Source organism: Vombatus ursinus, unplaced genomic scaffold (genome assembly GCF_900497805.2).
Source record: "Vombatus ursinus unplaced genomic scaffold, bare-nosed wombat genome assembly UNPS02014812.1, whole genome shotgun sequence".
NCBI lineage: Eukaryota > Metazoa > Chordata > Mammalia > Diprotodontia > Vombatidae > Vombatus > Vombatus ursinus.
This window is the reverse complement of record NW_020954590.1, coordinates 52,888,764-53,103,110: the sequence shown is the minus strand read 5'-3', so window position 1 is coordinate 53,103,110 and position 214,347 is coordinate 52,888,764. Positions and strand designations below refer to the sequence as shown.

General features: G+C 37.9%; 3 protein-coding genes across 7 annotated transcripts in view; all 3 read right to left on the bottom strand.

Annotated features, from left to right (window-relative positions):
- The window catches only part of LOC114054117 (proline-rich receptor-like protein kinase PERK10), a 17,740-nt gene extending 5,544 nt beyond the window's left edge, over nucleotides 1-12,196 (bottom strand). Inside the window, 3 exon segments of the mRNA XM_027877248.1 lie at nucleotides 11,656-11,709; nucleotides 11,816-12,014; nucleotides 12,134-12,196. Coding sequence (XP_027733049.1) covers nucleotides 11,656-11,709; nucleotides 11,816-12,014; nucleotides 12,134-12,160 — 280 coding nt within the window. The 5' untranslated portion in view covers nucleotides 12,161-12,196.
- A 10,992-nt stretch (nucleotides 12,197-23,188) lies between these two features.
- LOC114053724 (tetratricopeptide repeat protein 39C) lies at nucleotides 23,189-135,601 on the bottom strand. Of its 4 annotated transcripts, none has more exons than XM_027876855.1 (14): nucleotides 135,102-135,601; nucleotides 102,100-102,148; nucleotides 99,469-99,597; nucleotides 90,579-90,693; nucleotides 83,566-83,914; nucleotides 80,163-80,331; nucleotides 44,782-44,875; nucleotides 42,515-42,622; nucleotides 40,760-40,869; nucleotides 38,023-38,146; nucleotides 31,983-32,080; nucleotides 26,328-26,432; nucleotides 24,838-24,876; nucleotides 23,189-23,940 (listed from the first exon to the last, which is right to left on the bottom strand). In XM_027876855.1, exons 1-14 carry the CDS (start codon nucleotides 135,266-135,268, stop codon nucleotides 23,851-23,853), a joined length of 1,746 nt encoding a protein of 581 aa, XP_027732656.1. In that variant the 5' UTR covers nucleotides 135,269-135,601; the 3' UTR covers nucleotides 23,189-23,850. The 4 variants fall into 4 exon arrangements, with proteins under 4 accessions (XP_027732656.1, XP_027732657.1, XP_027732658.1 ...); XM_027876856.1 differs by lacking the exon at nucleotides 135,102-135,601 and adding an exon at nucleotides 132,048-132,082; XM_027876857.1 differs by lacking the exon at nucleotides 135,102-135,601 and adding an exon at nucleotides 102,484-102,512.
- A 62,884-nt stretch (nucleotides 135,602-198,485) lies between these two features.
- Nucleotides 198,486-214,347, bottom strand: part of LOC114053893 (laminin subunit alpha-3-like) — a 325,673-nt gene continuing 309,811 nt past the window's right edge. For both annotated transcript variants that reach the window (XM_027877010.1, XM_027877011.1), the window contains 9 exons: nucleotides 213,856-214,015; nucleotides 212,751-212,920; nucleotides 208,456-208,648; nucleotides 206,501-206,644; nucleotides 204,531-204,690; nucleotides 204,296-204,426; nucleotides 201,816-201,909; nucleotides 200,157-200,276; nucleotides 198,486-199,123 (listed from right to left, as the gene is read on the bottom strand). In XM_027877010.1, coding sequence (XP_027732811.1) covers nucleotides 198,978-199,123; nucleotides 200,157-200,276; nucleotides 201,816-201,909; nucleotides 204,296-204,426; nucleotides 204,531-204,690; nucleotides 206,501-206,644; nucleotides 208,456-208,648; nucleotides 212,751-212,920; nucleotides 213,856-214,015 — 1,318 coding nt within the window. In that variant the 3' untranslated portion in view covers nucleotides 198,486-198,977. The remainder of the gene's footprint in view (nucleotides 199,124-200,156; nucleotides 200,277-201,815; nucleotides 201,910-204,295; nucleotides 204,427-204,530; nucleotides 204,691-206,500; nucleotides 206,645-208,455; nucleotides 208,649-212,750; nucleotides 212,921-213,855; nucleotides 214,016-214,347) is intronic.

The window sequence follows — 214,347 nt, the reverse complement described above, 5'->3', positions numbered from 1 at the left end:
GATTACAAAAAGCGCATTGGGATACAGTATCTCATGTAACCCTTGCACCACCACCCTTGTGAGACAAGTATCTGCTATAAAAACATGGGGGTCATCAGGAAAACAACCCCAAGCTTTTGTCCAAATATATACAAGTTGGAAGGGGGCAGCTAGGTGGAGCAGTGGATAGAGGGTCCAGGCCTGGAGTCAGGAAGACTTGTCTTCCTGAGTTCAAATCTGAACTCAGACACTTACTAGCTGTGGGACCTTGGGCAGGTCACTTCAGTTTTCCTCATCTGTAAAATGAACTGGAGAAGGAAATGGCAAAAAACTCCAGTACCTTTGCCAAGAAAACCACAAATGGGGGTATGAAGAGTTGGACATGACTGAAAGGACCCAACAACAAACTATAAACCCTGTCGTCCTCAGGAAAACAAACACAAGCTTGTGTGCAAGTTGTAAACTTATAAGGAAAAACTACTGACCACATTTACATACACAGTAACTAGGGCAGTAGGGGTGGGACTTTTGCCTGAGACCTTAAAAAAACCTCTCTTGGTTTATTCTTCCATTGATTCTCATCAATAACAAATAACATTTATAATCAATCACATTTATGAAATGTCAGGCATTGTGTTAGATGCTGGGCATAAAAACACAAAAGCAAGACAATATTTGCTTGTAAAGGGTTTTTGTAAGTAAGGGGGATTTTGTTATTCTTTTTTTAGATAATAGTTCCCAGGACCATAGATACCAGTTTTCCCAGGATCCATTGCCAAAACAGTCTACTAGTTCCCAGAAGCATAGATATTAATTCCCAGGATAATGGTTGTAAACAATTTCTACTGCAACTGCACAGTGAGGTATAGGGATGAGATAATGTAAAATCATGCAGCTATTGTTGGCAAGTTGCCCTCTTTGTGTGCTTCTCCAAAAATCAAGAGAGCACTGGTCAGGGAGTGGGGATTGGTGAATGGGCTTATCCCAACCAGCCCCAATGAGGTGGAGGGAGAATGTGCAAGCTAGAATGCTGTGTGTGCTAGCATCTAGTGGAGTGTACCAGGGGCCTGTCTCCACTGGCCCCCATCAAGACATAGGGGTTGTTGCCTCCCCTTCTCACCCACCCCTACAAGAAGGGTGATTAGGGGATCCCAGTAGCAGTTGGTGCTCCTATTATCAGGAACCCATTGAGAAGAATAAATTATCACATAACCCCTCATGACTTCTCCATCGACGTCCTCCTGGCTGCCCTGATCAAGAATGAACCTGCTAGAGGATGGAGGCCAAAACCTATTACCTAACAATTAGTGTAGTCAGTGTTTCCTGTGCTACAGGCTTATTCTGTAGTGTAATAATAATGCTACTGTTAACAAAAGTACCTCAACCCTTCATTTTAAGGAAATTTGTTTGTATAAAATTTTGAATTTAGAAAACTGACAGAGTAAGATACTAATTTGTTTTACAAAACATTAAGACTAAAACATTAGGGAATTTTCAGGCCAACAGATGGTGACACCTCCTGGTAGAATATAATATTGTTGCCTACCTAAGTGGATTAGAGGTTACTAAACCAAGATAAAAGAAGCAAGAAACTAGCTATATTCTGGAAACTGTAAGTGTGGAATCAAAAGTATCTCCAGACTGGAATAAAACTCCTACGGTGTGAGAAGGGGCAGAATAAGCAACAGATAGAAAAGTACTCGAAAGCAGCTTCTTTTTGTTTGTATCTTCTATTTATTTTTTATTAATTTATTTTAATTTAGCAACAATCACTTCCATAAGCTTTTGAGTTTTAAATTTTTTCTCCCCTTCCCTCCCCAAGATGGCATGTAATCTGATATAGGCTACAGGCTATACATATACATTCCTATTAAAAATATTTTCACATTAGTGATGTTGTAAGGAAGAATTAGAACCAATAGGAGAAACCACAAGAAAGAGAAAACAAAACAAAATGGCAGAAAAAAATAGCAAATAGGATGCATTCTATCTACATTCAAACTCCATAGTTCTTTCTTTGGATGTGTATAGCATTTTCTATCATGACACGTTTCGAGATGTCTTAGATCCTTGTATTACTGAGAAGGGCTAGTTCTATCAACATTAGTCATCGCACAACATGGCTGTTACTGTGTACAATGTTCTCCTGGTTCTGCTCACTTCACTAAGCATCAGTCCATATAAGTCTTTCCAGGTTTTTCTGAAATCAGCCTGTTCATCATTTCTTATAGCACAATAGTATTCCATTACATTCATATACCAAACTTGTTCAGCCATTCCCCAATTGACGAGCATTCCTTCAATTTCCAGTTCTTTGCCACCAAAAAAGAGATGCTACTTCTTCCCTCCCCCTACTATCCACCCCCTTCACCTTTTTCTTTCCCCTTTCCCCTCCTACTTCCTGATAGGGTAAGTTAGATTTCTATACCTGATTATGTTATTCCTTCTTTGAGCCGAATCTGATGAGAGTTAGGTTGAAACAATGCTCATCTCTCCCTCCCTTCTTTCTCTCTACTGTAATATGGTTTTGTGCCTTTTTCATGTGATGTAATTTACCCTTGTCTGCCGCCTCCTTTCCTCTTTTCCCAGAATAATCCCTTTTTACCACTTAGATTTTTTTTATCATCACATCAAAGTCCTCTGTCTATGAATACCCCTTTTAAATGTCTTAATAACATTTCACGAGTTACAAGTGTCATTTTCCCTTATAGGGATGTAAACAGTTTTCCCTTATCAATAACATGTTATTGTTTTTCTTTCCTGTTTACCTTTTTATGCCTCTCTTGAATCTTGTATTTGAAGATCAAATTTTCTGTTGAGCTCTGGTCTTTTCATCAGGAAGGTTTGGAAGTCCCCTATTTCATTGAATATCCATCTCCTCTCCTGAAAGATTATGCTCAATTTCGCTAGGTAGTTGATCCTTGCTTGTAATTCAAGCTCCTTTGCCTTATGGATGCTCTCCAATCTTTTAATGTAGAAGCTGCAAGGTCACATAATCCTGACTGTGGTTCCATGATATTTAAATGGTTTATTTTTGGCTGCTTGCAGTTTTGCTCTTTGACCTGGTAATTTTGGAATTTGGCTAATATATTCCTTGGCATCTCTTTTAGGAGGTGATTAGTGGATTCTCTCAATGACCATTTTACCCTCTGGTTCTAGGACCTCAGGGCAGTTTTCCTTGATGATTTCCTGAAAGATGCTGTCCAGGCTCTTTTTTTCAATCCTGGTTTTCAGGTAGACCAATAATTTTTACACTGTCTCTCCTGGATCTATTTTCCAGGTCAGTTGTTTTACCAATGAAGTATTTTATGTTTTCTTCTATTTTTTCATTGTTTTGTTTCTGTTTGACTGATTCTTGATATCTCATAGAGTCATTAGCTTCCAATTGCCCAATTCTAATTTTTAATGAATTGTTTCCTTCTCTTAGATTTTGTACCTCCTTTTCCATTGACCAACTTTACTTTTTAAGGAATTGATTTCTTCAGTGTACTTTTTTTTTTTTTTAACTATTTGGCCAATTGTATTTTTTAAGGGACCTGCTTTCTACAAGTCAATTTTTGTCCTTCCTTTTCCAAGCTATTGACTCTTTCTTGCATACCTCTCATTTCCTTTTCCAATTTTTCTTCTCTCTTATTTAACTTTTAAAATCCTTCCTGAGCTCTTCCAAGAAAGCTTTTTGAGCTTGAGACCAGTTCATATGCCCCTTTGAGGTTTTGGATGAGGGTATATTGACAATGTTGTCCTCTTCCAAATTTATGACTTGATCTTCCCTGTCCCCATAATAAGAATCTATGATCATTGTCTGCTTCTGCTTTCTGCTCATGGTGTTTGCCTATTTCCTGGCTTTGAATGTTGGGGCCTCAGGTGCTGGAAGCTGTGGGCTGTTGGGATCTAGCAGCTTACCTGGTGCTGACCTGGAATCAGCAGCACTGGAACACTCAGGGTGGGGGTGGGGAATTTGGCTGCTGGAGGACACCTGCTCACCTGGGCTTCTTTGAAGCACTCTAATGTTTGTCTGCTAGCCTGGAGTTGTGCTGAAGCACTGGGAGATTTGGTTGCTGGAGAACACACATGTGGCAGTTTTCCAAGCTGGCGTTAACTGGTTAACAGGCACTCCAGGGTCCTGGTGTTGGCACGTGCCTGTTCCACCACCCTGGGGTTCAGAATCTCCCTCTGGCTTGCTGAGGTGGGGCTTTCCTCTGGCTTGCTGGGATGCCTCCTGTGTTGTACTGCTCCCCCTGCCCCAGAGCGAGAGGAGCCTTTCCTTGTTAATTCCTCAAGCTTCCTGGGCTACAAAATACTGCTGCACCTTATCTTTCTGCAGGCTCAGCTGTTCCAGGGTTTTTCCTGGGGTGATATTTTCTGGGCTTTCAGAGGTCAATAAGGGAGGATGAGAGAGATTTACTTCTTACTCCACTATCTGGGCTCCTGAAAGTCTACCATGTCTTTCCCTAGTCACAATTCTAAGGCCAAGAGGAGTTCTAAGTCTTGGGGCTAATGGGGAACAGAGGTCCTTCTGCTGTCTGCTGCCTGTCCTTCAGAGCACAGACCAGGGAAGCAGTAACTATACTTCTTCCTAGATCACACAACCTTGGAAGCTTCAAAAACTTGTAGACCCCCTAGAACTAGCACTGAAAACAGCAGCATGAAAAAAACCTGACTTGGATCAGTGCTCTCCCACAGGGGAGCAGAGACCATTTAACATACAGTTGAAAATCAAGAAACAGGATGGAAAAATGGGGAACAAAAAAAAAAAAGAACTACATAATAAGAAGTTACTACAGTGGTAGGGAAGACGAAGACACAAACTAAAAAGATGACAATAATGTGAAAAAAGCTATACAACCAAAGTCTCAAGGAATAATGTTAATTGGCCACACACTCAATAATAATTCTCTACAAAGAAAAATGCTAACTGGCCACACATTCAATAATAATTCCTGGAAGAGTTAAAAAAAGTGATAAAAATGGCAGAGAAAAAACTGACACAAGAAAATTATGAAAAAAAGGGATTAATCGCTTAAAGAGTCACCAAAAATATTAAAGAAAATAATACATTAAAAAATAGAATGGTAAAAGAGGTGCAAAAATTCACTGAAGAACTCCTTAAAAAGCATAAAAGACCAAATTTCAAATGGAAATGGAAGTACTTTAAAAGCTCACTGAAGAAAATAATTCCTTAAATTAGAATTGGGCAAGTGGAAGCTAATGACTCTATGAGATATGAAGAAACAATAAAACAAAGTCAAAAGAATGAAGAAAATGTGAACTATCTTATCAAAAAAACAACTGACCTCTAAAATAGATCAAGGAAAGATAATTTAGGAATTACTGACCTACAAGAAAGTTACAATCACAAAAAGAGTGTAGATATCATATTTCAAGAAATTATCAAGGAAAACTGCCCCAACATCTTAATACAGAAAGTAAAAAAGAAATGGAAAGAATATGCTGATCACCACCTGAAAGAGATCCCAAAATGAAAACTCCCAAGAATATTATAGCCAAGTTCTAGAACTCCCAGGTCAAGGAGGAAATATTGTAAGCAGTCAGAAAGAAACAATTCAAATATCATGGAGCCACAGTCAGAATAACACGCAAAATTTAGCAGCTTCCTCATTAGAGTGGAGGGCTTGGAATATGATATTGTGAAAGCAAAGGAGCTAAAATTACAACCAACTATAAAACCCACACCCAGCAAGACTGAGTATAATCCTTCAAGGGGGAAAAGTTGTCATTTAATGAAATAGAGGACTTTCAAGCATTCCTGATGAAAAGACCAGAGTTGAATAGAAAATCTGACATTCAAACACAAGACTCAAGAGAAGGATAAAACAGTGAATATGAAAAAGAAATCATATGGGACTCAATAAGGTTAAACTGTTTACCTTCCTATATGGGAAGATGATTCATGTAACTTCTGGGAACTTTATCATCATTAGGGCAGTTAAAGGAGTTTACAAAGACAAAGAACATGGATGTGAGTCAATTATGTTGGAATGATCTCTCCAAAAATGAAGGGTTGAGAAAGAAGGAGAAGTAAATGGGGAAAAGTTTTTTCACATAAAAGAGGCACACAGTTTTTACAGTAGAGGGGAAAATGGAAAGGGCAATGCTTGAACCTCACTCTCATCAGATTTGGTTCAAAGAAGAAGTATATACACACTCAGTTGGGTATAGAAATCTCTTACCCAATAGGAAAATGGAAGGGGAGAAGGATAATAGAAAGAAGTGGATGAGAAAAGGGAGATACATTTAGGGAAGGCAGTGATCAGAAGCAAAACAGGCTTTTGAGGTGGGACAGGATAAAAAGGGAGAACAGAAGAAACTGGGATACAGTGGAATAAATAGTAATCATAACTGTGAATGTGAATGGGATGAGCTGACCCATAAAATAAGCAGACAGCAGAATGGATTAGAAACCAGAATCCAACTATTTGTTTGTGTACAAAGAGACTTACTTGAAACAGAAAGATACACACAGAGTTTTAAAATAAAGGGCTGGAGCAGAATACGCTTCAGCTGAAGCAAAAAAAAAAAAAAAAAAAAGGCATGGGTTGAAATCAAGATCTTCAACAACCAAAAGCAAAAATAGACCTAATTAAGAGAGATAATGAGGGAAACTACATTTTGCTAAAAAGTACCATAGACAATGAAGTAATATCAATTTTTTTTACATCTCTGATAAAGGCCTAATTTCTCAAATATATAGAGAATTGAGTAATTCCGGAGGAATTAAGGAATTGAATTATTCCTCCTTAAGAGGGAAAATAGGTACACTAATGAACTGTTGGTGGGTAATGAAGTGGTCCAACCTTTCTGGAGAACAATTTGAAATTATGTTCCCTGGGGCTATAAAAATGTCCATACCCTTTCACCCACCAATACCACTACATAGTTGTATCTCAAAAGAATCAAAAGAAAAGGACCCACATGTACAAAAATATTTATAGCAGCTCTTCTGTGGTGTCAAAGGGGATGCTTATCAATTGGAGAACAAGTTGTGGTATATCATTGTGATGGAATATTATTGTAGAAATGATAAGGGAAGTGATTTCAGAAAAAAACGTGAGTTTTGGGACCACCTCTCATTTGACCACAGAGGTAGGTTTGGCTACTATAGTGGTTAAAGTTTCCATGTTAAAATTTTAAAATGTGGTGACTTGATTATTTTACATGTTTAAAGGTAAGGCAATAAAATCATAGAATCATAGATCTCAGAGTTAGAACAGACATCAGAAGCCATCTAATCTAATTCCTCTCATTTTAAAGATGAGGATGATATTAAGGTCCAGAGAAAGAAACAAAGTCTGGGGAAATCAAGAAAAGGCTTCCTGCAGAAGGTAGGATTTAAGCTGAGTCTTGAAGGAAATTCAGAGAAACTAAAAGGCAGAGAGGTATAGGTCAAGAGAAACTGGCTGTTTTCTATGTCAGGAATGTTCTAAGAATATTAGGACGTGAAGATGGGAGATGTGCTGTGTGCAAGGAACAGCAAGTAGGTAAAGTAAAGTATTTCTGGGAAAAGACCAAGTTGGAAAGAGCTTTGAATACCAGAGAATCTGATATCCTTGAAGTAATAGGTGCCTTGGACATGGTAGCTCTGCCTGGGGAAAGTGGGGGCGGGGATAGTATGTGAGAGAGGTTGTGAAATAAGAAAAAAAAGATGATAAAAACAGAAGACAGAGACAGCAAAAAGAGCATTCAAAACATCCAAAATACTTTAATCCAAAGCAGGATTCTTTAATTATTTTAACCCATTTACATATCATATCTTGCATCTGTTCCATTTTCTCTTTGCTCACAAAGTTGTTTCTTTGGAGTTTGGTTCCCCAAAACTTTCACCTGGGCAACAGTAAGAGCCTCCAAAATGTTCTCCCTGTCCCCTAGTCCCTTCTCCCCCTTTGCTTATCCATCCTTCACATAGAGTGACAAAATAATATTCCTTAATTCATAAATCTTCCCCCAAACCTGTTCAAAAACCTTCACTGGTTTCCTATTCCCTCTGGGATAAAATAGAAACTTATTAGCTGGCAAGTTAAGGTCAAGATAGACTAATTATGCAGTTGAACTAGTCTAGTGCACCGTGATCACGTTCAGCAACCAAGTTGCCTTCCTTAGGGCTTTCACCACTACCCTCAGTTTCTGCTTTTTCTCTTTCCAGTTCTAGATATAAATTTCCCTCTCAGGCTCCTTTCCTTTATACATACCTCAAATTTCATTCATTTATCTAATGTGCACGATTATCACTTGCCTCCATGCCTTCACCCAGGCAACTCATGTCTTCATTCAAATCTCATCTCAGGTATAACTTGAAGATTTCCCTAACTAATTCCTCTCCTTCCTTCTCACACATCTTCCCACATCCCTTCCCCTTCTGTCTTCTCATTTTCTCACATCCCCATAAAACACATTGTTGAGATTGTCCTTTCAGTTATCTGTGTACATGTTTGTGTCTACACAGAAATAAATACAAAGTTACTTGAGGGACAGGGACAAAAGGAACTTTTGTCATTTTCCTTTTTTAATCCCCAGCACCTATCACAGAAGCTTGTGAATCAAGTGAAGACCCTTAAATAGATGTACATTTGTTTTTAATGCCCATGTCACCATCTCCTAACAAATAAGCCCCCATAATTCTCTATTACTTTCAGGATGAAATTTATATAAAGTCAACAAGCATTTATTGAACACTATTAAGCATTGGGAATAAAAAGGCAAAGACAGACCCTGCTTCTCAAGGAGCCTCTCACAGTCTAATGGGCAAGAAAACATGAAAATTAGGTATCAGGATTTTATACACATAATTTTCTAATTTTATGTTTATATTTATTTATATTTACATTTCATGTTTATTTTACACATATATATGTGTGTATTGTGTACACATATATACAATTTATGTATAATTAAGCCAAAGGAATTTATATTTTTTTCTGGAATGTGAGCTTCTTGAGGTCAAGGATTATTTTTACTTTCTTTGTATCCCCCATATGCACAGTGTCCTGACACAAAATATGAACTCAACGTATGTTTATTTTCTGCTGACTGAAGGACCTGCAAAGTACCTTTCAACTTCAAGGCATGGGACAAATACAACCATGTAAAAAATGCAAAATGAATTGAAGCCAACCAACTCAGATGCATGACTTACCTCAAGATTTCAAAAAAGCCTTAGTGATTTATAAATTCATGTAAAGAAACATATGAAGAATACAGACAAATTGTTACCAGTTTATCTATTCCCCCCCTCTTCAATTTCACTCACAAACTGGATTTACCAGTTATCTATCAGCATTTTGTGAATCAGTTCTCCACAAGTAGTACTCTCATATTCCTATGGGGGAAAAAAACCCATATATTTTATGTGGGCTTCAGAGCTGCAAAAGAGGATAGTGCCTAAAGAGAGGACCTTTTTATTAATATATTATATTTTCTCTGTGATTATCTTCAATATACCATATATATTATTATATATGTACCATATATATAATATATCCTTTTTTTCTCCCTGATTATTCCCAATATACCCCTCCTGTAGAGATTATATTTTCTCTGTAATTATCTCAAATATAATTTGTTTTGATTCTTGTTTGTACCATGTTGTCTCCCTTATTAAAACTGTGAGCTCTTTGTGGCCAGTTTTTTCCTTTCTTTTATATAAGTTTAGCCCTGTGCCTGGCTGACATGAGCACAGAGACTGAGACTGTTTTTTATTTTTGGACTCAATGCCTCCCTCCTCCTTCAGTGAAAACCTTACTTGACTTGCCAAATAATCAATTTGTTGATTTTGTTTGATAATTTAGCAGCCCAATATGTCATCATCGATATTATGTCAATATTTATATGTGTGGCTAAATTCAAGCTTTAAAAGGTTTTGCAAAAGCAATAATTTTGCTATTTAGCTTCAAAACAATATTTTTTTTCTGACCTAGGTTAGACTACTAAACAAGTTACTACTAATCTTCAAACTGAAACCCAAGTGTGATTGATTACACATTAGTCACATAGGCTCAGCTATCTGACTCCCAAGGTTAGCACTCTTCATTCAAATCATCATGCCTCTCGTGGACATGATTACCACAAGAAAATACCTTCTTCTTAAGGCCTAAAAATTTATTTACAAGTTTGGGAATGGATTTTGATCTTTTGCAGTTAAACCTCACACTTACCATAAATATAATTTCTGTAGTTCCTATCAATTAGTGAACAAATTTTGCCTAGAATCTGTGCCTAAACACCCATGTATAAATAAATATACCTTACATGTTATGTTAATAATTACCTCATCCTCTTCTAGCAGAATTAAGGGATGCCCCTCACCCCAATGCTTTCTTCCCTGGAGAAATTCCATTCTGTTTGTAATCTAAATTAAAAGGCACCCCTTTTAACACTACTTGTTCTTCACTCAGTTAAGAGAGACAGCACTAAATGTGGAGTCAGGAACCTGGATTTAATGCCTATGTCTCATTAAGTGTTATGCAGAGATATGCCTGTCTATATGGGCCCTGGAGAGCCTATGGACATACATGAAGCAGTATTTATGAAAAAGGGCTTATCAAATTGCACTTGGAGAAAATTAAGTCTACAAAATTTCCTGAGCTACAAGTTTCCAAATGATAATATATGTAAAGTGCTTTTTGTAAATATTAAAGCACAAATTTTATATAGGACGTTATTTAATAGACAATAAAGTCTATTGAGCCTGAAAGCCTACAAGCCTATACATCAACTCTTCCTTAAACTTTCCCAAACCTGGAATCAGAAACCATTATGTAGTATCCACCTGCAGCTACTTGATGCAATAAAACACAATACCAAAAAAAAAACAAAAAACCCCAAACAAACAAACAAACAAACAAAAAAAACAAAAACAACATACCTTGCTGCTTAAGATACTTTAAAGGAAGGTCAAATTAAACAAGAAAGAAAGAAAGCTGCAAGTCACCCATGCCTTGAGTACCTCTCTTTTTGATTGGCCATGATTTAATAGTGCAAGTAAAGTGAGAACACCATATCTTGTGCTAATTTATGTCATAGTTAAAGAAATTTTATTTTTCTGGCAACAGACTATCGAGGCTTAAAACATCAAAGAAGTGGCAAAATGAGGGCACTGTATTGAACCACCTTCATTTGTTTGCAAATGCTAGAAAATATTCCCTTCATTCTTCCTGTGTAAGGAAACATTTTCATTTCTGCGAATGTTCTTTCTGACCTTTTGTTCCCTAGATATATCAATCTGCAGATAAATGAAGTTCGTGATAATCCTGCAATGCCCATATTTGTCTGATAATATTAAACTGATCTCTCTTACAATATTCCTCGAGCAAAAAAAAGGTCACCATAGAGTAAAATTACTGAACAAGATTAAATTCCCTAAAAAGCCTTCTTATAGACTGATTTTATTTAACTGATCATAGGAAAAATATGTAAGGGTAAGACCCTTTTCTTAACAAATCTCCTAAAAAAGGCATGTCTTTAAGCTTCACTTTGTCATGTCTTTAATAGTGAAAAAAAACTCTTAAATTTTCTATCTCGCTGACAAAAGATTTTTTTAAAAATTGTAAATGAAAATATTTGTGAATTTTTTAAGGACTGGAAAATCTCTCTAAAGTGTGTTACACAATGGGTAATGAAAATATTAAAATCTAGTAGTTGTGATAAGCCAAATTCTCTTACCTTTGGTCTGATGAAATTGTTTAACCAAATCTTTTATATCCAATGAAGAATTTGCTAAAAGACAAAAAAAAAAAAAGGAAATAAAAGAAGATTTAAATGCTTTGGTTTACCAAATACTGAATCTAAAAGAATCTTACATTTAAAAAACCAAGAAACAAACCTTCTCTGAACAAAATAAGCTCTTTAAAATAAAGAGCTGCAAACTGGGTGATGTTCCCTGGATTGGTTTCGAGAATGGCTCTGCTAACTCCTCCTAGCAGAGTCTTCAGGCCATAAGGAACCATCAGTCTGGGTTTTGAAGAAATCATTTTGGTAGGTGGTGCTGATGCTGATGTTGTTATTTCTTTGCAGTCTCTCAACTACAACAAAGAGAAATAGAGTCATAAATGTGTTTTCTATGGAACAAATAATATTCCCTATGACCAAATACTATGAACGAAATTATTATGAATATTCAACCTCCTATTATAATTACTACCTTCATTTCAAATTTGTAGACATTCATCTTTGGTTTTATGTGCTGATCTTGCTGATGGTTCAAATAAGGAAAAGGCAGGGTAGGGCTTGAAACAAGTAGTTTTCTACATGAAAAAAGCAACAGTAAATAAATATTTTTTTTTTTCTAAAAAATATCCTGGAATATCATCTCTCTCACCTTTGCCAGTATGAATGAAGTGATTCTCCACCATGGAAAGTAACCAGCACAATAAAGGGCTCCAAAAGAATGAAGAGTCACTTTCTCCTTATTTTACAGTAAATGTGTGTATAAGTTAGACTAACCCCATTTGTGATTTACTGGCAGAGCGAGCATATAATTAGCATGTCACTCAAACCATATTTCTTCTTTCCTTTCTTCCCCCTTCCAAAGGTCCTCCCTCCTACACTTTTCCCCTTTCCTCATTGAGGGCTATCAGCGAGACCCACAAGCCTTCCTCCGTGTATCTTCCTTGGTGGCAAAAGCAGCTGTTGCTGACCCATTAATACTGGAGTAACTTGAAATAATAAAAATACTAACTATTTAAAAACACATTTCACATTACTGTTAGAAATAAGGTTTTCATACTGCCTTGGAGGATAACGTTAAAAATTTTAAGCGTCTTAAAACTACGAAAAGTTAAACAAAAAAAGTTAAAAAAAAGGTTCTTAAAAAAATTCTTGACATACAAAAAATAATGCTTCACCACCCTTTTTTTTTTTTTTTTTTAAATCAGTGGGATGGACAAGAACCCATGAAGGGTAGGCCCCACTTCGTGTAGTCAGCTTGGGAAAAAGCAGACCAATAAAAATTAAAAAAAAGTGGGAGTGGAGGTGTGGAGAGCAGCAGCCCGCAATTTGTTTTCATAGTTACAACTCCTTAAATTAGCACTTTGTTTTGAACTATAGGGTATTTAAATGTATATCTGTGTATAATTTACACACAAAACGGGAAAAATCAAGTGAGGCTTTAGTTCGCACAAGGAAAAAAAGGCCAAATCTTGCCCTTCCCGTATAACTCACCAAAAAAAGAGTAAAACCAAACAAAACTGAAAACATCCCAAAATAGCAACGAACTGATCTTTAACCCAGTTCTAGGTTTGGGTTTTTTCTCTTTTTTTTTTTATTTTGGCGGGGGGGGGGCGGGGGGGGTTGTATTTTATATAACCGGGCTTTCCCAGGAAAAGAAACCAAAACAAGTGCCTTGCTCTCTCCGAACCCCGGCCCCGGTGGTGTTGGCCTCACCCTTTTCGGCCTCTGGTCAGTCTGATCAGGGTTTGGGGTTTTTTTTTTTTCTTTTGACACGTGTTTCTTTTTGGTCGAAGTCGCTGATTTTACATTAATGCCTTTTCTACTCAAAAGCAGTTGACCCCATCCAACCCCTGCCCCACAGGCCGCAATCTGCCAGCGTCTAGTCCTCGCCCCCCCGCCCCGCTGCTCCCCCTCAGCCCCAGCCTCGACCCCTCCCCCGCCACCCCGTCCTCTCCAGACGCGCCCGCGCAGCACGAGCTCTGCACCCCTCCTCCCGGGACGCGCGCATGCGTGAGGGCGGGGACTGGACCCGGCCCTCGGCTAAGCCTCTTTTTCTCTCTACGGGCTCCCCCACACCTTTTCCTTCTCAGCTACGTTCCAAGCGCTTCCTCGTTGCCCCCTTGTCGGCGGCTCCTGTAAAGTAGCGCTACGCAAGCCGGGCCTTTTATACCGGCAGGGGCGGGCCCCTCCGGGGGGGGGGGCCCAGTGACGGCGCAGTGCCGTCACAATGGTCTCGCGGTCCGCTGGCTCCGGCTCCCTGGTCACTCACGAAAAGGAGGCGGGGCCTCGGGAGTCCCCGGCCAATGAGAAAGCCCCAAGCACAAAGGAGGGAACATGCATCGGTTGCCGGGAGCTTTCTCAAAATTCTTGGAGCGACCTGACCTACTCGAAGTGTCCATTAGGTGGGTAGGTACCTGTGCGCAGGCCAGGCAGGGAACTTCCTAGTGGAAGGGAAAAGGCAATTCCTAAGGAGAGTAGAATGCAAGGGGGATGGCGAGACAGCTGTGCACTCGTCCTTTATTTGCCGGGCAATAACAACGAGATGGGTAGAGGAGCAAGCTTTATACGTGCTTCATTCTACTCGACACTGGAGAACATTTCCACCTTCCCCTTGGTAACTCTTAAAAGAATCATCTGTGCCAGTGTCCGTTGTGATACACAAGAGTGTGAGCAGAACAGAAAAAAAGCCCCCAAAACTAAAAAAAACAAAACCCACCCACGACAGGTCATTACAGTTAACACGCCACCTTCCACCACAAATCGCTCCCTTGATAGGAAGTTAGAAGGAAGTATGAAATGATGACAATCTAGGACATCTTCTCTGAAAGGTTCCTAAACTCTGGATTTGGAGCTGGGACACAAAAGATCATCAAGTCCACTTTGCTCATTTTAAAGAAGAAACTGATGCCCAGATGGGGAAAGTAGCAGGCCCAAGGTCACATAATGCAAGACTGGAATCTACATGCTAGTAGGTCTTTTGACTCAAAAACAACTCTATGTTTTCTGAATGTTAAACAGTTACATTTTGGAGGATCAGTTTTTACCAACCCCACTGTTTTTCTCTGCTTAATAAGGCAATATATTGCTTCATTCTAATCACCCAACATCCACCTTCTTCAGATCTTGCGAAGGAATTTGTAATTATACACCCACCGTTACCCTAACATGCAGCCAAACTGGCCTTATTATTCTTCATATGCAACACCTCTTCTTCCACCTCCATGACGTTGTACTGGTTGACTCTCATACATGGAATATACTCTACTTAATCCCTAGCTTCCATCGAGACTCTTCAAGTGCCACTTGAATGAAGCCTTTCCTGAATCCCTTGGCTGTTCAATGCCTCTCCCTCATATGGGTGTGTATGTATGTACATGCATATATATATGGATGTTACACACACATATATCTATCTATGTATATGCATATGTAAAGACATAAATAGATCTACATACAGTATGTGTGCATAGTATATTCCCCTAATTAACAAGCATTTATTTTCTGTCCTTCCCATGTCATTGGAGTGAAAAAGGAAAAACAAAACACTTGTAACAAATATGTGCAATCAAGCAGAACACATTCTCATATTGTTGTTCAGTCCTTCAACTGTGTCCAACTCTTCATGACCCCTCCAACTATAGCATAACAGTCCCTGTCTGTAGGATTTTCTAGGCAAAGATACTGGAGTGGTTTGCTATTTCCTTCTCCAGTGGATCACTTTTTATCAGAATTCTCCAATATGGCCTGTCTGTCTTGGGTAACCCTGTAACCCTGCATAGCGTAGCTCATAGTTGCACTGAGCTATGAAAGCCCCTCTGCCACAACAAGGCAGTGATTCAGGAGGGTTTGTCCCAAAATTTGTTTCATTCTGCATATTTAGTCTATTACCTCTCTGTCAGGAGGCAGGTAACAGTCTTTGCATTAATTTTGTAAATATGTTTATATAGCACAAATTGTTTCTCCTAAGAGAATACTTATGTATATTTATACCATATATAACATATACATAAACACACTCAAAAGTTACTTTTATGTGTATTCTATGTATCTTGTAAATATTTGTACAATATAATACTTGTACCGATATGTGGGTTATTTATTCACCAACAGAACATAACCTCCTTAAGGGTAAGGACTTTTGATTTTTGTCTTTGTCTCCCTAAAGATCTTAGTGCCTGGCACACCATAAGCCCTAAAGCTTACTTACTGATTCTTAATTGATGTTGCCTTTGGCCACCATCTTTCTTCCTTTGTCAAGCAAGTCAAATGTTTGTTAAGAAATTTTTTTTGGCTTTTGACCTCATTATAGCAATTGATTCATACGAGCAACTTCTCCGTAAACATTATGATCAATGATGTCATTTCTGGGGGCCATTATCCATTTTTTAATAGTTACTTTAAAAATAGTTTATGATTTAGTTCTTTCAATTGCATACCAGATCTTTACTATTCTTTCTTCTAACTTTGTTCTAATTCTAATCTTTGCTGTAAGTATGTGACGTGATGGTACACACAGCCAATTCAGGGAGGAATCCTACAAAATATCTAGTCTTTTAAAAAAGTTATTTATTTTTAGTTTTCAACACAAGATTTTGAGTTCCAAATTTTCTCCCTATCCCTCCCTTTTCCCCACTCCATGACAGCATGTGTTCTGATTACTCCTGCCCCCAATCTGCTCTCTGTTCTATCACCCTCCCCCCAAATAGTCTTTTCCCGTATTTTTTTTCTGCAATTTATTCAGTGCTTGCCATGTCCAAAACCTAGAGATTATTTTCTCAAAGAACATATTAATGATGTAAAGGCAGGAGGCTTCTATGAAGTCTACAAATCCTTGACTTCTTCATTTCCCTATTACACATGCTGGCTGGGTAACCCTGGTCATGTCACTTATTTTTTCAGGCTCTATGCTCATCTGTGAAGGTGTTAGTTAACCTGCATGGGTAGAAGGAGTTTCCTCATGGGGAGGTCTTATACTAATGAGCTGATTTGTCTAATCTTTATTACTATTTGAAATTTTAAAGGTGCTAAAATCAAATAATTTACAAGATCACATAACATGCTGTTTTTTCAGTACAAACAGACTTCAAATTCAAAAAAAGATTACAGATGAAATATTTAATAATTTTTTGGCAGGACTGCTTCAAGGCTTCTTCATAAAGGAGGAAAGAAGGTAAAATTTTAAATCCTTCCAGGCATTCAGATACTATAAATTAAACTCAATTCTGCTTCACATCACAGGATCATAGGTTTAAAAGTAGAAGGGACTTGGAGATCATCTATGTTAACCTCCTCAATTTATAGATGAGGAACTGAGGCACAGATTGGTTAAGGGACTTATCCAAATGTCAGGTGGGATTTGAACCCCTGGTTCTCTCCTTCCAAATCCAGTGTTTCCTCTACTGACCATCCTGCCTCCCATGTGGAACACAAAACATCTTTTTCTTCCAGGTAGCATACTTCTCCACAACTCACAACATATGGGAGTGTACACGTGTACATATATACTGCACCCTACTCTATCCCCACAAAAGACTAAAATATTCTACAAGAGCTATGTTGAAGAAAAGGTCTTCTACTAACTTAACAGAAGGATGCCATTGTTTTCATTAATATGTATCACATCATTTCTGATTATGTGAAGATCAGGGAATTGCAGATGACCCTAATGAAGTTGCCTTTTTAATGTATCAGATTATCTTTGTTGCAAGTTATTTTGATAATCTGCCTGACTGTTAATAAAATACAAAATCTAAGAGCTGAAAGGGAATTCATAGACCACCTAGTTCAAGTCACAACACACAAAGCATGTCCCTGGCTTGTAGTCATCCAGCCTCTCCTTGAAGACTTCCCAGTAATGGCATACCTATTACCTAAAAAGTGAGCAAATTCAAGTATTGGATAGCTTCAATTTCAGGAAGTCTTTCCTTACATTGATATAAAATCTACCTCTCTACAGCTTCTATTCATTGCTCCTGATTGTTCTCTGTGAGAAGGCAGAATAAATGGAATCCTTCTTCCATGATCCTCCTTGAAATTCTTGAAGATGGCAATTGTGTACTTCACAGATCTTCTCTTTCTGAGGCTAAACATACATACTTCAGTTAATCCTCATATGACATGGTCTCCATTCTCTTCAACCTCCTGGTTGCTTTCTTCTGGATGCTTTCCAGTCAGTCTGTATTTCCTCAAATGTGACCCTCAGAATTCCAAAGTTTCCCAGAACCGAACAAAATGGTACTCACCCCCTTTCTCATGTGGCGTAAGGTTATATTAGTTTGTTTGAAATGTCATACTGTTGATTCATTTTGAGCTTACAGTCCACAATCATGCACACACATATATGCACTTATGTACCTCCCAGGGATGTTGTGAGGGTAAAAATGGAAAATGTGTATGTGTACATATGCATATAATCCACACACGTGTATGTATACCTATATGCATCATGCATACACATAAAGGGAATGTGTACATATGATCTCTTTATATGTGTGTATATGTACATTTTACAATAGCATATATACATATACATTATATGTAACACATAGTATGTCTATTATTAGTATAAATATGTGTATGTTTGTGTAAGAATACATATAAAGGGATTATATACACATCCTCTCATCATTTCTCATAGCACAATAGTATTCCATTACAGTCATATATCACATATTGTGCTATAAGAAATCAAGAGCAGGATGTTTTCAGAAAAACCTGAGAAGACTTCTATGAACTCATGCAAAGTAAAGTGAACAGAACCAGGAAAACATTGTACATAGTAACAGCAACATTATAATTACAATAATCAACTGTGAAAGACTTTGCTACTCTGATCAAGACAGTGATCCAAGACAATTCCAAAGGACCCATGATGAAAAATGCTATCCTCTTCCAGAGAGAGAGATAACTGAGAGAGAGAGAACTGAGAGAGAGAGAGAGAGAGAGAACTGATGGAGTCTAAATGCAGATCAAAGCATACTTTTTAAACTTTTTTCTTTTTTGTCTGTTTTCTTTTGCAACATGGCTAATATGGAAATGTTTTGCATGAGTGAACATGAAATAAATAAAATGCCCTGGAGACAAAAAAAACAAAAAACAAAACCTAACCCAATAAAACCCCACCACCAGTCATACACCACAACTTGTTTAGATGTCTCAATTGATGGGCATCCCCTTGACGTCCAAGTCTTTGCCACCACAAAAAAGAGCTGATATGTTTTTGTACAAATGTGTCCTTTCTCCTTTTCTTTGATCTCTTTGGGATACAGACCTAGTAGTGATATTGCTGAGTCAAAGAGTAGGCACAATTTTGTAGTCCTCTCTGGGCATAGTTCACAACTCCACCAACAGTGCATTAGTGTCCCAATTCTTCCACATCCCCTCCAACATTTGTCATTTTCCTTTTCTGTCATGTTAGTCTAGGTGTGAAGTGGTATCTCAGAGTTGTTTTAATTTGCATTTCTCTAATCAGTAATAATTGAGAGCATGAAAATGTGACTATTGATAACTTTGACTTCTTCTTTTGAAAACTGCCTGTTCATATCCTTGGACCACATATCAACTGAAGAACAGCTCGTATTTTTGTAAATTTGGCTCAGTTCCTATATATTTGAGAAATGAGGCCTTTATCAGAGAAACTTGTAAAATTTTCCTCCATTTTCGTGGTTTCCTTCTAACTTTGGTCACATTAGTGTTGTTTGTGCAAACAGTTTTTAATTTCATGAAATCAAAATTACCCATTTTGCTTCCCATGATCCTTTCTATCTCTTGTTTGGTCATAAACTCTTCCTTTATCCATTGACAGATACTTTTTTTCCCATACTCCCCTAATTTACTTACGACTTCACCCTTTATGTCTAAATCACTTTTCCATTCTGACCTTATCTTGGTATACGGTGTGAGATGTTAGTCTATGATGTCTCCTTCAAACCTTTAGCAATGTTTTAAAACTTCCTCTGAAAGTACCATTTCTGCCCACCTGACTTGCCCCAGGGTGACAGCAGCCCTCTCTGTTAAGCAGATAAATATCCACCTTAGCATCTCTCATCAAGAAGTTGCCAACTAAAATCACTCATCTGACAAGATGATGAGTTCATAGGCCATACAATTAAATATGTAAAGCTGAGAAAGACCTTAAGGGTCAGAGTCCAAATCCCTTATTTTACAGATGAAGAAACTAAAGGCCACAAGGTGGAACTGCCCTCTTCTTCACACCATGACCAGATGAACTTTCATCACTTTACCATTCTTCAGTACATAACCTCATTCACAAAATCATAGAATTTGAGGGTTGGAAGGGGCCTCAGAAGCTGCCTCATCCAATTAATATGGTCAAGGGATCTCCATCATAACATACCTATCAGGTAATCATCCAGTCTCTGCTTCCTGGGAAGTCGCCACCTCTCAAGGCAAGCCATTGTATTAAGTGATATGAAGGGCAGCGAGGTAGTGCCATAGTGCAGAGTGCCAGGCCAGGAATCGGGGAGACTCATCTTCCTGAGTTCAAATCTGGCCTCACACACTTACTGGCTGTGTGACCCTAGGCAAGACACCTAATCCCATTTGCCTCAGTTTCCTCATCTGTAAAATGAGCTGGAGAAGGAAATGGCAAATCACTCCAGCATCTTTGCCAACAAAATCTCAAATGGGTTCACTAAGAGTTGGACACAACTGAAATGACTGAACAACTTATAGGGAAGTTATCTTGACAGCAAGTCTAAATTGGCCTGTTGGCACCTTCTGAGACTGCTCCTGTTTTTGTTCCCTGTGGCCAAACAGAACAAGTCTAAAGGGCAGATTTATCAAATCCCTGAAGACAGCAATCATCCCCTTGTGCTTTCTATCCTCCAGGCCGACCCAGTTCCTTCAACTGACACACACAAACTCACTCACATAGTGATGACTGAACACAATACAGGTAATTCCAAAGGAATGGATTCTTAGCTACGAGGAAAGCCATTTTTAATTATTTACTTCAGGATTGCCTTAGGGAGCAAATTTTTTTTTTTTGGTTTTTACAGCAAAGTTTGAAAAAAAAAGCCACTAGTTTGTGTTTTCTTTTCTTTTTTACTTGGCAGAAATATAAAAGTGCAAGTTCTATAAATTATTTACTTTTACAATACACCACAATAAATATTCTAATTTTCAGTTACATCTAAAAATTCTTTTTCTTAAAACTCAGTAGGAGACATAGCCATAGTGAGCTAAAAATAAAGATGCCTGATCTTTTATTAAAGATAAAATCTTGAGAATATTGGTTAGCAAGATGCAGATTCTATTATTGCTACTAGCTCATGCCTCCGAGTCTTCCAAATTATAAAAACATATGCAGATTACATTATATATATTTGATATTGTTCTCATCACAGGCATAATCTAATATAAAAGGATATTTGACGTTTATAAACTGGAGATGCTCCAAAGAATCTCCCAAAGTAGGGAGAGGTGGCAGAAACAAAAAAACAATAAAAACCCAAAATAATACACATATATAGTCTGTCCCATTTAAGTGATTATTTCCTGAATTAGCAGGGGCAAGGGGAAGCAAATTTACACAAAAATGAATTACAATGCAGATCACAATCATAGTAAACACAGTGGGTAAATCACAGCACACAGGCTAGAAAGTCCTGTTCTAAATCATATCAATTCAAAGCACTTACTCAACTTCTTGAAGAAAATACAGCCTTCAGTTGTTCTAAATGAACAACATATTTATACTGTGCTCTAGTGATGAGTGTCTTTCATATCTCTCCCCTAATGTTAACATAAAAGAGTAAATTGGGATGACTGGCAAGAATGGCCCATTTTTAAACCTAGACCTGAAATATTAAAGTTACTATAGGTGAGGAAGAGTGTGAACAGTCTCTCAGAGTGAACTGTGCTTGATTTTAAAAGGAACAAAAAGCAAATAAAAAGGTAAAAATAAATCCAGCTACCTTTAAAACTACTCCTAAATCACAGGGCTTATGAATAATCTTTACATAATGAATAATAGGGTTATCAATATTTTTGCCTGACGTGACAATTTAAGTACAGCTCAACACCAAAGCAAGAATTGCACTCAAAATGATCCTTAAACACATAGAGAGATGTTTAATATGTTAAATTGAATAGCTACACATACTAGTGGTTAGAAGAGAACAAAAACTGCATTATGATACATTCTAAAGATTCACAATTTTTCCCTCCATGAAGCCCAGAAAAACCAGGGAATTCAAGTGCAACCCATTAAATTTTTCAGAAGAGGTCACTCAGCCATCTTGATGGAAGTCCCCCAACATTTCTATTCAGAAAACATTTATTTAGCTTCTGAATCTAATCACTTATCAAATGGGACAGCCCAATCTTTTTTTCCCTGGTGTCTAGACCAATGCAGGATGGATTTCCTGAATCAAGTAGGTCTGGAAAAACACTTTGGTAAATTAGTCCACTAAAAAGTGGCCAGTAACAGATGAGGAAACATCTGATGATTGCTTAGCCAGAGTAAGGAATAACAACTATTTTCAAAGAAGTTACCATTACTTTCATTTCCTCATAAATTAATCTCAAGAGTTTATTAAAAGTTCACCAATATTCTGGTCAATTTCTCCCCTTTTGTGAACTTTGAAAAGCAACATAAAAATGTTACTATTGCACAAGACTACTGGTTCTCAGCGCAAAGACTACATGAGGAAATGAATCCTCTAAAGGGATGTCTAGCGTTAAGTCATGAGAAATCATACTTAGGAAGTACTTCAGATTTGTTCAAATCAAAGGTAGTCATGGTAGAAGTGAGCAAAACAAAAAAAAAATGAGTAAAGCTGACTGAGGAATTTAGATATGTTAATACCATAGGTGTAATGTACTGTGCATGGTGGTTAAGTTGGGTAACATTAAAAAATCAGGAATAAGGGAACTTAAACCTGACTTTGAACTACCTTATTACAATATTTAATAATTTAAAGATAGGGCCACAGGGGAAAAATAGGTCAATCTTAACATCTAACCCAGAAAATCATTATTTAATTGAATATTGCAAGTTAGCCTCCTTCCTCTCCCCAAACTCATGTTAAAACACAAAACAAAAAAAACAAAACAAAACAAAAAACTGTAATAAGAAACCTAATTGAAGGACTCCAAAACTAAGGATTTAAGTAATTTCATAATTTGTCACAGAAAAGTTGAAAAATCCTATAACTTAAATACTAAATATCCAGTTTTTAGAATAAATTAAGTTAGCTAAATAGCTACAGTCCTGGCTAAATAATTAATTTCTGTTTCCCTCATTTTTTTGGTTGTCTTGAGAAAAAAAAATTCTGGTCCTTGCTATTCTAAAAAATACTGAAATAATCTGGAGAGATAATTATTTTAAATTACATCATCTGAGCTAAAAGAGTATGTGGCTTTTTTTCCAAAGAAAAAACACAGATGGGGCAGCTAGATGGCGCAGTGGATAGAGCCTTGGCCCTGAAGTTAGGAGGACCCGAGTTCAAATCTGGCCTCGGACAAAATAGCTGACACTAGCTGTGTGACCCTGGGCAAGTCACTTAACCCCAATTGCCTTAAAAAAAAAGCCACAGAGGTCTAAGTTATATATACTTTTTTTCCCCAATAAAAGAGTATTGGGTTGGTATGATAATTGTACCAGGAGACCCTGCTCCATCATTAACTCACTGTACAACCTGGATCAAGTCAAAAATCTCCCCGGGCTTGTGACTTGTCATCTGTAATACTGGGATAATATTGTTTTCATATGTCACAGGAACATTGTAAGGATAAAGTAAAAAGATTGGAAAGTGTTTTTATTGTTTGAAAGCACAATACAAATGGTGGTGATATGATTATTCATTTTACTTTTTATAATACAATTGTTAATATGATCAAGTCAAATGTGTGCTTATAATAATTTTTTCCTGAATAATTACAGGTCAACTATATTTAGCTTGACAAACAAAAATTAAAATGAAAAAACCTAAATCGTTTGAACAAGGTCACTTAACCCTCTCACCAGCTGACTTTTTTTTTTAATTATTTGTTTAAGAAGAGAAGATTTTTAATGTGTCAGCCCAACTCCAAAAAATGTATCTCTGGCACAGGTGGTTTTCAGAAGAAAAGCTGAAGCTGATCTTCCCAACAGCTCTATCCTCTGCATGGGTTTTAAAGTGCAGAAAACTGTGTGGCGTGGGATAAATCAAGACTTCTGGTCTGTCACTGAGGTACCACTTCCCTCAAAGAGGCTAAGGCTGCGTGGATGCGGACATGTAATCTGTTTTCAAAATCGTAGCCAGTGAATTCCTCCTGTAAGAACAAACATAATTACTGAATGTTAGTTAAAATATTACAAAATGCTACAGTCTGTCACAATGATTTTTGTATCCTCAGAAGTAAAATGCACAATTCTTTAACTAATTAAAATGTTAAGAACATTCCATTACTTATCACCCAGAAGACTCAAATTAAGTACACACTTTACAAATTTCATATGTAAATACTAAGAATGTTCACTTATGATGAAAATCCCCCATACTGGCCCCAGAATTAGTCTTAAGTGATGCTCCATGTAAAAGAATATTATAAAGTGTTAGTTACAAAAATAATGTAGCTATAAAGCCAAATGATACTCTTTTACCTTAAAGAATAGATACATTTAAAGATTTAAGCATTAAGACTACACCACACTGACAAAAAATACAAAGTTGTCTATTTAAAAAATATATTGGTAGTAGGGCAGCTAGGTGGTGCAGTGGATACAGTACTGGTCCTGGAGTCAGGAGGACCTGAGTTCAAATGTTGACTATAGGCACTAACTAGCTGTGTGACCCTGGGCAAGTCACTTAACCCCAACTGCCTCCAAAATAAAACAAAACAAAACAAAAAGATACACATACTACCAAATATATATATGTGTGTATATATATATGTGTGTGTGTGTGTGTGTGTGTGTGTATACACTCACACACACATATGTACATATATAAGTACATAAAATTAGTATATAAAAATACATTAATAGTACCAGGAAGCTCTTGAATGATAAGTGCTCACTGTATTAGTCTCTATCATTCCCCCCCCCCACCTTTAAATAACAACTTTCTGAAAACTTTTAACACTCAATTTTGAACTGAAAAATACATTTTTATCTTTCAGGAAGGAAAAAGAAAGAGTGGGAATAACTAGTTGGGTTAGTGTTTTTACCTTTGCTTGTAAAAGCAGAGTTCTACCTCTCGCCATGGTCTATAAAAGTGAAAAAAGCTATTAATAATCCTTCAAGTTGAAAAAGAGAAAACATAAATTTTAATTAGAGCAAAAAAACATGTTAACTGAAAATGTACTTAAAGTGGAGCAGTTAACATGCTTGGATCCAAATGGCACAGAATAAGATGCTTAAAAGTGTTTCAACTATTAAAAATAATACATTGCATTAAGAATGAAATGCAATTGTCAAGTAAGCATACAAGTTTTTTTAAGTCTTCTATACATACTCTGACAGCAATTATTTAACCCTCAGGTGGTTTTATTGTTTATTTTTAATTTAGAACCTTTATATAAAGATCACTATTAGTCTAAATTCATAGTAAAAAGAGGTTGGATCGATTGCTCATACAAATTAAATGAAACTTTTCTAATATGATAATATAAGAAATCAGTTGATAAATAATTTTCATACTCCCCAAGATTATTGCTTAAAAGGACATAGTTGAATTAAAAAAAAAACCCAAAACTTGACTACAAATGGCTTAGAGCCCTAGTGACTACTGAGGCATTCTAAACATTATTAATAATACTCAACAGTTCTATTTTAAATTCAGGAATTGCTTTCTTTTAATGAGACAGATCAGAGGATATGAAAAATCATTATTATTAAATAGGCTAGGACTGGTCTTATGAAAACAGCATTAGGAGTCAAGATCATTGTGATAAAGACTATAAACAATAAGAAAAGAAGTAAGATTTCATTCTACCTCCCCAAATTTATAGAATTTTTATCTAAACTTTACATTTAAAATATTTCCTTAAATGAAACACCCTCCAGTAAGATAATTGTTAGGATTATAATTCAAGTTAGGAAAAAGAGGACCAGTGCTTTTGTGCTACCGTAGTTTAATTTATAGAATCTACTTATTAAAGAAGCAACTGAATTTACTGAAGATAAGTATTCATTAAATCACTTAATATGTAATTAACTTTCTAAAAGAATATACCCCAGTTATGTACCAACTAAAGATAGAGATAATTAGGGTAATACAAGTTGGGTTTGCAGGGTCTAAAACTGTCCCCCCCCCAAATTCTATACAGAGTTAGAATTCACAGGTGATACTACCTCAAAGTGGACTACCATTGTCCAAAGAGTGTTATTTATCATTGTAATTCCAAAGAAGATGTATACCTAGTTTGAAATGAGCAAATAAGAAATTATTTCTTATTTCTAAACAGTAGATTCTTGGGAGTTTGGAGAAAGGAAAATCACTAGCCATTACTGAGAACTAAAATTTAATGGAGCAATTAAGAGATCCCCTGATGTAAATTTTAAAGTAAAATATAAGTACCTAAATTCAAGAAAACAAATGGAATAGGTATCCCCTTATAACTTAAGAAAATTAATTTATTTCAAATAAAGGCTGCTTTAGCTCTGTCCCTTTGCACATTTTCACTTACGTTAATTTATACAAAGTATATTATCTTACCTCTGGGTTACCCAATAGGAGACAGCCAAGTTCATAACATGCATATGGTTGAACATATAAATTATTCTGACGGCACAACTCATCTTTGACAGCTCTCTGAAAGAACTGTAAGTAAAATAAATGTTATTTAGGTTAATTAATTTTTACATTTATAGCTAAACAAAAATTTCCCTTGGATCTGGTTTTCTCTCTTCATTCTATGAGTTTCTGGATTTCTTCTTATTTCTTTTACTTCTAGCTTGACTCACCTTGAGCTCTCCACTGCCTTCTTTCTCAATGCTTGTTTCAAAGCCTTGACATTTTCATCTCCTTTTCTACCAAGTTCCTTCATGCAAAATATACGTACTGTAGTGCCTATTCCTTGGCTGCTCACAGGTTTTGCAATATTTAGGGATGGAAGTGTGTAAGGGCTTGGAGAGACTGTGACTTGTCCAAGGTAATACAGGTGTAGAAAAGAGAGCCAGGACCAGAAACCAAGTTCTCTGACTCCAAATTGAGTGTTATTTCCACTAAATCAATCTTCCTCCTATCTTTGTAGGTTACACACTTACTTCCAACTCAGGACAGAGCAACTCAGTAATCATCTGTCTTGGTATATCAAATACTTTGTCAGAATTAAAATACTTCGAAATTTCAACGTATCCATGACATAATCACCATTGAAGCAAATTGGTAGCACAGTAATTAGAGCACTGGACCTATAGTCAGGAAGACCAAAGTTCAAATCCAGCTTCATGTACTTACTAGTGAGCTGTGTGACACTAGGCAACTCACTTAACCTCTGTTTGCCTCAGTTTCCTCAACTACAAAAATGGGAATAATAACATCATCTACCTTGGAGAGTTGTTGTGAAGATCAAATGAAATGATATTTGTAAAGTACTTAGCATAGTGCCTGGCATACAGCAGATGCAATTCAGACTTTATTCACTTAGTTACAAGTTCTTGACCACCTTTCTTTATGATAATAATGACAATACATGACTTGTGAAATCATTTAATATATTCCCTTCTTTCAGATATCAAACCTTTAATGTTCCTGAATTAGATCCCCTCAAGAATGTATTTCTACTATATGTACTTTGAACTGACCTCTCTTTCCTTTCTGCAATTTGCTCTTATAACACAACGGGACCCGAGGTGAGTGCAAATGTGATGAATCCACTGTCATCAATGATAAAGTTATTCTGTTACAAAACTGCTAAAAAATCTGTTCCATTATTTATGTGTGTTGCCTTCCCTCCAACTTTGTGTAAAAATGCTCTTGAAATGGGCTGACATTATTGGGTCTCACCAAGATTTCTGCAGACTCATTTCTTTTGCCCATTGCCTTTTGATTTTTTGTGAGGTGATACTGTTCATAATCTTCTACCAACATTTTGCAAACAAGTTTATATTATGAATCTAGGGTTACCTTTGGCTAATATGTCTTTTCATTTGGCATAGAGAACAAATGTTTGTTGTCGAAGAAAATTTCTAGGTTACATTTCATAATGGTTAACAACTGCTTTATAAGTATTAAACTTTTTTACAACATGGTGATAGTCTATATCAATGTTTTCCCCCCAGCTTTGAATGATTATTGTTTGTACAAAGAGATGGAGCTGTTATAATTGCATGTAACGTCTCATCATTTTTGTCTTTCTAATGTGATACTGACTTCTACCTTTGCTAATCATTGGTCTAACAGCAAACAAACAACTGATTCAGAAAGGACTTCTACATCACTAACTATCGCCTTCTTGTCTGTTATGATAAAAATCAATTTCATTTTTTGTGATGTTCATCCAGAAACTTCCATATACCTTCTTAAAGAAAGAATTCAAAATATATAGGAATGAAGTTTCTGATAAAAAGCCTCTGGCCTCATTACGCTTCCTCCAGCAGTATGCCAACTTGGTCACTGTACAAGAAATCACACTTAAGAGTACTAAAAATTAAGTTAGTTCATTGTTGTTACTGTTGAGTTGTTTTAGTCGTGTCTGACTTTGTGACCCCATTGGATGTTTTCTTGCCAAGATACTGGAGTGGTTTGCCATTTCCTTCTCCAGTTTATTTGGTAGATGAGGAAACTGATGCAAACAGGGCTAAGTGATTTGCCCAGGGTCACGCAGCTAGTAAGTGTCTGAAGCCAGATTTGAACTCAGGAACATAAATCTTCCTGACTAGGCCTGTTTTTACAGACAATCTAAACGTTGCAAGTTTAGCGCCCTCTATTGCCTTTTTGTCTTCTCTGTTAACAGCAGTGTAGAAACAAAAGGGTACCATAAAATACTGACAGCCATTTTGTAGTTTTCTGTTTTCCGGACTGCCACAGAAAACGAAGTCTTAACAGCTACAAACTTTAGTACTCTACTATCTGGTCTAAAATATAACCATTTGAATCCATGTATTAATTTCAGCTCAAACTCACATTAAGATTAATTTAAAGAGTGTATTACATAGGTTTAATAGATAAGAATTTAAAGTCCAAGCTGATGGCATTGAACATTAACTCTACCTGGGAATGATCTCATTTAATGTTAGGAGTCATAGCTTAGAAAAACTAAAATAAAGTCTGAAAAATATTTTCATAGCTCTATTTAAAAAAACACGTGTTGTGTTTATCTATAGCAGCGATACATTCTCTTTTATCAACAACTATCCCATCTCAAACAATGACTCTACAATCTCTACATGTACAGTCAAGCAAAACAAATTTCCACACTGGCCATGTCCAAAAACAAATGTCTCATCCTCAAACAGGCCTTGCAGTCCTTCAACTCTCTATCAGGAGATGGATGGCATGTTTCATCATGAGTCCTCTGGAATCATGATTGGTCATTACATTGATCAAAACTCCTAATTCTTTCAAAACTGTTTGTCTTTACCATATTATTGTCTTTGTATAAATTATTCTCCTGGTTCTGTTCACTTCACTCTGCATAAGATCAGATAAGGTTTCTTGCAATGTTTCTCTGAACCCAGACCCCCTATCATTTCTTTCTTTTAATTTTTTGGTGAGGCAATTGGGGTTAAGTGACTTGCCCAGAGTCACACAGTTAGTGAGTGTTATGTGTCTGAGGCCGAATTTGATCTCAGGTCCTCCTAACTCCAGGGCCGGTGCTCTACCCACTGCACCACCTAGCCGCCCTCCTTATCATTTCTTACAATACAGCAGCATTCTATCACACATAGTCTATAACTTGTTCAGTCATTCCCTGGTTTATGGCATCCTCATTTTTTGCTACCTCAAAAAGTGCTATAAATATTTTTGTACATTCTTAGAGTTTGTTTTGCCTAGGAATAATCCCTCCCTCTAATTCCTCCTCACCTCTTCTCCCCCTTTCCTCCTATTTCCTTGCTGAGTGAAATGAATTGCTGTAATCCACTGCGTGTGTATTCTCTTATACTTTAGCCCATTCAGATTTAGAGTGAAGCTGAAGTGTCGGCTCCCCCTTGTTTGTATAGATGTCTACTTGTACACCCTGATTATTCGAGATAATTTCTCTTAACCTTCCTTTTCTCCCCTCTACCCCCCCTCCCCGCCCCGAGTGTATTCCTCTTCCTCTCTCTTTCCTTTCTTCTCTTAAGATCATCAAGACATAACAGAACCACTCCTAGGCCTTGTCTACTAGACTCCGTCTTTGCCCCAGGGATGTTCAGAGAGTACACATGGATCGTCCTTCCATATTAGCATGTAAGCAGTTTATCCTTGTTTAATGCTGTTATCATTGTTCATTCATGTTTATCTTTTTATGTTTCTCTTGACTCTTCTCTTGAACAAACTTCAGAGTTTCTACACGGCTCTGCTCTTTTCATTAGGAATGCTGAAAGTCTTCTATTTCATGAAAGGGTAACTTTTGCCCTATAGTTTTATACTCGATATTTCTGGCTAAATTATTCTTGGCTTACAAGAATATCTTTTGCCTTCTGGGCTACTATATTCTAACTTCCCTGGCCCTTGAAAGTGATGGCTGCTAAATCAAGTATGATCCTGACTGTGCCTCCTCAGTATTTGAATTTTTTCTTTCTGGCTGCTCGCACTATTTTTTTTTCTTTGACTGGAAGCTCTAGATTTTGGCTATAACATTCCTTGGAGTTTTCTTTTTGGGGTTTCTTTCAGGAGGTGACAGGTGGATTCTTTTTATTTCCATTTTGTCGTCTGATTCTAAGAGATCTGGTAAACTTTCTTTAAGATTTCTTGAAATGGGGGGCAGCTAGGTGGCGCAGTGGATACAGCACTGGCCCTGAAGTCATGAGATCCTGAGTTCAAATCCAACGTCGGACCAAACACTCGACACTTACTAGCTGTGTGACCCTGGGCGAGTCACTTAACCTCAATTGCCTAAAAACAAACAAACAAACAAACAAAAAACAAAACAAAACAAAAAAAGATTTCTTGAAATGGGATGTCAAGGCTCTTGCTTTAGTAGTGGTATTCAGGCAGTCTAATGATTCTTAAATTTTTCTTCTCCTTGATCTGTTTTCCAGGTCTTTTGTTTTTGCTACGAGATACTTACATTTTCTTCTATTATTCTAGTCTCTTACTATGTTTTAATATTTCTTATTATCTCACAGAATCACTGGCTTCTACTTTGGCGCATTCTAATTTTCAGGGAGTTTGTTGCTTGGGCAACGTTTATTATACCTTTTGTGCCAAGCTGTTAATTCCCTTTCTAATTCTTTCTTCTATAGCTGTTGTTTTTCAACTTTTTCATTTGGTGTTCTCATTTTATTAACTAAAAACATTAACTTCTTTTTTTTTTTAACTTTTGCTTGATTTCTTCTAGGTCTAGTAATTCTAGCTGAATCTGTGACCAAGCTGTATTTTTCTTTGAGGTTTTGTTTATAGATGTTTTTAAGCCATTCTCTTCTGAGTTTGCATCTTGAGTTTCCCTGTCACCATAGTAGTTTTTAATAGTGGGATTTTTTTTTTGCTTGCTAATTCTTCCAGCCTACCTCCTGACTCTGAACTTAATGTTAAGACTAGGAGCTGTGCACTTCAGGACGGAAGGTGTGGGCTTGTCCTATTGCTGGTTTCTTGGGGTATTGAGTGTTGTGCTGTTCTTGTATCTTAGGGATAGCTCAGGCTGGGGACCTGCAAGCTTTCTGTGCTTGCAAAGTGGCCCGATTCAGGGTAAAGTCTGATTTCTGTCCCCTGGTCTGAGGCCTGCATGTTCCTGACCTGAGCAAGAATTTAGTTCTGAGCAAGAGTAGATGCTGCTGGATTCTGCTCCTCTCAGCCTGCTGAGAAGCTCTGCTGGTTTGGGGTAATGGAGCTGCAGCATCTCCTGCTTACTCTGGAGGAAAGCCACAGGTACTCTCTACGTAAGATCTGTAATCCAGAACTAGAAAGCGGGCAACAAAGTTGCCAGAACTTCCAGTACAGGTGTTACTCATAAGGTATTGTTTTTAATAAAGCTTAAATTACAGCATTTGAAGGACATTTTTTACCATCAGTTATAAATGTCAGGAAGACTAGAGGCTCTATACACACACACACACAAACACATACACACACACACACACGCACGCATATGCACATGCACGCACAGCCTGTGTAGTGGTGGTATAGTTTTTTAAAATACTTCATTTTCTACTATTCCTAAGCACACATTAAAATGTTTTTCAAGACTTATTTTCTTTAGCTATGTCAGAAACATTCGCAAATTACCTGAATAGCATCTTCGGAATTTCCCAAGCATTTATGTATGGCACCAAGAAGCAAATTTTTTAATCCAACAGCAGACGAATCATCGACTTCATGGCAAGCTTGGAGAGATGAGAAGGAGATTACAGGAGGAAGGATAACGAAGAACTTAATTATCATCAATACTTCTAAGCAAATACTTCATCTTTTCAGCTTGCCTGTCAAGCTTATGTTTCTGAACCTCAAACTTTGTCCCTTGACATATAGATATTTTAAGAGTTAAACAAAAATGCTATTGCTGAACTTAACCTGATGAACATAAAGCTTTAATTCATTCATTCAATAATTATTTGTTAAGTATTTAACTATGTGCAAGAGGCATCTATGGTGATAGAAAGAGAAAGATATGGTTCCTACCTTCAAAGAATTATAGTCCAGCAAAGGGGTTAACACAAGTGCACAATTAACAATGTAAAATGTAGTAAATTCCATAAGAAATGCATGAAGTTTTACAGGAGTTCAGAGGATAGAGACAACATTTCTGGCTTGAACAGAGAGGAAGAGCAAGGGAAGTTTCATGGCAGCTGTGACATTTAAGCTGAACCATGAAGGATCATAAGATTACAAACTCAAGGGATCTTAGAGGCTGCTGAATTCTACCCTTTCATTTTATAGTTGAGGAAAGCGAAGGTGCAAGAAGTGACTTTCCCAGGGTGAGGGCTGTGAAGTGTCTGAGGTGGCATCTGAACTCAAGTCCTCCTGTCTTGATGAAGGCCAGATGGACAGGACTACAGTAGACAAAGATGACCAAAAGAAATTTCTAGACAGAGGGACAGGGTGAACAATGGCAGAAGGGCGCAAGGCACACCTGAGAAATAATGTGCACTCTAGCTACAAAGTAGGAATTCATGAATTCCTGCTTTATGGGAGGTAAGGCTGTAAAGGTAGGCTTGCATGCCTCGCAAGCTAAAGAGTTTGAATTTTTCTATAAATGGAGGTAATCTATCAACATTTTTCAACAGGGAAGTCAAAGCCAGAGGATCATGGATTTAAAGCTGGAAAGGATTTAGCCCAATCTTCCCCATTTTACAGGTAGAGAAACTAACACCCAGTGAGGTTAAGGAACTTGCGCAAGATAATATAAGCAGTAAGCAGCAGAAACTATATTAAAATTCAGGTCTTGTGACTAGTTCATCATTTTCTCTAGGGTACTGGAGTGGTATAATTAGGAAGATGGATCTAGTTATCAGGTATAAAATGGACTAGAAGGAAATAAGACTGGTAGGGTAGCAGGATGAGCAGTTTAGAAGGCTAGTAGAATAGTTGGTCTAGCAAGAGGAAAGAAGAACCTGAACTAAAAAGAGGATGGTGGTGATATGAAGTGAGGACAGCTTCAAGAGATGGCTGATGAATGGAAAGAATAAGGGTGAAGAACCCAAAATACCTCAGATTCCAAGCCTTAGGGACTAGGAAAATGGTACTATCATCAATATATAGAGAGAAGTCAGGGGAAGTAAAAAGTTTTTGGGAAGGACACCTTTCATTTTGGACATGTTAATTTTGAAGTTCTGATAAAGTATCCACAGATGGAAATATCCAGCAAAAAACTGGAAGGAAACATGGTACTGAACATGGAACCCATGTCAGGGCTGGAGATAAAAATTTTGAAGTCAACCATGTAGAAATGATAGTTGAAGTCAGGAAGTGGATGCAATACAGGAAGGGATAGATTTGAAGGGAACAGCTACATTTAGGGATAGGAGGAGAATGAAATGTTAAAGAAGGATAAAGAAGAAGAGTAGGGAGAAAGATAGGAAGAGAACTCATATAATAATAACATCATGGAAGCCAAGGAATAAAATGCCAACACCTCTATTTGGCTTTTAAAGTGCTTTCCAATCTTGTTCCATCCTACCTTTCTAGGCTTATTGTACATTATTACTATCTTTTGCATACTTCACACTCTAGCCAAACTGGCCTACTATTTCCAGACTCTTGTACAGTTTTTCTTCCATGCCTGGAACACACTTTCCTCTTCATTTCCAATTTGGAGAAATCCAAGTTTTTCTTAAAAGCTCAGCTCTTGCAGCTTCCAACAGGAAGCCCAATCCTTCCAGATGCTAATACTCTGTCCCTGGGAAATTACTTTGTATTTACTTTTTGATTGGCTATATATATGTTGTTTACCTTTGTCCTCCAAACAAAATGCAAGTTTCTTGAGGTCAGGAATTCCTTAGTTTTTAGCTGTATCTCTAACTCCTGGTATAGTACTTGGCATATAATGGGTGTTTAATGAATTCCTGGATAAATTAATAAGTGAAGACTTTATCAAAGAGACAGGTGAAAATCACTTGTGATCTCTGAGAAGCAGTTTTAGTTGAGTGGTGATAGCAGAAGTCTGAGAAATAAAGGAGCACATGGGTGATGAGGAAGGGAAGGTAGCTAAGTGCAGACTACTCTGAAAAACCTAGTAGTGAAAGGAAGAAGATGGTCAAGTAAATCAAGATGATAGGGAAGGATTTTTTTAATAGAAGAAACATGAGAATGTTTATATAGAGAGGGGAGTCAGAAAGAAATCAGTTCAAAAGAAGAAACTGAAGGGACAAAGAATAAAGGGATGACTGATGGGGTAACTCTAGGCACTGTAAAGAGATTTTACCCTAAGGATCGCTATCATCTAAAAAAGACAAAGGACCATTAAAAGGTCATGGTCTTTACCCCTTAGGATCTCATCATCTAATACAGACAAAGTATCATTAAAAAGCAAAAATGTGCTGTATATAACACAGTCTAGATAAATTTTCAAAGCAAATAGAAAAGTAGGTGTTTCTAATACACATAGTAATTAAACATGATGCTTTGGAATGATTATAAGGGAGGGTACCAGGAACTGGGCAGAGAATGCAGCTATCATTTAAAATTTATCAAGAATTACCTTCTGGAACAGGTACATTTCAGACTATGCTGAAGAAAATTGGGGTGTTGACATTCTCAGGTACCATCTCATCCATAAAGACTTTCCTAGACCTTTTCCCTATCCCAAATGATTTCTCTTTGAATACTAGGAAATTGTGCTAGAACACTATAGTTCTTTCCTTTACCCTTTACCTCCAACACACTAACACCCTATGTTGTATTATATTTTGTGTAACCAATATCTCCTGTTAAACTGTAGGCTACACAATGGCAGAGATTGTGCCATTTTTCACCTTTGTATCCTCAAGGTTTGGTAGTAGGTACTTGAAGGTGTTTACTGAAATGAAATTAAAGGTAATGGGGAGGTTTCTTCATGGTCTTGGGTAGAGACTAAAAATTTGTCAGAGAAGCAAAGGAAAGAGGAGTATGGCAGAGGGAACCGGACAGGAAAGAGGCAGAGATGATAGATGTTGGGAGATTGAGGGTTACAAAAAGGAAGGGATCAAAAGAGAGGATCACATCCTTAATTCTGATGAAGTTCTGATGTGACAAGTGCTGGAGGATCACTGGAAGCTTCTGAAGAGCATGTGAGTGATGAAGGATATGCTACAAAAAAGATTCGGGATACAAGGCTCTCTTTATCTTCTGAGCTTAGGGCAAGGCAAAATATCTAATTAGAAATGCCCTATAGACAGAATTAAATGAAGGAGAAGAGAAGTGCAGGTAGTCACAGTTTAACACTGTAGAGAAAATAGGAGTCCCAGAATTATTATATTTGATGAGACTCAAGAAACACACAGTCCATTTGAAAATAGGCAATAACCAATTTTTTAAAAAGTTTATTTTTAAAAGAAAAGAATTATTTAGTAAACTAAGTAATTCAATTATGGCATCTATCTGAAGAAATTTCAAAAAGTTCTGTGTCCTTTAAGATAGTTGGTCAATTATGTTATTCTAGTGAACTTTAGTAAATTAAATTCCCAAACCTGTCTAGGTAGCTCAGAAATTTGTTTTGCAATCTCCTTTTGCTCTAATTTGACTAAAGATATAAAATATAGATCCATCAGTGATCTCAGAAAATCATTACCCTTTAGCTTTCTTTTCTCCAGACTAAACAATGCTAACACTTCACTATTTTCTTATAATAATCTTTCAATTATTTTGTTACTCTTCTCTGGTGTTTATCCAGTTTCCCCCAAATCTCCTTAAAATATTGAACTCAAAACCAGAAGTTATATTGTATGTGGTTTGCCCAGTTCTCAGTATCAGTTCTAGATATTACATTATTACATTATGAGAAGGTCTCTGGACCACACTGACTTTTTAAGCCAGAATTACTTTACTGAATCACATGTACTCATGTTCAGATTAAGACTTCACTAACAATAGTAGGTATGACACATTGAAGAGAATACTAGACTTCAAAGAAGATGCTTACCACAAACATGAACTTAATTTAAGTCTTCGTTTCACTTAAGTAGCGAGGTGGGTGGCACCATGGAGACAATGCTGGGCCTGGAGTCAGGAAGACCTGAATTCAAAATCCAGTCTCTAATACTTCCTGTGCGTCCCTGGACAACCAACTTAATTTCTGTCTGCCTCAGTTCCTCCAACAGTAAAGTGGGGATAAAATCCACCTTGCCGGATTGTTGTAAGGATCAAATGAGATATTTGTAAAGCACCTGACACATAGTAGGTGCTTAATAAATGCTTCTTTTCTTCCTTTCAAATGGGGATAATATAGTATCTCTTGTATTAACCTCACAGAGTTGTGTATAAATGTGCTTTATAAACCTTAAAGTGTTCTTTAAATATCAATTATTATTTCAACTGTAAGTTAAGTATGTCCATCTCGTACATTTATTGTTCATTTTCCCTTTAGTGAACTTATCCAGCAATTTTTCCCTAATAAAATTAAATTTAAACACGACCACCAAATGTCCTTATAATCACTGATAGCTTCTACTGGGTGGATATTTTTAAGGACTCCATGTTTTCTTTATTTTATAAGGTGTGACTATAATAAAGCAGTATGACACATTCTTAAACAAACATACAGAACTTGTACCTGAGTAGCTATGAACTTATTTCAATGATACTGTCAATACTCGAAACAATTTTTGGAATCCCATTTTTGGAAATATCTTCAGAGCCAGTTCATGAGCCACATAAGGGAAAGGACTAAGCATTTATATAGCAGCAGCTATGTGCCAAGCTTTTTACAAACATTATCTCATTTAGTCTTTACAACAACCTTGCTTCTTAAGAAGGTAGGGTTACACATTCAGGAAGTCTCTGAGGCCCAGCACCACATCATAAGAAAATCAATCTCAATACTTTTGGTCACCACTTTTTTTTTTTAATGAAAAACAATTTTCATCCAGGTTGAGTACCGACTTTATTCATCAGATTTAGTCCCAGGTGACTTTGAGCTGCTTCTGAAAATCAAATGCACCCTCAAAGGCAGAGATGCGTCATCGCTGAAGCTACTCCAAAGAGTAAGCCGCAGGCTCACAAGGAGATTCCAGAATGGACAGTGGCAGCATAACTGGACCGAGGCTAGAACCTTTTAGGGTTCTTTGAAGATCACCTGTCATCTGGATGTCTAAGTTCTAGTATATTTCTTTTTTTTCAAATCCATCTCATTTTGCAGTAAAACTTCTGGAGCTCTAATTTAAGTGAGCTACCACCCACAAGAAAGATAATTCAAAGTCATTTTTTAATTTACAAACAAAAACAAAACATCAAAAAAACAATGCTACATTTTAAAGTCTGATCTGTTCCTTTTTAATTCATGTGAAGTATTTTACATACTAAGATATCCAGTAATTGAATGTAATAACATATCTGTGTCCTGTTTACTTAATAGATGGACAGAAAAATATGGATGAATAACAAATCCCCATATAATTGATTACGAATACATCTGTAGTAAATAAAATTATTTTGCCACCATGTATTTCTGATAATACATGTATGTCTTATCTTTATATCCTAATTTCTTCTGCTGCTTGTTATTAAATGTTCTTAGCAACCATATCTTTTATCTAAGAAAAACATCTTTGTCCTGTCTGAATCACATTGGGTTAATAACAAAAAAAAACACCATCACTGGAAAAACAAAGCAAGAAATAAATCAGTCTTTTACCTTGGCTCATTCTCTGTAGGTTGGGAAAGGAACAGTTTGGAAGGGCTTTCCACAAATACAGCACTTCAATGGATGCTAGCACACAGAGCTCTTTGGTAGGTATTTGCTTACGAAATCTCTCTGCCTGTAAATTGTAAATAATGAATCATAATAGCTAGCATTTATACAGCACTTCAAGGTTTGCAAGTGCTTTCCAAATGTGATCTGATTTTATAAGCACAACAACCTTAGAGGTAGGTGCTGTTATTAACATCCATTTTACAGATAGAGACACTGAGGCAGACTTAGGCTAAGTAATCAGATCTTAAACTAGAGGTTAGAGAATCCCTAGGGAGAAAGACTCTCTTTTCCCATGCCTGGCAGCTCTGTCATTCAGTCTCTGAAACATATCCTATCCGCTAAGTCACCTACTCCTAGCCTTTTATACATTCACCAATAGTTTGGTTTTTCCATAGTGTTCAATTGTGCTCCATTAAACACTGGGGGCATCTCTGATGACTTGGGGTGAAATTCTCCATATTTTAGGTATATTAGCTTGCCCAAGTAGCTTCATCCTCAACAACAAAAGAAATATGTCCACTACTAGGAAGAGTCTGACGCATTCCTGAGGAATGGGACAATGGAAAAATGCTGAACCTCATTATAATGTGTGGACAGAAAAAGATAAGTAATTAAAGCTTCAGGCTCCAGGAACCAAATTCCCCCCCCCCACTTTTTTTTTTTCCTGGAAGAGGAAATGGGTAACCAGTGGGAATTGTCAACCTGCATCTGAGCCTGAGAAGTGAATAAAAGATCACCAACAGAGGACTGCTGAAATGGGCTGTTTTGGGAAAATGGTTATAATACTTTAAAGTAGGTTTCCCACTTAGGGAGAGATTTGGTTTTAATGTACAGTCAATTCTCAGCTTTCACAAAGGTCACATTCCTAGTATATGGTAAAAAAGTAAACAACACAAATGTTGATACATTAAACCTATAGGAAATAGGGGGTTAAGTTCCTGCAACCACCAAAAACTGTGATCTTTCATTAGAGATTGCTGAAAATACACTTTTTTGCATACAATTCTTTATATCAAAACATTAATTCTGATAATGTGTACTTTTCCTAACACATGAAATAACCCATAAAATACAGTATACAAAATAAAACTGGTAACATGAAAAACTTTTTTCTCACTAGTAATTCCCTAGAATTCTGTGACCATTTGTACTAACTTCTAAAAAATAAAAACCAAACCTTAATTTGAGACAATATTAAGTTTTCATAACATGTGAAATCTAGAGTACCATAAATACTTTCCTCTTTTTTGCAGATATAATGAATCATCCATTCATTAACACCAAACTCATGGCTGACAGCAGCTGTGCACATTCTGGCATGAAGTTTACCTAACCTCTTTATTTTCTCACTAAGCTTCATCACTGACTTTGCACACCTGGGCTTAGAGCCCAAAGGACTTGCACTACTCTTTAGAGGCATAATTGCAACATAAAACTTGAGTTTTAAAGGTAAACAATGAAAATATGCAATGAATGCAGAGGACGCTCTTTACAACAGTGGGGTAAACGAGGACCAGTGAAACACCTAGTATGATAACAGCTGTTCCACCAACCTGAGCCTCTCATTTTTCTCCATTGCACATAGTCAGGAATGTGCATAGTAGCCAACATGAAAGTGAAAATAAGGTTACTAAGAAAATCACGTGAATGCTTGAAGCTGTGAAAATTAAACATGCGATGTTGAGGACTGACTGTAGTAAGGACATTATTATAAATCAATGTTCATTAAGGTAACTTTGTACAGGATATCTTGTACTTAATTCATGCTCAGCACGAGTAATAGTCACGCTAATAATTTTAAATCTAATGAATTTGCATCTTTACAATATTTTAAAGGATTTTGCTTTGACATCCTAAATGCATGCAAATCTGCCTCATTTATACCTGACACCCTATCAAGATATGGAAATTTTAGGAATGTAAATGAAAAAGGAAGTAACATTAACTCATAAAATATTCAGAACCCTACTAGATAATGAGATTTTTTAATGGGATCTTTGAAGTTGGATTTTTTTTTGATCTTATGATTTTATTGAATTTTAAAATTTTATTCAATTCCATTATTTGCAGCTATATCCTCATATAAATTCTAATCCATGCTAAACTATTTCATTAAATTACCTTTCTTTCAAATCTAATAAATTTAAAACAAGAAAAAAGTACAAAATAAATTTTAAGTATCACATAACCCAAGATAATTCAACTAAATTAATATCTAATTTGGGAGGTAGCTCCTTAGAATGCAGCCTTCTTTGGTCAGCCATTCTGGCCTACTCTTATTTCTCTAAAGTCAAAATCTGAATGTTCTTTGGGCTCTCCAATTTTGAAAACCATGTACCTGTTACCTCTTTCCCAGCATTTGCCAACCCTTCCTCCAATCTTTAGATAGATTATCTGTAGACAACTTGACGGTACGCTGTTCCTTGGGGCTCCCGATATTGATGTGGGATTTAGTGTACATATCTGATAAGCTTAGCCCATGAAAGCTCAAAATTCTCCAGTCCAAGGGATACACTATCCTCAGCCTCTCCTGTAGGCAGGATTACAGGCATGGGCCTCCACGCCCAGCTAATGTTACTAGCTTTCAATATAATTATGTACTGCCTCCCCAAAAGTAATATTGGTTATACATGATGATAACCATCAAATGCCAGATATAATATCAGTTTTAAGGTACCTTTTTGACTGAGAATTGCTCAATTTGGTTGTTTTTCCTTTTGAAAAGCCTCTGTACTTCTTTGAATACGACCTGTGCCCCATCCATATCACCAGTGGCTCCCTGGCAAACTGTAAATCACAACAACATTTTTTAGAATATCAGAAGAGGTAACTGAGGGAAGCCAACATTTATCACATCCTGCATACATCATAGAAGAAAAAACAAAAGCAAATATTTTTAGAGAGAAGACAAATGTTTAAGAAAAGGGCTGCAACATTCTGAGCTCAAATGCTGCTAAATTATCTTCCCTGATTGTATCCTATCATATTTTGGCTTTTTCATTATTATTTGTGTATTTGCCTTACTTGCCCCATGAGATTATAAAATTTTGAGGGCAGAGACCACCTTGTACACCTTTTTCATCTTACATAGGAATAGGACATGGACCTGTGATCACACTGGCACAGGGAACTCCCTGAAGAGACAGCTCCTACAGCCAATCCAGGCTGGCATTTTCTCCATAACTTTTAGTCTCAGAGAGCTGCCTAGCACACTGAGAGGTTAATGTGACTTGCCTATGGTCACATAGCTAGTATGTCAAAGGCAAGATTTGATGCCAGGTCTTCCTGGCTCTGGGACTGGTTCTCCACACTTTCCTTTTCATAGAACCTAACACAGCGCCTTGTCATAAGCCTGTGGGCCTGGGCCTCTGTATGTCTCCGATGCCACTGGTATTAACACAGACTCAGGAAGGCAGGATAATAGACCTGGATAGGAGGCACAAAATAAATGCTTGCTGAAGCAATATCCTATTGTCAAACACAAACTGTTTACACTACATTTGAGTTTATTTCCTGGGTCTATGCTCAGTGAAGATGGTAAATACATTGTATTGGTCTATGGATAATTTTAAAATTACCAAATTACCCTACAGCATTTCCTTCTCTTGGATAAACAAACCCAGTTCATTTAACTTCTACTAATAAGACTCACTTTCCAACCTTTAAATATGCCGACACATGGAAGGCACTAAATTACTTGCTGATTAATTTTCTTCTCTGAGCCCCTGCAAATTCTGCATATTGCCTAAAGCATGTACCATATTATAACTATACAAGTTAATAGTTTGTAAACATGAGTCAATAGTACATAAAAGTGACTGTTCTTTTGGGATAACAATAAACAAACAAACACATAAATGCACTTGAACTGCAGAAAGGAATAATGCCCTCCCAACAACAAGGCTGATGAGAGATTGTCTATATATTAAGATATCCATAATACACAAAACTACATCTCACAATTAACTGCATTTCACTTTTAAGGGTGGAAAGGAGAAGTGGCATCCTGTGAAAGTCAAATATACCATAGAAGGAAATATTTGAAAGCAATGTTAAAAGTAACCTTATATTATGTGGGATAATAATGAACCTCCATAATTTTAATCTCAAGTGATAAGCTTGCAGAATAGACTATTACTTGTAGGTTTACAGCATGTACAGTAGTTTAATTTTTAAACATATTCTTTTTATTAAACCACATTCATGACATCTGCCTGGAATGATCTGCATGAAAGCTTGCAGAAAACTAGATAATCTCTTAGGCTCGCTTCTAATTTAAAATTACAGAATTATAACATTATGTATCAGATGGTAGATTAGTTGCCAGCTGTAGCTTTTCCCCCACTAGGAGGCAACATTTCTCTACTTGTGCTTATCTGTAAAGCCACACAATACTGAACTCACTCATGCCAGACAAAAGACCCTTACTCACCTGCAGTTAAATACGCATAATAGCACTGAGACCACCTTGACTCATTTTTGAGTCTTTCAAAGGAATTGAAAGCATCTTTAAAGTTCAGTTCTATCATACTGCACCAACCTACAAAAGAAATACTTTTAATTATCACTGAAAAGTAACGAGTTTTACAGAACCATCTTTTTTTAACTACAGAACTCTGAACAACTGATCTGCTGTTTCCATCTTCTGCCATCAGAAGTGTGCAATCTTAAAACTTGAAGTAATAACTTCCTTATCCCCCAAAAAAACATTTAATGTGAAAGTTATAAATAAGGCAAAGCACTTCTTGATTTCAGGATCACATCAAGCATAGTAGGGAATGATTTAAAGATTTCTAGGAAAACATAGTAGTTTCCCTTGTCTCACTCTCAGACTTGGATCAGTCAAACAGTGAAAGCACAAATATATAGGTATATATTCATAGAAATGTAGGATACGAACAATTCACTGAATACAAAGTGTTCCCTATTAATATAAATAGAAGACTATAAAAACAAATGTGCATATCAATATATATGTTCTGGTGCTTACATTAACAACATTTTATGCAATGAATTAAAGCAGGCTTTCAAATATTGCCACCACCTTGAAGAGTATTATCCAAAGTGTCAATTCCAAAGATGCTTAAAGCATTTTTCTGATTCATGGTATGAATTTTCAATTATCATATGAAATAGAACAACCAGGCAGAACCTTCTTAATAGATGAAGAAAATACGTGCAAAAGGCTAAAGTGACTTGCTTAACATTTTTTTAATAAGATAGCTGTGGAGCTACTAAAGGAACTCAATTCCATTAGAGTGTCCTGATAAGGATTAATATCTGTTATGCTAATAATAAGACCTACAAAAGGAATTTTATTCCTAATGGTTAGCTATAGGAATGGTTAGAGGTATCTTCAAATAAAAAGACTTGTGCATTCAGCTCTTGTAGAATTCAACATCAGGTTCTCGCATTGGCTTAGATACGAAGCCTATGTATTTTGTAAGCAAGTCTTGAATCAACTAATTACCCCCAAATTCTGAGAGCACAGTGAGGTTTTAATTCATGCTACTACAAAGGCATGATCTAGATCCAAAAAAATCTTGAGTAGGGGTAAAAAAGAAACGTGTCATTTCAATCAATTTCATTAGTTCACATTTCAGTGCTGCTTTATACCCTTTAAATTTCAGCAAAATGCAGATTATATCACATTAAATTTCAGAAAACTGCAGATGACTTTAACATTTTTTATTGTTATATTTAATCATTTTCGGTTTTTATTACAAGGACATTTCAAAATTTAATATCAATTACTGAATAATTTTGAGTATCTGGGTTACTCTCAATTTGGTTTTTAATCACAGGCAAGAAATCATTTGTACTTGCACTTTGGAATGAGAAAGCAGCTACATAATGAATGTTATGCCAAAAGCACACCAATAAAGGATTCTAGGAAAAGTGACCAAAAGGCCATATCAAAGCTTCCCCCCCCTCAATTAGGAGTATCTTATTGAGAAATATTGACCTTTAGTTGAAAAGATTCTTGGTTAAAGTGCTGAAAAGATTTGTTTGCTTTGTTTATTTATTATTTTTCTGTTGATAAGTAATTGTGCTTGGGTAAGGAATTATATAATGGAGTGGATAAGTGTTTTAATTTTCTGTCTAGTATTATAATCAATTTGAATTTTTTTTGGTCTTATTTATTTTTAGTATTCATTTTTTAAGTTTTTTTAAAGTTTAAAGTTTTAAAGTTTTTTAGTTTCCAAATTTTCTCTCTCACTTAAGCCTATCCCCCACCCACTGAGAAGGCAAGCTATACGATACCCATTATACATGGGAAGTCATGCAAAACAAATATTTTCTTTAAAAAAAAAAGCCACACCAACTACAAAGTGCTGGAGGATTGAAAAAGGGCAAGGAAGGAGGATGCAACGCAAATGAACAACTTATTTCAAATGTTTGTTTTATAAACTCATTTAAAGCAAATAAGTAGATGTTGTAAGTGAACCTTGAACAATTAGATTTTTTACTTTAATACTCATTTTCTCATGACCTTTACAATTAAAACAACAGTATCTTAGAGTAGTGATATGAAGCCAGGCTAGAAAAGCCCCTTATTATTACATCTTCTGCTAGCTCTGTGATACCCCTTGTTATTAGATAAGATAGGAAACATACACAGCTTGAAATACATTAAGGAGGATGCAGACACCAACAGAGATATCCTAGGACAGCAAGAAGCATGAACTTTATATTTACCAATTTCATAGAGACAGACATGTTGAATTTCTCGCTGATCTACCGCAAGTTCCAGAGCCATATGGAAAGAAGTCAAGGCACTGTTGATCTGACACTAAGGAAAAAACAAACAAACAGAAACAAAACCCACAAAATTGAATTAACTTCTACTATCTCAAATCGTATCTGAAATAGATATCATCATAACGCAAAGCTGTCAAAGCTGCTGCCATCAACTACTGACAAAGTAAAATTTCTTGAAATGTCTTCTCTACCATCTAAATTCTGCATACATTTCAGAACATAATTCCAGTCTGACTTCTCCATGAAGCATATTCTTACTGCTAGAGTACCCAAAGATTTTCCCATTTCCTGAGCGTTTTAGGGTACTCATGATGACCAATTACAGAGGAGTTTGCCATTGTCACGGACGCTGCCCGGCACAAAGGCCAAATCGAAGATGGCTTCCCCAAAGGCCATGAGGCTCTCCAGAAGCTCTGATTGTGGATGATATTTTGCTAATTACATCAAGCTCTGGATTACTATAAGGTCTCATCAGTGAATGCTACAACCACTAAAAATGGACTGAGGTACCAATATACACCTGAAAAAGGAAGCAGATGAGCCTGTTACTGCTCAGATTATGACACATTGTTAGCCGGATTGGCAGATGGGAAGCCCCACTGATCTAGTCTGTGAGCAAACATCGTGACTTTCCCCATCGTGGTCTCGACATATCACAGGGTTGGCATAAGAAATTAAATGGGAATTTTGGGGGAGTTCTGAGGAACCTGCAGAGGACACAGAAAAAGTTTAGAAACTGAGAAATCTATAAAATATATGTGAAGCATTATATAGTATCAACGTATTTTATCTTTTAATACCATAATTCAGACTTCTTCTCTGATACAAAGGGGGGGCCAAAAAATTTAATGTGAATTTTCCAGATTGTTGGGGCACCATGTCCCAAACCCCCTTGATGTAGAAGGGATAATTGCATATCCTGGGCAGAAATTACAAAGAGAAATCAAGCTGGGCTGCACTGCATCTGGGAAACTGGGTAGCTCTTTCAATGGTCCCAAAAATTGTTCCCTGCTACAAAAGCCTATCTTTTTAAAGTTAATATTCTTCAGGATATGTTATATGATTATAAACCATGAAATATCTCAATGTCAGAGGAATTAAAATTTTAAGTGACCCAAAGGACAATGGAAAAAAAGACACATAGTTATGTGTGAGTGGATCGAAGCACAGTTTAGATGAGGATTTGCTCATAAAATGTTGTGGAAAGGAGGTGGATTAGTAACGTAGGCAGCTAAGTGATACAACCAAGAGTCAGGAAGACCTGAGTCCAAATATGGCCTCAGACACTCACTGTGTGACCCTGAGCAAGGGTCATTTAATCTCTATCTGCTTCAGTTTCCTCATTTGTAAAAGAAGGATAAAATAGAACCTACTGCCTGGGTTGCAGTGAAGGGAAAAAATGAATTAACATGTACAGAACTTTGCAAACCCCAAAGTACTATGTAAATGCTAGTTATTACTAGTGTGAGCGAAGGAAAAATCCACGGCCCAAATCCAACAGTGGCATTCATGAAATGTGAAAAAGAAACAAAGATGCCTTCCAAAGCACTAAATAACCTTGGAGGGCCTATGGAAAGACAAGGACAAACATTAAGCAAGAAAGTAAAGCTGAGCTGTGACTACTTGTGAAGGAAGGGCATGCACTGATGAACACACAGACAGAGAGCTGAAAAGGCACCTCAGAACCATCTAGCGTGGAGGTCTTTAAAATCTGGGATCCACTGACTTGTTTTTAAAAATATTTTCATAGTTGTATTTCAATGTAATTGGTTTCCTTCACAATCACCACTCTGAGAAAGGGTCCATAGGCTTCACCGGATTGCCAAAGGGGTTTCATGATAAAAAAAAGGTTGACAGCTGCTTGTTCTAATCCAGTTCTCTCATTTTATATATGAGGAAGCTGAGGCCCAAAGAGATAAAGCAAGTTGTCAACACACGGGAAGTAAATGGCAAAGCCAAGGTTCGGCCTTAGGATCTTTGACTCCAAATCTAACCTTTCCACCGTGTTGCCTCCACCTGCCTTCAAGGCTGCAGATCCATCAAAGTACTGATTATGGAAAGAAAAAATGGACATTTGTTTTCCTTCCATATTAAAAAATTCCTTTTCATACCATACTTCTTTAATGTGAACTCTGAGGTCCAGTGACCTTGCTGGTTCTCACCCAAGGCATTTCACATTCCCTGGCTGGATTTTTTCTCAGGCTGTTCCCCTAGGCTTGGATTGTTCTCCTCCTCATCTCCACTTGCTGGCTTCCTTTAAGACCCCACTAAAATCCCACCTTTTACAGGAAATCTTACCTGAACCCCCTTAATGCTAATGCTCTCCCTCGGCAAATTATCTCCAATTTATCTTGGATGCATCATGTTTCTAAATAGTTTTTGCATGTTGTCTCTCCCCTGTTAGACTCTGAATGCCTGGAGAGCAGGGACCATCTTTTACCTTTCTTTGGATCCTCAGGGCTCAGCAGAATGCCTGGCACATAGTAGGTGCCAAATAAATATTTACTTACTGGTTGGCTGACCGAGAGAACAATATTTAAAACAAGCCATAAGTTATTAAAAAACAGAAGTGATGAGCCAGTAGGGTTAAAACAATAATTTAAAAATTCTAATTATCTATGATTTTGTCAATATTAATGGTACATTTTCCACCAAAAGGAACTGAAATTCCTATGCACTTTAGTGGAGGCAGCTAGGTGGCTCAGTGGATAGAGTGCTGTACCTAGAGTCAGGAAGATCTAAGTTCAAATGCAGCCTCACACACTTATCAGTTAAGTCATTAACCTTGTTTGCTTCAGTTTCTTTATTCATAAAATGAGTTGGAGAAGGAAATGGCAAATCACTCCATTATCTTTGCCAAGAAAAACCCCACTGGATGGTCCACAGGGTCACAAAGGATAGGACGTGACTCAACAACTGAACAACAATACACTTTAGTACCTATTCCTCATAAATTTCTATAACCAGAGGAATTCATCATTTTGTGATCACCTTTTTGGTGACGCCTCTCCTAATCTTGGCTAACCTGGACCTTGGACAATAGGCACACAGCCCAGATTCATGATCAAAGCCTTTCTTCAAATGTGCTTTGGGGACATAGCCTTAAAAAACCCTGGGTCCCCTGCAAGCCACAAAGATGTACTGGAATAAGACCTTACTGGACTTAAAACAGATTAATTCCGAGCGAAATCATAATAACATGACAGAATGTCAAGGCTGGGCACAAACAGCAGACAGAAACTCTATCCCTGTTTTCCCCATCTTGACTCCTTGGTGAACCAATTCAATTGTACACTGTCCTCCTCTCCTGAATCCCTACCCAGGCCCCTATCATATCACCAATCACACCCTGACAAGTGTCAGCCTTGGATCACTCCCACCATTTGCCACCTTTGCTCCTACCCATGTTTTGCTCAACAAACATGGAGAAAATCACGCCACCATTTTGATTAGGTCTGCTACAAATTTATGTTAAACAACCTCAACTAGGCCCTTACTGCTGTGAGGCAATCCTACTGTACTTCCCTTATCAATTTACTAGTCCCCTCTCCAAAGCAGCTCTTCCAGACCTTTTTATCCCTCCTCAAACCTCCCACGGTCCCCTGCTCCCAGTCTCTTAGCCGAGAACTTTACCTCATATTTTATAGAAAAAAAAATAGAGGCCATTCAATGACAGCTCCCTCTTCTCCCCTCCTCCTCCTCTCCTATCATTCAGGTGCCTTCTGCCACTACTCTGTCTTTGCTCCTGTCTTACATAATGAAGTGGCCTTACTCCCTACCAAGGATAACCCCTCCACCTGTTTAAGCGATCCCATTCTATCCTGCTTCCTCCAACAGAATGCCCCCTCTTTCATCTTCATTGTTACTTTCTTTAAAAAATTTTTTACATTTTATTTTCAGTTTCAAATTATCACCCTATCTCCACCTTCTTCTCTATCCATTGAGGGGGTAAGAAATGCAATACTCCTTATATATATGAAATCATGAAAAAATTATTCCACATTAGCCATGTTGGTAGAAAAAAAGAAAAATAACGTGAAAAAAATGTGCTTCAATCTGTACCCAAAGTCCATCAGTTCTCTCTCTGGAGGTGGATTGTATTTTTCAACATAAGTTCTTTGGAACTGTCATGGATCACTGTAGTGCTCAGAGCAGTTAAGTCATTCACAGTTGAATATTGTACAATATTGCTATCATTAAGTACAAAGTTCTCCTGCATCTGTTCACTTCACTTTGCATCAGTTCATACAAGCCTTTCCAGGTTTTTCTGAAACCATCCTCTCTATCATTCTTACAGCACAATAATATTCCACTATAATCATGTTTAACCACTCCCCAAATAATGGATATCCCCTTCGTTTCCAATTTTATGCCATTACAAAAAGAGCTGCTACAAATATTTTTGTAGGGCAGACTAAGGACAACTCTTCTTGAGTTCAAATCTGGTCTTAGACACTTACTAGCTGAGTGACCCTGGGCAAGTCACTTCACTCTATTTGCCTCAATTTCCTCCTCTGTAAAATGAGCTGGAGAAGGAAATGGCAAACCACTCCAATATCTTTTCCAAGAAAACCCCAAATGGGATCACAAGTCGGACACGACTGAAAAACAACTGAACAACAAATAAATATTTTTGTACATATGAGTCTTTTTCCTTTTTCTTTTATCTCTTTGGGACACAGAGCTAGTCAGTATTACTGCTGAGCCAAAGCATATGCACAATTTTATAGCCCTTTGGCCACAGTTCCAAACTGTTCTCCTCTGTCACTTATTTTCAATCTCTCCTTACCGATCAATTTCCTACTGCCTACAAACCTGCCCATGTCCCTCCCCTATCCTGAAAAAACCCTCACTTGATCTTTCCATCCTGCTAACTATTGTCCTATATCTCTTTGGCCATCCTCAATAGGTGCCTCCACTTTCTCTTCACCCACTCTCTTCTTAACCCCTTACAATCCAGCTTCTGACCTAATCATTCCACTGAAACTGCTCTTGCCAAAGTTATCAGTGATCTCTTAGTTGCCAAATCCAATGGCCTCTTCTCCGGCCACATTCTCCTTGACCTCTCTGCAGCCTTTGACATGGCTGATCACGCTCTCTTCTTTGATACTCTCTCCTCTTTAGGTTTTGGAGACACCTCTACTTCTCTGCTGGTTCTTCTCCCATCTATCTGATCAAATCTGCTGTCTCCTTTGCTGGATCCTCTCCCAGATCATTCCTTCTAACTATATGTGTTCCTCAGGATTCTGTCCTGGGTCCTCTTCTCATCATATTCTATACTACTTCATTTGGTCATCTCATCAGCTACCCTGGCTTAATTAGCATCTCTATGCTGATGATTTTCAAGGCTACCTGTTCTTCTCCAATCTCTGCTGAGCTCCAATCTTGCATCTCCAACTGCCTCTAAGATATTTCAAACTAGAAGTCTAGGATTAAATTCAACGTATCCTAAATAGAAATCATTATCTTTTCCCCTAAACCCTATACCCCTCCTACCTTCCCTATTACTATAGAGGGTAACCTTATCCTCCCAATCCCTCAAACTCACAACCTAGGAGTCATCCTGTGCTCCTTCCTATCTTTCCCCCCACCCCCATAACTAAGTTGTTGCCAAGGCCTTCTGATTTCACCTTTGCAACATTTCTTGAATATGCCCCCTTTCTCTCCTCTTATCCTCTTCTCTCTTTCAAAACATACTTACAGCACATGCAGGCTGCTTAATATATACTTATTGAATCAAAGGGGGAGGAAGAGAAGAGGCAGATTGGAAACCAGGAAAAGCATTTGCCCACATACCAGAGCATAACATAACAATAACATCATCACCTGTGATAAGCATCTGCCTTATTGACGTATGTGTCTGAGATAAAGAAAAACTGTTAACTCTAGACTCGTTTTGTACAATTCCAGAGGGGAAATCTAGGAGCAGGAAACAGAAGTTACAAAAAGGCAGATTTGACCTCAAAGTCAACGAAAGTGTTCATGCAAACCCAAATGACCACTCTGTCAGGGATGCCATGGAGAACATTAATACCTTGGACAAAGGGTTGGACAAGATGACTTCTAAGATTCTATTTAATTATTAGTTTCTGAACCAGCTAAGGACCCATTTTTCCATTCACCAAATAACCACAAAATTGGTAGCTGTGAATTTTAGGCTCTAATATTTTATATAGTGACAGATAATACAACCTAGCTTAGTTAGCTTTGTGTTGTTTTGGATATATTTACTTCTCTTTTTTAAGGACGGTAAGGAGGGGCAAGAGACCTGTAATTTCATATAGAAATTTTTCCTTGAGCAAAGACTGAGTATCATAATTTGAGTCAAGTGTACTTTCAGTCCCTACTTCACAACTAACATAATATTTGACCCTAGAGAAGTCATTCTTTTCTGTAAAATTCACAGTATGAGTAAATAATTGCAGTATAAAGCATCTGCCAATAAAAATGAATAAACCTACTTTTTATTTAAAGTAAATACTGACAATAAATGACAAGTTTCTAACAACTTGTTTTTGGCCTGTTGGGAAAGTTTCTTGATCACAGTTGGAATAATGGTTAAGCCTTCAAAGTCATATGAACTTACCATGAATGACTGTGTGTACAATTTCACCAGCAGCAGAAAGGAGAAAATGAACACACTTCCTATATTAGCTCAATTTCCTGCCTTTGTAATTAAAGAATGTTGAACATAAGTGACCTGTACAGAATCACTGAATGCCAGAGTTGGAAGAGTCCTCTGGAACTCTTTCGTCTAGCCCAGTGATGGGGAACCTGCAGCCTCGAGGCAACATGTGGCCCTCTAGGTCCTCAAGTGCTGACCTTTGACTGAATCCAAACTTAATCCTCTTAAGAAAAGGATTTGTTCTGTAAAACTTGGACTCAGTCAAAAGGCCACACCAGAGGACCTAGAAGGCCACATGTGGCCTCAAGGCGACAGGTTCCCCACCCCTGGTCTAGCCCATACCTGACCAAGGATACTATCTACAACATTCCCAAGTGGTTATCTAATCTTTACTTGACCAGTCCTAGCAAGATAATCCACTACTCTAAAGCAGTCCACTTCTGTCTTTGGAATTCACTCCAAACCCCTAGATCTCTTTCAAACTAGCCATTACTCAATATGCCTTTTCTATCTTACATTTGTGAAGTTCTTTGATCCCTATGAATTTTATTTAATTATATTTCAGCCCAAAGTTCTGGCTCATCAAGAATGTCTAAGTAACTGTCATCTAATATGTTAGCTATTCCTTCTAGGTATTCCTCCCACTTTGAAAATCTTTTTTTTAAAAATAATATTTTATTTTTCCCAATTGCACATAAAACAAATTTTAACATTTTTTTTTGAAATTTTGAGTTCTAACTTCTCTCCCTTCCTCCTCTAGCCCCTCCCTGAGATGGTAAGCAATCAGATATAGGTTATACATGTGAAATCATACAAAACATTTCCATATTAGTCATGCTTTAGGAAAAAAACAAAACCAAAAAACACACAGACCAAAAGAAGAAACCATGAAAAAAAAAAAAAAGGAAGCGAAAAATAGAAAGCTTTGATCTGCATTCAGACACCATCAGTTCTTTCTCTAGAGGCGGACAGCACTTTTCATCCTAAGTCCTTTGGAATCGTCTTGGTTCACTGCATTCCTGAGAAGGGCTAAGTCATTCACATTTGATCATCATACAATGTTGCTGATACCGTTACTCCTGGTTCTGCTCACTTCACTTTGCATCAGTTCACCAGTCTGCCTGCTCATGATTTCTTATAGCACAACAGTACTCCACTACATTCATATACCACAATTTGTTCAGCCATTTCTCAATTGATGGGCATCCCCTCAATTTCCAATTCTTTGCCACCACAAAAAGTGCTGCTATAAATATTTTTGTACAAATAAGTCCCTTTTTTTTAACTTTTTTGGGATACAGACCTGCTAGTGGGATTGCTGGGTCAAAGGGTATGCACAGTTTTTATAGCCCTTTGGGTATAGTTCCAAATTGCTCTCCAGAATAGTTAGATCAGTTCACAACTCCACCAATAGTGTATCAGTGTTCTAATTTTCCCACATCCTCTCCAACATTTATCATTTTCTTTTTCTGTCACATTAGCCAATCTGACAAGCAATTTATCTTAGTAAAACCTTAACATCTCAATGTTTCCTTTTACCTACCCCTTAATTTCATCAGATAGGTTGAGGGGATACCACTGATAACGTGTCATAGACTTAAGGATAGAAGGAACCTCAAAGGCCATGTCGTCCAAACACCTTATTTTACAAGATGAGGAAACTGAGGTTGAAGGAAATGGAAGGACATGTCCAAGATCACACAAGCAGTAAACATCAGGTAGAATTTGAACTCAGGTTCTCTGATTCTGGAGGCAGTGTTATTTCTACTATACCACAAGGCCCTGCTACATATATAACCCTAGATCTCTTTGACTATGATATTTCATCATGGTGCCCATGCTTCTTAATTAGAACCATAGACCAGGATGCATACATCCTAAGGCACGTCCTTAATCAGGATTCTGAAAGACAGGGCTGTTGGTACATAATCTGCTTTGCTTTGCTTCAAGTATTTCTTTGGTCTCTGTGTTCAGCTTGTCAGACCAGTTCCAGAGGCTTAATTCGTAATACCTTCTCGCCATCACACCTTTTATAATGATTTTGCTATTTGCAGCTGGAATTCCAGTTGAAAGGATTGCCAGATGCCAGTTTGTGGCAGCTATCTCCATTCTCTGAGGAATTCATATTGAGATATTTAGATATCTGAGATGCCACTATGTAAAATTATTTCAATGCTAGAGAAAATTCTCTAAGCACTTAATGCTCCACTGTTCAACATACAATAATATTTCAATTAACTTAATTTCTTTGGCATTCTACTTTAAGTAGGAAAAAGGAAATAATTTTAAAAGATATTTTGATACTTTTTTTTTTATCATAGAAAGAAACAGGTTCAGAAGTATAAACTCTGGTATCAGTATAAATTCAGCCCACTCTTTCTTCTGTATTTGCAGTGCAAGTTTACAACAGTGATACAGGAAGAATGTTAAGGTTAATCAACCAGTATTTATTAAGCAGTTAACTACATGCAAGGTACAGCAGCTAGGTGGTGCAATGGATAGGGCACCAGGGCCTGGAGTAAGGAAGACCTGAGTTCAAATCTGGCCTTGGACACTTACTAGCTACATGACCTTAGGCAAGTCACTTAACCCTGTTTGGTATCTCTAGGGGCAGCTAGGTGGCGCAGTGGATAGAGCACCGGCCCCAGATTCGGGAGGACCCAAGTTCAAATCTGGCCTCAGACACATAACACTTACTAGCTGTGTGACCCTGGGCAAGTCACTTAACCCCATTGCCTAGCCAAAAAAAAAAAAAAACACCCTGTTTGCCTCAGTTTCCTCATCTGTAAGTTGAGCTGGAGAAAGAAATGGCAAACTACTCCAATATCTTTGCTAAGAAAACCCCAAATAGAGTCACAAAGAGTTAGACTAAACAACAACAAAATATGCAAAGTACCTTGATAGTTATTAGGGAGTTATGAAGAAATGTAGGATATAGTCCCTGATGGTCCATCCAGGATCTTAGAATTTAGGAAGAGGTAAGATATGCATACTCAAATTTAACTAACCCTAACCCAATTAACAATACAAGATGTATATGACAGATGCCAAACTCAAATGAGCACAGGATATTTTCCTCTACATTTTTTTGCAGGCTGCCTGAAATCCTTTGGCAGGCCACAGGTCATAGGTATGCAGGCCTCGGCTAGACAGAGAGTTTTAGGTACCTGATATATCAGATTTTGTGGAAGTGTATCCTAAATAAGGAAACCAATTAATTAATAAGTATGGCAATTCCAAAGGATAACAGGTTCATAACAATTTCGTGGTAGCTAAAAGACCAAAAGACAGGTATAAATGAAAAGACATTACAGAAGAACATAATTCTTTTTTTTTTTTTTGTGAGGCAATCGGGGTTAAGTGACTTGCCCAAGGTCACACAGTTAGTACGTGTCAAGTGTTTGGTCTGAGGCCGCATTTGAACTCAGGTCCTCCTGACTTCAGGGCCAGTGCTCTATCCACTGCACCATCTAGCTGCCCCTAGAAGAACATAATTCTTCTAGAATGAAGGGATAACTTACTGAAAAATGATACTACATTTGTAAAGAACTGTGTGTTGTTGTTGTTGTTGTTTTAAAAATAAGTTCTTTAAAGGCACCGACAATAGCAATGGAAACTTTAAGGAACAGATCTGACTCAACAAAATTAAGAACCTGTTTCACAGAAGCCAGTTGCTTAGCAGTCCAAAAATCACAGGTGAATTACACAGAGGATGACTTGAGAAAAACTGTCATACCTAAAAAAACTGATGAAAGAAATGCAATATGCAACGGTAAGCCCTGAGGAAAGAGAAAAGGCCGTAAATGCAGTAGTTCTAATCCAAGACATAATAAAGTGTTCTAGGTATTCTTAGCAAGGGAAGCAGTAACCTGGTATGGAACTCCATTCATGAACATCACAAAGATTGACCAACGTCATCTTCCTCCTTTCCCACTCCTCCCCACAAACCTCACCTACTTACAGAGTTTCAAACTCTAAAAGAAAAAAAAAAAACAGGATTTTATAGGTTTTTACAAACCAAAAAAAACTTACAAACCAAAAGGACATTATCAGAAGGAAAATTATAGACCAGTTATAAATATAAAAATCTTAAATAAAATCTTAGCAAAGAAAAGAGCAAAACTTTTGACAACTTATTCATGTTGAAAGAATTTCCCCAGTTTTCTCCAACACTTAGCTTGAGTACCACCAGCAGGAGGGCTTCCCAAGCCCCCCCATTTATTAGTGCCTTTGTCGTCTTCTATTTATTTTGTATGTACCTTGTTTTTTTTTATATAAATGTATGTATTGTCTTTCTATTAGAATGTAAGCTTCTTGAAGGCAGGGCTTGTTTGTCTATCTTTTTTGCATACCCAGTCATTAGTAGAGAATCTGGCATATAGAAAGCATGTTATAAGCGCTTATTCATCAATACTGACAAAAATCAGTACAGTAAGACAATTTTTAAAATTATATGATTATCTCAATAGAGGCCAAGAAATTGTTTGATAAAATGGAGCACTTATTCTGCATATAGTCTATTTTTATGTGGAATGGAAGATGTGTTTGCATGGTAAAGAATATATATTTTTAGAATGAATCAATACTATATTTAATGGAGAAAATATTAGTTAATTCCTTTTAAAAACAAGGACAGAGCAAGCATGTTGTTTGTTACAATTCCTATTTAATAAGATATTACAAAGACTAGTACTTACTATTAAAGAGACCTTTATAAAAAGATGTATTTGTGTACATGTATTTATGTAAGAGTGGGGTTACTGGGACTTTTCCTTTTCTTGGGGTATTAAATTAGGTGTGAACAACGCTTATGCAAATCCCTTGAAGTAATCACTCCACCCTAATTAAGGTAACTAACAAAATACTCCATGCTCATCAGGTAACAGTAGCTTTACTGAATAAATGGCATTAAACCAATATAATCCTTTGTTACTTTCCATGGGTCTTCCATAAAACAGCAAACCAGTCTAAAACCCAAGATTCAAATCCCAGCAATTCAAAGGAGAGAACAGTCTCAGGCGAGCCCCAGAAATGGAACCGCTTTTGGGGGGGAAGAGTCGAGTTCTGGTCTCCCCATGCCCAACCTCCACCAGAGGGCAACCTTGTGGACTCTGGAGGGTAGGAGGATGCTGACATTTCAATGGCATCCTATCCTTGTCCCAGAACAGCAAGACACTGGCAAGACACACCAAGTAAAGCTAACCTCAACACTACCTGGAGCCCAGCAGAAGGCCATATGATGCCTAAAGTGAATACCATGAGTACTCCATAAAAGGAAGAAAAAGACTTCCAACAACCATGGGCCAATACTTTGATATTAGCTTAACTAAGGTTAACAAGAGCTCTAGTCAGAGGAAATTTTAAACTCTGAATGGGATAAATAAAGGAGAAGAAATTTTTAAATCTTAATGGGATAAAGGATTATAGTTAAAAATATATCATCAAGTTGGCTTCAGTATGACAAATTTTTTGGTCAGAGCAACTCGCCAAGACCATATCTAAATTACAGAGGGGTTACCATCTGCATTACTGATTGTACCAATTACTTAATTCTTCAAGGATTACACTGGTACAATTTCATTAAATAGAGTTAAATGCTTCTTCGATGAGCTGGGACAAGTATAATGATGACTGTGTATGTGTGTGTATACAAGCTTTAATACTTGAAAGATCTGTGATTTCACTGGCAGACCTTGCTAAAATGGAAAGATTTCTGAGGGTAAGCCCAGAGAAAGATTGTACATCTGTTGTCCTCTAAGGACTAGCCTAGTTAAATTCAGAGGAGTTTATTAAAAGAAGGTTTGTGATCAAGTGTTTGGTTTTTTATTTTTTGGTCACTGTAACTCCTGAAATCATCTGTCAAGGCATGGAAAACTTACACCCCCAGTGGTGAACGAATTCACACTAATGAAATCATGGATTTACAAAGTGTGTGTACACACACACAACTTAAACATTGGACTTATACTAGATTTTAACTTTATGGGACTGAGCTATAAGAGAAAGTCACATAAAAGAGGAGAAAGATATTCCAGAAATATCCTCAAACTGAGGAGAATGATAAATAATAAACCAGGAGTAATACATGTGAGACAAGAATTACTATTTAGTTAATGACTGTTATTGGAACAGACCTCATGCCATCTACTTCAATAAACTCCAGATGAGTCAGAGTTAAACAAAAAAGAACATTAGAATAGCATCTCTCCCAGTAAAGGAAGGATGAAAATTTTGTGACTATTGAAAACAGTTGCTGTTGTTCATTTGTTCAGTTGTGTCCAACTCTGTGACCCCTTGGACCATAGTACAACAGGCCCTTCTATCCTTCACTATCTCCAAAGTCTGCCCAAGCTCATGTTTGTTGCTTCCATGACACTATATGCCCATCTCACTCTCTGCCATCCCCTTTTCCTTTTGCCTTTGATCTTTCCCAATATCAGGTAAAAAAGTAGAAGACAGTTATCAGACAAGATGGTCAAGATCAAGTCTACAAAATTAAAATTTTCAAAATGAAATGCTACTACAATGAAATAATGACATAAAAGGAAAAGAATTAGGGAAACTTTATGGTAAACAGTACTTACTACTCACAAAAATGTACAAAGACACACTGACATTCCATTTATTAAGTGGTCAAAAGAAGCAAATTTATGCTCAAAGATAATAGGATCATATTTCTGGAGCTACAAGGGACCTCAGAGGGCATCTATCTAATCTAATTGCCTCATTTTAGAGATAAGGAAACTGAGGCGTGGAGGAGGGGCCTGGAGAATAAGTGACTTGCCCGTAGGTACACAAATAGCAAACCCCAGAGGTGAGATTTGAACACAAGTCCTCTGACTCTGAAAGAGATAGAGCCCTTTCCATTTTAATATACTGCCTTCCAGAGGAAAAAGAGGCAGACAGCAAATCATCCCATGGGAAAATGTCTAGTCTCATCAGGCATTAAAGAAATTAAAATTAGAACAGCTTCAAGTTATCATTACATACCTGTTAAAACTAGGGGAAAAAAAGCTTAATATAAAAAGCTCAATATTAAGGAGTATATAAGGAGACAAGGATACATACTGCTGATGACATAACAAACTGATTCAAACGTTTTGATAGTATCATCTCACAAAATGTACCAAAGCTATTTTATTTTTTATTTCTACTTCTGGGAATATACTCATAGAAAAAATCCAAAGGTTAAAAAAAAAGAATAAAGACAATTTGTAAATATATATTTATAAATTGTCTTTATTGTTTATATATATATATACACACAGTCTTTATTCTTATATGTGTATGTATATGTGTGTGTGTGTATATATATGTATATGTATACACACACACACACATATTCAAATTCACTGGGAGTCAGAAGAACTAGTTGGTTCAAACACTATTCTTTCCACTTACTAGTATGTACTCTTGGTAAATCATTTTGCATCTACCAGACCTTATTTTCTTCATCTAGAAAATGAAAGTGATGCCTAAGATCCCTAGCATCTCTGATATTCTATGAAGAGAAACATATTGAATAGGATCTCTATGAAGAGGAACAACTCAGGCAATACTTAATAAAATTCCATATTAGCTATTTTAAAATGGTATGAAACTACTATCAATACCCAGAAATGTTTAGATGAACTGATTCTAAGGAAAACACAAATAATACAATTATAGTGCCCTCATTACAATCATGAAGCATGAATGCATGTACCTTAATATATATTTAAAGGGAATATGGAGTGTTATTAAAAAGTTTATTTTTATTAGGCTCTTGTCATTTATAGTTGCTTAAAATTTCTAAAGAAAAATATGGCAAACTGGCCAAAAAAAGAAAATGAAAATGTCTAATTTCTACCTAGAAATCAGAATAATGGTACTTCGCTCACATGTAACCCTGTACTAATTTCTGCTACGTAGCAGAATTAATATGCTAACAAGGTGCTTTTCAAGGAGGCTCTAACAATAGATGATGAATCTTACCTCCATCCCTAGGATTTGGGCTCTTGAGAATAAATGAAAGCTGATCCTCTTATTCATATAATTAGTACACTTAGAAGTATGAATGATGGATGAAGATGACCTATAAATCTGCTCCACCCAGATAGCTTGCGTAGAAAGGGTTAAGATACAGAAAAGACAAAGATGTCTTATCTTATAAGCATTTCTGTCATCTTCCTGTTTGCTAGGATGAAAAGGAGTCATTAAGCCAGGGAGCACAGCTTCCCTTTTCAGCAAATAAAAACTAAAAGTATGTTCTTAGTCACCTTTGCCTAAGGATTAATTCCATTTTTTTCTGTTTGAATACTTTTAATAAACAGCATCTTTTGATTGAAATAAAGAAGGGAATCATGTAGTAAGAGGAGAGAAAAGATTACAATTAACTGGATTTCTGGGAATTATTTCCCTCATTGTATCTCTTTTTTATTCTATAAATAAAACTATTACATCATGCTGATACAGCAAGCTGTTCAATTACAGGAGGAAGGCTTGCCTTTCAACAGATGCAATGAAACACTGCCACCAAATGCCGCGGATACAGGGACAGCAGAGAGGTTAATCATCTGAGATTTCAGCTTCCACACTTGCCAATGCCCACAAATGAACTGCCCGTATGCTAGCAGAATCTCTTTTGATTTCATTTTTAGTCACTTCACCTTTTTAACTGATTTGCTGAATACTAGAGCAACACAGAGGTATCTTGTTCTACTGAGCTTCTGAGCCGATTCTCCTAAGAATCAAGAAATAATAGAAGAGTAAAAAGCCTCATTTTACCATAATAAAGTAAGAGCTAATGGAGAACAGTGCAGGAACAAAAACTGTTTGGAATCTTGCAGCGAACACTACAATGAAACCTTTATGTTGCAAGACTATGTGGAATTGGCTCATAAGAGGTTGCAAACTACATAAAGAAAAACGAGACATGGGTTGGGTATGCTGTAGGAAGGCAGTGAGAGGGGGAAGGGGGAAAGGAAGGGGAAGTATCCAAGCAATGACGGAGTGGTGATAGTACAGGATTTTAGGAAGTAGCTAGGTGGCTCTGTGGATACAGCACTAGGTCGAGAGTCAGGAAGATCTGAATTCAAATCCGGACACTAGCTGTGTGACCTTGGGCAAGTCACAACTTGTTTGCCTTAAATCACTGGAAAAGCAAATGGCAAACCACTCCAGTATCTTTGCCAAGAAATCCCCATGGACAGCACTGCTGTGCTATGGTCCATGCGGTCACGAAGCGTAAGACATGACTGAACAACAATAACAAAGTACTGGATTTGGAGTCAGCATTACCACTTGTTCATTTTTAACATTTGTTTTGCTTTTTTTTTTTTTTATAATTTTGAGCTCTAAGTCTCTCCCTCCTCTATCCTTGAGAAGGCAGGCAATTTGATATAGATATGTGCAGTCATGCAAAACATATTTCCATATTGGGTATGTTGCTAAAGGAAACACAGGCCAAAAAAAAAAAAAAATCAAGCACACACCCAAAAACAAAACAAAACAAAAAAAACACACAAGAAAAATAAAGTAAAACGGAAAAAAAATAGACTTTTTCTCTCTTTCTTTGATCTCTTTAGTGTTACCTTGGTTGTTTTTTATTTTTAAACCTCTCTAGGGTTCAAGAGATCATCAATATGTACGGTGAAGTCCTGTGGTCTAAGAGCAGGAGTCAGGGCAGAGAAAGACCAGGAAGCCAGTTTGTAAAATGACTGGTTTAAATTAGGTGGTTACAATGTCCCTGCCAGCTCTGAATAGATGATCCTGTGTTCTACTCATCAGACAAAGAAGGGAGTAGAAGAAACAGAAGTCATTTAATAGTCAAGAGTGAAAATACTGTTTCCTTAAAAGCTAAGCAGCAAATATGCTAGCTCCAAACACCATTAAAGCATGTGGTGAAAGGCTGTAGTGGAAAGAGCCCAGGAAGTCAGAAGCAGCACTGCTGGGGCCCTGGCTCTGCCATTCACTAATCCTGTGACTTTGGACAAGCTGCTCTAACTTGTAAAATGGGGACGGTATCTGGCGCATAGTAAGCACTATATCTGTTGTTCAGTTATGTCCGACTCTCCAGGACCCTATGGGTTTTCTTGGCAAAGACAATGCAGCGGTTTGCTGTTTTCTTCTCCAGTGGATTAAGGGAAACAGAGATTAAGTGACTTGCCAGGGTCACACAGCTAATAAGTGTCTAAGGCTGGATTTGAACTCAGGTCTTCCTGACTCCAGGCCTAGTGCTCTTACTGAGTCACCTGGCTGCCTCTATGGAAAGCTATTAGTATTATAGTATTTGTAAAAGGGGACTAAAAGAAGTCACATAACTCATTCTCAGGCTTGTTGTCAGGATCATATTGAGTATCAATCAATCAAGCATCAAGCAGATATTTAATACCTATGATATGCCAGGCCCCCTGCTAGGCAATGGGGATAGATATGAGGACAAAAATTAAATATGCCCTGTTGTCAAGCTTAGGTTCTATCAGGGAAGAAAACATTATAAGTAAAAGGGAACTAGGTGGCAAATGAATAGAGTTTTGGACCTGGAGTCCAGAAGATACGAATTCAAATCCAGACTCAGACTGGTACTATCTGTGGGACTCTGGGCAAATGACTTAATCTGTTCACTTCAGTTATCTCATGTGTAAAAGAGGGATAATAACACCACCTACTCTCAGGGCTGCTGTGAGGAGAAAATGGTATTTGTAGAGCACCTTGAAACACTATATAAATTTTAACTATTATTGTTGTTGTTGTTGTTGTTAATGTTCTTACGGAATACATGCACCAAGTTCTTAAACAAGTACAGAATTCTAAGAGGTTAGGGTGAGGACAGAGAACATCCCCGGCTCAAAGTGAAGGGAACAGCAAGGACACCAGTTTGACTACATAGAATGTGGGAAGGGGAGTAATGTGTAATGAGAGGGGAAAGACAGACTGTAGAGAGTAAATAAAATATTTTGTTAACATAAAATATTACATAAATTTGAGTTGTTGCTCTAAGCACAAAAACATGATCACAGATTTAGAACTGGAAGGATCAGAGAGGTCAACCAGTTAATCCTCGATGTCTGCAGGCAGAGGGAATGGAGGTCAACAAAGGTTAGGTGACTTGCCCAATGTTACAAAGGTAATAGGCTGCAAACCAGAATTCAAACTCAGGTCGGACGACTTTAAATTCAGCTCTCTTTTCACTGTACCATACTGGTATTTTTAAAAAAAATTGTTTTTTTCCCTAATTAACAAGCACTTACTCATTCTCTCTCTCTCTCTCTCTCCCTTCCCACCACTGGAAGGAAAAAGAAAAAGAAAACCCTTGTAATAAACAGGCATGTCCAAGCAAAATATACTCTCATATTGGCTCTGTTCAAGCACGTACATCTCATTCTGCATTTTTAGTCCACTGCCTCTTGACTGTTTTTTATTCTTTCAAAGTTATCCATTTGCACAGTGTTGCTGTTTTACTATAAATTGTTCTCCTGCTCACTTAACTCTGCACCTGACCACACAATTTGGTTGGGAGGGAGGGAGAGAAAGACGAAAAGAAGGAGTAAGGAAAAAAGGAAAGAAGGAAGGAAGGAAGAAAGGAAGGAAAGAAGGAAAATAGGAAGTAAGGAAGCAAAGAAGGAAGAGAAGGAAGGAGGGGGAAAGAAGAGAAGGAAAGAGAACTGTGTGAAGCACTTCACAAATATTATCTCATTTGATTATGGCACAATTGTATTCCAATACATTTATATACCATAACAAATAATCTGTACAGCCATCCCCAATTGATGAACATCCCTCATTTCCAGTCCTTTACCACCACAAAAAGACTGCTATAGATATTTTCATATTTATAGGACATTTTTCCCCCTCCTTTGATCTCTTTAGAGTATATAGGTCTAGTAGCAGTATCCTTGGGTAAAAGGGTACACAGAGACTAGTTAATTTGAGAGCATAGTTCCAAAGTGCTTTTCAGAATGGTGGGACCAACTCACAACTCCATTAAGTGGATTAATATACTTGTTTTCTTATGGCCCTCCAACATTTGTCATTTTTCTTTTTTGTCAACATTACCAATATGATGGGTATAAGGCAGAACATTAGAGTTCCTTTAATTTGCCTTTCCCTGATTCTTAGAGATATGGAGAATTTTTATGTGGCTACAGACAGCTTGGATTTCTTCCCTTAAGAACTGCCTATTCAAACCTTTGACCACCCAACCTGATATTTAACAGGTATTAAAAAATTATATGACTTGATCTTTCCTAGACGGCATCAAGAATGGGTATTTTACTTACAGACAGGGATTTCCAAGGAGAAAGAATACTAGAACATTTTGATGACAATCCAACAAAAGAAACTGAGAAGGACTGGCCAATAAAGAGGAGAACCAAGAGAGAGCAGTGTCACCAAAACCTAGAGAGGAGAGTATCCAGAAGGTGACTGACAGTATCAAAGACTGCACAGAGAGGTTACAAAGGATGAGGACTGAAAAGAAGCTGGTATATTTGGCAGTTAAGACATCACCAGCAATTTTGCAGAGAGCAGTTTCAATTGAATGATAAGGTCTCAAGTCAGGCTGCAGAGGAATTTTTAGAAGAGAGTAAGAGAAGAGGAAGTGGATGCACCTAGGACAGACGCTTCTCAAGTTTAGTCACAAAAGCAAGGAGAACTATAGGATGATAGTTGGTGGGGATGGCGGGGATCAAGTGAGGGTTTATAGGGATGTGTTATTAACCAAAAGAACTTGTTGTTCGGTCTTTCCTGTCATGTCCAATTCTTGGTGACCCCATTTGGAGTTTCCTTAGCAAAGATAATGGAGTGGTTTGCCATTTCCTTCTCCAGCTCATTTTACAGGTGAGGTAACCGAGGCAAAGAGGGTTAAGTGACTTGCCCAGCGTCACTCAGCCAGTAAGTGTCTGAGGCCAGACTTCAACTCATGAAGATGAGTTTTCCTGACTCCAGGCCAGGCATTCTATCCACTGGTTCCACCTAGCTGCCCTATAAAAACGAAAACAACAACAACAACAAAACCCTACTTTCCCTCATTTCCCATCTTTTGCCACCCCACAGCTCAATTCTACATTATCCTTTAGTCTAAAATCCTTTGTTTCCTTTGGCCATCCTTATTGCTCCTAATCACATGCTGCTGGTGCTTAATCACATGGTGCTTGGTGACTAGAGAAAGTCATCAAACCATACCAACTGAGTCCAAATTTCTATTACAGAATCTCTCCTAGACCCTCACTATAGCAAGACAGTCTTTTTATACCTCCCTAAGTCTGCTGCCCCATTCACCACAGCAGACCTTTTCCAGACCTTTTCATCCTTTCCTAAGCTTATCTCCTTCTCCTAATTCACTGAAAAAATTAAGCCTTCTCTTACTGTGGGGATTAGTTTTGGCTGACTATGAGGTGACTCCAGTCCACCTCTCTAGAGATCTTCCAAAGGAGGTCTACTTGATGCTCTGAGGGGGTAAAGAAATAATACTTGAGCCCTCAGGAAGGATAATTACAGTCCCAAAAAGCTATAACATTGTTGAAAAATAGAGTTAACAGTTCCAACAAGTATTAGACATTAACAGAAGAAAAAGCCCACAATGAAGCGAGAGGAAAACATCATCTATACTTCAAATCTCCAAGGGGACCTAGGAATACAGTATCTTTACTAGATCATGTACCTGAACCTTGACAACACAGGGTTTCAAGGTAAAGCATATCTCTATAGTGTCAAACAAAACTATAACATCAAAATCTGGGAGCAGGCAAAGACTTAGGCAGCTTACTAGTTCAATCCACTTCTGAACTAGAACCTCATATATCACCCTGGTGGTCACCCTGGCTTTGCCTGCACACCTCCAGTGGGGGAACTCATCACCTCTCAAGGCAGTCAGTTCACCTTTTAGACAACTTTCATCATTAGGAAATTCTTCCTTAAATCAAGGGGCTATCATTTTCCTCATAATTCTTGATTTTCTTCCCACAAGACTCTCCATCTCCATACCTATATTCTGGGCATTTTCACTGGCTGTCCCCTATCCCTAGAACATTCTACTCATCACCACCTCCTGGTTTCCTTCAAGTCCAAGCTAAAATCCAATTTTCTATGAGGATCCTTTCCCAATCACCCTTCATTGCTAGTACCTTTCCTCTGTTGATCACTTCCACTTTTTCTGTACATTGTTTTTTGTACATAATTGTTTTCATGTTGTCTCCTCAACAAGACCGTGAACTCTTTGAAAGCAGGAACCATCTTTTGCCTTTCCGGGTATCACCAGCACTTAGTATATTGCCTGAAATATAGTGGGCATTTAATGAATGCTTACTGAACTACTGAAAAACATCCCTAGTTCCTTCAGCCAATCCCTACAGAGCCTGAATGCAATACCTTTCACTATCATGGCTGCCTTTGTGTTAGGCTTTCCCAAAGTCTTCATCCATTTTTTCTTTCTGTCTAGGGTGTTTGAATATACTCCAATGACAATATCTTTCCGGTTTCTGTCTCTCGGTTATCTTTCCCCCAAATGTTCCCCATTCTGGTTCCTGCATTTTAATATCAGTATATTTTCTTTAATCACAATGCAATTCACATTTCCCTCTCTCCTACCTTTTACCTATGGAAAACACAAACCAGAATTGTACACAATGTAGAACAGTTGCAAATATTGGAAATACAGGCTCAAAAAAAATCATTCAATTATCTAACCTACCTGGAAAATACTCAGATCCAAAGGAAAAGGGAACAAGCTTAAGAGAAAAGATATACATCAATATGTGACTTGAAAAGGTCAACAGTAAAATACTAATAGGTCAAGTACAATATTAACCCATCTATTATCAGGGCTCTGCTATTAAAATTCTTTGGAGACACTGTATGAACTACAACTGTGAAGCAGCAACATATGAAATAAATCCAATGCACCATATGTTCATTAAATTTCTATTTTGTCCGTGGTAGATATCAGGCACTTATTGGAGACATCAACACATGCAAATATAATATGCAATACTATATAAGGTGAAAAATAATGTATTACATATGAGGTCCAAGAGAGAAGGCAACAAAGCGGAAAATGAGGAAGCCTTCATGCACATGGCAGCATATGAGTTGGGTTTTTTTTTAATGAGTTGGTTTTAAAAAGACAGGTAAGAACTGAGCACCTGAGGTGGTGGTCAGGGAAGAAGGTGTTAAAGCCTAGGAAACAGCATGAGCAAAAATAAAGAGTTAGGAGAACAAAGAGCTATTATTTGGGGTGGGATGGCCATCTAGGTGGCACAGTGGATAGAGCACTAGATCACCTAGTTCAAATCCAGTTTCGGACACTTAATAGCTATGTGACTCTGGGCAAGTCCCTTAACCTCTGTCTGTTTCCTTACCTATAAAATGAGGATAATAATAGAACCTAACTCCCAAGGTTGCTGTCAGATTAAAATGAGATAATATCTGTAAAGTGCTTTGCAAATCTTTAAGTGATACATAAATGCCAGCTATATTAATAATTATCATTACTGTTATATGTAATATACCCATTCAAATAAGAGAAACTATATCAAATTCTATGTGAATTTTTGTTGGCTAGAAAAAGAGGAAAGACTAGAATGTATCCTTAGTTTTGGTCCAATATTCAATGAAAAGGCAAAATATTTTTATGAGCCTATACAGTTAACTGAATCATGCATATTTTCACACTGGAGGCTTTGGTAGTTCAAGATGAAATAGTGACAGCAGAAGGCTAGCAAAAACCACTGAAAAGGAGCAGCTAGATGGCACAATGGATAGAGTACTGGCCTTGGAGTCAAGAGGACCTGAGTTCAAATCCGGCCTCAGACACATAACACTTACTAGCTGTGTGACCCTGGGCAAGTCCCCTAACCCCAATTGCCTCACCCAAAAAACAAAACAAAACAACAAAAAAACCCCTCTGAAAAACCAATTCACGAATAACTTAAAGAAATAAACCACGATGGTACAGAATTGTGTGATGCCTTCCTAAAAATTCATTTCTGAAGTCTATCCCTTGAACACATTTTAAAATTCTGATAAAAATCAGTCACCTTTATGGGTGCTAGCCAATGTGTTAATACCAGTCCATCCAACTTCCCTAGATTTAAGCAGAAGAAGTATGGATAACAGTTTTTATGTATGCTCATTCTGCAGGTTCACACAACACCAAATTTCTGTCACTGTCCCAGGGCTTACAATGGTGTTAAACATTTTCCTGTTGCTTCAAAGATAAAAACTAATGAATGAATAGTCAAAATAATTCCTTCTGATTAGTTCTATAACCTTTCTGTACCTTCGGTGAAAGATCATTTCAATGTGACATCACCCTCTTTAAGAAAGAAGGACAAATAACAACATTTCAAATCCACAGGCTTACACGTGCAAGCTATTCTACTGCTGACCAAGTACAAAGCTCCCTCTGAGGTAACAATTAATGACGGGGAATATTTTTACCATCTACCTGGATGATTCAACCTCTAGATCAGAGTGTTATTCAGAATGACAGGTTATTACAGGAAAAAACTCCTAAGAAAGTTGTCCCATCATGCAAGCTTCACTCTCATAATAATATTTAAGCTGTCATTTCTAATCCTGGTTGGGTGTGGAATTGTGTTCAAATTAAAATATTATAGAGAAGGTGAACCGTGTTAGTCTGGTGTTAAGTCAGAAGTATCATCATCTTTTTTTGGAGACTGTGTCTTCACATTTCACCCAGGTTGGAAGTGCAGTGGCCACTCATGGGCCCAATTCTGCAGCTGATTAGCACAGAAGCTTTGACCTTCTCTATTTTTTGACCTGGGACGGTCTGCCCTTCCTCGGGTAGCTTGGCGGCTCCTCGTTCCTGGGGGCTCCTCATATTAGACTAGATTCAGTGTGAACAACTTTAGCCCTACTGATCTCAGAATTCCCAAGTTCAAGAGATCCACCAGGCTCAGCCTACCTAGTAGCAGGGACCACGAATGTACCACCACAACCAGTGTCATTATCTCCTGATAATGAAGAATCTGTAGGATTCAGAGTAAGCCCATACCCAAACAACCTTGAAATAGTGAGCAATACTCCTTTATGTTCATTCAACTAGCATTTATGTAAGTATCTACCGCATCCAAGGCACTCCGTTAGGGGATTAGAAGACAAAGACAAAAACAAGACAATTCTTGCCGTTGAGGTGCCTTCAATTTTTCCTACTTAGGAGAAACAACATTTACACAGATAAGTAAATATAAGATATAGACATAACATATACAAAAATATATATATTTGGGAGGGAAGAAAACAGCTGGGGGAGGCTCAGGAAATGATTCATATAGGAGGTATCTGTCAACTGAGCTGAGATTTGAAGGAAGCTAGGGATTATTCCAAGAGACAAGGTGAGAAAGGGGTTTGTTCCAGGGAGGAGTGAGAACCTGAGCAAAGCTGCAGAGGTGGAAAATGGAATGTCACATATCAGGAACAGCAAATAATCTAGTCTGCTTGTAACAGAGAATGCATGAGAGTGAAGAGAATAATGTGAAATCAATTGGAAAGAAAGCTTGGTTGGAGAAAGATTGTGAAGGACTTAAAATGACAAATTGGGGGGTATGTATTTTACCCTACAGATAATAGGGAACCATCTCAACGTTCTTGAACAAAAGTGACATGGTCAGACCTGTGCTTTAAGAATATCGATTTGACAGCTACATAGAAGATGGCCCGATGAGGGGAGAAACTGGAGTCAGGGAGATGGATTAGAAGGCTCTTGTCATACTGTAGTTGAGAGGTAGTAAGGGCTGTGGGGTGGAAGTGGTGTGAGTGAAAAGAAGCAGTGTCTTATGACTGGAATGTATTCATTTCTTGTCTTTTCCTTTTAGAATCTCCATCTCCCTTCAAAGCCCAGCTCCAGGGCCACTTCCTACCTGAGACCTTTCCTGATCTGCTTAGCTAACAGAACCTTCCCAGGAAATACTTTGTATTTAGTTTGTATATCCTGTGTATTTACTTATATCTTGTATATGGCTATTTCCCCTGACAGAATAGAATGAAACACCTATGTTTCTGTGTCATCTTTGCACTACCACGTCCAGCACAGTTACCTATCATGCAGTAGGCACGTAATAAATGCTTTTTGGGGATATATGCAGCAGATCTTAGGAAGGTTGAATGACATAATTTGATGGTGGATTTCATACGCAAGTTACAGATGACTCTCACACTGGGGACTTGGGTACCCAGAAGGATGGTGGCACCCCCAACAAAGATGGGGGAGTTTGGAGGCAGAATGGATTTAAGGGGAAAGATGATGAGTTCCACTTCCGATATGCTAAGTTTGAGGTACTTTTAAGACATACGTTTGGAGACATCAGAGAGGTAGCTGGTGACGTGGAATTGGAGTTCGAGAAAAAGAAAAGGGCTGGATCCTGGAAATCACAGAGTAGAGATGATGAGACTCAAACTATAGGAGTAGTAAGTAAGGGAGTACAGAGAGAAAAAAAGATCACTCGGGACAGAACCTTAGAAGTCCCCTGCAATTTGAGGGCCAGCCAAGGAGACTTAGAAGCAGCCAGGCAGTGTTGAATGTCTTGACTGCCACTTTCCAGAATGGTCAAGAAGTATGAGGAGTGAGAAAAAGTGATAGGAGTTAGTTAGGCAGAGTTGCCAATCATCATACTGATGGGCAATTAGGTGGTACCATAGTGTATGGAGTGCCAGGCTTGAAGTCAGGAAGACAGATTCATCTTACTGAGTTGAAATGTGGCCTCAGACACTTAATAGCTGTGTGACCCTGGGCAAGACACCTAACCCTGTTTGCCTCAATTTCCTCATCTGTAAAATGAGGTGGAGAAGGAAATGGCAAATCACTCCAGTATCTTTGCCAAGAAAACCCCAGGTGGGGTCACAAAGAGTCAGACACAACTGAAAAATGACTGAACAAAATTATGAAATTCCAGACAGTACTACTCTTCAAGATTCTGGTTTATTCTAGTGCTAGTAAAAATCTAAGTTCAAATATTTTTTATAGTTATACAAAAACTGTATCTCTAGCTTCACAACATTTGTGTCTCACTTTAATAGATAATTAAGGCATAAAGCACAAAATTCTTATTGCTTTTATTTCCTTGCCATACTATCTCCTTAGTACCTTGGTTTTTTTTTCCCACTCTCTATTGGCAGTTCCTCGGCATCTGCACCTACCATGTCAATAAAACAGTACTGTTCAAGGTCATCCATAATGACTACTATTGTAACAATTACTTGTATTTTTACAGTACTTCACAATTTTCACATCTCATTCATTATTGTTTGAACTACATAACAACCTTGGGAGAGAAGACTGATACAAAATATTGGAGTGATTAGATTGAAAAGTGTCAGCTCCCCACACACCCCACCAAAAAAACAACCAAAAATATCAAAACAAAACAGATTAAAAATCAAACAAGAAAATAAAAAACAAAATCAAAGAATAGTCAAGCAAAAATGAGTGCTAATACAATTTTAAAACACTGTAGAGAAACTGAATCAGTAGAAAATCCTATGAAGTAACAGAAATAGAAAAAGAAACTATTTCTTGAAAGAAGTCCTTGAATGAATAGCTACCACCTTTAAAGAAATAAAACATTTCTGAAATGATAATGCTAAGGACTTCATGAAACCAAGTAAGAGCTGGAAGGAAGCTTAAAAATCACAAGAGAAAATTAAGCAAAAATTAAAAGACAGAAAAAAATGAATGTGAAGAAACAGTGACGATAAAACCAACATGGAAAACATAACAGAAAACCTCAAAAAAATCCAAAAGCAATGAATAGCTAAAAAGAGAATTGCACACAATGCAGGGCAGTTGGAAATATTAGAACTATAAACTCACAAACATCCAACACTGAATTATCTAATCTATTTGAAAACATCCAGACACCAACAGACCATGAGCTCAGCGAGAGGAAGGACTCATCTTTTTTGTATCTCTAGCACTTTGTGCAGTGAGTGTCTGGCACACAGTAGGCACTCGATACATGTTTATTGACTGAAGGACTGAAGGATCACAGTACAACAATAGAATTAATGATATCCCACAGACCTTAGAAAAACAAAAGGATCTGGATACCTTTCCCCCAGGAAACTGACAAAGAAAAATTTCCAGTATTGGTAAAAACTGGTAGAATAAAAAGAGAAAGAATCCAGAAGACCAGTAACAAGGAAGAAACTAAGATTTAATATACCTACACAAACCATCATTAAAATGTAAATTTATCATATATTTAAAGCTTAAATAGAATTCTAAGGTTATCTAATCCAGTTCTTAATTTTACGGATGAGGAGACTGAAGGCTGGAGTTGTTAAGGGATTTAGGATTTGAACCTAGGTCCTCTGACTTCAAATCCTGTGTTCTTTCCATTATATCATGTTGCCTCCCATGAGTTCCCAGAAGTAGTGCAGAAAGCACTTATCAAAGAATAGTAATTATTATCACAATGGATTTTCAAGGACAAAAAGGAGATTATAGAAAACCAGTGGCTAGAATAACACCTGGCACACATAGGCTCTTAATAAATGATACTGACTGACTGAAATCACTCTGGCTCTCATTGAATGGCCAATAACAAGCCCAGTCCAAGCCTCTGTGACTCACTGTTTAGGTTCTGGTGGCTTAGAATGAATGTAAATAGCAATTGTTTTCTGTTCGGTCAGAAACTCTGAGGATCTTCCCCTCCCAGACAGGCATCTTTGGATGGTAAACTGGGCCATCTTCTGTCTCAATTCTTACCTAGCCCTTAGTCATTGAATACACATGGCCTCAGATAAACTGAAACCTGGGAAAGACCTTAATTTAGAAAGGCCAGGGTCACTCACTGCATCCTGGGCCATTGCCAGTCATCTTGATCTTGACGTTTTGTCTTGCCACTGGACTCTGATGACTGGAAGAGAGAATGAGGCTGACAACTTTTCACAGCTCTGCCTTACCCAAATCCAGTTCATGTGCAAGTCAAGACATCCCCCTCGTGATGTCATCAGTCCTCTTCAAGAACAAAGGACGAACAACGAGAAGCATGGTCTGTGAAACATGGTCAATAATTATCTACCTAACAAAACTCGGTCATGCTCCATGAAAATAAAAAAAAATTCAAATCAGAGAAGCAAATGGACAGCTCCCCACACACCCCACCAAAAAAACAACAAAGAAATATCAAAAAACAAAATGGATTAAAAATCAAACAAGAAAATAAAAAACAAACAAAATCAAAGAACAGTCAAGCAAAAATGAGTGCTAATACAATTTTAAAACACTGTAGAGAAACTGAATCAGTAGAAAATCCTATGAAGTAACAGAAATAGAAAAAGAAACTATTTCTTTAAAGAAGTCATTTCAAGGTGGTCTTGAAACAACAAACAAACCTTCCAGCCAAAATGATAAGTTTAAAACAAACAAAATTGTTAGCTAGCTTCTAACAAAATGTGTCAGAGCACCACACTGGCTAAATCATTGACTGTTTCAGAAGAATGTTTCAAAGAACAGGGGGAAAATGAGAGAGGAAGATAGGAAAATCTCAAAGTAATGCTCCAATTTTGATAAAGAACAAGTTCAAATAACCCAGATACTGATGTTAAATAAAAAAATTTTGTTTAGAGTTATTCTATTAAGTTTTGATATATAAGAATAAAATTATAAGAATAAGAAAGTGTATATTTCCTTCTGAAGAAAAGACAATTCACAAATCTAACTCTAAATGTAGATGGGCCAAACTCCCCACTAAAATGCAAGTCACCAAATAGATTTAAAAATGCAAAAGTAAACAATATTATGTTTATAAGGAACACATTTAATCCAGAAAGTTCTTTAAAAAAAATTAAAGGCTGATCTAAATTTGTCATGCTCACTGCCAAATTAAATTAAATTAAATTAAATTCAACAAATGTGTATTAGACATGTACTATGTGCCAACTGATGGTGTTAGAGATACCAAGGCAAAATGAAACTCAATAATCATTGCCTTAAGATGCCTATATTCTGTATGTTGAATTGGGCTGAGGAGGAGGATAGACCATGAAACAAAATTATATGGAGGGTATTGGGAGGGATAAGGGGTACCAACAATTAGGAGAATCAGAAAATAGGCCTCTTGTAGGAAGTGGCACTTGAATTAGGGATTCCAAGAGGCAAAGGTGAGGAGGGAGACATAAGACACACTGTGAAAATGCAGAAAGGTAGACATGGAATGTCATGGATGGATAACAATATGTAAACCAGTATGGCTGAAGCAAATGTATGAAGGGAAGTACTAAGTAATTGTGAATGGCTTTAGATGGCAAAGTTTATATCTTTATCCTAAAAGTAAAAGAGAACTATTCTAAAGTTTCTTGAGAAGAAGAGTGACATGGTCATGGTTATGCTTTAAGAAGGGAAAGACTGGAAGCAAGGAGACCAAACAAATAGCTATTTCAAGATACGATCCTGAACTTGGGTGGCTGTGATGAGCAGATGCAAGAGATGCTGTAAAGGTAGGAATCAAGAGTATCTGGCCACTGAAAGATATTGTGGATGAGGGAATGACAGATTAGTCTTCCTATAATACCATTTATGTCATATCATTCCCTAGCTTAAAAGCTTTCCAGTGGTCTCACAATTGTCTATAGAATATAATCCAAATTCCTTAGCTTAGTATTCAAGGTCTTTTATAATCTAGCTCCAATATATCTTTCCAACTCCCCTACACAAATTTAATGCAACCAAGGCATTCTATTTACCATCCCCTGAACATTTCTTCTCTTATTCTCATAACTACGTTCTTGCTCATACCCTTCCCCTTATGCTCTATCTATCTAAATACTAGACCTAGCTCAAATCCCACTTGAAACCTTTGTTGACCCCCTAGTCAGAAACTGTCGTTCCCTTCTCTGAGCTCCTATAAGCCTACGATGTCCACATCACTTATGTCATATATCATCATATCAAATTTCTTAGGACTAGCCTAGCTAAGTACAGAGAGGCCCATCACTAGAAGGTATGTCACTTGGTGATCAATTCTTTGGCCACAGATACCCATAAAACAAAGAAAAATGCAAAATGGTCTTTAGTTCTGTATTTTCTGCTTCTACAATGATAGTGGTAGAACAAGAAAAAAATGGCAAAGGGTGTTAGGAATCATACAGTTTTTAGACCTTGCATGAATTTTAATTTAGCAATTGGTATTATAAATGTGAGATTCTTGTCCAATAAGCAAAAAGAGGCCAGAGTAGAAGAGGAACTAGAATGCTGACATATGAACATTCATGCTAGAAATGAGATCAAAAGAAGAAGGAAGCTCATAAGCTCATAAATTTAGAGCTAGAAGGGAGAAGTTAAATGTAAATAGTGTTCATAGGTTCTCCTTGGAGAGGCAAAAAAAATTGGTAGAGTTGGTTTTACTATGCATTCAAAGGCAAAACATAATTTAATGGTGTATTTGGGTCTTCCCATGTTGCAGAGGTCATGGTATCTGCAAAAAAAAAACATGATAAAATTGTAATTTATGTGTCAGAATCTGTTACAAAGAATGATCATATAAAGAATTTCTGTAAAGAACTCAATTAAGAGCCTTGAAATTAAGGTTACATATACTTAGATTCTCAGTCATTTTAATTCGAAGGTAGGCATAAATGATGACAGCAAATGATACGTTGGAAAATACAGTTCAGGAGTAAAGAATGAGAGATATCAAACACTTGTAGGCTATGCAGAAACCTCACACCTCTACAGAATGAATACTTTTTAAAAGAAAATAATTAGAAGGTATTCAACATAGAAGGCCCTAAATAATATACCAAAATATAAAAATGATTTTATTTTAACAGACAAGAAATGACCTATTGTGGTTGCTGAATCATTTCTGAATCAGTCATTAGTCTTCAAGCAGATCACAGACTTACAAAGGCCAAGATTAAACATGTGATGAATGATCAAGAGTTGACTGTGGCGATACTTCATTTTACACAGGAATTGTGCTCTTGAAAATCTGTTCAAATAAACCATACTTTTTTCCAACTCACTTAGATTTTGGCAATACTTTATCTTCATTTTGGAATAATTTTCAACAGGAATAGCTTCTAACAGTTTATCTGAAAGTTCCTCTGTGCCCTAGTCTGTCAAGTATTCAGTGATCTGTAAATGAATACTTGGGTAAAATAGGGAAGTTCTTACATAAAAAACAGAAAAACTGAAAAAGAATCTCTTAAATTTATGTTCTGTAGTATCATCTGTCTCTAAATTGTCTTTTCTAAAAGCTGAAAGTATCTTTATAGTATTTGAGTTTATGTAGGAGAGATGTTCTTAAATATGTTTTTCTTGAGTTAAGCCAACTCTTAACACAGATAACATTTTTAGGTGTGTGCAAGTGTGTGTGTGTGTGTATATATATATGTATATATGTATATATGTGTGTATAGATGTGTGTGTACATACATCTATACACACATATACATACATATACCCACATACCCAGAGGTTTCAACTACACAGAACAAGATGACTCTCCAGAATAAGCTCATCACTTTTAAACTCAACACCATGCTGTTAACTCAAGCTTTGACTGACATTACCTCTCTCAGTCACCTCTCCCCTGTGACTGAAGGGCTGAAGGGCAGAATACCAAACTCATCCCAATTACTTCTTTTAGAGAAGGCAGAAAATGGATGCTCAGCTCACTCCACATTGCATCTGCTATTGTGACTGGCTTCAACTTTAAGGAACAAGATGTTCCTGCATCAGTTAGCCCCTGATGTCCCCTTGCCAATTTCCTGCATCCTGTTGTATACTGTCTCCCGCTTAAGAGTGTAAACTCTTTGAGGACAGAGACTGTTTTTCTTTTGATTAATTGTATCTTCAGTACTTAGCACAGTTCCTGGAAAGTAGTAGGCATACAATAATGTTTACTTGATTACTGGATTAGATATCGATAAATACACATATGTAAAGGAGTCATAATGTTGTTATTGGACATTCATTCTATGGAACCCTCCATAACTAGATCATTTTGGAACTTTGAATAACTAACCTTGAATGCCAAATTCTGATTTCCACTATTTGGTAAATAACATCATAGCAAGAGAAGAGAGTACTAATTTAATTATATGGAGCACAAATTCAGCAAGTATGAGAATGTCAGATTACAACTATTAGAAAACTCTAATGAGCCTTGATTTTATAATTAAGCCATAGGTATTACTTTCTGTGATGTTTTGGTTTATTTCTAGAGTTATATTAATAACAGAGTCCACTTGCTTGTCAGCCTTCTTCCCAGAAACTAATAGAGGTAGAAAAATTCATTTTGTTTTAAAGTGAGAAAATGGTCTACAATTGGAACCACAATTCACAACCAGATCAAGCAGTTAAAAAAGGAAATGTTAGCTCAAAATTGTTTGGTTATAACCATAAAGTAGAAACAGAAGGAAAATAAATGCTTATTCTACATAGTTGTTCAGTTGCTTTCAAGGAAATCTTGAAAGAGATATAATATGGATATACATAGTTCTTTCCTAATCAATACATTGTTAATATAATGTAGTCAACTAGTTAAACAAAAAGAATCCTTTATTTCTTTACTCTATAGAATATTATTTTAACCTTCACAGCTAACAATAATTAATATTTATTAAACTCCTACTTGAAAGGCACAACAGTATTACCAGTTTTTTGGTGTTTTTTTTTTAAGTGTCTCTTTTAAACAGCCCTCTCGGAACTTATATTTTTAAAAAGGGGTTACTGTCTACTAGACCAGCTTTAGTGTCTGAAATAATTCTCAAGATGCAAAGGCTGAAATCAATTAAAAATTTCCATATTTATATATGACATTCCCTGAGAGTAAGTGCATTTTATAAAATACCTTGAAAGCCATTAGATTTAGGATATAATACCTCAAACTAGATAACCCTAAACTCTAGAAGAAAGAATTCTGAAAAATTTTCTGGATAAACCCCAGGCTAGTTACTTAATACTACTGATGAAAACAAGAGGAAAAAGGGAGAAGGTAACCAAAAACCAATCGATCCTAAATTCTGATTGCCACTGCCAAGAAAAAAAAAATTCAAGAATTGTTTTGCAATGAAGGTGTTCAACACCATCAGAGAGAAGATCCAGTGTAGAGTCTGAGTCAAGGAAGGCTTTTCTATGGATAATGACGTCCTCCAGATGCTCGTGTTTACAGATATTTGCATTAACACCTGGAACATTAAAGAACATCCTAAAAAAGATCCATAATCCAATGAATTTGGCCTAACTATCCACATAGGTAAAACCAAGTAAATGTGGAAAGTCTATTGTCCAGATGATGGGATGAAGTTGAATGAACCTATGGAGGTTGTGTATAAATAAAAGTAAGTAAAACATGGAATGCCTTTTGAAAATAGCAAAATCCTTTTAATATGCCAAGCTTCTCACCCAAAACCAACAAAAAGACCATCACTTATCATCAACGTACTCCCAAGAGTGTCTGAATGGCAGTAAGTCATCAAATACTATAGTCTCTGAAGAACTGAAATTGCAAATCACCAAAAATGCATGGTGGGTGTAAGCAGGTGACAACATATCACAAACAAGAGACCATAAAGAATAAGTGGTGTAAAGGAAATCAAAGAAATGTGCACACTTAAAAAAAAAAAAAAAGGTGGGCTGGTCTCATAGAGAACAAGAAATACTGACGGACAGCACACAGGCTTCCTTGGTAGTCTTGCAATGTCAAAAGAATGCAAAGAAAGCCCTCAGTAAGCTGGAGAGACATCCTGGGGTGAAGTGATAGGAGGACACGGACCAGAGTCTCCTAGGATGAGCAGTTAAATGATGGGTTGCGGCATGAGGGAAAACTCACATTAATGAGATCATAGATCTATCTGAATATAACTGAACCTTGATATAATGATTGTTGGCCAGTGGCCCAAGTCACAACTCAAATGGGCCGGTGATAATATAAGCTAGTATTTGAGACTCAGAAAGATTAATTCTCTTTTGTACATATTTGTGTGAGCATCTCGTCTTATCCATTAGACTTTGAACGCCTCAAGATTAGGGACTATGCTTTGCCTTTCTTTGTATCCTCGTACTTGACCCAGGACCTGGCACGCAGTAGGAACTTAATCAATGTTTACTAATTGACTGATTTTAGTCAGTCTGCTTACTGTCACATTTAGTTTTTAAGAAATATTTTATATAATAATAAACATAAATACAACAGATTAAACCTGGCACCAATTTACATTTAAATAAATAAAATTCAAATTATAAAATGTCATAAGTTTTCAGTTTAGTCCTGAACAATATTTTTTGTACATTTGTTCATAGTTACCTTTTCTCTGGTATGTTCATAAATCAATATGAACCCCGTTCTTTGGATTCTATTTTTTTCTGCTTGTCTTGTTTTATAAAAGCTTCCCATATTTCCTAATATTCCTCATACTTCTCTGTCTTAACGGAATTATAATATTCCACTGCATGAATGTACCACAATTTATTTAATCATTTCCCCACTGTTGAACATTCAGACTGCTTTCAGATTTTTTTGCAATTATAAATAATGCTGCTATGAAAATAGATAGCTCTTTGGTTATTTAGTATCATATAGAACTAAGTGCCACTTTAAATTATCTTTTGCTAATGTGGTATTTATAGAGGAACAATAATTGTATTAAGGAGGGAATGCATGTAGTTAACAGAATGATTTTCCCCCTAAAAGAAAAGCAACATTAAGGAAGTCTCATATATTAATCAACTAATAAGAAGGTAAAATAAAGCTTTTAACACAGGGAGTGAATCATCATGGCTCTCATGAAAGACTATAGCTGGCTAAAAACCTTTACTGGACTACAGCAGCAGATTAATCAGATGGATGGCAGATAGCTGCTACTAACCTTCTCAACTACTCAACTGTACCGTGGGTCAGTCCACATTTGCTCTATCAATAGCCACCTGCATTTAGATTACATAGCTTTTTGTTTATGTACCCAACTCTATAATTAGCATTTCTGTCATTTTCCAAACTATCAAGAAGTAAAATGCTTCCTCGAACCAGCAGCATTTACCATCAGAGTGGTTTAAAAAAAAAAAGGTAGGCGAATGAGAATTCTACTGAATTTCTAAAGAGAGATCTAAAATAGATGCTGTCTCTAGATCAAAAGCAAGGCTTTTGATGTAATGCTCTGGAAGTAGGAGTCTGGCTGTGCAGATCTGCTACAGTGTTGGATTTGGAGCTGGGGGACCTGGAAGGAACGTAAGCACTCCTCGAAAGCATGGATTGTTCCACTTTCTATATCTCCAGCCTGGCACAATGCCTGACTGTTTAAACAGTTGTTTAATAAATTATTAACAAATTATTACATAATTCTTTAATAAATATCTGTTGACTGAGTGAGTGAGGAAACTGAGGGTTTGAGAAGGCACTCCCAAATCACAAATTTTCTCTTTCTCTTAAGCTTAAAGTGCATTTATCTTGTATTAGCCCTCCTTCATCTAAAAAGGAAATAACTGAATTTCCTGCCATTTTCTTTACTGACAATAACGCCACAAGAGGACAAAGAACAAGATAACCCTCCACGATACTTCGGTCACTTTGCAGAATATAGAATATTATCTGAAAACTTACCGATAGACAATGATGAAAAAAATATTCTGTAGGAATTTCAATAAAAATGCATGTAATTCAAGTTGACATTATTTTTTAATGTCCTTATTAAAATCAGTATAAGACATGATGAATATTTTTCTTTTAAAAAATCAGATATATTGTACCTCTAATCTCTGTATTCGTCCCTTGAAGAACATAAACAGGGAAGAATTTGGATAAGCTGCTTCTTTCTTCAGAAGAATCTCCTTAGCTTCATCCAAGCCTGCCTTGTTATCGCTGCCATCCAAGGCAAAGAAAGGACGAACTACAGTGTGATACCATAGTAGAGCTAATCTAAAGAAAATTAGGACAGTGAAGTTAAGTAAACAATTTCACTGGTCTTTTTAGTCTTCATTTTTAAGGACACATATCCCGCATCCCCCAAACACCTTTCAATTAGTACATTTTAAACATAATTCTTACCCAGATCTGGATTTGTATAGCCTCTAGAAATAAAAAGACTATCTTCTGATATATTTGAGCTATGTCAATACTCTTTGAAAATCTCAAAGCGTTACGTGCAAGATAAAAAGCAGTCTACTCTTTGCAATTAGATGACTAATTTTTAAAAAAGGTAATAGAAACATTTCTATTTCCTGAGTCATTTAAAAATGGCAGGTAGAGAGTCAAGTCAAACAAACAGCTAGTCAAAATTCAAACAATTATTTACTTGTAAATTGAATGCAAACAGAAGTACAATGCAAATGAAATCAATGCACAAATTAAAAATCTTAACCCTTCAACCAGAGGCCTTAGTTTCCATATCTGTACACTGTGGTCCTTTCCAACTCTAAATTTGAGATCCTATGTACTTTTGGCCCCTTGAAATAAGAGAATTACCATGTCCTTTCCACTTTTTCCAGTGGGCATATAATTTGCCTTTTTCACAACAAAGACAGTTAATTATACTTATGGTATAATAAATAAATACATTTTTATACAAATAGTAATAGATGTTAATAGATATAACTAACAAAGCTTAGTGGTATAGACCTCGGAACTTGACATTGATAATTGAAAATTACAAGCTACAGTCTCAAATTACAATGACTGGATTAAAGTACATAAAATGATCTGGGGAAAAAAAAAGATAGAACCTCACTATTATAAAACTTAATCGCAAATTACACCTAGCTATTGGTTGGAATGGATGATTATAATACAATAAGCTTTTAAAAATTCAGTAAAATCATTACCTGACACTGATAAAGCCAATATGACTTATATAATGTTAAAAGAACAGTTATTCTATTGCTTATAAGGAATTATCATCATTTAATATAATCTAACAAAATACCTGTTTGAAAGAATAAATAAAAGTGATGAATAACTGGCATGGCGATCACAGGTAAATGAGCATGTCCAGTAACTGGTCACATTTTTATAACACTTTACATATGTAAAACACTTTCCTCACAACAATAGTGGGAAGTAAGTAGTGCAAGTATTAGTATCCCCACTGAACCCATAGAGAAACAAAGGCACAGCGAGAGTAATATTTGTTACTTGAATGGCAAGGTTGGGACTTGATTCAAGTATTCTCACTCCAAGTCCACTGAGCCTTCCACCTTCCACAAAATTCTAGAAGTTTTGGTCTGTTCTCTTAAGAAGAACAAGTATTTCTCTGACAATTGTTTTTACACTATTAGTTTGTTTATTCAACCATTGCAAAGGACTATTCAGACATGGGATAGGATGAGTTCATTAAATCTTCAAAATCAGTGGGGTCCACATGAATAACGAGACAAGCAAAAACAGCAAGTGCCATTTTGAGATGCCTAGCTTCCAGGAATAAGAAGGTACTGCTGGGTTCTACCCATATTAGGTCATATTTGGAATACTGTGCTCAATTCTAGGCACCTCAGTTTAGGAGGACACCGTCACGTTGGAGAAGAGAGCAACTGGATGGTGAAGGGCCTTCAGTTCAGTCACATAAGGACCAGGTGAAAGAATTGGGGATGTTAACCTAGAGAACAAAAAGTTTGAGGGATGTGATAGCTCTATTCAAGCATCTGTCAAGTGGAAAAGAGATCACACTTTCTCTAGTTAAGCCTGGAGGTAAGAACCAGAAGCAATGGTTGGAAGCTACAAAGAAGATCCAGTCTCAATGTCAGCAAAAATGGAACCATTAAAGTTATTCAAAAGTCGACTGGGCTCTCTCAGAGGTGGGGGGTTCCTCCTCACTGGAGGTTCTGTTGCAGAGACAGGATAACCACTTGTAGGACAAATGATAGCAGGAAATCTTCTCAGGTATTGCCTGGGCTAAGAGACTGCTAAGGTTCCTTCCAACTCAAATTTAGGGAATGAAAGTCTATGGTTTCTACTATTTTCACAGGACTGTATTGGTAGATACTTTTCCAAATTATAAAATAAAGATGATTTCACTAGCACGTGCAGAAGCTCCTTTTACCAACACAGGTCTGGCCCTTTCTCTCAACTTCTAGTCTCAGAGAGTTGCATAGATGGAATAGTGTAACACTGTGTTGCATAGCACATAGGACAAATGATTTGCCTGGAGTCACACATATAGTTATATATCAGAGGCAAGTCTTGAACTCAGATCTACTTGGCTCCAAGGCCAGTTCTAATCACTGCAACACGTAAATAAATATGAATCTTGAATTAGAGAGCAAATTCTCTTGCATGTCAGTCAGTGAACAAGCATTATTAAGCACTTACTAAGTGCCAGGCACTGTACTTACACCAAAAATTCCGAAAGGTCTCCTTTGATAGCATCGCCTTATCTGAAGGATTTTACAGGTAGGGGTAAAGTGTAACTCTAGAAAGAAGTTCTCTTGTATCATTATTTTATGTCAATTGACAGTCAATTTCCCAAAGATAACCTTCAATGATGTCACTGGTGACTACCATGGAATTAAGAGACTTGCCTAATAACCCTTTGCTCTAGCTGGAGAGAAGCATCTCCTCTGCCCACCTGTTCAAGTACTCATGTTTCCATTTATTGCACCGACAGAACAAAATAATATGGCTGAGTTTGACTGATGTGTAAAATGTAGTTCATACTTATGACACCAGCTCAGTGATTAATGTGACACAGAACTAGATTTCGAACATTTAAAGTCTCTGTAAGTACAGAATTCTTAGGAAAGTATAAAAATGTATAATGAACTTTCACAATTTCAAACCCAAATCAGTATTTGTACAACTTCAAAAAGCATTTGAAATTGTAAAATGAAAGGTTGTTCTAGATGGCCTCTGGGGTGGTGGTGCCTTTCCAGCTCTACGTCTCTGATTTTATGATTCCTTCACTTAACAAGATTAAAGTGCAATTAAAATTCTCATTAGAATGTTAAGACAATAGATGGTCTACCTAAAATTCTACATTACAGTATCATCCTCCAACAGAATAAAAGCCACCAATGATGCAACAAGTTTTATAAGGCATCACATTGTGTCAAGCAACGGATTGTTTTACCTGCTGTTTCCTTTAAAGTCTCATCTTTGATTGTAGTTTACTTACTTTCAACACTATAATATCTACCAAAGCATTGCAATATAGCTACTCACGTAGCTAAAGGAGCCTTCATGTCCTTACTTTCACTTGCATACATCAATGAAGAAAGGCCCTGCATTCGGTCTCCAGGAAAACCCAGCAGGTTGATGATTTTGAGAAGGTTTGGTGGCACCATGGATATACAAAGATGAAATAGTCCATATCCAAAGCTAACAGCCCCTTTCAGTCTATTTAGAGATTCCTCTGACACTCCCTCCACAGCAACGTGATTATCATTTGCAGCATCTGAGGGTTCTTCAGTTAGTTTTTTCTGATACAGTTCCTGTAGGGCATTGATGTCTATGTAGCACTTGTTGTAGATTTTCCAGGCTTTTCTAAGGATCCATCCACCTTTTATGTATGCTAGGGAAAAAAAAGAGAAAAAAGGAAAAAAAATGGGTTTTTGGAGTATAAATTACCATATTCTGAATATAAGAGCAGTTATGAGATTTTTCAGTATTGCATATTTACAGCCAACATGAAAACCAGGCCAATTTTTAAGAGGGAACGGCATGGATTCCAAATTTCATATGAAGACTATCCAGAGATTTTCATTTTAAATATTAAAATACAGTGGATTCCAAATTTCATATGAAGATTATCCTAAGTTTTTCACTTTAAATATTAAAATACAGTCAAAATTCCATATGTGATCATTTAATTGTTGGTGAACAATCTACGTTGTTGGTTTGATGCTTTTTTTCAGTCTATAATATTACTGCCTTTTCACACACCCCTATTCACTATATGTATGTCACACACAGAGCTCCCATCCAAAAAAAGATGTCCAGTGACAAGAGGGTCCTAGGAAAAAGCTCTTCTCCTACCATTATTTTCAAGGTTCCCCCATTATTTTTTTTTGCTACATCCTTTACTTTACCAGAATGTAGCTCAAAACATGGGCCACCAAGAAGGCAACAAAAAAAAAAACAACAGGTGCAAAACACATCACATCACCCAGAGGTGTGCTTTTGGCCTGGGCCCTTCCCCAACAACATTTTTACAAGTAGATTAAAGAAGACAATTTGGCTTTTAAAGTTTGACTATTATGATCACTTCTATAACACAAATTCAAGGAAGAGGATATCTTTGTAAGGAATGTCAGTGGTAGTTGTGGAGCAAATGTATATACTTTCCTCATCTGCAAAGTTGTAACTAGCAAAAATGTACACATTACAGATTTGTGATTACTTGAAAACACAGGAAGAAGGATGAAAGCAATGTTCTATGCAAGGAGAGACAAAAAAATACTTTCAAGTTTCAGGAAGTTTTTTTTTTTTTTTTTTTAAGAATTCAGGTGACCAAGAGTGGATGAGAGAACTGGGGTTATATTTAATATATCAATGTTCACTAACCAATGATTATCATGTCTCCTGTGGGGGTCAATATTAACAATATATCTAGTCTAAAAGTTATAGGTTATTGATGGATGATGGTCTTTGTAGAACAAAATTTACCAAAAAATACTTCAAATTGATACAACATTTTAAGGTTCACTGTGCACTTTCCTCACAACACTGTGAAGCACATAATGCAAGTATTATTACTCCCACTTTGCAGGAGAGGAAAATAAGTCCAATGACTTGCCCATGGTCACACAGTGAATAAGTGGTGGGACTGGGATACAAATCTAGGTCTCTTGATTCTAACCCTAATGCTCTTTTTTACCACTACTGTGCGTCGGAAAGAGGCAGGAAAAGAGATAAATGGGCTCACAAAGCATTAGTTTATTTTTTTCCTTCTTAATGAAAGCATCAAATAAAAATAAACATAAAAAGCATGGACAAAATGTAACACTTCTGCAACCCTAAGCAAAATGCTAGCAGTTATCACAAGTACATACAGATAAAAAAGATGATTAAAAGGTGGCAAAAGATTAGCAAACAAGAAACAAATCTGAAATTAAAAAAACACACTTGAAAATGTGAAAGGATGAGCTTCAAATAAAATGGCTGAACCTGAGAATTTGTAAAAACCTACAATTGTTAGACAAACAATTATTTGCTGAGTGAGAACTATGCAAAGTGCATTTAGCACTGAGGTTGTAAAGAAGTTTTGTGCCCTCAAAGAGTTAACAATTAAGAAGACACAAATGCATGGGAAACTAAAATTGAACAATGCAAAACAGTAACTAATTAACTGCTAATTACACTGGATTGCAAAAATTGCCAACAAACACTGGCATACTTGTGACACTGTCCCAACCAGTGTCATTTTGCAATAACGTAATGACATAACTGCCCCTTTCCATAAACCATCCTGACATCTTCAGGCTCCTTGGCCTTCCCTGGTTCTTGCTCCCTATTAAGAGCTCCAGTTCCTGTTCTCCACTCCCAAGCCTACCAGTAAATCAACAGTCAACAAGCATTTATTAAGTGCTTACTATGTGCTAAACACTGCTAAGAGCTGAGAATGCAAATATAAGTAGAAAGAACAAGGCTCTGCCTTCAAGGAGCTTACATTCTAATGGGGGAAGATAACATCTAAAACCTCAAAGGGAGCTGAAAAGCAGAGGAGGTGACAGAGACTGGGATACACAGGAGCCCGGTGAGAGGGTGCGGTATGAAAAGTCTGAAGTGCAGCCTGTAGAGGAAGGAGTCATGGTTGGCCTGGATGCCTTAAATGGAAAAGGAAGTGAACAGGAATAAGCATTTATTAAGTACCTACTATGTGACAGGCACTGTGGGAAGTGCTTTACAAATATTATCTCATTAGAAGTTCTGGGAGGAAACATCAGAGGGAGAGGCCTCTGGGGAGAGGATACTTCCAAAGTGAGAATTCCATGGCTGAAGTTGAGACTTCAGGGTGAAAAGCTTGGTCCAGAGGGCAGCCTGCAGAGGACCACAGCTCATTACCATTCTCATAGGACCACCTGACCCACTGTAATATTACTAACTTTAACGTTATGTTTTCGTGGAGCTAATAAACGATGTTACCAGGCTAACATGGAGTGCTCCCAGGTGTTTAGAGGGTACATGTTGGAAAGTAGTACAAAATTAGGTTAGAGAAAGGGTGGGTCCAGAGTATAGAGAATTTTGAAAGCCAGGCAGAAGAGTATGTTCTTGATATAGTAGGAAAAAGCCAACATTGGCCTCTAAACAGAAAAGGGACATAATAAAAAGAATGTTTAAAGACAATTATTTTCACAGCAGTATGCAAGACAGAATGGAAGGGGACAAAAGACATCAGATAGGAGGTTCGCTAAAATAATTCTATCTGGAAGTAATAAGAGCCCAGACAAGGGTAGAAGCAGTAGGAATACTATTCTGCCCCACCCCAAAAAAGGAAACCTCATCTTTGTGCATATTTCACAGAGCTCTCCTTAAAAAAAAAGTAAAGTTCACTTTAAAATAAAAATGAAATGAATACAGCTTATTATAGAATCTGACATCATAATTTTTTGTTACTTTAAAACACATAAAAATAATAAAATTCCACAAATTTTGCTGCTCTCAACTGCATGCTACTAAACAGAATCCTAAATTTAGATCTAAGCAATTTAAAACAAAGAACTGGTTGCAATGAAATTCAAAATAATTTTTTTTTCATTTAAAGGAACATTTTATTCTTACTATTTATGGTAGTACCTAAGTACAATTTGGGGCTAAGATAACCCTCTCACTGCACTATTTCCATAATTATGGTTCTATAAAATTCTAAACACAGCAAAGCTCAGCCAGATGGAGACTGAGGGAACTTCAGACCAGTCTCAGTTTGTACTACATATTCAATAGTACTGCAGCTTACAGAGTAAAACTTATTAGGCCAGTCGTCTGCAGCAATGCAGTCAATGATGTCACACTCACAACGCAGCAGCGAGGGAACGGCAATAATCTGTCTCCTACACACACACACACACACACACACACACACACATTCTGTTCTCATCTCTTAATGATGAGATGTCCCTCTGAAATGTCACATTCAATCAATCAGTCACTCAGCTCCTGAAAGTCTGTACCAGTGGAATGACTCATTGGTACAAACAGAAAACCACAGACAATCTGTCAAGTTGGAATAAAGTCATGGCCCAAACTAGCTAGGCAGCAGAACTGGGGTCTCTGTCCCCACAAACGGATCTTTGACCCTTTAACTCTTTCGTGATAATGGGTAGAGGGTTTAGTTGTGAAAAGAACCTATCAAGATACACTAACATTTCCCAAAACTAAATTTTTATGGTGACTGAGTGAGATGGAAGGTGGGGAGTAGGAAAGAAGGGGGCAGCACGATGCATTTCCATTGGTGAATAGGTATACTACTGCTTCCACTACTATGAATAATAACCTCAGTCCTTGGCACATAGTAGGCATTTAATAAATATTTATCGATTGATTAATAATTTACATAATGTTTCAAGGGTTTGCAAAGCACTTTACATATGCTGTCTCATTTGAGATAAACAACAACCATGTGGGGAAGATGCTATTATTAACCTCATTTTACAGATGAGGAAACTGAGGCTAAGAGAGATTAAGTCACTTGCCCAGGGTCACACAGCTACTAAGTGTCTGAGGCAGGATTCAAACTCAGGTCTTTCTGTCTCCAGAAAGACATTTAGCTGCCTACACTACAAATACTATGTGTATTTGTGTCCTAGTATACTTACCACAGCGGAAGTAGCATAGTTGTTGAGCTCTGTCCTCTTTATTCTTCCACTTAAGTCCCAGTCCATCACACCCTCCTCTGGTCATATTGTCCCCACACCTACCCCCCTTCCCAGGTAGGGCTTGGGTTTCCTAACAATTTGACTCCAGGTTGTGAAACCATCCTCACACCCCATGTCCCATAACTGTCCTCACAACCCAGAGACTGACTCCTCTCACAAGGGCCAAGGAACCATAAAGAATGGAATGCAACCCTGGATGTAAAGCTACTCACTCAGAGGTCACCCACAGGTTTTATATTTCTGTTTTGTATTCATTTTGTATTTGTTATTTCCACCTCTCCTGGATGAAAAATAACAACAATAAACAAAAACAACTAAGCTGTGTGATCTTGAGCAATAAGGATAACAATATATTACTTCTCATGATTGTCAAAAAATATTTTAAAAAAAATATAAGGTACAAAAATTTGAGTGGATATTATTACTACTACTCTGGCCATATGGTCCTCTTATCCCACTACCTACTGCTCATCTCCTTGCCTGGTGGCCACGCCGCCTTATCCAGGAAGGCTGGGAACATGTTTCTACACCTCCCTAGCTTGCATACCCCTCCAGAGAGGAGAGGAACACCTATAACAAACACCTGAATACTTTCATGCCCAGGAGGACTACTTCTCATAGGAAAAATGTCCATTCAAAAAACACCTAAGAAAAAGATCCCCAAATGCAAAATCAACATAGAAGACAATAAATGGTAAGCCAGTGGGCCACTGACAGGCAAGTTAAGCACATTTTTATTTTGCATACTGTTGCTTTGAAATATATGTGAAGCTATTCAGCAGAAAGCTATTTTTGTTGGAATCTGAGAGCGTCTTGTCTGTCACAATTTCATTTCAACATCCATACAAGGTTGTTTAGCTGCAGAAAGAACCAGGTAGGTACATTGTCAAAACAGCAAAGACTAAATATAACTCAAATGAACTGATCCTGCAAAAAACCAGGATTGATGAAATAAAAATTAACTCATGCCTCAACTTCTGTCTAAAAGTAGCTTTCTTTCCAAGGAGTTTTTAAGTCAGAAGGAAAAATAAGGAAGGCTTACAACCTTAGTTTGAGATCCCTACAGAAGTAGACTTTACTGTCCTGTTTTTGAACAAAGAATTCTAGATAAACTCTATTATTCTTTCATTTCTGATGCACTATAATGGGTAAAGGAAAATGATTAATTTTTAAAAATAGTGTTGTACTATTCCTTTTTTGCAGCCCAGTGCAGCGTCCATGTCTTCTGATTTATAGGCCTTTCATCAGACAAGTATTCAGTGTCCAGACCAGTAAGTTACTGGAAGAGATTTGGGATGATGAAAAGGAAAAGATCTAACATGGACAGGTTGTATCCATGTTAGTGAAATACCAAAGTCTTATTGTATTAACATATCAGAACTCAAGTAAAAGTCAAATTTAATTTTAACTTGACCCAATTAGCAACCAAACATCTTTGATTTTTCCAATAATGAATGAAATGACTTCAGAATGTTGTATGATGAGGAAAGTTTGTATCTCAACTAAGTAGCAAAATATCTTACACAATTTTAAAGTAAAATCTAATTTTAGATTTTTCTTCTCAAAGAGTTTTTGCCTATTCATAAGATAAGTTTTTACTAGTAGTACTGGACAGGCCCTTACAATGAATATCTGAAAAAGTAATTTATTTTGCTAAATTTAGACATTACTTTCTGGTTAGGAAATCAGATTCTATTGGATGGGTAAAGGGAAGAAGCAATAGAACTTTTCTATGACCAAACAAAAAAGGGATGTGTTTACATTTTTAAAATGAAGATTAAAATGTTATTCATTCAAGGAAACTAGATTATTAGTAATTTCTTTTTTCAGCCTTCAAAATCTATATTCGAAAGATAGAGCTCTAACCAGTAATTTCTCATTTTAAGGTTCATAACGCCAGACTGGTTGCCACACAGAAACGAAGTATGAAATAGAAGATGATGGTGAACTAGAAGACAATGGTCATCTCCACTTTCATCACCAACATGAAGTGACTGTCTTAATAAAGGACTAATAAATCTTTTAACTTAACTAATTAATCCTTAATAAAAGGATAGCTCTGTGAAGTTTGGATTTAGTCAAAGGGCCAAACTTAAGGGCCTCGAGGCCACAGGTTCCCCACCTCTGGCAAACACTGCTGAGACAAGAGGATGAAGCAGAGACATACTACTACTACTACTCCCATTGCCAAGTATTTGCTTGTGTGTTTGGTTTACCTTTCTTAAGTAGTAAGTGATAATAAGAAGCATTTGGTACCCTATATTTTCAGAGGCTGAAATAGGTGGCCTTCTAAAAAAAAGAGTCCTATTGGTAATTTACCCACTGAAATGGAGTAAAACGTTAAAAATGTTTCAGCATTACCTGACAACTCTTGTTTCACAAAAGAAAGTACAGCCAAGTAAACCTGACAGTCAGCTATAATTATTTGTCTCTGAAGTCGATCAACCATAGATGGTGCAGATTTTCGAGCATCAACCTGTTTGAATAATGCAAAAAAGGAAAGGAAATGTCATAATAAAACATAAAAATAGCAATCTTATGCGCTACCCGTTTGAGATATCTTTTCTTTTTACTGAATGAAACAATTCTAAAATTAGGATTGTGAAACTTAATTGCTCAAACATGTGTCATAATTTAACAGTGTTTTACATTTTACAGCTTCATTGACGTGACTTGTTATTTTAAGAGTGTTGCCTATGGAATATTTAGCCAAATTTATAAAATTTGAATGAAGTATCTCAAAACATTATGTAACTAAAAGTGAATTTTAAGAACCTATTCAAGTCTGCATATCTTTCTTTACCTTGTTTATAAGAATAAATTTTTATTAATGTTTGTTTTTTTATTATTTTCCCCATGTTCCAAACCCACAGTCCCCCACCTCTTAAAGAGGGGGAACGGGGTTACTTTATATATGTCTTCTTTGGAGTCAAGCTTGATTGTTTTAATGTTGCAGTTTTCAGTTTCTTTACCTTTTTGTTGAACAGTCAATTCTCGTTTATGCAAAGTTAATAGAGGGAAATGATGGCACAAATTAATATAAAGAGTAAAGAACCTAAAAGTTAATTTGAAATATTTGCCATCCTAATTATGTTTTCTTTAGGCTTATAATAAAGTCAGTTTATGATCCCACAGTAATCTGGCTCATGGTAGCTAAGAGGTTGGAGAGTATGTATAGTTGGAGTGGAAATACCTAGGAATCTAATGGATGATTGATTAAAAAAAAAAAAAAAACAAAACAAAACCAGCCTAGCCTTAAAACTGGAGAACTCACAAAGGGAAATGAATGCTTAGTTGCAAGTAAAATTCACCCTCTCCCTACTACGTACTTTTAGGAAGTCAGGGAGGAGCAAAAGTGGCCCCTACAACTTAGATCTACTTACTATACAAATACCTCCCCCTCCACAAAGTCCTACTCCGCTGTCTATTCATCATGGTGCAGAGGGGAAGGACTTGATGTTTTTGAAGGTTCTGCCAGTGGAACAAAAGCTCCCAGCAGGTCAACTAACGCTGAAAGAGATTATGAGGACCTGTGGGCAGAAGACAGCAGAGTAGTATAGTAGACAAAGTGGTGAAACTGCAGCGAGGAAGAACTGAGTTCAAATCCTGCCTAAGACATGTAAGAGCCGTGTGAATGTGAGCAAGTCATTTAACCACTCTCAGCCTGTTTCCTCATCTGTAAAATGGGAATAATAATCGCATCTACCTCTCCAGGTTGCTGTGAGGATCAAATGATAAATACATTAAGTGTTTTGCAAACCTTAAGGCACTATATAAATGCCTGTATATTAGCCACCATAATAATAGTAATAGTAATAATAACAGTAATAAGAGGTAGAATTTATATAGCACCATGTGGCAGCCACTGTGCTAAGAGCTTTATGAATAGTATCTCATCTGATCCTCCTAACAAGCATCATCTTATTGGGCTTCTTTGATAGGACAAGAAGGATAGGGATGCTATAGAGATGATAAAAATGGCTGGTATGACTAACATTACCTTCTTGTCCTTCTATTCCCAGACTCTGTCTCTCTCCTTTCTTCTTCTTTAATTAATCCTCCCTCTCTAAGCTTCGACACAGAAGGGTCTGTTTCCCAAATGAAAGAAGGAGCTGGCCTGAGGGCCAGTTTAGAAGAAACTCAAGCTTTAAGCTTAATTTGGTTCTTGGAGATACTGTCCCATACCTTTAACCATACTGACTGTACTGGGAAAGCAGGAGAAAAAGGCTTGGGCCACAGTGGCCACAAAGTTCTATAGAAGCAAACTAATTTTTAACAAGCTGTTTTGTAAAACAAACAAGCAAACAAAAAAACAACACTTCACTGTCTGTGGACATTTGGGTTCTGCCCAGCACCCCTCAAAACTGCTCTGTAACAAAAAGAAAAAAGAGTGGAGGTAATAGTCCTCTCATTGTCACCCACCCTCTAATGTGGGAAAAAAAATTGTTACTAATTCCTGCTGCAGTTTTAAGGGCAAATGTTCTTCTATCTATGGTTTCTCAGATGTCATAAGACAAGATATGAGGAGTCTGTCTGACAAAAATAAAAGTTAGTGATCAGACACTGAATTTTAAAAGGCATGGAGATTAGCTTCTCCACAAAGATAATCCTGTTCTGATAACCCTTTCGTTGTGGTATTGACCTGGGTTCTTGAAGGTTTATGTCAGGAGAATGCAGGAGTGCAAGTTGTAGTAGATTTATGGTACTGAAAAAGCTTTTGAACATGAGCCCCGCTGGTTCTCAGAACCATCTTGGCTAAGTAAGGCTCATTACCAGAACACTAGCCGCTACGTAAGTGATAATTTATTTGTTTATGTTGGCTACAGCAACTCATGAAATGGACAAAAGTGAAAAAATAATGCTTCTCAACCTTATGGTACTCTTGTGTTTCTGTAGTGATGTACAGCAGAACAGTGGTATAAAGGTGCTAAAAATGACACACTTCTTAAACTGTCAGAAAACATTAAATTGTTGCTGTTCTCAAGGAGTGACCTTTATTCAACAATGAACAAGCTGCCACACTACCGAAGACTGGTATAATGGAAAGAGCACTGGAATCAGATGACCTGGCTTCAAGTCTTGACTCTGTCAATGTGATTTGAGGCAAGTCACAAATTCTGAGCCTCAGTATCTGCATCTATAAAATGGGAATAAAAATACTCATATTACCTAGTTCACAGGGTTACGAAGAGAAAGCAGTTTGTAAAACTGTAAAGCACTTCATAAATTCAAGCTTTGATACACTCAAATTATCTATAGAATCGAAGAAAATGAAATTTAATAGAAATAACAGCTCTTTCAAAGATTACCAATAATTTCAACTGCTAAATTTGATTATTTTTTCTCAGTCCTTATCTTGTGCAATTTTTTTATACCACTGACCACCATCTAATCCTGGAAATCCTTTCTTCCCTTGGCTTCCATGATACTGCTCTTTATGGGGTTCTCCATCTATCTGTATGATTGAGCTTTCTTTGGTCTCCTTTGCTAAAAAATCTCCATCTAATTTCCATCCTCCAAGTGCTGCCCTGGACCATGCTTTTTTTTTCTTCCTCTACACCATGGTGATCCTGTCCTAAATCCTAGGTTCTATCCCTTCACTTTATATGTTTTCTGGATACTTCTATTGGGGAATCAAGCTGAACGTGTCAAAAACTAAACTTATGTTCCTGCCCCTCAAACACTTTCTCCAAACCTCCTTGTTTGTACTGAGATTATTAGCACCCTCCTATTCACCTATTCATAACTGGAAATCATCCTCCACTCTTCCTTCTCTTTTAGCCTTGATATTCAAATCACTCACTAAATAAATCTGATCAGTTCTACCCACACAACATCTCTCTTCTCTTTGATTGCCACTCACATCTCTTGCCTAGACTACTATAAGTCTCCTAAGGAGTCTCCCTGTTTTTGGTCTCTTTCCTATCTAATCCATGACACAGATTTGGCAAAAATATTCTAACTCACAGATCTGATGATATCACTTTCCTGCTCAAAAAATGTTAATAGTTCCCTACTACCTCTAGGATAAAATACAGACTGGCATTTAATGCTTCATACAGTCTTGTTCAGTTGTGTCCGACTCTTCATGACCCCATTCAGGGATTCTCAGCAAAGATACTGGAGTGCTTTGGCCTTTCCTTCTCTAGCTTATTTTACAAATGAGGAATTGAGATAAACAGGGTTAATTGACTTGCCTATGGTCACACAGCTAGTAAGTTTCTGAGGTTGGATTTAAACTCAGGAGATGAGTTTCCTGACTCTTGGCCCTGCGCTCTATCTACTGCAACACCTAATTGCCCATTATACAATCTAGCTCCTATCTAAACTTTATTAGTATATCTTATATTACTGCTCCCCTTCATGCTCTCTACATTTCAGGAAAACTAGACTATTAACTATTTACCCAACTCAACATTTCATCTCCTGTCTGCATGCATTCATACAAACTGTCACCTATCTTTGGTATGTAGTACTTCCTCATCTGTGTCTTACAAAATTGTCTTTTTACTAGATGAGGTGCCCCACCTCTATGGAGTCTTTCCTGATATTAGCCCACCTGCTGGTGTTTTTTTCCCTTCTCAAACTATGTATTACACTTTCATGTATACAGTGTAGATGTCATATGGCCCCAGCAGAATGTAAATACTTTGAGGGTAAAGACTTATTTAATTTTTGTCTTTGTATCACAGTGCCCAGCATATTGTTTTTCATATAGTAGTTACTTAATAAATGTGTAATCTAAATAAATGTAAAGACTATACTCTGGTTCAAAAAAATCAACTATACAGACACAGGATAGGGAAAGTACAGCTACATAACAGTCATCATGTGAAAGACAGGAAGGAGTTTTGATGGACTGGTAAAGGGAGGAAAAATCTTGTTGTGGTCTGCCCTAGTGAGATCATATAGGGAATACTGATTTTAAGTTCTGCCTGTAGAATTTTGGGAAGAACACTGACAGTTTGGGGAGTGTTCAAAAGAAGGCCACAAGAACTGTGAGGAAAATGGAAACTACGTGTGTTCTCAGATAATAAGATGAAGAACCTAACGAAATTAACTGTAAAGAAATGCTGAGTCCAGGGGGATGATGGCTATTTCCCTCCTCATGCACAACTGAATTTCACATTCTCATGCAATGCCAATTCCGTGAAAAGGTGGCAGCAGTATAATTCTAGCCCTACCCACTTGTGGAGCACTGCTGGAAAAGACTTCTTAACGAGTATAGCAAATGAAATTAAAATCAGTGTTTTTGAAACAGGATAGCCCTAGGAACAGAATCCCTAAATACCGTTTCAGTAGAAAGATCTTTGGATCAATGTACTTGGTACAAAAATTCAAGTTCCTCGAGAGTAGTCTCTGTCTTGGGTTTTTATCTTTATGTATTCTTGGGACCTAGCATTTTGCTTTGCAAGTAATAAATATTTGTTGAATATAAATGAATTAAGTGCTTGAATGACTGGCAAGTAGAAGAGGAATTAGATTTGCTTTACTTTCCCTGATAATAGAAGTAGGAGCAATTACTAAAGTTACACAAAAGCACATGTTGTTATGTAAGGAAAAAAATTCCTAAAAAGCTGAATAGATGATCTTGGGATGTAGCTAACTTCTCCCATTATTAGAAGCCTTCAAGCCAGGAGTATTATATTTGTCAGGAATGTAATGGAGTAAGCAGAGTGAGCTAGGTGACAGAGTCCTTACCAATTCTCAGATTTTATAATTCTGTGATACGTATTTTGGAAAGATGACACAGATGGACAGTGAGCTGAGCCTCAGAATTGGGGGAAGGAGTTTGGAATGGATTATATTTGAGAAATTACTGAGTGGTTTTATACAATTATATTATTACACAATGATCCCTGCTTGCTGCAACAAAAGTCCATCTCTTGAACTATTCTCCAAGTGTTGCTCTGTGGCTTTCCATTATGGAAAATTTATAGAAAACACGGACAAGAATTATCCAGGAAGGAATACAGACACCAACAAAATGACAGATCCTAAATATCAAAGTGTCATTTTCCTATTCAACATCTTGTTCCTCCAGTAGAATGTAAGTTCCTTAAGGGCAGGGGCCATTGCCATTTTGATTTTGTATCCCCGTATCAACGTTCACAACGTTTTGAATATGGTGGGCAATATACATTTGAATTAAAGAGTAACACCTGTCCTCCATGTATCAAGTTAAACTTGGCTTTTAAAGCTATGTAAAACATTATCTTTGTATATGCATAGAAATAAATTCCCACTCCTATGCTTCATTATGTCATGAGGGGAAAGATAGTTAAGCATTAACCTAACAAAGCCCAACTAGTTATTACACCAAGTTGTAAAGGCTTGCTTATAGTCTCTCTAGACCTTTTTTGTATCATGTTTTAAAATATATAAATAAAATACATAGGCTTATAAATTATATTGAATTGCATTTGTCAAAATTTTTTTAAAAAACTTTATTTTAAAATAGTTATGTATACAAATAATTTTTAACATTCATTGTTTTTTGTTTAAGTTTTGAGTTCCAAGTTCCATCCTTTCCTCCCTCTCTGAGACAGTAAACAATCTCATTTACCAAAATATTTAAAAAAACAAGTTCACAAAACCCAGGTTAAGAACCCCTGATCTAGAGTGTTCATTAATCAGTAAATCAACCTAGTTAAGACAGGCAAGGCTCAATTACCATGTGATCAGTTTTTTTGGCCATGCCACTTCAAACCATCAACAAAGGCATGGGAGGGTTGAAACCTGCAAAGGTGTTAGAAGTACCCACACGAATGAAATCAAAAATCCTAATGATCATAATAACAATGAATCAAATCTGAATAGTGTTTTACCTTTGTCATCTATCTCAATGTCATCCTTACAATAATTCGGTAAGGAAGGTAACAGAACTGAGATGCCAACTAAAGTCACAAAATTGAAAGCTCACAGATTTCTATCCTAAATACTGGGAAGGCCATTGAGTACCTTCAGAAGAGGAGGGTCTATAAAGAAAATGCAGGGAGAAAAAAGGGAAGCTAAGCTAAGCTTCATTCACAGCAATGAGGGCAATTTCATCTTGATATTTATCTCTTCTGTACTCAAATGTACTAAATGGCAATCTGGTGTGATTTTTTTAAATTATTTCATTGTCATGGGGATTCTTTTCAATTTTTTCTAAAAAAGGCAAAATCTTGGCTACAAAGCAATTAATTTCCACCACAACATCCTTGAACCATACCTCTTAAACAACAACAACAACAGCAACATTTCTCAAGAAGTCTAATCCATTAGAGTTATGTACCATTTTTGTGTCAGGGATACCTTTGGCAAGCTGATGAAACCTATGGATATGGACCCCTTCTCAGAATAGTGTTTTTAAATGCATAAAACAAAATATACAGGATTACAAAGGAAATCAATTATACCGAAATACAGCTATTTATCTACGTATCTATCAAGCAGGTTCACAGACACAGGTTAAGAAACTCTGCCTTAGAGTGGATTGAATTTGAAGCTTCAAGAACAGAGGATATAAATAAGAAACAAAACTAAAACAGAAGGGGACTATTTAAAAAAATTTTAACCTCCTTAGAGAAAAATTACTCAGTGCTCTAACTCAGATAAAACTATCTTGAGGTTGAATAATAAGAAGAGTGAATTTGACTAATGGTTTGTCACGGGTTTAACATAATGACTATGACAAAGAGTTTCTGCAGATTGCGAAGAAAGCATAAAACGATAATATGAGTGTCTTCATTAAATGATTTGTCTCACTGGACCCTATAAAAGTCATTCTAAGAAGATGAAATAGAGCTTATCTAATAGTTACAGAAATGACTAGTGAAAAACATCACGATTATAGTAAAAATTACTATTAATTTTAGTTTAGTTGAAAATAAACTTTTAAAAATGCTATGCAATGCCATGGGGGGGATTTAGAACTCAAAATCATATAAAAGTGAATGCTGAAAACTAAAAATAATAAATTTATAAAAAAAATTCTAAGCATGTAAGAAAAAGGGACATAAGAGTTTCAAAGTATCCACAAATAACTGTTAGATCTTAGCTACTATGATTAAAATTGACAACTAGAGTCATGATAACATTTCCAAACTTTTCACAGAAAAAATATATAGTGAAAATATTTCTAGAATATAATTTTAGAGAAAAGGCTAAATGAAATTTAGTAATATATGCTAAGGATTCCACAATATCTTTTTAAAATATGTCAACACTTCAACTCATATCCTATAAGAACATTTAAAATAGCAATAAGAAAACAAAAAAATCCAAACGCATGCTGAAAATTCAATTTGACAAATGTTAATTACCTATTTTGTGCAAGTCACTATACTTGGCACTGGAAAATAAATGAGACTTCTTTTAAAACAACCTATGTAGATGCTGAAGAAACACTACTGGACAAATTTACAAAGTACGGTAGTTCATATTTTTTTTTTACTTTACCTTTTTACTTACCTTTAAAAGAACACAAGAACCATATTATGACCACATTACTAATGCGTGCTTAAGAAAATATTTCAGTGCTTAAATGATGTTATAGTAATTTTTGTTTTGAAATACACCAATACAAATGGACTGAAATAATCCTGTCAAAGTTTTCCCATATTTTTTCCTTATACACTTGAAACTATAAGTTATCTACTAAGTAAAATCTCAGGAGCAATATTAGATAGGGAAAAGGTTTTGTTCATTTAATAGTAATTAATTAAAGATACTCTTCAAGTATCAAAGTCAAAGGATGACAATTGGAGAATAAAGACCATCTAAATATTAAAAATGCATTCATGAGAGAGAAATTAACATTAAACCTTCCCATCTCTCTCACCCTAATTTCCAAATGCATAAATGCCAAATTGCTGACTTCGAGAAATATCTAAACGTCCTTGGTAAGTAACTCACAAGAAAGGTGGAAGGAAACTTAGGGGTCATCGAGAAGACTGTACAAGGAAAAGTGGAACAGATATCTCTAAATATGAAGCTTACTTCTTAAGCCAAGTCATCACCTTGCACCTACAGAATCTCCATATTACTGAATACAACATGCTGAGTGACAGTAGTGCCTTTTAAAAGTTCTATTAATCAGAAAACAGTTCCAGTTGATAAATATGTAAATTATTTTCTTATTCTTTTTAATAATATGAAATTTGTGTTCTAACTGCCAAAAGCATGGCACAGTAGTAATTAATGTCAGAACCAAGCAGCCATCTTCCCAAATGCGCCAAATTCATCATTTAAATGATGTTGTACTTACGTTCTTCTTGATCTTATTCTTGATTGTTTCAATAACCCCAGCTTCTTCACTTTCACATAGTTTTTCTGTCGTTTTTAAGTCATCACATGCCAACTGCATTTTTTCTTCTTCAAATGTCATCATGGCATTCTTCCAAAAATAAAAATGTGAAAGATTAAATCATAAACTGTCAGAAAATATAAGACAGTTTATTATATCTAAATTTTGACAGGAAAAAATAATGAATGTACACAAAGTTACACTAACCCAAAAATGGAAAAAAAGTTATTCTCCTTCAATCAGTTCTTACAAAAGAAAAAAAATTAATAAAGGCTTATATTTTCCAGAATCAGAATTGACCTTGTATTCCAATTTCTTACCAATAAACTCTAATATAAAAAGCTACCATATGAGATCTGCAAAGAAAAATTTATAGTAATAAATATGTATGCAATTACTGATTGAAACAATCTTTGCTACATTAAATTTGAGTGTTTTATTCTATAAGGAGTAACAAAGATCTTTTACTTTCTGATTAGCATACTTATGGCAGCAGTTTTTACCCTGGGTTCACAGTCCTAAATTTATTCTGCCTGCCCAGAAGATCCCTGGCTCTATAAAATGTTTCAAAGAAGTTCAAGTGTAACAAATACAAAGCATAAATTCTTTTAGAACACTCTCCTAGAATGTTACTAGTCAATCATCCAGTTCAATTTCTTCATTTTACAGATGAGAGAACTATAACGTGACTCATTTGAAGTCACAACTATTTAGCTAAAAAACTGAGACTGAAATCCAGTACTATGGACTCCTAAGCCTGTGGATTTTCTACCGTACTATGACAATGAGACTCACAAAGTGTCGGAACTAGACATGATCTCAGGGGCAGCTAGGTGGTGCAGTGGATAGAGCACCGGCTCTGAAGTCAGGAGGACCCGAGTTCAAATCTGGCCTCAGACTAAACACTTGACACTTACTAGATGTGTGACCCTGGGTAAGTCACTTAACCCCAATTGCCTTAAAAAAAAAAAAAAGATATGATCTCAGAAATCATCTAATCTAACCTTGGAGAGTCTTTTCAAATAACAATGATTTTAGATGGCTACTAACAGAGTAGTTTTATTGAAAACTCCAAAAATTATGCTGTCTTTAGTAAAAAGGTACAGTGAGATCTCACTTCCAGTCATGTTTTCCTGCTCAACTAGTTCCAGACAGGGGCAAGAAGAAAAGGCAATAATAATAATCTTTATCAATACTATCACCATCTCTAATACTCCTTCACATCCTTTAGTACTTTCACACATGAACAAATGAACAAACAAACAAAAGACCCAAACCACCACCCATCTCCATTAACCTTTACCATAACTCTGTGAGGTAAGACAGGGCAGCACATCCATTTTACATATGAGAAAAGCGAAGCTAAGAGATTAAGTACTTTATCTAAGGTCACTTGGCTAGTAAGTGCGTAGAAAAAAAAAAAAGATGAGAAAAAAAAAAGGTTCTCTGAATCCTAGTATCTAATGATTTTCTTATGCAGCAAGATTCTTCTTCAATAGAGTAGCCAAAGTAGTAACACTGACCATCTTATTTGCTTTTCTGGTTTATACCATTTCCTGTTTCTCCACTTTTTGCTAATACTAATGAGGTAATGCTAACGCTAATTGAGGTAGCTAGGTGGTGCAGTAGATATAGTATAGGGCCTGTAGTCAGGAAGACCTGAGTTAAAAATTAGGCTAGGCTTCGGACACTTATTGGTTATGTGACCCTGAACAAGTCACTTACCGTCCATTTGACTCAGTTTCCTTATCTGTAAAATAGAGATAATAATAACACCTATATCCCACAGTATTGTGAGGATTAAATGAGAAAACAGTTTTAAAACACTTAGTATAATGCCTGGTACATAGCAAATGCTATATAAATATCACAGCTGCTTTTACTTTTGTTATTATTATTATTATTACTACTACTACTACTCCTCCTCCTTCTGCAGGCTGGTCTATTTTTTTTTCTTTCCTGTTGTTTATGCCTCTACTTACCAATTTATAACTGGAGGTAAGGAATGATTTGTAAAAATCCATCTACTGTTAACATTTTTAAGAATATACTTGGTTTAAATGTTGTTTGCATGATATCTTGTACTTTTCTAAGTATGAGTTAATAAAAAGTACCCAAATTATGAACTCTTAAACACTATTCAATTTATTGTATAAGCAAGCTCCATCCTTCTTCCCTAATTTCCTATAGCTGGGCTTCTAATGTGACAATAATTGGCAAACTTTGGTTTGACTATCCTGACTCACATTCACAATTATATTAGAGTATAATTTTATTGCTTAAACTCAAATCTCATCCCTTTTAATAATCCTAGAGGGAATTTTCTCTCTTGGGCAGCCTTTTCAATTGTATCTGTGTTTTAACAATTGATTTTTTTAAATAAAGAAAATATAAAAATCCAAAAGTAGAAAATTCATAAACATCTTAGTTTTAAAATAAGGAAGGAAAATGACCCAGTAGACATTGTTTAATAATTCAGGCTTACTTTTGATTTCAAACTCTCTATGATCTTTTCCAAACAGTAGGGAAAGAACAGACTTATAGAACCTATCTATTCTCTTCTCCCTTTATTCTATTCCCAGATCAACTTACCAAAAAACTGACAAAGCTGGCTCCAAAACTCATTAATGGGCTGTGATTTCTGTCAAGGAAACACAAAAATTATTCCTGTGTTAATGTTGGTGCCCCTTTTTAAAAGCATGATAAATTATTATGATAGTAAAACCTTGGCAATGGAAAGATAAAAATTCTTCAGTACCTCAGGCAGATGAAATTCCCTCAAACACTGACCAAGAAATCAAGAGGCTTCTCTGGAGGGGAAGCCATACAGTAAGTGCATTCATTTACATATTTCCAGAAAGACCAAAGCCAATAGTGTAAGATTTATAAAAACAGATTGTCTTCTATATAGTGTTCAATATAGGTATTATAGAAGTGCCCCTGAGATTAACGTCTGTTTTCTATGAGTTACCTTACCAGGCAGATGCACTGGACACAAAGTAAGCCTGTTTGTTGAAAGGAGCCAATCAGGAGCCTACGGTGAGCCAATGTCTTGCTCGCTCCCAGACACTTTTGTAGGGGTTCACTGGCTAATCTTGCTGAGCTGTGCCCCCTAAACTGGCCCAAACCAGTTTTGTGGTCAACTGTTTCTGCAAAATGTTCTACTTCTGTGTCTCCCTGTTCCTGAGATAGACTGTCCATTCTTTTACCCAACATCTCCCTTTGTGGTTTTCAGGCACAAATCTCCCTTGCCTCTCCTGGGCTGTGGGCTCTTCTGTACCTTGTAAACAGGAAGCCTCAGCACTAGTGTCTGATTTTCCTCCTAATAAAACTTTTCTGCTTTCAACCCAGATTGGACTCCTCTGCATTTTGAGGGGTGGGCTTCACCTGGCTGAGAGTATTAAACACCAATGCTTTTAGTCCAGTGCTCCTACAGATATATCTACTGAAGTTACAGAAAATAAAGTTCTTGTCACCAAAAACCTTGGCAATGTCACATGGTACAACCTCAAAAAACTGATATGACTTTTTCAGTGGAAATGACATTGAATGGTGACGTGGTCAGTCAGTTCTGTCCATGCCTTCCAACTGCATGATAACATAAATAGTTATTATTTATGCTAGGCATTTCCATCTGTTTTGCTGCTATACGGTAAGGACCAAAGGACCTTTCCATTTGACTTGAAGCCAGAACTTTCCATATGCAATGTCTTTCCCATTAGACTGTGAGCTCCCCAGAGGCTGGAATACTTTTCTAATTTTATCTCCAGTGCCTACTTAACACAGTGCTTTGCAAAGATTATCAGACCTCCTCCCCAACCTTCCAGTTACCGTGCACCCCCCCCCCCATCTGTGATCTTGTGATATAGGCCTCAGCCTGCTCCTCAAACTAGACAGTCTGTATCTCCTGATTCTGACTCCTGGTATTTTCACTGGCTACCTTCATACATGGAATACTCTCTCTTTCTCCTTCCCTCCAGGTGGAAGTAGGCTTCTCAAGTCCCAGCTAAAATCTCACTTTTTACAGGAAGCCTTTCCCAACTCCCTCCCTTCCCCACCTCCAATCATCCACCAAAATCTAATGCTTTCCCTCTGTTGATGATTACTTCCAAATTATTCTGCAAACAGCTTTTTTGTACATACTTGTTTGCATGTTTTCTGCCCCATTAGACTGTGAGTTCCTGAAGAGCAGGGATGTCCTGCCTTTCTTTGTATTTCCAGCACTCAGCACTGTGCCTGGCACAGACTAGGTGTTTAATAACTGTTTATTGACAGGCTAATAAAGGCTTCATTCATTCATTCAGTCAGTCAGTCATTAAAGATTTAAAATGGAATGTAAAGGTGACATCTGACATCTTTAAGAATTGTACATACAGAAAAAGGTTACCGATAAAACAAAGGCAATCGAACCAAATTTTGTCCAACCCTTTAAATACAAGGGATCTACAGACCAAAAGAAGAAGAAAACTATAGGAAAGATGTCATTGGATTATAGATTTGTAGCTAGAAAGGATCTTAGAATACCTAGTCCAAACTCCACATTTTACAGACGAGGAAGACCTGAAGCTCAGAGAGGGTTAAGTGACTTGCCTAGGAAAATACATATCTAGAACATCTCAATCAGGATTCAAACCTAATGAACTGAGGCTGGTGAAGGATGCTAAGGATAACATAAAGGGGTTTTTAAAGCTCCTGGGTGGGGCAGCTAGGTGGTACAGTGGAGAGACCAGGAGTCAGGAAGACTCACCTTCCTGAGTTCAAATCTGGTCTCAAACACTTACTAGCTATGTGACCCTGGGTAAGTCACTTAACCCTACTTGCCTCAGTTTCCTCATCTGTAAAATGAGCTGGAAAAGGAAATGGCAAACCACTCCAGTATCCCTGCCAAGAAAACCCCAAAAGGGGTTAGGAAGACACAACTAAAACAACTATACAGCAATAAAGGCTACTGAGTGGAGGGGAATTAAAGAATAGAGTAATCTATAACAGAAAAAATGAGCTTGGAGGCATAAGACCTGGATTCATATCCTGGATCTTCAGTTATTACTTATATGAGTTTAAGCAAGAGTTTATGCAGCTTCTCTGGGCTTTAGGTCTCTCATCTGCAGGGGAGAGGGGAGAGTAAATTACATGACCTCTAAGCCCTTTTCCAGCTCTATACCTAAGCACTTATGAGCCAGTGAAATATACTTCTTATAGCTATAAATGAAATAACATGAAGAATTAAAGTGATCCCTGAAATTACTCATTTAAACTACTTATTACTATTACCTATATCTATCCACTATTACTATTATCATATTTCCAGATGTATACCAAAAGTCTAAATCAAATACAAATTAAATCAATTTAAAGATGCCCAAAAACACTCATTATTTTATGGTCTAAGACGAAATATCAAACCCAGAATCTCATCTCAAGAAAAAAAAACAAGAAGTGGTAGGCAAAAATTTCAGTCCACCAGTCCCCTCTCCCCCTGTAATTGCAGGGTGGACCAGTGGGTTCCAAAACCTCCACTTAAGGAGGAGCACAGGCTAGCCATCTCTTCACTTCCCACCTGGCCCCATTCCTCTGATTTCTCCGTCATGCCCCAGGGTCAGCTACCTCCTCCTCAGCTTCCTCTTGCATGGGGTCTTCCTCCATTAAATTATAAGTTCCTTATAGGGCAAGAACTGTCTTTCTTTTTCCTTATTTGTATCCCAAGAGCTTAGTACAGCCCCTGGCATGTAGTAGGTACTTAATAAGTGTTTATGAACTAACTAGAAAATAATTTACAAGAGTGCATCCAAAGATACAAAGAGTAAAACCAAACTGTACCTGGTCCTTAAATGCACATAACTATAGTCTACTTTATTATAAAAAGTCTTTCTCCTCTATTTACTAAATTTTCAATAGATGTATTAATATTCATAGTTCAGGGACAAAAGGAAAAGGGCAATGATTTTCATTCATTCAACAAATATTTATTAATTTTCCTTCTCTAAGCAAGCTACTGAGCTAGGTGCTAGTGTTTTGTGCAGCTCCAAACAGGACTGAGTATCTTAGAAGTAAACCCACCCTCTCAGTTATTCTCCTTTTCTATTTGGTCCATTTTGGGGAGAGGGTCATTTCATGGCTTGAACAGTTAAAAAGAGCTCAAAATGTTAATTACTTGTGATTTAGCTAAAGTAATTTTTAAAAAATAAAACACTCAAAATCAATTCAAGTATTCTGACATTTTGGCCCTAACTATTCTAGATAATAATAGCCTGTATTTATAAATAGTAAATGAGGTTGTATTTACATACAGTAGGGTTTTTACAAACTTTAAGGTTTACTGACTGTTTTACCTACATTAACTCATTAGATTTTTACAACAACCGGATCTGATCCTACCATGCTCACTTGTTTCCCTAACTTGCTATATTTCTTAAGAAAACTGTCTCTTCTTACTCTCTTCTAATCCTCTGAAATCTGGCTTCTGACCTCATCACTAACTATATCCCCTAAATCTTCTTAACAGAAATTTTAAAAAGTGCAATTTTTAGCTAAGTTTATGTACTTTCCTACTACATGGACTATTCAACTAGCATTCTTATACCTGAAATAAGATTACCTTTTCAACAGCTTTCCTTTCCCTTCCCCTCCCTCTTGTCTCTTATCACTTCAAAAATACATAAATGAAGGAGTTTAAAAATAACAATAGCAATAATAACATTTACAATAAAGAGCCAAAGCAGGAAATGTGTGTCCAGTAACTTCCAGGCATAAGGGGGAAGATTCATAGATAGGAAACTGGAAGGCCTGGAGAACATCTCATTAGGATTGCTATTCACTATTGATATTTTAGTATTCAAACTGTTTTCTTATTTTTTTTTTACTGCCCTAAATTTCAAGTTATTTTAGATACAGAGTATTCTCAATTCAAAAAGAATACTTCATTTGGACACTCTGGATTGAACTCAATACTGGTTTTCTCGATTATACTTCTCAAGGACACCTAAAAACTGAAAGTCCAGATTGTCCTAGTTATCATAGTAAGTTACTTGAACCCACTCTTAGTTTGGCTGCATAAGAAGTCTGAAAAATAAGACAGACAGGCAGCATGCAGTAGTGGATTAAAGGCTGGCCTTAAAGTCAGGAAGGCCCGTATTCAAATTCTGCTGCGTAACAAAATGTGGAGTTTGGACTAGATATTCTAAGATCCTTTCTAGCTACAAATCTATAATCCAATGACATCCTTCCTAAACTTTCTTCTTCTTTTGGTTAGGTTAGGCAGCAGGTTTCAATTAGACACCTAATTTTTCTTTTTATTTAGTTTTTTTAATTAATTTATTTTGAATTATCAACAATCGCTTCCATAAGCTTTTGAGTTTTAAATTTTTCTCCCCCTCCCTCCCCACCTCCCTTCCCAAGATGTTGTGCGATTTGATATAGGCTACACATATACATTCTATTAAACATATTTTTATATTAGTGATGTTGTAAGGAAGAATTAGAACCAACAGGAGGAACCACCAGAAAGAGGAAACAAAACACAACAGAAGGAAAAAAAATAGCAAATAGTATCTCCATAGTTCTTTCTTTGGATGTGGATAGTATTTCCCATCATGAGACTTCCGGAGATCTCTTAGATCCTTGTATTGCTGAGAAGGGTTAAGTCTATCAATATTAGTCATCATACAATGTGGCTGTTACTGTGTACAATGTTCTCCTGATTCTGCTCACTTCACTCAGCATCAGACCATACAAGTCTTTCCAGGTTTTTCTGAAGTTAGCCTGTTCATCATTTCTTATAGCACAATAGTATTCCACTACATTCACATATCACAACTTGTTCAGCCATTCCCCCAACTGATGGGCATCCTCTCAATTTCCAATTCTTTGCCACCACATAAAGAGCTGCTATGAATATTTTTGTACATATGGGTCCTTTTCCCATTTGTATGATCTCTTTGGGATATAGCCCTAGAAGTGCTATTGCTGGGTCCAAGGGTATGGACATTTTTATAGCTCTTTGGACATAGTTCCAAATTAATCTCCAAAATGGCTGGATCATTTTACAACTCCACCAACAATGCATTAGTGTACTAATTTTCCCATATTTTCTCCAACATTTATCATTTTCCTGTTTTGTCATGTTGGCCAATCTGATAGGGATGATGTGGTACCTCACAGTTGTTCTGATTTGCATTTCTCTAATCAATAGTGATTTAGAGCATTTTTTCATGTGACTGTAGATGGTTTTAATTTCTTCATCTGAGAACTAGGCACCTAATTTTTCAAATGCCTTTGGCAACCAAGACTATAAATTGCAATAAGGCAATCAATAAACATTATTAAGCACCTACTATGTGTCAAGCACCATGCTAAGCACTGGAGATACAAAGAAGGCAAAAGACAGCCCTTACCCTTGAGAAGCTCACAATCTAATGGAGACAACATGTAAATAGCTATGTACAGAATAAATAGGAAATAAATCAATAGAGAGAAGGCACTAAAATTCAGGGAGAATGGAAAAGGCATCTTGTAGAAAGTGAGATTTAAGCTGGGACTTGAAGGAAGCCGAGGAGGCCAGGTGGTGGAGATGAGGAAGGAGAGCCTTCCAGGCAGGGGAGACAGTCAGAGAAGATGCCTGGGAAACTTGTAGATGGAGTGTCTTGTTTGAGGAACAGCAGGGGGATAAGGTATAAGAAATGAGGAGTCTGGGGTCGCGGTGCAGGTTAAAGGGCTTTAAATACCAAACAGGGATTTTGTATTTGATCCTAGAGGTGATAGGGAGCCACTGCAGTTTACAGAGTAGGGGAGTGACATGGCTGGACTCTCACTTTAGAAAAATTACTTTGGCAGCTAAGTGGAGAATGTAACAGTTAATAGAATGAATGCAGTAGTAGGAAAACACCAGTGGCAGGCAGATCAACCAGCAGGCTACTACTATAGTCTAGGAATGAGGAAATAAGGACGTGTACCAGGCTGGTGGCAGTATCAGAGGAGAGAAGGGGGCATACTGAGCAAAGGGGACAGACCTTGTTAACAGACTGATTATGGGGGGTGAGGATGACTCTTTAAGTTGTGAGCCTGGGTGAATGGGAGGACAGTAGTTCTTTCCACAATAATAGGAAAGTTTGCAGGGGAAAGCAAAGTTTTGGAGGAAAAAAGATAATGAGTTTAGCTTTAGACATGTTGAATTTAAAATATCTACAGGACATCCAGTTCAAGATGTCTAACAGGAAGTTGGAGAAGTAAGACTAGAGGTCAGCAGAAAGGTTAGGTAAGTAGATCTGAGAATCATCAGCATAGAGATGATGACTTAATTGATGGGCAGTCAATGAGATCACCAAATAAAATAGTATAGAGGAGAAGAGGGCCCAGGACGGAATCCTATCGGACATCCATGGTAATGGACATGACCCGGATGAAGATCCAGAAAAGAAGACTGAGGAGGAGTGGTCAGTTATGCAGGAGGAGAATCAGGAGAGTACTGTCAAAAGAACCTAGAGAGAAGAGAATATGAAGAAAATGTCAAGGCCTACAGAGAGGTCAAGAAGGATGAGGACTGAGAAAAAGGCCATTGGATTTGGCCATAGGGTTAAGAGAGCAATTTTGGTTGAATGGTGAAGTCAGAAGCCAGACTGTAAGCTAAGCAGAACATGAGAGAAGTAGATGACCTGCCACAAAAGGCAGGAGAGATATGGGATGATAGTTAATAAGTCTAGAAGCATCAAGCAAGAGCTTTTTGAACCTGGGGTAGACATGGGCATACTTGTAGGCAGTAGGGAAGGATCAGGTAGATAGAGAGAGAATGAATGAGAGAACAGAGGTGGCAGTGGGGGGCAATCTCTTGAAGAAGACAGGATGGAATGGAAATACTTGGCAAGGCCACGTGCCACCTCATCATGTGAGAAAGAGTTGAAGGAGAGATTTATAGAAGCCATCCAAGTGATGGGAGATGAGGAGGACAGAAGAAGGAGCTCTTAGTGAATGGCTTCAGTATTTTCAGTAAAATACGAGGAAAGGTTCTCAGCTGAGAAAGTGGGGGGGGGCATAGAAGGCCTAAGGAGAGATGAAAAAGCTTAAAGAGCCACAGCGGTAAGTAGGATAGTGAAGGATTAGGACTGGCAGCAATGAGGGCCCCATTGATGTTATGTAACAAATTTGTAGTGGAGCTAGTCAGAATGATTGCATGATTTTCTCCAGCTGTGTTTAGTAGCACATGTGTTGGAGTAAAGGCAAAAGATGGTGAGGGGTCATCCAACGCTGCCTGGAAGTACAATCAACTATATGATAAGAGGGACAAGGGAGTAAAAAGAAAAGTACACATAGAGTTGAACTGGCTCACCAAGTGGACAAGATGAGGAAAGGAAGAGAGAGAGACTAGTGTAAGCAGGGACAGCCTGGGAGAGAACTGAGGGGTCCAGGGATTGGAGATCACAATGTAAATAAAGATCAGAGTTTAGTGCTGGAAGGGCAGAGGGAGAGATTGTGATCACATAAGGGAATTTTAGAGTTCATGAACCTGGAGGTAGAACATTTCTGGGTGGCAATATCAAGGCTATGATTGTTTCTGTGTGTAGCTAAGGTGAAGTAGAAGAGTAAGTTATGGGGAATGAGTGGTTGATGAACTAAGAGATTTTTAGAGTTTTTGAGGAAGTATTAATGGGTATATTGAGGGCTGGAGTTGAGGAAATAAAGTCTGTGAGCCATGTACCAAATTCATTGGAGAAGAAAAGAGATTATCCTGGAGATAACAGACCAATTTTGATTGGATGGAAATGTGAATATGTGTGGTGGTAGTAGGGAGAGAACCTGGAAGTAGCCATAGGGAGCAATAAGTATTCCAGCTCCCCCACCTTGACTAGTGATTGGGGGATAATGAATCAAAGTGCAGCTAGTGCTGCAGACTGTGGCCAGGGAGTCTGTGTCATCAGGAAGAAGCCAGGTCTCAGTGAGAGCCAAACGAAAGAAGGAGTAGGAAAGGAAAAGATTCAAGATGAAAATAAGTTTATTGTCTTATGGAGCGCACATGCTACAGGGCACAATAAAAGAAGTGTGTAGCTTTTGGTTGAGACTTTTTGGAGGGCTAGGGGGTTGGAGAGGAAGGGAATAAGGAATCAGGCAGTGAAGGATGGGGAATGACGTTTGGGTGATGATCTATGGGGTTTCAGAATCACTGGGATGAGGAGGGTATGACTGGACGGGAGACAGTTTGTTAATCATTAAGGGGACATTTTTGTGATATTTTCAAGATCAACAGCATTGTGATCTCAAAGAAGAGTCCTTTAAGAGTCTTGAGCACTTCAGGTGAAGAACCAAGAACTTGGAGCTGTATAAGATCAGTGATGTTCTCTAAACCTGCAGTAAGAGACCATGCTGGAAACTTGATAAAAGGATGCTCTTTCCCCTCATCTCACCCTTGGAAGACTGGATGATAGAATGGTGCTTCTCCTCTTCCCCCAAAGGCTAGATGTCAGAAAGGAGAAGCTACAATAGTAATGCATCTATCTCTCCCCCTCCCACACTCACTGGAGGCTGGGAACCAAGCTGGAAAAAGACTCATAAAGATAAGGCAGAAGATAAGCCAGGCATAATGGTCTAATGGCCTCTTCTTCTCTTCTCTCCTCTTCCCTCCAGTGGCTGGAGGTCATGCAGGACCCACCCAAGTTAGAGATCTGCTCTGGTATTCTATACCAGGAATTCCCTACAATGATGAAATCACGGTTATTCCCACCCCTATAAAGGAGGGCAACTGGGTGGCAAATACTATACCTCACAACTTAGTGTCTTGTCCCTAATAGGCAAAGAGAACTTAACAATCAAGGAAGTTAAAAGAGATGGACTTGAGAGTGGAAGGGTAGACTAACAAGGAATGAAAATGACGCAACAATCAGTCAGCTAGCATGAAACTGCAGCAAACAATCTGTAACAAGAGAAGAGAACAATTCCTAATAATAGAGGAAAGGTGAAGAAAAGAGCCCCTTAGGGATGATCAACTGGGAGTTAAAGGGAGAGGGATAGAGCCCATGGAAAGAAACAATGGGATGGGTAAAGTAAAAGCTATTCCTAAGTCAGTTGTCTGAAGATAGACACTGTGTATTTTTTATGATACTGTGTTATTTCTATTACAAGGAACTAACCAGAAGGAAATGGGTTTCAAATCAAATCAATTTAAATCCCATTCTACTGGCAATCTCATGGGAAGGAGGTCCTATGGTAGCCTAAGTGAATTTTTCTTTTAAAGAGTGTATGTGTATTTGTATATATGCTTTAAGAAAATATTTGTGTATACATATGTATACACATACATATATAAAATACTTAAAGTATATATACCTTTAAAAGTACATATGCCTAAATTATAGATGTAATTTAGGTATGATAATCCCATTCACTATTGATAGCTTTGAGTTTTAACATCTGAAAATTAAAATTTTGTTAAGTTCTAACAAAAAGCATTTTCCATGAAAAACTGAATTTCAGGGGATGAAAGAATGTCAGTGATAGAAAGTACCTTAGAAATCACCCAGTCCAACCCCACTAATTTCACAGATAAGGCTACTGAGACCTAGGAAAGTAAAGTGACATCTACAAGGTCACACAGGCAATAAAGTAAATGACTCAGGAAGGGGTGAGGAGGAGAAAGGACTACTAATGTGTAGCCGCTTAATAAATTATAACAACTGTATCCTTTGTTTCACTTTTACAGTCACTGGTGAACAACTGACAGAACCAATATTTGAAAAGTCTTCTAAAAATCACTTGGATGCAAACACAAACACACACACACACACACACACACACACACACCCCATTAAAACCATGGATGAAATTTCAATTTAAAAAGATAAAACACATTTTGATCATAATTCATTTTTTTCTTATGAACAGGATTTTTAAAAATTGTATTTCCTACAAAAATTCCTATTCTCCTCCTCCCTTTCTCTCCCATCCCATCACTTGCTCAAAAGAAAATTCATTCTAAGCAGGTTCCACCAAAGAAGAGTGGTGGTTGGTAGGGGATGGTTTGGTTACTTTTTCTTCCTTACAGTCAAAGACCAGGTAGTTCAGGCATTTACCATTCTTGCTAATCAACAAGCAAAAGACCCTCAAAAGAATAAAGTTTTCTAAATACGCTATGTGTGACTACTAACTGCCTTCAGTCTATTACAGGTTTAAAATATGGTACTTTATTTAAATAGAGTGAAACCAGTTATATTTCTATTACAGTTAGTAATAGTAAAACCAGTTATAGTTTTCTCCATAGCACTTATTTACTTTTTAGACAAGTTTTATTATCTCTGCATTTTGCTTAAAGATGCAACCCAAAGCTTACCTCTCTCACAGTATTGTAAGCACACTTCTGTCTTTGAATTGCATTTCTATTAGTTGGTGGCTTCACATAACAGAAAACTACAGAATCTTGTATTCAACACCTTTATTTATTATGAAAGATACCACTAAGCTCAGTTGTTTCCACTCCTACTTTTTAAAATCCACTGAAAATAGGGTCTGTTCAATGGCACATTGAAATCTTTTGTCAGAAGAATGATGGCTGAAATTATTTTCGCTTAAATCTTTCAAGGTTTAATGAATAGGAAATAGTAATGGGCCTTCTATAAACCTTTACCAAACCATGTAGCTCTACCCCAAGTAGACAGAACAATACACACACCATACTGTCAGTTATTTATTTGAAATCTGAGTTACTTCCTTCTTCAACATCTCTATCTTAATGAAAACTTTATACAACAGTCAATTATTTGCTACTATGCTGTAAGGTAGCAGTTAGGTACCAAGGATAGACAGAGTGTTTTATTTATCTTTCTTCCCAAAAAGTTTATAATTTACACAGGAAAAGGAGAGATATCCAAAATAAATACAATGCATAGTAAGATATGGTCAAGGATCAAAGGAAGTGAAAAGTACTAAGAGTTTGGAGTTTGGGGCTAAGAGGTGAATAGAAGCAGGTTTCACTCAAGGACACACAAATAAAGCTAGAAAGGAATTTTAATAAGCAATTATTATTATTGTTATTGATGATGTAATCTAAGGTTAATTCTGACTGATCCACCACTCCTCTCTTCCCTGAAAACATAGATAAGACAATATTATACTGCAGTTGAAGATTAAAGTGGCTGTCATTCACTGACAAGTATTATAAAGCTGTTTAGATTGAACAGGTAGGATGCTGCATACCCACAAAAAGAACAATTCATTTAAAAACACTTCTGTTTTTAAATATTACTTCCAAAAATAATATGAAGTAAAAATGTCACTGCAAGGAAAAAATCAATTAAAGAAATACTAAGCTCTATGAAAACAGGCTTTTATAGTAGAGTAGTTTGGATTGAATGCTAAAAATGTTCTTTTCTGGGAGAATGTTTCTAAACCAGTTGTCACTAATGATATCTAGAGACAGCAACATAATTATGATTATCTAAATTTTTGTTTTAAAATCTGAAAGTAAATATTCCCCTCAAAACAAGTGATTTTCATAATAAATTTGTGAATACATTATTTACATACTTTAAATAAAGACACATTCCCCAAAACTACAAATGCATTCAAATTTCAAAATAGCAGATGTGAATACTTGTTATTGATTCTCATGATCATGCTAATGATATTACTAAGTCTAAGAACAATAACTTTTTCAATAAAGTAAGATGAGTTAAATAATAAGTCTTTTTAAAAAAGAAGTCATAAGATCATTACCATAATAAATCAAGTTGGGAGTCTTATTGGGGCATGAATTTGAATTTTTATTAGAAGAAAATGAGTAATGCAGATAAAGAATAAATGAGGGCAGCTATAAATAATTTATAATTTAGACTATCACTTATGACAAAGGGAGGAAAATAGGAAGATGTCTCCTGTTTTCCCACCTGGAAACAGAAACAAGAAAATCAAATACCAAATATTTGTCATGCAACTACTTTAATTTGCCTTAAACTTTAAAATCTTACCCCCTAAAAGTCACTCTTTCCCACGATCAACCACCATCACTCTCTCCCAAGCTTAGATCCTTGGAATCTGAGGCTCCTCTGTTTCCTTTTTTTCCATATTCAATTCATCACCAAGTTGTTCTGCTTCTTCTTTGCAATCTGCTTCCCTTCTTTTTTTTTTTTTTTAAATTTCTAGTCACTTCCCTTGTCCAGGTTGTTATTACCTCATAACTGGGCTGCTGTAACAGCTTCTAGCAGATCTCTCTGCTGCTTCTCTCCATTCCACTCTAAGCAGCTGCTCAAACCATCCTTCCTAAATATAGTTTTCATCATGTCACTCCTTTGCTAAAAGCTACCAAAGGCTTTCTAGAGATCAGCTTAACAAATATAACTACAAGTCCTGACCTTGAAGGTCCTCCAACAATGTACCTCTACATCTCACTGACTTTATTTATAGCTCCTCCCTGAATCAAGATTCCCTGCTGCAGCTAAGCACATCTCTGACTTCACTCCTCTTCCAGCCTTCATGCTGATCTGTTTGCTTTTATACTTCCCAGAGAGTGTATATTATAATTGCTGCCATTTAGAATGCCCTTCCCACTATATTGGAGATTTAGAGATGGAAAGACCTTAGAATTCCAATCTCTATTTATAGATGAGAAGTTGAGTGATTTGTTCATGGTCACAGAAGCAGTAAATAGCAAGGTTTAGATTCAAATTCAAGGATTCTGAGTCTAAATAGAACAGTCCTTGCATACTACAATGTGGATAGAACAGCAAACTCACGTGAGGACATTCAAGACCCAGTAGAGGCCAAGAAGTAGTATAGGTCAACTTAAGGAGAAAGAGAAATGGTATTTTTATCACCAGAATTTTCTATAAATCACCAAAAGGTGAGGAGGATAATGATGATACAAGCCAGAGGTATAATATTAGGGAGCCTTAACTTTCTAAACATATATGATAGGGTAAATTCATGTTCCTCCCCTCTTTCAAAACTTGAGTTAAAAACAATTCACCCTTTTCAAAACATCTCTCTCTCCCCTGCAATTTACAAACATTCCTTTAATCTGCAATTCCTCAATACTAATGTAAAAGGTATGCCTTGTTTTTTATGAAATATGTTTCACCAGTTGTTTGGCTAAAGCAATCACAATCTAGTGATAATGACTCTCTCAACAGAATGAGGTTGGTCTTTGGAAAGTATACCTAGTCTGTGTCTGGGACAATGTTCAAAGCCTTTATGTCTTGGAGGGCCCTGACAGAGCTGAAGCTTCACGGCATGGCCCTTCAGAATTCAGTATCACCTCACCAAAACAAGGCAAGAGAGTAGGAATATGTCCTCAGTAAAACCAGCTATAAAGCAAATCTGACCTTTCTGTTGACTGATGTTATGAAAAATGAAATATATTCCTACAGAAAAATTTCCCTGTAAATTGGAGTTTAAAATTGGAGTTCTGTCATGGAGATTAGATGTCCTATAGCACAGCAGCATTATCCTTACTGAAGAGTGTACCAATCATTTCTCCAATTCTGGAGTGTTCCCTCCAACACATTTTATCTCCTTAACAAAACCTTAACTCACCCATTCTGCCACAAAACTTTACAGCCCATGCCTAGGAAATTTTGTGTGTGAAATTTAACAAAGAGGTAAACTGAGACAGTTTTCTCTAAGCAAGATGTCATTTATAACAGAGGCATGCAACCTGATAATAAAAGGTCAGCAGATTGCCTTCATTTATTGTCAAAGACCCAGAATTGAAAATGTAACTCATTTTTATAAACAAAGAACAAAACAAAAAACAATTTAACTGGCCAGCATTGCAGAGGTGAGAGATTATGATTGGTTACCTTAAGTTAAGTGGGCATAGCCCCCACATGGGATGAAGACCACCTCTCTCTATGAAATGCTTTTATTATTTTTGTGGGTTCAAGTTGCATCCTGAGGTTACCGATAAAGGACCAGGTATATATACTTACTGGCGACTCAGGGATTAGACAAGATCATCTTTTTGGAAGATGGGACAAGTTCAATTAATTCAATTTCTCAAGGATAACACACAAACCTTACAAGAAATGCTGAGATAATGCTTTATGAGAATATTGAGGTTTTTTTTCTTTTAACAGTGATTGTGGGAATTAAAATGTTCAAGTGCTTCTATTTTCTGTTTCCTGTGAGCAGAATTATTTTAAATGAGGGAAATAATGTACACAGCACCAGAGAGTAAGACTGAACCTTTGGACTCACAGCTTTCTTTGCTCAGAGATAGAAAAGAGCCTTAGAATACAGAATATAGTTATAGAATGAAATCAATATTAGTTAATATAAAATCAATATTAATTTTCACAGGAACTCCCGGGTCCTACATCTGCAATTTTATGTTGCTTTGGTCAGAGAATTTATAAGTCAGTTGTGTTGTAATATCCTCCAGCTGGTGTTACTAGGTAAGTAACACCAGTAAGTTCTTAAGTTTGAGGCTTCATACCTATATGTGCTATGTAGAGAAACAAAAAACAAAACTCTGCTTTATCAATTAATTCTCTAAAGCTAAAAAACTGGGTGGGGAAGAGGATATCTGGCCTGATTTCTGGTCTCCTTTTTAAAGGAGGTACAGCATATGCTATATCTACTTTTTAAAACACCAATTCAATCCAAATATTTATTAAGCACCTACTGTGTGCAGAGCATGGCAGTTAAATGGCACAGTGAATAAATGTGCCAGACTCATCTTCCTGAGTTAAATCCAGGCTCAGACACTGGCTATGTGACCCTAGGCAAGTCACTTAACCCTGTTTGCCTCAGTTTCCTCATCTGTAAAAAATTGAGCTGGAGAAAGAAATGTCAAACTACTCCAGGATCTTTGCCAAGAAAACCCCAAATGGGATCACAGAGTCAGACATGACTGAAATGACTGAACAACAAAGTACACAAAGCACTGATGTACAAAATAAAAGTTTAGCTAAGACTTAGCTTGCTCTTATACTTCCCAGATACTGTATAATTGCTGCCATTCAGAAGGCTCTCCCTATTAGATCAGTGATTTAGATATGGAAAAGTCTCACAGAACTTCCAGTCTAGTGCAGAGAAATGACAAGATATAGACATAAACACACATAATGTGTATGTTACATATTTACGTACAAAATTCATCATAGAGATGCAGGCAAAATATCGTGATAGGTCAAAGGCAGGGAAAGCTATTGATAATCACTGATTTGGGAAGGGAAGTCATGGGTGTAAAGAAAATCAAGAACGGTTCCCAAAGGGTGGCATGAGCTAGACTGGTAGGGATTCGATGGCAGTTGATGACAGAGGAAATTCCAGGCAAAAGAAAACATGTGCAACATGTACAGGGCAAGGCACTGTTTAAATTAATCTGCACTTATAGATTGCTTTTTAAGAATTACCAAGTCTTTTTAATATGTACATATTGCATAATTTCAATCAAATTGTAACCTTCTGGAGAGCTGAGGCCATCTCATTTCTTTTCTATACTCCCACAGCATCTCACTAAAATATTTAACTGATGAAAATACCATGGCTCTGAATAGTAATTCAATTCAACTTATTAAAAACTTAACTATGTATGTAAAATGCTCTGTGCTAGGTGGTGGTAATACAAGGCAAAAACAGAACAGGCCCTGCCCTTGAGAAGATTATATTCTAGTGGGATAGACAATGTAAACAAATAAGTAAAGAAGGTAATTTGAGAAGTGGTTTTGCTGGTAATGGTCAATTTTTCAACACACCTTATTAACTTGTATAAATATTTTTATATTCCTCTGTTTTTTAAATATTTAAAATTAAATTATTTCTCAGATAGCTGCTGGCTCTACTTCAGTGAAGAAAACTCTAATAAAATGTTCAAGTGCTTCTATTTTCTGCTTCCTGTGAGCAGAATTATTTTAAATAAGAGAAATAATGTACACAGAACTAAGAGAGTAAAAAAACAGTTAATTATCATTTACAATGCATCAGCACAGTCTGAGAGAGCTTTCAGGCTGTAAATACAAAATATCATTAGAGCTTATTTGATACCATTTGAAATTTCACAAATAAAATCTACACACTATATTGGGATAAACTTAAATCTTGCTTTTGTTACTGTTAACAAGAAAATCAATAGTCTTTTTGAATTCCTCCCCATGCTTTAAGGCCTAATGCAAATGTTATCTCCTCCAAGAAGCCTTCCCAGATTGCCCCCCTCAAACCTCACAAAATGCTTTGGCAAATGTTAATACTGCAATGCTAATAGTCCTCTTTTCCTACTCAAACAGAAGCTTCCTTAGGGCACAAACCTAATCTAAATTTTTATCTACTCCAGTGCCTAGCACAGGGATCTCTATACAGTAAGTGCTTAATAAATGCTTGCTGAATGATATAGTGAATGAATAGCTACTGAATGGAAACGAAGTACTGCATATTTGTGTAGCTCCCAATCTCAACTTCCTTAGCCCTGGTCCTTTTAAGGCAAAGGCAGGATATCATCATACTTAATGACCCAATTGGTTTCTATTTCCTTGTTAACCAATTAATGACGATCCTATCAACCTGAAGAAATGGAGTGTAAAGCATTGTTTAGAGTCTCTTTAAATCAACTAAGCTTTCAGCAGGGGCAATAAAGCATGTGGGACAATTTACAAAACTGATCATTTTAAATAATTTTATTAGTGGCCTAAGAGCTTATATTCTCAGCTGAACAAAAACTACAAAAGAAAATAGTTCCATTTATTAGCTCTTTTTGTAATCCAACATTCTTTCAGCAGTTTCATAACTGTCGAAAAATTCTGCCATTCTCTGGCTTTCTGCACTGTTTTAAAGAATTATCACATCATATGTTTTTCATACCTTTGTATTTGTATTTCAATCATTCTCATAAAATTTTTGTACAGATAGGAAAGTAGTATTGGTCAGTAAGAAGATCTGACATTTTTTCCCATGCCTTTGGTATCTTTACTGTATAATACCTTTTAAACAACCTACATTTGCTATTCTCAACTGTCTCAATGGTGTTTGCTATAGTTCACATAGTGAAATGTATGTAGTTCTCAGCTTTTTTTAGTCTGTAACAAATACCAACTCTATTTTTCTTGGTACTGTCAAATGTTCATAATGAAAGTCTACATGTGAACCATATGAATCACCATAAGAAACAGTCATGAGTTAAAAATTTTAAAAGGAACATAATGGGTAATCAAATGTACATTTTAACATTCACTGATTTTTACACTAAAAAGGAAATATATTAGCATGTAGACTGTGAAAATATGCATCATTACCATTTCAAGATTAAACACCTATAATATAAAAAATTGTTTTGGTTAAACATAGTTCAATATTAGTGCCTTTTCCAAAAGACCTCATATGCCTTATTTCACATGGTTCAAATGATGATAAATTTGAAAAGAATGGATTACTTAATTCAAAGGATTAAAAATGAATATTACCCTCCTATGGGATGTATGCTCATACTTTTATTCTCAAGTTGTGTTACTGCCTATGTGACCTTGGGCAAGTCATCAGAGTTTTTTGCACCTTGGTTTCTTCATACGTAAAAGCAGAGAGTTGGGCTAGAGGACAGGTGTCAGAATGTCAAATTCCCAAATGCCGCCAGTGCTGCCAAAACCAGATTATAAATGTAATTGGGAAATGTTTAACAAAATAAATAAAGAGGTCAGAGAACTATAACCAAAACCCTACTGATGTCGATAACTCACCTGAACTTATTCATCAAATGATTAATAAATTCGGGCCAGGTCATACAGTCTCCATCTCAGTGATTCTGAACTGCCACCATCTCACCAGCTGTCATTATTTAAATCCTGATCTGACCAATTCCCTAATCCAATCCTCCTCAACCCAAATCTTCTCCCACTCCACTCCCACGCTCCACTAAAGCTGCATACTTCACGCACTGTGTTCTCTGGAATGTTTGCTCCATAAGCAACAAACTTGCTTCCATTTTAAATCTTTTCCTCTCCCATTCCTTCCATCTTCTACCTCTCACTGAGACCTGGATCCCTCTTAAAGAGACAGCCATCTTGGCAACCTTGTTTCAGCACTGGCTGTATTTTAACTCATTTCCCTCAACTCACTGGTCAAGATCATCTACCCTAAACTCAACATACACAAAACTGAGCTCATTACCATTCCCCACCTATCCCACCCTTCTTTCATCCCAAATTCCCCTTTTACTATCCAGGTTACCACTACTCTCCAAGTCACCCAGGCTGACAACATAGGTGTAATCTTTGAATTCTCACTCCCCCCGCCACCATATCCAATCTGTTGCTAAGGCCTATTGATTTTACCTCATATAACATGTCTGTATATGCCCCCTCATCTCTAAGACTGCTACCGGCCCGGTGCAAGCCCTTGTCACCTTGTGCCTAGCCTCTTACAATAGACTTCTGAATGTCTTCCTGCCCTAAGTGTTTCCTCACTTCAGTCCATCCTCCTCCATTCAGCAGCAAAAGTGATTTTCCTGAAGCACAGGTTCGACCAGGTCACCTTTTCACTAAATACATTACAGTGGCTCCCAATCCCCTCTAGGACCAAATGTAAAATCTTCTGTTCAGCACTCAAACCCTCTATACCTTGGTCCCCTCTCCACCTTTCCAGTCTTTCTTATCCCTCATACCATCCACATGCCCTTTCCTGCCACACTGGGCAGTCCCAACACCGGCCTCCTTGTTGATCCTCCCACAAGATAGTCCCTTTCCTGAATGAGTATTTTCACGGGTTGTCTTCCTTACCTGAAATTCTCTTCCTCCTCATCCCTGTCTCCTTGCTATGCTGACTTCTTCAAGTCCCATCTAAATCCTATCTTCTATAAGAAGTTCTTCCTGATCTCCTTCATGTCAATGTCATCCCTCTATTGATTAGCTCTAATTTATATCGTATATAGCTTGTTTGTACAGAGTTGGTTGCATGATGTCTCCCCCATGAGCTCCTCGAGAGCAAGGAATGTCTTGTGCCTCTCTTTGCATCCCCAGCACTTACCACAGTGCTTGGCATATAGTAGGTACTTAACAAATGTTTACTGACTGACTGAAATGAAAGTGGAACTTAACACTGGCAGTGGTCCCAGGTCTTTTTTTGTCTACACAAGGCTGTAGCAGGGAGACTATTTAAACCGAGTAAGGTCTGGAAATAGCACTGATGTACTCTTTAAACTGGTCAATATGCCATCGCCTGATGTATATTATGATGCGATACTAAATGATTCTGGTGATGATTCTGGTGAGCTAGAATATGAGCCGCACAGGCATGCTGCAGGAATAAGAATTGGATAAGATTCATGAAAGTGAGGAAGAGGCAGCATCAAAGTAGCTTATGGATCCTGTGTCTTCCTTCTCCTTTCTGAAGATACTCAAGTACAAGTAACGTGTATCTTTCCTGGACTTCATTGCACACAACTGTCAGGTGTAGCCCAAGCCATTGTATCACTATGCTGTTGGGGAAGGCAAGAAGAGCCAATGATTCACCCTCTAGAGCATGTCTCACAGTTCCAGCCAAGCTCATTCCTGCTAAGGCACTGGGACACAACACTGAGCAACTCAGTTGAGTCTGCCACCTTAGTCAGCAAACATTGAGTTCTTACTGTGTACAAAGCAATAAGGTGGATACAGTTGCAAAAAAGACTCAGTCGTTGCCATCAGGAGTTTACAAACAGGTAGGGGAGATAAAACATGCATAAAATAATTATAATACAAAGTAGAACAAATGTGATATATTGACAATTAACAAGATGTAATGAACACATAGAGGAAGAAGAGAAAATTTCCAGTTTTTTCTTTTTTTTTTCTTGAGGGGTTGGGAGAAAAAAAACCACAGAAGGCTAAATGATGGAAGACATACCCAACCTTTTAAAAATGTGTAAGATGTGGACAGGGAATGGAGTATTGTAGAAAAAGAGGAAAAGGACAGAGTCAAGTCAACAAGTAAAGGAGATAGCCTAACCCAAGGCAGGAAGTCTGAAAACAGAGTAATTCTAAGGTAGTTGCAGTACAGGTTACACAAAGGAGAATAGTTAAGAGATTAGGTTTTAAAAGTAATTTGCAGCCCCAACATGGACGACTTTGAATAACTAAGGAATTTGAACTTCACTCAAAAAACTTCAATGCCTATCTATTACCTAAGGAACAGAGGGGGTGAAATGATGACTTTTCTTTGGGAACAATGCATACTTTAGGGAGTACACTGAGAAGACTCCAAACTAATCTATTAATTACTGATGAATTAATCCTTCTAGAGTATAGTAGGATTGAAGGGAGATCAAACAGGTGATGAGAGGTATATGATCATCTAATGATCCAGACAAAGGTAATGAGGGCCTGGGAGAGAGGGAAGGAGGAAAGGGGTAAGTATTGCAGAACTTCATGACTGATTGGAAGTGAGGGTCAAAGAACACAAAAGAGATAAAGATGATTTCAGAATTTCAAGCCCAGGCAACTGGGAACTATAATGAAATGAACTGGACATTCAAAAGATTAGAGGGAAGATTATAAAGCAAACACAACAGAATCCCTTTATAAGCTGATGTTTGAGAGTAAGACCTATATCATAGGCCAAAAATGTCCTCACCAAAACCAAGTCTTTATTAAGTACCTACTACGTACCAGGCAATGTGCTAGGTGCTGAGAATACAAATATAGTGAATTAAACAATCCCTACTCACAAGGACCTTATGAATTTGGTAATAGGAAAGACAAGTACAAATATGAGTATATAAAGAATAAATATAGACAATACAAATAAAAACAAAGTAATTAAATAAAAAGTTTGAAAGGGAAGGCACTAGCAGCAGGCAAAGCTTTTGCTTTATGTGTTGAAATTATTTAGAAGAGATAATCTCACTGTACATCCAAATACTGTAATACTAAACAGTGTTTTTTAATAGCTGTTTCTAAGTTTACCTTATTTTACTATTTGCATTTCCCACTGAGAACTTTACCTAAGCTTCAGTCATTGAAGTTAAGTGATATAACCTGAAGCATATTCTTCAGGTCAAGATTAGTTAAACTAGGTTCACTTTTCCTCTTTTAGCACTTCTAATTAGGTCAATAATGCAACAACATCATTCTGATCTACAGATATGCCTCACCTACCACCATTAGTTGGCCCTACTAAAATGCCTCATACATTACAAGGGGAAGTTACTTCAAAACTGAGCTGAGCAGGCAGGACAGAAACATGACAAATGGGAAGGAATAAGAGCTAAGCCAAATGGGTGAGTCTACTGTAAAATGTATACAAGCTATACAAAAGCATTTCCTAGCACTTTGGTGCGGTGTGATTATAAATGTCTTAATGAAGATACTGTTGTAAAACTTTGTTGTTGGGCCCAATCTGGTAGGGTATGCCAGGACCTGCTTTAGTTCTACTGCACTATCAAGTTAGACAGCATTTTTAAAGCACTTAGCACAGTGCCTGGCACATAATAGGCACTAAAGAAACACTCATTTCCTTCTCTTCTGCTCTCCTCTTTAGAATGAATACAATTCACTGTCATTTTCAGTTATCTTTGCTATTGAAGACCAGGCTAACATGAGAAAGTGAAATCCAGAGTATCCTTAAACTTCATTTACAATTCAATACAAAAAAAATACTAAGCCTTAAAAGAAAATACCAAAACAAATAAGATATGCTTTAAGCTGCTTCCCAAACTTTTCACCAGTGCAACTAAAAAAAGAAGGAAAACGAAGCTGAATTTTCATTCCTTTGCTATCTCTCCTACAAACTCAAAGGGATAACCAACAATACAACAAAGTACAATAATCCACAACTTGAAAAGACTACTTAAAAAACTGAAATTCATTGATTTATTAAAATCAGCAAGAATAGAAATGGTTTCATTTATATAAGACACATAGTAGACCATACTATTACTTTCAGGAAAATGCATTCTTTTGCAATTTTAAAAGTATTTCACCAAAGAGCTTTGTAACTAGGAACTGAATTTCCTTTCCTGAATAATGAAATAGCAAGCAATTTGCCTTCCTTTAGTTTGGGCTGTCCTTAACTATCATGGTTCCATTCATTTGACTTTATTATTCATTAAGGTTTTATTAATGCCAAAGAAGAGTTCAGAACTTGCCATTGCCTTAATTGCCTGTTACAACTATCTGGAACAATTACACTTCAACTCTGTATCAAGACAAACATCCAAAACTCTTTTAGTCTCAGTTTTTGTAAACTACAGAGAATCATCTCAGACCAATGGTAAAACCTGCCCATGAATGTTCAATCTACCTCTCATGTCTTGCCAATTTTACTTTGGCAATGTCTCTCGAAGAACAAGATCTAATTAGGCTTCAAGTAACCTCCCATTAACATTTGTGTTCATGGATGCTGTACAAACAGGCATAGTTCAACATTGACTGTAAAGATCATTGTCCAATTGTTGAAACCTTATGCAACTGTTAAGAGTCGAACCCAAAAGTCACTTGCTCCCCCAAACCCCCCTCCCCCGAGAACCATCCAACTCAGACCAAGCACTTCACTTTGCAACCCTCTAATCAACTCAGCACCTATTATCATCATTGTCTATGCAATAGATGGCCCTTATTCTGCTCCTAGACAGTAAGCTGCAAGAAGGTAGAGACTAGGTCTTAGCTAATTTTTTTCCTTTCCCAATGCCTGGCACAGTGAACTGGACACAAAAGGTGCTTAATAATTATTGACTATAACACCAATGTTCCTTCTTAGCCTTCTCTTTGTTACCTCAGCAACAAATTCTAGCACTACTGGAAAATCTGATTAATTCCAAAATGACTGGATCATGGAAGCATACATGCCCAAAGTGCAATCTGACACGGAATATCTGAAGCAAAGAGCGTTCCTATGTAAACTGAGCCTTTTACAGAACGTGTAGATTTTAGTAATAATGGGAAGAAAGTCTGGAACACTAATATTCCACTGACAATTCTAGGCTTAGATTAGCACTCTCTCACAGCACCAGACAAATGTGCAGCTATGACTTCAGTCCACTTCTTTATCCCAGATCTAAATAAAAATAGTAAACAAATACACGCTTACTTTAAAGGAGACAAGGACCTCAAGCTCCTAACATTACACAGGAAAAGCTTTTGAGATTTGAAATTCAAAGAAAATGAAACAAATTCAAAGCAAAGACAGTGATTCACCAGACTAAAAGTAATCCTATGCAGCCCAGATTAAATTTTAAATTCAGTTTTTTCCCATACATTAAAAAACAAACTGAATTTGAGTGGAAAGCCACCTCTGCAGCCATCTAGTCCAGGGTGAACTGGAAAGGAATTCTCACTATAATGTAACCATCCAGTGGCCATGTGACTGCTTGAATACCTTCAAGAAAGGGGGAACCTACCACCTCTGAGGCAATCCATTTCACTCACAGACAGCACTAATTGTCAGGAAGTTTTTCTTCACACCAAGCCTAAACTAGCCTCTTTGCAACTTCCACCCCATTTCTCCTGGTTCTATCCTTTGGGGCCACATAGAACAAGCCTAAATCTTCTTATTAAGGGGATTTGTTCTGTGAAGTTTAGATTCAGTCAAAGGGCAGCACTTGAGGACCTAGAGGGCTACATGTGGCCTCCAGGTCGCAGGTTCCCCACCCTTGGTCTAGATAATTGCAATGACTTCCTAGCCTCAAGTCTATCCCATCCCAATCCTTCTTCCACGTGGCGACCAACATAATTTTCCTTAAGCACAGATTTATGTTACTCCTCTGTTTAATAAGCTTCATGAATTCCTGCTGCTTCAAGGATCAAATGTAAATTCATGTTTGACTTTTAAAGCCCTTCACAACTTGACCCCAACCTATTTTTCCAACCTCATTATACATTGTTCCCCTTTCCACACTTTAAGTCCAAAAAGCCTGGACCTCTCTGTTCTTTATACAGAGCACTCTCATATACAATCTCCATGCCTTTGCACTGGCTGTCTCCAATGCCTGGAATGCACTACTTTCTCACAGAGTTCCTATTTTCCTTCAAGTTGCAGTTTTTAAGCACCATCTTCTATATCACACCTCCCAGATCTTCACAAATGCTAGTGCCCTCTTTCACCAACTTGTATTTAACTATCATATATTTGTTTTGCATTTATTCTGCACATACTTACATATGTAAAGGTTGTCTTTCCTGATAGAATATAATCTCTTTGAAAGCAGGCACTCTCATTTTTGTCTTTGCATCCAAGTACTTAGCAAAGTGCTCGGCACATATTAAGTATGTAATAAATGCTTAATTTATTATTTCAAATCACTTCTCCTCTAATCTGTTAAAAGTACTGAGATATAAATTTACCAGCAAGGGAGGCTGGACCAAATGATCTCTAATATTCCTCTTTGCTGACCTCCAGTCCTGCATCTCCAACTGCTTCTCAGACATCTTGAAGTGGATGTCCTGTAGATATCTAAAACTCAACATGTCCAAAATTGAACTCATCTTTTCCCCCAAACCCTCCCCCATATGTAACTTCCCTATTACTGTCAAGGATATCACCAACCTCCCAGTCCCCCAGGCTCAAAACCTAGGTGTTATCCTTAATCCCTACCCTCTCTCAGCCCCACATATCCAATTTGTGGCCAAGGTCTATCCATTTCACTTTTGAAAAATCTCTCAAATAAGCTTTCTTCGCTCCTCAAATACTGCTACTACTCTCATCTTCTCATACCTGGACTACTGAAATAGCCTGCTGGTTGGTCTGCCTGTCAAAAGTCTCTCCCTGAGAATTTGGAACCCAAAATTTTAAAAACAAATATTAAAAAATTGTTTTTACATGCAACTGGGAAATAAGATATATAGGCAATGGGGTATAGAAATCTATCCTGTCCTACAGGAAAATAGAAGGGGAAGGGGATAAAAGAAGAAGGGTGATAGAAGGTAAAGTACATGAGGGGAAGAAGTATTCAGAATGCGTGCTGTCTTGGGGTGGGGGGAGGGGAGAGATGGGGAGAAAATTTGGAACTCAAAATCTTGTGGAAGTCAATGTTGAAAGCTAAAAATAAATTAATTATTAAAAAAAATCTCTATCCACTCCAATCTATTCTCTATTCAGCTGCCAAAGTGATTCTCCTAAAGAGCAGATTTGACCATATTATTCCCCAATTCAATAAAGTCTATTGGCTCCCTATCACCTCCAGGTTCAACTATATTAGTGTTCAAAGCCCTTCAAAACCAATCTACCACTTCCCCCCATTCCCATCTCTTCCCAAGTACTCTTTGACCCTCCAGACATCCTGATCGATTTCAGGCCAGTGGACCCAGTTGACTCTGGAGGAGAAAAGTGAGGCTGGTGACTTTGCACAGCCCTCTCTCACTCAAATCAAAGTCAATTGCAAGTCATGTCAATATCTCCCTGATATCATGGTCCTCTCTGAGAATGAAGGTCAAACTACAACTCTTTGACCCAGTGACATTGGCCTCCTGGCTATTCCACAAACAAGACACTCCATCTCTTAGCTCCAGACATTTTCTCTAGTTATCCTTCATGCTTGGAATGCTCTCCCTCTCCATCTCCAACTCTGGGCTCCCCTGGCTTCCTTCAAGTCCCAGCTAAAATCTCACCTTTTACAAGAAGCCTTTCCCAGGCTCCCTTAATGCTAGTGCCTTCCCTATGTTTATTATTTTCAATTTATCCTGTACATATCTTATTTGTATATAGTTATTATTTGCATGGTGTCTCTCTAATTAGATTGTGAGCTCCTCAAGGGCGGGAACTGTCTTTTGCCTTCCTTTGTATCCCCAGCACTTACTACAGTACCTGGCACTAGGCACTTAATAAATGTTCATTGACTGACTGACTTTCAACTCTAAATTCTATGATCCTACAAAATATTTGAAGGGACAAGCAGGACTGTTCTGCTTGGCCCTAGACAGATACACTAAAAGCAACAGCTCAAAGTTACAAGGAAAGTATTTAGGTTTAATATAAGGAAAAAACTTCCTAAAATTTAGAGTTGTTAAAAAAAATGGAAGGGGCTGCCTCATGAGGCAGCAGATTAGTACTTAAAGATCTTCAATTCAATCAATCCTTATTTGGCACTGATTATGCCATTAAAGATGCAAAGGTCACAATGAGCGTTCCTGCCTTCAAGATTACAATCTACAGGGGGACAACATTTATGCAGAAGTAAATATAAAATATATGTGCAATAAATAGAAAGCAACTTTAGGATTGGGGAGAAGCAGTAATAACCAAGGAAAATCAGACAAGGCGTCTTGTAGGAGGTGATTAGGCTGAGCCTTGAGAGAAGTTGTGAGTTCTAAGAAGTAAAGAAGACCTTTGACCCAGCAATACCACTGCTACATCTGTATCCCAAAGAAATCAAAAAAAGGGGGAAAGGACCTGCTTGTACAAAAATATTTATAGCAGCTTTTTTGTGGTGGCTAAGAATTAGAAATCAATCTCATCAATTACTTATCAAATGGAGAATGGCTGGACAAGTTGTGGTATGTGATTGTGATGGAACACATCACCTGTGCTATAAGAAATGATAAGCAAGATGATTTCGGAAAAACCTGCAAAGACTTACATCAACTTATGCAAAGTGAAATGAGCAGAACCAGGAGAATGTTGTACACAGTAACAGCAATTGTAAATGACAGCTATTCTCAACAACACAATCATCCAAGACAATCCCAATGGACTCATGATGAAAAATGCTATCCGCCTCCAGAAAAAAGACTGATGTCTGAATACAGATTAAAGCATACTATTTTTCACCTTCTTTCTTTGTTCTTTTTTTCGAGTCTTCTTGTATAAAATGGATAACATCGAAATGTTTACATGATTGCACATGTATAACTTATGTCAAGCTGCTTTGCATCTCAGGGACGGATAAGGGGAGAGATAGAATTTGGATCTCAAAACTTTTTTTAAAAAGTTAAAAACTGTTTTAATATATGATTGGTGGTGGGGGGAAGAAAATATTATTTTAACAAAAGAAGTAAAGAAGAATGTTCCAGGTAGGGAGGGCAAGCCCAGTACAATAGCAAGAAGACAAGACGTGGATTGTTGAATATCATGTAAAGAGAGGAGCAAGTAGGCCAACTTGGCTGATATGGGACTTGCATGAAGGGAAGTAATGTGAGATTAGTCTGAAAAGGTAACTTGTGGACAGACTGTCAAGGTTTTTAAGGCCAAAATGAAGAGTTTGTATTTTATCCTAGAGGCATAAATGGAGTTTCTTAAACACTGTCTGTTCTCTGCGCTTTAGGGATATAAAATTGGCAGCAGGATGGAAAATAGATTAAAAAAGAGAAAGAAAGCAGGCAAGAAGACCGATTAGGAGGCTACTCTAATAATCCAAGAAGAGGTGATGAGAGTCTGAATTAGGGTGGTGGCCATGTGAGTTGTCAGAAAGGGATTGATAAGACATGTTATGGTAGCAAAATCAGCAAGACTTGCAACTGACTAGATATAAGGGAAAGAATCACATGAAAAGCACAGTGCCTGGCATATTATAAGCACTTATAAATATTTATTAACTGACTGAGAATCAAGGTTGACTTCAAGGTTATAAATCTGATAGAGGAAAGGGATGGGGTGGTAGCCTCAACAATAATAACAAAGTTAGAAGGATGTTGGATTTAGGGGGTTAGTAAAAGATTACCGATTGCTCAGAGCAAAACATAACTTCTCTTGGAGAAACCATACCAAAGGCATATCAAACAGAATAGGTATTTGAGTGCTTGTTGTATGCCCATCACTGCTTGGTGTTCTGTGGAGTGTCCACAACTTTAAAATATCCCCCTTCCTCTCTGGGTGAAGGTCCTTCTTGTTGACAGGTGAGGCTCCATAAAAACAACAATAACAAAATACTTGAAAATCTTAGAGTATCTATAGGCTAAGTAGTGTTGGAACATGGAGTACCTAGGAGTGTAAGTCAGGCCTATTGTGTCCTTTACCTCAAAGTAAGTGTTTACAGTGGGAAACTCAGAACAAGATGGTGTTTATGGAGAACAGTATCATGAAGTGAGACAGGCATACAGAAAAGGAAAGAGAAAAGACATGTGTCAAAGACAACCTTTTTAAGTTTTATTTAGGTTTGTCCCTAAGCCAGGAAAGGAGGGAAAAAATCTTCTACTTCCTCATGTCTTACTTCTCTTGGTTCCAGAACCCAATGTTTGTTAGGCTAGTGCAATTAGTACATGCTGATAGTACTATGGTTCAGACACAAGTTTTAAGAGTTTTTGTGGGCTAGTCTAGGAAAAATATTTCTAGTTACTAGCAACTGACAGACTTTTGTAAGATATCTATCTACTTGTCCAGTCCTAACCTCTCTCCCAATCTCCAACTATCTTTTAGACATCTCTGACCATTCAGATACCTGTAGACATCTTAAACTCAACATATCCCAAACAAAATTCATTATCTTCCCCAGAAACCCTCCCCCATTCCTAACTTTTGGATTACTGTCGAAGGTATCACCATCTTCCCAGGAACCCAGACTCACAGCTTAGGTGTCATCCTAGATTCCTCATTCTTTCACCTCTCCTTGTCCCCCCATATCCAATCTATAGTCAAGGCTGTCAATTTTACCTTCATAACTTCTCTTGTACATGCTCCCTTCTCTCTTCTGACACCACCACCAGTCCAGTGAAGTGTTATCACCTCATGGACTACTGCAATAGACTGTAATTGGTCTCTCCCCTCTACAATCCATCCTACACTGACCTGTCAAAACGATTTCCTCAAGTGCAAGTCTAATCATGTTATTCTCCTACATCCAACAAATTCCAATGGCTCCTTTTTACTTCCAAGATCAAATACAAATCCTTTGCTTGGCATTCAAAACCCTTCATAACCTGCACTCCACCCCCATCTTTATAGTCTTTCTTAGCACTTACCACTCCCAAATCCTAACCCCTAACTCACACACCAATCAACCTAAAAAGAAGTTGATTTTTTTTCCAAGAGAGTTGGAAAGCTCAATGATGTTAGGGGAAAATACATAGAAAAAAAGGCATTAGTTTGGCTATCACTAATTTGTCATCTGCCATGATTATGGGCAGGGATTAGGTTAAAGTTTACCTTTGTCTTTCCACATAGTTGGTAGCTTAATAAATATTTGTTGACTGGAACTAAATTCTATGTATGAAAAGAGATTATGTATGACAAGCAAATCAGTAGTATAAATAAAAAGATTTCCAGGCTAATGTTTGTCTACTTAAAAGAACATATTTTTCAAGCACTTTCAAAACATCCATTTAAACACAAATATGCCTGCAATATGCCTATGCCTGGTGAGCTCACTATGGTTAGTGCACTAAGTAAATAACAAACACAAGGTCCTGGGGTTTGAGTCCAATGGGCCCAGTTAGCTTTGCTCTGTTTGATGACCATATATTATGCTCTAAGACAACCAAGGACACAAGACATGGATCACAAAAATCTGTCACCACTAATCAAAAAGCCCTCAATGGACAAGTAGCCTCTTCTCTCTCTGTAGAAGATAGTCTATTATGCTGTTGTTGACTAATAGTGTTTAGGCTGGTGCATGTAGTGTACTTCCAAATAATAAAATCTCTTTAAAAAATACATATTGTGGCATAGTGGATAAAGACCTAGATTCAAATCCTGCCTCTGACACATAATGTCAGTGTGACAGGAGACGAGTCCCTTACCTCTCAGCACCTCCAGGCGACTTTCTAAGACCATATATTTGACTGGCACAGGTGGAAGGAATTTCCTCACCAGAAGTTACCAAACCAATCTATTTGTAGAAATAAATACATAGAATGATTCAAAAAAAGCTTTTATCCTAATGGCTCTATGTGAGTGAAGTTAACTACCTACTTTAAACTATTTCCTTTTCTTCATTTCCATGAGAATCTACTTCTATAAATAACTATTCATAGGTGGGTTGTTTTTTTTTTTTTTTCTTATTCTAATACTATGAGTTGCTGGCAAAAAAAGAAGATAATAACAACTGTCATTTAAAGTAGCATTCATTTTTAAGTCTGCAAAGCCTTTCATGTACATTACCTCATTTACACTTCACAAGAAAATTATGAGGTAATTACTATAGGTATCATTGTCCCTGTTTTACAGAAAAAGAAACTGAGGTACAGAAAAGTGAAATGACTGGCCCATGGTCACACAGGTAGTAAGAAAAAAAAAAAGAGATCATAGGACTTAGGGCAGAATGGGACTTTAAGGACTGAAATGCCAGGTTTTTCTGAATCCAAGTCCAATACTGTCTACCCTACACTTGTGCTTTTTTCCAGAGAAGCAAGTGGTGGCTAGGGGATGGACAGCAACTCAAGAAGGTGAGGTGCCAATGTAAATTGAAATCTGGAATTTTCTAAATTCAGCATCCAAATTGTAATAATTAAAACAGCTTTAAAGACACTTTGTTTCCTACTGTTAGGTAAGCCAGATAAAATGAAAACCCAATAACCGAGCTAACCAAAATGGATTTTAAGCAAAAGAGTCAGAAAAGAAGCATTGTTAGGAATTATGAAGAGCACTGTAGCTTTCAACATCACAAATCTGATATCTATATCTATATATATCTATATATATATACATATATATAAGCAACAGGATGTGTAACATGGTGACAATCTTTTTCAAACTTTTAAAATACTGTTTGGGGAAGCATGGGTAGAGAGGAAAAGGACAAGGAAGCAGGCATCAAATTATTAAATCATGTTAATAGCTTTAATTTTTACTTCAAACAAAGACTACCTATCTGCATGTTATTTCCACCAGAAGAGTTTTCTTCACTTCACACCATTCTCCTCAAATAACATTTGTTTACACAACTCTCTGGACCAAGTAAGTATAATGTGGATAACAAATATATCAATAATTTAAAAATGACCAGAGTTTGCACATTATACAACATATTGTTGAGAAAGGGGCTATCAATGCCATGGCAGAGGAGATAACTACTAAAATTGGCATATGTGGGGTTTTGACTAATGCCTGAACCTCGAAAAGTACTCTAACAGCCCAGTAACCCAAACCTTGCAAGGGTAAAAACCAAACATCATTAATTCTCCCACTGTTCTGCAACAAGTCATAGTATAGTACTATAAAATATAGCATGTTGGCAATTAAATATTTAACAAGAAAGACTATAAACAAATGAATCCTTTAAAACTGTCATCTTTCATTGCTTTTGAAAATAACTCAGTAAACTTAAACCTGGATGAAAATGAGCTCTGTGTTATTTAAAGAGGAAAAAAAAAACTAAAAATGTGACATGCTTACCCATAAAATTCACTTGCCTAAAAGACTCATTCCTTGCCAGGTGAAAACAATGTACCAATTCCAACTTAATTGAAGTAATTGTTAGCACTTTGGGAGATCTAACATATTTAATAGCATTATACTGAAATAACATTCTTTGAATGGAATCATTTGTAATTTTTTGTTATTCTTGAAGATCTCGTAGCAACAGTCTCTCATGTACTATCACTTTAACCAAATCATATTTTAATATGCAAAATGGATGACAGCTAAAACTTTTCAGGAAAGATATTTAACAGCAAATGTGAGCAAAAGACTATTAGGTCTTGTCATCCTTTAAAGCCTATGTCTACTTGCTTAGCCTGAAAAAAAAAAAAGATACTTATAATATGTTCTCCCGAAATCTTCAAGCATATGTCTACAATGTGGCTGACTTTTAGCTATATTCTCTCTACAAAAGCCCAAACCACGAAAACCTGCTTCTTTTTCTCATTCTTCTTATTCATCATAAAAATCCAACACTTGTTAAGCACCTACTGTGGACAAAACACTACTGCAGAAGTTCAGTGAGTATCTGCCAAGCTATTTACATGGATGCAGACCGATAAGTCCTTCAGGTGGAGGGCAGTGTTCTGCTTAATATATATACTTCTATTTCTTCCTCCTCTCCTCTTACGTTATGTATCTGAGGAGAAACACATATTTCTAATGCTTTCCAAATCCTTCTGGAGATCATATTTTAGGGCGTTTTCAGAAGACTGGGGAGAGATAAAATACTGAGTTTAGTCTGCTTTCAGTCTCAAATGGCAATTATGTATCTATCTTCAAAGAGCAGATGTGTCAGCCCACGAAGATAACGCTCCTAGAGAAGCTAGAAGGACCCACTAAATAGTTAACTATCAGAGGGAATCCGCAAGCCTTCTACAAATCCTTGCAAAACATGCACAAGGAAATGTTCTCTCTCCATAGCCTAAGATCACAACAAGGCAATTCCGACTCAGGTTCCTCCCTCAAAAAGTATCTGGTCCAAACACAAAATGATCTCCAAACAAGAAGAGATGAAGGGGGGCACCGTGGTGAGAGAGCGGGAAACGAACACGTAAAAAACACATACAGGCACACCTCCTTGGAGAGGGAATGAGATATCCATCCATGAGAGCAGCTGCAGAAAAGGACTCAGGGGGAGAAGGGAGAGAGCAAGCCAAGGCTAAATACAAAAAGGGAGGAAGGAATCAAGGCTAACTAGAGCGCGTCTTCTTGCTGGAAGGGGAGGGCGTAGATCAGGTGCGGTGGGCGCAGGGACGGGCAACAATCCGGGAGCGGGACAGGGCAGGGCTGGGCAAAGAGAGCCAGAAAGACTCGGTGTCCAGCTGCAGGGGCTGCGGCCAGACCCAGGGGAGGAAAATGGAACAAGAGGGTTTCATGAGCAGTGGAGGAGGAGGAAGGACAGCGGGCCGGAGGATGGGGGGGGGGGGTGTCACCTGTATTGTTTGAAGAGCTGGTCCGACTCTCGGAAGCCGTTGTTGAGCAGCATGTTGATGCCGGCCAGGGCCAGCTCGGCATCGTGCAGGGGCGCCGCGGCCGCCGAGTCCTGCCCGCCCTCTTCCTCACCCCGCCGAGGCGGCTGCTGCCGCTCGGACCCAGCCATGGAGAAAGAGGAGGAGGAGGAAGCGAGCGGGGAAAGGGGAGGAGGGCTCTGATACGCCCCAGGGACAAGTGGCACTGGCCGCGGGAAGAGCCTAAGGGGTGGCAGCTGCTGGGGGAGAGCCGGGAGGAGGAGCTGGCGCTGCTATTGCAGCAACTCCCGTGCCTGCAGTTCGTCGATAGGACGTGGAAGCCTAGCCCTCGCGCGGCGGCGGCAATTACTCAGCAGCCGCTCCGGGCCGCCAGATCTCTCTGCTCGCCCCTCGCTCCCAGATCGCGGTGGCACTGAAGCGAAATCCGTTTCCGGGGTGCCTCCGACCCCTCTCCGCCGGTCCCCAGAGGGGCTGCGGCGCCACCCCCACTTCCTGCAGCGCTCTCCCCTTCTGAAGTCCACGCTCCAGGCTCAGCCCTCCCCCTTCCCCCCCGCCTGCTCCCACTCTCCCGGGCCCGCCAGCCCCTGTGGAAGGTTGACCGTGAGCCTGTGGAAGGCGAGGAGATGAACTGCCCGCCCCCGGGGCTCCCACGCGGGGCCGGCCCACTCGGCCCTCCTCCCCGCACGGAGCGAAGCTGCAGCGGCCCGGGCGTCTCAGCCCCCTAGCCCCAGAGCCGCGCCACTGCCCGCCGCGAGCCGCTGCCGGGCTGCGAGGTGCACCCCGCACGCAGCTCCGGCAGAGGGCCCCCGCTCTCTCCCGCGCCAGCTCTGGGTTTCCTTGAGCCTCGTGCAAGCCCGGCAGCTCCTGAGCGGCACCAGCGAAGACCGAGCACACCGCCCCCTTATCCCGGGCTGAACCATCCTGGTAAAATGCGGGGTGAGTGTGTAGGGAGTGAGAGGAGGAAGAGTCGATTGGAGAAAAGAAGGCGAAGGGAGAGAAGGAAGACGAGTATGAATATCGAGTCAGCAAAAGAACTTGGCTATAAACCAAGAGACTCGAAGAAGGATGGGGTACAGCAGAGACAACCTCCACCTGCTCCTCCCCTCTACCCTCAGGGCTTATGTCACGTTCCTAGACCCCAAGTGGCTCATAGGCGCAAGCTCTTTCCCCCTAGTGCTTCTTGGTTCACACACACCCCTTCCCCCCAGCAAGCCTCTTTCTTCATTCTGACGGCTAGGCTCCTCCCTCTCTCTACGGTAGCCAATCCCTAGAGAGGAGGGAAGAAAGGGGAGGGGCAAATTGCTTGGACACGTGGGGGCTTGCTGCAGAGGCGAAGGCTCGCCGCCCTAGTATTGAGGGGGAACTCTCAGCTCTCTCCAGCCCCGAGGCCCCGTTTACTTCCTGGAAGTGCCCCAAAGTGTCACGACCCGGGAGGGTTCTTCTTCCTCGAACTGGCTTTTAGAAGCATGTAGATCCTGCCTGTTTTTTTTTTTCTTTATTCATTTTAGGATGTCTTGAAAATTAGAGTTGACAGCTCCAAACACCAGAAACTTCTCTTACTGCTCTGGAAAAAAATAAAAGTAGGCAGCAGAAGGGAAAGATAGTCATCCTGCCTACACAGCTTCACCCCTCCGTCCCCCCCACAACACTCCCCTTCCCTAGGTCCACTTCTAGTCATGAATTTACCCTGGTGCTTTTGGAAGAGGCTGTTCACTCAGTGAGGAAGACAAGTTGGGAATAGGCTACCCACCAAAGTGGGTCAACGGTTCAAGAGGCACCGAGGTTTTGCCCTTGACCATATTCCATGTACTCCCGTATTCCTCTATTCATGATTTGCCAATTAGTTTGTAGGCTCAGATGTAGAGCCCAAAGAGACCTCAGAGTCTAGTCCAATCGCCTCATTTTACTGATAAGGAAACTGAGATCTAAAGAGGTTAAATTAGTTGCCCATGGTCACTCAGGCAGTAAGGTCTAGAGTGAGATCTGAACCGAGGCCTGTTTCCACAGTTCCACAGTCCTGTTGCAGCCTTCCCAAATGACTGGTAGCCTATTTCCTCTTCTATTTTCAAGTCTTCTAAGAATTTAATTTGTGCCATACCGTGCTTTGCAAGTCTTTTAAGGTATTGGTTTCTGGCTTGGGCTTGTGCATGTGTATGTTTTTGTCAGAAGCTATGATTTCATGTCTTTAGAGAAACTGCCTGTACCAATCCAGATCAGTAATCCAGCTATAATTTCACAAAATCCAAGGAAAAGAACGGGAAAGTACCTTAGAAGAAATTCAGTTCAACCCTTTCATTTTATGGATGAGGAAACTGAGGCCCAATGAAGTTAAGTGACTTAAGAGACACAGGTCTCATGTGGAGTAAGTGTAAAAGAAACATCGAGAGCCTACTATGTGCCAGGCACTGTGCTAAGCGCTGGCAATACAAATAAGAAAGAATAGGAGCTTATAATCTATCGGGATAGACAATGTGCAAAAGGAAGCTGGAAAGGAGGAGGGAGAGGTATAGTACAAGGGTATGATAGGATAAAATGGAGTCAAAACGAAACAGAGCAGTTGGTGGCAAAAGAGATGTTGGGCATTTTAAATCCTCTTTCAAGGGAGACTATAGGAGGAGGTTTCTGCTCCAGCCTTCAGCCTTCCAATCAAATAGGCAGAAGCAACTCAGAGTACCAAAGAAGTATGGATTGAAAAACTGAAGACTCTCCAGTTTTCTGGTGACGAGTTTATCCTGTGTGGGGCATCATGAAGATGATGATTGAATCAAAATCAAGCAGAGTAGCTGGTGGCAAATGAAAGATCAGAAGTAGCATTTGAGCTCAGGTCCTGACTCCAGACCCAGGAATCTTTCCACTCTACTGTGTTGTATACTGAAAGGCTGTAACTTGCCCATGGTCCTCCAGCCTGTTTATGTCAGGGGCAGGATCTGAATCTAGGTCTTTCTGACTACTGAGCAATCTTTCCCCTCTGCCATACTTGTCTCTCTTATTGGTGTTCAGTTGTTTCAGCCATGTCTACTCTTCCTGAGTTTTCTTGGCAAATCTGACCTCAGACACTTCTTGTAGCTTCTGAAACTAATCCTCTGTTCCTGAATATTCTTTCCTCCTAAGGCTCTGTCTTGGGCACTCTTCTAATCTCTCTATCTCCTCTCTTGATTTGATCAGCTCTCATAGTCTCATCTTTGACTTTTCCCTATGACTCACCTTCCATATAAAATCAGTCACTTAGTCTTGTGAATTCTACTTCTATAAAATCTTAGTTATCTATCCCCTTCTCACCCTATTTTCAACTGTTATCATCTCTCACTTGAACTATTGCAATAACTTACTAATTCTAGTCTGTCTCCACACAGCTGCCAAGATATTCTTCCTAAAAGCATAGATCTGACCATGTCACTCTCCTCCCCAAGAATATCCTGTGGGCACAAGAAATACGCAATTGAAACAAGACAGGGATAGGAAAGGCTGGGTTACTTGGAATGATGATAGCTGACAGGGCTTTAAGCTGCATAATGCTGGTTGGACAACCAGATTGGAGGTGGAGTGAGGGTGGAGGATGAAAAGTACTATAGACACTTGGGGGAGGGGGTTTAATCTATATTATTAACATTTTCATCATCACTTTCTTAAATTTAGACAATCAACAAAATAAACCATGCCCTAATTTGTAGATTCCCAAGTATGCTCACTCTGAAATTTTAACAATTGTAGTAAACCTCTGACTTTCAGGATACAAAATACTTTTCCCTACATTAGGTCATTTGATCCAATGCCTAGCACTTAGCTAATGGAATTGTTCCTTGGTGGGCTGGGTTGTGCAAGTATTATCCTGATTTTACAGGTGATAGCTATAAATGCCCAAACACCTGGGATGATATCATCATGGGTGTGTGGAACACCTGGGGTGGAATCCCAAGTTTGCCCTTTCCTCCCATGTAATCTTGGGCAAGTCACAACCTCTCTAAACCTGACTATCCTAATGTTTTTTTTTTAAAGCAGGGGTTAGACTGTATGACTTTTGAGATTCCCTTCCAGCTCTAAATCTATGATCTTGTGGTATAAGCTCCTATAATTATCAATCACCCTCCTGAGATCCTGCCATGTACTAGCCAGAGGTAGGGAACCTTTGACTTCGAGGCCACATGTGGCCCTCTAGGTTCTCAAGGGCTGCCCTTTGACTGATTCCAAACTTCACAGAACAAATCCTTTAAGGGGGGATTTGTTCCGTGAAGTTTGGATTCAATCAAAGGACTGCCCTTGAGAACCTAGAGATCCAAACATAGTCCCTGTGCTACAGAGACATATAGTTTGGGAAGACCAGCCATAGAGACATACAAGATGTACGGAGCAGCTAGAGTTGGTTCTCACTATTACTATTTCCAATGGTTACTTCTGGTAGGAGACAGTCAAGTGCATATTATATTGTGCAATAGCCTCTTCTCTAATAGTGTGGGCCACAAAAAAAAAAAGAAATCTAATCCACAACAAAGGGTAACTAAGGCAGAGTTTTGAGCACAATCAATTTATTAGGGAGACTGGTAGTCCTTAAGCAATTAGATTCAAGACATTTCTCACAGCCAAGGATGCTTCTGCTCATCAGCAAGGGGGTTTTATAGACCTTGGAAGGTCTCTAAAAGTAGAATAGGGAGTTAAAATGCATGATTGGTCATCTTCAGAAGTTGGGAACTCCTTTGATTGGCTAAGGGAAATATCCATCAACCACTAGGACTTTGTCAAAACTTTGTCAGCAATATTCAGGAGCTTTTCACATTGTCAGCAGCATTCTGAGGTTTTCCACAGGCAGCAAGACTTGTAAGAACATTTATAATAATGAATGGGGAAAGTAAACTATGGTTTACAAGCTTAATTCTCTCACAGTACTCTTTGAAGTAGGAGAGGGAGGCAGTGCTAGCACAGCAAACTCCTAATACAAGTTAATATCAGACTGAACAAAGTATAAATCTATCCTATGAATCAATTAGAAGTAACATTATGATCAATACATGGTGAATTAATTATGGTTGCTATTCTTACAGCATTAATTAACACAACTAAATTAAACTTAATTCTATTTAACTTGCTAATACAATCACTGATACCCATTAAATCACAATGAATTGGGTAAATACTGATTAAATTGAGTAGGGGTATAAAAATTGTTTTCCCATTGCTAGTATTCATATAATTGCTTTAGAGGTTTGTGAAGGGGGCAGCTATCTGGTGCAGTGGATATAGCATTGCTAGTCCTAGAGTCAGGATGACCTAAGTTCAAATGTGACCTCAGACACATACTAGTTATGTGACCCTGGGCAAATCACTTAACCCTTTTTGCCTCAGTCCTCCATCTGTAAAATGAGCTGGAGAAGGAAATGGCAAATCACTCCTGTATCTCTGCCAAGAAAACCCCCAAGTGGGGTCACAAAGAGTTAGAACAACAACAAAAAAGATTTGCAAGAATACTTTACAAAAATTATCTCAATTTATCCTGACTCTGGGAGGCTAGGTACTATTATTATCCCCATTTTACAAGTGAAGAAACTGAGGCAGACAGATATTTAAGTGCCTTTCTTAGGGTCACAACTATAAGTGAAGAAAGGAATAAATCAAGGAATTTACTAATGTATATATTTCCAGATCTCTGCTAGTTTTCCAGGAAACTTGAAGATTTGGCCTGGACCAGCACTTAACTAAAGAGTTAATGCAATACTTAGGAAAACTGACTTTGACAGAATAGGACCTACCAAAAAACTAGGAAGTTTTTTGCGAGATCTGAATCTTTGATCACAACACTAATGGTAGGAACTGGATTTGTGACTTCATTAAAATAGGAATTCTGAAATGAAGACACCGTTTCTACCAGGACAAGTCAACATGTACCTTCTCGGCAACTTGCAACTGCAGTTTCAGGGACTGACCCTAGAGCATCGAGATTGAGAAGTTACACGATATAAATTTATATCAGAAGTAGGATTAGAAGGTAAGTCCTCCTGGCTTTGAGACTCTTCTTTATTCGCTATGTACACTGCCTCTCACAATAGGAAAGAATCTATTTCTTTTAGGCTCTCTTCAGCATATTAATATATGCTCATGGGCTTTAATTATAAAAATGAAACATAAACCTGGGTCAGAAGTGAATTATTTCTACACATGAGGATTTCCATTTACACAGTAGAGGTATATTCTTGGAAAAAGTTGGGTGTAAATTGATTCATATTGGAAACACAAAAGGGGAGTTTGAGAGTTAAAGAATCTCAATGTATGTTCTTTGGCAAAGTAAAGAATGTTTTTATACAAATTATAACCACACTTTACTTACCTTTTGCATAAATCTGCATCGTCATCTATTAAGTACACTTAAAATGAGACGCACCTTTAAGGCCCATCAACGGTAAAGAGGTGAAAATAGATGTACCAGCCTAGCCATATTCCCCAGTCCCTATGATCAAAAATAATGCATGATTTCTCTATCTCATTTAAGGGGCAGCTAGATACACAAGGCCTGGAGTCAGGAAGGCTCACCTTCCTGAGTTCAAATCTGGCCTCAGCTATTTACTAGTTATGTGACCCTGGGCAAATCTCTTAACCCTGTTTGCCTCAGTTTCCTCATCTGTAAAATGAGCTGGAGGAGGAAATGGCAGACCGCTCCAGTATCTCTGCCAAGAAAACCCCAAATGGGATCATGAAGAGTCAGACACAACTGAAACAACTGAATAACAAAATTTCTCATTTAAAGACACTAGCAAGGCAGTAGGCCCACATTGCATATTGCTTATAGTTCCCTTAAAATGCTGACTTTCAACCACAAATGTTGATATTAGGTTGCAAGCCCCTTGAGGGCAAGGAATAGTGTCAGGCTATTTATCTCCCCCAGCACCTTGCATATGCATTATACATAGAAGAAATACAAATATTTGAATGAATAATTACAACTGAGCTTTGGACATTTATTAAGCATCTCATATGCGGAGCACTGTGCTAGGCACTATTAAGGAAGATACATGGAGTTCACAGACTAGCAGGAAAATAAAACACCAATGAAGATAGTTATGGAGCTTTAGTGTCTCACTCTGAGCCCTCCATTTAGCTAACCTAGGTTCTAGATATTTTTGTAGGTAAGAATTCTCTTAAATAGCTCATGATCCTCCAGTGTACATTTTACTTTTAACCAGTCAGTTAGATTGCTATATTTAGTTCATAACTAAAGGATTTTCATTAATTAGCAAGGTAACCCCTTCCCCATCTCCCCCAAAAAAACCTTGAGTTATTCTCCCACAAATAAACTAAGAGGGAACAGGCACCTTTATAGAGATAGGGGGTAGGGAATCCACACCTAGGAAAAACATGTTGAACAGGACTCCTGTGTGAAGGGATGTACATTCAAGGAGGCATACATGTGACCAGGGCACATACATAGAGGGTCAGCTTACACTTCCCGTATTACAAAGCTGTTTTATGCTAGATCTACTCTCTGCCAGACATTGGTCTCTGCTTTTATTCCCCACCAGGCATTGCTCTTCATTCCCCATGGTTGTCAACTCTAGCTATTTTCAGGATCACCTAATACCCAGTACAACAGAGAGAAACTATGGTGACAGCTGTTTGGGCCACTTCCGTCATTCACTTGTAGGTGGTGTAATTAATAGACTGTCTTCTGAAGGGAAGACTACAGTGAGTCAGCATACATTTATTAAATTATTTCTATGTGCCAGATATTTGGGTAAGTGTCTGGCTTTGTCACCAAGGACTTCACCTCCTAAAAGGGGATAACAACATGTAGATAACAATGTAAATATAAGAGGTAAACACAACAGACTGAAGATTAATCTCAGCTATTCTCACTCAGCATTCTCAGCCAGTGGCTAAGAGGAATGCCCTCTCAGCCTAGCTGCACCAGAAAGTATAAAGACAAAGTTCAAGTGTGCCCTTTGAACTCTTTCAAGTATTCTGCCCTTAATTGCTTCTCTTTTAGAACTCTCAAGCTAATCTTCAACTTTCTTCCTCTGAACTTTGTACTACTGCTTCTTGGGTCTCTTGATTCAAATGTCATTTAACTTGTCAGAAACCCATTATACAGTAGTTCTTAAATCTCTCACTAAAGTAAAACTTCCCAGTACTCTACTTTCTCAGACACAAAAGATTTTATAAAACACTCTAGTAGGAAAACTGTGTAAACCTCATTTTAAGCAGCCCCTCTCTGTTTTAGGGAAATAGCAACTATTCTTTAGCCTAAAGAATTCTGAAAAAACTCTGTGACCTTCTTCCCACATTCCTTCAGAATATATCAGTCTGCTTTCTCTCCCTTATCTCTCTGCTCTTATACTACTCATTGTGATATGATATATCTATTAAGTTTTTTTTTTTAAAGAAAAGCAATATGTAAGGATCAAAAAGAATTGTTATCAACCAGGGAAATCAGGGAAGGCTTTGTGTAGGATATGATATTTCAGTTAGACTTTAAGATGTATAGGAATTCTATGGGCAAAAATGGTGAGGGAGAAGATTCAGACACAGGAAACAGAATTTAGGGGCAGGGCAAAGAGTCCAATTTGGCTAGAGAACATAGTATAGGGAAAGTTGATATAAGATAAGCTGAAAAGATAGGACAGCACCAGGTTATGTGGGAATCTGAATGTCAGATGAAATATAACTTTACTTGATATTGCCATAGGAAGCTACTGAAGATGTTGATCAAAGGAGTGACATGACTATTTCTATATCGGTCAGTTAGTCAATGAACATTTAATAAACACTTACTATGTGCCAGACAGGTAAGTGTTGTATTTACAACAAAAGGTAAAAAGATAGTCCTTGCTCTCAAGGAGTTCGCAATCTAATGGGGGAGAAAATGTGCAAAGAACTTTCTGCAAATAGGCTATAATACACAGGAAAAATTGGAAATAACCAACAGAAGGAAAACACTAGAATTAAGGAGAAAACAGGAAAAGTTTCCATTAGAAGATGGGATTTTAGCTTCAACTTGAAGAAAGCCAGGGAAAGCAGGAGGTAGAGATGGGAGAAAGAGCATTCCGGTAAAGACCAGTCAATAAAAATTCCTGGAGTTGAGAAATGGAGTGTTTTGTGTGAGGAACAGCAAAGAGGCCAGTGACTCTGGGCCTCAGAGTGCATAGAGAGGGAATATAAGGTAAAAGAAGAATGAAAAAGGGGGTGAAGTGTTATGAAAAACTTTTATACTATTCTCCCAGCTGTCTGAAAGATGGTACTAGGCTGGTAGTGGTGTAAATAGAGAGGAGAAGATGAATGCAAATGATATTGTAGAGATGGAATTCATAGGATTTGGTAACTGGGTGTTAAAAATGAAAAAGAGGAAACAAAGTTACCCCTAAGGTTTTGAACATGAGAGACTAGGTGACAATGATGCCACAAATAGAAAGAGTCAAGTAAGAAAGAAGAGCAGGTTGAGAGAGGAAGATAACATAGTGATTTGAAGTATTACCAGTTCAAGTAGAATTAGCATTTAAGCAGCTGATGATACAATTGTGGAAATCGAAAGAGAACTCAAGACTTGGGGCAAAAATTTGGTTTTTATCTGCCTAGAAGTCATAATTGAATCCATGGGAATGAATGAAACTTACAAAGAATATGATATAGAAGAGATATGTGAGATATACATATACATAAATAAATAGCTAGATACACACACACACACACACACACACACACACACAAGAAGAAGAGAAAAGAAAAGGACAAAAAAGAGACTTTTGATAGATACCTATATTGTAAGAGGTAAGGAAGATGATGAGGAACAAGAAAAAAAGAAGACAGAGAAGGGATGCTTAAAAAAGCCAGAGAACCAAAACAATATAGTATCACTGAAGCCCAAGGATTGAGAATGTCTTAAAGAAGGACTTGTTCAACAACACCAAGAGCTGCAAAAGTATCATAAAGAACGAAGACTAGAAAAAGATTGTAGAATTGTTAACTGAATGACTGAATGTTCCTGAATGAATGGAATCGCAAATGTTTAGAATTGCAAGAAAGAAGAGGGTGGAAGTTGCTTCTTATACTGTTCTGTTTTGATGAAACAGATTCAGGCTTCTGAATATATAGAAGTTAAAATTTGGCAAGTTTTAGTTTAATAGAACTGATCTCATGGCACATGGGATATAGAATTCAGATGTTGTGCAGAAGCAACATCAACATTAATGCTGCATTTCAAATTCTCCAATGGACTTGATTCTAAATGTGAAAAAAAATGACTTTGGATAGTATATAAGTGAACAAAAAGGTTACTATTTGAAACTATTCAAATAATACCATGATTTTATATAGCACTTTATATACATTTGAGTATCACAGTAGCTCTATGAGCTAGGTACCACTGTCTCCCTTTTGTAAATGAAGAAACTGAGATTATGACTTATTAAAAGTCTTACATATAGTAAACTTAGCTATTCTCAGCAATGCAATGATCAAAGACAATGTCAAAGAAACTCAGAATGAAAAATGCTATCCATCTCCGAAGTACTGATGGAGTCTGAATGCTGTTCAAAGCATACTATTTTTTACTTCAGTTTTTTCATGGATTTTTTTTGGTCTTTTTTTTCTTTTACAACGTGAATGTGAAACTATGTTTTTCATAATTGCACATGTATAACCCATATAAAATTGCTTACCATCTTGGGGAGAGATGAAGGGAGAAAGAATTTGGAATGTAAAATTTTTAAAAATGAATGTTAAAAGTTGATTTAACATGTAATTGGGAAAAATTAAAATATTATTTAAAAACACAAAAAAGGTTAAATAAATAAAATGAAACCAGGAAATTCATTCCTTATAGTAATGAAAAACGAAGTCTCACAGCTAGTAAGTGTCAGAAGTGGGATTCAAAGATGGAGTCAGGTTTTCCTAACTCCTGGGCCAGTGCTCTAATCAATTAGCGATACTGCTTCAAAAAGCACTTTGCTATTAAAAACATAATTTACCTATCAATATTATACTCTCCAAATATCTACCAAAAAGTGGTGAAGCAATTCTAATTAAAATTCAGATGCTGAGTATAGACACAGAACTCAAGAGTTGGAAAGACTTCAGAGGACATCTAGTATGGTCTGACTATGAACAAGAATTTCCTCAACAACGTACCCAAAATGAGATTAATCTGGGACAGATGTTCTTCACTTTTTTTTATGCTGTGGCCCTTTTTGGCTATCTCTTGAAGCCTATAAACCCCTTCTCAAAATAATATTTTAAAGGTATAAAGTACATAAGATTACAAAAGGAAACCAACTGTATTGAAATACAGTTAAAGTATTTTTAAAAATTGCTATGTAGTATTATATATATGCTTCTTTACTAATGCATTAAATAACAAGATAATGCATTTAAATTATAGGTATGTTAAAGTTAAATTTTTATTTTTAAATAAACAATATGAAAATTGTTGCTTAACTTGAAAAAGAACATTAAACTGTAGGGTGGTCCTTGATAAGGCAACGATACATGTCATGTTGGACATCTAATGAATTTTCAACCATAATGCCATATGAAAATAACCATAATTTGTGTTGGTGCTAAAGTTGCTGGTATTACTAATGCTGCTGTGGTTTGTGGCTTACGTTTAGAATGGAAGGAAATACTAAATTTCAGCTAGAGATTAATGAAAACAAAGATGTATTTTTTTTTCTTATCCAAATTCTCTGAAATCTCCCCATAGACCTTCAAGTCAAGAACCTCCATTTTATGCTTTCTTGAAGACCTCTAGTGAGAATTCTTCCCCAAATAGCTAAGACAGCACAAATACCGGGAACCCCATAAACCTCTCTGAGACCAATAAAACTCATTTGTGGCAAGCTGCCTCTGCTCTAGACATTGGATATGCCCTCTTATCCTAACATGTTCCCTGACCCTGTCATCTTCTATAAATGTCCTTTCACTACTTATATTGTTCTACTTATGTTTGTACTATTTATAAAGTTATACCAGCCCATCCCTGACCCCAACCAATAGTGTCTCCCTGATTGTGACATCACTCATGGGAAACAACCAGACAGTGAGCTTGGTGGAACTGGGTGGACCAATTCTGAAGGAGGTGTCTCAGAACTATCACTGACCTCCTTTTTCCTCCTGCTGAGGCAACTGACTCCTCCTCTGGCAACTTACCGAGACATTCCTTTGCCTAAATAGTTCCTAATTTCCTTCCAATTCCCCATGTTTCTACCTCCCCATGTTTCTCTTAGAACACAAAGCTCTGCTTGAGAGACTTAAAATGAACAATAATAAATACTTACTGCTTTATGCATTGTCAGTCCATCTGATTCATCCATGAAATATCTTCAACGTCCCTTAACTGCTGGTTAGGACTGAGACAACAGTACATTCCATTATAGCATAGCTCTATTTATTAGGAAGTTTTTCCTTCTAATATCAAGCATAAATTTTGCCTCTTTGAAGCTTCCACCCATCACTACTAGTTTTGTCCACTGAGACCAAGCCAAACAAATCTTATTTCTCTTACCCCTTCAAGTATTTTAAAACAGCTTAAACCTAATAGCTTAATTTAGCATGCAATTAGTTTGCTGTAAATGGGGATAATCAGGGGAGTTCCCTGATCAATTTACTTAGCATATCTTTCCCTGCTCTAGAATCAGGGCTATGCCTCTTGGTAGTTATTTAGAGGATAAGACAACCCCTGATTGGCTTTCAATGACTAGTTGCATCTACCCCAAAGGTCATAATAAGTTAGCTGAGAGTCTTGGAAAGATGGACTTTTTGGGGGGGGGCAGTAGATAGTATTTTATTTTTCCCCCAATTACATGTAAAGATAGTTTTTGACACTCATTTTTGTAAGATTTTGAGTTCCAAATTTTTCTCTCTCCCTCCCCAAGACAGCAAACAATCTGATATAGGTTATACATATGCAGGCATGTTACACATATTTTCACATTAGTCATGTTATAAAAGAAGAAACAGAAAAAAAAGGGAAAAACCATGAAAAAAAAAAGTGAAAATAGTATGCTTCGATCTGCATTCAGACTTCATAGTTCTTTCTCTGGATGTGGATAGTGTTTTCCATCATGAGTCTTTTGGAGTTGTCTTGGATCGTTGTATTGCCGAGAAGAGCTAAGTCTATCACGGTTGGTCATCGCACAATGTTGCTGTTACTATGTACAACGTTCTTCTGATTGAGAGATGGACTCTGTGGGAGGAACTATCTCTTTCTGAAGGCCTATAAAAGTGAAGGAGCTGCTCAGCCTCTTTTCAGTGTGTACTAGTTCTTTGTTTAGCGCATCAATCAGAGCATAGCAACACAGACTAGGATGGAGATGGGGAGTAGGGAAGGAGGGTAGACAGGGTACTTGTTTATACACAGTTACCTACCCACAGTAACCTAATGGCAGCCTTGAGGCACAGGCACATCAATGAATCAATAAGCATTTATTAAGCACCTACTGTGTACTAGAGAGTTACGCAAGGGAACATATGGGATTTTCATTTTTTTTTTGCCCACAGTTGCCTTACCCATTTGGCAAGAGAGAAGAGTTCTTGATTGAGACTTTCCCAGACAAAAAGAAGGTACTGATCAAGGATAATGGTGGAGTATTAAGGGTTTCTTCAAATTCTAAAATAGAGTAGCCATTCCCTGCCAAGGTTTCCGTCATTTTCACTCTAAAATAGAACAAAACAAAACAGGGGCAGCTAGGTGGCACAGTGGATAGAGCACTGGCCCTGGAGTCAGGAGGACCTGAGTTCAAATCCAGCCTCAGACAAATAACACTTAGCTGTGTGACCCTAAGCCAGTCACCTAATCCCATTGCCTAGCAAAAACAAACAAATAAAACAAAATAAAAACCTAGTTAGTTAGTGAGAATCAATCCCAGAATTTCTATTCTAATTATTCTTCCTTTTGAAGGATAAATTTATCATTAATGCAAGTCAAGAAATTATTGGGAGAATTTGAACAGATATCTGAATAATTTAGTCTTCCATTGTATCTATATTATGCCTCTATACTAGATTTGAGATCTGTTTCCAAACTCGTCTGTATTGTGCTTTAATAGTCATGTCCAGGGGTGGGGAACCTGCAGCCTCAAGGCCACATGTGGCCCTCTAGGTCCTCAAGTGCAGCCCTTTGACTGAATTCAAACTTCACAGAATGAATCCTTTTATTAAGAAGCCACAGGTTCCCCACCCCCAGTCATGTCATTTCTTTTTCTACCTCTCCTGATTTTTACCCAAATGCTCTCTGCAATGCTTCTTCTGGTAGCTTATGGATATCCTCATATGAATGCATAATTTTATTATACAAGACTTTTCCATCCCCCCCTTTTTTACTATTGTTTTCCTTTTGTGATAGGATGAGCTCTCAAAGTCATATTCTAGGCATGAGTCTCATTCTGCTAAATTTTATGGGTACCTGTGAGGTTAAATTTGCCTCCTTGAATTAGAATCTCAAATACATTGTGCTTGTTATACATATAACGGGGAGCTGGTGAGCAGGCATCAATATGCTCAGCTGATGTAATCCTATTCTCTGGAAGAGGGTTGGGACCCTGCTTCCAAAGAGGCATGCTGAGATATAATAGAAGTACCTTGGAGAGATCTGAAGCATGCATCAACATTCTGTTACTGGTTCCTAGTATGCTAACCTTGTGACGAAACACTTTCTTAGGGACCACGTAGCCGGAATTGTGATGTGTAAAAAAGGCCCTACTCAGCCAGAACCAGTACTTTGGTCTGACTCCTTCTAGCCTGGCTATTCTTCAGTGAGAGGAGAGGCATTTGGCTTTCCATCTGATGCTAAAATATGGCCTGAGAATATGGAGCTCAGGTTTTGCTTTGACATTTGTTCTTTCCTGTTTTAGGTGAAGGAGTTTGAAGATGGCTATGATTTTGTGAACTTTGAGAGGTCAGAAGAATGAGTCACCAGGAGGTCTAGGAGTAAACTCCATGCAGAGTTTTACACCCAACTAGTTTCAACATCAGGGCTCCAAGGAGCAAGGAGTGACCTTCAGACTCTGGCCCAATAGTCACTGAGACATTAACTCAACCACAGGCTGTGCCATATTTGGGTGGAAACTTGGTGGGCCTAGTACTAGGCACCAACCTTATTAAGTCTGAGCATTCTTTCCCCAGGGACCAAAGTGATATCTGGGAGACTGTGTGCCCCACCCTCTCTTTTCCCCTACCAGGTGTCAGGGGAAAATGTTGATACTCCTATTCTTGTTATATCCTCAAAGCAAACATACTTTTGTAAAAGCTAATTGATGTGAATTGGTTAAATGAACTTGGACATTAATAACTAGTGGTTAACATTTGGGGAGGCACACTGGAATTGGGGGTCAAGCTAATTCCAGTAGAGGAAAATACTCCCAATCCAACTCCCAACTGAGATAGCTGGTGGCACAGTGGATAGAGTGTTGGGCCTGGAGTCAGGAAGGCCTGAGTTCAACTCTGGCCTCAGACAGTTACCAGCTGTGTGACCCTGGGCAAATCACTTGTCCTCTCTCAGCCTCATTTTCCTCAACTGTAAAATAGCACCTACCTCTCAGGGTTCTTGTAAAGATCAAATGAGATATTTTAATAAATGTTTAGCACGGTGCCTGGCATTATATAAATGCTTATTTCATTCTAACACCTTGGGATACCCCTAGAAGGTAACCTTCCTCACTCTGGGAGAGGTAGGCCAGAGAGTAATTGATATCTAAAGCAATGAGTTTTATTTCTGTCTTCTTTATTGGATTGTCTCCTATAAATTTCCAAGTATCTCTACTGCTATTATTTCCTACATCATACCTATTCTTTTTTTATTTTAGACAAATACTAAAACTTAAATATACAAGAAAAAAAGAAACATATTATAAACTTAAATATTTAACAAATATAAAATAAGAAAAGAAAAGAAAACATGTCATATGTGCAGCAGAACATAGGACAGGATTCAGAATATATAGCAATAACTTTCCATTTCAAGAAAGCCTATATATAACATTATAACACTACATATTATGTTGAAAACTGTCCATCTTTTCTTTGCTTCCCTGTAGATTTTCTTTTGTTCTCTGCTGTACACTTTTTATTTTGTTCTTTTTTCTTCTTTTTTTTTTTTTTTGGGTGGGGAGGTAATTGGTATCAAGTGTTGCCCAAGGTCACACAGCTAGTAAGTATCAAGGGTCTGGTCTGAGACCAGATTTGAAGTCAGGTCCTCCTGACTTCAGGGTCGGTGCTCTATCCACTGTGTCACCTAGCTGCCCCAACTTTGTTATTTTTTCCCCCTTCCTCCCTCCTACCCACCTAGGCTACAATTAAGCATGGATATATTTATATATAGATATTGATATATACATACACATATGCATATATACACATACATACATATATTGGGAACTGATTCAAATTTGTAAGAATAAGAGCCAATCCCCAATTGATAAATGAAGGATATGAACAGGCAGTTTTCAAAGGAAGACATTCAAGCTATCAATTATCTATGCAAAATGCTCCAAATCACTAATAACTAGAGAAATTAAAGCAACTTATTAACAATTAAAGCAAATTAAAGCAACCCTAAGGTTCCAAATCACACTTTTCAGATTGGCAAAGTTGAAAAAAAGAGAAAATAACAAATATTAGTTGGGCTGTGGGAAAGCAAGTACCTTAATACATTGTTGGTAGAGCTGTGAATTTGATCCAGTCACTGTGGAAAGCAAGCCAAATCGTGGCCAAAAAGTTACTCAACTGTCCATAATCTTTGATCCAGTAATGCCACTACTAGGTCAGCACCACAAAAAGATAAAAAAGGAAAAAAGACCCATGATGTAAAATATATTTGTATCATCTTTTTTGTGGTGACAAAAACTAGAAATTAAGGGGGTGCCCATCAATTGAGTAATGGATGAACAAATTATAGTATGTAAAGGTAATAGAATACTATCCTGCCATAAGAAATGATGAAGGGAATGATTTTAGAGAAATGAAGGAACACTTGTGTAACCCTAGTCCCAAAGACCATTGGTAGGGGACTTTCTCCTGACTGGTGGGCATGAATGCCTTGCCCCAAGTTAGGGAGGGGAGGAGTTGGTGAGAGTGAGAGAGCTCAAGAAACCCCCATTCTCGTCCAATCTTCTTTAAACTTTGAATCATTCAGGTGCTTTCATTTTACAGATTCAAGAAGGAAGCTGGAAGAAGCCAACCCTACTTCAGGTTGCTGAAGGAAAAGACTGTGGGAAGATGTGAAGGAAGCTCCATCATGTCCCTATCCCCAGATTGCTACAGTAGAGACTGTGGGGAGTTTCCCCCTGGGTAACATCTGAGGCTCCCTCTCTTGGTGGAACTGTTACCTCATTCCCAATGGGAGAGCTCCTTCACTCTGTATTGTCTGGTAGATATCATCCTATATATACCTCATCTGATTTCTATTATGCTAATGATTTGGATGAATGGGTTTCTTGGCTACCTGTTATATGTTTTTTCATTGTGGAACTGGTAGTTGTTGGGAAAGTCTTGAATATAGAGTTGGGGTTCTCATCCCACCACAATAATGACTCAGAAGTTGGATTGAACTTAATCATACCCCCAAAACTAACAAAATCTAAGGAAGCAGATAGATCTAACTCTAGCCTGGGGAGGAGAGTACAATGGCCTCTGCCTCCCACCTCCTGCTTCCCTTACTGGGAAGAATGAAAATCTGCTTTGGAGAAAAGGCTAGAGATGTCTATTCTGCTTCCTTTTGAGCTACACAATGGCCCCATGCTACAGGTGGTGGTCAGTCCTCACAACATGTGGGGCCTTACTACAAACACTGGGTCTCATTACACTTATATGAACTGAGGTAGAGTGAAGTGAGCAAAACCAGGAGAACAATTCATACAATAACAACAACATTGAAAAGACAAGCAGCTACTTAAGAACTCTTACTAATACAACTACAAAAAAATAATTACAGAGGACCTAGGGTGAAACCTGGTACATACCTCTTGACAGGATAAAGAACTCAGGGTGTAAATCGAGACATATATATTGTTTAGACATGGCAATGCAGAAATTTGTGAGGTTTTTTGACCTTGAATATTTATTAAAAGAATTTTGGTTTTTTTTTTCTAGTGAAGTGAGAGGGAGAGAAAATACATTTTTGTTAATTGAAAAAAAATTTAAAGAAAAAGTAGTTCTGTACATCTGCCCTCACAGGGTCTAAAAGTATCATTATATCATGGCATAATAAAATGAATATTCATACTGTGTAATTATAATGACTGAGTCTGGCCCCAGAGAAAAGTTGATAAAAAGCAATTCCCTCCCTGCCATGAAGATGTGGGTGTCTATGAGTTTAGAATATTGCATGTATTGTCAGATGTACTAAATATGTTGGTGGGTTTTGCTGAACTGCTTTTTCTCTCTCTTTTTGAATCCTACAAGGAAAAGTTCTCTGGATAGAAGAAGGGGAAGGATCTAGGTATCAATTATAAATTTAAATAAAAGAAAAAAGAATTAATGGAAATGATTCATGATTCATTGGACTATCTTTTGGCATAAAAAGTTAGGGTATCACTTAAAATTAGAACACAAAAAGTCAGCATGTATATTTTTGTGTATGTTGTGTATATTTTCAGCATGTATATTATTGTGACTTTCAAAACAAAGATATATCATACAACATCTTAAGAACACCACAGAATCAAAGAATTTTAGATTTTGGAGGAGCCTCTCTATGACCTAAGTGGGTACCATCATACCCATAACCAAATAGAATTCTCACTATAATATTCCTAACAAATGGTCATCCAGTAATGCATTTTACTCATTAGTGGTTTATACATTACACTATTTTGGAGTAAGGTCAAACTGTTCTATTTTAGGATATATTCACTCTTCATTGGTGACTCAAACATTGAATTTGCTCACTGGCTAAGGAATAGGCCTTCATTAAATAAGGAAGTCTGAGAAGCATGCCCTTAGAATTCATTTAAACCCTAACCCTGAGAATTTAATTAAATAGGTACTTGTAAAATAAAGAACAGAGTGGAAAGCCATATTATAGCTAAAAAATGAAACATCTTTCTTCATGTCTCCTCAGTCACTCCATTCTGTGACCTCTTTTGGGAAACAAACTGTGAAATTATAGAATGTTGTGTGATGGGAGAAATGAGGAAGAACTTTATATCCACAGAAGGAGAAACGTAATACCCTGGGACCTTAGGGACTTGTTTTTTCATTCACAAGAGCTAGTGGAGGAACAATGCATGGCTGAACTCAGAGCAATTTCATTTCTTCTGCTAGTCTGGAAATGAAAACAAACCCCCAGGGATGTTGAAACTTTATCGCTGCCTTAAACAAGGTTAGTTGGTAAAGGATGTATTTTCTTCCACAATATTTAGGGAAGGAGCACAGCACAGTGAGGGGGAAAAGCTGGAGTTGGGATTTGGGTCCTGGTTCTCCATGTATTAGTCATGTGTCCTTAAGATATGACCCGCTGGACTCTGTAATAGAACATATACCCAGTCTAAACTTTAGTGGCCTCATCTGTTAAAAGAAAAAAAAAGTAAATAATTAGGAAGCCTTTATAGGGAATTTTCCAGTTCTTAAGATTCTCTAATTCAATGACAATGAGTACCTACTATGTAAAAATATAAACATATAAAAAGAAATTTCATCCTATATTTGCCCATTGCTCTACCCTGTGACAAATGGATTTAGAAAATCAGCAGCTTGGCTGAAGTCAGAGAGCTTGAACTATTAATTAACCGTAAAGGTGTTTTTGACATATTAATGACTTAGCTGGCTTCCCAGCCATTGAAGCAGACTGGCAATAATGGGGGCAAGTTGCAAAGAGTTATTGTGAAGGGGGCTTTGGAATAAATGTGGATTCAGGGTTGGGGAGAGAACCCAGGATGAGTGAAGAATTCAAAAGTATTCATCCCATTAGAAAAGAATGAAAAACAAGAATAAGGAAGAGAAGACAAAACTGGGTGTGGAGGATGATGGAAAGACATGAACTTGAACATGCTAAAGATAGATAGCTTAGCAAGAAACTGAGTGCCCAGAACAAAGAAAGAGGCTAATAAAATAATGTCTTTAGGCCAGCCTAGGAGTCACTAGCCCAATTAACTGGTCAGGAGATTGAAGCATTTCAACTTGAGACCAAAGCAGAGTAGGCTTGAGATTTAGATAGGCTAGAATCTTCCTTCTGGTGGTCATTTTTATTAGGAAGACAGATTAGTGACCCTTAGGGTTAAACCTAAGAAAGGGGCTTTTCTATTGCAAAATGAGTGACAATAGAAAATGCCTGGGAACATTTTCTTACAATTGTAAATCTATGCCAAGATAATTGAGTAATGTAGGATTATGTACTTGTAATTTTCCCAAGTATCATTTTCAGGTTGATGAATAGTTTGGACACAGCAACCCTCCAAGACTATTTGCTAGATAATAGAAGGGTTACTATCTTTATTCATGGGTTACTATATTTGTTCATGCCAAAATCTTGGCTCTTTGAAATACTGACTTATGATTCTCCTCAGCTATGTAGGGTGTTTACCCTTAGTGTCCTACACATTGTAATGAATGTTCAGTTGTACAGTTGGATGAAATCTATGTTTTACTGTGGCAGATGCAGTGGAAGAGTGGTAGCAATGAAGAAAGAAAAGTGAAGGGTAAACTATGACCTTAAAACATCAGTCTTTAAAAAGAAACTCCACAGCCACCATCATCAATTCTGCTCTGTGAGTTACCCACAGCAAGCAGCAACAGGAATCCATGTAAGGAGCCTTCTGTTTGGGAGCATCCTACCATAATTGTGATATTAAAGTACAAAATGGTATGTGGTTGCTACTCGTGGGTGATCAGAATAGGTGAATTGTGGTGTAGCAGAGGTCAGATTGGCCATTCCATGGAATATGTTCTGAGTGGTCCTTTCCCATTCCAGTCAAGTATGCAAGAGCTCCTGAAGGCTGCTTCCAGCTATATATGGTGACCCAGCACTGAAAGGACTGCTTTTCATTATGATGTGACAAATCCTGAATGTTCCCTCGGTCCTCCTCTCTCCCATAACAGTTGACAGGGCACTGTGACCGGCAAAAGAGGAGACAAACTGACTGACTCTGTCTTCCTTCAACTCTCCAGGGGACAAAATGTAGCCAAGACTTCTAGTGAGGGATGAAGAGGGGTCGCTTTTCCCCATCCCTTTAACATCCTGACAACCATACCCACAACAGCGAATAGATGAACTCATGCCTGGCCCCAGACTACTTTTCCTGTTTTTCTGTTTGTCCTTCACTGACTTAAGGTGAATAAGCATCTATCTCAAGTTAGATTGTCCAGGCTTGGAAGTGACTTTATGAGTGAGAGGAGAGTCAGAGATCATGGATCCCATTGACGGAGAGATGAATGATGGCACAGGGGTGCAGTCCCAAAAATGACTCCAGACCTCTTGGAAAGGTTGGCTACCTAGAAGAAGATTTGTTTAAGCCTAGCCATCTTACCATCAGACATGTACCAGGAGTTGTTTGGACACTGCAGGTTCCAGGTGAAATGTGAAATGCCTAATTAAATTAAACTGCTTTATGTTCTGAGGAAATTTAAGTCAGGCAGGATGGTGTAGGCCAATGTGCCAAACTGAGGCCTGGACTGCAAAAATCTGGAGTCAAATTAAAATGAAGTTGGGAAATGTTTAACAAAATAAATAAAAGTACAATACAACATAGGTAATCTTAATTTGTGATTTTCTAAGTCAATATGAGGCCTGTTGGGATGTATTTCTCTTTGAGTTTGATACCATGGATAAGGGTCCTGGAGTCAGGAGGACCTAGATTCAAATCCTGCTTCAGTTACTAGCAAGAAATAGTCTAGGGGCAGCTAGGTGGTGCAGTGGATAGAGCACTGGCCCTGAAGTCAGGAGGACCTGAGTTCAAATCCGGTCTCAGACCAAACACTTGACACTTACTAGCTGTGTGACCCTGGGCAAGTCCCTTAACCCTAATTGCCTAAAAAAAAATAGTCTAGAAAACAAAAGGGATTTCACCTGAATGTCTGTGTAAAAGTGGCAGCTTTGTTCTGTGGACCTCTGAGACACAGGGTTTTGTTTAAAGTATGTGGACTTTTCTTCTCCATACTTGCAAGTTCCTCAGTAGCAATTAAAAAAGTAAATTATTTTTAAACCATCCAGTGCAGAACTACTAAGAAGCTCTCCCAGTGCTGCTTAGAATGGGATTACCATTAGTGGGCTAATCATTGTCTTCGGTTGTTGGACAACCTTCCTCCATCTCCTGGGTTGGCTCACATCATCTACCTTGCCTAAAACGGGCTCCTCACTACCACTACTGCTGTCTTTCCACTATATCCACTGACTGAAATCTCTCCCTTCTTTCAAAACTCAGCTCAAAAAAACCTCCCAAAACCCCCCCACAAAACTCAGCTCAAAAGAAGCCTCCCTCATCTCTGATCCCTCTCCAGAAGAAACCTCTTCCTCCTCTCATTTCTCGTAGTAACTTTTCTGCCTCTCTTTTACCTACACCACATTGTGCCTTGCACCATTCTTACTTATTCACATAGCTTATCAATGTAACTTTCTTCCTTCCACTCCCTTCTCCCATTACATATGGTAAGCTCCTTGAGGTAGCATCTGGATCTTATACCTTTTTCTTTTCTACCCAGACATATCATAATAGTGTACATACATTAGGTACGTATCAATATTTATTGAATGAGATAAAGTAGAGTAAAATGGAAGGGAATTGATCAGGTTTGCAAAATTCAAATGGAGCAATAATTAGAGATGCAGAAAGTAGGGTGCTTTGTATACATTTCTTTTAATCCTTCTAATCATCTATCCCTTCTTAACCACCTTGAGGTCTCATTTGTATCCCTCTGCCCCATCTTCCATGAACGTTTTAACCAATACATTGAAGTTTTTTCTAGGTCTTTTAACACGCCATGGGGACCATTGCAGTGTGAAGGCTGTCCATCCATTATCCTTTGTGTATATTACATGATGAGTCTGCCTTCTTTCCCAATTATTCATTTTCTGTCCATTTTTTTGTGTACACGTCATCACTGGTAAATTGCTACAGTCTATTAGGCCACCTGTCCACCCATTTATTGCTCTTTTAAAACCCACAATTTTTATTCTTCAGGGATTATAGTGCTCCATGACAATAGAGTATTGTCATATGTATGTGTGGGTGGGTGTGTTGATTTATTGGCATATATGTGTGTGTGTGTGTGTATGTGTGTGTGTGTGTGTATGTGTGTGTGTGTGTGTATGTGTAGTGGTCCCAAGCTGCTCCCTGACAAAAAAAATCATATATATATGATATATATATATATACACACAAACAAAAATGTATATATATGTAATACACATATACAAATGTACATCTATATGCATATATTATTTGTTTGGGTTTTTTGGGCAGGGAGCAGCTTGGGACCATTAAAATCACAAGCTGCTCCCTGACAAAAAAAATCATATTTATATATATGCATATACATATATTTACATCTGTATATATAGGATGTTTTGGGGGTTATATGTCTGCAGGTTTTTTTTGGTTAGAGAGCAGCTTGGGACCATTAAAATCACTATGCAGTTTTCTAAATCAATTTTGTTTGCCTTCATTCTTCTATTCAATTCTGAGCCCACTTCCTCTGAAAATCTGATCATGTCATCCTCATGCTCAACAATCTTCAAAGGCTCCCTATTTCTTCTGGGATGTAATACAAGTTTCTCTGTCTAGCACTTAAAAGCCTTCACAGTCTAACTCTAAACTATGTTTTTAGAGGAATCACACATTATTTCACTTCATATATACTACAATCTAGCCATAGAGTCTGATTTCTTGTTCCCTATATGTGACATTCTATCTTCTCCCATTCCTTTGTATAGGTGCTCAATAAATGTTTGTGGAATTGAAAATGAGCTGAATCTTCAGTATCTGTCCAAGGACCATGTATTGATGGACTAACCCACTGGGTTGCCTATTCCATTGCATACCATAGGCTAAACAATAGGCACTTTTCTTACTAGGTACTTGATTTTTCCTATGAAGACTGTTATCTTTTCGATGGTTGTAGAGCTCTCTGAGGAGAATCTATAGAAGGGGTTAGTAAACTACAGCCCACTGCCTGTTTTTGTATGACCTTCTAGCTAAACCCTTTTCTATAGTATTCTAGGGTTGATGCAGTAAGTGCAATATATTCTGCAAATAGGAGCATCTGGAACATCTGGAGCATTTCTAGACTGTGCCCAATAAATATTTGTGAAGGAATGAATGAATGTATGAATGAATATTTTCCTGCTTTTATTTTTTATTTTTAAAAAATGAGTTTTTATTGGTGGCTTTTGTTTTTTACCACAACATAGTTAACCCCAGTATCCGTCCCCTTACTCCCAGAGAGCCATCCCCATATAAAAAATAGTATTTTTTAAAGACAAAAAAAGGAAAAAAATCAGCAACAACTGATGAATACATCGAAAACATGTGCAATGTGTAACATCTGTGGATTTCCCACCAACACAAAGGAGTGGATTAGGGATGTCTTTTCATATTTCTTCATTTGAGTCCTTCTTGATCTTTATAATTGTTTCATTCATTTTTTTATTTTTTGATACGTGGTGGTTCTTTGCATTTATATTGTTGTAGTCATTCTGTATATTTTCTTGGTTCTGCTTACTTCACTTTGCATTGGTTCAAGTAGAGTTTTCTGTGCTTCTCTATATTCTTCATATATCATTTTTTACACCACAGTAATATTTCATTGCATTCCTTTATTCAGACAACTAAGTGGCTCAGTGGATAGAGCACTGGGCCCAGAGTCAGGAAGACCTGAATTCATATCTGGCCTTGGACACAATAGCTGTGTAACTCTGGGGAAGTCACTTAACCTCTGATTGCCTCAGTTTCCTTAACTGTAAAATGAGGCTAACAGTAGCACCCTTCTAGGGTTGCTTGGAGGATAGAATGATACAATACATGTAGAACATTTAGCATAGTGTCTGTCATGCAGTAGGTGCTATATAAATGCTTATTCTTTTCCTCCCCATTAAATTAATGTACCGCAATCCAGCCATTCCACAATCAGTGGGCATCAAATGAATGTAGTTTAAAAGTAGTGCTTAGTCATTAATTTCATTGGCACAAATAAAAAATAACAGCTCATCCAATGCTATAAAAACATATTTGCAAATTTCTACATTAAAAAAATCTCAGGTCTTATTTAATTTGCAGAACATTTAAATCAACATTTGAATGTCAGCATGGGTACAGCAACTTATTTACAGCCATCTAGAAGGATTGTTATAATTGGTCGTTTTATCCACAGATTCTGCTACCTTTCATCTCTGTAGGAAAGTAAACAACAAGCATGTCTTGAAGTGCAGCAATACGTTGATCTCTAGTATCTGTTGCAAAGTAACAATTAATAAATACATATTTGAAAGTAGACCAGTATTAGATTTAATAGGCATTTCTTCATTCACTGACTTATTCCTTTATTCACTCATTCAACAAAACATTTCTTAAGCATCTATGGCATAGACAACATAAGGGTAGGTGTTGGGTGAAATACAAAGTTTGGATAGTTCTATCCTTCTTGAGCTGAGAGTCTACCAAGGATTTAAGACAGAAACATGGACAATAACTAATCTTTGAAATGTGCTTTAAGGTTTGCAAAGTACTTCCCACCCATCATTCTCCTTTGAGCCTCAAAACAACCCTGTGAGATAGAAATGATTCCATTCATGTCCCTCCACCATTGCAGGTTTTCAGTCTGTCTGTAATATAGCCATAGAGAATTGATAGGGGTGCTGAGAGGTTAAATGATTTGCTTACAGTCACACAGCTAGCATGTGTAAGAGAGCACTTAAATCCAATTCCTCCATACTTCCAAGGCCAGAGCTTTACCCGCTACGCCACACTGCTTCTCAATAATTTATCTGCATTTCATAGAGTCATAAAGTCATACGCAGCTTTGAGGCTCCAGGGTCCATTTAATACTACTTCCCTCATTTTGTGTGTTGTCGTTCAGTCGTTTCAGTTGTGTCCAACTTGTCGTGGTCCCCTTTTGGGGCATTCTTGGCAAAGACACTGGAATGGTTTGCCATTTCCTTCTCCAGCTTCTCCAGTTTCCTTCCTTTTCCAGAGGAAACTAAGACAAACAGGGTTAAGTGACTTGCCCAGGGTCACACCACCAGTAAGTATCTGAAGCCGAATTTGAACTCAGGAAGATAAGTCTTCCTGATTCCAAGCCCAGCACTCTATCCAATGCCAGACATAGCTGCCCATCCTCATTTTACAGATGAGGAAACTGAAACTCAGAAAGGTCAATAACTCACCCATAATCACATAATTCCACTTCTTACTACCTGTGTGACCTTAGATAAATCACTTGAGCTTTCTAGGCCTCAATTTTCTCAAATAAAAAATGGAGGGGGAGAAAAAAGAGAAAAATGAAGATTGTACTAGATGATCTTTAAACTCTCTTCCAACACTCTCCTATGATCCTAAGTGTTGGAGAAAGAAGTCAAACCTAGGCACTGAATCCAGATCCAACCGTGTTTGCATTACATTCCACTGCCTCTGTAACAGATAACTCGAACACACAATGTTAATGGAGGTTTGAGAATCGTTAAATAAATTAATGTAACAACAATGTAAATGAGAAAGAAAGAAAAAAAATATAGCATCTAAACTGAATACTATATAAGTAAAATGGTCAAGCCTGGCCTTCAAGAAGAGCTGAGAACACGCGGAGGGAGCGCACCTTGAGTGGGTGTGGAACTTGGCATATCCTGCCACCCTTGATCCATATGTTTGTTAGTTTTGCTGAATTGCCTTTTTTCTCTTTCACTTTTATTTTCTGGGACAAGGGATACTTCTTGGGTGGCAGATGGGGAGGGTTCCATTCAGAAATTAAGATGTGAAAACAGAAGCTAGCAATCGCAGTTAGTGTGTAAAACAGAGCTTTGGAGATGAGGCAGCAAGGGTATGGGGGGAAGAGCATTTAGTTTTAAACCAGGGTAAGAAAGGTCCCCATTTTTATTCCCATCCCCCCACAAAAAATCAAAACCTCTCACTGTTCTATGTATGAAGTCATAAAGACAGATGACAACTCATCTATAACTTATCAACATAAATATCTGTAAGGCGCCTGTCAAAAAGATCCTGAGGGCTTGAAGACCAGGATTTTTATCATTTCAATGTAATGTCCTTTATCATCACTATTATTTTTCCTCAGTAATCTTTATTTGAGGGCAGCTAGGTGGCACAGTGGATGGAGAGTCGGGTCTGGACTAAGGAAAACTCATCTTATTGAGTTCAAACCTGGCCTCAGACACTTACTAGTTGTGTGACCCTGGACACTCAACCCTTTTGCCTCAGTTTCCTCATCTGTAAAATGAGCTGGAGGAGGAAATGGCAAACCATTCCAGTATCTTTGCCACGAAAACCTCAGCTAGGGTCAGGAAGAACTGGACGTGACTAAAAAACAACATTTTTATTTGAACCAGTTGAAGACTGATGGGAATAAAAAGAGATTATGGCAAAAACAAGAGTAACAAAAAATTTGGTTCTTTTTCATGTTGTTGTGTTTAGTTAACATAGCGGATGTTTTTTAGATTGCTTTGACAGGATCCTGCTGCTCAGCATTCCAAAGAAAGCCAATGAATGGCACAACTCTCATTTTATTTATTTTTAATTTTTATTTTCTTTTTATGATGAACTTAACATAAAAAAGACATGAACATTTCCATATACGAAAGACAGAAAAAGATTTATACAAAACCCAAAACTCTATTATTTATAGATTTTTTAAAAAAGGATGTATTAAATTTCACATGGCAGTTCCAACATTGCCTTGCTTATGTGTGTCTCCTGCTCTTTTTTGAGTATCTTTGTTACTTGCTCTTTTTAATATATATTTTTATTTATTTCACTAAATATTTCCCAATTACATGTAAAAAAAGCTTAAATGTTCGGTTTTGAAAATTTTGAGTTCCAAATTCTCTCCCTCCTTCCCATTTCTGTCTTACCCATTGAGAAGGCAAGCAATGTATCAGTTATATGCATGAAACCAGGCAAAACATATTTCCATATTAGCCATGTTGACACTACTTTTTAAAACTTAATTCAGTATCCTACTTTTTTATACCATAGCCTTCATTTGTTTCTGAGTATTGGATTTTCTCTTTGGAGATTTGTATTCCCTAACACTTTAAAATTTAATAGTAAAATTTAAAATACTTTTAAAAAATAATGCAAAGAACAAAATTTCTGTAGCTGCCATAGTTGAGCTGTAAACATGAATGCTTTGTTAATTATAACTGCTCATTAGAATTTAAGATGGATAGGAAGCATTCTGGTTGGATGTTGATGATGTCATAGAATGTCAAGCAACCTTCCATGGCTGTTCCAGCTCATGCTCTGAAGTCCTGATGATCTGAAAGGTATATTTTAAGTGGATTATTGTAGTAATTACTTTTCTATAATTAGTCAGCCTTTGGTTTCATGCCTTACAATATCACTCAGACACCCTGCAGCCATCCAGAATGTCATTGCTTATTGTGGCACTGATTAAATATTTATGGACAATGAACTTCGAGCTGTCATTTCTCTAATAGCTGCTCTAAGATATAGTGAAATTCTGAGCTTCATGTCTGGCAGGCTTCCCCTCGCCTTCAATACATTTTGCAGCCGTTATTGAGTATCTACTGAGCACTGAGGATTACACTGGAGTTGTGCTTTCTGTTTATCAAATGTGTATATGCTTTTCTAACTAAATCACACCATGGGGAATGGGAAAAGGTGGTATTTATCTCATTTTATCACTTGCCTTGGTCAATAAGGAAGGATCAAAGCTTTGATCTCTCTGAGGAAATCTTTTTGCTTTTATAGAAACTCGTGATTATAGAAGTATTTTAGATTATTTCTTTCCCTTTCTGTAAGGTCAATCCCTCCTTCTTTCTATCACTTTAGTTGGATTATTAGGGTAAGTTCATGATCCTGGTCAACTGGGTTAATCCGTTAAAATGTGTAATAATGAAATGAAATGACCTCAAATGACAAAGGTTTTTATTCTTGGCCCTTAATCATGTCATATCCACCCACTTGTCACAAAGGGAGCCTGGAATTTAATAAAAGTGAAATTCTGGGAAATACAGAGCTCAGTTAATAGGAAAATTAAGTATTCAGCAAAGTTTTCTGAGGGGCAGAGGGAGAGGGGGTCTGGTGGCTGTATTGGCATCACCATAAATGTAATTTTTGCAGCTAGCCAGGGCTTTCACGAAAAGCAAAAACAGGAACCTTGAAAAAAGATCTCTTTCTCTTTCCCCAACTCCTAGTAAATGTGGCTGGAAAACTAGATACATAACCACAACAGCCTTTTCCATACAGCCCATTCAAGAATACTGTCTGAGGCATTCTGCATCACATTTAACCTAAAACAGGCAACCCTACCTCTGCTTGCTATGCATTAATCTGATCTGTGGACTTACCTTGTTTTCTCATTATTCCAAAATCTGTGCTGCATGAGAAATGTGCTCTACTTGTTAGGTTGTGGCAACCCCACCCCTGAAAGTCAGGAAGAACATAGCAACTGGGAATATTTTAAACATAATGACCATTACAATTGGGGCCAAATGGAACAATGACTTTTCCTCCCATGCAGACCAAAACTTGTAGTTAAATTAGACTACAATGAGATAGCCATTCAGTTAGTCATTCATGCATTCAACAAGTCTTTACTAAGTGCTCACTATTTGCAAGGCACTGTGCTCCAGGGGATGATCCAAAGATGAAAAACAAAATGGTCAGGAGCCAGTACAGTGAGGGATGTCTTGGTTGTTTGATGTAATCAAACAAATTTAGCTTGGTCCTGAAATTGTAAGGAAGAAGAATTAATTTGACATTTTCAATTTAATTTAACTCCATTCAACAAGCCCTGGTTAGGTATTAATGTGTCCTGCATTGTACAAGTTGAATCTCTGGCTCAGAATTTTTATATTGACATGGCAGTACTTTATAAAAGGTAGAGACATTGGTGGCTTGACTCTCACTGGGAGTCAGAAGAATGGAAGAGTGTATAGGAGATGACCAGGTCTGTTTGTTTCTTATCCTTCCAGTATCAGAGAATACCTAATTCATCTGGTAAAGGCAAATAGCTATCCTAATTTTAAAGATTCCTTGGGAAAAGATTTCATTAGCCCACTCAGTAATTAATTCCAAAGTTTAGCAAGTCTGAGCATGTCTACCATATCGTTGGATTATAGCAAATGTTAAATAAAAATGATCATTGCTCTTCCAAATTGTATATAACAATAAAACAATTCCAGCTAGTGAATCCTTGGCATGAGTTGATACTAGTGCCTCTGCTTTTAAGTCCAATAACATTGGGGTCAGGTAAGGTGCAGCTAATTTTTATGCAGCTTTTCTGCCAGAAGAGGACATTTCCCCAACCCTTTTATATTTTGACTTGCTCAGCAGTTTTTTTTTTTTTTTGTGAGCAGTGGCTCCAGGGCAAAGGCTGGGTTCTGAGGTAGGATCTGGACCATTTCACTCTGCAGAAGCTGAAGGCAGGACCTACCTTGTTAAATTATTACCTGGTGGCAAAGAATTGGAAATTTAGGGGATGCCTATCAATTGGGGAATGGCTGAACAAGTTGTGGCATATCATTATGGTGGAATACTACTGTGCTATAAGAAATGAGGAGCAGGATGCTTTCAGAAAAACCTGTGAAGAATCATATGATCTCATGCAAAGTGAGGTGAGCAGAACCAGGAGAACATTGTACATAGTAACAATAATATTGTATGATGATCAACTGTGAATGACTTAGTGAATGAATTCTCAGCAACACAATGATCCAAGACAATTCTGAAGGACTTATGATGAAAAATGATATCCACCTCCAGAGAAAAAACTGATGGAGTCTGAATGCAGATTGAAGCATACTTTTAAAACTTTCTTTATTATTCTTGGGGGTTTTTTTTTTGGTTTGCATTTTTTTTTTTTGCAACAAGGCTAATATGGAAATGTTTTGCATGATTGCACATATGTAATTTCTATCAAATTGTTTGCCTTCCCAAGAAGGGGGAGGTGAAGGAGAGAGGGGGAGAATTTGGAATGATATAAATGTTTGAAAGAAACCAGAAAAAAATCTTAAGCTAAACACCGTAATGGATGGACAGACACGTGAGAAAGCTGCCATTACAACTCATCACTTTGAGGCCTCCTCAAGCAAAGCGCTACTGAATCACTGCCCCCTTAGGAAGGAAAACATAGCACATGAGGTGCTGGAGAGAAGGCAATAATATCTAAGAATCTAATGTTAGGATTCTGCAAGAAAATGAAATAGTACAGTTGCCAGATAATCATCCAGGAGTCCAGATGGTGTGAGCAAATGAGCAAGGCGTCCTGATATATTACCCATCCAGACCCTGATGCAGAGCCCAGCCTTGGCCCTGGAGCCATTCACCACAGTGCTGAGCAAGTCAAAATAGAAAAAAGGTGGTGGAAACATCCTCATCCCGGTAGAAAGAGTGCTCGATTTGGAGTCAGAGGACCTGGGTGAGAGGCCTAAGCCTGACTAGTAATATCTGTGTGACCATGAGCACATTTTCTCATTTATAAAACGAAGGGAGTTGAAGTGAGCTTTCTCTTAGAAAAGTTCTAACCCTAAAATCCTAAGATCAAGGGTAAGTCACAACAAAAGTAATGCCAAACATTTATATCATTCTTCTTTTCAGAAAGCCTTTAAGGCATTAATTAAGGAGTGGTTAATTAAGAAGTAATTTGTTTTGTTGTTGTTCAATCTTGTCTGACTCTTTGTGACCCCATTTAGGGTTTTCTTGGCAGAGATACTGGAGTGGTTTTTCATTTCCTTCTCCAGCTCGTTTTACCGATGAGGAAAATGAGGCAAACAGGGTGAAGTGACTTGCCCAGGGTCACACAGCTAAGAAGTGTCTGAGGCCAGATTTGAACTTAGGAAGATGAATCTTCCTGACTCCGGGCCTGCAGCTCTATCCACTGCACTCCCTGGCTGTACCTGATGAGTAATAAGAATTTACAGATTTTCAGACCAAGTGAAATTCCTATCATTTTCTAGACTACTTCTTGCTGTTAAATGTTTGAAGTAGTCTTTCTGACTAGAAGTTTAGTACCCTCCCCACTATACCATACTGCCTCACTGGAACTTCATTAAAATATAAGATGTAGCATCTCTACAAGGTTCTGGGTTCAATGAATATGCAGAAAAAAACCGGGGTATTAATTTATTTTTATTTTCACTTTTTTTTCTCAATTACTTGTGAACAAAAAATGTTTTGTGTCAACCCATAATTTTATTTATTTTAATAGTATCTTTCTGTTCATATATGAAGACAATTTTGACATTCATATTAGTGGCTGTATGCTTAGAAATCCTAGCCACTAATATGTTCAGCAAATTCATGTTTTATTAGAGAAAGATTAGATTAACTGTTCCCATCTTTCTCATAATAATAACAGTAGACATTTGACTAGAGCTTATACTTCACAAAGTATTTTATCTCCTGTCTCATTTGATCTTCATAACAATCCTGTGAAGTCTGTAATTGAAAGTATTTACACTTTACAGATGAGGAAACTGGGTCTCAGAGACATTAAGTGCTTTGTCCAAGTTCTCATATAGCTTATATATAGCAGAACCAGATCCCAAACCCAGCTCTTCTCACTCTAATTCATGTGTACAATTCACTTTGCTACACTCTCCCATATACGTGCAAAAATCTATTTTATTCTGATCAATAAAATGATCCAAGAAAATTCCGAAGGTCCGTTGATGAAAAAATTCTATCCATCTCCAGAGAGAGAACCGATGAACTCTGAGTACAAACTGAAATATAATTTTCTCACTTTATTTATTTTTCTTCCTTTTTTGAAATATGGCTAATATGGAAATATATTATGCATGATTTCACATGTATAATTGATATCATATTACTTGACATCTCAGTGGGTAGGAGAGGGTGTGGGAGAGAGGGAGAGAATTTGAAACTCAAAATTTAGCAAGAAAAGAATGTTAAAAAATAAAGTAAAATGCTATATAAAATCTATTTTATTGACTACCTAATAAACAGCAACAATTAGTATTGATGGTTATTAAAGATCAGACAAATTTATCTCTACGGCTTTTGAGCCAAGTTTCAATGATAATATTATAAACTTTATGTGTCACTTTGTATACATTACCCACATTTGGTTTTCACTGTAACACTATTAAGGCTAACACTATTAGCCCCATCTTAACAATGAAGACACTAAAGCTTGTTGTGGTACCTGAAAGAAAAACTCCAAGACATAGCTGGCAATCAGCAGACTTTTGACTCATCACTATGTTGCTAACTAAAGCCTGGGCTACCACCTCCCTGATTGAAGGGTGGAGGGCGGAATACTATGCTTCCCCCAAAACTTTCATTTAGAGGGAACAGCAATTGGACTTCAGCTCACTCCCCTCTCTATCTGTGGCTCTTCCTGGTTTCAACTCCGTGGAACAAGTTGCCCCCAGGTGTCCTCCACCATCTTCCTCCCATCCCCCCCATCCCCTGTATCACCTCCCCCCATTTTCCAGTTTCCTTTTGTATGTTGTCTTCCTCCATTAGATTTAGATTGTAAGTTTTTTGAAGGCAAGCACCATCTTCCTTTTTCTTATTTGTATCCCCTGTGCTTATCCTTTTGGCCAAGCACATTGTTGTTCAGATGGGTCCCTCTCTTCATGACCCATTGGACCCCGGTATGCCAATGCTATCTGTGGGGTTTTCTTGGCGAAGATACTTGAATGGTTTGCCATTTCCTTCCCCAGTGGATTAAGGTAAGCAGAGGTTAAGTGACTTGCCTAGGGTCACCCAAGCTAGTAAGTGTCAGATTTAAACTCGGGTTCCTGACTCCAGCGCTCTATCCACTGAGTCACCTAGCTGCCTCCATGGCATGTCATAGGTACTTAATAAAGGCCAGGCACATAATATATACTTAATAAATGTTTATTGAGTTGAATCGAATTGAAGGGAGATGCACACATAGAGAGACATCTCTGGACAGGAACTCATTTCCTATGTGTCTTTGTTCATACAGAAAAATAAAAAAAATTAAAGTGAAATATAGGAAATATTTGCTCCATTCCAACTAGCTATACTAACAAGGTATTTGATGATAACAAGACATTCTTACTAATAGGATATAGAAATAAATGGGAGTAAATATTCTCATCACGAAAAAGCTTCTGCTTTAAATAAAGGTAATATATAGTACTGTCAATTAGATCAGGTTGTTGATATATAGCATAGACAATTAAATATAGTTAAGAAACATCTGTTCAAATGATAGAGTATAGTTTTCCATAGATAAGAATTATTATACTTTTTTGCTTTCCCTACAAACCAGAGCAATCCTGTTAAAACCAAAATAGAGTTACTTCTGCTCAAAATTAGTAAAACTCCATTTCAGGCTAAATTACTTTCCCGGAGTAAGTGGAACGCTGACTCCAAATCTGGGACTCATTTCATTACTCCACCCTACTTACTGACAATGCGTGATTGGCCATTTATCTTTATTGGAAGTAGACTGGTCATTCTAACTATGTATTTTAACACTTCCAGAATCTATGGTAGGTTAGTGTCGGCATTCACTCTACTGATGCCAATGACATGATATGTGTTGAGTTTCTCTGACTGAAAAATGCATTTCTCTATGGCCAGCCTGGTTAGATGCCTTTTCAAACTTATTTAGGATTGGCCTTAGGTAACAGACAGCAGACGTACTGTCCAGTCCATCAGAGGGCTCAGATTCAAAACCTTTCTAGCCTGTTAGAACTTGCCAAAGCCTGTATTCCATAAGCATCGACTTCAAGAATGTGGGGGTGCTAGCACAATGAGGCCTGGAACAGAACTCTAGGCCAAATGTCTGTGCCTGTGAATTGGATTTAAGTGAGGTAGAGGCGCACAAAGCCATCAGCCTCACTCTCTCTTCTAGAGTCATTGAAGTCCAACGACACAACAAAAGTCAATGGCCTGGGATGCAGTGGATGACCTTGGTGTCTTCAATGTCTGACCAAACTCTAAGTACCCCACAGTGCCTGCTTAAGCCTCCTTCATGACTTTCTCATCTGCCCATTCCACCAGGGGAAGTCTTCACATACTTGGGGTAGACACCTTCCTATCTAACTGACGGGTTTGAGGCCCGTCAGTTACCCTCAATCTGGTTAACTTAGTAACCTGTCAGTTACCTTCAACACTTGAAAATAAATACCATAAAATTGAGGTGGCATGTATATGTATATATATAATACCATATATTGAGGTGGCAGCTAGGTGATGTAATGGATAGAGCACCAGCCCTAGAATCAGGAGGACTGGAGTTCAAATCCAGCCTCAAACACTTACTAGTTGTGTGACCCTGGGCAAGTCACTTAACCCTGTTTGCCTCAGTTTCTTCATCTGTCAAATGAGCTAGAGAAGGAAATGGCAAACCACCCCAAGAAAACCCCAAATGGGGTCACAGAGAATCAGACGCAACTGAAAAAATGACTCAGCAACAATGTATGTGTAAAATTACTTGACATACGAATTGGCAAATTAACTTAACCTTGCTGGTGTTTATAGAGCAACAGCTGTTTTTCAGACAGTCTCTGGAGGTTCGCTTCTTTAAGAAGACATTTATTTTTCATCAGAGCTTTCATGAGCCAAGGGTAGAGTGGATTTCCTAATCCCTTCCCTTTGGTGCTTGTTTTGAAATGTGATCCTGGGAAATACCACCTGATTTAATGAAATGTTGGCTATGAGTTTACTGTGATGAGTGGAAACTATTAATGCCATCATGTCAAGAACAGTGGTTTTTAACATTTACTTGACAGTCAAAAGTGAAGGTTTTTTTTTTCCCTGTATCACTTTAATAATTGCATTAGTCCTTCTCTTGGCTTTGAAAGTGAAGACACTGTGGCTAGCCTCAGTAAGACTGTGGTCAAGTAGAGCCGCACAAGCCCTGTCACTCTCAATATCCTCCTGTGAACTATTCACATTGTCATATCAGTCAACAAACATTTATCAAGTGTTTCCTATGTGCCAGGTGCAATGATAAGCACTGGGGATATGAAGAAAGGCCAAACACAGTCTCTGGCCTCACGGAGCTCACAGTCTAATGGGGAGAGGGGAAGAGAATGGAGAATAAACATTTATTAAGTGGCTATTCTGTGCCAGGCACTGGGCTAAGCACTTTATAAATATTATCTCATTTGATCCTCATGATGAGGTAGGTGCTAAAAAAAATAAGATAGATCCGTATTTTACAGATGAGAAAACTGAGGCAGACAGAGGCTAAGTGACTTTCCCTGGGTCACTCAGCTAGTATCTGAGGAAAGATTTGAACTCAGGGCTTCCTGACTGAAAGTCCATTGCTCTATTTACTTTGCTACCTCTGATGAGAATAGACAACTTAAAAAATACAACATTATACAGTGTAAGAGAAAGGTAAGCTCAGAGGCATTCACTAACAGGGGGAAAGGGATGGAATGGAGAGGTGGGGGCGGGGAATGGGAAGGAATTCCTGCAGAAGTTGTATTCTTGAAGAAAACCAGGGAAATCAATAGGCTGAGATGAGGAGGGAGAACATCCAGGGATAGGAGACAGCTAGTGCAAGGGCAAAGAATCAAGAGGTAGATATAAATTTATAGAATCATATTATCTGGAGCTGGAAGGGGTCTCAGAAACCATCCATTCTATCTCCTTCATTTTACAGATGAAGAAACTGAGACCAAGGGAGGAGAAATGAAACCACAAGTGATAGGGCCAGTATTGACACCCAGGGGCTCTGACTCCAGATTCAGCACTCTCTACCCTACACAATGCTACCTTCCAATTATCTCTTGGTTGCCCTTTGGTGAAATTTCAGACTTGTCTACTATCACAACTGGCTCTAGAGAAAACTGTAAAGAAGGCGGAGTTCATATTGAGCTCCCCTCCTTATTTTGTTGTATTTTCCCCTTCACATCCTCCCTTCTTCATACTTTTCAGCATCTGTCCATCATGGATGACACATTGTCAGGACCCTGGCCCCAGTTACCATTGGCCACGGCCATATATGCCTGGCTATGGCCATGTTTCTCTTACTAAAAGTTATCTGCCTTTGTCGATCAATTCATAAGTATTTATTGACTGTCTACCAATTAATAAACATTTATTAAGTGCCTATTATATGCCAGGCACTGTGCTAAGTACTGGGGATACAAAAAGAAGCAAAAAAGAGTTCTGTGCCCTCAATCTAATGGGGAAGACAGAATTCAAACAAATTTATACAAAGCAAGCTATATACAGGATAAATAGGAAATAATTAACAGTAGGAAGGCCCTAGAAATAAGGATTGGGGAAGACTTCCTGTCAAAGATGGGAATATAGCTGGGACTTAAAGGATCCTGGGAAGTCAGTAGTCAGAGCAGAGGAGGAAGAGCATTCCAACCATGGGGGACAGTCAGAGAAAATGACTGGAGGTGAGGGATGAAGTGTCTTGTTTGTGGAACAGCCAGAAAGCCAATATCACTGGATTGAAAAATACATGGTGGGGAGTAAGAGACAAGAAGACAAGAAAAGTAGATTATGAAGTGCTTTGAATGTCAAACAAAGCACTTTGTATTTGATCCTGGAAACAATACTGAAGAGGGGCATGACATGATTAGACCTGCACTTTAGAAAAATCACTTTGGTGACTGAATGGAAGATGGATGAGAGTGTGGAGAGAGTTGAGGCAGGCAGACCCACCAGCAGGCCATTGCAGTAATCAAGAGTGAGGTCATTAGGACATGCACCAGAGTGGTGGCAGTATCAGAAGAGAGAAGGGGGTGTATACAAGAGATGCAACAAAAGTGAAATCAACAGACCTTAGTAACAGCTTGATTATGGGAGTGAAATAGTGAGGAATCCAGGATGACTTCTAGGTTGTGAGCCTGAGAGACTGGGAAGATGGTGTTAACTTCCACAGTAATAAGGAAGGTAGGAGAGAGGAGGGTTTAGGGGAAAAGATAATGAATTCCATTTTAGACATGTTGAATTTAAGCTGTCTACTGGACATTCAGTTCGAAGTGCTTAAAGGCAGTTGGAGATGCAAAATTGGAGGTCATCAGAGAGATTGGAACAGGAAAGTAGGATTTGAGAATAGTCAGCACGGGGATGGTAACTAAAACCCCTGGAGCTGATGAGATTGCCAAATTAAGTAGTATAGAAGGAAAAGAAAAGAGGGCCCAGGATAGAACCCTGAAGTATTCCGATGGTTAGAGGGCATGGATCTGGATGAGGATCCAGCAAAGGAGTCTGAGAAGGAGCTGTCCGAAAGGTAGGAGGAAATCCAGGAAAGAGGGGTATCCTGAAAACCCAGAGAGATGAGAGTATCAAGGAGGAGAGAGTGATCACCAGTGTCAAAGGCTGCAGAGACGTCAAGGAGAGTGAAAATTGAGAAAAAGTCATTGAATTTGGCAACTAAGAGATCACAGGTAACTTTGGAGAGAAGAGTTTTGGTAGAATGATGAGTTCAGAAACCCTATTGTAAGGGGTGAAGAAGAGAGTGTGAGGAGAGAAAGTGAAGGCATCTATTGTAGATGACCTTTTTGAGGAGTTTAGCCACAAGGGAAGAAGAGATTCAGGAAGATAGTAGAGATAGAAGAAACAAGTGAAGGTTTCTTCAGAATAGGGGAGACATTGGCATATTTGTAGGTAGGAGGGAATGAGCCAGTAGACAGGGAAGGATTGAAAACATATGATAGAATGGGGATGACAGAAGGGGCCAATCTGTTGGAGGAGAAGGGCAGAACAGGATTACTTGAACAGGTGGAGGGATTAGCCTTGGTAAGGAGCCACTTCATCATGTGAGACAGAGGGGAAGGAGGAGATGGTGGCAGAAGGAGATGAGGAAGAAGGGAGAGGGGTGAATGGCTCCGTTCGCCTCATTCAAGGTAAATGACCCCAATTTTTTTCCTATAAAATACGAGGCAAGGATCTCAGCTGAGATGGTGGCATACAGGGGAGCCAATGAAGATTTGAGGAGGGATGAAAAGGTCTGAAAGAGCCACTGTGGAGAGAGAGTTAGTGAGCTGTTAAGGGAGCTATAGGGGGATTGTCCAGCAGCACTGAGAGCTTAGGTGAGGTTGTATAACACGGGCTTGTAGTGGATCCAGTCAGAACAGTGGCAAGATTGTCTTTACCTTCATTCAGCAGCAACTGTATAAAAGCAAGGGTGCTAAATGATGGGAATTATCCAGGGCATAATTGGTGATATAAAGGGTCCAGGGATTCAAGAGAGGAGGACAGCGCAGAATTAAATTGGTTCACCAAGGGGTCAAGATGGAGAAAAGAGAAGAGTGTATCCAGTGCAGGGAACTTGGCCTGGGAGAGAATTGAGGGGTCAAGGGATTGGAGGTCATGGTGTGGAAGAAGACTGGAGTTTTGTAAGGGAAGGCAGAGGGAGAGAGAGTCGCCCCAGCACTGTGCACTTGGCTATTGAAAATCTAAGACATTGTCTGAGAAGTCAAAGACCTTACAATCTAGTTGGGGAAGGAACTTTACATTTAGATGAAATAATTAGAGCACAATGGAATGTCTGGGATGCACCCTGTTCTCCCCTCTTCCAAACACAAACATCTTTCTCCGTATGTTGAGCTCACTCACTTCGTTCAAAACCCCAATTAGGGGTTACCACCTCTGTGTAAGCCTCTCTTATACCCCCAGATGAAAGATACCTTTTTCTGTAAGTTTCTTATAGCACATTATATGGGTCTCTTTGGGGCATATATCACATTCTGCCTCATATTCTAGTTACTTGAGATTGTTTTCCCAGGTTTTGTTGTTGTTGAATTGTGTCTGACTCTTTGTGACCCCATTTGGGGTTTTCTTGGCAGAGATACTGGAGTGGTTTGCCATTTCCTTTTCCAGCTCATTTTACAGATGAGGAAACTGAGGCAAACAGGGTAAAGTGACTCGCCCAGGGTCACATAGCTAGTGAGTATCTGAGGCCAAATTTGACCTCAGGAAGATGAGTCTTTCTGACTCCAGACCTGGCACTGTATTCACCGAACCACCTAGCTACTCCATTTTCCCATGTAGCAGTTATTTAAACAATGTTTGTTAATTTGAATTGCTAAATTGTGTTTGAGTTACTTGATGTACAAGCCACTTTTCTAGCTTGACTTTATATTATACCACTTCATGCACTCGGCATTCCAATCAAACTGAAAAATTATCTGTTCCTTCACCCTGACATGTTGACTACCATCCCTGTACATTTTCACTGCTGACTGACCTCCATATTTACAACGCACTTCTTCCCTCAGCCCCATCTTTCTAAATTCTTATCCTATTGCAAGGCTCAACTCAGCAATCATGTCCTTCATGAATCTTTCCCTGATTTCCTCATCTGAAAGTGTTTGCTATCTTCTCAAGTTTTCATAGAGTACCTCAAGCAGCTAGACGGTGCCATAGTGGATAGAGTGCTGGGCCTCAAGTCCAGAAGACTCATCCTCCTGAGTTCAAATCTAGCCCCAGACACTTCTTAGCTGTGTGACCCTGGGCAAGTCACTTAACCCTGTTTGCCTCAGTTTCCTCATCTATAAAATGAGATGGAGAAGGAAATGGCAAACTGCTTCAGTATCTTGGACAAGAAAACCCCAAATGGGGTCATGAAGAATCAGACATGACTGAAAAATGGCTCAACCACAACAAACTTTGTCTGAATGGATTTCTCCCTTGCTCCCATTACATCCTACCTACTATTATTCTTAAGGGTGCATATGTTAAATTCCACCCCCAAGCTCCTTGTGGGCAGGGCCTGGATCAGTGCTTTAAATGTTTGTTGAAAGAATGAACGAGTACTTATGTAATCCTCTTGGGTTCTCTGTAGTTTCCAATTTTTTTTTTTGTAGAATCACAACTTGGAGTCACAGGAAACCTTATAGATTATCTAGTTGAATGTCCTCTTTTATGGATAAGAAAACTGAGACTCAAAGAAATTAACTTGGTTTACTCAAGGTCACCCAAGTACTTTGTGGCAGAATCTGCATCTGAATCCAGGTCCCCTGACTCCAAACCTGGAGCTTTTCTACTTTATCTTGTGTTCAAGATGTCAATTACCTATTTCATAATTAACAGTGATTCATTAAGTATTCTTACTCTCCATTTTCAGGGGTTATATTTTACGGGAAAAGCAACAATGACTGAATTAATGTGTCATTCTATGTTCTTAGTTATCCATGACCAAGAAGACAAACCAACTATAAACCAAGCACTATTATTCACCTGGTGGCAACTAAATTTTAGATATAGGTCTCTGATCTTGTAGATGCAGATACATGAAGTAACCTCAGGGGTGCTGAGGGAGAGATGGGAAGGGAAGGGAATAACCATTTATATAAAGCCTATTACATGCCAGGTACTATGCTAAGTGCTTTACAAATATCCTATTTAATAATTATTTAATAATAATAATAGCTAACATTTATACAAGGCTTACTATGTACCAGGTACTATGTTAAGTGCTTTGCAATTATTATCTCATTTAATAATAACAATAGATAATGTTTACATAGCATGTAGCTATTATCGTTATTACATGAGATAATAGTAGCTTACGTTTATATAGCACATCCCTCAGATCACTGCCTTGTCATGGTAGAGGGGGTTGCTTAGCACAATGAAACTAGGAGCTATGCTGTGCAGGGTTACCAAAGATGGGCAGGTCACAGTGGAGAGTTCTGACACAAGGTGATCCACTGGAGAAGGAAATGACAAACTACTCCAATATCTTTGCCAAGAAAACTCCATAGACAGTATTAAAATGATAAAAGAGATGACATCAGAAGATGAGCCCCTCAGTCAGAAGGTGTCTGATAGGCTACTGGGGAAGGGTAGAGGGCAATTGCAAGTAGCTCTAATGAAGCAGCTGGCCAAAGCCAAAAGGAAGCTCAGTTGTGGATGTACCTGGTAATGAAAGGAAAGTCCAATGCTGTAAAGATTAATACTGCATAGGAACTGGAATGTAAGATCTATGAATCAAATTGGATGTGGTCAAGTAAGAGATGGAAAGATTAAACATCTACATCTTGGGTGTCAATGAACTTAAATGAATGGGAATGGGTGAATTTAATTCAAATGATCACTACATATGCTACTGTGGGCAAGAATCTCTTTGAAGAAATGGAGTAGCCCTCATAGTCAGTAAAAGGGTGAGAAAAGCAGTACTGGGGTATAATCTCAAAAATGCCCAAATGATATCTGTTTGAATCCAAGACAAGTGATTCAACATCACAGTAATACAAGTCTATGTTCCAGCCCCTGATTCTGAAGAAACCAAAATTGATTCGTTCTATGAAGACCTACAATATCTTCTAGAAATAACACCAGAAAGGAGATGTCACATTCATCATAGGAGACTGGAATGCTAACGTAGAAAATCAAAAGATAATTGAGATAGGATGCAAGGTTTGGAGTACAAAATGAAGCAGGGCAGAGACTAATAGAGTTTTGTCAAGATAATACCTAGTCATAGCAAATATTCTTTCTCAATGAGCCCAAAGCTACTCTACATATGGATACCACCAGATGGACAATATAGAAATTAGATTGATTATATACTTTGCAGCCAAGGGTGGAGAAGCACTATACAGCCCGTTAAAACAAGACCTGGAACTGACTATGGATCAGATCATGAGTTTCTTATTGCAAAATTCAGACTAAAATTGAAGAAATTAAGGAAAACATCAGACCATATAGGTATGACCTAAATCACATCCCTTGTGAATATGAAGTGGAGGTAATGAATGGGTTTAAGGAATTAGATCTGGTAGATAGAGTGCCTGAAGAACTATGGCGAGAGGTTCGCAATATTGTACAGGAGGTAGCAACAAAAAACATTCCAAAGAAAAAGAAGAGCAAGAAAGCAAAATGGCTGTCTCACGAGGCTTTATAGATAGCTGAGGAAAGAAGGAAAATGAAAGGGAAAAGAGAAGGGGAAAGACATACTCAACAGAATGCAGAATTCCAGAGAATAACGAACAATACAAATAACAAACAATAACTCTTCAAAGAGGAATGCAAAAAAAAATAGAAGAAAACAATAGAATGCGAAAGATGAGATCTCTTCAAGAAAGTTTCATGCAAAAATGGGCGTGATGAAAGACAAAAATGGTAGGGATTTAACAGAAGTGTAAGAGATTAAGAAGTGGCAAGAATACACAAAAAAGATCTTAACATCATGGAAGCACAAACTTGGACAGATTTCAGTAGATAATGGAGGATAGAAAAGCTGGCGTGCTCTGGTCTATGGTGTCATAAAGAATCAAACATGACTGAACAAGTGAAGAACAACAGCAAATACTGCATTTACTATGTCCTAGGCACTATGCTAAGTGCTTTACAAATATTATCTCATTTAATAATAATAATGATAGCCAATATTTACATATAAATAACTATGTGCCAGGTATATATTTTACAATTATTATTTCATTTGATCATTACAACAACTCTGCGAGGAAGCCAGTGAAGAGCTGGGGGGAAGGAAATGGAATACATCTGGGGACCAACGGAGTCTGTGGATCTGCTTAAATCACACCAGCTTTACTAATCATAGTAACCTCTCTGCTGCTCTCTGGTAGATGTGAGCTTGTGAACAAGACTACACTGTCTCATATTTGGTGTGTAAATAGCCACCCAATGTGTCATGCTCTCACTTTGAGCTTTGATTAAACCCCCTTGTCAAGACTGCACTACTTTCTGGGCTACTCTGGAGAGATGTGATATTTTTATAAAGACAGAGGTCATGTTTGAGACACCAGCACTGTGTTCCCTGAGTGGTTCTGAAGGATCCTGGGTAGACAGACCTGACTGTTTTTTTGCAAACAGCCAGAATATGTTTTCCTTCGTTGTTCAAAGTGTATCATCAGTGTGCCCAGTCTTTTTCAGATTTAAGCCTCATCATTAGTTTTTTTTTAATTTGACAATTTTTTTTAAAATTGACAACACACTCTGAAGCTTTTAAGCAATGTACTAACTCCTTCATTCCTTGTGAGCTCCATGTTATTGACTTTCATTGCTGATTATTTTTATTCAGTTAAAGATAAAAAGATTCTTGGGAAAAGAGTTAAGGCATTTAAGCCCGACAAAAAAAGAATGTTAGCAAGTATATGTCTCTCTCCTTCCTCCTCTTTTATTCATAATACAAGAACAAAAGAGCCCCACTAACTCACTCTCAGTTTTGCAGGGGCTGCTTGCTCAGTTCATGGTTCTTTCCAAGGTCTCTTTCCTTTGGGGGCTTTTTCTCTTGACCCCTTTGCTGTTTGAAAGAACTGAAAAGAAAAAAGCTCAAGCAACTTAATGTGCTGGTAGGGCAGAAGGAGTTTGGAACCAGGATGAAATCACTTACTGAGAGTGAGCAGCAGAGGCAGAGAGGAAGGTCATCTTTCTGTCATCATGGGCATCAGTGTGCTGGCCTTGTCCAGATTTTATATTGAAGGAACCTACCTTCCTATATAGCATTGTCCTGGGAGAGGCATGTTACCAGGGAGGTAAAACACACACACACACACACACACACACACACACACACACACACACACACACACATCAGCTAACATGTTTCCACAATTAATCTATCCAATTAGTCCATTATCACCCAACTAGAGAGCAGGGCCCTGAGGAATGGGACAAAGGAAAGGTAAGTTTTGAAAGGTGCTAATGGGGATGGTGGGTGGTAGGGCAGTAACACTATGGAGCATGGAGAATGGGAATGTGGGGGGCAGCTAGGTGGCGCAGTGGATTGAGCACCAGCCCTGAAATCAAGAGGACCTGAGTTCAAATCTGGCCTCAGACCAAACACTTGACACTTACTAGCTGTGTGACCCTGGACAAGTCACTTAACCCCAATTGCCTAAAAAAAAAAAAAGAAAAAAAAGAGAATGGGAATGTGGGGCTAAAGTGGTAGGCTCTAAAAGGGACCTGGGTGCCTAACAATGTGTGGGCAGGAAGGACTTAGAGACAAGGGAGAAATGTAGTTAGGGACATGGAAAGGTGAGGTGGAAGGGCTCTGAAGGTAAACTTTGTTTACTCAAAATGTTGCAGAGTCAATTGCAGACCACAATAAGGTTTTCTGGGGTTTTCTTGCATGTCCCTATACCCTGAAATTGGAGCTAGCTGGTACAACTACATTGGGCCAGAAGTCATTTAGTTACACTTCAGGTTTTGGTCTTGAAGTATGAATATTAGCTATTAGTAGCCTTCCTCCATTTTTGAACACACACACATATGCATACATATATATCTATAAATACATGCACACATATATCACCTATAGATTCTATGATCCCATAATTTGAAGAAGATACTTCTCTCTCTAGAAAAACACCACCACTAACATTCTGGGGAGACTGAGCTTACTAAAGATTCAGAGCCACCAGTAAGAGAGATGAAGGTGCTGAGGGCAGTGTTGGCAGCAGAAACACTTCACCTGCAGCAGGCTTTTTATTTCTGAGACATAAGGAATTCGTTTGCTGGCGTTCAAAAATTGCCGACAGCTGCCAACTCCACACTTAGGTAAATCAATAATAAAAGCAATGAGTAATAGATCCATTAGAAGAAAACTCAGCAAGTCTCACCTCCTACCCCCGCCCCCCCCCCACCAGTCAGTAAAAGAAAGCCGCAGTGATTTTACTGCCTGGACTCCTTTTTTTTCTTTCCTTTCCTTTCTTTCTTTTTCTTTTTATTCGTTTTTTAGGGGCAGTTATTACTGCACACAGGGATTTCTAAAGTTATGGGATTCTTGTAATGAGTGGGAGGCTCAGGAAGGCAATATCCAAGATTCTTCCTAGTTTTCTGATTCTGTTACTATGAATCTAATTCTAATAAATTGCCCTTTTGTTACCAATCCCCAGGGGAAATGTGAGCTACTACTGTTAAGTATTTAGTAAGCTCACAAAAACTATTGGCAATTGATATTACTAATGAAGTTAACAAGGTCAGAAGCTGAGTTGTACAACTGTGGATTATGATTCACAGGCCACCTAATGGCCAAAAACATGTGACAATACAGAATTTTATAAAAAACCAAATGGTTTTGTGAATTGCTGAAGAACTTAGCATCGGGGTAGGTTGCTACCTAGAACAGGCTAACAAGTTGACAAGCTTGAGAGACAAGAGATGAGCAAATAATCATATTATCTATACACATAACAATATGGGCTTATTTTGTTCAACAGCATTCTGGGATGCTGCTAGGAAAGCTTTCTTCTATCCTTCTTTGCGGAAGACTCATGTGATGTTTTTTCTAAATGAAGCAGTGACCACATTGCCATTAACTATTAATTCCGGAGCTGTGTTTATTTCACCATGTCATCTGTATTTTCAGCAGGCTCCATTTTATTTCACTAATGTGTCTTTAAGATCATTAGTGACTCCATCACTAACGGAGCCATCAATCACGGTAAGAATATTTGCAAATAAAACATAATTAATTAATTAAATATGAAATCTCAATTTTAAGGTGAGTAGAATTTCAAACACTAGAAATTTCACTCATTCATTTATTCATTCATTAAATGTCCTTCTTAAAGAAAGCAGGATTCTAGGCACTGGGAAGTATAAATAATTTAGATAAGATATGTTCCTTACCCTTATGGAACTTAGAGACTAGAAGATGAATGAGAAACAAATGTGTATAATTGTAGTACGTAGTGCTACATTATAAGTGTATTAGAAAATTACATAGGGAAGTGCTATGTAAGATTTGAGGGAGCAGATTGTTACTGACAAAGATGATCAGGAAAGGCTTCCTGGAGGAAATGACATTAGAGCTGGATGCAAAGGACTGTCAGAAATTAGAAATGTGAGTCATTTCCCAATTGATAAATGGCCAAAAAATATGAACAGGCATTTTTAGATTAAGAAATCAAAATAATTTATAGTCATGTGACTATAATCATTATTGATTAGAGAAATACAAATTAAAGCAACCTTGAGATATAATTTTACACCTATCAGATTGGCTAAAGTGATTGAAGGGGAAAAATTCATTGTTAGTGGAATTATGAGTTGATCCAACCATTTTGGAGAGCAATCAGAAATTATGCCGAAAGAGCTATTAAACTACCTATACCCTTTGACCCAGAAATACCACTATTAGGTCTATTTTCAAAGATGATTAGGAACAAAAAAGGAAAAAAAAACCTATATGGACAAAAATATTTATAGCAGCTCTTTCTGTGGTGGCAAAGAACTGGAAATTGTAAGGATGCCCATCAATTGGGAAATGGCTGAACAAGTTGTGGCAGATGGTTGTGATGGAATACCACGGTGCTACAAGAAATGATGAGCTTGATGACCTTAGAAAAACACAGATAGACTTGCATGAAATAATGAAGAGTGAAATGAGCAAAATCAAGAGAACACTGTATACAGTAACAGCAATATTGTTTTAGAACAACTTATAAATACCCAAATTAACTATGAAGGACCTATGAAAAAAAAGACACTATCTGTATCCAGAGAAAGAACTGATAAATGGAAGTATGTATGGAATGATTTTACATATGATATATATTTGTGTCTAATAGTAGCCATTTCCAGGGTAGGGGGGCAGGGGAGGAAAGAAAAAGGAAAAAAAAGAAATGTACATGATAACTTTATTATGTATTTAAAAGGAATAGCAAATTGTACATAGCAAACATAATTTGCAATTTCATATGTAATCATCTTTTTTATTATACTATATTGTGGAAATGTTTTTATTTATTCCATATTTCCATAAATTCCACAAAGTAATTTTTTTCATAAATTAAAAATAAAATAAATATTTTTTTAAAAAAGAAAGAAAATCAAAAGCAAAGACGGGAGGAAGAATGTTTCAGGTATAGGAAACAGCTTGAGTAAAGGAATGGAGATAGGGAAGCTGAGAGTATTAGGAATTCGGAAAGCTAGGGAACTAAGAGAAGAAGGTAGATGTGTGTTGTTCCTCCAACAGGAAGATTTTCTTTAAGCCACTATGAAATTGTCAAGAGTCCTGGACTTGGAGTCAGAGGACTTAAGTTCAAATCATAGTTGCTACCTTAACCTGGTTAATATGGAAATGTTTTTCTTGACTGTACATGTGTAATCTGTATCAAATTGCTTGCTTTCTCAAGGAGGATGGAGGGAAGGGAGTAAGAGAATTTGGAACTCAAAATTTTAAAAAGCAAATGTTAAAAATTATTTTTATGTGTAACTGGAAAAATAAAATATAAAAAATTTCACTTGAAAAAATATTAACAAAAGGAGGTTAGGAGGCACAGAAAAGTAAGACAGCTTTGAAATTAACATGTTAAATTTATTATATAATTTCAAAAAGAAATACAAACTAAGTGTAATAGAGCTATGGGGTACATTATAGAATTCTTTTTTCCCCCTGGTTCTTCCTTGCATATTGAAATCCTAATACTTGTTGATGTTTGCCAAGTTCGGAATAACAAAAAAAAATGTTTTTAAAGGAAAAAAAATCACAGTTGCTACCTACTGACAATATGTTCCTGGGCAACTGATTTAATACCTCCAGATTTCGATTTCCTGTACAGATTTCAGTTCCTCACTGTAAAGTGAGATGGTTGGGCTAGATGTACTTTAACATTTGTCCCAACTTTGAACCTATGATGGTCCCTCCCATACCTTATTGCAACACCAGAAAGGATGGTAAGTGTTCAAGGCTCTGCAAGGGGGTATTTAGGGACATTGGGAAGTAACCAGAGAGTTGGAAGTTTATGGCACAGTAGTATGGAAAGAGAGACAGTGATTGTGTGTCAAGTGTGTGTTATGCATGAGAGTAGTGGATGAATAGAAGGAGAAGTGGTCATTGTGGTGAGTGTTGGGTGTGGCTCAGCAGGTGAAATAATAAAAAGATAACTACAGAATCTGGTAGGCTTTGGTATTTTGGGTCTTGGGCTGTGGCACTTCTCCCTCTGTGGCACATTCTCCAAGTACAATAATCCTAAAATAGAAGTAGTAATAATAATATTAATAACTCACATTTACATGGTGCAGAAAAATCATGGGTGTTATTACCCCTTGAAAAAATACCATCAAGAAAATATAACTCTCTCCTAATCTATACGTTTACTTAGTCTATAAAACCTGTATGACAATAATTCACACATGTATAGAGGGAATCCTTGATGAAAAATATAAGAAAGGAAAAGGTAAGTTCTTGCAAATGTTAATTTATAGCACAGCACTTCTTAAACTGTTAGGGTCGCATAACTAAATGTGGGGGTTGAGAAAAATTTGGCAACAGTAAAAGGTTTCTGAAGAGCAACGACCAAAAACTAAGTAAAAAACAAACTCGGAATGAATCTGAGGTGTTTCTGGCAGCTCTTGCCTGTGTTGCACCGCACAGCTTCACCACAGCTTTGGTTCTGAGCACACAACGTGCTCACTTTGCACTGCACATGCCGCCACACCACGCAACACCAATGAATGCTGCCAGAAACATCTCTGCTCAGATTCGAGACTATTGTATGTTATGAATTGCAGTGTTTTTACTATACATACAAAATCATTAAATGAATTTTGGTTTGGGATTAGGACAGGATTCCCAACAATTTCTAAAATGGCCCTAAAGATACTTCTGCCATTTTGTACCATGTATTTACACGAAGCAGCATTCTCAGCATTGATGATTATAAAATCAAAACATCAGTCGACTCTGAAAAATGTTGAAGATGCTCTACATACTGCAGTATCAAATATTCCACCAAGATTTAATTCTTTATATAAAAATAAACAAGCATATCCATCTCATTAGTATGCAAATTTGCTTTTGTCTTTAACAAATGGTAAAAGTATATGTATACCAAAGAATTGTTTTAAAATACATTTATTTATGACTTATTATCAGTAAATGTTTGATTTGTATACCTATTTTATATGCCTACATGCCCAGGGTCCTGTAAAAATTTCTTGGGCAAAAAGGGATCGTGAGTGGAAAAAGTTTAAGAAGCCTTGCAATAGCAGATCAAATATTTACAGTCACAGGGCAGACTGAAAGGTGCTAGCAAGAAGACACAGGATTTGGATGACCTTAGGTTTCTCGATCTTAAGGCCACTACATAACATACTGTTTCTTTACAAAAGTCATTTAAAAGAAGCAAGATTTCATTAAAAATCAGGGATACAAGAAAGCTATATACTGGTCGAAGCTTTTCAATAGATGATGAAAGATCAGTGTTGCAACATGCCAGGAACCGAAACAAGGGGCAGAAAAACAAGCCAGGAACAGAAATGGAGAGCTATTTTGGTGATTAATTACTGTTTTTAACCAGACTCATGAGCTTAATTATTTGTTATAGGCATGTGAATTTGGTCAGCTGTCTCTAGGTAGCTGACTTTAACTCTTCTCTAAAAGCATCCTGCTGTTATCAGAAGATTGCCCATGGAAAGGAAGGGAGGGTGCTAAGGAGCCAAAGGGAAAGTAAATCTTTCCTGTGGTCAAAAGATAAACTAAAACCAACCTTATTATTGGGGGGGGTGCTTTTAGAATGAAAGAACCTGATGACTCATGTTGGAAATGGATGGATGCCTCCTTGATTTCTGAGAGGATTCACAACCACCCACAAGATGCTAGACTTGGTTCTTTCTCGTCTGAATGATTTTGGAACATAATATTCTAAGATAGAATTGAATTTGCTTCTGCCTAGAAGTTAATGTACCAGATCAGTCACAGTTGTGGAGTTCACCTAAGAGTTCACAAATTCCCACCCTCGGATAAAAATAAGCATGGAAGAAACATTAAGATAAACTAGTGTGAGCTCATTTGCAAGCGGAGAAGAGTTTCTATCTTGCTCCCTCGGGCTTTAATTGGTTTTGGCTTTTTGGACATTGAAAGATTTAAGTGTTTTCTATTTTTAGGTTGTAATGCTGTCTTTCTGATTGTGAGTTTGAGGAAGAAAACAATTGGTTTTACAGGATTCCTATGAAATGGGAGCTGTGGGAGGCCTCCTTCAAAATTAGCATTTTGTGTTAGTCCTAGTCATGTCACATACAATAGAACAACTGGAAAAGTATTCATATCCAGAACCAGAACTCTGACTGCAAATATATCCTTCCTTATACTTTGTCCATAGGTGACAGCTTTACTACTATGAGGTCTGTTTAATTCCAATAAGACTAAGTGCTTACCCCCTCCCCCGTAGGTTTCACAAAATAATGAGTGGTCAAGCAGAGCTCTCTCCTTTCTTTTTTTCTGAAATATCCTTTAATGGATTCATTAATGCAGTACTTTCTAAACTTTGCATAGTGAAGCCCCTTTTTTACACAAAAAGATTGTCATGTCCATCTCAAACATTTCATAAACCAATCTATGAAAATAATTTAGTTCATATTTATTTAAATAAAATTAAGAATTTCTTGAAATTTTATAACAATAAAAACTAATGTTTGTAGATCTGTGTTTTGTACTCCCATATAATATCATTTTCATTAAAAAAAATTCATCAATTGTATCGAAATCTTGTCTTGAGATGGAATTGCTATCAATAGGTTTGCAAAGGAACATATCTTCTCTAATATAAATTTCAATAACAAACCATACATATGTTATATATACATACATATGTAATCAATTCTGTTATTTTGTCCACTAAAAATTCTAAATAAGAAGATTTTAGTTTCTCAGTTAATTGATCACAAAAGTCTTCCAACATATAGGTAATTATCCTTACCACTATATTATATGCAAGTGAAACCACTTGAAACTGTTTTAAATAAGATATACTAAGCACTGTTTTGATTATATTAATAGCTGCTGCTAGTGCTAGGGTTTCTCCTATTGAATGGGGCTTTGTACACTTAACAATTCTGTAAACAACTTTATACAGTGTGAGCAGTCTTTTGATTTCACAGACATAGTTCTGGAAAATGTTTTTGTTTTTTTTTCCTCCTAAAAGCATCTAATTTTCTCTTGAAAAAAATGATCAGATGTCATGCTATCTGTGATGAAAGCATCCATACAAAACAAACAGGATCATAGATCTAAAGCTGGAAGGAACTTAGAGCTCATTTAGTTCAACCCGTTCACTTTAAGATGAGGAAACTGAGACACAGAAAAGTTAGAGGACAGATAGTAAAATATCAGTCATCATTTGAACTCAGGTCCTGCAACTTTAGTTCAGTGCCTTAAATTATTTCTACCTTACCACACTATCTCCATCAATAATATATTTATAACCGTATGTTATAAATATCAATAATATATAAAATCTACAGCAAATTGCTTGCTCATTTAGGGAGGGGGAAGGGAGGGAGAAAATTTGGAACTCAAAATTAAAAATAAAAACAATGTGTGGAAGGTAACTAGATGGTGTAGTAGATAAAGCACTGGCCCTGCAGTCAGGAAGACCTAAGTTCAAATCTGTTCTCAGACACGTACTAGCTGCATGACCCTGAACATGTCACAACCCCAATTGCTTCCACTAAAAAAAAAAGAATATTAAAAATAGTCTTTATGTGTAATTGGAAAAAATAAAGTGCTATTTAAAATACCAATGATAAAATTGAATTGTGTTTTCTGGATTTTGGTTTTAAAATTTTTATTTCTGCTATTTTAACTCTCTATTATTTTTGTTTTAGGTTCAGCTGCTCAGTACATTTTGTCTTCAAGCCAATTATGTATTTATCCATCATGAAAGGATATTTTTTCACTTTAAAAAGTAGAGACAATAAAAATTAAGACAAATGTAACTCTTAGTAATTTCAAATAATTATCTATAACCACTTGCCAGTTATTTCATTTTTTAAAAGTCGCAGTTTTTAAAAAAAAACTAGATTATTATGCTGTACTTAGCAAAATGAATGATGTTGAGAAATACCATAGCCATTATAGCACTTTTACCTTCCATGTAAAGATTACATAAATTCAAGGATGCACCCTTCATCCAAGCAGCAAGGAGCGCAATGACCCAGCTCACTAACTGAGGGTGACAATGGTAGATCATACCCTCAATGAGAATCCAGAAATTTGACCCCTTTTGAAGCTGGGTACCACAGTGCTGGATGTGGAGTCAGAAAAGCCTCATTTTAAAACCAGCCTTTGGTACTCACTAGCTTTGTGATTCTGCTCAAGTCACTTAACTGCTCTGTGCCTCAGTTTCCTCAACTGTAAAATGGGGATAATGATAGTATCTACTTCCCAGGATTGATGAAATGAGATAATATTTGTAAAGCACTTTCCAAACCTTAAAACTCTCTATAAATCCTAGCTATTATTATTATTCACTGCATTCACAGTCAGTTGGAATGAATCAATCATGTTAGTCTTGCTTCTATTGACTTTAATTTGAAGTCATTTTCACTGAAAAAAGGGAATGTATTTATGTGGGAGTTATACTAAAAAACATCCAATAGTTTTTGTCACTGTGTTATGTAACTCCTCCCCAGCACCATCTTTTTCCCCCTCGGGGATTGTACCTGACAGCTTGGAAAACTTCATAATGGATTAATTTTCCTTTCATCTTTTTATAGAATTAGAGTACTTTGGTGCAAATGAGAGTGGGATCTGAAAACCTTAAAAATCTTTGTTCCTTTGATCATCTTCCCCACCCCCACCATCATTTATAGAATTTGGAGAAAGAAGAAGAACAAAGGTGTAAAGGTAGCATGTGTGTGTGCCTCCTACTGCCTTGCTACCAAATGAGACTTGTTTTCACACTGTGTTCTTTTCAGTCTTTTGTTACCGAAAATGCCAAAATGAAGAACCTCCCTACCATGATTAATATCTTCTATTTCATCTCTCGTGCTTATGCTGTCCCTGATGTCCCAGACAAGACTCGGACAAGGTTAATTAAATAGAATGTTTTGCTTCGTAGTTTCTGTCTCTTCTGCCTGTTTTATCTTCTTGATTTAAACTTGGTTCTTGATCAGAGATCTTAATGCAGTTTGTAGTGGGCATGCTGCCAGGGGCAAAGGCTAAGAGTGTCAGAGGGGGGAAGTTGATTAAGGAAGTTTCGAGATCAATGGGATAAACTTTCTAGGAGGCAAGTGTTTCCTTGGAATTTTTGACTGTCCATGCCTTTCCCTGTGAGGGTTGTGGATATGACTATTGGCACTTGCTTAAGCACACAAAAGACAAGGCCTGATTAAGTCTCAGTGGCTGGGGCTGCCCCAAGGTGATGAATTGGTTGGTTTGAATTCACCCTTTGGTGCCTACTAGAGATGGGTTTCAGTGACTGGAGACGTCCTCAAAACTGCTGGCTGGACTCAATTGAGAGGAATTAGACTTTGGGTTCTTTCATAAGAGTGAGTTGATAGACCGTCTCAGCCTTTTTTTAAAGCTACTGCGGCTTTCTTCTCTGAGAAATCCTTATATCTCAGAAAAATTGAGTGTACGTCCTAGAGGTAAAGAGGAGGAGGAATAGGCAGGAGCCATTAATGGAGCCTTGGGTCAGAAGGGCAGAAGAGCATTGTGTGCTGGCCCATTACCTGAGAAGAGGATATTGGCTACCATTTGCCATTTTCTTTCCCTTTTCTGAGCACACGTCAGAGACTAAGAGAGATGAGAATGGACTTTTCTGGCCCAATAGATGGAAGCCAGGGCAGTAATAGAAGACTAAAATTTCATCCAGAAGTACACGACTACCTAGGGCCAACATAGGACAGTCCATATGTCCTGAGAGAGTAGTTAACGGACAAAGTTATTTTTTAAAATAATATTTTAGTTATTACCAATTACATGTAAAGACAATTTTTAACATTCATTTTTAAAAATTCCGAGTTCTGAATTCCCTTCCTCCCTTCCACCACCCCTTTCTGAGATGGTAAGCAGTTTGAAAAAGGTTATACATGTGCAATCATGCAAAACATATTTCCATATTGGTCATGTTGTGAAAGAAGACAGACAAAAAAGTGAAAAATAGTAAGCTTTGATCTGCATTCAAACTCCATCAGTTCTTTCTCTGAAAGTGGATAAAATTTTTCATCATGAGTCCTTTGGAGTTGTCTTGGATCATTGTATTGTTGATAATAGCTAAGTCATTCACAGTTGATCATCATACTATATTACTGTTATTGTGTATGATGTTCTTCTGGGTCTGCTTGCTTCATCTGTATCAGTTCATGTAAATCAACAAAGTTATTTCTAAAACCCAGCTATGTAATGAGAGAAGAGGAGATTTCCTAACTGATATGATGCCAGAATCTTGCCTTCTAGCCAGAGAAGGGAAATTTCTGGCATAGTGCTAGCCTTAAACAGTATGGGGAGAATGTTCCATGAGTACCTCCAAGTTTTGAGAAAGGCATCTGGTCTTCTAGAAAGAGGAGAGTTCCTGAGCAGCATATCTCCTGGAAGGAGAAGAGAATTTCCCATGTGGCCACCATAACTGGAGGATCAGTAAGGGACTAAAGTCACGGTGTGAGAATCAGAAGACCTCTATTTTGCACCATCATATTCCTGTGAGTATTCAGACAGTGGGGCTGCTAAGTGGCACAGTGGATAGAATACTGGCTCTGGAGTCACGAAGACTCATCTTCCTGAGTTCAAATCTTGTCTCAGACACTAGCAAAGTGACCCCATGCAAGTCATTTAACCCTGTTTGCCTCAATTGTCTGATCTGTAAAATGAGCTGTAGAAAGAAATGGCAAACCACTCCAGTCTTTTGACCAAAGAAAATCTCAAATGGGGTCATTAAAAGTTGGACACAACTGAACAACATAGATACATACATACATACATACACATAGATATGTTGTGTATCTATATCTATCTATCTATCTATCTATCTACATATGGATGGGCTCTATAGGTTGTTCACTGAACTTCATATCATAGACTAAATGATGTATATTTTGCATCTACTTGGTCTTTCCTTTGTGGATTATTAGGCCAAACTCTCCCGAATGACTGAATTTAACCTAGGAAGATCACTAATCTTTCAAGTCTCACTTTCGAGGCAACAGATGTTGATGCATAAGATGTAATTATTCATATGGTAGTCTTTTTGCAGATACTTATCATGAGCCACTAGTCCAATAGAAGGTGACCAAAAGTCTCATGTAATGATGATTCTCATTGTCTTTGGACACGCTACAAAACTACCTCTGTCAGCTACTTTACCTCTTCAAGGAGAACCTGTGAGCCATCCTTCCATTTGGTAGTAACTTCTATCTTCTGGTTTGGTCCATGATAAGGTTTTTGAGGTTGATAGGATTTAGGTCCTCCAGTGGTCCATTGTCACATAAGTGATCACTAAGCCAAGTGATTCTTACTTTCAAAGTATCAAGAGTTGTTAATGTTTATAAATGGTCCCAAAATTATATAACTCTCAGCACTATGTGCCCCCTTTTCTGACACTCTGTGTCCATCATTGTATATATTGTAAAGGCCAGTTTATCTTGTATACCTTGTTTGTACATAGCCATTTGCATGTTGTCTCCTCCAATAGACTATGGACTTTTTGAGAGAAGGGATTATGTTTTGCCTTTTCTTGTTCCCCCAGCACAGGACATAGTAAATGCTTGCTGGCCAATTATTTTTGCTTCCTTCCTCTGTGTGTTGCCATGTATGTAGAATTCTTCATAAACTATAAAGTTTATTTGTGCTGAACCTCTCAGTTCTTAGGAAGAAGATATAGTCTGTTGTTAGGACCATATTTGAAGCTTATGTGGTCCCTTCTGGAATACAGTGTGTAAGAACCCAGGATAACCCTTACAGCACAATGAGGCATTGAAGTACAGTTATCCCAGAGGTAGGGAACTGTGGCCTCGAGGCCACATGCTGCTGAACTTTGTGAGGATTCAGTCAAAGGGCTGCACTTGAGGACCTAGAGGGCTGCATGTGTCCTTGAGGCTACAGGTTTCCCACTCCTGATTTATCCCTTCCACATCACTGGAGTTAGGAATATGGTGCCCCTGTGATCTGGAATATCCCCATAAAATTTCTTGGCTCTCCCTTCATACCAAAGAAGAAGTCTGAATTTTTTTTTTCCTTTTATGGGGTGTTTACAGTACCTTACTATAAAATTTGGGTTAAGTATTTGGTCATAAGCTCTGTGTCATCTGCTGGTCTTCACGTTTTGTCTGCAGCTTCCACAAAACTCCCCAAAAATTCCGATTTGATTTCTTAAGCCAACACTTGATATGGCAAAACTGTGATGGGGAAAGTCACAATATAGAAGGGATAACTGTAGGTCTTTGCGGAGGGATTGGTCAATTTATATTTGTGTGTGTTACTGACAGAACTCATGAGAAAGAGATAGGAAGAGAAATTCCAATTAAGACAACAACCAAATGTATTTAATATCTGGGAATTAACCTATCAAGACGAATACAAGGCTTAAATAGAGCTACAAAATACTCTTTATAAAAGTAAAAGACCAAGATAATAAAGGGATAGTCAGTAGCTAGGACCTGCTGATATAGTAAAAATGGCAATATTATCCAAATTACAGATTTAATCCATAAATTGCCAAAGGAATAGTCTTATTAGGCAAAATCATAATGCATGTCATCTGGAGGAATAGACAGTCAAGAATATTTAAGGCATATAATAAAAATATAGGCACAAGTGGGTCTTTGGGGTATGAGATCTCAAAATATACTATAAAGTAATAAATATCAAAATTATCTGGTCCTGGATAAAAAAACCAGAAAGGTAGATCAATGGAACAGACACGCTAAGCAAGGCCTAAAAGAAATTCCCATAGCAGTCTAGTTTTGAAGTAATGTCCCTTGCTCCTCCCCACCCTGCTGCTTAGGGAAAGAGTGCTTCGGAACTGGGGATCAAGAGAGGAAGGGACACAATATCATTTGGAGGCAAAGTTCAAGGTGATTGATAAATGCAATGTAGGCAAGATGGTGTGCCTTCTTGCCCTGGCTTAGAGCTGAGTGCCCTTAGCCCTGTTCCTCAATGGGCTTTCTGTGGCCAAAAAAAAGGGTTGGAGGTTCCTCTGAGGGACAAGACAGCTAGGACTGAAAAAAAAACCAGATTGCCATGAGTTCTAGTTTACATCAGAACCTACAACCTGCTCCCCAGGCTGCGCTGAGATCCCAAGTACAGAATTTTTGTACTTTCATTTAACAAATGGTACTTTTTCGTTCACTGTAAGGAGATTAAAAAAACCTCAATCAATGGAGGATGGTATAGCGGAAAGGGTTTTGGATTTAGGGGTGGAGGAGTTGGGTTCCAATCCTGCCTCTGTAACTTGCTGTGTGACCTTGGGTAAATCCCTTAACATCATGGAGCCCAAGTTTGACGAGGTGGAATCTGAGGTTCCTTCCAGTTCTAGATGCGTAACTCTATGATTCTAGAACTCCTGGTTTTGAAGCAGTTTTTGTGTTATGGGGAGGGTTGGGGCTTCCAGGGTCAAGGTAGTGGTGAGTTTCCCACTGCGTGGTAGATGGTTAATTATACATTGCTTATTTGCTTAGGAGAGAAAACAACTATGCAGTGTTCAAGCTTTTCTTCTTCTGTGGAAAGTCATATCCATTATGTCAAGATCATGTGGTTAGTGCTCACTGAACATAGCACATTCAAGAAAGGGATGGGATTTGCCAGTAGGTAATGTTTTAAAAGATGTCTTCAGAGTCAATAAATCCATAAATGCATACAGCCCTTGATAGTGAGTCAGCACTATTCCATAGAAAAAGGCAGAGCTGAGAGATGGACAGTTGCTGATTCTGCGAGCATCACAGAAAGGAGGGCATTCGGTACTTCTGCCCAGAAGGGCATGGACAAACCAATAGGGTAAGTTTGGAATTCCTCAGGATCCAGATTCTCAGAACTGAACAGAATTGGGTAAGTGACTGCCAATGCCACCTGGTGGCTAAATGGATAAACCCCAATACAAAAATTCCTGGTTGTATTAAGAACTGCTGGGTAAAAGAGGAGGCATCTGGGGAAAAAAATCAGTTTACATTATAAGTGTATACTATATACCATAATAAATTCCCAATAACCTAAATATTGAGATGTGTCTCAAAATTAGCAAAACAGGCTGTATCTTTTATGATAATGGCTATCATGCAACCAAATATAGAGGAGATAATAAAAGGTAGTATTAATCACATGATATTTCAACACTTTTGCACAAGTAAAATGAGGTAAAAAGACCAAAAGAAAAGATATGGGTTTGGGGGAGAGAGAGAAATCTTTTCACCAAGTATCTCTGAGAAAAGTCTGTCACCCAAAGCCTACAGGAATTAACACAAATCTAAGACCAAGAGGCATCTTCAGTAAGAACGAAAGGATATAAACAATTTTCAAATGAAGAAATATAAATTACCAATAACTCCCTAAAAATAATGTTCAAAATCACTAGTAATCAGAGAAATGCAAAATAAACAACCTCAAGGTGTGACTTCCCACCCATGAAACCACACACTACAATTTCCTCTATTTAATCTTTATATTCCCCCTTCACCCCAGCCTCTAATAAAGTCGTCCTCTGACACCTCAATGGAATGCGCAAGCGGCCCTGGTTTTGAAAGGCTTTTTTTCAGCAGAAAACGAACCCTGGTAAGATTGTACCAAATGGAAGAGGCTTTAAGCACAGACCTGGTGGTGGACTGTACATCTACTGTGCAAAGGTCAGCCTAAGTTCTGATAGGTTCATCACCAGGTGGGATATAGGGTTACATGTTTTTTAGACATAGCAAATTTCAAAGGCCATCTCCTAAAGCTGAAAAGGGTTTGTGATTTGTATTGGCAGAGAGAATACTCACACAGAGCAAAAATCACAGATCTCTTTGGGTCAGTACAGTACATTTTCCTATACATAGTAGAAAGACACTTGATAATACTTATAGAATGAATAAAAGGAGAAAAATCATTATGTATAGGAAATATGAGTCAGAGGTTTCATAATGAAAGTTTCTGAACCAGTGAAGTAAGAAGAAGCACAAGAGGACTTTCGCAAAATCATAGGGCCCATTAGGAACAGGAAGTCAGCTAAGCATCATTGAGTTCTGTCTGACTCTACAAGGCCCCATTTGAGGTTTTCCTGGCCAAGATACTAGAGTGGTCTGTCATTTCCTTCTCTAACTCATTTTCCAGATGAGAAAACTGAGACAAATAGGGTTAAATGACTTGCCCAGAGTCACATAGCTAGTAAGCATTTGAGGCAAGATTTGAATTCAAGAAGATGAGTCTTCCTGACTCCAGGCCCGCACTCTATCCCCTGAGCCACTTTGCTACCCCAAGTCAGCTGAACACGATTTCAATTAATGGCAGGAGAATAAAATATCCTTAGGGGAGAGATAAAATGACCCAGATTCTGATTTTCCCAGAGAAACTACAGGGAGGGATAAACAGAAGCTATGGACATTATTAGCTACTGAAATGCCTCCAAGCTTGAACTCAGGTCCAGGGGAGTGCAGGGCTTTTGCTCTCGGGCTATAGGTTACAGTTATAAAACAAATTATCATGTTGTACTGTAAGAGTTTTTAAATTCCTTTTTCTCTATTATTATTTTGGGTCCAGCATGGCCACTTTAATTGTGAAGAAAGTCAAAATTATAAGGGAAGTCACAAAATCACAAAGTAGCTGCCTGAGATTTTCCTAGGACTCCCAATTAGTTTGATCAAGAAGAATGGTGATAAAACAATTTGATACCCACCCTGCAGTTGTGAATCCCAGATTCCTCCCTTTTTAGTGATTTTTTTTTTAATAAACTGGATCTGATGTGATTTTCTTCTTAACTTCGTAATGCAAATCCTTACTTTCTCCTGGTTTTGGCAGCTATAATCCAAAAAATTGTATTCTTTTATTGTACTAAAGTATAATAAACCTGGTTTTTGCCTCCTAAATCTCTGAATGTTGATAGCTTTAGTTGGCAGGCTGTATCTACCAATGAATCTATGTAGTTGAGTCATTTCAGTCGTTTCTGACTCTTTGTGACCTCATTTGGGGTTTTCTTGGCAAGGATACTGGAGTGGTTTGCCATCTTCTCCAGCTCATTTTGCAGATGAGGAACTGAGGCAAAGAAGCTTAAGTGACTTGCCTATGGTCACACAGGTAGTAAGTGTCTAAGGCCAGATCTGAACTCATGAGGATGTCTTCCTGATTCCCAGTCCAGCGCTAGATCCACTGTGCTACCAGTTGCCTAATGAATCCATGGATATTTCCAAAATAGTTCTTGGACTTCACGGCCAGTATTATACAGATATTTAATAATTATATCATTTATATACCATCTGACAAATATTATCTCATTTGATCTTCAAAATAACTTGGAAGATGAGATAATTGAAATCCTAGAAAGTTAAGTGACTTGTTTGTCAAAGGTCATATAGCAAATAGAGGTCTGAGGCAGTATTTGAATTCAACTCTTCCTGACTCCATGTCCACTGGTATTTCTCTCATCCCTTCTCCTTTGATCTTTCCAGCTCACTGGGTGTAATTTCTGCCATGTGGAACTTTATAAAATCAGCCTCCTTTTCTGAATTGTCACTGTCAGCATTTTCTTCTCCTGATGTTTATTTTTATCATCTTCACAGACTTCTGAAAACCCAAGATATGGCAAAACTGAGACAAGTTTCTCTTCCCTGTCATATGTTAGTTTATAAATGGAACCAGATCTGAGATCGCACCTAATTTAACTCCCCATTTCCATGTTAATGAAACAGAAAACAAAACAAAACAACATCCATAGGTCAAAGATAAAGAAGACTATTCATGACTGAGCAGATAGTGGCTCAATGTATAGAGCACAGGACCTGGAGTCAGGAAGACCTGAATTCGAATCTAGCCTAATACTTCCTAGCTACATGACCCTAGGCAAGTTACTTAACCTGTCTACTTCCACTTGCTCATATCCAAAAATAGGTCTAATAATAGTATCTACCTCCCAGGGTTGTCATATGGAATATGATAGTAGTAGTAGTAACTTCAGTTCAGTTGTTTCTGACTCTTCATGACCCCATTTGGGGTTTTCTTGGCAAAGATGCTGTAGTGGTTTGCTGTTTTCTTCTCTGGTAGATTAAGACAAACAGGGTAAAGTGACTTGCCTAGCACCACAGAGCTAGTAAGTGTCTGAGGCTGAATTTGAACTCATGAAGATGAGTCTTCCTGATTCTAAGCCCAGTGCTTTATCCACTGTGCAGCCTAGCTACCCTTAGCAAATTTAAAATGCTAGCTAAGACTAGATATTAGGTAGAGGAATTATTTGTAGATGTTTTCAGCCTGGAACTTGGAACTGTTTCTTCTACAGGGTCATTCTCCTTTATGCTTTTTGAATTACAGGGAAATTTGCTTATACACATTCTCAATCTCCCTTTAATTTCCTTGAGTAGAAATAGTTCAGTTAGTAGCTCACAGACAGTTAGACTTTTACTTGTCTTTTGAGAAAGTTAACTTAGATCTACTTTATATGGTCAGTATATGCCAAATACACTAGCTAGCAAATCCTCCCATTTCTCTGATACCTTTCTCTCAATCCCAGTAACCTCTTTTGTCTCCGACACTAGGCTCTTTCCAAATTCAATATGGCCTCTCTATTCCCAGAGGCATTAGATTGGAGGAAGGATGGGTTTCTCTATGTTCTAGCAACTTTTTCTGGTTCTTCCCCTGCTATATCCTTCACTTTCCCTCTATGTTTAAATAGCAACAAGCATTTATTATGCCCTCCCTATAATCAAAAACTATGGTTAAGCACTGAAGATACAAATACAAAGAAAAAGAAAGTTTCTGTCCTTGAAGAGCTTACATTCTAATGAGGGAAGACAAATCATTAGGGAGGGCTAAAAAAGAGAGTAGGGAGGGAAAAGGTACCCTCAGAGGCATTATGATAAAGAAGCACACCCCAGAGAGGAATGAAGGATAAATGGTCTGGGGCCATCCCCAAAGTAGAGGTTTCAGAAGGAAATCACCAATGGGAGAAGGAGGCCAGCATAGAGGGATGTTCCAGGTTGAGGAGCCCTAGGCCCTAAGTGAAGTTTTAGGGTGAGAAGGCAGCTTCATTTGGTGGCAAAATCTAGAGAGTCAGAAGTACAGCTGAAAAGGGAGCCATTCTATTAGTAATCAGAAAACTACTGAACATACCCAAGTAATCATTCCCAATTTACTATAAATTGGTGGGTACAACTGTGAAGAATAGGCTGTGTGACCTGGGGCTTCCTGTTAAGCTCAACAGTACCCAGAAGAGCATCACTTTGATGATGATGACTGGGCAGAATTTCAAGTTGGCATTCCCATTTGTTGCCCTTCCACTATCCCCTAGATAAGTTATTTTGACCACAGTCCCCAAATAATGTCAATGTGTGATGGCAGTTGGAACCAAAATTTTGCTTTATACTTCTTTAATGTCCTTAGAGTTCTGCCTCTAGAGACTCTTGTGCCACAAATTCATGTGTTTGTTGTAGGTAAACTACTGAACAGTAAGCATACAAATTAGAACAATTAGATTTTTCCAGTATAATTTCACGTTAATGTTACATAAAACATCAGAAAACTGAAAGGGTATGTTGCATTTATTTGGCCCCATAAATTATAACCTTGTGTAACACATGCCAAAGTTTCACTTTAAAGTGCTTCAATTTCCACTTATGTTATTTTTTAACAAATAAGAAATCATGTTCTGCATTATAAATATATGGTATTTTGTTCATCTTTACAAATAAACAACATTTTATGTAAAATATAGACAAATGTCAAAGACTTGTACAATGCCAATAAGAGAGGAGTATATGGGGCTATCAGTAAGGATGAGATTGACTGTTGAGCCATTTTGGACAACATTTTGATTCAGGAATTATTTTGAAAAGAGTGGAAAATGTGTGTGTCTGGGAGTCAGTATTCAAGAAGGTGAATTCCATGCCATTCAGGACTTTGGACGGCTCCATCCACACTGTATTCCAAGGGCTTTCTCATTATGCACATCACTGGTTAGAGTTAGTAGACAGGACAGCCATTCAGACTGACAGCTCCCTGGACTTCTGAGGCCTTAGTGACAGAGACAGCTACATTGTTGATCGTGACCTTCTTCAGGCAGCCAAAGAAGGGTTTTTGTACAGGCAGCTTCAGTGTTGTCAAGTTGGCTAAGAGAGGAAAGAGAGAGAGAGAGACTCAATATACACCCTGTAAGGATAAAATAATGGATAGGGCAAACACTGCATTTTAAAAATTTCTTCAGATTCTTGTAGGAAAAAAAAACTAAAAAAAAAAATCATCCAGTCCCTCTCCTCCCTGACTCTATGCAGGATATTCCTAAACAACATGCTAGTAAATTAAGATCAAGCTGATCCTTTAAGGTCCTCAAGGAAGGTAAATCAATGTTTTATAACTTCTGCCCTAAGCTTAAAGGCCATGGTATAATTATAAAGCTGCTACCTAACCTACTTTGGGGGAGAAATAAACTCATCAGGAGAGCAGAGAGATATTTACAGACATTTAATATTTATTTTTATATTTCCAGTCTCACTGTCTCAGGAATCAGAGAACCTGAGTTCAAATCTCACTACTTATACCTCCAACCCATGTGTCCTAAGACAAGTCACATAACCTTCCCAGGCCTCAATCTTTATCTGTAAAATGACAGAGCTGGGCCAGATGGCCTCTGAGGACCTTTCTAATTCTAGCTCTCACAGCCCACGATCCATTATCTTGTCCACATTTGGCTTGCCTGAGTCTCCATTTCCGGCTCCATGATGGTCACCAGTTTGATAGTAGAGATCAGAAGACAAAGAAAGAAGAACTCCTTTCTTTCACTTCTCTTCTCAATCCTCTGCTCTAATCAATATGCTAGCTAACTCAGCTTCTTTGGGGCTCCAAAAAGCACCTAGAGAACTATCAGAACGAGGCAGGGTGTAGTAGCAGCAGCGGTTTGAACCAGTGAACACAAGAGGACTGGCGGCATCACCGTGGCTCCCAAATGGGCCTGTGATGCTGGTATTTTGGGTCCTTGATTACAGCAAAGTCTCAAGATCTCCAAAGCCGGAGCACTCCTGAGAAAACCAGCACACAGCTGCTCTTGGCATCTAGTCGCCAGTCTATAAATCTAGTAACTGGATTTGATGTGATTGTCTGAGAAGGTTAAGAGAAATCAATGTAATCAGTCTGAAGAATAGTCACCTGGGATGCCTCCCAAATACAAAGGCTGTTGGATGCTGGCCGGCAGGTTAGGCAGCTCTCCAGTCTCATAGCTGCTATCTGTGTCCAGGTCGAGCTGCAGCAAATTCTCTTTTAGAGTGACTGTGTGGAAAATGAAGCCAGTCAAGTTACACTCCCTCCCCGCAATGAGATTTCCCCATGTGTGAGTAGCTACTTGAACTATGATACCAGTTTGGCCTTTACATGTGTTTATTTATACTTGTACTGTGGAAACATGGTTTTCAATAACTGATTCCAAATTCATCCTGACACCGAATATAGCTCTGTGTAAGCTGCTGAATCCCATTCCCCAATCCAAACAAAAATTTATCCCATGTTAATAATCTTATAATTATAATGTTATCCCAGAAGGCCGCTTTAAGTTAGCAAAAATAAAAAAGATCCTGACTTTAAATGCCAAAGAAATTGTCAGCATAAATTCATTCTTATATGTATATATGTATGTGCAGAGAGGCAGTATGGCATAGTGGATAGACAGCTGACATTGGAGTTAAATCTGGATTTAAATTCTGGTTCTGCCACTTTCTGGCTGTGTGACCTTGAGCAAGTTATTTAACCTCACAGGGTCCCAAGCCATTCTCTGAGTTACAGAGTAGGCACTGACTTAATTGGTAGAGGAAAAGCCTCACCAAAAGCTCCCTATCCTGATGAAAGCATGGAGAAAAATATATGCATATGCATGTATATGTGCACACATACACACATGTACACATATATGCATGCACATGTGTCTGTGTATACACATATATGTGTGTATTGTGAGTATTCGGGGTCTTGAAGACAGCGCCCACTACTGATGATGCCTCACATTTCTGTAGCACTTTAGGGTGGACCAAAGGCATTTCTCACAACAGCCCTGAGAACCAGGCAGTACAAGTATCTGTTGCCCCTATTTTCCAGGTGAGGATATTGAAGCTCACTGAATTGTCAAAGCTGCGATACCTGTCTCCAAGGAAACGTCACTTTCCATAGTCACACACTTCCATGAACTAATGTTGCCTATGTTTCTTTTCTTTTCAGCCTAAGGGTTTGCTTATTTAATTGTCCTCATTAATGGCTCAAAGCCCATCCAAAACGTATTTTTAAAGCAAAAAAAAAAAAGCCTACCCCAACAATTACCCTTAGGAACACATAGCTGATTTGATGTAGTGGGGAGTATTGGATTTGGTGTCAAAAGACCTTCATTGCAGCCCCAGTTCAGCAATTAATTAGCTGTGCAAAACAGTGGACAAGTCAATTCATATTCCTAACCCTTGTTTTCTTCATCTGTAAAATAGGGATTATAAATCTTGTACTGCCTGCCTTACAAGATTTTAGTGAGAAGTCCACATAAATGAGAGCTGTTCTTTGAATCTACTTACCAGGTTCAAACATCATATTAATGTAATAACACACAAGGGGAATCGAATTCTTAAGTCATATACACAATTTAGGGGCTTAGACCAGATCTACCTTAGAATAGACATCGTGTTTAGCTTTCTCATTGCTGGCAGGCATTAACTGAATTGGTAGGCATTAGTGTTAACTAAAAGAGGTTCCAAATGTTTATTTCCTTTAAAAAGTTTGGAAACAATCCATTTTGAAATAGAAAGTCATTTTTCCTAGCATCTGCTACCATACCTGCCACTGAGTGCCACTGTCCATCACATAGAGATTGCTTAGGTGTGACTGATGTCAGCATCTCACCAACCCCACTGTCCACAGAAGCAGTGACCTGAAACACATAAGGACTTTTTCTATGAGTTCTTCCAGGAAGAGAAGAGGCTTTTTTGGTTCTGTCCCTATTGCCCTATTCATTCCATTGATGTTCCCTAGGAACACCCAGGTGTTGAGCACATAAGAGGGATTACAAAGAATCTACAACTTGTGCTCACTCCTCACATTGCATACTCCTGACTGTCTAATGCTAAATGAGATGCCTCCAGTCCCAAAGAATGACCAATGATGCAGAGCAATAGTGCCAGTCATGTCCAATCTATTAAGATGATGTTTTTATTCACTACTCAAAGATTGGTAAATATTAGTGATCAATAAGTTAGATGATAAGTCTTTCCTGAAATTTATATAGAAGCACATCTGGCTTTGGACCCATCAGCAGGTGAGATTTGATAGGCCAAAGGTGTTGCTGTCTGGGACACAAGACCCGGTGGAAGGACTAGGCAGCCAGCTAGATAAAGATGCCAAAAGAATACCTTGTATTTTTATAGTGACTTTTCTTTGAGGAAATTAAAAATGCCTTCTAGGCATTACTAATGGCACATCAAATTTCCAAGTAAGGAAAACTGGAGTGATATTTACATATTATTTACATAAAATCTGCCCACAATTAGATGACGTGGCCTTTTCTGGCAGTTTTTGAACTAAATAAAACTATGTCATTTTCTTCCTTCGAGTGGAGGGTTCTTGACTTTACTTGTGGTTCATCCTTTCATATCCAGGAGCTCTCCCAGCTGACCTCAGGGCTACACAGAAAGGTCACTCATTGCTAGGGGAACGAAGGAGCCCATTACATTTTTGGACACATGTCATTACTGGGACATTTTTCATTATAGCAAATCTAAATGTGTGTCTTTGCAGAATAATTCTACCCATTAATGCTTAATTTTGCCCTCTGTGACGGAACAGAGCAAGCCTGATTTTGTGTGACAAATTCCTTCCTTCCATCAAGCCTCCTTTTGTCTGCCTAATTCCTTAAAATGATTACCTTTGACTCTTTCATGTTCCACATCCAATCAGTTGCCAGATATCGACAGTTCTACTTCCACTAACACTATCTGCTTTTCTGCACTCACATGGCTTACATCCTAATTCAGGTCCCTAATAATAATAGCAAGCATTTATATAGCACCTACTGTGTGCCAGGCACTAGTTAACACTTTACAAATACCTTATTTGATCTTCACAACAATCCAGGGAGGCAAAATTTATTATTATCTTAATTTACAGTGACTTGTCCAAGGTCACATATTAGTATCTGAGGATGGGTTTGAATTCAGGCCAGCACTCCATCCACTCTGCCATCTCCCTGCCCCCATCCCATATACCACAGTGTCAGCTCCTAATTTGTTTCCTTCCCTCAGCTGTCTCATTTATCTAATCCACCTACCTCCACAAAGCTGCCAAAGTGATATTCCTGAAGCAGAGGTGTCTGACTACAGCACTCTCCTCCTCTAAAAGCTTCACTGGCTCCCTACTGCCTCCAAGACAAAATAAAAACTCCCTCATTTGGCATATAAAGGCCTTAATGACCCTGTAGTCAGTCTAGCTTTCAGGGCTTATAGACATTATTCACTTTGAAGTATTCTCCAATCCAAGCTGGCCTGCTTGCTATACCTTACACACATCTCCTGCCTATGTACCTTTACACAGGTTGTCCTCCATTTCTAGAACATATTCCTCCTTCCCTTCACCTGTTATAATCCCTAACCACCCTTTCCCTATAAAGCTCAGCTCACGTACTGCCTTCTACACGAAGCCAGTCCCTATCTCCACTAGCTACTAGTACTCTCTTGGAATTACTTTGTATTCATTGTATATACTTTATTTACATACATGTGTACATGTTATTCCATCTCCCCGCTGCCCCAGAGAAAGCTGGCATACTCCTTAAAACCAGGGATTGTTTCATTTCTGTCACTGTTTCCCAGGCACCTAGCATAGCACCTTGAACAAAGTGGGGTGCTTAATAAATGTTTGACCAATTGCTCATATTGCATGTTAGTTACTGTCCTCCAGACCCTCTCGAGCTTATCAATGCTGTTCCTAAAACGTGCTTCCCAAAGCTGAACCCAAGAGCAGTGGGGGGTGATTTTTGAGTGAGGATGTCACATAGTTACAGCAGTTCACGAGCAGGTTTCATTTCACTGACTCTTATTAAAGAGTTGTAAAGGGATTATTGTCCCCCTGCACAGGTGAGGAAGTGTGGCACATGAATATTAAGCAATTTGATAAAGATAAAATAGTTCCCTAAACTCCAGAGCTATTACTCTGTCCTCTCCCACACACTTGTCAATCACAGCCTTCTGAAAATGGGCTCCAGTCTTATCCATAGCCAATGTGCTCTTCCCATTCCAATAGAAGGAAATAGAGCTATCACTCACCTTTCCTTCCTCCATATAAACACTTAAATGCTGCCCAGGTTGTCTTCCAAAATGCACTAAGATTCCACTGAGGCTTCTAGGACGAATGCTGACAACTATTTTAAATTCCTTTCCCTGCATCCAGGAGTCATCTTTTAAAAATAAAAATAGTTAGAATTGTTTATCAAAATGCTCAAATAAAAAGGAGAGTGAACTCAAGACTCAGAGACAGAAACACCGCGTAGCTGTTCCTCACCAAAGCTGATGTGCCCGCCTTCTTGGGAGAAATACACTCCTTTCTCAAGAGGGCCACCCAAACAGGGGGTTACCCCAAAGTTTTGAGAGGGGGTGTCCAAGGCCTTTCCATCAAACTGAAAGTTCCTCAGGCATCCCACAAAGCTGGTCTTGGGGAGGCTCTGCAAATATTTGGAGAAAAAAGGGAACTTTAGAGGAAATGAACAGCTCTAAACAATTATGTACATAGATTAGAAAGGGAAAGGCCAAGGATGGCTTATTAGAAAATAAGGGATGGTGGGCTTGGTTGTAGGAAAATGTCTGTCTCTTCTGTTTCCATATATAGATAAAATATGTATGTATGCATGCATAAATGCTATGTATATGCAATGCACACAACATGTGTGTATACATATTCAATCACATATATAGCTATATACTAGATGTACACACATATGCATAAATAGATGTTCCCACATGTATGACATATATATTTAGAGATATATACATATACACATAACATATATACTATAATATATACATATGTCATATAGAGAGAGTATAATATACATAAGCACATTTATACAACTGTGTGCATATTTTTCCACACACACACACACAAATATAAACACACAACAGGGAGGTGAGATGCACAGCAGCAGAGACCTCTGCCCTATAATTCTCACACCTGCCGCCTCACTTTCTTGAAGGTACAAAACATCTTCCAGATTTTCTTCTGATTGAGTTAAGAGTTTAATAAAAGGTAGTTGTAGTATATGAAAAGAGGCCAGTGAATCACCAAGTTCTAAAAATATGATCAAGTGGAAAGTTGCTAATCACATCATCAAATACATCAAGTCCTAATACTTCATAAATGTTCTACAATTAAATTAGGAGGCAAATGAGGATGTTATGCACCACTGGGATGGTTTGAATTATTGAAAAACACTCATTAAAGCCAGTGGGTACTTATTGTGAAGAGAGTTAAATGCAATTTACAGACATTCATTGGTACTAACCCCATTTTTGTAATGAGGTCAACAAGTAATATGGACCATCTTATGAGGGATGCTATGATCTATCTAAAAAGGATTTAATTAATAAATAGCCAAATCATAATGGGCTAAATTAAAGAGAAGTGAATGATCTGAGAGGCACATTGTTTATTCAATCCTTCACCCGGAATAGGCACTAAACAAATGTTGAACCAGATGGAACAAATATTCACAGTCAGCTAAGGCACCACAGAGGATAGGAGGCTTGAAGTGGAAAGGGATGCAATCTGGGGGAGTGAATTCCCAATTATAGGAGCTCTTCTAGTAGAGGCTTAATGATGCCATGTGGGGGGGGTGTTACAAAGCAGATTCTCTTTAGGTGTGGGCATGGCTTAATCCAGATGAACTCTGAAGTCCCTTCCTACTCTGAAATTCTGTAGCCAATCTGGTATTAATGTCAGAGACAAGAGATTTGAATTCCTATGGTATATAAAAAAAAAAGTTTTTATGACTTAATATCACTCACTGAAACAGTCTATATTTCAAATCCCTCAGGATCCTGATTCCTTGTGGCTGACCACAATTTAAAGTTAATTATGCAATTATGATTCCTATGGGTTGACTATAATATTTAGTAATCAAGGGCCCCAAGGTGTCCCAGCATGATGCACCGAACCAATGAGTTATGGATAAGCTATGAAGAAATTTATTCTGTTCCTGCATATCCTGGAGTGCAGACAGTAAGAATTTCAGCTAGCACAGTCATTATGGGGAGATTGGTCCCTGATGATTCACTCTGGGTCTTATGATCTCCTTAGGAATGCAGAGGGGTGAAGAAAGAACTTCTTCGGGAGTAGAATTTGGGGGTTTATGGGCATTAAGTATATTTTAAAAAACAACAACCCAGCAATCTATAAGTAAGGCATTATATATCTTGATTATGGTTATAATTCCATAGTTGGAATATTTTCATCCCTCCAAAAGCCGAAGTATTTACCTTCAGTTTCACCCTAGGAGAGGCCCCCAGGTAGATCAGCGGCGGTTTGATAGGAAAGATAGTATTTCCAGCCAAGCTTCCTTCGTGGACTTTTAGACCATCTAAAACAAGACGGGCCTTCCTTCCCTCGTGCCCAAACATGACCTTGGAGAGAAAGAAAACATCCAGATTTAGATTCCTCTTTGACTGGGCAGTTGGAGCTGAACTCAGCTACTAGTTACTAGAATTAAAAAGAGGAAAAAAATTGACTTTAGTGGCACTTCAGACAGTTCAGTGGTGTGACTTGTCCACCGTCCCCACAGCCAATCAGTGTCAAAGCAATGACTCGAACCCCAGGGTCCTGATGTAGGCTCTGGTCTCCTTTTCATTCTGCCACACTCTCATGACATTATGCTTTCTTGTAAAAGAGGCAATGGGGTATGAGACCTGAGATGGATGTCAGGAAACCTGGCTTTTAGTCTCAATTGGTGCCAACTAGCAAGTCACTAAACCTCTCTGGGTCTTAGTTTCCTCTTCAGGAAGAAGAGAGGGTTGGGGTAAATGATGTCTCTCAGGGGTGTACTGGTAAATGTTTAACAGCTAGTGCTTCACTCCACCCAATAATGGATGACATACTTTTAAATTTAATCTGCATTATTAACATGTTTCTCCAGCACTTTCTTAAGCCTAGACAATCAACAAAACTATAAATCAAAGCCTCATTTGTAGTGTTTGCTGTTTCTGAGGGGTAAATGCTCCCATAGAAAATATAACAATTGGTTCTCATAAGTTGGTTTGAGTTGGCTCCAGAGCACCCCTATTAACATTTTATACAATCAGGAATCAGGAGAGGCTTTACTGGTAAAGAGATTATGAAAGCAGCCTGAATGGGGAAGGAGGGAGGGTTTAGGACGCTATGGAGAGGACATCTCAGGCATAATAGGGGTACAACTGGGCAAAGAGAGTATTACGTCATTTTGCTTAGAGGGAGGGGTAATGGCCAGCTTGGAGAAGCAGTGCAGTGGGAAAAGCATTGTATGTAGATTCAGGATAAGGATGCAGCTTGGCACCATGGATAGAGTCCAGACTTGGAATCTGCAGGACCTTAGTTCAAATCATACCTCTGACACTTAGTAGCTATGTGTCTTCCCGCAAGTCACTTAATCTTCCTAAACCTCACTTTTGTCACCTAGAAAATGGGGAGCGGGGCAGCTAGGTGGTGCAGTGGATAGAAACACCAGCCCTGGAATCAGGAGGACCTGAGTTCAAATCTGGCCTTGACACTTACTAGCTGTGTGACCCTAGGCAAGTCACTTAACTCTAATTGCCTAAAAAAAACAACAAAAAACAATGAGGGGGTCAAACTAGATAACCTCTGAGGGCCTTTCTAATATCTATGTATGAGCTTGTGATCTCACACTTAGCTATATGACCAGGCTAGCTTCTGAGACTTGGTTAACTCATCTGTAAACTGGGGATAGCAAGACCTGTAGTACCAGTCTCTTAGCATTGTTTTAAAGCGAGATAATTTATGTAAAGCACTTTGTAAAACTCAAAAGTGCTACATGAATGCCAGCCATTATTATTACTATTATTATTATGACCTAGGGAGCAGGAAAAGACAAGGGAGATAGGACAACACAGATAAGCCTGGTCAAAGTTTCTGGGGGAAAAAAAAGTTTGTTCCATCGTGGAGTCTTTTATAATACTATACTTTTATAAGTTTCTCAGTGTTGAGAAAAAGTTGCATAGACATGGCGTGTTAAATATTTAAAACAATGAATGTATGGGAAGATATAATATTGCCTCTTATTGTTCCTCATCAGGCATCCAGGCACAGGATCTAAAGCCAGAGGTGGAGTTCCTGGCTTGATTTTTCTCTATGAAGCATGTTGGGTCTGTGAAGGGTCGCATCCATGGCACACATATTTCAGTGATTTGGGCTGTGAGTTTTCCACTGCTATAGCACGTCTTACCGTGTGCCATTTCCCATCGTTGAATTTCTCTTTGGTTTTCAGTCTTAATTTCTTTCCTTCTGCCCTCAGCAAAAAGACAACGTGTCCCTTTGCAATGTAAAGCACCACTGAGGAGCTCTTACTTCCCACAAAAAACATCAGTCCTGAAGCATTGGAAGTTGTCCGTATATCCACAGCAAACTGTGATCTGTAACTGAAGGAGATAAAGCCTGAGGATGAAGTCTTTTACTGCCACTCATAAATGTAGAGAACCAAGGGGAGGCCAGAAAGAAGTACATACTAGCAGGATAGTTTTGAAAGCTATCATACATCTAAAAAAGAAAATCAAGCTGTATGTAACAGAGACCCACAATTTCATGTACAATTTTCTTTTTTTTCTGTTCTACTATGTATATGCAAATACCCATTTTATTTGGTATTTGTTAATAAGTTCAGAATGAAAAGAAATTTTGTTAGGAAAAATAATTTGTAAAGTCCTTCAGGAAACTGAGGTACAGAGAGAAGAAATTTGCCCCAGGTCACGCATCCTACCCTTCTCATATTCTTTGGCGTTACCTTAGAGTAACTCTTCCCGGTTCAGTTGCTGCTATTTATCTGCTCTCCTAGGGAGTTGCTATGAAATTTTATGGCGAGATTTAGCCAGTTGTATAATTGTATATTGAATAGCAAGGTGGAATTTTTATGCCCCTAAATATATATTACTTTTTATATATGCTCACAGAAGGGTGAGTGATAAGAGGCAGGAGGTTATTTCCCTCTATAATAATATGAAAATAATTAACATTTACATAGTCTTTCAGGGTTTCATAGTGCTTTATAAATATTATGTGATATTATCTTCAAAACAACTCTAGGAGGCAAGGTACAGGCAGCCAGGTGGCACAGTAGCTAGAGCACTGGGCTTGGAAATCAGGAAGACTCATCTTTCTGAATTCAAATCCAGCCTCAGATATTAACTAGCTGTGTGACACTGGGCAAATCACTTAACCCTGTTTGTCTCAGTTTCAACTGCTGGGAAAAGAGCTGGAGAAGGAAATGGTAAACCACTCTAGTATCCTTGCCAAGAAAGCCCCGAATGGGGTTACAAAGAGTTATACATGACTGAAATGACTGAATAATTATAGATGAAGAACTTGAGGTAAACAGAGGTTAAGTGACTTGTCCTAGGTCACACAGTCGGTAAGTGTCTGAAGCTGGATTTATGCTCAGGTCTTCCTGACTCTGGGAATGAGTAAAGGAATACTACAAAACTGAGGTTCATCACATCTACGGATGAATATCGGATATGAAATGTGTTTTATAGCAAAGTTGTATCTTAAAGAAGCAGCTTTCTGCTTCTAAGGACTGGCTAATGCTCAGTCAGGTCAGGGAGAGATCCAAATATCTGGGACATTATATTCTGTTGCATAGTTACAGTTCTCATTAATGCAAATAATGATCACCAATGGCCCTTATATTGCGGAGGGAAAAGGGACTAGACAGAAATTTGTGTGACAGTTATACTTTTTGACCCAAGTTGCCTAAGGGCTAAATTAATTGCATAGTGTATCAAATGAGAATCAAAGGAGGCAACTGAGAGCCTGGATAAGAACAAGAGGCACAGAATATACAAAACTCTTGCATCTTCCTGGAAATGTAAATAACAAGGGAGCAGTGTTGATATTTGGAGCTAAAGGATTTGTTGACCAGTAGGTCTGCTGAAGGTGAGCTACGTGTGGTCGGCAATCCTCTCTGCATTTCTGTGAGCTGTTGTATTTTTTATTTTATAACTGGGGGAGAATATTGGCAGGGAAGACAGGAGTCTGACATGTTACTTATAATGATAGCTCACATTTGTGCTTTATGGTTTACCAGGCATTTTCCACATAACACCCTAATACTTAGTATTTGTGAGGAAGATGAAGCCTCACTATGTTACTTAGCTGTCTGACCTTGGGCAAGTCACAGTTTCCCTATCTGTAAAATGGGGATAAAAATACTGACCCTACCTATGCTACAACGTTGCTGTGTGGACCAAGAGATAGTATATGTAAAGTACTTCATGGACCTTAAATTGTTATTGTTAAGTCATTTCCATCATATCTGACTCTTCATGATCCTAGTTAGGATTTTCTTGGCAAAGATAGTGGAGTGGTTTGCCATTTCCTTCTCCGGCTCATTTTACAGATGAGGAAAGTGAGACCAACAGGGTTAAATGACTTGCCCAGCATTACCCAGCTATTAAGTGTCTGAGGCCAGATTTGAACTCTGGAAGAAGAGTCTTTCTGACTTCAGACCCAGTTCTCTATCCACGGCGCCATCTAACTGCTCTTTAAGTATTACATGAACATCATTTATTATCATCAAGGTCAACCCAGCTTCATGAGTAGTCATCCTATAGAAAATAGTCAGGGAAATGGGCTCATAACTATAAATGACATTTACTTTTGCCTTCCCTTTTAGGCTTATGTGCGAATTGTTTTTCCAATTGGGTAGTCAAAGGGGTTTCAAAGAGGGCTGTGATGAATCAATCTATAAAACAGCGGCAGTTTCACTGGTTGGAAGAGGCTTTCTCCTGTAATACTTTATTACCATTCCTTTCCTAGATGCCCTGTTCACTTTTTCAACTTGCTTTCCTCTCATGCATTACACTAACCTTCATTTTCATCTTGCTCCTTGCTTACTATTCCCAATTTGTTTATCTTGCCCTCCCCCCACAAGATGAAAGTAAGTCAGTTGCTGCCACCTCCTTCTCAAAAGCTATAAGAACTTGCTGCAGTTGTGTTTATTTGGGAGCAAGGCCAACGGATGGCTACAGAAACCTTACAACTTATTTGTGAACAATATGACTTTTCTGTGGACATGATGATTTACCTCCAGGAGACTGTAAGCTCCTTGAGGGCAGAGACTGCTTCATTTTTGTTTTGTATCCCAGCACCTAACACAGTGCCAAGAACATAACGAAGACTTTAAAATGTTTGTAAAATCAAATGGAACTGAACATTCAAACTACATAGGGGATATTAGCTATTTTATTAACATACGTAAACTGTTTTGCAAACCTTAAAGCACTATAGAAATGCTATTATTATTTTTATTATTATTTCAACTGCGATGTGATTTCATTAGCATGCGGAATTCCCCAACTCCCTCCACCAGTGCAGACCGGCACAGGCTTTGCAAATTATAGTCTTGGAGAATTGCCTGGGGTATGAAGAGCTGAAATGACTTGCCCAGGGTTCAAGTTGCCAGTATTTGTCAGAGGCAACAGCTTTTTCTGACTCTCCGTCCAGTATGTTACAATGACTTGTCTTTCTGAAAACTATTTTATAGGTGTTCCATCAAGAATTCCTGATGATTTTTTTAGACGGAAAAAGGGCCCTTTCCAAAAATTCCCTTTCCCACTTTCTTTTCGTGTGGTATTTTGGTTCACTCTTTTCTCACGACTAGAAACATAAGTTGCCACCACAAAGAAGCCAAGACTTTGTTGCTGAATCCTTTCAGTCAAGGCTGACTCTTGGTGACCCCATTTGGGGTTTTCTTGGCAAAGACACTAGAGGAGCTTTGCAATTTGCAATTTCCTTCTGCAGCTCATTTTAGAGATGAGAAAACTGAAGCAAACAGAGTTAAGTGACTTGCCCAGGGTCACATAGCTAGTTAGTGTCTGAAACTACATTTGAACTCAGGAAGATGATTCTTCCTGCTTCCAAGCCCAGCGAGCTGCCACTCCTTTCTCATTGATAGAAATTAAGTTTCCACCACAAAGAAGCCAAGATACTTTGTCTAAAAATGATCCATTTGAAAAACTTTTCTAATGAAAAGTGATTATGTCTCTTTGAATATAAAATGCAAGGAAGGTGGAATGTGTGCTTTCTTACAAGCAAATAGCAATTTGGGAATGAAACATCACAATTATTTTCAGGCCATTCCCATTTCTAAACTGGGGATAGGGGCTGAAGTCAGCTCCTGTACAGAAGGTTAACATGTTTTTATTTCAAGTATGAGGAAGTCATTGTGGGCATTCTTGCCACTTGTCTCTTGTAGATACCAGCTCATTAGCAAAATAATCCATCTCTCTGCCATTAGAATGTAAGCTCCTTGAAGGCAAAGGCTTGCCTCTTCTCTGTATCCCTTGAAACACAGTGCTTAATAAATGCTTATTGGCTGATTAAAGAGCCAGGTCCCTTTTCCTTCCTTCTCATTAAATAATTCTGAAGAACCTTCTCTATTCCTTCCATTTTAGAGCTTTGAGAATCATGGCTAAGTCCTTAGATCGAGCTGGAGTAAAGCAAAATTTCAAACTATTATGCCAATACCTGTCTTTCAGCATCTCATTAGGGAATGCGTACACCAAGTGGCTGCTGGGACTGTCCCCAAACTGATAAGCTCCTTTAGAAGTCTGGGACTGAGCCGACTCAATGCAGTACTGGGTGTTTGTCTGAACTTCCTTCTTCCTCAGGGAGGCAGGATGCATATCTCCTTGTAGCTGTCACAAAAGGACAGGGAACAAGTTAGAAATTATGATTAAGGCAAGATAGATCCTATATCTTCACATTTATTTAACCATGGTTTTCTCATAGGCAACCCAGTGACTTTCTTACTCTTTATATCTCCAGAAGAGAAGTTTAACAACTGGAGAAACCAAGTGACAAGAATGTTGAGACTTGACAAAAGGTTCCCAGGAGAGTAACGATGGACTATGCTAGGATTAGAATTCAAAAAAAAAAACCCTTGGGCTTCTGGGCTGTCATTTAGTCTACTAAGCCATGCTCCCTTTTTTCACAGATATTTATAGCATGAAGCTAGAATCACAGTTAATGGGATGTGTTGGTATACTTTGCCACCTGACTTATCTCTTTCTATTAAAGGCACTGCCCTTCTCTCAGTCATTGAGACTCAAAACTGCAGTCATTGCAGATCCTTCATTTTCTCTCTCTCCCTCATCTAATCAGGAGCCAAACCCAGTGAATCTTCCCACTTTCTTCGCCCTGCCAAAGTTGATGGAGTAATAATATGGGTAATGCTGTAAAAATAACAAGGCATCCATTTACAAAGCACTACAGATGTCACCAAGCACTTTCCTCATTGACAACCTAATTTACAGATGAGGAAACTGAGGTTCAAGCATTTCTGTATGTCAGAGAGAGACATGTATCCAAAACCCATTTTATTCTTCATTAACTGAGAGGGAACATAATTAGTTTATGATCACACAATTAGGCTGAGGCTAAGTTCCCTAGTTTAGCTAGGCAGGTTCCCTAGCTACATTCCTAATCCAGCCCACCATGAGGCTTTCAGTCTTTCCCCTGAGCATAAAGTAGTTCAATGACTTTTCAGTCTCTGTTAGCATCTAGGCAATAAATGAGAACAGAGGAAACTTGTGGATAGAGAGAACACAGAGTTGATTGCTGTGATGCATACCCTATCAATGTTGAATGTCCTGGGTGTGCTGATCTTTGTTGAGTTTTTCAGCAGCAGTAGAAAAGGTGGCTTATTCAAGTTGCAGACTCCTAGGGACACCTTCTCCTTTTCCCTCCGAGTATGACTGACTAAATTGAGAACCTCAGGACTCTGTGCTAACCTGGAACAAAAGAGAAAGAAAGGTACGTTTCTCTAGGTCACCTCAGACAGCTCCCACGTACAAACTACTAGGTACAGCTACTCCAAAGCAGGGCTTCTTGACCTGTTTTGGATGATGAGCCCCTCGGAGAGTCTGGTGAAGACTATAGACCTCTTCTGAGAACAATGTTTTTTGAATGCATAAAATAAAATAAACAGGATTACAAAGGAAACCAGTTAGGTTGAAATATAATTATCAAAATATTTATAAAAAATTTATGGACACCCCCCCCATACACACACACATACACACACACACACACACACACACACACACACACACACACACACACA

Bases quoted from the DNA above. Each gene is read 5' to 3' on its own strand.
- LOC114053724 (XM_027876855.1), bottom strand. From the start codon at position 135,268: ATGGCTGGGTCCGAGCGGCAGCAGCCGCCTCGGCGGGGTGAGGAAGAG. The intron at 40,870-42,514 runs GTGAGTAAGGGT...TGTGATTTACAG, and splicing joins TTATGCGTATTTAACTGCAG to TTTGCCAGGGAGCCACTGGT. The intron at 23,941-24,837 runs GTAAAAACACTA...TTGTTCTTACAG, and splicing joins CTCTGCTTTTACAAGCAAAG to GAGGAATTCACTGGCTACGA.